General features: G+C 38.0%; 1 protein-coding gene, 2 long non-coding RNA genes and 1 pseudogene across 4 annotated transcripts in view; 3 read left to right on the top strand and 1 right to left on the bottom strand.

The window, feature by feature from the left end:
• Positions 1-16,983: 16,983 nt before the first annotated feature.
• LOC306642329 lies at positions 16,984-157,574 on the top strand. The gene is made up of 5 exons (XR_013758482.1): positions 16,984-17,393; positions 64,221-64,395; positions 154,474-154,656; positions 154,761-154,940; positions 157,462-157,574. It is a non-coding gene; the product is annotated as an uncharacterized lncRNA (long non-coding RNA).
• LOC306642332 lies at positions 72,006-75,119 on the top strand. The gene is made up of 3 exons (XR_013758484.1): positions 72,006-72,155; positions 72,260-72,439; positions 75,012-75,119. It is a non-coding gene; the product is annotated as an uncharacterized lncRNA (long non-coding RNA).
• LOC306642325 (ADP-ribosylation factor-like protein 6-interacting protein 1) lies at positions 110,455-111,578 on the bottom strand (annotated as a pseudogene). Its single transcript has one exon. The product of its transcript is annotated as an ADP-ribosylation factor-like protein 6-interacting protein 1 (transcript).
• Positions 157,575-166,862: 9,288 nt separating the features above from the next.
• Positions 166,863-208,410, top strand: part of LOC306642326 (complement factor H-related protein 1-like) — a 49,555-nt gene continuing 8,007 nt past the window's right edge. Inside the window, exons 1-3 of the mRNA XM_079108004.1 lie at positions 166,863-167,014; positions 168,254-168,430; positions 170,827-171,009. Coding sequence (XP_078964130.1) covers positions 167,005-167,014; positions 168,254-168,430; positions 170,827-171,009 — 370 coding nt within the window. The 5' untranslated portion in view covers positions 166,863-167,004. The remainder of the gene's footprint in view (positions 167,015-168,253; positions 168,431-170,826; positions 171,010-208,410) is intronic.

Below are 208,410 nucleotides of genomic sequence, written 5' to 3'. Positions count from 1 at the left end.
TGTTTCCATTCTTGAGGATGGAACCCCATAACCTATTCACCTAAAAAGACTTCACCTACTAATATGCTCACTGTGGTCACTAGGAATGAAATGGTGACATTTAGGGGGACACAAACATTCAGGACAAAACAAAATAGGGCAGGAATAAGACAGTAAGGCAGTGCATGCAACAGAAACAAAAAGGCAGTAGGGATGGTTACACTTCTATACACAGAAGAATTTCAGCCAAGGACTATAAGAAACACATAAAAGAAGGTCATTATGTGGTAATAAATGGGTCAGTTCCTTGAGAGTATGTGTGCATGTATATGTGTGTGTCTTGTGTGTGTGTGTATATATATATATATATATATATTAAGGGAGAAATAGACTGCAAAATAATAATAGGAGGTGCTTCAGTACTCCATCTTTAACAATGAATAGGTCATCCAAACAAAAATTCAATAAGGAAACATTGGACTTGAGCTATATGTTACCAAATAGACCTAACAGACCTATATAGAATATTCCACACAATAACAGAATACACATTATTCTGTAGTGCATACACAGCACTCTCCAGGATAAGTCATATATTATGTCACAAAAAAGTTTCAAATATTTAAGAATACTGAAATTATATCAAGTATCTTTGCCAAAGAAACACTTGAAACTATAAATCAATAACTGAATGTTGGCATATTCACAGATATATAGAATTTGAATAACATCTTCCTGACCTTCCAATAGGTCATTGGCAAAATTGAAAGGTAAATTAAATGATCCTTACAAAAATCAAAACAGCATACTAAAATGTGTAAAGTGCAGAAAAGGAGTTCTGTAAAGGAAGTAGATATATAACTATAAATGCCTATATGAATTAGATCACAAATAAATAACAAAGCTTCAAACTTTATACCTCAAAGAACTAGAAAATGAAGAAGTAACTAAACTAAAGATATTATGAGAGAGGAAAAAAAGTATTCAAAAAGAAAAAAAAATAGCAACTAAGGAAATAATATTAAGCATCAACACTGTTAAGAGTTGATATTTGAAACAATAAACAAAATTGATAAAAGTTTAGCTAGATAAATATTAAAGTAAATAAATTCAAAATGAAGAAGAAACATTCAGCTAATGACACAAAAATACAATGTACTATGAATCTAGTGTGAACAATTATACCAACAATTTGGATCACCTAAAAGAAATGAACGTATTTGTAGACACTTGCAACCTACCAGGACTGAATTAAAAATACAAAATTCTCAAGAGACTAATAATAAACAAGGAGTTTGAATCAGTTATTAAAAATCTTTTATGAAAGAAAAATCCCAGGATCTGATAACTTTACTGGTAAGTTTTACAGAACATTTAAAAATTAATGTGACCTGGATGAACCCAACTACCATGTGATATAAAGCTCTAATAAAAAAAAAAAAACAATTAGCATGTACCCTTTTCATGTCCCTCCAAAATACTGAGGAGTAGTAATCACTTCCAAATTCATTTATGAGGCTAACATTATCTTGACATCAAAGCTACATAAGTATATTATGAGAAAATAATAAACTATTATACCTGATGAATATCCCTGGTGAATAGAGAAGCAAAAACTGTCAAAAGATGAATTCAACAGTACATTTAAGGGCTTATAAGACTTGCTCATCTGTGATTTATTTCTGAGACTCAAAGATGGTTCAATAAATACCAGTCATTAAATACTATACAATATATTAACAGAAAAAATTAAAAATCATTATTATTTGAATAAATAAATAAAAGCAACATCATTTTACAATAAAAAATCTTTAAAAAATTTGACATAGAAGGAGTTGCTTCAAGACAATAAATGGCATATACAAGTTGAATAATTCTAACCCAAATATCCAAAATCTGAAATGCTAAGACTTCCTAAATGTTCTAGATAAAAATGCCAAAAGTGGAAAATTCCACACCATGATATTTTTTCCAATGCACAAAATCATTTGGAGTATGCATATAATTATCTTTGGAATATATATATGTAGTGAATATGTAAAACAAGTAAATTTTGTGTTTAGGATCAGGTCCTACCCCAATGTATCATTCTGTATATATAAATACTTCAAAATAAAAAAAAAAATTGTAGCCCTAAGCATTTGGAGTTAGGGATATTCAACTTGCACTAGCAGTCTACAATTGATATCATACTAATTGGTAAGAAGGTAAATGCACCTTAAAGCACAGCTGGAGAGGCTGATGAGTGTTGCTCCATTGTATAAAGAAAGGAGTGGTGCTACAGGTCAAAGTCAGTAGCCACCATCCTTTGGAGGGTGTCCTGAGCCTGTCCACTGAAACCATTCTGCTCTCCAAAAACTCTTGGTTTGTGATGGGAGGGGAAGCTTTCAAGATCTCTGAAATGTCTTCAGGACCTTTCATCCACTGTTGGTTATTTCTATTCATATGAAACTCAACACAACACTCACCGTATCACACACTTGGTTTCCTAGACTGGAAAAGCTCCTTCATTTCCTGCCACACAGCAATGCTGAGAAGTTTTCAACTATTTAGACACTTTTTCCCTCTTAATTATAAATTCTATCTTTGAATTATATATGTGCTCTCATTTCTTGTAAGCAAATAAATGTAACCGGTCAAAGACCCAAATGACTAAGGTCACAAAAGACATGACAGTGAAGGAAACCACTGCACGATCATATTCAAACTCTAGCAAAAATAAGCTCAAGGTTTATGGAGGAAAGGCTGCTCAAGGTGCCACAGTGGGAAAGAGAACAAAGTGAGGAATAATTGAGTGGTAGTGACTTAGAAAACAATTACTCAGAAAACTTAAGAACAAGGGGAAAAGGTAGGGAAGAGCTAAATCTTATTCAATCTAATACAAAGAACCCCAAAATTCATGGAACCTGCCCATATTTGAGGACCAAAATAGACAGAGACCATCTACCATTAGAAAAACTTTAAAGAGGATGATCCTGGAGTGTTTACACAGATATACATACAGCGGCAAAGAGACAATGCCCTAACAAGGGTCAGGGAGCAGCTATTGACAAACCTAAGTCCCTGAATATTCCTTCTAATGGTACTGCTACAGTAGTTACTCACCAAGATACTATCATTCACATTACATCTCAAAATTCAGCTCAATTGGTGGAAATGAAGGCAGCTGTCATAGCCCTTGTGAAGTTTAAGGAACAACAAATGAATCTCTTTACTGATAGTAATTACATCGCTCAGGTGATTCCCAAATTAGAATTGGCTGGACCCATAGCCCCTCAGAAGCTGATTTAGCCACTCAGACGGTTTTCATCTTTTCCTCAGTAAAACAAGCCAGAACAATTGTTGACATGACCCCCAGTTTTGGTAAACTTAGATTTATTCCTGTGTCTGTTTGTGTTAGCATTTTATTGCACGTGTAAGATCCGCCTATGCCAACAAAGGGATAAGATCATTGTGAAAAATGCACTTGCTGCCTTAGAAACTGGAACTTCTCAGGCTTGGTTGTCTCAAATGGACGGCTGTTAGTCAGAGGTGAGAAAGTCTACTGTGGCTGACATATCAACCTAAGACAGGAGCCAAGACAATAATATCAAGCTTCTTGGTTATCCAATGATGGGTAAGAATGTCAGTAAGACATGTGGATGCCTAAGACAGACACAGTCAATCCAGAAGTAGCGGTAGCTATCACGCATCCATTAAAGTTTTCTTCACTTTTTAAAACTGAAAAGGGGGAGATGTAGAGACATGTTTAAGTGGCTCTAGGATGGTGGCTGGCGTTGGGCCAAGAGGTGGCACATAATTAGTGTTAACATGGCGTGAACTCCCATGACCTTTTGCCTGATTGGTTGATGTCTCTTCAGTGCTCATGGTCAACATGTGTTCCTCATTCTTGATTGGTACCGTGGCACGTGCTCCAATCATGCTACTTAATCCTGAGCTGATTGGCTGCCTTAGTGTATATAAGACATTCTCTTCACCTGGGAGGAGGATGCAGGACTAAGAACGCACCTATAGGAAGCACCTCTGATAAGCAGCACCTCTGATAGGATGTAGGACACACCACTAAGACGCACCTTTGGAATGCACCTCTGGACGCACCCCTAAGACGCACCTCTAAGAAGAAGCAGCAAACCTCTAAGAAGTAGCACCTCTGAAAGTATAGCCTCTCTGAAAGCATAGCCTCTCTGAAAGCACAGGACCTCTAAAAGCAAGCAAGCCTCTCTTCTATAAACTAGCAAACAAGCAAAAAAGCAGCCCAGAAATAGAAGTAGTTCATTCCCAGTCCACCTCTGATAAATTCTCGTGGGATTGTAGATGCGAGCGGCAACGTGTAGGCATTATCTCTGTTGACTCTCCTGGAAATGGTATCTGGCTTGACACCTCAGTGTACTGTACCTGGTCAAGCATCTGCATAAAGACTCTGGTTACAGTATCTAGTGACAATATATGGGTAGAATTTTGTTTATTGTATTTGGTTACAGCATCTGACTAATGTCTCAGGTTATTGTACCTTGTCAGAATGACTAATTGTTATCTCTGTTTACTCTATGTGTCCACAGTATCTGGTTTTGTAACTGGTCACAGTATTTGAATAAGGCCTCTGGCTCCTGTTCCTTGTCACCATATCTGGGTACTGTCTGTGTTTAGTATATCTGGTCACAGTACCTGGCTAATATTTCTGATTATTGTAACTGGTCAGAATATCTAGCTAATGTTTCTTGATATTGTAGCTGGTCATGGTATGTAGCTAAGGTCTGTGATTATTGTACTGGGTTATGGTATCTGACTCATGACTGAAGGGTCAGGCATTAGGATGTTGTCTCTATTTGATGTATCATGGGATCTGGCTAATGTCTCTGGTTACAGTGCCTCCTGATTGTATCTAGGTATTTTTTCAGTTTACAACATCAGGCTTAATTCTCTGGTTATTGAACCTTGTCATAGTAGTTGTTAATATCTCTGATTCCTCTATTTGGTCACAGTATCTGGATAATGACTCTGTTAAGTATGTTTGGTCTTGGTATCTGCTCAATGCTCTGACTACTGTATTGTGTCATGGTATCTGGGTATTGTCTTGGTGTACTCTACCTAGTCTTGGTATCTGGTCAATGTCTCTGGTTACTAGTCACAGTATCTGGCTAATGTCTGTAGTTCATGTACCTGGTCAGAGTAAGTGGTTAATTTCTCTGGTTTATGTACTTGTTCATCAAATCTGGCTAAATAGAGTCTCTGGTTATTGTACATTGTCAAGGAGGTTGCTAATGGCTTTGGTTTCTGAACTTGTTGCTGTGTCTGGCTAATGTCTCTAGTTACTGTAAGTGGTCACCTTATGTAGATAATGACTCTGTTTTTACCTAATGTCTTGGTCAGGTTTTTCCTAGCTGTGACTAAAAGGATCTGAGCAGAACAATTATGGAGGAGGAAAAGTTTATGTGGGGGCTCACGGTTTCAGAGGTCTGAAGGCCATAGAAGGTCAGCTGCATTATTTGGGCTTGAGATGAGGGAGGACATCATGGTGGGTGAGAGTGTTGGAGGGAAGCATCTCATATCTCAGTAATCAGGAAATGGACAGAGAGAGAGAGAGAGAGTCTCCACTCTCCAGATACAAAATCTATACCCCAAAGCCACACCCCAATTCCAATCTACTCCAGCTACACCCTATCCTGTCAGTTGCCACTCACTTAATCCCACCAAGGAGTACATGACTGATTAGGCTAAGGCTCTCACAACCCAATCATGTCTCCTCTGAACTTTCCTGTATTGTCTCACATGTGAGCTTTGGGGGGACACCTCATATCCAACCACAAAACATAGTCATGGTATTTTTCTGGTCACAGTGTTGGTAAAATGTCTCTGGTTACTGTACCCAGGTCATAGTATTTGAATATTTTCTCTAGTTATTGATTCTGAGGACAGTATCTAGCTAATGTCTCCCATTACTCTACCCAGTCATGCTATCTGGGTAATGTCTCTAGTTAGTGTACCTCGTCACAATATATGATTAATGTCTGGTGACTATATCTGATCACAGTAACTGGATATTTTTCTGTGTGCTATACTTATTCAAAATGTCTGGCCCATTTCTCTGCATGATATACTTAGTCATGGTATCTGACCAACATCTCTGGTGACAGTAGCTATACAGTGTATCTGGCTAATGTCTGTGTTTACTATGCCTGGTCAAAGGTTCTGGCTAATGTCTCTGTGAATGCCTCTGCTTATTGTCACAAGAGGAGGTACAAAGTATTGTTTCTGTTTACTGTTTCTACCCACAGAATCTGGTAAAGTTCTCTGTTTACTATACCTAGTTATCATTATTGGCTCCTGTCTCTAGTTACTGTATCTTGTCACCATACCTGGCTACTATTTCAGATTACTATACCTGTTCAGGATATCTGGCTAATGTATCTGTATCCTGGACCTTTTCATGATATCTGGCTAATGACACTGGTTACTCTTTTTGGATACAGTGTCTGGGTAATGACTGTTTCCTGGTTGTCTGTGTCTTCCTAAAGTTTCAGCTACTAAACCTGGTCATGTTATCTTGCTATTGTCTCTGGGTAATATGTCTGGTCATGGTGTCTAATTAATACCATTGCTTAATGTGGCTCCACATGTAATTAGTTTTTTTCACTGGTTACTATACCTAACTGTGGTATCTGGCCAGTACCTCTTCTTACTGTAAGAGGTTGAGTTATAAAATATTATCTCTGCTTACAGTTCCTGGCCACAGAATCTTCATTCACTTTACCTTGTTATAGCATCAGCTTATTGTACCTGGAGCTGGTATTAGGGTGTTGTCACTGTATATTACTTCTAGTCACGATATTAGGCTTATGCCTTTGGTTACTGTACTGTGTCATGGCATCAAGATATTATCTTTGGTTCCTCCACCTGGTCATGGTATCTGGATGATATGTCTGGTTACAATACCTGGGCATGACCTATGCCTGATGTCTCTGGGTACTGTACCTGGGCATAGTATCTGCGTATTGACTCTGTTTAGTGTTTCTGTGTATGGTGTCTATGTATTGTCCTGGTCACCACTGTTCATAGTTATTGAATCTGGTTAATGTCTCTAGTTCCTATACCTGGTCATGGTATCTGGGTAATGTCTGTGATGATTATAACTTGTCACAGTTTATGGTTAATGACTCATCATGGTATCTTGGTATTATTCTGTGTACTGTACTTGATGAACATGTCTGGATATGTTTCTGTATACTGTATCTGGACACTGTCCCTAGCTAATGCATCTGGTTACTATACCTAGTCATGGTATTTGCCTAAAGTCTGTGCTTATTGTCCCTGGTCACAGTCTCTGGTTAATACCTCTGCTTATTGTAACACATTGAGGTACGAGGTATGAGATACGAGGTATTGTCTCTGCTTGCTGTCCCTTCCCAGAGAACTTGGCTAAGGTCTCTGTTTACTATACCTAGTCATGGTATTAGGGTATGTCTCTTTTTTCTGTACCTGATCATGATATCTGACTAATGTGTCAAGTTACTGTATCTGGTCCCGGTATTGGATTAATATCTCTGCTTACTGTATGCAATCAAATATCTGGGTATTATTGCTGGTCATTATACCTTGTCACAGTGTCTGGAAAATGTCTCTGCTTACTGTACTGGGTCACAGTATCTGAATGTGGTATCTATCTATTAAAACTGGTCACAGTACCTGACTCCTGGCTAATGTCCCTAGTTACTAAACCTGGTCTCAGTATCCTGCTAATGTCTCCTGTTTTTATTCTTGGTCACAGTACCTGGCTTATTTGTCTAATTGGTACAGTCATTTATGTGGTTTCTATATCTGCTGTTGTCTGGTTTCCAAACCTGATCACTGAATCTGGGTATTATCTTTGGTTACAGATACTGGTTTCTGTGTCAGGCTAATTTCTCTCTTAATTGTATTCAGTCACATTATCTGAGCATTTTCTACCTGGTCACTATATCAAGCCTGGATACTCTATCTGTTCATAGCCTCTAACTATTGTCTCTAGTTACTTTACCTGGTTACAATGGCAGGTTAAAGTCTCTGGTGAGTGTATGTGGTCACTATATCTGGGTTTTGTCTCTGTTTACTGTACGTGGTAATGGTATCTGACAAATGTCTCTGGGTACAGCACCTGGTCATGTTATCTGGCTGTTTCAGTTTACTGTACATGGTCAAGTTATGTGACTAATATTTTTGGTTACCATACCTAGTACCAGAGTCTGGATAATTTCTGGTTTGACTACCTTCTCATGGTTTATGTCTTTTGTCTCTGGTTCCTGCACCCAGTTTCAATTACAGGCTATGGACTGTAGTGGCTGTACCTGGATATGATATCAAGCAAATGTCTCTGAATGCTGTAGTTGTTTATGGTATCTGACTCATGTCTCTAATTGTTATACTTGGTCACAGAATTTGGATACTATCACTGGTTACTGAATTTGGTAATTGTGTCTAGCTAAGGTCTTTGGATAGTATGCCTATTCATGGTATCTGGGTATTTTCTCTGTATACTGTACCTGGTCAAGGTACTTGGTTAATGTCCTTGGTTACTGTACTTATTCAGAATATTTGCATAATGATTCTGTTAAGTGTACCTAGTCTCAGTATCTTGCTAATGTCTCTGGTTTCCATACCTGAAAACAGTAATTGCCTAATATCTCTGGTTACTGTACCTGATCATGGCATCTGGCTAATGCCCCATCTTACCATAACAGGTCACAGTATCACAGTCTCTGGTTTCTATAGCTGGTCATGTATCTGGCTAAGGTCTCTGTTTACTGCACAGTGTCACAGTATTGGGTTATTGTATCTGTTTATTATACCTGGTCAGTATATTAGGGTTTTGTTTCTCTTTACTTCATCTGGTCACAGTACCTGGCTAATGACTGTACTCAGACATTAGCTAACTATTATTCTGGTTACAGTATGACTCATAATACTTGATTAAGTCCAGTTGCTGGATCAGGTCATGGTGTCTCTCTAACATCTATGATTACTATACCTCATTGTAGAATGTGGGCTTTGTCTCTTCTCACTCTACATGGACATGGTATCTGATTATTTTCTCTAGTTACTGTTTCTGGTCATGGTAGATATTTGTTATTTGTGGCCATGGTATCTGGTTGATATCTCTAGTACCTGGTACATATCTGGTTTGATGGTTAATCTGAATTGTCAACTTGATGGGATTAAGAGATGCCTAAGATTCAAAGGCTCTTGTATGTCTTAGTGAGGTTGTTTCTAGGAATGATTGGCCTGTGGGACAGCAAACTGAGGTAAAGACACACTGTCAGTGTGGGAAGCACAGTCCAATAGGTTGGGGACTTGGATGGTACAAGAGTTGGAAGAACAAGGAAGCAACAGCAGAAGCAAGCTCAATTCTTCTTGAGAGGATTCTTGACTACTGCTGTGATGACCCGAGGACATCATTATCTAGTTCCTTCATTTTTCCAAAGGAGACTGACCTGCAACTCTACGGGGAGTTTTCAGGCCTTTGGTCCAGGGCAGGGGTGACATCATTGATTTCGTTGTTCTGAGACTCCAGTTTCATGGAATGAGCAGCTACTCTCTCTCCCGCTCTCCAGTCTGAAAATGGTCACCATGGAAATATACATATTTAAGATGCCTAAACCAATCTAATAAATCCTGTTTTTACAACCATACATATATCCTATTACTTCTATTCCTCGAGAGAAGTGTGCCTGATACATCTGGCTAGTGTGTTTGGTTACTGGTCAAGGTATCTGGTTATTGTCTCTTTGTAATATACCTGGTCACAGTATCTCTGTAATGTCTCTGTTTAGCACACTTGTGTCATAGTATCTGGATAATATCTTTGGTTAGTGTATGAACTCACAGTATCTGGGTATTGTCTGGGTTTTCTGTATGTGAACATAGTATCTGTGTATGTTTCTGAGAATTGTACAGGTCACAGTAGAGGGTTACATCTCAGTTTACTGTACCATGTCACAATATCAGAGTATTGTGTTTGTTTACTGTCCTTCATTATTTGCCTGTATTGTTTTGGGACTCTGCCAAGATAGAACAAGATGGCAGAGGGCATGTACTGTAGCAATGTTGATAACCTCATTGTGGCCAGGAAGCAGAGATAAGGAGGTAGAATAGAAGGGAGCCTGGGATAAATGACAAAATGTACCCACAAGGGCATTCCCTCAGCGATCTCTATCCTCCAACCACGAGTACCTTCTGAAGTTCCTACCCATCCCAATGGCCAATTCAGTGATAGATCCGTTGACAGTCTCATAATCTATTTATGAGGTCAGAGCCCTTATGAACTTTTCTTCTGCACAAGACTAAAGTCTGAGCTCTGCTGCATTGGGTTACAAGTCTTCAACTAGTGGGCTTATGGGAGACATGTAAGATTCATAGCATAACATTCTGCCCACAGTCCCCAAAACCATTTTCTACCAGACATTGCAAATTGTGTTTGGTTAATCTAAAAGAGTTCCTGTAGACAATAGTTCCAAAACGGCTCAAACATTGAAGTTCAAAGTCTCCACTCAAGACTCAAGGCAAACCAATGATTGTGTACTACCAAGACACACACACACACACACACAGGGTAAATGTCCTCATTCCCAAAGGAAGGAGTAGGAAAATGATAAAGAGGAATGGTTCAAGGAAGACCTTCACCGGGTCAACATCAATTCCTGTAGGTCATGTGACAGGTGGCATGATGTGAGCACTAAAAGGCTTGTGCAAAAACTCAAAGTGCATCAAGAACCTAGTCATTCTGGACCAGAATCTCTGCACCTATTAAAAGTAGGCCCAACTCTGCACATGATGGCTTGCGAACCAACTTCCTCACCAAGACTCCTAACCATAAGAAGTAAAATGAAGAATCAATAAATGGGGTGGCTTCAAACTAAAAAGCTTTTTCATAGCAAAGGAAGCAATAGAGAGTCTGAAGATAAATCTTATAGAAGGGGAGAAAATCTTTACCACTTACACCTCAGATAGAGCATTTATCTCCTATATATAATGAACTCAAAAAAATTAACACACACACACACAAACAAAAACAAAAACAAAAACAACCCAATAAATAAATGAGCAAAGGAAATGAGCACGCATTTCACAGAAGAAATAGGAATGGCTAAAAAACATGAAAAAATGGTTTACATCTCTAGCAGTAAGAGAAATGCAAATTAAAATGGAGACTGCATTTCACTCTAGTCAGAATGGCAATTATCAATAATAGAAGTAAAAATAAATGTTGGGAAAGATGTGGAGGAAAGTGTTCAGTCACACATTGCTGGTGGAACTGCAAACTGGTGCAAACATTCTGGAAAGCAATAAGGAGATTCCTTAGAAAACGTGGAATGGAACCACCATGTGATCCAGCTTTCTCACTCCCTGGTTTATACCCAAAGGATATAAAATTTGCATACTATAGTGATGCAGCCACATCAATGTTGAGAGCAGCTCAATTTGAAATAGCTAAGCTGTGCAATCAACCCAGGTGCCCTTCAGCAGATGAATGGCTTAAGAAAATGTGATATATATATATACACAGTGGAATATTACTCATCCATAAATAAGAATGAAACTGTGGGATTTTCCTAATAAATGTATAGAAGTGGAGACGATCATGCTAGGTGAAATAAGCCAATCCTGAACACTATAGGCTGAATGTTCTCTCTGATATGTGGATGGTAACACATAATAAGGATGGGGGAGGGAAGAATAGAAGTTCACTGGATTAGACAAAGGGAATGAAGGGAAAGGAGGAGGAATGGGACTTGGAAAGACAGTAGAATAAATTGGACATAACTTTCCTATGTACATATATGAAAACACATCCAGGGAAACTGCACTTCATGTAGAACTGCAGTAATGGGATTCTAGTTAGAAAACATTATGCTCCATGTATGTATAATATGTCAAAATACACTCTACAATCATGCACATCCAAAAAGAACACCTTTCCTCAGCAGACATTCTGATTTCTGACATCCTATATTCCAGGGGTCTCCACTGCACCTAGGAGAGGACCTCAGGGCCTGTCTCCATGAGAGCACACTCAGGATCATCTGCAAGGGGGCTGCAGTAACCTTTAAGTGCCTGGATGACTGAATCATGGGAAAGAAATCCTAGGGAAACAATTCTGTATACAGCACTGTGCGAACACAGAAGACTGGAACTTTCTATCCAAAAGAGTCTTTAAACTGAGTTTATATTATATAACCTTAGAATGGAGGGGTGAGAAGTCCTCATAGCAGCTTTCTTATAGTTCCAGTACAAATGACTTGCCTTATTTAATGGTGCTCATTTACTCAGCAACCAAATCCTTTGTGATCTCAATTATATGCCTTCTATTTTATAAACAAACTATGGTTTGAGAAATCCTTTTAATTTTTTTTTGGTTCATTGTACATTTATGGGGTACAACTTTTCATTTCTCTGGTTGTACACAAATTAGAGTCACTGTTTGTAATCATACATGCACATGGGGTAAGGATGTTTGTCTAATTCCTTTCTCTGTCCTTCCCTCCACCCTCTCCCCACCCCTCATTTGCCTCTTCACCCTCATTCCTTCATTGTTCCCTTACCCAACCCCCTGGTATTTATCAGAGAAAATATTTGGCCTTTGGGAATTGGCTTATTTCACTTAGCATGATATTCTCCAACTCCATCCATTCACCTGCAAATGCCGTAATTTTGTTCTTTATGGCTGAAGAATAATCCATTGTGGTTATATATCACATTTTCATTATCCATTCACCCATTAAAGGGCATGTAGTTTGGTTCCACAATGTAACTATTGTGAATTGAGCTGCTAGAAACATTGATGTGACTGTGTCACTGTAGTATGCTGATTTTAAGATTAAGAAATCTTTATGCTCCATTTGATCTTTCTAACTGTAACCTAGTTGAAAGCAGACAGAAATCTCGACTCCAAAACCTGAATGCTGAGCTAATTGGAAATATTCTCCACAAAGTTAATGATTCTAGGACATTTCAACACAGCTCAACACAATGTCTCAATGCATGGAAAAACAAAGACTAGATCTTTGCAACAAGGTCACACAAATCACATTGCCTCCAAATATGAAGTCCTAGTTTCCTGTGGACACCTCATCAACACAATTTGTACTCTTGTACTGCTGTTGGCATTCTGTAATCCTGTGCCAACACCAGTCTCACCTCCTAAGTTCTATGAAAAGAACTCTACATTTTACAAGTACATTTCTCCAAACTTTTCCAAGTACTTCTGTTAAACCACCTGCACGTGTTATTGAACCACATGGTAGAGGTAGACACAGGAGTACCTCCATTTCATTGTACCAGGCTTCCATGATATTCAGATTGTGTTGCCTTGACAAAACACCTATGGGAAAACAGTAAAATGTAGATTTATTAGGCTGAAGATTTCAGTGCACAGGCCTTGGCTCCAAACTTGCAGCTGCTTGTAAAGCAGAATATAAGAGAGTGGAACTGGAGGTTGAAGAAAGTAATCATCTAAAAGTAACTAAGGCAGAAGCGAGAGAAACAGGAAGGTGACAAGGGGAAAACTTGCCCCCAGAGAGCAAGTCCCAGTGAATTCTTCCTCCCACTGGGCCCATGACCTAATGTCTCTACCACTTCCCCAGAGCCTGCTAGATACAGATCCACTGAAGGCTTCATCCCGTCAGGAGCTCACAGCCTTGGGGATCCAATCACCCAGGCAAGGACCCTCCCTCTCAACACTGCTCCCTGAGGGGAGCAAGCCTACAAGTCTTGAGGTGTGGGCGGACTTTGAATACGCAGAGCAGAAGAGAAGTGCAGGCTTTGCACAGAAGGTGGATTGGTTGAAGATTTTGAAGTTAGATGGCTCCTTTCAGATCCATTCTCGTCCGATGACTCTCTGATTTACTGTGGACATATCACCGAACTCTGAAAGCCTCAGAGTTCTTGTTCACTCGATAGGCCTTATTGAGATCATACTCTGCACGAAGGTGAGGGTGTGTGTGGTGTGTGTGTGTGTGTGTGTGTGTGTGTACTTGTGTGTATTTCATTGTGCTTAGCCGCAGGAGCCCACAAACTCATGTGAGAGAATGTGTGACCCATGACAAAATGGAACCCACACTTTAGCCTCATGTATAGCGGGCCACGGGAATAAGGTGGATCTGGGAGAGAGTGAGGCACAGTGTAGGGACCACCGTGTACATCCATTTCCGTGTGCTCTCCTTTCTTTCCCCCAGCCTTGGTCTCAGGTGAGAGAGAGAGTGTGTGAGATCAAGCGGGGAAACTTGATCAGAATAGTGGCTTCCAGGGAGTTCCCTTCTGGCTCTCTCAGTGTGCCTGCTTCTCTCTGCTGTGAGTCAGATGGTGTGCGTGCCATCGTGCAGGACCGTGGTCTCTTCCCGACACGCGGAGCCGACAGATCTTGTAAGAGTCAGACTCAGGTGTGATTCACGTGACCTGTACAGTCATCTGACTGGGTGCTTTCGAGATCCCATCTGGTGACTGTTCGGAAGGTGGCCCGGAAATGCTGGGTGGTGCAGAGCGCCTGCTGATGTAGTTCACTGGGGGACCCCTCAGGAATTCTAGATACTCTTCCTAGCCTGTCTGAAGAGCTGTGTGTGTGTGTGTGTGTGTGTGTGTGTGTGTGTGTGTGTGTGTGACCCTAGGTGAAGTGGGTACAATGAGGGTGGGTGGTACCACGCTTGTTTGAGTCCGACCCAGGTACAGCATTGTGGGGAATAAGGAGAGTGTCCTGAGGGTGATAGGGAAGGGACGGAGCTAGGAGGCTCCCCTTGCCAGGGCCTCAGTTTTCCCAGTGACCGCAAGGACACAAGAACCTCCAAGCCCCTGTTCAATCTTGATCTGACACTTGTCGGGCTTAGCATGGGATCCTGGCCCCTCAGTGGGGTGGCCTGCCAAGGCTCCCTTGTCCCTTGTTCTCTCTAAGCACATTTGGAACCAGGGCCCCTGTCCTTGCTCTTCCCTCTGCCTGGAACACACTACTTGTGTTCTGCCCTGCCTACATGCTCTTCCTCTCTCGGTCCTGTAGCCCGGAACCCAGATGGCGGTTTCTCTGCACTCAGCCATGGCCCAACTTTGGACAGGAGCGTTTCATGTGTTTGTACTCTGGGTGACTCCCGAGATGGAAGGACTGCCCGTGTCAGGGCACCATGGCCTTCCTCCAGCTCCTCTAGCCATCAGGCCCTCCCTGCAAGCTGCTCTTCTTCCCTGCTGGGCTGAGATCTGCAGGCAGTCGTTCCAGTGGCCATCCCTCTCCTTTCCATTACGTCATCCTACAGCTGTTTCTCTCTGGTCCCCATAGGTTCCCTTCAACATCCGGAAGGGGTCCCTGGCTTATGTGGATCTCATTCACATTCTGTGCTCTGCTCCAGGCAGCCCCAGGCAGGCCCCTGGGGTACCTGATGTCACCGTGTTCCTCGTGTACACACATGTGTCAGCTCACCTAGACTGATCCCTGGAAGCTTGGGCCTTACTAAGCTGGTTTCCTTAATGACGACCCACAAAACACAGGGCTGCTGCTTTGAACACTTCTGATGATGTGGCCTTTGCCCGAGCTCCCTCTGTCTCCACACAGCTGGGAATTTCCATGCGAAGTCTTTCTGTTCACCCCAGAGCACTGCCCGAAGTCAGGCAACGCTAGGTGTGAGCAGGTGCCTGAGCTCCTGCCCCTCCGCTGTGGTGCTTTCACAGTGTGTGTTCCTCCCGAGTTCCAGATGAAAGTTGAACCCCAGTGCAGCAGTCTGGAGGGGTGGAGCCTCATGGAAGCGGTCAGGCCACCAGGCCAGGAGCTCATGGGCAGAAGAGTGCCCTTAGCAAAGAGCACTTGTATAGCCTATGCGGGGCCTTGGGTAGCTCCCCAGCACTACACACACACGTAAACCCACATATACACACCCATATACAAATACACACTCTCTCACACACCGTCCCACACAAACACAAACTCATACACATACACATAGCAACACACACAATTAAATCACACAAACTCTCACACACACACTAACACATACACTCACACTCACACAAAATGATTTATTATATTAATATCATTATCTTGATGATATACAAAATTTGATTTTATTCATTCTTGACGTAATTGATGTTTCACTTCAAAAAGTATGCAACCTTTGAGAAAAAGGATACATCATTTTTTTTTTTTTTTTCAGAATTGGTAGTATGATACATGTACATAAGTACCTCTTTCTTCCCCGACACACATACTTAAAGCATACTATGTCTTAGAAGTGGTTCAGGGACCTACATATGCATTCCGACACTAATTTATTTTACCTGATATCTTTAGGTCTACCTGTGTTTTAGGTGATCAACCTTTTATATCAAAGACTTCACTTCTAGACATAAAAGTAATGTTCTTAGTGAAGATTTGGGATAATTGTGTATAATGTCAGAATATTTTAACCTTTGTAATTTATATGTTTGATACTGTAAGATAGGTCTAATTCTGAAGAGCTCCGTTTTAGAACATCTACATAAACAGATATTGGAAAGAAAGACATATTTCAATGTGTTCCAAGATTTTTCTTGTATAATACCCAAGGTTAATGAAGATTTATTGGGAATCATTTTTTCTGTTTATCTTATTAAATGTGAAGCCATTCAGTAATATTATGATACTTTAAATGATGTGACTAAGATATCCATGCATACTTCTTGATTTCTATTCTTTTTTTCACAATTTATATGCTCATGGTAATAGCTAAAAAACATACAAATTACCCCCTTATAAAACTCATCATACACTAAATTCTGATCAGTGACTCATTATGAAACTTTCTTATTATGAAATAGAAAGTCTTAAATAAAATTCATCAATATTTATTAATTAATACATATTTCTTCTATTATATCACAACAATGAATAAATCTGACATCTTAATTCTCAAAATGCCATTCCAGTTTTCTAAAATAAGTAATACACATCTGTAATGGTCTATTTTATTACTAGCATGAGATAAATGCTTAAATGAAATGGAATTGAAAAAAATTTTTAAATAAACTTTTTAGAAAGTTTAAGTGAGGAGAAAAAGGTCATGTAGGAACTTATTTTTCATTTATAGTAACTATTTCAGGACAATGATTTTTCTTTGGTCTTAGGCTAATTTGATACAGTACTCAATTCATCATCACATACTTACCTATAAAGTCTTATGTTCTTGGGGTGAGACTTATTAATATTGTCATTTAAATTGCATTAGAAATTAAATCCTCAATTTTATTGTGCATTAGAATCTTGTGACAAGCCAGTACTTGAGAATGCTAGAACCAAAAGTAATGCCACCTGGTTTAAACTCAATGACAAGTTGGACTATGAATGTAATTTTGGGATTGAAAACAGATTGTGATGTTCCATGGATCCATAGTATGTAAGGCCAATGGATGGTCTCATATGCCCATGTGTTATGGTAAGTATTGTTTCAGAAATTCTTTTTTGTTTTCAATATAAAAATAACTGTGCCTGTGCTCTATTTTTTAGAAATTTGAATTACCTAGAAACATTTTTAAGGACCAACAAGGAAATCACAATGGTCCTTCTGATTTAACAACCTGGGAGGAAAGGGTGTTTTCAACATTAAAGATAGTAATGTGTTTCCAAAGCAGTGAAATAAATTAATGCCTCTTGTAGGCCATACACAAAGGATTGTTTGGGTTAGTAGTAGTCCATGTAAGTTTTTTTGGTCATATTTCAAGTCATGTGATACAGACAGTGCAATGTAATTACATTATTATGATAGTTCTAGCTTCGTTAATCTGTTCAGTAAGAAAACTGCAAAACTGTGGTGGATTTGGCAATATGGAGCTCCTGTTGGAAGTACTGGGTCTTGTTGGCAACAAGACCACACAATTTTGTAACAGGAAGAAAGACCGAACGTGGGTGTGTAAATCTAATGGTGGAAAGTATCAGAAACTGATGGTTCTATTGTATTTTGAAATAAGAGAGAAGGACATTGAGATTGAATAGTGCCTGAGGCAAAGAGGATGAGGAGCACTAGTAGAGTTTCAAGGCTTCAATTAAAATGGGGGCAAATTATATCATACCTTGAGACTTGATGGTCAGCATGGAGGAGCCACTCAAATTTAGTTCATTTGGGATATCAAGAAATTCCTCTTGTAAGATAGGAGATAATGATAAAGAATACAAACCCAGGTCTGCATTTCTAGAATTTTCATTGCAGTATTGGAGAACAAAACCAAAGTCCAATGAATTAAGGTGAATAATAAACCAATTAATTAAAATAGTCTAAGTATGTTTTTTATACAACCACTCAAAGAATAAAAAAAATATGCAGTAACTTAGAAAAATAGGAGGCATCTGAAGCAAGGAAATGTTGAAAAATGTTCACTCTAAAGGGTTTGTGAATTTAGATAATTCAAAGATAGTAAATCCAGGAATCTGAGCTGAGAAGGGGAGAAAGATATATAGTAACATTAGAAAAATAGCACTGGATCAGAAAAGTTTAGATTTTATTCTAGATGAGAGAGAGGCTTTTAAAATGATCTCTGTGGTTATAAGCAGATTCATGCTCTGTGCAGCTAGAACCCTTTACAATACCAAGTGACCATCTTCATAAAAGGGCTGGGGCATTAGCTCAATGGTAGAGTGCTTGGCCAGTCCATGGCCCTGAGTTTAATCCCCTGCACTGTAAAAATAAATAATATAAATTAAGAATGCAAGAGTTATGAATATATGACTCTCAAGGTCTTTCCAATGTCACTAGACATGCCTGGAAAATGTGAAGCTGTGAAGAAAAGGTGAGAAAGTAGGAGCGACAGAGATAGCAATAGAAACTAATTGAGTGAAAGTAGCTTTTTATTGTCAATTTTAGAAAGATTCATGACCAAGTGAACACACAGTTTTCTAGGAGAGTGTAAGTCTCCAAAAATTGAATAAATGACAACCTAGTATTCTTCCTTCAGCCACGTAGGAGAAAACTGTGTACAGATTGGCAGATATTCAAATGTCCTGGGAGTTCTTTCCTATGAGGAGATGTTTATGTTATTATCACAAACCACTCAAGCAAACAGGTGTATAGAGATTTTAAACAGCTTAGAGTAAAAAATCCTTACTAACATTGCCATATGACAGTACTAAGTTACATGATTTTGACTGGTAGACAAAGACAAATGATTCTCCTCCATTGTTGGTCCATTCACATTTCTCTTTAAATTGCACTCTTAGTTATTATCTCTATATAGATACAGCAGTTTAATACTCAACAGTCAAAATCACTTTTTTCTTATTAAGGCATTGCTTTCTATAATATGATGATATCAAGAATTTATATATAATGAATACAAAATAAATATACATACACATACATACAAAGTAACTTTTAGGCTTGGGGAATTTTCTGATTTTACTTTTTGAGACAATTGTGCATTCCTTTGATTTGTATCTTCAAGCCTTCATCTAACCTGATAAATCTTAAATTTGGTCTTTTCAGGTTATTGCATATTTCTTGGAAATTCTGTTCATAGTCTTTTTAACATTTTTCTCCATGGATAACTTTATATTTAGTATTATGTATTTTGGGAATGGGGATGTGGCCCAGTGGTAGAGCTCTTGCATAGCATGCATGAGGCCCTGGGTTTAATCCCCATGCTAAAAAAAAAAAAAAAAAAACAAGTAAAAATTAAATATTTTGTCTTCATTACCTGAAACTCTGTCTTCCTAGTGTTCTAGTCTGCTGGTGATACTTTCCATTGAGTTTTTAATTTTGTTTATTGATTTCTTAATTTTGAGGATTTTTCCCTGATTTTCTTCAGAATCTCTATTTCTTTATTGATGTGATCTTTCATTTACTTTGTTTTCTTTCTGATTTCATTCCTTACATGGTCCTTTCCCTTGCATATTATTTTATGTACATTCTAAATTCCTTCTCTGACATTTCTTCCACTGTGGTATCAATGGATTCTTTTATTGAAGTATCTTGGTTTGTTTGGAGTGATTCATTTCCTTGCCTTTTTATGTTGTTTGTGTGTCTGCCCATCTGACAATATGGTTCTGAATTAACAGAGTTTTGACCCTGTGGATCTGTAGTATCCCTGAAGGTTTCCTGTACCTAACCATTTAGGGGGAGACAAACAATAACAACCACAAATGCAATATACAGCATTAAAGCAAACAGTTTCTATTATGACATCTATAATGCAAATTGTTAAAAGAAACAGAAATTATATGATCAGTTATTGCCCACAGTAAAAACATTAAGTTTGCAAATGGATTTACAGTTTTGAATAGTGAACTGGGAGAGAACAGAAGTGATGTAGGATTTGATGATTATGAGAGCAGAGGAGAGAAGATAGAAGCAAAAAAAATTGAAGGAAGAGTGAAAGAGAGAACAATAGACATTGGATGTTAGCAGAAGAAAAGAGAGAATCGAGAGAAAAAACACATAAGGTAAAATTTTTAAAATTAAAAATACAAATAAGGGCTGGGGATGTGGCTCAGTTAGTAGAGTGGTTGCCTTGCAAGCACAAGGCCCTGGGTTCAATCCCAAGCACCGCAAAAAAAAAAAAAAAAAAAAAAAAAAAAATACAAAACAAAACTGAGTGTAATGAAAAGAAGTTGGTTGTTCGCATGCAAAAAGGGAGAAAGTTTTCCCCAAGCAGCCTGGCTCCCTCCGGCAGGAAGTGCCTTTCTAGGCTAGCTTCTCGGAGCAGACTGCCCAGTGAGAGCCTTTCTACACAGAGCCAGCCACAAGTCCCCAAGCCAGCGGTGACCTCTTACCAGGAAGCAGCCGCTGGGACCATGGTAGGGCATCCAGAGACCTCTCCAGGTGGCCTTGCCCCCCTCCAGCTGCAGGCTTTTTCCATGGGGTGATCCAAGATGGTATACTACAGAGTGACTGCATCTCCAGTCACTCCAGAACCTAGGATTCAAGAAGGAAAGGCATTGAGAGACTCGGACTAAAATAGAACCACGGGGTGAGTGTACTGCACCCAGTGAAGCTCAGCTGGGCAGCAGGCCCGGATTCGGGTGGCTTATTAGAGTAGGGCAGGGCAGATAGGGTCTCCCCCAGGCAGCCCTGAGCACTCTGGCAGTGGGCTCCTCCTATAGGGCCAGATTCTCCAGCTTCGTGGAGCAGACCCCACAGTGGGAGCCTTTCTGCAAAGAATCAGCACGTGGCCAGCTCCAGCCCACCCACAGGTTGCTTCAGAGACCAGGACAGGGCAGCCAGGGACTTCCCCAAGCAGCCCCGTTCCCTCCGGTGGGAAGCGCCTTTCTAAGCTAGCTTCTCGGAGCAGACTGCCCAGTGAGAGCCTTTCTACACAGAGAAAGCCACAAGTCCCCAAGCCAGCAGAGACCTCCAACCCACAAGCAGCCTCTGGGACCAGGGTAGGGCAGCCAGAGACCTCTCCAGGTCTCTCTCCGTGGAACCAGTAGCAGGCTAGGGGCAGCGTTCTTCAGAAGCACTGCATTATCAAGTTACTCCAAGACTTCAGGCTACTGAAGTCTGGGAGGTGATACACTGGAAATCTACAGGGACACTATAAGCCAATAGAGGAAATCTGCAATATCACAGAGTCCCACTGACATCTGACCAATATGAGAAAACAAGGGAAGAAAATGTCCCAAACAAACCTAGATACTATATCAATAAAACCCAATGACAGCACAGCAGAAGAAATGTCAGAAAGGGAGTTCAGAATGTACATAATTAAAACAATCAGGGAAGCAAATGAGGAGCTGAAAGAGCAAATGCAGGCATTGAAAGAGGAGATGAAAGAGCAAATGCAGACATTAAATGATCGCACCAATCAACAGTTAAAAGAGCAAATATGGGAAGCAAAAGATCATTTCAATAAAGAGTTAGAGATATTGAAAAAAAACCAAACAGAAATCCTTGACATGAAGGAAACAATAAACCAAGTTAAAAACTCCATAGAAAGCATGTCCAATAGGATAGAACATCTGGAAGACAGAACTTCAGATACTGAAGACAAAATATTTAATTCTAAAAACAATGTTGACCAAACAGAGAAGATGGTAAGAAATCCATGAACAGAATCTACAAGAATTATGGGATATCATGAAAAGGCCAAATTTAAGAATTATTGGGATTGAAGAAGGCTTAGAGAAACAAACCAAAGGAATGAACAATCTATTCAATGAAATAATATCAGAAAATTTCCCAAATATGAAGAATGAAATGGAAAACCAACTACAAGAGGCTCATAGGACTCCAAATATACAAAATTACAATAGATCCACAACAAGGCACATTATAATGAAAATACCTAACATACAAATAAAGACAATTTTAAAGGCCTCAAGAGAAAAGAATCAGATTACATTCAGGGGGAAACCAATAAGAATATCAGCAGATTTTTCAGTCCAGATCCTAAAAGCTAGAAGAGCCTGGAACAACATTTACCAAGCCTTGAAAGAAAACGGATGCCAACCAAGAATCTTATACCCAGCAAAACTTACTTTCAGATTTGACGATGAAATAAAATCCTTCCATGATAAACAAAAGCTAAAAGAATTTACAAAAAGAAAGCCAGCATTACAGAACATTCTCAGCAAAGTATTTCATGAGGAAGAGATGAAAAACAACGATGAAAATCAGCAATGGGAGGAACTAGCCTAAAGGAATAGCCAAATAAAGGAGAAACCAAATCATGTCAAAAAACAAAAATGAGTCAAATGACTGGGAATACAAATCATATCACAATAATAACCCTGAATGTGAATGGCCTGAATTCATCAATCAAAAGACATAGACTGGCAGATTAGATTAAAAAGAAAAATTCAACAATATGCTGCCTGCAAGAGACTCATCTCATAGAAAGAGATACTGATAGACTAAAGGTGAAAGGATGGGAAAAACATACCATGCACACGAACACAGCAAAAAAGCTGGAGTATCCATCCTCATTTCAGATAATATGGACTTGAAGCCAAAACTAGTCAGAAGGGATAAAGAAGGACATTACATACTGCTTAAGGGAAGTATAAATCAGCAAGACATAACAGTCATAAATATCTATGCCCCGAACATTGGCTCATCCATGTACATCAAACAAATTCTTCTCAATTCCAGAAACCAAATAGACCACAACACAATAATACTAGGCGATTTTAACACACCTCTCTCACTGCTGGATAAATCATCCAAACAAAAATTGAAAAAAGAAACCATAGATCTCAATAACACAATCAACAGTTTAGACTTAACTGACTTATATAGAATATACCATCCAACAAAGAATGAATACACTTTCTTCTCAGCAGCACATGGATCCTTCTCTAAAATAGACCATGTTTTATGCCACAAAGCTACTGTTAGCAAATACAAGAAGATAGAGATACTACCTTGTACTCTATCACATCATAATGGATTGAAATTAGAAATAAATGACAGAATAAAAAAACAGAAACTTCTCCAATACTTGGAGATTAAAAAATACACTATTATACGATGAATGGATAACAGAAGACATCAGGAGGGAAATTAAAAAAATTCTTAGAAGTAAATGAGAACAAAGACACATCATATCAAAATCTCTGGGACACTATGAAAGCAGTACTTAGAAGAAGATTTATTTCATGGGGCGCATTCAACAAAAGAAGTAGAAATCAACAAATAAACGACTTAACACTACAGCTCAAAGCCCTAGAAAAAGAAGAGCAGACCAACACCAAAAGTAATAGAAGACAGGAATAGTTAAAATCAGAGCGGGAATCAATGAAATTGAAACAAAAGAAACAATCAGAAAAATTAACAAAATAAATAGTTGGTTCTTTGAAAAAATAAACAAAATTGATAAACCCTTAGCCACACTAACAAAGAGAAACAGGGAGAAAACTCAAATTACTAAAATTTGGAATGAACAAGGAAATATCACAACAGACACGAGTGAAATACAAAACATAATTAGAAGCTATTTTGAAAATCTATACTCCAACAAAACAGAAAACCCCAAATACATCAGCAAGTTTCTAGAGACATATGAAGTACCTAAACTGAACGAGGAGGACATACACAACTTAAATAAATCAATTTCAAGCAATGAAATAGAAGGGGTCATCAAAAGCGTAGGAACAAAGAAAAGTCCGGGACCAGATGGGTTCTCAGCTGAGTTCTATAAAACCTTTAAAGAAGAGCTCATTCCAATACTTCTCAAAATATTCCATGAAATAGAAGAGGAGGAAACCCTCCCAAACTCATTCTATGAAGCCAATATCATCCTGATACCTAAACCAGAGAGAGACACATCGAGGAAAGAAAATTTCAGACCAATATCCTTAATGAACATCGACGCAAAAATTCTCAACAAAATTTTAGCAAATCACATACAAAAATATATTAAAAAGATAGTGCACCATGATCAAGTGGGTTTTATCCCAGGGATGCAAGGTTGGTTCAACATCCAGAAATCAATAAATGCCATTCACCATATCAACAGACTAAAAGTTAAGAATCACATGATTATTTCAATAGATGCAGAAGAAGCATTCAATAAAATACAGCACCCCTGCATGCTCAAAACACTAGAAAAAATTGGGATAGTGGGAACATTCCTTAACATTGTGAAGACCATCTATGCTAAGCCCATGGCCAATATCATTTTAAATGGTGAAAAACTGAAAGCATTCCCCCTAAAAACTGGAACAAGGCAGGGATGCCTCTTTCACCACTTCTATTCAACATTGTTCTTGAGACTCTAGCCAGAGCAATTAGACAAACCAAAGAAATTAAAGGGAAACGAATTGGAAAAGAAGAACTCAAACTATCCCTGTTCACTGATGACATGATTATATATTTAGAGGAACCTGGAAATGCCACCAGAAAACCCTTGTAACTCCTAAGTGAATTCAGTAAAGTAGCAGGTTACAAGATCAATGCTCATAAATCTAATGCATTTTTATACATAAGTGATGAATCTTTGGAAAGAATAATTAGAAAAACTACCCCATTCACAATAGCCTCGAAAAAAATAAAGTACTTGGGAATCAATCTCACAAAAGAGGTGAAAGACCTCTACAATGAGAACTACAGAACACTAAAGAAAGAAATTAAAGAAAACCTTAGAAGATGGAAAGATCTCCCATGTTCATGGATAGGAAGAACTAATATTGTCAAAATGGCCATAAACCAAAAGTGCTATACTGATTCAATGCAATTCCAATTAAAATCCCAATGATGTTCCTTACAGAAATAGAGCAAGCAATTATGAAATTCATCTGGAAGAAAAAGAAACCCAGAGTAGCTAAAGCAATCCTCAGTAGAAAGAGCAAAGTAGGGGGTATCACAATATCAGATCTTCAACTCTATTACAAAGCAATAGTAACAAAAATGGCATGGTATTGGTACCAAAATAGACAGGTAGATCAATGGTACAGAATAGAGGACATGGACACAAACCCAAATAAATACAATTTTCTTATATTAGACAAAGGTGCCAAAAATAGGCAGTGTAGAAAAGATAGCCTCTTCAACAAATGGAGCTGGGAAAACTGGAAAACAATATGCAACAGAATGAAATTAAACCCCTATCTCTCACCCTGCACAAAACTAAACTCAAAATGGATTAAGGACCTCGGAATCATACCAGAAATCCTGCACCTTATAGAAGAAAAAGTAGGTCCAAACCTTCAACTTGTTGGCTTAGGATCAGACTTCCTTAACAGGACTCCCATAGCACAAGAAATAAAAGCAAGAATCAACCACTGGGATAGATTCAAACTAAAAAGCTTTCTCTCAGCAAAGGAAAGTATCATTAATGTGAAGACAGAGCCTACAGAGTGGGAGAATATCTTTGCCACTCATACTTCAGATAGAGCGCTAATTTCCAGAATCTATAAAGAACTCAAAAAACTCTACACCAAGAATACAAATAATCCAATCAACAAATGAGCTAAGGAAATGAACAGACACTTCACAGAAGAAGATGTACAAGCAATCAACAGATAAATGAAAAAATGTTCAACATCTCTAGTAAAAAGAGAAATGCAAATCAAAACTACCCTAAGATTTCATCTCACCCCAATTAGAATGGTGATTATCAAGAAGACAAGCAACAATAGGTGTTGGCGAGGATGTGGGGAAAATGTACACTCATACATTGCTGGTGGGGTTGCAAATTAGTGTAGCCACTCTGGAAAGCAGTATGGAGATTCCTCAGAAAGCTTGGAATGGAATCACCATTTGACCCAGTTATCCCACTCCTTGGCCTATACCCAAAGGACTTAAAATCAGCATACTACAGAGATACAGCCACATCAATGTTCATAGCTGCTCAATTCACCTTAGCCAGATTGTGGAACCAACCTAGATGCCCTTCAGTTGATGAATGGATAAAGAAACTGTGGCATATATATACAATGGAATATTACTCCTCCATGAAGAATGATAAAATTATGGCATTTGCAGGCAAATGGATGAAATTGGAGAATATCATGCTAAGTGAGATAAACCAATCTCAAAAAATTAAAGGACGAATGATCTCGCTGATAAGCGGATGAGGACATATAATGGGGAGTAGGAGGGGTTAGCATTAGGGTTAGGGTTAGGTTTAGGGTTAGGGATAAGGGGGGTGGTAAGAATGGAGGAAGGAAGGACTGTAGAGAGGGAAAAGAGGGGTGGGAGGGGTGGGAGGGGTAGGAGGGGTGAGGGGAAGGGAAAAAATAACTGAATGAATCAAACAACATTGCCCTATGTAAATTTATGATTTTTAATAAAAAAAATGGAATAAAAAAGGGAGAAAGAGACTCTGAGGGAACAGGTAAACAAATGGAAATGAGAGCAAGAAAACTAAATAAATAGAAACTTAAAATTGTTCAATAAGGAGAGAAACGAAAATCTATCTTATAAAAGTCATATAGTATTCAGACCTCCCAGTCTTCAGTAGCCTGATGCATGGGAGGTACCTGACAATGAGCTTCAAGCCTCCAGCAGGCATCTCAGGATGGGATTTGCCCCACCTAACGATTGGAGCTAAGGCTTCCAGGATTATCCAAGTTGTCCACTCGCGCTCAAAATGTGTTGGCAAATGGGGAGCTGCAGCTCGGGGTGTGGACGTGGTCAGTTGGAGGTCCTAGAGCTGGGGTTCGGTTGGTCATTCAGGGGTTCTGGAGTTTAAGTGTGTTTGGTGTGGTTGTGGGATCCTGGAGGCCGGGTGCAATCAGTCTGTCTGGGGTCCTGGTGATAGGACGTAGTCAGTTCATCTGGGGGTCCAGGTGGCAGGGAGCAGTCAGTTGATGTGAGGGCCCTGGAGGCAGGGAGTGATTGGTCGAGCTGAGGGATCCTGGAGTTGGGGCTCAGTCAGTCCGGCCAGGGGTCCAGGCTGTTGTCTGAAAATGATGGCAGCCACCTGTAATCAAACCTACAGGTACTGTGACAGAGAACTTCCAGGCAACAGCAGGCAGCTGGAGCTCCATGGGCAGTCTGCCGTCAGTCTGCTGGCAGCTGTCAGATGATCGGTGATCGGGAGGTGAACCTCAGGTGGTGGGTGATGGGTAGGTGAAAGGCAGGCAATGGACAGGCAAGAGACATGCAAATGGCGGATGATAGGTGCCTGACAGTGAGCAATCTGCACTCAAAAAAGGCGTCCAGACTGCAGGTGATCCCAGTAGACAAATGGAGTAAACAGCAGGGGATCAATAAGCAGCAAAAACTGCCTCACCAAGAAACATATTCTCTGCCTGAAACGGGAGTTACCAAGGGACAAGGATTGCAGCCTCCCTCTAGTCTACCATCTTGGATCTCCCTAATTCCAAGTTTTTAATGACTTGTCCTAAGGTATATATTATCTAATTTTAAGGTAGCCAGGTTTCAAAATAATCGACCATATCTGTGTGATAGAGAAAATCTAAATGAATTTTAAATCATCAACTTCCTAAACATTTTCTTGAAATTAAAAGTAAAAATTCAAGTAATAAAAGAGCTAACTGCATGTTACGAATTTGGAAAATTGGAAAACAAACAACTTCTTTATCAATTGCTTACTATCAAAAATCACCATAAATTAATGACAGTAATTGCAATATAAACAGAAATCTATGGAACAGAACAAATGCAGAGATATTAATAGCATTAAAACATACATTAGAAAACAAAGATCCAAATAAAAGAAACATAATCTAGAAGTCAGGAAAGAACACACCTAAGGAAAATAGGAAAATAAACTTATGAAAATGTATTGAAAAATATGTCAAAATATTTAAGAACAGAAATGAGAAAATAAGCAAAACCAGAAACCTTGGAGTAAATAATAATCATGAATCAAGTTTGTTCAGCAAAATATGTCCATGAGCTGTTAACAGCATAACAAACACTTGAAAAGATTTACAGTTCTTTCCAGTGTATGCTTTTTTTAACTTCCTCTGGGCCTTTTTTTTTTTTTTTCAGGTTCAAGGTATTTTATTAACAGCACTACAAACAGTAAGATAGCACAATTAGTTTACCAAGTACAAAATCTACATACGAAAATCAGTAGTTTATATATATTCAAACGATCTTTTGGAAGATCAATGGAAGAAAATATTACACATATAACAATAACAAAAATATATTGATTGTCAATAAAAATGTGAGACTTATAAGAAATTAAAATTAAAATACCGTTGAAGCAAAACATAGCTTTCTACAAATAGAAGGACAATATTATTGTGTAATTTGTAAATTTAAGAATATCTCAATGAAAGCTTAACAGTTTAAAGCTCTATCACCTGATTGTAAATATAGTGGAAAAAAAATAAACATAGAAGTGGGACCAGAAGTAAAACACATTAAGGCATTTTTAAAAGCCTAAATAATTTAAGAATATCATACTGGCCTATTAGCAAAACAGAATGCCCAGATGTAAGTACACTCAGATTCATATAGAAATTGAATGTATAAAGAAGACTTCCTCTCAAATCACTGGGAAAAAGAAGTAGTCAATAAATGTTAAAGGGATAAGTAAAGTAATATCCCTGCCTTACCCCATATGCCATGATAAATTCCATATGTACCAAAGATATTTTAAATAACATAACCATTAAATAATAAGAAGAAAACTCAAAAAAAAATTTTTTTTACAAATCTGGAGTTAGCAAGATCTAACTTTTTATGACTCAATATCCCCAAGTCATAAATTATTTCACTGGTAGTTTTTGTTAACATAAAAATCAATTTTTTTATGGAAAGAAGCATCATAAAAAAACTTATAAAAATACAACTAAGGGAGATACTTACAGCTCATATAACAAAGAGCTATCCTTCCTAACATGTAAATTGATAAAATCATAACCCTTTCAAAACATAGAAAAAGGAAATAAAATTTGCTATTAATAAACAACAAGATAGTTAACTTCAAATATTCTTCTCAATTCCAGAAATCATATAGACCACAACAATAATTCTGGGTGACTTTAATACACCATGGTCAGAATGCAAGGGAAAATACTTTCCCCTTCAGATTTCTATCAGTAGAGTAAATTAACTAACATTGGATTTTTGTCAATGGAGAGAAAGAAAACAGTCTTTCATCACAGTTTTAATTTACATTTCTCTCTCCCTCTTTTTTTTTTTTTTCTTTGTAGTGCAAGGGATTGAACCCAGGGCCTTGTACATGCAACACAAGTACTCTACCAACTGAGCTATGTTCCCAGCCATACATTTCTCTTTTTTCAAGAGTGAAGTTAACTCTCTTGTTATATATTAATAGCAAATCTTATTTCCTTTTTCTATGTTTTGAAAGGGTTATGATTTTTGTCAACTTACATGCATAAGACTTTTAATGAAGAAAAAACACAGTAGAATAGAGAAAGCAAGCTTAAGGAATCAGAAGTTCAATTACTTCCAGATTCATCCAGAGCCCTTCCCCATTCAAATGGAATATAGTTCATCTTCACATTATAAACCATCAAGATGCTTCTGAGGTATTTTAGTTTTATAGGAACTCAGATATAAGTTTGAGAGGGGTCTTTTATACTCTACTAATTTTGTAACTACAGTTAAATTGTGTAGTCATTAAAAACTGGGTGTATACCATCAATTTATATACTCCTAGGTGTTAGGGTACCTGCCATGTCCCATGTGGATCAGAAAAGGGTTAACTGCTGGAGGACAATGTTGGCTGTAAATCAATCAATTACCCATTAACTTATCTAACCAATAAACACACAGGAGCCAGCACTCTTTTTAAATAATTGGGGGCATAAGGAAACTGGCCATACCAGATCTGGCCTCTAACAACATGGAGTAGCCCAATCTCCTTATTTATAGTCACACAGGTAAAGGGGCCAGGACTGGGAAGGGCTTCTTCTGTGATGAACAGGATGGGGTGGAGTTAGGGGACTCAATTTGTTCAGGAAAACTATCATATAACCAGACCGGGAACCACTCCCACACAGGGCCCCACACTCCTATGGCTGTCAGTTCCTGGGAGTCAGGACTCAATGTCCCATGGCTTAAACACATCTGATCCTGCCAAATAAGGATGATTTCCCACACCTAGGCAGTGTAGGTGTGCTTCTAAATGGTAGGTTCAGGAGGGTTGAAACTTGAAGTAGCACCCTGTAAATCATTTGTAAACATATTTAATGATCTAGAGGCAATACCATATTGACTGTTAACTATCTGCAAATTTTTCCTCTGGCTAATCAGCTTCTGTTGGCAGATTATTTCAGAAGGTTCTTAATCCAGTCCCAATACATTTGTTCATGCATATTTCTAAAAAGAAATTCATTGCATATTTTATTTAATACTTGTTATTTAAAGTATATCATTCAGCTAAGATTATCTAAAGATTACAAATAAGAAGTTTCTTGTAAATAAGGAAGTTTGCTTAAAAAGGAATGGGAAAAACGATAAGGAGGAGCATAAAAATAGGTAGTACTAAACTACTAAAAAATAAATGAATCCAGATATGATGCACATGGCACTAAATTGCATTATATTTGTGAAGATGGTTTTACAACCTCTGAGGAAGATGGGATAACATGCCACAAGTGCAAATGGAGGTCTCCAACTCAGTGTGTAGGTGAGGACTATATATGAATCATATGATCTGCAGACACGAATAATTTGGCTTCTCTCCTTCCAATTTGTTTGCTCTTTCTTTCTCTTATTTCACTGTTCTGGTTAAAATTTCTAGTATTATTGAATGGGAGAATGAACACCCTTGTTCCTGATCTTTGAGGAAATGTTTTCAACTTTTCTCACTTCAGTATATGGCCTGTGACTATGTCATATATAGCCTTTATGATGCTGAGGTATAATCTTTCCAAACTCTATTTATTCAGGGATTTTATCAGGAAGCGATGTTGAATTTTTTCAAGTGCTTTCTGTGTCTATTAGTCCCATGATTTGTATTCTTCATTCTGTTAATGGCATGTATGATGTTTATTGATCTGCATATGCTGAACCATCCTTGCATCCCTGGGATGGAACCAATTTGTTTATGGTGAACAATCTTTATGATTCTCTCTTGAACCAGATTTGCTCCAATTTTGTTGAGAAATTTTTCATTTCTGTCCATGAGGATTATTAGTCTACAGTTTCTTTTATCTTGTGTTCTTATCTGCTATGCTACCAGAGTACCACAGAGAATGAATTGGGAAGGATTCCCTCTTTCCATTCTTTGCAATAACTAAGCTCAAGGGCCGGAGGCCAAACAGGAGTTGGACAAAAGCAGACAAACCAAGCTTTATTGGAATTTGGCTCTCGGTTAAAATTTCCAGCCATCCGGGGTACAGTTCAGAGTATATAGCCCCAGCTGCCCAGGGTCTTTAGAGGCCAGAATAGGTGGGGGAAGGCTTGAGGATTTAGTGTCCCCCAAGGGTTCGCTGGGGACTCTATTGATTGATGGGCTGTTGGAAGACACTACGAAAGTTTATCTGCCCACATCTGTGGTTCTTCTTTGGTGCATCCGGGCTACCTGATGCCCCCCGATGCCTGCAGTGGGTTTCCAGGTGTCCAGCTTCCCCCCATGCAGCTGCTTAAATCCGCCCTAACAATAACTTTAAAGGAAATGTAATAAGTTCTTCCTTAAAGAGGTTGAAAAATTAATCAGTAAAGGCATCTAGATATGGATTTTGTAAATTTTTTTATTACTGATTGAATCTCATAACTCAGTGTTGATCTCTTCTGGTTTGTATCTTTTCATGGTTTAATTTTAGCAGAACCTCTGTGTCTAAAAATTTATAAATTTCTTCTACATTTTCCAATTTGTTAGCATGTGTTTTATCTTAATAATACCCAATGATCCTTCGTATTTCTGTGGTACTGGTTATAATGTCTTCTTTTTCATTTCTTATTTTGTTTGAGTTATCCCTTTTTTTGTCTTGGTTTGTCTTATTAAAGGTGTATTCATCTTTCTTACCTTTTCTGACAACCAAATTTTTGTTTCATTTGTCTTTTCTACTGCTTGTGTGTGTGAAACCCCCTCTCTTACACATTTTTATAACTGAAACTTTGTAGCATTTGACCAAGATTTTAATTAAAGAAAAACCAGAAACATGAGAGGCTAAGGCAGGATGATCCCAAGTGTGAGGACAGCCTTAGCAATTTAGTGAGACCCTATCTCAAAATAAAAATGATAATAATAATAATAATAATAATAATAATAATAATAATACTAGGACTGTAGATGTATCTCAGTGGTTAAGTGTCTTTGGTTTCAATCTCCAGTCCAAAAAAGAAAAAAAATCAGCCATCATGCCATAATGTTTTTACACTCTAAAATACTGAGCTCTTAATATGGTAATTAATCTTATGAATTGATATTAAAATATAATTATCACATATGAACCACCTAATTTTTAAATAATTTTCCACTTTAACTTTATTTAAATCTATCTGGTATTCACAAAAAATTTGTTCAGAAAGAGTTTTCAGGAAGAATTTCTGAAACATTCAAAAGCATTCTACTTAAAAATTTCAAAGTCTTGATAAAAGACTCATCTTACTTAATATTTCATGTTCATTTCTTTCTTTCAGATGCATGTGTAATATTAGAAGAAATCTTCGAAAGATACAACATAAGCTTCAGGTGGAAAGACAAGCAAAACCTTTATTCTATGTCAGAGATTCAATTGAATTTAAGTATAAATGTGGATATCATCCATCAGCAAATCAACTATTTCATACAAAGTGTATTGATGGTCACATGGAGTATCCTCATTGCACAAAAAAATAATAGGTACTGTTATTAATATCATTAAAACATGCACTTAATTTCAAATTTTTATTTAATCTAGTTTTGAATTTTATTTTTTGTACTGTTTAACTCATTTTTATTCATAAATCAGAATTTGTGTTGATATGTGCTGATTAGTTCAAATCTCAGAAGCCAGAGTCACACATCTTAAAAGCACTGCATTCTATTTTGGCAAACCTGTTGCATCCTGTTCATAAAACATCTATGGCAAAAAATTAAATGCAATTACTTCCATGTTTGTCTGTATCCATCGTTCTCCAAACTCTAGAAGGTTTCTACATAACCTTTGATGTTCTCTGAGACTCTGTTTCACAGTGCATGGAAAGATACACTCTCCATCTTCAAAATTATATAATTTGTAAACCTGTAAAAACCAAATAAATCATGCCTTATGTTAGTAAAAAATATAAGCAATTACTGATTATTACTTATCAATCAATAAACAACTGTAAAAAATATGAGCTTTGAAAATATATGAATCTAGTATATTTAAAAATGTGAATGAATCACAAAGAGGAATACAAGTTTAATTTAATGTGTAATTGTTATAACTGTAAATATAACTATGGAAAAAGGATTGACAGAAAATGCCATAACATCTGTAAAAAATACCTTTGAATTTATAGATAAGAGGATTAACTTGTTTAATTCCTTTAAAGAGATAGTCCCTAAGTTATTTAACTTCTAATTTTTTTTCCACTGTAGTATGAAAGTGACAAATTGAATAGAAACTGTATTTTAATCTTTTCCTAAGGCTAGAAATATATGGTATACAACTTTAATGGTATTGGTTAAAAATAGTTAACAGAGTCCAAATGGCCTTATGATCAACAAAGTAAGCAACCAATATCTACAGGGTTCTGTTCTGCTAAGCTATGATATATGACAGGTTGGGGATATTAAATGCATGTTCAACTTAAAATAATTTCAATTTATCATGAGTTAATCCCACTATAAGTTGAGGGGTATCAGCACTTATCTATGTTGCAAAATTTTCAGTCTTTAATATAATCGGTTTTGAACATTAAAATTAATGTATTTAAAGATAATAATGTCTAAAAAGCAAGGTGATCATGTGTGGAAATATAGACCTCATTGGTAATGATCTCAAGATCGAATGATGCTTTAATGAATTTTTTGTTATAGAAAATATTTTTTCTAGTTTAAAAATTTCCATAACAAGATTTGAAGTGTAAGTTTTATGTCTTTACATTTCATATAGCACTGCTTATTTATTAAAATCACATTTGATTAGAAACATCTTTGATTTTTAAAAGGTATAATGTTTAGGATGAAAATAAAGGTAAAAAATATACAAAAATCTAAGGTGACAAATTGTTACCTCTTATTGCACAAAATCATATGGCTTATATTAAATGCTTTCCTATTCTTTCAGATCCTGATTTAGATAAATTGACTGAGTTGAGGCAGATTTCTCAATTTCAATGAGAAATCTTGTGAATATACTTAACTCAGTATATACTTGTGAATATACTTAACTCAGTCTCAATGGGCCACTATAACAAATAAATGTAGTTTATTCTGTGTGGCTTATTTTAAAAAGACATATCTTTTCATACAGTTAATGGGACTGAGATGTTCAAGATCAAGGCTCCAGTTAACTTGGTGTACCAGGAGGGCTTATTCTCTGTTTTTCAAATGGTACCTTCTCACTGCATTCTAACTAGGTGGAAGGGTCAAAGAAGTACTCTAGCCTTTCCTTTTAAGGACACTGTTTCCATTCTTGAGGATGGAACCTCATGACCTATTCACCTAAAAAGACTTCACCTTCTAATGCACTCACTGTGATCATTAGGAATGAAGGGAGAAATAGACTGCAAAGTAATAATAGCAGGGTGTTTCAGTACTCCCTCTTTAATACAATGAGTAGGTCATCCAAACAAAGAATCAATAAGGAAACATTGGACTTGAGCTATATGATACACCAAATAGACCTAACAGACATATATAGAATATTCCACACAATAGCAGAATACACATTATTCTGAAGTATATACACAACATTCTCCAGGATAAGGCATGTGTTTTGTCACAAAAAGATTCAAACTTTTAAGAATACTGAAATGATATCAAGTATCTTTGCCAAAGAAACACATGAAACTCTAAATCAATAATGGATTGTTGGTATATTCACAAATATATAGAATTTGAATGACATCTTCCTGACCTTCCAATAGGTCATTGACAAAATTGAAAGGAAAATTAAATGATACTTACAATCAAGCATCAAAACACAGCATACTAAAATGTATAAGGTGCAGAAAAGGAGTTCTGTAAGGGAAGTAAATATATAAGTATAAATGCCTTTATGAATTAGATCTCAAATAAATAACAAAGCTTCAAACTTTATACCTCGGAGAACTAGAAAATGAAGAAGTAACTGAACTAAAGATATTATGAGGGAGGAAATAAAGAGTATTCAAAAAAGAAAAAAAATCAACTAATGAAACAATATTAAGCATCAACAATGTAAGAGTTGATATTTGAACCAATAAACAAAATTGATAAAAATTTACATAGAGAAATATGAAAGTGGTAAGAATGGAGGAAGAAAGAAATGTATAGAGGGAAAAGAGGGGTGGGAGGTGAGGGGAGAAGGGAAAAAAATAACAGAATGAATCAAACAGCATTGCCCTATGTAAATTTATGATTTTTAATTAAAATAAAAAAATCTGAAATTTAAAAAAAATATGAAAGTAAATAAATTCAAAATGAAGAAGAAACATTTCAGCTATGACAAAAAATGCAATGTACTATGAATCTAGTGTGAACAATTGTACCAACAATTTGGATTACCTAGAAGAAGTGAACCTATTTGTAGATACTTGCAACCTACCAGGACTGAATTATAAATACAAAATTCTCAAGAGACTAATAATGAACAAGGAGTTTGAATAGTTATTAAAAGATCCTATATGAAAGAAAAATTCCCAGGATCTGATAACTTTACTGGTAAGTTTTACAAAACATTTAAAAATTAATGTGAACTGGATGAACCCAACTTACATGTGTAACTATAAAGCTCCAATAAAAAAATTAGCATAAATCCTTTTCAAGTCCTTCCAAAAAACTGAGGAGTAGTAATCACTTCCAAATTCATTTATGAGGCCAACATTATCTTGACACCAAAGCCACACAAGTATATTATGAGAAAATAATAAACTAATATACCTGGTGAATATCCCTGGTGAATAGAGAAGCAAAAACTGTCAACAGAAGATGAATTCAACAGAACATTTAAGGAATCATAAGAGTTGCTCATCTGTGATTTATTTCTGAGACTCAAAGATGGTTCAATAAATACCAGTCATTAAATACTATACATTATATTAACAGAATAATTTAAAAATCATTATTATCTGAATAAATGGAAAAAAGCAACATCATTTTATAATAAAAAGTCTTTAAAAAATTAGACATAGAAGGAGTGGCTTCATCACAATAAAAGGCATATACAAGTTGAGTAATCCTAACTCAAAAATCCAAAATCTGAAATGTTAAAACTTCCTAAACTTTCTAGATAATAATGCCAAAAGTGGAAAATTCCACACCATGATATTTTGCCCAATGCACAAAATCACTTTCAGTATGTATATAATTATCGTTGGAATATATTCATGTAGTAAGCATGAAAAACAAGTAAATTTTGTGCTTAGGATCAGGTCCTACCCCAACGTATCATTCTGTATATGTAAATACTTCAAAATAAAAACAAAAACAAAAACGTGGTCCTAAGCATTTGGAATTAGGGATACTCAACTTGCATTTGCAGTCTACAATTGATATCATACTAATTGGTAAGAAGGTAAATACACCTTAAAGCACAGCTGGAGAGGCTGATGAGTGTTGCTCCATTATACAAGAAAGGGGTTGTGCTAGAGGTCAAAGTCAGTAGCCACCATCCTTTGGAGGATGTCCTGAGCCTGTCCACTGAAACCATTCTGCTCTCCAAAAACTCTTGTTTTGTAATGGGAAGGGAAGCTTTCGAGATCTCTGAAAGGTCTTCAGGACCTTTCATCCACTGTGTTTGTCATTTCTACTCATATGGAACTCAATATAACACTCACCGTATCACACACTTAGTTTCCTCAACTGGAAATGCTCCTTCATTTCCTACCACACAGCAATGCTGAGAAGTTTTCAACTATTTAGATATGAACATTTTAAGATTCATATGCAAATGAGATCATGTGAAACTATCTTTCTATGCATGGCATACTCCACTTCACCTAATGATCATCAATTTCCTTCTTCTAGTCACAACTGACAGAATTTCATTCATTTTTATGATTAGATAGCATTTTATTGGGTTTTCACTATAAATAAACAATGAATGTTTGATGAAATAATATGTTTAACTCTCTTTAAATATATAATGTATGTATGTATTAAGTACTACTTGGTGGCTTATCATAATGTACAACCACTATGTTTTTCTGGGGCAGCTAAAAAATTAAACTTAAAAAATGAATATGTAACCATAAAACAAACGAGAATTAAGGAAATCTCCAAGAATTATGGACACCATTAGAGGAACAATTTTTTTAAATTTTCAGGATTTTTGAGAGTTGAAAGAAAGGAAAAGGCATAAAAAATGTAATTAATTAAATAATGGCTAAAATTGAAGGATGGTATGCAGATACAAGAGGCTGAAAGACCCCAAAAAAATCTGATGGAAAAAGTCTTCACAGTTGCATATTGTTGTCAAAATATTAAATGTTGAAGACAAAGAATTCTAAAACTAGTAACAGAAAAGTATCACGTTACATATATGGGAGTAGATTTCTCAGCCAGCACTTTACAGGTCAGGAAGGAATAGGAAGACATATTCAAAGGGAAAAAAATGCCAAGCAAGAATACTGTACCCCAAAAGGCTATCCTACATAAATGAAGAAGAAATAGACTTTCCTAATTAAGCAAAACCTAAGGGAATTCAGTAGCACCATATTGCCTTACAAAAGATCTCTTAAGAAAGTTCGACAACTGAAGCAAAAAAATACTATCTGCCCTCATACAAACATGAAAATGTATGAAACCCATTAGAAGAACAAATACATGATATGGAGATGAATCAAACCTTTTCAATACACAAAACCATGAAATGACAACATAGACAAGAGAGGAAGAAAATAACAAAGGAACAACCAGAAGAAAATAAAATGTCAAGATTAAGTCTTTGCTTACACATAATAAATATAAACATTTAATTCTTCTCTTGAAAGATGTAGGGAAAATGAATGGAAGAAAAAGCAAGCCCCAGAGACATACTGCCTACAAGAAACTCACTGTATCAGTAAATACACACTCAAAGCAAAAGATTGGGTGGGGGGGAATATTCCAAGCAAACAGAAACTAAAAGGGAGTGGGAGTAGCTATACTTATATCTGAGAGAAGGAACATTAAGACAAAAACTGTAAAAAGATACAAAGAAGATCGCTATATATGACTAAGGAATCAATTCAACAAGAAGATATAACAATTGCAAGTTGACATGCTCCTAAGTCTAGAATACACAATTTGATGAAACAAATACAATCAGACCACCAAAGAAAAAGATCAACATAGTAACAGCAGAAGACTTCAACACCTCATTTTCTTCAATGGGCAATTATTCAGACAAAAAAAAAAAAAAAAAAAAAAAAAAAACAAGAAATAAAAGTTAAACTAAACGGTAGATTGAATGGATCTAAAAGATTTTACAGAGCACTGCATCCGTAGGTGCAGAACATATATTGTTCTCATCAGCACATGGATCATTCTCAATGTCAGATCATATATTAGCCCCCCAAACACCAATTCTCAACAAACTAAAAAAAATCAAAAAGGCATAATTTACTTTTCCCGACCATAGAATAACACTACTACTAAAATCAACAAGAAATGAATCTTTAGAAATTTAACAAATACATGAGACAACTAAACAACATGCTCTTGGACAATGAAGAAATCAAGTGAAGAAATCAAGAAGAAAAAAAAATCTTGTAACAAATGAAAACACAACACACCAAAATTATGCAATATGCTATGGAACAAAACTTATGTAATAAAGAGTTTGGGTGTAACTCAAGGATACAGCATGAACCTAAATTGCACAATGACCTGGGTCTTATCCCCCATAACACACACACACACACACACACACACACACACACACACCAGAAAGAAATAAGGGGAAAAGAAAAGTAAAAAAGAAAAAGAAAAGAAGAGTTACATAGGACCCAGTAGAAGTAATATGAAAAGGCAAGTCCATAGCAATAAGTGCCAACCTCAAAAGGAGAAAACTTTGAAATAAACATCCTAATGATGCACCTCAAGAAACTAGAAAAGCACACACACACAAACCCACAAAAACACACATACACAAACCTTAAACCTCATCTCATTAGGAGAAAAATAATAATGATCAGGGCAGCATAAAGTATATAGAGAAAAAATGTATACAAAAGATCAATGAAAGAAAGAGTTGGAAGTTTTTCTTTTTTTTGGAGATGAAGAAAATTGAAATAATTTTAGTTTTATCAAGAATAAAAAAGGCACAAAAATATGAAGACAGGAGAAATGAGACATGACAAATGATACCACAGAAATACAAATACTCAGTCATTAAGGACTATTATGAATAATTGTGCATACTAGTGCCAACAAATTGCAAAATCAAAGAGAAATGGATAAATTTTAGACCTCTGTAACCTACTGAAATTGAACCATGGAGGCATGGAAACTCTGAACAAACCAATAATGAGTCATAAGATTGAATCAGTAATAAAATTCTCCCAATAAAGACAGATTAAGAAAGAAAAACTTCACTACAATTCTATCAAACTTGAAGAGAAATTCTCAAAGTATTAAAAGATTAAAGAGCAGAAAATTTTCCAAACTCATTCTATGAAGCCAGTGTTACCTTTGTACCAAAGTAGACAAGGACACAGTGAAATAGACTATAGTCCCATATACCTGATGAACATGGATAAAAAAAAAATTATCAAAAAAATACTAGCACATGGCATCTAACAGTACATCAAAAACATCATTTATCACAGGATGGTTCAACATATGCAAATAAACATAAATCATCACATCAACAGAAGGAAGGATAAAAATTATATGAACATCTCAGTACATGCAGAAAAAGCATTTGATAAAATTCAACATTGTCTTGTGATTAAAAACTGAATAAATGAGGTATGCAAGGAATGTAACTCAATATAATATAGTCTGTATATGCCAATCCCACATTAGACATCATAGTGACTGAGGGAAAACTGAAAACATTTCTTCCAATATCTGGATTAGGGTGAAGAGGTTCACTATCACCACTCTGATTCAACATAGTATTGGGAGTCATAGCCAGAGCAATTAGGAAAGAAACAGCAATGAATGTATACAAATAAAAAAGGAGAAAGTCAAATTGTCCCTGTTTTCCTGTAACCAATTCTAAATGTAGAATTTAATCTATAAAGTAAACATGTTCTAGAAACTACTAGTTTCTTTAATCTAAAAGCTACTAGGAGAAAACATAATGGTAACACTTCAAGAGGGCAATATAGATAATGATTTTTATATGACCTCACAAGCACAGGAAACTAAATTAAAAATTGATAAATGGGATCCTAATCAAACTAAGAAACTTTTGCACAGAAAAGGAAATAAACAACAGAGTGAAGAGACTAACCTACAGATTTTCCCTACAGAATATCAGAATTCATAAACAAATTCAGTAAAGTCTCATGATACAAATTCTATATACAAATATCATGAGCATTTGTATATAAAAATAACTAACTTGCTGAGAAAGAAGTCCTGATAAACAATTTCTTTCATATTAGCTACAAATAAAATAAAATAAAACAAGTAAGAGTAAATGTAAACAAGTCAGTGAAATAACTCTATACTTAAAGTATAAAACACTATGGGGGAAATTGAAGAAGACACACACAAAGAATAAAAATATCTCCCATTCTCAAGGATTAAAAGAACTAATATTTTTAAATGTACACACCATCCAAAGCAATGTACACACTACCCAAAGCAGTGCATTCTCCTTCAAAATATCAATAGTATTCTTCATAGACCTAGAAAAACAATTCTAAAATTCGTATGGAAGCACAAAAGACTTGCACATTGATAGACTTGAGCAAAAACATCAAAACTAAAGGCATCACTTTACCTGATCTCAAGACTTACTATGGGGCTGTGGTAACCAATACAGCATCTACTGGCATAGAAACAGACACAGATCAATGGACCAGATTATAAATCTCAGAAATAAATCCACGCATCTAATGTCAACAGATTCTCAATATGGGTGCCAATAACTTAATTTGTATATAAAGAACTTTTGTAATTTAGTTTTCCTTTTGTTGGTATTGCTGTTGTTGTTTTCAGCTAGCATCCTTAGCTGGTGTTGTTGCTTAGGATATGTAGAGAGAGTAGTCAGAGTAGTGCAGTGATGAGTGTGCAGGGGTGCCTTTTGGCCAGCTCCTCCTAAGAGGATGCCCTCATGGTCCAGTATCAGGTTCTGAGGGATATCAGGCAGGGCAAGTTTGGCAGTGTGAGGCTGGCCTGACACATCCTGGCAGGGACAGAGGTGACTGTGAAAGTCCTGTGGAAGGGTGAGCAGGACCTGGCCTTCAACATGTCTGAGGTGGAAATAACAAAGGCCATGGAGCACCCCAATGTGATCCAGTTGTTTCAGATTATCAAAAGGACTGGACACATCTACCTCGTGATGGAGCATGCAGGTGGGGGTCAATTGCTGCACCACATTCCAGAGGTGGTGGGCCCATAGCTAGAGGAGGAAGCCCAGAGAATTATCAGGCAGATCAAAAGGGCTGTGCACTACTGCCAAGAGAAGGGCCTCATTCACAAAGATCTGAAGGCAGAGATCATTCAGGTAGATGCCCAAGGAAATATCAAGATGTGTGACTTGGGCTTGGGCCGCATGCTGTTGCCAGGAGAGATGTTTCACACAATATGCTGTACTCCTTTGTCTCTGGAGTTCACCTCAGAGACTTGTTGCACTCCCCAATGGCCAGAGATCTCCAGCCTTCTACAGTCCTTTGGGTCCCTGTGGCACAATGGCTGCATCTAGACCCCAGAGGTTTCTGCAGAATTATAAGCATTAAGCATGATTCCCTTGTGACAGGAGCTTCCTGGCGGTCAGATCTTTCCCCCTTCATTCCTGCAGGGCCTGAGGTGCTAAGTTCATCAGCTGTGTCTCCTGAGGCAACTGTAGGAGGTGGCATGCAGGAAGGGTGCATGTGAGATGTGAAAGATCAGGAAGGGCTCATCTCCTTCCCAGTGCATTCTCTGCACATTCTGCAACAGGTGCCTGCTCTGCCAGTGGGGCACTGAGTCCACAAGGGTCAGAGGAGGGATGTGTCCCCAGAACTGGTGGGGAATGAAGACTCTGTTGGTCCTGTGAATGGGAGACTGCCCATGAGGTCACAAGAACATGACTTTGTTACTGTCAAGCAAATTGAGACAAAGAGATTCTGGGTGTGTGTAGCTGTGAAGGCAGAACAGGAAAAAATGTCATGAAGGAGTGTCACAAACAACTCTTCCTGCCTTCCTTCAGTATAAGGGTATTTAGGCATCTCAACTTGGTGCTTAGATTTCCACAGTGTGGAGAGTGGACCAGATGTCTGAGGCCCATCAGATAGAGAGTCCACAGCATGTGGATTTGCAGAACCCAAGCTGAGTTTTTATTCCTACTCCACACTTGCTCACTCTGGTTGCAAACTTCCTTCTCTGAACCTTAGTTTTGTTCTCTAAAGTGGGGATGTGAGTTGGTACCTTAAAAGGGCTAACACCTTCAGGAGTCACATGAACAACATAAGTGAGCCCGCCTGTAGCCATCCCATGACAAATATTGCTTGAATCCATTAGAGACCTGTGGACATCCATTTAGGAATCTTGAAGTGTTACCAGGTCATCATGGTAGCTGACCTAAATCTGTGCTCTTGCAGTTCCAGGGTTTTCCATGTATCCAGCTGGTAGAAACTGTCAAAACTCTTTGGGTAGACAGTGGCAGAGAAGACATTTTCAATTGTCATAGACAAACAAAGAAAGCAGGGAGAATGATGTAAGAAACTGAGAAATCCAAGGCAGATGGCTCAGGCAAGGCTGAATCTGGATGCTGCCTAATGTAAACAGGAATAACCTCCCTTGACTTGCTTATTGACCTCGGAGTTGGTGTCATTCTCTTGAGAGCTCTACCTTCAGGATGACACAATGACCACCAACTCTCTCTGAAACCCTCCCCCATGGTTCCAGTTCTGAGGCTTGTCCTATGAAATAATGATTGGTCACAGACCTTATTCAACATGGACAGGGAGGATGGTCTCTGCTAATTGACCAGATTGCAGTCATGGGACCTCTATCTCCCAGGTGCTTTGGGAGCAACTCACACTGTTTCCAGATAAGGATAATGTCATGCTTATGATCAGGGTTCATGGTGGACACACTGCATCCTCTGTGCTTCTTTTCCTGGCCTGTACCCATTCATATCATCCTTGCACACACCACTGTCTTCTGTTCACAGAGGAATTCATGGTAGCACTTCTCCTGTTCCCACACCCACTTCACTACCAAAAAATACACTAAGACTTCCTGTGTGAAGGTTGGATTTGGGATTTGCTCCTGGCTTCTAGGCCTGATCCTCAAGTGATGTTACAGTCAGTTATTTAGTCAATAAACATTCACTGAGCACCTGCTGTGTACAAGGCCCTCACTAATTGCTGGATGCAGGGACCATCAGGAATGATGATGCTCCTGCCCTCAAGGAAGTGAGACTCTAGGGAAGACAAAGGCAGAAGGGGGACTCCACATGCAAAAAGTTAAATAGGGTAAATGGATCTGAGAGTGTCCATTGGCATGCAGGGAGCTGGGCAAAGAAAGACCCTGTGAAGAAATGACAAATGAAATTCAGGGACAGGTCCTGTGGCCATCAGAAGAAGAGTGTCCCATTCAGAGGGCAACTACTGCAGGGCTCTTGATGTGAGATCCATTGTGGGTTCCCTGAAAAGAGTGTGTATTCCAGAGCCAGAGAGTATATATTCCATCCTTTGAGGGCCATGTACCCTTTTTCACAACTGCTCAACTTTGTCATTGTCATTCAAATTCAGCACTGACAACACCGACATGCCCAGGTTTGAATGTTCTCCAGTGTTGCTTTGTAATTGGACACTGAATTAGGAAGTTCATCTCTTTTCACTTGTCATTACTACTTTTCTATGTTTGATCATTTTTTGTATGAAAATAGATGGAAGGCACGAAAATACCATCAGGGCCCATTTGTCCCAAACGCTGTAGTGTGCACACATCTGTTTCCATAGGATTAGAAAGACGGTGAGGGAGCAGGCAGTAGAGAGGAAAACAGCTACAGATGGGATCAGAGAGAGAAAGAGAGGCCCACCCATTCAGACTTGGGGCCCATCTGGAGCTATCTGGGTTCCAACACCCCCTGGAAATGCTGGTCTGGAGTTTCAGAACCAATGGTGATTCTGGGCAGCAGATGTCACCCAGGTAGCCTTCAGTAAATGAGCTGCGTCTGAGCCAGCAACTGGAGGATGCTTCCAGACTCATTCTAATGGTCACAGTGTTGCCTCGAGTGAATCCCTTTCCTTATCTGGGCTTCTGCTTCCTCACAAACAAAAGGAGGCACTGAAGGGAAATGATCTCCAGAAATCACCCAGGTTCTGACCTGATGGTGTTGTTCTGACCTTCAGCACCATGGATGTTCCTCAGGGCAGAGATCTGGACTGTGTCTGTGAGTAACCTCCCAAACTCTGTGTTCCTGTGGGTTCCTGAATGCTGCTACTGCAGATGCTCCCACCATTGAAAATCTCCCTTGTGCTGCTTGTGAACCCCCAGCTCACCCACCTCTGCCAGTGAGACTTGGGCCTCTGAGAGGAAAGTGTGGGCAGCCACACACTCTCTTCCTCCTCTCTCTCCCCACCTGAAATGGGCAGTAGCTCTCAGGCAGAATGGACAGCCTGGTGTGTCAGCAGGGGAGTGAGGGATCCTTTGGAAGCATGTGCACTGGGGAGACCTGTCGTTCTCTTCTGTGGGAGCCTCATTCCTCTTCACAGTGGAACATTTGGGAACATGTTCCCATGGTCACTCTGTCATCATTTGTCAGTTTGCTCAGTTACTCAACACCTCATGAATTCATTTTCCCCTCCCTTTTAGCTTTGATGGGCTTTCCAAGGCCACTGCAGAGGTCGAAATGAAGAAACAGATGTGGAGAACAGATTATTAGTCTTTGCTTTGGAAGTCACATCATAGTGTGCTAGAAATTTTTATTGAGCTTTAATGTTCAGCAAACTTCATTCCCATCAGCTCATGCTGAGTGCCAGGTGGAGCCTTTATTCTGTTCTTCCTCCCTGCCCAGAAGATGAGCTCCTATCACTTTCATTGTTTTAAAATACTCCTGTTATTGTTTGGATGTAAGGTGTGTCCCCAAAACTTGACTGTGAGACAATGCAAGAAGGTTTAGAGGAGAAATGATTGGGTTATGAGAGTCTTAAGTAAATCAGTGAATTAATCTCCTGAGGGGATTAACTAAATGGTTACTGTAGGCAGGTTAGTTGTGGCAGGAGTAGGTGGGTTCCTGGTGACATGCCTTTGAGATATATATTTTGTATCTGTCTAGTGAAGTCTCTCCATTTTTGCTTCCTGATCACTGTTTATGCTGCTTCCTTCTGCCTCATTCTTCTGCCATGATGTTTGCCTCATGTGGAGCCCCAAGAAATGAGCTGCTGTCTATGGACTGAGACCTCTGAAACCACCAGCTCCCAAATAAAGTTTCCTCCTCTACAATTTTTGTCAGGTATTTTAGTCACAGCAGCAAAAAAAAAAAAAAAAAAAAAAAAAAAAAAAAAAAAAAAAAAAGAATAAATAAATAAATAAATAAATAAATATTGACTAAAACCACGTCCATGCCAAAAAGAATTGTTTTACATTTTTCAATGTGAATACTTTAAAGGTTTTGAAATATTTGCCTAGCCTAAAGGCAGCTATGATACTGTTGGCAAATTGAAAGACAGAATAGTGGAATTAAAAACAAAGTTGAAACTCATATTACTCTCATGTACCACCCAAATCTCTATTGTGACTGTGCTGCTGGCACTTTTATGTTGACTATCAGTCACCCTCAACACTCCATGATTTGTGAAGTACAGTACACTGAGAAAAATGACAGTCCTTTATCAGACTTTCATAAGAAATATGAATCATCCCCCTATTAGAAAGGCAATTATCAAGAACACAAGCAACAATAGGTGTTGGAGAGGTTGTGGGGAAAAATGTACACTCATACATTGCTGGTGGAACTGCAAATTAGTGCAGCCACTCTGGAAAGCAGTGTGGAGATTCCTTGGAAAACTTGAAATGGACCTACCATTTGATCCAGTTATTCCACTCCTCAGCCTATACCCAAAGGACTTAAAATCAGCATACAACAGAGATACAGCCACATCAATGTTCGTAGCTGCTCAATTCACAATAGCAGACTATGGAACCAACCTAGATGCCCTTCAATTGATGAATGGATAAAGAAACTGTGGTATATATATACAATGGAATATTACTCAGCTATAAAGAATAATAAAATTATGGCATTTGCAGGCAAATGGATGAAACTGGAGAATATCATGTTAAGTGAGATAAGCCAATCTCAAAAATCCAAAAGAGGAATGATCTCACTGATAAGCGGATGATGACACTTAATGGGGGGTGGGAGTGGGACAAGAATGGAGGAAGGAGGGACTGTATAGAGGGATAAGAGAGGTGGGAAGGGTGGGGGGGAAGAAAAAAAATAATGGAATGAATCAAACATCATTACTCTATGTAAATTTATGAATATGCAAATGGTATGCTGTTACTCCATGTACAAACAGAAACAATATGTATCCCATTTGTTTACAATAAAAATAAATTTAAAAAAAATCCGTGAAGTGAAGGAAACAATAAACCAAAGAAAAAACTCAATGGAAAGCATCACCAAAAGACCAGATCACTTGGAAGACAGAACCTCAGATAATGAAGACAAAATATTTAATCCTGAAAATAAATTGCCCAAACAGAGAAGATGGTAAGAAGTCTTGAATGGAACCTCCAAGAATTATGGGACATCATGAAAAGACCAAATTAAGAAGTATTGGAATTGAGGAAAGCACAGAGATACAAACCAAAGGAATGAACCACATATTTAATGAAATAATATCAGAAAATTTCCCAAAACTGAAGAATGAAATGGAAAATCAAATGCAAGAGGCTTACAGAACACCAAATGCACAAAATTACAACAGATCCACACCAAGGCACATTATAATGAAAATGTCTAACATCCAAAATAAAGACAGGATTTTGAAGGTCATGAGAGAAAAGCATCAGATTACATATAGGAGGAAACCAATATGGATATCAGCAGATTTCTCAGCCCAGACTCTAAAAGCTGGAAGGGCCTGGAACAACATATTTCAAGCTCTGAAAGAACATGGTTGCCAACCAAGCAAACTAACCTTCAGATTTGAAGACGAAATAAAATTCTTCCATGATAAACAAAAGTTAAAAGAATTTACAAATAGAAAGCCTGCATTACGGAATATTATCAGCAAAATATTCCATGAGGAGGAAATGAAAACAACAATGTAGGTCAGCAAAGGGAGGAACTACCTTAGAGAAAAACCACTCAAAGGAGAAACTAAGTCAAGTTAAAAAACAAAAATAAACCCAAATGAGTGGGAATACAAATCATATCTCAATAATAACCCTGAACATTAATGGCCTAAACTCATCCATCAAAAGACATAGACTGGCAGATTGGGTTAAAAAGAAAGACCCAACAATATGCTGCCTGCAAGAGACTCAACGCATAGAAAAAGACGTCCACAGACTAAAGGTGAAAGGATGGGAAAAAACCTACCACACACACAGACTTAGTAAAAAAGCGGGGGTTTCCATCCTTATATATTAAGTGGATTTCAAGCCAAAGTTAGTCAGAAGGGATAAAGAAGGATATTCTATACTGCTTAAGATATTTTATACTGCATAAATCAGGAAGACATAACGATAGTAAATATTTATGCCCCAAACAATGGTGCATCCATGTACATCAAACAAATCCTTCTCAATTCCAGGAATCAAATAGACCACAACACATTAATTCTGGGTGACTTTAACACACCGCTGTCACCACTAGATAGATCTTCCAAACAAAGAAACCATAGAACTCAATAACACAATCAATAACCAACATATATAGAATATTCTATCTCTCAATGAATGAATACACTTTCTTCTCAGCAGCATGGAACCTTCTCAAAAATAGACCATATGTTATGCCACAAAGCAGCCCTTAGGAAATGCAAAAAAAATAGAGATACTGCCTTGTGTTCTATCAGATCATAATGGACTGAGAGTAGAAATCAATGACAAAATAAAAAACAGAAATTACTTGAACACCTGGAGATTAAATAATATGCTATTGAATGAAACATGGATAACAGAAAACATCAGGGAGGAGATTAAAAAATTCTTAGGAGCAAATGAGAATGACAATACAACATATGAAAATCTCTGGGACACTATGAAAGCGGTACTAAGAGAAAAATTCATTGCATGGAGCACATTCAAGAAAAGAATAAAGAGTCAACAACTAAATGTCCTAAAGTTACAGCTCAAAGCCGTAGAAAAAGAAAAACAGAACAACATCAAAAGTAGTAGAAGACAGGAAATAATTAAAATCAGAGCTCAAATCAATGAAATTGAAACAAAAGAAAATTCAAAAAATTGACAAAACAAAAAGTTGATTCTTTGAAAAAGTAAACAAAATAGACAAACCCTTAGCCACACTAACAAAAAGAAGGAGAGGAAACTCAAAAAAAAAAAAAAAAAAAAAAAAAAAAAAGAAATATGAATCATCATGCTCTCTAATGTGGAACATACTGTAATCCCAGAAACTCAGAAGGTGGAAGCAGGAGTATCACCAATTTGAGACTATCTGGGCAACATAGGGAGACCCTGTCTTAAAATAAGTTTTAAATGGGGCTGAGAATGTAGGTCAATAGTAGAGCACTTGCGTAGCCTGTGTGAGAGCCTGGAACCCCCAGTATTGCCAATTAATAAATAAATGAATAAATAAATATCCATTATTTTATGACAAGGATATTCAACTTTAAAACAGATCTAGATAATTATTATGAAAAATAGTCCAAAAATTGACTGCACTGAATCCAGAGTGCTCACCTGTGACTTCCAGCCTGTGAGTACAGTGAGACTCTATTTGTCAACCTCACTGACAGGACAGGGTGGAGAGGATGAGGGACACCTCACAGCATGGTTGTTTCCTCCAATGTGTATCTCCATTTTGCCAAGTTGACTTGACATTAATGGTTTAAATAACTGGTCATGTTTAGCAAGGGCTGAATGGCTGAGACTGTTTCCAGATGTCAATTCCTTCATGGATTGTATCACTACTTCATATTCCTATAGCTCCCTTGGATATTTATTAGGTATTAAAGCAGAAAGATTTATTCATGTTACCTTTAAAAGAATTTCTACAGTCCATGGTGAATAAGGGTAAAGTAATTTTGAATAGTTATCTATCAAAAGTAAGAAGAATTCTTTGTTGCAGTTTTTAGGAAATCTATTTGTTGCGACAACAAATCATATTTGATGAATAACTTAATCAAATATGATTAAGTTGTGATTTTATACAAAATGATCAGCAACATAAACTGATATTACAGCTAATTCATCAATAGGAAAAATAAATTTCTACTTCTCATTTCTATTCAATATGCAGTAGAAGTATAAGAGAATAGCTTCAGAAGATGGTGGTATCAAGTTTGACATAGATGTAAAGGGTAAGTTGTTTTGTTGGAAAATAAACATGCCAGTTTCTTGTCCATACAAAACCCATTTTCCTGAAATGAACTATCTGGATTTAGGAAGCATTCATAAGTTTGATTAAAATTAATTACATGTAAATATCAAATTAAGTGTTCAGTAAATATTAGGATCCTCATAGGTTTGATCTCTTATGTAATAAAAGTACACTAATAATTTTCTTTAAGATCAAATATGCAGGATCATCTAAGAGATCAGGAGCTGGTGAAAAGTATTTCTGTAATGTGTATTCATCATTTTTTCCTTGACTTACATATTGAGCTATTTCAAGTTTATATGACATGGAAAAATATCTCATTTGAATTTTTTATTTATTTATTTTTGTAATGGAGATGGAATCCAAGGGCACTCTACAACTGAGCTATATGCCCAGACCATCTTATTTTTTATTAAGACAGGGTCTCACTAGGTTGCCTAGGCTGGCCCTGAACTTTTGATCCTTCAGCCTCAGGCTCTCCAGAGCAGCGAGGATTGCAGAATGATATGTGTGTCACCTCACCCAACTGAAATGAGTCTTTTCTTCTTCTTTCTTTCTTTTTTTCTTTTTAAGTACTGAAGATGATCCCAGGTGTGCTTTACCACTGAGCTACATCCCTGACACTTTTGCTTTTGAGACATGGTTTCACTAAGTTGCCTAGAGCCTCACTAAATTGCTGAGGCTGGCCTCAAACTTGTGATCCTCTTGTTTTAGGCACGTGAGTCAATGGGATTACATGCCTGCTCTTACTGTCCCCAGGGAAATGATAAATTTTAATGACCATTACACTAAAATACCTTGCATTCTGAAGTGTTTAGATATTGAGTTTTGAAAATATCCAACCTATCTTTTTTCCCCTACAATGGTGGAGATTAAGCCCAGGCCTTCCAGCACAATAATCAAGTGACTTAGCACAGAGTTATATCTCCAGCTCTCAACTTCAGTTTTCTCTGTATCCTTATTTATACGGTAGGTCTTTCCTGAAGTACAGGTTCCAGAACTATTTATCATTGAGAAATTCCTTGTTCACACTTTTCACATTGCTTTGACTTCTTGATGTATTCATTTTGAATACTGGGCAAACCAGTGTTGTTAATATTTCAGTTATTGCTCACTTCCTTTTGCTCTGAATCAAAACTATGTTGAATTCAAATGAAGTATTTACAGTCCCCAAATATATTTTTTTCTAAAATAATTTGTGACAATCAGAGGTGCTACTTATTCTGTTAAACTTCATTTGTTGTGTTACATCCAATTAGGTTTGGTGGGAGAACGTCTCCACACTTGAGTCCTCAGGTTACAAACTCCAAGTAGGTTAGTGCTAGCGCTACTCGAAAGCCTAGTGGCGGAAGACAACACAGCGGAGTCTCAGCCCAGGGCAGTGACTGAGCCATCAACTGCAGAGTCCTGGGACTCAGGCTCTTTGTAACCTGTGAGGCTGCTGTTCATAAGGGCTTTCCTGCCACACAGGGAACCCAAGTTCTTTGAAGCTGTTGCAGTCCTCGACAAGTACCAGCCCATGCATCTCAGGCATCAGGAGACCTGCGGCCCTGTGCGCCTGCGCACTCATGCGTGGACTAGGACCAGTCAGAGAGAGTCTCCACTTTCCAAATACAAAATCTATACCCCAATGCCACACCAAGTCCAGTCTCCTCCAGCCACACCCTATCCTGTTATTTGCCACTGTTAATCTCACCAAGGAGTACATCACTGATTAGGCTAAGACTCTCCCAACCCAATCATTTCTTCTCTGAACCTTCTTGTATTGTCTCACATGTGAGTTTTGGGGGGCACCTCATATCCAACCATCACACCTAGTCATGGTATTTTATTGTTCACAGTGTCTGGAAAATGTCTCTGGATACTGTACCCAGGTCATAGTATTTGAATATTTTTTCTGGTTACTGTTTCTGATCACAGTATCTGGCTAATGTCTCCCAATACTCTACCCAGTCATGGTATCAGGGTAATGTCTGTAGTGAGTATACCTAATCACAATATATGATTAATGTCTGGTGACTATATGTGATCACAGTAACTGGATAGTTTTCTGTGTGCTATACTTATTCAAAGAGTCTGTCCCATTTCTCTGCATGATATACTTGGTCATGGTGTCTGACCAACATCTCTGGTGACAGTAGTTATACAGTGTATCTGGCTAATGTCTGTGTTTACTATGCCTGGTCAAAGGTTCTGGCTAATGTCTCTGTGAATGCCTCTGCTTTTTGGAACAGGTTGAGGTACAAGGTATTGGTTCTGCTGACTTTTCCTACACACAGAATCTGGCAAAATTCTCTGTTTACTGTACCTAGTCATCATTTTTGGCTCTCCACTCTAGTTACTGTATCTGGCCACCATACCTCACAAATATTTCAGATTACTATACCTGTTCAGGATATCTGGCCAATGTATCTCTATCCTGGACATTTTCATGACATCTGGCTAATGACACTGGTTACTTTCCTTGGATACAGTATCTGGGTAATAACTGTTTACTGCTTCTCTGTGTCTTCTTAAAGTCTCAGCTACTGAACCTGGTCATGGTATCTTGCTAATGTCTCTGGATAATATATGTAGTCATGGTGTCTTAGTAATATTTTTGCTTACTGTAGCTCCACAATTCATTAATTTTTATCACTGGTTACTATACCTGGCCATGGTATCTGGCCAGTACCTCTTCTTATTATAATAGGCTGAGTTGTGAAGTATTGTCTGTGCTTACAGTTCCTGGCCACAGAATCTTCATTTACTTTACCTTGTTATAGCATCAGGTTATTGAGTCTGTTTAGTGTACCTGGAGCTGGTATTAGGGTGTTGTCTCTGTGTACTGTATCTAGTCACAGTATTAGGCTTATGCCTTTGGTTTCTGTACTGTGCCATGGTATGTAGATATTATCTTTGGTTCCTCCACCTGGTCATGGTATCTGGATGATATGTCTGGTTACAATACCTGGACATGACATCTGGCTAATACCTCTGTGTACTGTACCTTGCACAGTATCTGGGTATTGTCTCTGTTTTGTGTACTTGGGTATGGTGTCTATGTATTGTCTCTGGTCACTGTTTATGGTTATCCAATGTGGTTAATATTTGTAGTTCCTGTACCTGGTCATGGTATCTGGGTAATGTCTCTGATTATTGTATCTTGTCAAGGTCTATCGTAACTGACTCATCATGGTATCTGGGTATTGTTCTGTGTACTTTTTCAATATGTCTGGATATGTTTCTGTATACTGTACATTGTCACTATCCCTACCTAATGCCTCTGGTTACTGTACCTACTCATGGTATTTGCCTAATGTCTGTGCTTATTGTCCCTGGTCACAGTCTCTGCTTATTGTAACACATTGATGTACAAGGTAGGACATACAAGGTATTGTCTCTGCTTGCTGTCCCTTCCCAGAGAATCTGGCTAAGGTCTCTGTTTACTATACCTAGTAACAGTATCTCCTGTGTTTTCTCTATTTGAACATGGTATTTGTGTATGTTTCTGAGTACTGTGCAAGGTCACAGTAGAGGATTACTTCTCAGGTTACTGTACCGTGTCACAATATCAGAGTATTATTTTTTTTTACTGTCCTTGATTATTTACCCCTATTGGTTTGTGCCTCTGGCAAGATAGAACAAGATGGCAGAGGACAAGTACTGTAGAAATGATTACCTCATTGTGGGCATGAAGCAGAGATTAGGAGGGAGGAAAGAATGGAGTCTGTGATAAATGACAAAATGTACCCACAAGGGCATTCCCCCAATGATCTATATCCTTCAACCACGAGTAACTTCTGAAGTTTCTACCCATCCCAATAGTCCATTGAGGGATAGATCCATTATCAGTCTCATAATCTATTCATGAGTTCAGAGCCTTTCTTTTCCTGTCTTCTGCTCAAGGTCTGATCTCTGAGCTATGCCGCTATGGGTACCAAGTCCTCCATTTGTGGGTTTATGGGAGACATGTAAGATTCATAGCATAACATTCTGCCCACAGCCCCCAAAATCATTGTCTACCAGACAATGCGAACTGTGTTTGGTTATCTCCAAGAGATCCTGTAGTCAATAGTTCCAAAATGGCTCACACATCCAAGTTCAAATTCTCCACTGAAGACTCAAGGTAAATCAGTGATTGTGTACTACCACGACACACACGAGCAGGGGAAGCATCCTCATTGTCAAAGGAAGCAGTAGAAAAATGATAAAAAGGAAAGGTTCAAAGCAAGACCTTCACAGGGTAAACATGAATTCCTCTAGGTCAAGTCACAGGGTGGCATGATGTCAGCACCAACCGTCTTGTGCAAAAACTCAAAGTGCATGGAGAACCTAGTTATTGGACTAGAATCCCTGCACCTACTAAAAGTTGGCCCAACTGTGCACATGATGTTGGGAATCAACATTCAACCACACTCTTAAAGCACAAGAAGTAAAATCAAGAATCAATGAATGGGGTGGCATCAAACTAAAAAGCCTTTTCACAGCAAAGAAACCAATAGAACCTATGAAGAGAGAGCTTATGGAAGGGGAGAAAATCTTTACCACTTGCACCTCAAATAGAGCATTAATCTCCAATATGTATAATGAACTCAGAAAAATTAACACCAAAAAAAAAAAAAAAAAAAAAAAAAAAAAGACACCCAAATAACCCAATCACTAAATGGGCAAAGGAAATGAGCAGGCATTTCACAGAAGAAATAGGAATGGCTAAAAAACATGAAAAAATGTTTTACATCTCTAGCAGTAAGAGAAATGCAAATTAAAATGGAGATTTCATTTCACTCCAATCAGAATGGCAATGATCAATAATACAAGTAACAATAAATGTTGGGAAAGATGTGGAGGAAAAGGTTCAATCATACATTGCTTGTGGAACTGCAAACTGGTGCATACGCTCTAGAAAGCAATAGGGAGATTCCTTAGAAAATGTGGAATGAAACCACCATGTGACCTAGCTATCTCACTCCCTGGTTTATACCCAAAGGACTTAAAATACGCATACTGTAGTGATGCAGCCACATCAACGTTGAGAGCAGCTCCATTTGCAATAGCTAATGTGGAATCAACCCAGGTGCCCTTCAACAGATGAATGCCTAAGGAAAATGTGGTATATATACACAATGGAATAGTACCCATCCATAAAGAAGAATGAAACTATGGGATTTTCCAATAAATGTATGGAAGTGGAGACAATCATGCTAAGTGAAATAAGCCAATCCCAAACAGAAAAGGCTGAATGTTCTCTCTGATATGTGGATGGTAACACATAATAAGGGTGGGGGAGGGAAGAATAGAAGTTCACTGGATTAGACAAAGGGAATGAAGGGAAAGGAGGAGGAATGGGTCTTGGAAAGACAGTAGAATGAATTGGACATAACTTTCCAATGTACATATATGAAAACACAACCAGGGAAACTGCACTTCATGTACAACTACAGTAATGGGATTCTAGTTAGAAAACATTATGCTCCATGTATGTATAATATGTCAAAATACACTCTACAGTCATGCACATCCAAAAAGAACAAATTAAAAAATCATGTAAGACAAAATAAATAAATAAATAAATAAATAAATAAATAAATAAATAAATAAATAAAGGGCCACACAACTCCCACCCCTCTGTCCTTGCAAGGCCACTTTCTTGGGCTTGCTCAGCTTTCTGCCTGCACTTTTTCTCAAGACATTCTGATTCCTGGCATCCTACCTTCCAGGGGTCTCCACTTCAGATTGACTTTCACTCTCAGTTTCTCATCTTCACCCTCTTATGGGTTCTCCTCACAGATTCTTTCCATGGTATGCACTCCCTGTCTTCATAGGATTTTCTTAGTCACATTGGTGAAAGTTTGTGGGACCCTGGGAGTCTTGTCTTCTGAGTTCACACCTGTAAAATGAGCACCTAGGGGAAGACCCCAGAGTCTCTCTCCATTAGAGCAGCACTCAGGATCTTCTGGAAGGGGGCTGTAGTAACCTTTAAGTGCCTGGATGACTGAATCATGGAAAAGAAATACTAGGGAAACAATTCTGTACACAGCAGTGTGTGAACACAGTGGACTGACACTTTCTACCCAAAACAGTCTTTCAAATGAATTTGTATTATATAGCCTTAGAATGGAGGGGTGAGAAGTCCTCACAGAAGCTTTCTTATAGTCCCATTACAAACGACTTGCCTTCTTTAATGATGCTCATTTCCTCAGCAACCAATCCTTCCTGGTCTCAATTATATGCCATCTATTTTATAAACAAACTACAGTTTGAGAAATCCTTTAAAATTTTCTTTTGGTTCATTGTACACTAATGGGGTACAACTTTTAATTTCTCTGGTTGTACATGAATTAGAGTCACTGTGTAATCATGCATATACATGGGGTAATGGTGTTTGTCTCATTCCTTTCTCTTTCCTTCTCCCTGCCCTGTCCCCTCCCCTCAATTCCCTCTACACCATCATTACTCCATTGTTCCCTTACCCAACCCCCTGGTATTTATCAGAGAAAACATTTGGCCTTTGGTTTTGGGGGATTGGCTTATTTCACTTAGCATGTTATTCTCCAACTCCATCTATTCACCTGCAAATGCCATAATTTTGTTCTTTATGTCTGAAGAGTAATCCACTGTGTTTATATAGCACGGTTTTCATTATGCATTCACCTATTGAAGGGCATCTAGCTTGGTTCCACAATGTAACTATTGTGAATTGAGCTGTTAGAAATATTGATGTGACTCTGTCACTGTAGTATGATGATTTTAAGTTTAGGAAATCTTTATGCTCTGTTTGATCTTCTTAACTGTAACCTAGCTGAAAGCAGACAGAAATCTCGACTCCAAAACCTGAATGCTGAGCTAATGGGAAATATCCTCCACAAAATTAATGATTCTAGGACATTTCAACACAGCTCAACACAATGTCTCAATGCATGGAAAAATTTAAGACTAATTCTTTGCCAGAGGTAGCACAAATCACAGTGACTTCAAATACGAAGTCCTAGCTTCCTGCAGACACCTCATCAACACAATTGGTACTCTTGTACTGCTGTTGGCATTCTGTAATCCTGTGCTAACACCAGTCTCACCTCTTAAGGAAAAGAACTCTACATTTTACAAGTACATTTCTCCACACTTTTCCAAGTACTTCTGTTAAACCACACTCATGTGTTATTGAACCACCTGGTAGAGGTAGTCACAGGAGTGACTCCATTTCATTGTATCATGCTTCCATGATATTAAGATTGTGTTGCCTTGAAAAAACACCTATGGGAAAACAGTAAAATGTAGTTTTATTTGGCTGAAGATTTCAGTGCACAGGCCTTGTCTCTAAACTTGCCGCTGCTTGTAAAGCAGAATATAATAAGAGTGTGGAACTGGAGGTTGAAGAAAGTAATCACCTAAAAGTAACCAAGGCAGAAGTGAGAGAAACAGGAAGGTGAGAAGTAGAAAACATGCCCCAGAGAGCAAGTCTCAATGACTTCTTCCTCCCACTGGACCCATGTCCTAATGTCTCTACCACTTCCCCACTGCTCACCAAGATACAAATCCAACAGTGGCTCAATCCATTAAGTACCTCATAGCCCCATGATCCTATCACTCTTGCATCGTCCCCACCTCTGAGCAAAAAACCGTTAGGAACCAAACCTTCAAGACATGAACTGCTGGGGGATTATGAAGGTGCAGGGCATAGTGGAAGGAGTGTTCACATTGCTTAGAATGTGGACTCAACGCAGGCCTTGGGGTCAAATGAAACTTATTTCAGATCCATTCTCTTCCACTGACCCTCAGAGTTATCATGGACATGTCAATATACTCTGGAAGTATGAGAGTTCATGCACATTCAAGAGGGATTATGGAGACCACATTGTGTGTGTGAATGTGGGTGTGTCATTGTGTTTAGCAACCAAGACAAAGAAAAACATGAGATAGAGTGAATGTCTGCCCTACAGAATAAATGGGACACATTTTAACCTCAAGAACATGGGTTTTGGAAGTGGGAAGTATCAAAGGAGAGTAATACACATAGAATGGTCCACACACATCCATTTTTATTTCTGATTTCCTCTGTAGTGAACTACAATAATCTCAAGGAACAGAGATCCTGAAATATCCCAGGAGGATATGATGTCAACTTATGTGTATTGAACATAATCTATTGAGCCAAGCTTGGGAACAACATTCTGCTTCTCTCTTCTCTGATTCACATGGTATGCAGGCCATCCAGGAGGACCAAGGTCTTTTCCTGACACGTGAGCTGAAGGACCTTGTAGGAGTCAGACTCAAGTGCAATTCACATGACCCGTACAGTCATCTGCTTGGGTGCTTTCGAGATCCCATCTGGTTACTGTTCCGAAGATGGGCCAGAGATACTGGGTCATGTAGAGCACCTGCTGATGTGGCTCACTGGGGGACCCCTCTGGAATTCTAGATATTCTTCCCAGCCTGTCTGAAGAGCTTTGTGTGTGTCACCTTAGGTGAAGTGGGTACAAAGAGGGTGGGTGGCACCACGCTTGTGTGAGTCCGATTCAGGTACAGTTCTGTGGGGAATAAGGAGAGTGTCCTAAGTGTGAGAGGGAAAGGACTGAGCTAGGAGGCTCCCCTTGCCAGGGTCTCAGTTTTCCCAGTGACCGCAAGGACACAAGAACCTCCAAGCCCCTGCTTGATCTTGATCTGACACTCTTCAGGCTTAGCATGGGATCCTAGCCCCTCAGTGGGGTGGCCTGCCAAGGCTTTCTTGTCCCTTGCTCTCTCTAAGCATATTTGGAACCAGGCCCCCTGTCCTTGTACTTCCCTCTTCCTGGAACACACTACCCATGTTCTGCCCTGCCTAGATGCTCTTCCACTCTTGGTTCTGTAGCCCGGAAACCAGATGGTGGTTTCTCTGCCTCTGCCCCTGCCCATCTTTGGACAGGAGCGTTTTATGTGTTTTCACTCTGGGTGACTCCGGAGATGGGAGGACTGCCCGTGTCAGGGCACTGTGGCCTTCCTCCAGCTCCTCTGGCCATCAGGCCCTCCCTGCAAGCTGCTCTTCTTTCCTGCTGGGCTGAGGTCTGCAAGCAGATGTTCCAACGGCCAATTCTTTCCTTTCCATTACGTCCTACAGCTTTCACTCTGGTACCCAGAGGTTCCACTTCAACATCGAGAATGGTCCCTTGCTCTTGTGGATCTCATTCTCATTCTGTGCTCTGCTCCCAGGCAGCCCCAGGCAGCCCCCTGGGGTACCTCATCATAGTGTTCACAGTGTTCCTCGTGTACACACATGTGTCAGCTCACCTAGACTGATCCCTGGAGGGTTGGGCCTTACTAAGCTCGTTTCCTTAATGACGACCTACAAAACACAGGGCTGCTGCTTTGAATACTTCTGATGATGTGGCCTTTTCCCGAGCTCCCTATGTCTCCACACAGCTGTGAATTCCTGTGCAAAGTCCTTCCATTAAACCCAGACCACTGCCGAAGTCGGGGCAATGCTAGGTGTGACCGGGTGCCTGAGATCCTACCCCTCCGCTGTGGTGCTTTCACAGTGTATGTTACTCCTGAGTTCCAGATGAAAGGTGAACCCCAGTGCAGCAGTCTGGAGGGGTGTAGCCTGGTGAAAGTGGTTAGGCCAGGAGGCCAGGACCTCATGGGCAGAAGAGTGCCTTTAGCAAAGAGCACTTGTATAGCATACGTGGGGCCTTGGGTAGCTCCCCAGCACACACACACACACATGCACCCACTGAACTGAGAAGGGGAGAAAGACATATAGTAACATTAGAAGAAAGACATGGGCTGGATCACAAAAAGTTTAGATATAATTTTAGATGAGAGAGAGAGACTTTTAAAATGATCTCTGTGGTTATAAGCAGATCCATGCTCTGTGCAGCTAGAACCCTTTACAATACCAAGTGAAGATCTTCATAAAAGGGATGGGGCATTAGCTCAATGGTAGTGCTTGGTCAGCCCAAGGCCCTGAGTTTAATCCCCTGCACTGCAAAAATAAATGATACAAATTAAGAACACAAGAGTTATGAATATATGATTTTCAAGGCCTTTCCAATGTCACTAGACATGACTGGAAAATGAGAAACTGTGAATAAAAGGAGAGAAACTAGGAGCAACAGAGATAGCAATAGAAACTAATTGAGTGAAAATAGCTTTTTATTGCCAATTTTAGAAAGATTCATGACCAAGTGAGCACACAGTTTTCTAGAAGAGTGTCTCCAGAAATTGAATAAATGACAACCTAGTATTCTTGCTTCAGCCATGTAGGAGAAAACTGTGTACAGATTGACAGATATTCAAATGTCCTGGGAGTTCTTTTCTATGTGGAGATGTTTATGTTATTATCATAAATCACTTAAACAAAACAGGTGTATAGAAATCTTAAAGTAAATACCTTAGCGTAAAAAATCCTTACTAACATTTCCATACATCAGTACTAAGTTATATGATTTTGACTGGTAGACAAAGACAAACGATTCTCCTCTGGTGTTGGTCCATTCACATTTCTCTTTAAATTGCACTCTTAGTTATTATATCTATAGAAACCCAGCAGTTGCTTAAAACTCAACAGTCAAATCATTTTTTTTCTTTTTATGGCAGTGCTTTCTATAATATGATGAAATCAAGAATTTATATATAATGAACACAAAATAAATACACATACACAAACACATACAAAATAACTTTTAGGTTTGGAAAATTTTCTGATATTATTTCATTGAGAAGATTGTGGATTCCTTTGATTTGTATCTCTGAGCCTTCATCTTACCTGATAAATCTTCAATTTGGTCTTTTTAGGTTATCCCATATTTCTTGGAAGTTCTGTTTATAGTTTCTTACCATTTTTCTCCATGGTCCACATTATATTCACTTTATGTATTTTGGGACTGGGGATGTGGCCCAGTGGTAGAGCACTTACACAGCCTGCGTGAGGCCTGGGTTTAATCCCCATAATGAAAAAAAAAAAAAAAAAAAAAAAAAACAAGAAAAAATTATATATATTTTCTTCATTAGCTGAAACTCTGTCTTCCAAGTGTTCTAGACTGCTGGTGATACTTTCCATTGAATTTTTAATTTTGTTTATTGATTTCTTCATTTTGAGGATTTTTCCCTAATTTTCTTCAGAATCTCTATTTCTTTATTGAAGTGATCTTTCATACTTTGTTTTCTTTCTGATTTCATTCCTTACGTGGTTCTTTACCTTGCAGATCATTTTATGTACATTCTAAATTCCTTCTCTGGCATTTCTTCCACTGTGGCATCAATGGATTCTGTTATTGAAGTATCTTGGTTTGTTTGGGTGATTCATTCCCTTGCCTTTTCATGTGGTTTGTATGTCTACCCATATGTCAATATGGCTCTGAGTTAGCAGAGTTTCGACCCTGTGGATCTGTAGTATCCCTGAAGGTTTCCTGTACCTAACCATTTAGGGGGAGACAAACAATAACAACCACCAATGCAATATACAGCATTAAACCAAACAGTTTCTGTATTGACATCTAAAATAAACAGAAATGATATGATCAGTCATTTCCCACAGTAAAAATAGTAAGTTTGCAAATGGATTTACAGTTTTGAATAGTGGACTGGGAGAGAACAGAAGTGATGTAGGATGTGATGATTATGAGGGCAGAGGAGAGAAGATAGAAGCAAAAAAATGAAAGGAAGAGTGAAAGAGAACAATAGAGATGGGATGTTAGCAGAAGAAAAGAGAATTGAGACAAAAAACACATAAGTTAAAATTTTTAAAATAAAAAATAAAAATAAGGGCTAGGGATGTAGATAAGTTGGTAGAGTGGTTGCTTTGAAAGCACAAGGCCTTGGTTCAATCCCTAGCACTGAAAAAAAAAAAAAAAAACAAACAAATAAATAAAAATAAAAATAAAAGAATAAAAAAAACCTGAAATATACTAACAAAACATCCTAGTCCTCAAAAAATACTGATCCATGAAAAATAATTGGTTTCAAAATTGCTAGAAATGAGAAAAAAATATGAATACATATAAATGTCCATACCAACGAAGGTCACAATTTAACAAAGAGAAGAAAAAAGATCTCGAGGAGAAATTAAAGAATTGTGTCTGTTGGAGTTCAAAAGAGTTTCAACTTCCTTTCTCAGCAGTGTTAGGTGGGATTGCTGGGCAGAGAAAGGTAGTCAATCCTGTAGATTGAACTCCTGAAGGCAGGGTTTAGGCTTGGGTGGGCTCCAGGTTCTTCCTTGAATACCAGTTGGTCTGGAGACTTCAATCAGTGTGCCTCCATGGCTCAGCAATTGCTGGTCCATTCTGGAAGATTGCACCCCAGGGATCTTCCCTGGGTTCCACTCGTGTGGTTGAGGAGCCAGTTTTTAGTCTACTACATCACCTGTGGACTCCACACTTCCTGGTCTTGGGTTCAGTCTCCAAACTCAATCTCTCCTGTCCCCACCCTTTTATTCCCAGTCAGGCACAACTCTCCCAGCTAGTTCTGCAAGCAGCAGATTTGGAGTGGAAGGGTGAGAACAGGGTGGGTTACCACACCCAGTTGTCCACTGTGTAAACCTCTCTCCACACTTGATTTTCTCCTGGTCACTTAGACACACCCTATGTCGTGTAGCGTGAGTTTGCCAGGACTTTATTTGGGACCAAACTTGGGTTTGCCAGGAATCAGCTTCCCCAGCTGCTGACCACCATATCAGGGTTGCAAAATTGTTTCTTCTGTCTTCTGGGTACAGCCAGAAGAGAAAGTGGCTTCTGTCCCACACAAGAATATTATGCAGCACACCTTTCAGTTTAGTTGGGCAGTGTCTTTGATCTCTGAACTCTCCATATTCAGACACAGCTCAAGCCTACCCTGTGAGTTCTTTTAATTCCATTATCCCTCCACTTTGGTCTTGGAGGGGCTGCTCTGACAGGTGCCTCCAACCGAGGCAGCAGCTGTGACACTGGGGATTTCTTCCTTATTTTATTATATCCAATCTCCTGAGTCCCCCATCTACTTTGAATGTCCAGCATTAAATTCCAGTAAAGTTCCCCCAACCTTTTTTGTTGTTGTTGTTGTTCACCCACCTTGCTGAGAAGCTGCCTATCTCCTTTCTTGGTTTCAAGCTACAGAGCCCCCACAAAAGCAGTCTTCCCTATTTCATCATTCTGAAATCCCCTGTAAAGACAAAATAAATTTTATGTAAAAGATTGTAATGGAAGTCGGGAGAGGAATCCCAGTGACTCTCATTCAATTGTGGTATTTCTCAAGTAATTGGCAAAACTCAAAACAATTACAAAATTAATTTTGGAGGGCTTTTGGGGATTGACTCCAGGCCCTTACACCTGCTAAGCATGAGCTGCATCCCCAGCCCCACAGCAAGAATTTTTAGTTTTTGATGCATTACTTTTTAAAATAGTTTTTATTGTACATCTAATTTGAGAAGTGTTTTAGTCCTTCACTTTCGCTAGTATGCATTTTCTTTCTACTATGGTTCTAAGTTTTTAATTGCGGCCTTTAATGTTATGAATTTGTGAGAAAGAGGTATTCCAAATAAGAAAAATGATTTTTCAATATTATTTACTAAAGTCACCTACTTTTTAAAAACTAAAAAATGTGAGAGGATTTTGTACATTATTCCTTGTTGGAATTAAAATAATTAATGTTATAATATAATGATTGAATATTAATGTAAGGATTCAAGACAGACATGACTATCAGTTAGGCTTTGAACTATTTCTTAGGATTGTTCTTTATTTGTAATTTAGTAATTACACAATTCTTAATGTTCCTCTAACTTCAATACATTAGAATTGCTTTTTATATGATCTATTTTCTTAATAATATTAAACAGAAATGCTAGTTTTTTAAAATGTGCAATTTAAAATTGTACAAATTTGGTTTTTCTTAATAAGTGAGAGTAATTTCATGTTTTGAGAGTATAATAATGTAACACTAAATTTTACACATATCAACAATAAGTCATATTCAGTGAAAACTTATTGATTTTGGAAATTAAGTTTTAGGACAGATATATTGCCATTCAATACCACAATATTTCTCAGAGTCCTCTACAAATAATGTTAGTCAGGAATTAAAACCTAATATGTAACATTTATTTCCAGGAAGAGGGTTTGTCTGAATCTCTCCTGCACGCATCACTAAACACCTACCTCATTTTTACATGATATGTAAAATTTAATTTATCAATGATCAATTACATATTCTTATTAAATTATTTTATTATTTATTTTAGAAAGGGAATGCACAATTCCCCAAATAGAAAAAATCCTAATTGCTGATCCCAAGATAGAAAAATATTTTCAGAGACTTGTTGAAATTTTCCTGCTGATCAGGACTTAAAAGAGTTGGACAAGATTCAGTGCAATGCTACTATTTTGGATGGTCCCCTAATATCCCAGTATGTAAAGGTGAAGATTCACCTTATGGTTGTAGAAATAATTATTAGAATTTTGAATATAAATTTTTTTCTTCTCTTAATGTTTTATTGGTTTCCACTGTGTCTATAATTCCATTCCTGTTGTTGTTGATATGTGTGTGGTAGAAAACACAAACTAGTTTAAGAATTTAATCACCAGTTATTTCTTGAAATATGTATTGAAAGTATTCATACATACAAATTTGGTGGCTGAGAGTAGAGAGACTTACTTTGTAACTTTTCATTTTTCCTCCACTGCTACCATTAATACTGGACATTTTATATAGTTCAGGACTTCTCTCAAGTTTCATCGAGTGTATCTAAACAATATTTGAATAGTTAATTCAATGGAGTGTATTAGGAAATCAGTTAAAAATGTGGATTGAATGCTTGTCTCATTGATGATACTTTCTCAAAAACTTATGAAAAAATGTTACTATAGAATGGAAAATCAATATAATTTCCACAAACACATTTGCTAACAGTTTGCACGCATCTTCAAAATATCTTCATTATTGAAAACAGAGTTTTAAAAATACTTCCAATGCTATTATAATAGAAGCAATTCAACTTGGAAATATAACTGCAACGTGAAAATTTATTTTCATTGAGAATTCTATGATGAATCATATGATAATCAATTTTTAAAAATTTCTCCATTTCTCTGAATTTTTAAAGTGCAAAATAGACGACCATTAACCATTAACCACTGTTTCTATTATAGAAGAAGTACATTCATGTAGTCCACCTCATCTATATTAGGGGCAGTTGTGGCTCATCGTTAGCTCCCAGAAAAATGCTCCGCAGACATAGGTCTTACACAAGGAACTTTTATTTTATGCGGACGATTCACATCTGCTTGGGGGAAAGGAAAGAAGAAGAGAGAGAACATGGCGAATGGTTTCTCTCAGACATTGGATATTCATGGGCTGAGAAGAACCAATCGCGGAGGAGAATTCTTACAGACTGACTTATGGACCAATGACATATTAGAACGTAACGTGGGAGGCAGGAAGATTACGGCAGCTTAAGCCAGAAATTCCTGTAACGTGAGAGGCGGGAAGAACACAGACTGACAGGTGATGGGGAGGCTGGAAATTCCTGTAAAGGGAAAGGCGGGCGGAATGCAGATTGACAGGTGGTTGGGAGGCGGGAAATTCCTGTAATGGGAGAGAAAGGTGGCTTTATACCTTACATTCCCCCATTTCCTTTTTTATAAAAAAAAATGTATATATATATTTTTTGGGGGGTACATGGATGAAGGTCAGTCTTCTGTAATTACTTCCTGCTGGGTGTGGATGTAGAGCTGGTATCATTGTGGCAGGAAGTGCTGGAGACTTGATAGTTTCTCTGGAGGCACAACTGCAGCCAGGCTCTGATTTTTTGTGAGATCCTGATATTTCTGCAATACAAGTTGATTAGTTGACATGGAAGTAAAAGACAGGGGGCTCCCCTTTTTGGCTGTCATTCTATTGGAAAAAATTCAGTGGTTAGGAAAATTACAAACAGGTATCCGCTCTTCATGGCTGGGCATGGTTGTCTGCTATTTCAATAGTCTGGCTCCCGATTTCTGAAATGGGAGGAAGGGTGGAGGGCTTCATGATCTTCAGTCTGAGATGAAGGGGTCCCACAGGAGTGGCTGAGTATTGGTTGGAAGAAGCCTCTGGATTAGGAGCTGGAGAAGGGTTAGTGGACCAAGAATAGAGCTTAACCTGAGAAATGTGCAGCCATCCTGGTAGATTTTGTACCTTGACAGCTGTTGGCATGGTCAGGATCACTGTATGGGGTCCCTACCACTTAGGAGATAGAGGGATTGTAGCTTCCTGAGGAGGAGAAATAAGGACTTGGTCTCCTATTTGAAGAGGTTGGGTAAGGAGGCCAGATAAAGGTTTGGGTAGGGTAGAGTCAGCATAACCCCGTAGAAATGCTTGAATGTGATTTAGGAAAGGAATGGATATTTGAGAAGGAAGAAGGGAAGGAAGGGGCACTATTCCAGGGGGAAGGATGGGACGACCGTACATTAACTCAAAAGGGGAAATATTAGTTGGTTTTTTTGGGAGTGAGCGAAGATGCAGAAGAGCAAGGGACAGGAGTTTAACCCAGTTGAGGTGAAGTTCTAAAGAGAGCTTGGTTAAAACATTTTTAAGAGTTTGGTTTGCTCTTTCTACTTTGCCTGATGACTTTGGGTGAAAAGGAATGTGGAAATGCCAAGGGACCCCGAGAGCCTTGGCAAGTTGTTGGGTGACTTGGGAAATGAATTCAGGCCCATTATCTGACTGGAAGGAAGTAGGTACTCCAAAGTGAGGAATGATTTCATGAAGGATGAAGGCAGAGACAGTTATTGCCCTTTTGTTGGAGGTGAGGATGGTTTCAATCCATTCTGAGAAGGTGTCTATCATAACCAATAGATATTTAGATTTTCTTACTTTGGGCATGTGAGTGAAATCAAGTTCCCAGTCTTCCTCTGGAATGGTGCCATGGGCTTGGTGAGTCAGAAAAATGGGGGGCCTGACATCTGTAGGATTTGTTCGCAGGCAGACTTAATATGAGGAAGAGAGTTCCTTCAGAAATGAGATATCAGAGAAGGACAGTTACAGATGAGTTTTAGCAAATTGTAAGAGTGAAGAAATGTTGGGGTGAAACAGACGATGGAGATAGGAAAGTATTTCCCTGTTGGGGGGTGGTGGAGGCAAAGGATCATGGAGAGCCATAATAGGGGCTGGCCTGGACGAGAGGGCAGCCCTTTTAGCCTCCTCATCTGCCTTGTTATTACCTGAAGAGATGAATGATTGATGTGTTTGATGGGCTCTGCCATGTGCAAGGCCTATAGTTGCTGGGAGGTAAACAGCTTCAAGGAGTTTTAGAAGGTAACTAGAGTTGGTGATGAAGTTTCCTTTAGTAGTAAGAAGGCCTCTCTCTTTCCAGATAGCAGCATGAGAGAGGATAATGTGAAAAGCATATTTGGAGTCGGTGTAGACTGTGAGGGATTGTCCCTTTGCGAGGGTGAATGCGCGGGTAAGGGCAATTAGTTCTGCCTGTTGATTGGTGGTGTTGTTGGGTAGTGGTCCTGACTTTATTACCTTTTTAAGAGAGACAATGACATGTCCAGGTCAATGGATCCCTTTATGGAGAAATGAGCTTCCATCAGTGAACCATATGAAAGTAGTGTTGTGTAGAGCTCCTTCCTGGACGTTAGAGGGGTAGGGAAGTAACTCCTCCAGGGTCTCAAGGCAGCTGTGGGTTGCAGAAGCATGTATATTGGAAGGTAGGGGTAAGAGGGTGGCTGGATTTAAAGGAGAGCATGTTTTAAAGGAAATGGAAGAGTCCTCGATAAGAGTGGTTTGTAAGGCTAACACCCGACAGGGTGGTAGCATTTGCAGACTACCAAATAAGTAAGTAAGAAGCTTAGACAGATGATGAGGTGAGAGCACTTCAGTGGGAGCCCCAAAAGAGAGTTTTTTTGATTCCTGAATTAAGACAAATGCTGTTGCTAATAGTCTAAGATATGGTGCCCAGCCCCTTATAGTGGGGTCTAACCTCTTTGACAGGTATGCTACTTGTCCAAAAGTGGGACCAAACATGTGTCCTAAGACCCCCAGGGCAAACCCACTTTTTTCAGAGACAAATAGGTAGAATAGTTTGGTTAAGTCAGGGAGGTGTAGGGCTGGGGTTTGAAGAAGGGCTTTCCTTAAGATCTGGAAAGGGGCTTTCACTATGTTGAGGAGAGGTTCAGTGGGAGTACCGTTTGAAGCCTCATATGAGGAGCTTCCAGGAAAAATTGGGGATCCAGGATCATAAATATCCTGCTAATCCCAAAAAGGAAAGGATTTCTTCCTTGGTGGATGAAGTGGGCATTTCCTGTATTAAGCTTTTCTCTCTACAGTGATAGCTTTAAATCCAGGTGAGAGGCTGACACCTAAGTAAACAAGTTGAGGCTGGGAAAGTTGCACTTTTGCTGGAGAAACCCTATAACCCCTGTCAGCCAGAGAGTTTAAAAGCTTAATTGTGTCCCTTTGGGAGTCCTCAAGAGAGGGACTACATAGAAGAAGATCATCAACATACTGTAAGAGAAAGGAGGAAATGAATGTGAGAGAGGCAAGAACCTGAGATAACGTTTGGCCAAAGAGATGGGGACTGTCTCGGAAACCCTGTGGGAGAACTGTCCAGGTCAGCTGAGAAGAAACTCGAGTGAAAGGGTCAGTCCAAGTAAAAGCAAAGAGATCCTGTGAATCAGGGTGAAGTAGGACAGTAAAAAATGCAAATCTAGCACTGAAAAGTATGTGGTGGAAGAAGGGATAGAAGAAAGCAGGATGTAAGGATTGGATACAATGGGAAAGATGGGGACCACTGCTGAGTTAATGATGCGGAGGTCTTGCACTAGACAGTAAGATCCATTCGGTTTCCTAACAGCCAGGATGAGAGTGTGATAAGGTGAGTTGGCAGGGCGCAGGAAGCGTTTCTGCCTTAAATCCTGGATGATTGGTTGAAGTCCTATAAGTCTCCTTTGGGGAAGGGGGTATTGGGCCTGGGCTGGGTAGGATGTTGGGTCCTTTAGATGAATGAGTACAGGTAAGCATTTAGCTACAGAGGGTGTATGAGTATCCCAGACCTTGGGGTCAACCAGGGAGGGAGGGAGGAAGGGGATATGAGGACTCGGTTTGAGCTGTATATTCCTGTAGAGTCATAAGGAGAGGAATAGCAGAGGAGTCTTGGCTAAGGCGCATGGTGGGTGAGAAGGTAATAGAGGCACCCAATTTGGTTAGGATGTCCCTTCCCAGAAGGGGAATGGGACATGAAGGAATTATTAAAAAGGAATGAGTGAAGCCAATTTGTCCTATATGGTAGCTTATTGGAGGGGTTTGTAAGGGGTTATATGGTTTTCCCTCTACCCCGACAATAGAGGTTTTGGCAGGGGAAGTGGGTCCCCAAAATTCCCGCAGCACTGAGAAGGTGGCTCCAGTGTCTATAAGGAAAGGGATCTGCCTGCCTGCCACCATAAGGGTTACCCTGAGGGTCTACTGAGTCGTGATAGTCATCGGGTGCAGAACTCCCAGGCCCCTTCATTCATCCATTGCCAATCCCAGCAAGTTGCCGTAGGGAGGGGCCAAGGATAACCTGGCACTTCTCTGAGCACCAGGGCAATCCATTGCCCAATGTCCTGGTTGGTGGCATCTTGGACAAGGACTTGGGGCTTCTGGGGGTTGGGGCAGGCTCATGCCCAGTGGCCCTCTTGCCCGCACTTGAGGCATGAGCTTGGAGGTCTTCTGGGAGCTTGGGCGCCCCTAGCGGTGGATAGTTGGGTAGGTCTAGCTGGCTGAAAGGCTTTGGCCAGCATTTGGTATTTTAATCTTTGTTTTTTTCCTTCCCTTCTGTTATAAACCTTAAATGCCACTGCTAGAACCTGTGGCTGTGGGGTAAGGGGCCCCCTATCCAACTGCCTCAATTTGACTTTTATGTCAGGGTAACTTTGGGAAAAGTAATAAGTCATAAGTAGCTGCCGTCCCTCTGGGGTTTCGGGATCCTGGTTAGTATACCTGAGCATGGCCTCTGTAAGGTGGCTTAGAAATGCTGACGGGTTTTCATCTTTGTCCTGTATTACTTCCTGAAGTTTATCATAGTTAATGGGTTTAATAGTAGCCTTTCGTAGACCTGCAAGGATGCAGGTTTGAAACCTATCTTGCTGTAGACACCCAGCCTCAGTATTATAGTTCCATAGGGGCTCCCTATTTGGTACCATTTCAGCCCCAATGGGATGGGTTGGGGTGGATTGATGAATCTCATCTGCATAATTGCACGCCTGTTCCCAGACTCTCCTGCATTCCTCAGGGGTTAGGATGTTGGACTTGATTATGTAAATGTCATGCCAGGTAAGGTTATAAGACTGGGTTAGGTACTGAAATTCCTTAATGAAGGTTGCAGGGTTGGAGGTGAAGGAACCTAGCCGCTTCTCTATTTGAAACAGATTGGACAGTGAAAAGGGGACATAAACTCTGATTACTCCCTCCACACCAGCCACCTCCTGTAAAGGGGCTAAGACGTGCATGGGACCGCGTGGTGGGGGGACTTGGTGGGCTGAATGGTGGAGCGGAAGGAGAAACAGAATGAGGCAAAGAAGAGGAATGAACAGGGGCTTCTGCAATAGGAGGCTTGTAAGGAGATGACTCATCAGCTGGATTGAACTTGGAAGAGAAGGAAGGGTTAAAAGGTGGGGGAGAAGCCAAGAGAATGGGTTCAGGTTTTTGAGGAGTGCAGAGATTAGGTTTAGCCTGAAAGAAAGGAAAAACACGAAAGGGAAAAGTTCCTTTCCATGCACCAGGTTGCCCACATATGTACTTAATTATAACCAGTACAATTAGGCATATAATTATACCTAGTACAAAGCTAGAATTTAGGGTGTCATAAATAGACCATTCTGACTTACTATCTAAAGGACAATTTAGCTCTGATTCAGGGAATAGGTAAAGGGGTTTGAGATGATTTAATAAACATCTCAGGGGTGATTTTGCTGGGCTGGATGTCCTGAATCCCATGGTAAACTGAGACCCACCTGGCTAGTGGTTATTAGCATTCCAATAACCATGGTGCCAGGCAATGAGAGGTTAGAACAGAGGTTTGCTCGTCACCAAAAACCAGTGTTTAACCAGGCATTAGCCGAGAGAATTTGAAGACCTGGCCAGGATTTTGAGCGAGATGCAGCAGGAAATAAAAAGCCTCAAACCCTGAGAAAGAATCTCAGCACCATAAAAATCAGGAATCCACCCAGCAACTAGGACCAGCTATGGGGACCAAGGAGGTACCCCCACACCTCGGAAGTTGGGCGGTGGGAGCTGTGAGCGGCAGCGGAAGCTGCAGGGTGGCAGGAGGGAGCTGCAGGACGGGCGGTGGGAGCCCCAAGCCACGGTAGAGGGAACCGCAGGAATGACCGCTTATCAGATACGGGGGTGGGGGCATGGCAGGAGCCGCAGGTGGCCGAGATGTGTTTAAGTGGTCAGGGGCCTGCCTAAGGGGAACTCACCAATTCTGGAGTCCGGAATTGTATGCAGAAAACTGGGCATACAGGTAAATGGAAGGTGAGCCTGTCTCTGCAGGTGCTGGGGCTATCGGATGGGATTCCACTTGCTTAGTCAGCGAAAAAATCCATATCTGAGTCATGGCACCAGATGTTAGGGGCAGTTATGGCTCGTCCTTAGCTCCCAGAAAAATGCTCCGCAGATATACGTCTCACACAAGGAACTTTTATTTTATGCGGACGATTCACTTCAGCTTGGGGGAAAAGGAAAGAAGAGAGAGAACATGGTGTATGGTTTCTCTCAGACATTGGAATTTCATGGGCTGAGAAGAACCAATCGCAGAGGAGAATTCTTATAGACTGACTGATGGACCAATGACATATTAGAACGTAACATGGGAGGCAGGAAGATTACGGCAGCATAAGCCGGAAATTCCTGTAACAGAGGCGGGAAGAACACAGACTGACAGGTGATGGGGAGGCTGGAAATTCCTGTAAAGGGAGAGGTGGGCGGAATGCAGATTGACAGGTGGTTGGGAGGTGGGAAATTCCTGTAATGGGAGTGAAAGGTGGCTTTATACATTACACTCTACTCCTCAATGGAAAAGTTAAGGAAAAATTTAAAGACGAATATGGACACAACAAAGTGGTAGGATATAATTGCAATCCCAGACTTCTGATGAAGGGACCTAATAAAATTCAAAGTGTTGATGAAATGTGGACAACCTTGCCAATATGTACGGGTAATGTATTAAAATTATTAAATTTAAACTGAAACATTTTTGTATTCATTTAAACATACATATTGTGTCTTCATTATGAACATATTTTTGTGAAATTTACATAGAGGAGGAGAGAACATGTGGAGCTATATCTGAACTTGACCATGGCTCTGCCCAGCCTTCTGCCCCTCTATATTACGATGGGGATTCAGAGGAGTACAATTGTACAGAAAACTTCACAATGATTGGAGACAGATCAATTATATGTATTAGTGGAATGTGGACCCAACTTCCTCTGTGTGTTGGTGAGAACACCCTTCTCAAATTCACACTTAATGAAGTTTAAGTTTTACTTAGAAAATGTTTGCAATCGTATTTGTAAAATTTAGAGATATTCTTGAGAAGGTCTAGTCTTAACTATAATGAATTTTATTGCTCAGCATTTAATGAGTTTCCAGAAGAAATAAATAAAAGTACTCATAGAATTTATTAATGTTTCTATCTCTATTAATATTATTTATCTTATAAGTGTAGAGTTAGATTTTACTTATAAATCATCATATGTTTAAAATCTGAATACTCATTATGAAAAAAAAATAACTAATTGCAAACTACTGTTGTATCTATATGGTGCTCTGTCCTTCAAAGAATTAAAGTCCACTAAATAACCAAGTGTGACTAATTTTTCCTTAAGAATCTTTTCTCTGTCAGAGAGTCTAACAAGGATAAATTTTCATTTTCAAAGTTAGGAAGGTGAAGTTGTTGTGCTGCCACATGGGTGGGCCATAGGCCTCCAGTCACTATTACAACTTAGTCACTTAGTCACATGACACATGTGATGTTGGGCCAGGAAACAAATATCACTGATTAATTTCACTCTGCCCTGTTGGGGATCAAGTCTTTGATGACCAAAGAAAGGGTTCTTCACTTTTTTCTTAGACAGAGTTCTTTCCTAGAGTTTTCCTGGGTCCTTCATTTCAAGACTGTCCTAGGTTTCCAGTCTTACTTATTCATCGGATTTCTAGATATAATTAATCCCAGAATGGGATCAAGTTTCTCCAAGACAGGACTTACATTTGTTTTGTTCTCATGTGCTCTCAATACCCAGAAGACAGACTGACATACAGAAGCTATTCATTAAGTTTTTGTCAAATGAATCAATACATTTTGTTGATTATTAACCCTTATATTTTTTGCTAAACACATTCCTGGGAATAAAAGTGTCTTTCAGTCCTTTCAAGCCTCACCTCATCATTGTTCTTTTTTATATACAAATGGTTTTATGTGATTTCATATGGGAGGAAAACCCAAGTTAACAGTAGGAATAAGAACTCTCACCTTTTCATTCTAAATTACACCCACACTTGTGCTACATGTATTATTTCTTCTGATCTCACAGAGTTCTTCTTCCTGTGTTCATCTTCTACCTACTGTCTATAGTCAGCTTCATATAAGCCCTTCCAGCTCTCATAGGTTGGTCTACAATTGTACACTCCTTGTCAATATTCATTTCCTTTCCACCAGTCTAGCTTTTCATGCTTCTCAATAGATTTATTTCCTCCCAATAAACAAAGAAATCCTTTCAGAAACAAATCAAATCCAGGGACACCATTCCCCTTGGCCACAGATCTTCCTTTAGTTACTAGGACTTGCACAACCTCTTGTTTTTCCTTCCTCAACACTCTGGACCAACCCCAGCATGAGACTAATTCTCAGGTACCACATGTGTTGTAGTTTTTGTAAGATTGGTTTGCAGTCTTCCTGGGCTTTCCTAGTTACTGACTTTTCTCTGCTGTGTTCATCCTCACTTCACTCTGCTTTTCAAATTGTTAATAAGAAATATTATCAGAGACCTATACAGACATTTTATCAAATTCAAATAGAATTCTCATCTTCCCTGAATTATTGAAATATTTGGTACAGTAAAAGCTTCTGTAGTACTTATTTCACTCATAACAGAGTCAGCAAAATGTTATTATTATGGCATCATAATATTATTTGATTATAGTATGATCTGGTATATAGTTTCTCAAAGACTCTAAGAATGAAAAAAGAAATTATAATTTTAAAGCACCCAATTTCTTTTTCTTTTTATGGTGTGGGGATTAAACTCAGGGTCTGGAAATGACAGGCAAGCATTCTTCCACTAATTAATACTCCCAATGAGAGCGCTCAATTTCTTATCCCAAGTCTCTCTCTCTCTCTCTCTCTCTCTCTCTTTCTCTCTCTCCTCTCTCTCTCTCTCTCTCCCTGTCTCTTCCTAACTCTTGCTCTTACTCTTGACTCTATCTCTCTCTTGTCATATAACGAATCTGCGTTAAATATTCATGTCCTATTATGTCCTATACACTCTAGGTAGATTTTATTATATTATGTGACCACACTGAAAAATACATTTGAACTAACAACTTGTTATATTTCCATATATGGTGTTTTTATTTTAATATTTTAGGATTCTGGATTATAGGTAATATAATGGTGGTTGCAATTAGGAAAACAAATGGATATAAACCTTTAGCGACAAATTTCAAATGTGGGACCAAATTTAGTCTTTTGATAACTATTTACCTTGCAGATCTTCTGAGAAAATGAGACTCTTGTACTCTTGCAGTTCCCAAAGTATAAAATATCTTTATGACAGATATTCTTTCTGATATTTCAAAGACAGACCATGAGACTTACATTCATACATAAAGGTGCATCTCATGCAGTCGTGACCAGGAATAATTTGATAGAAATTATAGACATTAATCACATTTTCATTTTATAATTTTGAAATACAATTTTGAAATACATTTTCATTATACTGTACAGCTACTTTTAGGTTGGTCTGATTCTTATAATTGATCACTTCATGGAAATATTTTCATTTCATAGCAACAGACCAACATACGAAGTGTAAAGCACCAGGGTTAATTGTATATGAGGCAAGGTAATCAGATAAAAATGAATATAATCATAATTTTAACCTAGGTTACAAATGTAGGGGACTGGAATAGAAATATTTAATCTGTGTCAATGGAAGATGGGATCCTGAATTGACCTTCACAAGTAAGTTCTTGTTTACAATGTTTTCTATAATTTTTCCTATTTTCCTCACATGTAAAAGGAGTATTTTGTGCTTTTAAAGAATCTAGCTATGTTTTGATACCAACACTTTTTAAGCTGCAAGGTAAATTTTGTCTCTGTCTGCATTGAAACTTCTGGGTGGTACTGAATCCTGCATTTCAATTGAATAGCAAAGAACATTGCAGTCTTTTAGTTTTTCATATCTGTGATTTTCTCTCTAATTGTGGGCACTAGCTTCAATATTTTTGAAAGAGTAGGATATATGGGAAGTACTACCATACCAATTAAAAACCCAAATCTATAGCATATATTTTTAACATGATAATTTTACTTTATTTATTTTTTCAAATTTTAAAGTTTTTTTTTTAAAATTTATTTTTATTGTAAACAAATGGGATACATGTTGTTTCAGTTTATACATGGAGTAACAGCACACCATTTGCATATTCATATATTTACATACAGTAATGATGTTTGATTCATTCCATTATTTTTTTCCTTCCCCACCCCCACCTCTCTTTTCACTCCTTCCTCCATTCTTGTCCCACTCCCACCCCCCATTAAGTGTCATCATCCGCTTATCAGCGAGATCATTCCTCTTTTGGATTTTTGAGATTGGCTTATCTCACTTAACATGATATTCTCAATTTCATCCATTTGCCTGCAAATGCCATAATTTTATTATTCTTTATAGCTGAGTAATATTCCATTGTGTGTGTGTATATATATATATATATATCACAGTTTCTTTATCCATTCATCAATTGAAGGACATCTAGGTTGGTTCCACAGTCTGGCTATTGTGAATTGAGCAGCTATGAACATTGATGTGGCTGTATCTATGTAGTGTGCTGATTTTAAGTCCTTTGGGTATAGGCCAAGGAGTGGGATAGCTGGGTCAAATGGTAGGTCCATTCCAAGTTTTCTAAGGAATCTCCACACTGCTTTCCAGAGTGGCTGCACTAATTTGCAGTCCCACCAGCAATGTATGAGTGTACCTTTTTCCCCACATCCTCTCCAACACCTAAGGTTGCTTGTATTCTTGATAATCACCATTCTAATTGAGGTGCGATGGAATCTTAGGGTGGTTTTGATTTGCATTTCTCTTATTACTAGAGATGTTGAACATTTTTTCATATATCTGTTGATTGCTTGTACATCTTCTGTGAAGTGTCTGTTCATTTCCTTAGCTCATTTGTTGATTCGGTTATTTGTATTCTTGGTGTAGAGTATTTTGAGTTCTTTATATATTCTGGAAATTAGTGCTCTATCTGAAGTATGAGTGGCAAAGATATTCTCCTCCTCTGTAGACTCTTTCTTCGCATTGCTGATAGTTTCCTTTGCTGAGAGAAAGCTATGTGGTTTGAATTTATCCCAGTTATTGATTCTTGCTTTTATTTCTTGTGCTATGGGAGTCCTGTTAAGGAAGTCTGGTCCTAAGCCAACAAGGTGAAGATTTGGACCTACTTTTTCTTCTATAATCTGCAGGGTCTTTGGTCTGATTTCAAGGTCCTTGATTCATTGTGAGTTGAGTTTTCTGCAGGGTGAGAGATAGGGGTTTATTTTCAATCTGTTGCATATGGATTTCCAGTTTTCCTAGCACCATTTGTTGAAGAGGCTATCTTTTCTCCATTGTATATTTTTGGCACCTTTCTCTAGTATTAGAAAATTGTAATGATTTGGGTCTGTGTCCATGTCCTCTATTCTGTACCATTAATCTACCTGTCTATTTTGGTGCCAATGCCATGCTGTTTTTGTTACTATTGCTTTGTAGTATAGTTGAAGTTCTGGTATTGCGATACCCCCTGTTTCACTCTTCCTGCTAAGGGTTGCTTTAGCTATTCTGGGTTTCTTATTCTTCCAGATGAATTTCATGATTGCTTGCTCTATTTCTGTGAGGTAAGTCATTGGGATTTTAATTGGAATTGCATTGAATCTGTATAGCACTTTTGGTAGTATGGCCATTTTGACAATATTAATTCTTTCTATCCAAGAACATGGGAGATCTTTCCATCTTCTAAGGTCTTCCTTAATTTCTTTCTACAGTGTTTTGTAGTTTTCATTGTAGAGATCTTTTACCTCTTAGGTTAGATTGATACTCAAGTATTTTATTTTTTTTGAGGCTATTGCAATTGGAGTTGTTTTCCTCATTTCCCTTTCAGCTGTTCCACCGTTTGCATATAAAAATGCTGTAGATTTATGTGTGTTGATTTTATAGCCTGCTATTTTGCTGAATTCATTGATGAGGTCTAGAAGTTTTCTGGAGGAGGTTTTTGGATCCTCTAAATATAGAAGCATGTCATTGCAAATAGTGGCAGATTAAGTTCCTCTTTTCCTATTTGTATCCCATTTAATTTCTTTAGTCTGCCTAATTGCTCTGGCTAGAGTTTCGAGGACAATGTTGAATAGAAGTGGTGAAAGAGGACATCCCTGTCTTGTTCCCATTTTTAAAGGGAATGCTTTCAGTTTTTCTCCATTAAGAATGATGTTGGCCATGGGCTTAGCATAAATAACCTTTACAATGTTCAGGTATGTTCCTACTATCCCTATTTTTTCTAGTGTTTTCAGCATGAAGGGGTGTTGTATATTGTCAAATGCTTTTTCTGTGTCAATTGAAATCACCATATGATTCTTATCCTTAAGTCTATTGATATGATGGATTACGTTTATTGATTTATGAATGTTGAACCATCCTTGCATTCCAGGAATGAACCCCACTTGATTGTGGTGCACAATTTTCTTAATATGTTTTTAGATACGGTTTGCCAATATTTTGTTAAGGATCTTTGCATCTATATTCATCAAGGATATTGGTCTAAAATTTTCTTTACTTGATGTGTCTTTTCCTGGTTTGGGTATGAGGGTGATATTAGCTTCTTAGAATGAGTTCGATAGGGTACCCTCCTTTTCTATTTCCTGGAATACTTTGAGAAGTATTGGAATGAGTTCTTCTTTGAAGGTCTTGTAGAACTTGGCTGAGAATCTGTCTGGTCCTGGGCTTTTCTTGGATGGTAGATTTTTAATGGCTTCTTCTATTTCATTGCTTGATATTGATCTGTTTAAATCATGTATGTCCTCCTGGTTCAGTTTGGGAGGAGCATGTGTCTCTAGAAATTTGTCCATGTCTTCGGTACTTTCTATTTTGTTGGAATACAGATTTTCAAAGTAGCTTCTCATTATGTTCTGTATCTCAGTGATGTCAGTTGTGATATTTTCTTTTGCATCATGTATTTTAGTAATTTGAGTCTTCTTTCTCCTTTGATAGTGTGGCTAAGTGTTTATCTATTTTGTTTACTTTCTCAAAGAACCAACTTTTTGTTATGTCAATTTTTTGAATTGTTTCTTTTGTTTCAATTTCATTGATTTCAGCTCTGATTTTAATTATTTCCTGTCATCTACTACTTTTGCTGTTATTCTGTTCTTCTTTTTCTAGGGCTTTTAGCTGTAATGTTAGTTCATTTAATTGTTGACTTTTCATTCTTTTCTGGAATGCGCTCCATGCTATGAATTTTCCTCTTAGTACCACTTTCATAGTGTCCCAGAGATTTTGATATGTTGTATCATCATTCTCATTGACCTCTAAGAATTTTTTAATCTCCTCCTGATGTTTTTTGTTATCCGTGTTTCATTCAATAGCATATTATTTAGTCTCCAAGTGTTGGAGTAATTTCCATTTTTTACTTTGTCATTGATTTCTACTCTCAGTCCATTATGATCTGATAGAACACAAGGCAGTATCTCTATTTTATTTGCATTTCCTAAGGGCTGCTTTGTGTCATAACATATGGTCTATTTTCGAGAAGGTTCCATGTGCTGCGAGAAGAAAGTGTATCCGCCCATTGATGGATGGAATATTCTATATATGTCTATTAAGTCTAGGTTATTGATTGTGTTATTGAGTTCTGTGGTTTTTTTGGTTGGATTTTGTTTGGAAGATCTATCTAGTGGTGACAGCAGTGCGATAAAGTCGCCCAGAATTATTGTGTTGTGGTCTATGTGATTCTTGAAATTGAGAAGGATTTGTTTGATGTACAGGGATGCACCATTGTTTGGGGCATAAATATTTACTATTGTTATGTCTTCCTGATTTATGGTTCCCTTAAGCAGTATGAAATGTCCTTCCTTATCCCTTCTGACTAACTTTGGCTTGAAATCCACTTTATCTGATATAAGGATGGAAATCCCCTGCTTTTTTACTGAGTCCATGTGCGTGGTAGGTTTTATCTCATCCTTTCACCTTTAGTCTGTGGATGTCTTTTTCTATGAGATGAGTCTCTTGCAGGGAGCATATTGTTGGGTCTTTCTTTTTAATCCATTCTGCCAGTCTATGTCTTTTGATTGATGAGTTTAGGCCATTAACGTTCAGGGTTATTATTGAGAAATGATTTGTATTCCCAGTCATTTGGCTTATTTTTGGTTTTTAAGTTGGCTTGGTTTCTCCTTTGAATGCTTTTTCTCTAAGGTAGTTCCTCCCTTTGCTAACCTCCATTGTTGTTTTTCATTTCCTCCTCATGGAATATTTTGTGGAGAACATTCTGTAGTGCAGACTTTCTATTTGTAAATTCTCTTAACTTTTGTTTATCATGGAAGGATTTTATTTCATCTTCAAATCTGAAGGTTAGTTTTGCTGCGTATAGGATTCTTGGTTGGCAACCATGTTCTTTCAGAGCTTGAAATATGTTGGTTCAGGCCCTTCTAGCTTTTAGGGTCTGGGTTGAGAAGTCTGCTGCTATCCATATTGGTCTCCCCCTATATGTAATCTGATGCTTTTCTCTTGCGGCCTTCAAAATCCTATCTTTATTTTGAATGGTAGGCATTTTTATTATAATGTGCCTTGGTGTGGATCTGTTGTGATTCTGTGCATTTGGTGTTCTGTAAGCCTCTTGTATTTGATTTTCCATTTCATTCTTCAGGTTTGGGAAATTTTCTAATATTATTTCATTGAATAGGTTGTTCATTCCTTTGGTTTGTATCTCTGTGTCTTCCTCAATCTCAATAATTCTTAAATTTGGTCTTTTCATGATGTCCCATAGTTCTTGGAGATTCTGTTCATGATTTCTTACCATCTTCTCTGGGCCACTTTATTTTCAAGATTAAATATTTTGTCTTCATTGTCTGAGGTTCTGTCTTCCAAGTGGTCTAGTCTGTTGGTGATGCTTTCCATTGAGTTTTTTATTTGGATTATTGTCTCCTTCATTTCAAGGACTTCCGTTTTTTTTTTTTTTTTTTTTGAGAATCTCTATCTCTTTGTTGAAATGATCTTTTGCTTCCTACAGGTGCTCTTTTAGCTTATTGGTATTATCATTCATTGCCTGCATTTGCTCTCTTATCTCATCCTTTGCTTCGTGAATCACCTTAATCATGTATAATCTGAAGTCCTTTTCTGACATTTTTTCTAACATACTGTCATTGGATTCTGTTACTATAGAATCTAGATTTGTTTGGATCATTTTCTTCCCTTGTTTTTTCATATTGTTCATGTATCTTCCCCTCAAGCGCTGCAGATCTGGGGTATTACAGATTTCCCCCATAGGCTTATAGTGGCCCTATAGGCTTCCAAAACCCTTTCTGACAATGAGCTTCAAGCCTCCAGCAGGGGTCACAGGATGGGATTTGCCCCACCCAAAGATCGGAGCTAAGGCTTCCAGGATTATCCAAGATGGCTGCTCTGGCTTCCAAATGTGTTGGCAAATGGGGAGTTGCAGCTCAGGGGTGGACGTGGTCAGCTGGAGGTCCTGGAGACAGGATGCAGTTGGTCCAGCAGTGGTTCTGGAGCTCAGGTGTGTTTGGTGTGGTTGTGGGATCCAGGAGGGCGGGTGCAATCAGTTCGTCTGGGTTCTCGGTGATAGGGCACAGTCAGTTGGTCTGGGGGTCCTGGTGGCAGGGAGCAGTCGGTTGATGTGAGGGCCCCAGAGGCAGGGAGTGATTGGTCGGGCTGAGGGATCCTGGAGATGGGACTCAGTCAGTCCGGCCAGGGGTCCTACAGGGCCTGGCTGTTGTCTCAAAATGGTGGCAGCCATGTGTAATCAAACCTGCAGGTACTGCAACAGTGAATTTCCAGGCAGCAGCAGGCAGCTGGTTCTCCACTGGTGGTCTGCGGTCAATCTGCTGGCAGCTGTCGGATGATCGAAGGTGAACCTCGAGCGTTGGGTGATGGATAGGGGTAAGGCAGGCGATGGACAGGCGAGAGGCAGGCAAATGGAGGATGCTAGACCTGAATATTGGGAATCAAATGGAAGCTACATGCCAATTACTGACCACAGAGTTCAGAGAAAGTCGAACATGTCGATAATTTTATTTTTTAAAGGAAACAAAAATTACATGCAGTGAAGTACACATGTTCTTCTACATTTTCTTCCCGAAGCATTATAACTTTATAGTATTCTAATTTAGTTTTATTACCTTATATTAATTTCAAGTACAGGATTAAGTAGGAGTTGATTTTTTTTCTCTGTATGGGTAGCCAGTTGTTCAAGCAATACGTATGGAAAAGAATCAATTTACTATATAAGTATTACATTATTTCAACACTTTCTGTTCAATATGTAACCATAATTGTCATGTTATTTTGGGATTTCTATAGATGCTATTTATCCAATTGCAGGAGTTCTCTTTCTGTTCCTAGTTAACTGAGAAATTTTGATCATTGGGGAATGTTGAATACTGTTAAATTCATTTTCTTTATGTGTTGACAGTACAGTGAATTTTACGTTTGTGTGCACACATATGTATAAAGAATCTTAAATCTTTCATTCTTGAGGAAAAACTCTTATGTGTTTATGACATAACTCTCAGTTCTACTGTGTGGCATCCTGTAAATTTTAACAAGTTGTATTTTCATTTCCATGTGCCTCGAGATACATTCTAATTTCTCTTTTGATTTCTTCTTTGGCCTGCTGGTTATTTTTATGTTTTGGATAAGTTGTCCCCAAAACACTCATGTGCATGATAATGCAGGAATATTCAGAAGTCCTATGATTAGACAACAGCTGTGACCTAATCAGTGGATTAATCCATATGATGGATTATTAGTTTGAAAAGACTACTGTACTGGGTGGTGATTATAGGCAGGTAAGATATAACGAGAAGGAACATTGCAGGGGGTGGGCCTTTGGGCATTTGGAATGTACTACATTTGGAATATACTGCATTGTATCATTGCTTTGAGACAATTGACACAAGATCTAATCCTTTGGGTGGTCCCTCAGAAAAGTCAGAGCATTTGACTCAAGTGCCCCACTTGCCCAGTGAAAATCTAGAAGCTGGATTTTATTTTGAGTTGTGTAACTCAGTGCTGTTGGTGAGGGTATGGAAAGACATGGATTTTTCTACTGGCTTTGATGGATTTGTTTAGGGGTCACCTCACATTAGAAACATTTCAACCACTTTCTACATTTCTCTAAAAGGGATTGGTTCATGTATTGTTGACCAATATGTCTTGGGGAAAAGGAGGATTGAGGATTCCTAGTTTGTCACTCCCTTGTTTTACTCTTGATTTTATGTTTGCATTCATCAGATTTTTTATCATTTCTGTGTTAGTTAGCTTTCCATTGGTATGTTAAAACTTCTGACAAGAACAGCTTAGGGAAGGAAAAGTTTACTTGGGGCTCACAATTTCAGAGGTTTAGTTCATGGTTGGCAAAATCCATTGCTCTCAGCCTTGAGATGAGGCAGGATATCATAGCAGAAGACCATAGTGGAGAAGAATTGGTTGAATCTTGGTAGCTTGGAAGCAGAGAGTGAGCCATAGGGATGTGAACACCCTTCCCGGGCATATTCCCAGTGACCCATCTCCCCCACTTTCCTACATTTACCACTCAGTCCATTCAAGCTGGAATGGTTTGATTAGGATAAAGCTCTCACAATTCAATCATTTCACCTCTGAACTTTTCTGCATTAACACAGGAAGTTTAGGGCCAAATCATAATGGGCCAAATTATCCAATTTTATTAATAATTTTAGTAACCAATTTTAACACTCTAATTTGTTCCCATTTTCTCTTTTCCATATTTAGATTTTTAAATTTCACTTTTTAGTTTTGATAACTTTTTCTCTTCCCTTTATTAAATTTTGGAAATATTCTGTTGAACTAACTTTATTGTTTTCTTTCTTCTAAAGACTTGGAGTTTAATTTACTACTACCATTAATTTTTATGTTACTCATTTTTTCTGTGCGTGGTTCTGGGGATATCATTTAGGGACTGGCATCTCCATCACTAGGCAGGCATTGCATGACTAAGGTATGTCCTTAGCCCACTACCATCATTTTAACTTAGAAATTAGTGCATGAATTTCAATCATCATACTTCTAAAATAAAAACATCAAACCTCCATTTTTTAAAGACCTGTTCTAGCTGTGTCCCACAGAGATAGATGTATAAATATGTATATGAATATTTAACTATGTATTTTATAAATGAAAATGTATATTTATTTTTTAAATGTATTTGTAAACACAAACTGTATGATATATAATGTTATATATATTTTATATATATAATTTATTTTCAGTTTTTATTCCCTTTGAAATATATTCTGATTTTCCTTGTGATTTGTCCTTTAGCACAATTATTATTATGAAGTGTGTGCTTTCATTTCCAAATATTTTTTATATAGATAATTTTTCTTACTAGACTATGTTGTCATATAATTCTTTTCTCAGGAATACTATGCATGAGTTCAAATTAAGATTTTTTTATTTCACTGTATGACATCTACCTAGTTTATAACTCCATTTTCACATAAAATATGCATATATTCTAGTAGTAAGATTAGGTTAAAGTGAGTAATAGTGTTTTTCAAATTGATCCATATTGCTTCAAAATCTTTTATCTATTTGTTCAATAAGTCTTATCATGCCTTGTGTCAATATTGATATCTAGGATTAAATTTGCCTTTTCTTCTTCAGTTATATATTTGTTTTATGTATTTTGATATTTTTAGATATATACATATATTCAAGATTGGTTTTTCCTTGTGATGTAACTCTAATATAGTTATAAAATATTTATTTCCAAGTTTTTAAAGACTTGTCCTAAGGTATATATTATCTAATTTTAAGGTAGCCAGGTCTTAAAATAATTGACCATATCCATGTGATATAGAAAATGTAAACGAATTTTAAATCATCAACTTCCTAAAGCATTTTCTTGAAATTAAAAGTAAAAATTCAAGTAATGAAAGAGCTAACTATGTATCTTAAATGGTCTTGTTAAAAATTTGGAAAATTGGAAAACAACTTCTTTATCGATTGCTTACTACCAAAAATTACCATAAATTAATGACACTCATTGCAGTATAATCTGAAATCTATGGAATAGAACAAATGCAAGGATATTTATCGCATTAAAACATACATTAGAAAACAAAGAACACAATAAAAGAAACATATAATGTAGAAATCAAAAGAGAAGACACCTAAGGAAAATAGGAAAATAAACATGAAAATACATTGAAAGATATGTCAAAATATTTAAGAATAGAATGAGAAAATAAGAAAAACCAGAAACCTTGGAGTAAATAATATTCATGAATCAAGTTTGTTCAGTAAAATATGTCCATGAGCTGTTAACAGCATAGCAAACACTTGAAAAGATTTACAGTACTTTCCAGTGTATGCTTTTCTTTACTTCCTCTTTGCATCTTTTTTTTTTCAGCTTCAAGGAATTTTCTTAACAGCTACTACAAACAGTCAGATAGCTCAATTAGTTTACCAAGTACAAAATCTACATACAAAAATCAGTAGTTTATATATATTCAAACAATCTTTTGGAAGGTTTAATGGAAAAAAGATTTCATATATAACAATAACAAAAATATATTAATGTTTGTCAATAAAAATGTGAGACTTATTAGAAATTAAAATTAAAATATCACTGAAGAAAAAAATAGCCTTTCTACAAAAAGTAGGACGATATTATTGTGTAATTTGTAAATGTAACAAAATCTCAATGAAAACTTAACAATCGAAAGCCCTATCACCTGATGCTAAATTTAGTTGAAAAAAATAAACATAGAAGTGGAACCAGAAGGAAAACACATTAAGGCATTTTTAAAAGCCGAAATAATTTCAGAGTATCATACTGGCCTATGAGCAAAACAGAATGCCCAGATGTAAGTACACTCAGATTCATATAGAAATTGAATGTATAAAGAGGACTTCCTCTCAAATCACTGGGAAAAAGAAGTAGTCAGTAAATGTTAAAGGGATAAGTAAAGTAATATCCCTGCCTTACCTCATACACCATGATAAATTCCATATGTACCAAAGATATTTTTTTCTTTTTTCTTTTTTTTATTGTAAACAAATGGGATACATGTTGTTTCTCTGTTTGTACATGGCGTAAAGGCATACCATTTGTGTAATCATAAATTTACATAGGGTAATGTTGTTTGATTCATTCTGTTATTTTTTTCCCTTCCCCCCGCCCCTCCCACCCCTCTTTTCCCTCTATACAGTCCTTCCTTCCTCCATTCTTACCCACCTCCCTAACCCTAACTCTAGCCCTAACACCAACCCCTCCCACCCCCCCATTATATGTCATCATCCACTTATTAGCGATATCATTCATCCTTTGGTTTTTTGAGATTGGTTTATCTCACTTAGCATGATATTCTCCAATTTCATCCATTTGCCTGCAAACGCCATAATTTTATCATTCTTTATGGCTGAGTAATATTCCATTGTATATATATGCCACAGTTTCTTTATCCATTCATCAATTGAAGGATATCTAGGTTGGTTCCACAATCTGGCTATTGTGAATTGAGCAGCTATGAACATTGATGTGGCTGTATCTCTGCAGTATGCTGATTTTAAGTCCCTTGGGTATAGGCCAAGGAGTGGGATAGCTGGGTCAAATGGTGGTTCCATTCCAAGTTTTCTAAGGAATCTCCACACTGCTTTCCAGAGTGGCTGCACTAATTTGCAGCCCTCACAGCAGTGTATGAGTGTACCTTTCTCCCCACATCCTCCCAAACACCTGTTGTTGCTTGTATTCTTGATAATCACCATTCTAATTGGGGTGAGATGGAATCTTAGGGTGGTTTTGATTTGCATTTCTCTTATTACTAGAGATGTTGAACATTTCTCCATATGTTTGTTGATTGCTTGTAGATCTTCTGTGAAGTGTCTATTCATTTCCTTTGCCCATTTGTCGATTGGATTATTTGCGTTCATGGTGTAGAGTTTTTTGAGTTCTTTATAGATTCTGGAGATTAGTGCGTTATCTCAAGTATGATTGGCAAAGATTTTCTCCCACTCTGTAGGCTCTTTCTGCGCATTGCTGATAGTTTCCTTTGCTGAGAGAAAGCTTTTTAGTTTGAATCTATCCCAGTTATTGATTCTTGCTTTTATTTCTTGTACTATGGGAATCCTGTTGAGGAAGTCTGGTCCTAAGCCAACATGTTGAAGATCTGGACCTACTTTTTCTTCTATAATCTGCAGGGTCTCTGGTCTGATTTTGAGGTCCTTAATCCATTTTGAGTTTAGTTTCATGTATGGTGAGAGATATGGGTTTAGTTTCATTCTGTTGCATATGGATTTCCAATTCTCCCAGCACCATTTGTTGAAGAGGCTATCTTTTCTCGATTGCATATTTTTTGGCCCCTTTGTCTAGTCTGAGAAAATTGTATTTATTTGGGTTTGTGTCTGTGTCCTCTATTCTATACCATTGATCTACCTGTCTCTTTTGGTACCAATAGCATGCCGTTTTTGTTACTATTGCTTCATAGTAAAGTTGAAGATCTGGTAGTGTGATACCCCCTGCTTCACTCTTTCTGCTAAGGATTGCTTTAGCTATTCTGGGTTTCTTATTTTTCCAGATGAATTTCATAATTGCTTACTCTATTTCTGTAAGGTATGTCATTGGAATTTTAATTGGAATTGCATTGAATCTGTATAGCACTTTTGGTAGTATGGCCATTTGACAATATTAATTCTTCCTATCCAAGAACATGGGAGATCTTTCCATCTTCTAAGGTGTTCTTTAATTTCTTTCTTTAGTGTTCTGTAGTTCTCATTGTAGAGGTCTTTCACCTCTTTTGTGAGATTGATTCACAAGTATTTTATTTTTTTCGAGGCTATTGTGAATGGGGTAGTTTTGCTAATTATTCTTTCCAAAGATTCATCACTTATGTATAAAAATACATTCGATTTATATGCATTGATCTTATATCCCACTACTTTACTGAATACACTTATGAGTTCTAAAAGTTTTCTGGTGGAATTTCCTGGTTCCTCTAAGTATACAATCATGTCATCAGCAAATAGGGATAGTTTGAGTTCTTCTTTTCCTATTCGTATCCCTCTAAATTCTTTGGTCTGTCTAATTGCTCTGGCTAGAGTCTCAAGGACGATATTTGAATAGAAGTGGTGAAAGAGGGCATCCCTGCCTTGTTCCAGTTTTCAGGGGGAATGCTTTCAGTTTTTCACCATTTAGAATGATATTAGCCAAGGGCTTAGCGTAGATGGCCTTTACAATGTTAAGGAATGTTCCCACTATCCCTATTTTTTCTAGTGTTTTGAGCATGAAGGGGTGCTGTATTTTATCAAATGCTTTTTCTGCATCTATTGAAATAATCATGTGATTCTTGACTTTAAGTCTATTAATATGGTGAATTACATTTATTGATTTCCTGATGTTGAACCAACCTTCCACCCCTGGGATGAAACCCACTTGATCATGGTGCACGATCTTTTTAATATGTTTTGTATGCTATTTGCTAAAATTTGGTTGAGAATTTTTGTGTCGATGTTCATTAAGGATATTGGTCTGAAATTTTCTTTCCTCGATGTATCTCTGTCTGGTTTAGGTATCGGGTGATATTGTCTTCATAGAAGGAGTTTGGAAGGGTTTCCTCCTCTTCTATTTTATGTAATACTTTGAGAAGTATTGGAATGAGTTCTTCTTTAAAGGTTTTGTAGAACTAGGCTGAGAACCCATCTGGTCCTGGACTTTTCTTTGTTAGTAGGCTTTTGATGACTTCTTCTATTTCATTACTTGAAATTGGTCTATTTAAATTGTGTATGTCCTCCTCGTTCACTTTAGGCAATTCATATGTCTCTAGTAACCTGTTGATGACTTCGAAATTTTCTATTTTGTTGGAGTATAGATTTTCAAAATAGCTTCTAATTATGTTTTGTATTTCAGTCGTGGCTGTTGTGATATTTCCTTGTTCATTCCGAATTTTAGTGATTTGGGTTTTCTCTCGTCTTCTCTTTCTTAGTGTGGCTAAAGGTTTATCAATTTCGTTTATTTTTTCCAAGTACCAACTATTTATTTTGTCAAATTTTTGTATTGTTTCTTTTGTTTCAATTTTGTTGGTTTCAGCTCTGAGTTTAACTATTTCCTCTCTTCTACTACTTTTGGTGTTGGTCTGTTCTTCTTTTTCTAGGGCTTTGAGCTGTAGTATCAGGTCATTTATTTGTTGAGTTTTACTTCTTTTATTAAATGTGCCCCATGAAGTAAATTTTCCTCTAAGTACTGCTTTCATAGTGTCCCAGAGATTTTGATCTGATGTTTCTTTGTTCTCATTTCCCTCTAAGAATTTTTAAATTTCCTTCCTAATATTTTCTGCTATCCATCCATCATATAATAGCATATTGTTTAATCTCCAGGTGTTGGAGTAGTTTCTGTTTTTTACTCTTTCATTTATTTCTAACTTCAATCCATTATGATCTAATAGAATACAATGTAGTGTCTCTATCTTATTGTATTTGCTAACATTAGCTTTGTGGCATAATATATGGTCCATTTTAGAGAAGGATCCATGTGCTGCTGAGAAGAAAGTGTATTAGCTCTTGGTTGGATGGTATACTCTATAAATATCTGTTAAGTCTAAATTATTGATTGTGTTTTTGAGATCTATGGTTTCTTTGTTCAATTTTTGTTTGGAAGATCTGTCCAGTGGTGAGAGAGGCATGTTAAAATCACCTACTATTATTGTGTTATGGTCTATTTTGTTTCTGAAATTGAGAATGATTTGTTTGACATACATGGATGAGCCACTCTTTGGGGCATAGATGTTTATAATTGTTATGTCTTGCTGATTTATGCTTCCCTTAAGCAGTATGTAATGTCCTTCTTTATCCCTTACACTAACTTTGGCATGAAGTCCACATTATCTGAAATGAGGATGGATACTCCAGCTTTTTTGCTGAGTCCATGTGCATGGCATGTTTTTCCCCATCCTTTCACCTTTAGCCTATGGGTATCTTTTTCTATGAGGTGAGTTTCTTGCAGGCAACATATTGTTGGATCTTTCTTTTTAATCCAATCTGCCAGTCTATGTCTTTTGATTGATGAATTCAGGCCATTAACATTCAGGGTTATTATTGAGATATGATTTCTATTCCCAGTCATTTTGTTCATTTATTTTATTTATTTATTTATTTATTTATTCATTTGACATGACTTGGTTCCTCCTTTATTTGACAATTCCTTTAAGATAATTCCTCCCTTTGCTGATTTGCTTCTTTGTTTTTCATCTCTTCCTCATGGAATATTTTGCTGAGAATGTTCTGTAATGCTGACTTTCTTTTTGTAAATTCTTTTAGCTTTTGTTTATCATGGAAGGATCTTATTTCATCATCAAATTTGAAGATAAGTTTTTCTGAGTATAAGATTCTCAGCTGGCATCCATTTTCTTTTAGGGCTTGAAAAATGTTGTTCCAGGCCCTTCTAGCTTTTAGGGTGTGGATTGAAAAATCTGCCGATATCCGTATTGGTTTCCCCTGAATGTAATTTGGTCCTTCTCTCTCACAGGCTTTAAAATTCTGTCTTTATTTTGTATGTTAGGTATTTTCATTACAATGTGCCTTGGTGTGGGTCTGTTGTAATTTTGTATATTTGGAGTCCTATAAGCCTCTTGAACTTGATTTTCCATTTCATTCTTCAGATTTGGAAAATTTTCTTATATTATTTCATTGAATATATCGTTCATTCCTTTGGTTTATTTCTCTAAGCCTTCCTCAATCCCAATAATTCTTAAATTTGGCCTTTTCATGATATCCCATAGTTCTTGGAGATTCTGTTCATGATTACTTATCATCTTCTGTGTTTGGTCAACTTTGTTTTCAAGGTTAAATATTTTGTCTTTAATATCTGAGGTTCCGTCTTCCAGGTGTTCTATCCTATTGATTATGCTTTCTATGGAGTTCTTAATTTGGTTTATTGTTTCCTTCATTTCAAGGATTTCTGTTTGTTTTTTTTTTTCAATATGTCTAACTCTTTATTGAAATGATCTTTTGATTCCTGTATTTGCTCTTTTAACTGTCGATTGGTGCAACCATTCAATGCCTGCATTTGCTCTTTCATCTCATTATTCAATGCCTGCATTTGCTCTTTCATCTTATAATTTGCTTCCCTGATCATTTTAATTATGTACATTCTCAACTCCCTTTCTGTCATTTCTTCTGCCATGCTGTCATTGGATTTTATTGATATAACATTTAGATTTGTTTGGGGCATTTTCTTCCCTTGTTTTCTCATATTGTTCAGGTATCAGTGGACTGCTAAGATTGCAGATTTCCTCTATTGACTTATAATGTCCCTGAAGTTTTCTAGTATGTCTCCTCTTAGCCTTCAGTAGCCTGAGGTCTTGGAGGAAGTTGATAATGTAGTGCTCCACATGGAAGCTGCCTCTCTAGGGGTGGTGGCCTTCAGGTGGGGTATATTCCCTGCTAGTGGACAGAGGTGCCTCCACTTGTTGACCAATGGTCATCCAAAATGGAAGTAGGCTATGGGCTGAGGCAAGGCCTGTTTGGGCCTGTGTCTCTGATTTTACTGTCCCTGTGGTTAAACCTCACCCGGCAGGGAAGACTCACCGGTGGGGAGGTCTTGCTGGTCAGTTCCTCTCCTAGAGGTTCCCCTCAATCTACAACTACCACCTGGGCTGGGCTGCCTTCCTCTGCAACTTTCCCAGGGGCCCAGACCTACTTCCTGGGCCTGGGAGCCTCACCCTTTACAGACGAGTCTCCTTAGGCTGCCTCTCCTCAGAGAATCTGCCCAGAGTCCTGGAACCTTCGCTCACCCTTAAGTGTGTCTCTGTGCGGCTCTTCCACCAAGAAGCCTCCTAGGTCCTGGGACCCTGCTCTGCACCTAATCACCTGAATATGTAGCCCCTCCTCTGAGCAGTCACCTGGAGCCCCGTACAGTCTCCCTGAGACCCAGTGACCCACTGCACACCTCTTCCTCTGGACAGTCACCTGGTGTTCCGATGCAGTCACTAGGAGTCCAAGCAACTCACTGTGTGCCGCCTCCTCCCGCCAACCACCCATTGCCCTGGGCAGTCACTCTGAGTCCAAGTGACCCACTCCATTCCTCCTTCTCCTCCGGCAGCCGCCTGGTGTTCAGGAGTGGTCATTTTGAGTCCAAACAACTCACCACTCTCCTCCTCCTCTGAGCAGCCGCCTGGAGCTCTGATGCAGTCAGTCTGAGTCCAAGATACCCACCGCACTTCTCCTCCTTCTCTGGGCAGCCCCCTGGTGTTGAGGAGTGGTTGCTCTGAGTCCAAACAGCTCGCCGCACACTTCCTCCTCTGAGCAGCTGCCCGGAGCCCCCGTGGTTGCTCCGAGTCCAAGCGCTGTGCTGAGCGGCCTCCTCTACAATGCTCCCAGTTGTCCAAGTTCACTGCTCCAGTGTGGGAGGGGCATCTCATTGGGCATCTCTATTTCACAAAAGTTCCCTGCGTTCCTGGACTAATGCCCCATCCGGGATGCCTCCCCAATGGAAGAGATTCACTAGGAGGCTTTGAGTTTGTCCCAAGTCTCTCGATAACTCCTCTTTTGAATCCCGAGTCCTGGAGCAACATGAAATGCAGCCACTCTCTAGTCTGCCATCTTGAAACCTCCCCAAAGATATTTTTAAATATCATAACCATTAAATAATAATAAGTAAACTCCAAAAAACTTTTTTGCAAATCTGGAGTTAGCAAGATCTAACTTTTCATGACTCAAAATTCCCAAGTCAAAAATTATTTCACTGGTACTTTTTGTTACATAATAATCAATTTTTTATGGAAAGAAGGATCATAGACAAACTTTTTAAGAAAGACACCTAAGGGAGATATTTACAGCTCATATCACAAAGAGCTATCCTTCTAACATGTAAATTGACAAAATCATAACCCTTTCAAAACATAGAAAAAGGAAATAAAATTTGCTATTAATAAACAACAAGATAGTTAACTTCACATATTCTTCTCAATTCCGAACCTGGAACCTCCAACCTCAAACCTGGGGCCTGGAACTTTGAACCCCGGCGCTCCAGGAGAGCCGGCTTGTATCCCCTCCAGGAGGTGAAGGGTAGGGCTGACACCAATTATGCAAAGATTAGGCGAGGAGCTAGCTGCCCAATCATGGTAAAGTTCAAAACACACAGGCATGATCAGGACTTGGGAACACCTGTGCATGTGTTGTGTGCATGGACTTAATTGGATACGGCCAATGACAAATCACCTGGGTGTGCTTTTGTTAATCAACCTCCTCACCGCGGATGTGATCAAAGCAATCTCTGGCTGGCTGCCAGGTGCCATCCTGGCACCATCTGCATGGCATAGCCCCCAACATCTCCCCCTTTCTTATATGAAATAAAAAGGAAGCTGGCAGGGATTGTGCCTGTCTTAGGTCCTGGGAATCAACATCCTGTCCTTACCCATCATCAAAGGATACCAAAGCGGAGTTGGCCCTTCTGTCTTAGGTTGGTACAGTGTTTTCTCGTGGTTACCTGTCTTTGACTACCGATCCAGCATCTAAGCCATATGTTGGGAGATTGTCCTACTTCAAGGGTGGCCATAGCCTATTTTATGATCACAGTATGAGCCTGTTGACTGGATTTGAGGCATTTGTAGATGTAGAATAGAATCAACACAAGCATACCCAAGCTTATCAGTGTGGGACATAAGAGTCCCCCAAATTTGGTGCCAAATTGTGTTAGTTTATCTAATACTCCCGTGATAAGCCCTCCCGGTTTGACCTCCACCTTAGTGGCGTTCATGGTGAGGATCTGCCATTGAAGCCTTGTTATCAGCTCGTCAAATCCATCTGTCCATTGTGTGATCTGCGAAAATAACTGTCTAGAAAAATTCTCATTAGAAGTCACAAAAAGGAAAGGGAGAGCTAGGCATGCAGGAGTATATGAAAAAGTAATTGCTTCATTCTCTCTATATATTTGAGTATTAACTCCATTAACCCTTCGATTAGTGCACTCTCTCCTACCCATATACCCTCCTTTTACAAAAGCCAGGGGGCTTATATCTGTACATGCCTTAGGCCTGCATAAGGACCAAATGGATATTATTAATAGCTTTGGGCATGTAACCGGTGACATTTGTATTGGAGTTGTTTTCTTTCTTTAAGGTAATATCTGCCAAAGTACGATCGATCAACTGCACACAAGGTGTGCCACTGCCAAAGGTGAGGCATAATGCATTCTCTAGTGCTAAATTCAGGGTAAACTTGGAGTCCAGTGGTGGTGTGTACCTAAGGGTAACTTGCCCAGTAGATTCATTAGTGGAGAAGAACCGAGGAAAGACTGCACCACCTTGAGAGACTGGAACCAGTCAAGGCGATACCCTGACTATTGTCCAGAACTGTTCACCCTGGATGAAACTCACCACCATCATCAGTAGCAGCAGGATACCCAGAGGGCTCAGCTGCATCTTGATGAACTGTCTTAACTGCTCGGACTAGCCTTTCTGGAATCCAAATTGGCATCTTTTCTTCCTGTGGAAATACACACACATGCCCTCTTCCCCAAATCAAGACCAGGGAAGGTCCTTTCCATTCTCCTGTTACAACATCTTTCCATATAGCTTGTGGCTTTATGTCAGTGTCAACTGCAGCATGTCGATCCGCTGCTGATTTTCCTGATTTATCCAAATTCAAAAAATTTAAGGTAAAAAGGGCTATGGATAATCTGTTCTTAGGTGGATATAACTCCCCTATTCCCCTTTTTGTTTTATTAAGTTCTTAATGATTAGATGAGCTCTTTCTATAATTCCTTGTCCCTGGGGGTTATAAGGAATACCTGTGACATGATATATACCAAATGTAGAACAAAACTGTTTAAAGGTTAAGGATGTATAGCCTGGACCATTGTCTGTTTTTATTGTTTTTGGAATGCCCAGAATAGAAAAGGTGTATAAGCAGTGATTTATAATATCTTTTGTTTTTTCACCTGACTGTAAGGAGACCATAATAAATCCTGAATAAGTATCTATGGACACATGCATGTATCTAATCTTTCCAAATTCTGGGATATGAGTAACATCCATTTGCCATATATGGTTGGCTTGTAATCCTCTAGGGTTAACACCATTTTGAGGTACTGGGAGATAAGTGACAATGTTGACTATTTTTGACAATAGTTCTAGCTTGTTCCTTAGTTAATCTAAAATGTTTTTGAAGAGTGTTAGTGTTAACATGGAAGTTTTTATGAAAATTTTCTGCTTCTAAGAACATGGAAAAACTATGTACGTCTCTAGTAGCTAAGTCTGCTAAAGTGTTACCCATACTGAGAGGTCCTGGTAACCCAGTATGAGCCCTAATATGTCCAACAATAAATGGTTCCTTACGGTCCCAAATTAACTTTTGAATTGTAGATAATGAGGAATGAATGGTAGATGCTGAGGATATTTTTGGTACAATTTCTATGATGTTTAGAGTATTAACTATATATTTGCTGTCAGAGAACAGATTAAATGGCTGATTTGGGAACATTTGGAAAATTTGACAAATGGCTAGAAGCTCTATCTTCTGGGTAGACTGTAGAGGATAAAGAAAAGTAAATGTCTGTGTTGGCATGACTATAGCAGCTGTTCCATTACTAGACACATCAGAAAAGCAAGTTATAACATTTGGTATGGGATCTTTTCTGGTGACCTTAGGAGATATGAATGGGTGTCTGACGAACATTTGGATCACCGGGTCCCCCGGGGTAGGGGTTATTAAAATTTGGATTATAATTACATATAATGGTAGCCCATACTTCTGATTCTTGTGCGAGCTCAATTATAGTTTCTGGTTTATAAGGAGTTATCACTTCCCACTGCCCGCGGAGGAAATGATAACACATATGCCTTTTTTGGTGCAGTGAAGCTTCTTCTCTTTAATGTGGACAAAAGGCCCCCCAATGCAGAACTACTCCAGGTTATAAAAAATACAGGGACCAATCAGAAAGTTGTCCCTGTGGCAAATGCATGGACATCTCAAGTAAACGCATAAAACATGTACTATACACAAGCCAAGCACAAGGTACGTCAGCCAATCAGGAGTACTTCCTGAAACTTGTTGACAGCTTCAAGACTATTCTGGCAAGGCACCAGGTGCCATCTTGAAGATCAGGCCAGGGTGTGCCTGCCTCCGCGGGCCCTCAAAGGCGAGCATCCCTGACATCTCCCCCTTTTCTTTATATTAATTTGGCTTGGGACTGTGCCTGTCTTAGGTTGTCCATGGCGAACCCGTCATCAGAATCTTGACCTCCAGGTGTCAAGACCCTGTCTTAGGTTGGTATGTGTTCCCATGAATCTTACCCGTCATTGACTACCGGTCCAGCATGCTTAGCCATACTTGGGGAGATGTGCCTGTCTCAATGGCCATGAAGGCTTGAATGATAGCTCTTTGTTGGTGACGAGCATCTTGGCGAGCTCTGATTTGGCTGTTTATAATGTAAACTAGACAAAAGCAGATAAGGATTACAAAGGCTACTAATCCCGTCCATTGCTTAGTAACTCCAAACACTTTGGATAATACAGAAAACATTTTAGACACAGGAGCCACATGAACCCTAGTACTGTTAACCATGAGGATTTTTGAGCTTAGTTGGTGAGTTAAGTTATCAAAGGTATAAGACCAATTAGTAACAAGGAACTCAGAGAGTCATTTTGACAGGGAAGCCAGGGAACTAGAATTATGATATTTAACAGAGGTAACACATAGTCCTTTCATGGGATAGATGCATCCCAGTCCTATTGATTCTTGTAACACATCTATCTGTTCTTGTAGCAGATTCACTCTCTGATTTATAATGAGTATGCCAGCTCTTAGATGGGCTTTAAGAACATCTTGAGTTTGTAAGGCCATGGCAGTGTTCTCAGCCAAAGTGTTGACTGCTTGTGCTGTAGGTGTTGCAGTAGGCAGTGTTGCTACCACCGTCACTGCCACTGTTGCAGAGGCTGCTACCACCACAATCACTGTCGCGGCCAATGATGTCACTTATGACTCTATGATCAGGTGTCTGGGTGGGCTTGGGGTATCCCGGATGAGCCCCCATATGTTGTGCCCAGAGGCTCGAGACCAGTCTTTAAAGGCAGGTAAATTTGGTAATTAATGAGCTTTGGAGATCCTTAACATTTTATTCTCCCAGGGCAGTCTCCAACTTCCAGAGGCAGATGAGTTTCACGGCCTTCATTTCCTTGATTTGACCTGATCCCCTATTTCTACACTAACTACTTGTTCTTAATTCTGGCTTCATACCCCCCTTTTGCTATAGGAACTTCTTGCTGCTGTAGGGAAAAGGGTGTCAATTGTTCTGGCTGCTTCAAAGCTGAACGGGGGCAGCGTGGGGCAAGCAGTTGGGAGTTCCCTTTTTTAAAAATTGGGTCAATCGAGGAGTCCAAGGTAGAAGTCTGGCTGGGGAAGAGCAGGTTGTAAAGTCATCTGGGGGTGGGTGCTTCTATGAGAAAAGAACAAAAAGACATGAGTACTGAAATGAGATTAGTACAAAGTGAATGTTGCAGCATCTGAAACATGCCACTGAGTATCATGAAAATGACAGAAGTCAATCTCTCACCAGGAGGTGGAAGAACTGAGAAATTGTTCCCATAACTAGGACTAACAAAGGCTGGAGAGGACAAGGCCTTTATTTGGGGACTTTAACATTGTCCAGGCTATCAGGAGTGTAAACACAACATTTAACTCTTAATGTCATAGATGTCCCCAGAAAATACAGTTAAACTACTTAATGTCATCTGATTCTTGTAAAATATCCCTTTATTGGTATAATCTGTGTTTAGTAGAGATCTCTATATTTCTGTTACTTAGGGTTAGGTAATCATACTAGCAAACATAGATTAAGTCTACCTGTGTAGCTTAGGAAGGTCTTAAACTGACTAAAAACTTCTGACTCTGGCAGTTTCTCTTGATAGTTATCAGACACATTTGCTGAAGAATCTTTCTTTCATTTGTAGCTTCCAGTCTTTATTCTAGTGGGCTAATACAAGTGTACATCTTAAGTTACATTTAACTATTATTTCTTTTAAATGCCCAAGAATAGCTATATTTTGGTTTTAACTGTTTTGCTGCATGTCTAAGATCAAGCTGGTCAAATTGACCTGGTTCCTGTCTTGTTAAAGAGTCAGCTGAGTTCCCACAGGGGTCACTCGTAGAGAACTTAAGAGCAGCTTCTTAGCTCCACCAGTGCCATTGGTTAGGCAGGGTCTCCTTGATGAGGTGGCTTCCTTTGGAAGCATCAAGGGATGTCTCCCTTTTTCCATGGCCCTCCTCTGCAGCAGATGCACTGAGTGATTTTTCATCCTCTAGTCTCAACAATCTCCTTGATCAGGAGGTTGTGTGACCCAGAGTTGCAACACTCCTTAGAGAAGTCCTCTTATTCCCTGGGTTCAGGCTGACTTTGAGGGCAAGACAGTGTTTTTTTTTTTTTTTTTCTTTCTTTCTTTTCTTGGTCTCTGTATTTAATTCCAATTTCTAAGTTTGATCTTAATCATCCAGCAAGCCAGTCTCACCAGTCATAAAGTAAGAGAACTGGGCTTTAACTTCAATGTCCATAACTTTATAGTTATTTACCCTTTTATTAAGGTACTACCACATACTATCTGTTTTGTAGGTGATGGCCTATTATCACAAGTTTCCTAGGTTGTATGTTCTTGAAGCAGCTGCTTCTGCAAAACATTAATAGGTAACAGTTTTACAAAATGAAATTAGCAAGAGTAAAAACATATTCAGTTTGTATAATAGCTATCTTGAATTTTGACTGAGAACCACATTATATCCCCTATTGGAGATCATAGTACTTTTACAACAAAAAACAATCTTTTGACTATAACTTTAAATAAGCTGAAGTCTGACTTATTTTGGAGTCACTCTAACATGCAGTAAGGTGGGAGGCACAGCCTTATCTCAGGTAAGGCGTGGCTCTTTACAGATCTTAAGTGTTCTAATTCTGATGTTGATCTTTGCTTCTTCCTTAAATATCATTAAGTAGTTTACATATACTGTTTCCTGAGTCTATATAAACTTTATAATTAACACAATTTAACATTGTATCTAAAACATGAATAAAAGAAAGGCTGAGAGAGCTTTTAACTTTCCTTTTGTGTGGCAAAATGCTTTCACCTTCTATGATATGAACCTCTAAACAAATCAGGCTGTCACTAACTCTTAGATATACATTTATATTTAAGTTTTTATCTCAGTGAAATAAGCAACCAATTTTACATATATCTTATTGATAATAGGTCCCATAATAGAATATTAAATGATAAAAATAAATCCCCAATAAAATGTACTCCTTAAGTTTAAAATTACCATTACAGACAAGTTTATTCTGGAGAATAGCAGTGCTTGATAAATTCCCTGCTTTAAAAACTTGTATACTTGGAAAATATGAACACATTTAATATACAACTAATGACCATTTCACAATTACCTTGACACTTTTATCTTACCAAATTTAGTTTTTAAAGAAAAATGTAGACTCTGTAACATAGTACAATACTCTAACAGTTGTTTAACCATAATTGTATACACCCCAATTTTTAAGACTAATTGTTCTAAAGAATAAAACTTAATAGACACAAAGTTAAGAGTAAATTAGTGTTTCTAAGAAATCCTTGTCATTTTACCATATGGATTAAACTTTGGTTTATATCAGAACATTATTATTTCACCTTAGGAAAAACTTTAAATAGCTTTTGCTGTCTCACATACATACAACCATCTTAGTTACACGCAAACTTGTTGAAACTTGCCCTTTACTTACACAGACTTTCTTAGCACTTACTTAGACCCTCATGTATTTCATCACACAAGCACTTCCTTACCCCAAAACATTTCCTTTTCCCTTTTATTAAATATATTTCCATACCCAGAACCTTTTATTTTCTCTTTTCTTTTTGTCAACACCTTTTTGTTCACATTCTGAAACAACTCTCATGAAATTTCTGAATTTAGATAAATTACCTCCATTTTAGCAAGATAAAATACTTTGTTGTTTATAGTACTCTAGCTGAAACACAGTGAGAGGGGAGATGGTAACTCTAAATCCAAATTTAAGAGCTCCATGGAGCTTTGCAGAACTGGAGGGGGAGCAGGGGGAAGTGGTAAGGGAGCAGATGAAACATTCACCCTCCGGGTTGGGGTTTTATCTGTTAGGACATAACTCTTAATAACCTTGTTTTTAGTAATGACACAAAGCAATTTTAAACACTTTTTAATTTACCAACCTATGAAAACACCAATAAAGTTTAAGTATGTTACTCCAGGGGATTTAAGGACTTAAGAGTACTTAATGTTATTTAACAATTAGCATTTTAACTTTGCAAATTAATCAGATGTCTCTATAAACACATTTGAGTAGTCCCATACATGTTAAATTTAATTCACTTATTCTGCAAAAACCAAGATATCAGACAAGTGTCCTGAACAGTATTTGCTGTCTCTTTCCTGTTGATTCTTTAATAGTAAGGTTTTTAGTTAATTCTCTAAGACCCTCATCCTCATCTGAATCTTCCTCCTTTTCTGACTTTTCTTTTTCTTTTTTTTTTTTTTCTACAGTTTTTCTCTCTGATGCCCTGGATTGTTCCTCTTTCAGTTCCTCCAGAGCCTCCTCCCCCTCTCTAAGGGCCTCTCTACCACTGGGCCGCAGAGTGATTAAGCACCCCCTAACTAAGGTCCAGATGGCGAATGTTCCCGCTGGTAATGGACTTGTTTTATCAACCGCCTTTAAATCTTCTCCCAAATGATCCCATTGAGGAACGTTTAACAGTCCTTCATCCAAAAACCATGGTGCTATTTCCTCTACTGTTTTTAAAAAGAACCTTGCTGTTTTTGTTTTTAGGGACATCCCATTAGCTTTAAGAAGATCCTTCAAAGGCCCCTCCATTTGTGCCCGTGACATTTCAGTACCCATTTTAAAATACAGCTACGTAAATCTATCAGCACACAAAAATAAATCACCTTAATAGCAAAAGCAAAAGCACACCCATTAACTTTACAATAGACACAAGTCTCAGTCGCAAATCCCTGTGAACTTTATCTGGTTGCAATTCCCTGCAAACTTTATCTGGTCCCAATTCCCTGTGAACTTTATCTGGTCCCAATTCCCTGCGAATTTTATCTGGTCAGAATTTTTCTTTTATAATTTTACCTGACTTATCTCCTGCTTTGTTTCTCTGAATTTCCGGGTTTCGGCACCACTTATCACTTCCCACCGCCCATGGAGGAAATGATAACACGTACGCCTTTTTTGGTGCAGTGAAGCTTCTTCTCTTTAATGTGGACAAAAGGCCCCCCAATGCAGAACTACTCCAGGATACAGGGACCAATCAGAAAGTTGTCCCTGTGGCAAATGCATGGACATCTCAAGTAAACGCATAAAACATGTACTGTACACAAGCCAAGCACAAGGTACGTCAGCCAATCAGGAGTACTTCCTGAAACTTGTTGACAGCTTCAAGCCTATTCTGGCAAGGCGCTAGGTGCCATCTTGAAGATCAGGCCAGGGGGTGCCCACCTCCGCGGGCCCTCAGAGGCAAGCATCCCTGACAAGGAGTGATAATGTTTTTTGGAACAATGCCAAAAATTCCTATAGCATTAGTTATTGCCTTTTTTAAAATTAACTTTCCTACTAATTCTGGATAACTCACTAGAGTTATCTTTTGGCTATAGTGAAGATGGACCCAATAAGTAGGTCCTTGTTGCCAGAACATTCCTGTAGGACTTCCTATGGTGGCTATGATTATCAGTAATACAGGCTTAGTTATATCTACCCAATCTAAATGTGTCTTAGTAATGGCATCTTCTACCTTACACAATGCTTTTCTAGCTTCTGTGGTAATTTCCCAGGGCAAGGAGGGATCACCACCTCCCTTAAGAATATCAAATAATGGTCCAAGGTCTTCAGTTGTTAATTTTAAATATGGTCTTACCCAGTTTATATCTCCCAAAAGATTCTGGAAATCATTTAATGCTTTTAATCTACCCATCCTAAAGGAAACCTTTTGAGGTCATATTAAGGTTTTGTCAATAATGGCACCAAGGTAGGTAATGGGGCAAGAACTCTGTAATTTATCCTCTGCTATCTCTAATCCAAATCAAAGAAGATTTTGACCAGCCCATCATATACTCTGAAAAGTTTGTCTTGATCAGGATGAGCTAATAAGACATCATCCATATAATGATAGATCTTTAGTCTTTTTCAGATTTTCTAATAGGCTGTAAAGCTTTGTCTACATAGACCTGACACATAGTGGAGCTCTTGGCCATGCCTTGCGGCAATACTGTCCATTCATATCTTTGATCAGGTCCTTCGTGGTTAGTAGCTGGTACAGTAAAAGCAAATCTGCAGGTATCTTCCTTATGAAGTGGTATAGAAAAGAAGCAATCTTTTATGTCTACAACTATAATTCTCCAATCCTTTGGAATAGAAGACAATTGAGGGAAGCTGGATTGAGTTGTTCCCATTATTACCATTTGACTATTAATTGCTCTAAGATCTTGGAGGAGTCGCCACTTTCCTGATTTCTTATTAATCTGGAGTTAGTACTACTCTGGCAGCAGTACAGAGGTCCAATCCTGCGCTTCCTGTTGTATGTCTGATGAGGGAATTAATGGATAATGGGTTCGAGGGATCATTCTGATGGGATCCACCGCTGGCTGTCCTTCTTCAGGGCTCCAAATATTTGTGGGGCCCAATCCCAAAGGGCCCCTCATCTCGTTTTTTGGGAGATAATATCAATTACAAATTTACATTCACTTGCCCAGTGTTTTCATTTTTTACATTTTGGACATACTCCAGGTATTTTTTTGTATGTACTATGACTTGGGTTTGGACAGTCCCTTTTAAAATGTCCTGGCTGTCCACATGAAAAACAGCTTTTGGGTTTGGCCCTCATAGCTTGGGCTACTCCTTGAGTGACAGCAGCTGCTAGTACTTGACCCTGTATAGCTGACTCATTAATATCTTTGCATATTTTAAAATAGGTACTGAGATCCTTATTTTTTCATGGCCTAATTGCTTCCCTGGACCATTTATTAGCTTATTCATATGCTAACTGTTTTATTAAAGGCATTGCTTATTCTGAATCCCCAAACACTCTGCCTGCTGTTTGTAACAGATGGTCTACAAACTCTGCATATGGTTCATTTGAGCCCTGTATAACCTTGGATAATTGCCCTTGCAAGTCCCCATGACCTTGTAATGTTTTCCACGCTCTAACAGTGGCAGCAACTATCTGAAGATAGACTGCTGGATCATATGTAATTTGTTGCTGTTGTTCAGCATAAGGTCCTTATCCCAGCAACATATCCAAGTTTCATTGATGGAAACCTGCAGCTACGTTTCTATGAGCTGTCTCTGCACAGAGTTCCTGATTGGTTACTTTCCACATTAAGTATTGTCCACCATGCAAAACTGCTCGACACATACTCGCCCAATCACTAGGAGTCAGATTAAGTGTTGCGATGGATTCCACCATACTCACAGTAAACGGAGCTTGGGGCCCATAAGTAGCAACTGCCTCTTTAAGATGTTTTACTGTTTTAAATTCTAGGGCCTGATGAAATCACTGGCCCTGACCATCCGCCAAGACTGGGCAGGACAGTCTTAATGGGCCTTCCACAGGGTCCCAGCGATCCCCGGTATCACTTGGGACTCCACCACAACAAGGCCGACAAGACTGCCCACAAAATGTCGGGTCCTCCCACCTTTTATCATAAGGGGGAGCTGAGGGGGTAGTTATCTCATTGTCTTTCCTGCCTTTTAGCAGCTCTGCAACATTAACTCGCCTATCTTTTAGTTCCTCCCCAGTATCTCCTTCCTCCTCAATCTCTTCTAGCACTTCTTCTCCTTCTTGTAATATATTTTCCATGCCTCCTTCTTGAATTATCCCTTCAGACTGATTTTGTGATATTTCCAAACCCATCTTTTACTAATAAATAAATTTGATACAGGACAAAGGCCACACTAACAGTAGTACAAACACACAAACAACACTAAATACACGCACTCCAGAGATCCTTTATATTTCATCACCTGGCCAGCTATACTGAGTGCCTAACTGCCTTAGAAAGACATGGCCTTAGCTTACCTGAGTGCCTAACTGCCCTAGAGACAGGGTTTCAGCTTACCTGAGCACCTAACTGCCCCAGAGAGAGACAGGGGCTCAGCTTTCCTGACCAGCTATCCTGACCTAACTGCCTCAGAGAGACAGGGCCTCAGCTTACCTCACTACTTAGAGCAAGACTCTTGAATCTGACATACACACAAATTACACAAAATGCACGCACTTTTGCACTTCACTACCTGGCCAGCTATCTTGAACCTCTAACTGCCTTAGAGACAGGGGCTGCAGCTTACCTTGATACTCACCGTTTCAATTCTCGGGAGGGGAGAGGAACTCAGAATTCCTCGTACCAGCCACCACTTGCCCTATTCCTGCAAGGTTCCTCATTTCCCCACTGTGCAGATTTCCCTTTTCCCCTTAAATTCCCTTTCCCTGTATGCTCCCCATCCTCATACAGGCCACCACTTGACACCATCCAGTGGAGTCAATTTGGCACAGGGGACAAAAGAGTAGCGAGGCTCTTGAATTCAGAATGGTTTATTGTAGGTTCAGGAAATCCGGGAACTGGAACCTTGAACCTGGAACCTCCAACCTCAAACCTGGGGTCTAGAACTTCGAACCCTGGTGCTCCAGGAGAGCCGGCTTATATCTCCTCCAGGAGGTGAAGGGTAGGGCTGACGCCAATTATGCAAAGATTAGGCGAGGAGCTAGCTGCCCAATCACGGTAAAGGTGAAAACGAGCAGGCACAATCAGGAGCACTCGGGAACACCTGTGCACGTGTTGTGTGCATGGACTTAATTGGATATGGCCAATGACAAATCACCTGGGTGTGCTTATGTTAATCAACCTCCTCACCGCCAATGTGATCAAAGCAACCTCTGGATGGCTGCCAGGCGCCATCCCGGCACCGTCTGCATGGCATAGCCCCCAACATACATGCATAAGGCTTTTAATGAAGTAAAAAACACAGTAGAGTAGAGAAAGCAAGTTTAAAGAATCAGAGGTTCAATTACTTCCAGATTCACCCAGAGCCCTTCCCCATTCAAATGGAATATAGTTCATCTTTACACTATAAACCATCGAGATGCATCTGAGGGATTTAATTTGATAGAAACACAGATATAAGCTTGAGAGGGGTCTTTTATACCCTACTAATTTTGTAACTACAGTTAAATTGTGTAGTCATTAAACTGGGTGTATACCATCAATTTATATGCCCCTAGGTGTTGGGATATCTGCCATGTCCCACGTGGATGAGGAAAGGGTTAACTGCTGGAAGATGATGTTGGCTGTAATTCAATCAATTACCCATAAACTTATCTAACCAATAAACACACAAGAGTCAACACTCTTTTTAAATAAGAGGGGGCATAAGGAAACTGGCCATACCAGATCTGGCCTCTAGCAACATGGAGTAGCCCAACTCTTCTTATTTATAGTCACACAGGTAAAGGGGCCAGGACTGGGAAGGGCTTCTTCTGTGATGAACAGGATGGGGTGGAGTTAGGGGAGTCAATTTGTTCAGGAAAACTATCATACAACCAGACCGGCAACCACTCCCACACAGGCCCCAAACTCCTATGACTGTCAGTTCCTGGGAGTCAGGCCTCAATGTCCCATGGCTTAACCACTTCTGATTCTGCTAGATAAGGATGTCTTCCCACACCTAGGCAGTGTAGGTTTGCTTCTAAATGGTAGGTTCAGGAGGGTTGAAACTTGAAATAGCACACTATAAATCATTTGTAAATATATTTAACAATCTAGAGGCAATACCATATTGATAACTATCTGCAAATTTTTCCTCTGGCTAATCAGCTTCTGTTGGTAGATTATTTCAGAAGGGTCTTAATCCAGTCCCAATACTTTTGTTCATGCATATTTTAAAAAGAACTTCATTGCATACTTCATTTAATATTTGCTATTTAAAGTATATCATTCAACTAAGATTATCTAAAGATTAAAAATAATAAGTTTCTTGTCAATAAGGAAGTTTGCTTAAAAAGAATGGTAAAATGATAAGGAGCAAAAAAATAGGTAATACTAAACTAGTGTATGAATTGAAAAGTATAACATATATAAACATGCAACGTAACTACATCATCATTTATGATTCCGGGCTATTGAATTTTCTGTTTTTGAAATATATTTTAAATATATTTGAATTATTATTTTGTATTCAAGAAATCTAATTTTAATATTTTCTACAGGTGGAAAGAGACTCCTGTCCACCTCTACCTCAGATTCCCAGTGCTGAAGATGTGACAACCACAGTGAAATATCAGGATGGAGAAAAAGTATCTGTTCTTTGCAAAGAAAATTATCTGATTCAGGGAGCAGAAGAAATCATGTGCAAAAATGGAAGATGGCAATCAATCCATCTTCTGACCACGCCGTGTTGGTCAGTAGGGTGCAACTTGGTTTATAACATGCTCTCTCAATTGAATTTAATAATCCCCTGTTCTTTATGTAAATGAAAAAGATGAAGACCTTTTCTTCTGTCTATCACACTCTATCCTGAAACTGTAAGTTATGATTCAGGTACATAAATCAGTCATCATCTTTCATTTCTGTCAACAAAATTGGACAACACTTTTGGATATCATATAAATAGCAGACAAAATTTCTCTTTATGACTATTTTTCATATAATAAAATAGAAACAAATCAAGGAAGATATTGGAGAAGAGGATAGCATAGATATTGTTGTGACATAACTGCATAGTATTTGATTTTAGTTTTCATTTAAATGTTTTATTTCTGTTTGACACTTCAATTTCTATTTTTCATATAGAAAATCTTCCATGTTCTCAACCACCTGGTATAAACCATGGAACCATTAGTCCATCTAGATTTTCAGAAGCATGGAAAAAAATAAATGAATCCAGAATAAATGCATATGGCACTAAATTGAATTATATTTGTGAAGATGGTTTTACAACCTCTGAGGAAGATGGGATAACATAGCACAAGACAAATGGAGTTCTCCACCTCAGTGTGTAGGTGAGGACTATATGAAAACTTGAATTCTGATCTGAGATTACACATAATTAAATAATTGAGAGTACAAAAAATGAAAAATCATATGGTGTAGTCAAAGTCAGGGGAGGAATATATTAGAGATTATCATATTATTTAATTATTCATGTATTTTACCATTAAAATACTTTGGCAATATTGAATGAATCTTATTTTGTTAATTTTATTGGTTCATTATGGAGTCACTTTTTACTTTTCACTTTTTTTGTAAAAAATGTAATTTGTAGTGAATTTAAATTTATATAAGTTCTAGAGTTTCCTTTGCAACCAAGTTTTTAAACATTTTAAAAATGCTTTTCTTACAGTGTTTTCTTCTGATGCCTCATAATACTTGATAATTTATTTAATGCTATTAATTTTGAGTGTTTCCATTTATCAGTCATGGTTGGTTAGAGAAATTTTGCTATTTTTATTGCAATTTCTTGCTCCTGTTTTTAGTTTGAGAGGTGGACAGACATGAGAAAGGTGAATTTAGGAAGACTTGTGCATATTCTCTGTGACTTCATAGTAGCTTCTCTGTTATTATTATTTCTTTTCAAAAACTGTGATATATCAAAATTGACATATAAAATTTTATTTCTGAGTTAGCAAATCATGGATTCATTCTTTCATTATTTTATTTTTTAGGACTTTCTTGTGAATCTCCACCTTCCATTTTAAACGGTTTTGTGTCTCATGAGTTAGTTACCTATAAGACAAAGAAGTTACTTACAATTTTTCGTAAGGTTTTGCAATTGATGGACCTGCATTTATAAAATGTTTAGGAGGAAAATGGTCCTACCCACCAGAATGCATAAGTATAATGTATTTAATTTTATAATATGTGTGACAGATTCCCTAATTCAAAGTATAAGTGATACAAATAAGAAATAAGCTGTAATTCTAGAACTTTACAAGGTACCTGAAGTTTCTTGAGTCTGGTAGAGAATTATAGCCTAGTAATTAAAAAAAAAAATTGACACTATGAGCCAAATTCCTTTTCACATCATTTTGTGCAATCATTTGGCGTCCTCGGATGTAAATTCTCAGACTTCTTATCTTTGTTCCTGGAGAAAATGACCCTTACTCATCAATCTCATCATTATGTAATCTACCCTAGTTCTCCAAAGGATTTCATTACACCTCAGTTTAGAACCATTGCAATAGTCTGTTATTAGTATCCATGCACCTGAAATTCTGAGGAATTACACATTGTTCATCATAGTATCAGAAAGAATTTATAAACAAAGTATAAAAGCCATGTTTCTATAATTATAGGTATATTTTTCTGTTATTTTCCCATGTCTCTAGTTTTTTAAAAAATTATCATTATTTTAAGTTTTACTTAAATATTAATTTTTGTTTTTATTGGTGCATTATCGTTGAACATAACATCTTCATCTTTTAACTGTGTTTTAACAATAAACAGATTATTCTTCCAACTGTGTTCTTAATTCTTGACTTAGTCTCTAAGGAAATGCCTCTTTGTTTTTATTTAGGAACTAAAATGATAATTAAAGAACAAGATAATTGTATACCAAACAGTAATGCCATATAATCTCTTTACTCTTTTTTTTTTTTCATTTTAAAAAATTCATGTTGCACTTATAGAACTTGTAATATTTGTTCTACTTAACCCAAGGAGAAATGTCCAGGAACTTTCGTTCTCAGTGGCTTTCAAGGAGTTAAAATGTCTATCAGTGTTCTAGTGAAGGATAGGGAAGAGATTTAAGGGCATGAAAGGTTAGCTCTGACCAAAAAAAAAAAAAAAAAAAATTGCTGTATCTTTTTTTCCTCATTGGAATCAGAAAAGTTCTTCATGTCAAAGTATCTATTTTCAATCCTGCTTAAAATGTATTTGGAATCTTATTGATTGATTGGTTACTCAAAATGAGCGCTAAGTAGAGATACTTTCTTTTTTCTACTCATATATTTCCTGTGTGAATCCACCCAGAGTGGAAAATGCTAATATATTATTAAACCAGATGCATAGGTTTCCATCTGGCGAGAGAGTACGTTATGAATGTATCAAACCTTTTGAAATATTTGGGGAAGTAGAAGTGATGTGACTAAATGGAACCTGGACAGAGCCACCTCAGTGCAAAGGTAGAATGTCATATTCCTAATTTTGCTTTGCTTGAGGACATAGCATGAGTAAAATGCGTTGATAAAAATAAAGTGAATAATTCTTATAGAATATATTTTTTTAAATGCAAATAAAATGATATTGCTAGAAATTTATTTTTTGTCCAAATGAACTAAGAAATATCATGTAGTTTTTTCAAGACATATTTAACTGAATAGGACAATTACAATCTGAGAAAAATTCTCATCTTAAACATTAAGATACTCAGGACATTTGAACACTCCAAGAGATATTCCTTCGAGATGTAGAAAACAGGGGATTGAAGACTGATCATAGAACCTGATATACATTTGGGCATTCTCAGCATATAGAAAACATTGAAGGTGTGTGACTGAGGCTGTCCAGGGAATCACTATATTTATAAAATAAGTCTTGGTATTTGGTCATTTGCACTCTAATATTTTTTAGAATTCTGGAAATAAGGGAAACATATAATGAGATATTATATCATGTTTCTATTTTTAAAAATTAATTTTTCCTAATTTACTTTCTCTTCCTTGACTTTGACTCTACCTTTTGCTAATGGTGAAGTCAGTTTTATGTAGGCCACATAGAGTTAGGCCTCATTTAGCTTTTAAATTTTCTTTTTTTATTTTTCCCCTTTTACACAAAACAAAGTAGGAGAAATAATAGAGGATTAAAACTGCTGAAGTAGTTAATTGGTAGAACATGTATTCACAAAGAAAAAATCCAGATAGGAAAACAGGCTTATTTACAATGAGGAAATACATGTAAAATTAAGGGAGTTGTCATATGAAACAGAATCAAACATATCCTACTGGATGCCACTGTTTACAGCAATATTGAAGGGAGAACATAACATTTAATTAGGAACAGATACACCACAAGGTACAGGTTTTACAGTGTCAGTGCAATAAATTCACAAAACTGCATTATGGCTAATTAATCAGTTTTAGAATTGTTCCCAAACATGTCACATTTTAGGCCCTCAAAGCTTTATTCCTACAGATTTCAACTACTCTAAATTTCTAGCTACTGAGAAGGAAAGACTGACAAGCTTTCCAAAGAGTCACAAATCTATGTAGACCAGAGGCCAGCTATCACTACGTGTCTGCTCTCACCAAAGCCCTGGAATTTTTCAAAGAAATATTGAAGGAAAAAAGTCATTAGTGTAGTCACTATCTTCAATGCCAAACCAAAGGGGACCAAGTAATGGCCACATCCAAAGAATGGAAATTTGAGGTTTACTCTTGAAGGCTTTCTCTGGTCTTAAAAATTAGTAGGGCTGGGGAGATAGCTCAGTTGGTAGAGTGCTTGCCTTGCAAGCACAAGGCCCTGGGTTTCATCTCCAGCACTGCAAAAAAAAAAAAAAAAAAATTAGTAGGTTATTTTCTTCTCTACTGTAATGAATTTTGACTAAACACAGGAAGACTTTTGTCTTTGTTTAGCTAGTCATGGAGTAAAGGTATCGAACACAAGTGTTAATCTACTACGGACTTTAAGTCAGTTGAAAACATGAAATGCTAAGTATGCTAAAAATCCTAAGTACAATCTTTTGGAAATTTGCTGTTAAAAAGACTTAAGGGTTTACTAACTTGAAGTGGTGCAGGGAACAGCAGCTCTAAGCCTGTCAGATTCCCTGTGGAACGAAGAATCAATGTTTCCTAGAAATGGCTTAAGTTTTGCACAAGGGAGAAACCTATACAAACTAGGGCATGGAATTAGCTATATTTTATTCCATGGAGATTCTTCTCCCATGGTGAAAAATAAAGAAACAAACAAACAAAAAAACAGGAGAAAGAACAAATCTTAATTAAACTTAGTAGTAAACTTAGTCTCTATACTCATGAAGCCAGAAAGTTTTTTTAAGCAAACTGTGAAGCAGACAGTAGATCTAGCTTCTGATAGCCACAGATCACTACCTTGCACCTAGCTAAAACAAATGTCAACACTGTTAATTTCATTAAAAGAAAAATTCACCACTGTTATTTTAAAGGAAGTTGTCAAAGTAAAAATTCAATTATCCCTGGGTGAGAAAAATCAAGACAAGCCATCCTCATTAATGAGTTGTCCATTTAAAGCCAACTGATGAAAATGTACCCAGCTACACCTGACTCAAAGACACTATGCACAAAGCCTTACCTGGCCAGTGTGAATTTCTATGAACTAAGGGCAGAGAGGCAGAGCAAGAGCTACTTCTGTAACATTTTAGTATCCAAACAGCATAGTAGGAAGTGTTCCCAGGGGTAATGCGTACTCCATTAACACAGGAATAAAACAGATGCATTATTCCTTCTTCTTTTCTTTTCGTTTGAGAAGTTTGTTTATCTCCCTTTTGGCCATTCCAATGTACTTTGAAATGATTCCATGTTGGTTCAGTCCAGGAAGCAACAGTCAGAAAGTCACTATCAGGTAGGTGAGAAATAGGTTGTGGACTTGCTGTCCGGTCCAGGCAACTGCAGCAAGAGAAATGATCATGGTCATGAAGTACATTTTAGGCTTTTCTTCCTGTAATATAAAGAGGCGTTTCCACCAGCCACAGTTCTGCCTCGAGTCTCCACTAGATTGCTGCAAATTTAATGGAATCTTTGCTGTTGTTCAGTGGTCCATTTATTGGAGACAAAAATTCTAGGGGTTAGATTGGGAACAAGGTAGTCAGCCAAGCACAAATACATCGCAAAACAGGAAACAGCAGAGAGAACAGATGGATCCAAATAATAGATAATCAGAAACACCAAAGAAACCACACCCATGATGGCAGGTGGAAACCAGGCTCTTTCCCATCGGAGAATTTTACCACCCATCAGCATCATGTCTCCCCATCCTTGTAGCTGTTGTTCCAGATTTGCAGTCTCTGCAGGCAGCAGGTTGGTGCTGCGATGATCTCCCTCCGCCATCGTCCCGGAGATGCAGTCTCAGGAGCGCAAAGCACCCTCAAAGCCTACCTCCCTCAGACACCCCCAGTGCCACCCGAGCCTCTGCCTCATTTCCGTATCTATCTTGCCCTTCTTGCTCTTTTCACCTGGTATATTTAGACAATTTATATTTAAGATAATTATTGAAATGTTGGGGTTTTTTTGTCTGTTTTGTTTTATTTATTTTCTCTGTTTCTCATTCCTATTTCTGATCTCTTCCCTTTCTTTTGGGGAACCTTTTTAAAGAATTTTATTTTGATTTATCTTCCTATTTTTGTGTGTATCTTTCTGATAGATTCCCCCACCTCCTTTCTTATTAAAGTTGTTGTTTTAGGTATTACAGTATATATGTAATATAATTTCAGCTTATCACTCGACTAGTATTGACATTTTATTTTGCCATCAAGATGTGGGAACTTTCCTTCCATTTAAGTCCATTTGCCCTTTAGTGTCTCCTCTATATACACTGAGCACTATTATCAAATACTATAATTTTCCTTCAGACATTAAACATAATGAACAAGCTGATGAGGAAAATGTCTATTATATTATTTATTTTCCTTTTATCAGTTACATTGTTCTTTTCTCTCTCCTGAAGACTCAATCTTTTTTGGTCATCTTTTCACTTCTATAATGAAGAATTTTTTCAGTTAGACTTTAAGGATAACTCTTTCAGACAGATTCTCTTGATCTTTTCTGTAAAAGAATGCCTTTATTTAAGCCTTTATTCTAAAGCACAGTGTCACTGCATATAGAGTTGAAGGGTGACATCTTTCTTCTTTCACTTCCTTGTGGCTTCCTGCCTATGAATGAGAAGCCCACTGTCATTTGAATATTAGTCACCTATAAGTAATGTGGATTTTCTACCTTGCAGTTTTCAAGATTTTTTCCTTTATCTTCCCAAACAGCTTTCATTGTGATATGTATTAACATAAGTCTAAAGATCTTCTTGAATATCTACTTTTGTGCCTTATGCTGAAGTTGTGAAATTGTTTTATTAAACTCATTTCTTCCCTACTTCTGGGCCTCCAATGTTTTCTTTTCTTCTCAAGGTCTCTGAAGTTCAATTCATTGATAAATTTTCAGTCTATCTTCTCTTGGTCTTGCAAGACTGCTCCCTCTCTTGTCCTTAGGTTAAAGGAATGAGGCTTCTTATGATATTTTCCTTATTTATCTCTACCTTATATCATTCCTGGGATTAGCCTTTTCCAGTGCTCCATCTAGAATACACAAAAGCCCTAAAGTGAACTTATATAGCAAACTATTTGCTACTCCTTGAGTTCTGAAGTTCCTAGTCAGAATGAATTCTCTGTACCTTCTAGAGTCTTCTTATATTGGTATTTCAATTTTTTTATATCCAAGATTATAAATTATGCTTAGCAAAAGGAATACATAGGAATGATTTTTATTCATCTTGTCCAGATCAGGAAGAAAATAGTTCCCTTGTATTTTCTACAAATTTGTATTCTTTCAATTTTTTTCAAGGAATTTTTATTTCTTTGTAATTAAAAGGAAAATCAAAAGGAAAACAGTAGGGACACAATAAACAATGCATCATGTCATATATAAGAACAAGAAACTTTCTTAGTTTGTCTTTGCTATCTACCCATGCAGCATTTAAGACACATGTTTAGTACTAGATCTCTGCAAAATGGACACATTTTTTGATGGTTTATTTGTGCCTTCAGTGAGATGAAAGGAAGAGTTTAAAAATGTAACCCTCATTTTCTGTGATTAAGATTTTCTCAAGTGATCACTTGTTACCAGAAATGATAAAGTCTTGAGGCTGTAGATAGTGATATGTTTGTGCTGGCTTTAATTTTATCCTGTATTTTGATTTGTTCTCTCCATAAATGAAATGGTATTTTTCCGATTCCACAGGAAAATGTGGTTCTCCTCCACCTATTGAAAACGGAGACCTCACTTCATTCCCGTCATCAGTATATTCTCCAGGTTCATGGGTTGAATATCAGTGCCAGTCTTTGCATCAACTTCAGGGTAGCAAGACAATAGTGTGTACAACTAGAGTGGTCAGAATCGCCCAAATGTTTACATAAGTACTTCAGTGTTCCAACTGGTCCTGGGAAAATCAGAGCCTTGAATATGATACTTTGCTGTGTTCAATAGAACATTCACACATTAAAGAAGAGATATTCTGTGGAATGCTTCTCTACTAAGTATTAATATGTGAGGAAATAAATATTAATAAGTTATTTTTTATTTTAAAATAATAAATACAATTATATGTATTCTAGATACACATCGTGAGGACTTCTAACTACATTTTAATTTTTTATTAGCCTGTATTAGTTGCCCATATTAATGGGGGTCATTGTGATATTTCCATATATGCATACACCCTGCCTGATCATATCTAACCTCCATCTACCTGCCATACCGCTCACACACTTCTCAACCTCTAATGGTCACTATTCTACTTTCAGGTCATCCTTTTTAATATTCCACATATGAAAGACAACATCTGGGGCTTATCTTTCTGTGTCTGGTTCATTTCACTTAACATAATGTCCTCTAGTTCTATCCATTTCACTATAAATGACAAGATCTAATTCTTTATGGCTGAATAATATTTCCTTGTTTAAATATGCCACATTATCTTATCTGCAGATCAACACATTCTCATTCAACATCTTAGCTATTGTAAATAACACAGCAATAAACATGGGCATGCAAATATCCCTTTGGTATGCTGATTGATGTTTTCTTTGGATATGTACCCAGAAGCAGGGTAGCTGGATGGTATGGCAGGTCTAATTTTAGGGTTTTGAGAAACCTTCTGTTCTCATGATTGTACTGATTTCAATTCCCACCAAGTGTGCATTTTCTCTCCACATCTTCACCAACATTTGTTAATTTCAGGGTTTATTTTTAATAATACACATTCTAACTGGGGTTATATAATACCTCAATATAATTTTTATTTTCATTTCCCTGATGGCTAATGATATTGAGCATTTCTTTATGTATTGTTGACCATTTGTACTTCTTCTTTGAGATATCACAGATCATTTGCCCAACATTTTATTGGATTATTGTTTTTAGTTTTTTGATATCCTTAAACTGGTATTCTAGATATTAACCCTTTGTCAGAAGCATAGATGGCAAGTGTGGTTTTTTTTCCCTCCATTCCATGGCTTGTCTCATTCTGTTATTTTTTTTTTAGCTGTGCAGAAGTTTTTCAATTTAATATATCGAATTTTTGCTCCTGTGCTTTTGTTATCTACCTGTAAAATTGTTGCTTGAACCAGTTTATTATTTCTTCATTGTTTTCTTCTAGTAATTTTAGAGTTTTTAGATATTATATTTAAGCCTATGATATGTTTCGAATTTAATTTTGCACATGAAAAGAGGAGTGACAGTTTAATCATCTGTATATGGATATCCATATTACCAGCATTATTTATTGAAGAGGTGGTTCTTTAGACAATGTTTTCCTTCTTTCTTGTTGGAAACTTTGTTAAGAATCAGTACTTAGAGATGCATGCATTTATCTATGTATATCTATCTGTCTGTCTATCTATCTATCTATCTATCTATCTATCTATCTATCTATCTATCTATCTATCAAGAGAGTCTCTATTCCGTACCATTGGTCTAGGTGTCTGTTTTTGTGCAAATACTATGGTGTTTTGGTTATTATGGCTCTGTAGTATGTCTTGAAATCAGGTATTGTGATGCTTATGGCATTGTTTATTTTTTTTCCTCAAGATTTCTCTACTTATTCAGGGTCTTTTGTACTTCCATATAATTTTAAAATTTTCTTTTCTGGTTCTGTGAGAAATATCATTGGTATTTTAAGGAGGATCGCTTTTAATCTGTAAATTGCTTAAGGTATTATGGACATATTAACAACACAAATTCTTCCAGTCCTTGAACATGAGAAATCTCTTCATTTATTTTGTATCTTATTCAATGTCTTTTCATCAGTGTGTGGTAGAAGTCTTTTGTTCTTTGTTGTGTTTGTTTGTTTGTTGTACAGATTTGTGAATGGGATTGATTTTATGATTTGTTTCTCAGCAAATTCATTATTCGTGTTGAAAATTCCCACTGATTTTTCTATGTTGATTTTGTTATCTTGCACCTTACTGACTTTATCCATTTTAAGAGTTTCATGGTGGAGTCTTTGTGTTTTCCTATATATTTAATCATATGATCTATAGACATGAATAATCTGGCTTCTCTCCTTCCAATTTGTTTGCTCTTTCTTTCTCTTATTTCACTGTTCTGGTTAAAATTTTTAGTACTATATTGAATAAGTGCTGGGAGAATGAACACACTTGTTCCTGATCTTTGAGGAAATGTTTTCAACTTTTCTCACTTCAGTATATTGCCTGTGACTATGTCATATATAGCCTTTATGAAGCTGAGGTATAATCTTTCCAAACTTTATTTATTCAGGGATTTTATCAGGAAACGATGTTGAATTTTTTTCAAGTGCTTTCTGTGTCTATTAATCCCATGATTTGTATCCTTCATTCTGTTAATGGCATGTATGATGTTTATTGATCTGCATATGTTGAACCATCCTTGCATCCCTGGGATGGAACCAATTTGTTTATGGTGAACAATCTTTATGATTCTCTCTTGAACCAGATTTGCTCCAATTTTGTTGAAAAATTTTTCATCTCTGTTCATGAGGATTATTAGTCTACAGTTTCTTTTATCTTGTGTTCTTATCTGCCATGCTACCAGAGTACCACAGAGAATGAGTTGGGAAGTATTCCCTCTTTCCATTTTTTTGCAATAACTACACTTGAGGGCAACTGGCCAAACAGGAGTTGGACAAAATCAGGAAAACCAAACTTTATTGGAATTTGGCTCTCAGGTAAAATTTCCAGCCCTCCAGGGTACACGTCAGGGTAGAGAGCTACAGAAAAACACATATGGCCCCGGATGCCCAGAGTCTTTATAGGCCAGAATAGGTGGGGGAAGATTTGAGGGTTTAGTGTCCCCCAAGGGTTGGCTGGGGACTGCGTTGATTGATGGGCGGTTGCAAGACACTACTAAAGTTTATCTGCCAGCGTGGGATTGGTTGTTCTTTGGTGCATGCGGGCTGCCTAATGGCCCCCCATGCTTGCAGTGGGTTGTCAGGTGTTTAGCATCCTCCAATGCAGCCGCTTAAATCCACCCTAACAGTAACTTTAAAAGAAATGTAATAAGTTCTTCCTTAAAGAGGTTGAAAAATTAATCAGTAAAGACATCTTGTTATGGACATTCCTAAACTTTTTTTTATTACTGATTTAATCTGATTACTAATTATTGTTCTCTTCTGGTTTGTATCTTTTCATGGTTTAATTTTAGCAGAAACTCTGTGTCTAAAAATTTATAAATTTCTTCAACATTTTCCAATCTGTTAGTATGTGTTTTATCTTAATAATACCTAATGATCCTTCATATTTCTGTGGTACTGGTTATAATGTCTTCTTTTTCATTTCTCATTTTGAGTTATCCCTTTTTTGTCTTGGTTTGTCTTATTAAAGTTGTATTCATCTTTCTTACCTTTTCTGATAACCAGATTTTTGTTTCATTAGTCCTTTCTACTGCTTGTGTGTGTGAGACACCCTCTTATACATTTTTATAACTGAAACTTTGTAGCATTTGACTAAGCTTTTAATTAAAGAAAAACCAGAAATGTGGGAAGCTGAGGCAGGATGATCCCAAGTGTGAGGCCAGCCTTAGCAATTTAGTGAGACCCTATCTCAAAATAATAATAATAATAATAATAATAATAATAATAATAATAGGACTGTAGATGTAGTTCAGTGGTAAAGTGCTCCTGGTTTCAATCTCCAGTCCAAAAAAGAAAAAAATCAGCCACCATGTCATGATGTTTTTACACTCTAAAATACTGAGCTCTTAATATGGTAATTAATCTTATGAGTTGATAATAAAATAGAATTATCACATATTAACCACCTAATTTTTACATCATTTTCCACTTTAACTTTATTTAAATCTATCTGGTATTCACAAAGAATTTGTTCAGAAAGAGTTTTCAGGAAGAATTTCTAAAACATTAAAAAGTGTTCTACTTGAAAATCCCAAAGTCTTGATAAAAGACGCATCTTACTTAATATTTCATGTTCATTTCTTTCTTTCAGATGCATGTTTAATATCAGAAGAAATCTTGGAAAGACACAACATAAACTTCAGTTGGAAAGATGAGGAAAATCTTTATTTCATGTCAGAATATTCTATTGAATTTAAGTATAAATCTAGATACCATCCATTAGTAAATCAACTATTTCATACAAAGTGCATTGATGGTCATATGGAGTATCCTCATTGCCCACAAAAAAATAGGTATCATTATTAATATCATTAAAACTTGCACTTAAATTCAGAAGTTTTATTTAATTTAGTTTTTATTTTATTTTTGTTTTGTTTAACTCATTTTTATTGATAAATCAGAATTTGTGTTGATATGTGCTGATGTGTTTCAAATCTCAGAGGCCAGAGTGACACATCTTAAAAGCACTGCATTCAGATTTGGCAAACCTGTTGCATCCTGTTCATAAAATATCCATGGCAAGAAATTAAATGCAATTACTTCCATGTTTGTATCCATCATTCTCCAAACTCTAAAAGTTTTCTACATAACTTTTGAGGTTCTCTGAGACTTTGATTCACAGTGCATGGGAAGATACACTCACCATCTTCAAAATTAAATGATCCAGAAACACATAAAAACCAAATAAGTCATGCCTTATATTAGTCAAAAATATAAGCAACTACTGATTCTTACTTATCAGTCAATAAACAAATGTAAAAAAGATGACATGTGAGCTTCCAAAATATACGAATCTAGTACATTTAAAAATAAACAAATCACAAAGAGGAATCCAAGTTTAATTGTATATGTAACTATCATAACTGTAACTGTGTAACTATGGAAAAAAGGATTGGCAGAAAAGGCCATACATTCTGTAAAAAGTACATTTGAGTTTATAGATAGGAAGATTAAGTTGTTTAATTCCTTTAAAGAGACAGTCCCTAAGTTATGGTGGTTTAACTTATAATTTTTCTTTTCAACTGTAGTATGAAAGTGATACATATTGTGAAGAAACTGTATTTTAATATTTTTCTAAGGCTAGAAATACATGGTATACTACTTTTATGGTATTGGTTAAAAATAGTTAACATCATCCAATTGGCCTTGTGATCAACAAAGTAAACAATCAATATCTACAGAGTTCTGTTTTGCTAAGCTATGATATATGACAGGTTGGGGATATTAAATGCATGTTCAACTTAAAGTGATTTCAATTTAACATGAGTTAATCAGGATGTAACCACACTGTAAGTTGAGGAGTATCAGCACTTATCTATATTGTAAATTTTCAATCTTTAATATAATAAGTTTTGAACCTTAAGAATAAGTTATTTGAAGATAATAATGTCTGAAAAGCAAGGTAATCATGTGTAGAAATATAGACCTCACTGGTAATGATGTCAAGGTCAAATGATGCTTGAATGAATTTTTTGTTATAGAAAATTTGTTTTCTAGTTTACGAATTTCAGTAACAAGATATTAAAGTGTAATTTTTATGTCTTTACATTTCAGATAGCACTATTTATTTAAAATCACTTTTGAATAGAAACATTTTTGATTTTTAAAAGTTATGATGTTTAGGATGAAAATAAAGATAAAAGTATACAAAAATTTAAGGTGATAAACTGTTACCTCTTATTGCATAAAATCATATGGCTTATATTAAATGCTTTCTTCTTGTTTGAGATCCTGATTCAGATAAATTGATTGAGTTGAGGCAGATTTGTCAATTTCAAGGAATTTGGTTACAATAAGCAAGTAATTTGTGTTTAATGTTAACACTTGTGAATATATTTAACTCTCAATGGACCACTATAACAAATAAATCTAATTTATTCAGAGTGGCTTATTTTAAAAAGACATATCTTTTCATACAGTTAATGGGACTGAGATGTCCAAGATCAAGGCACCAGTTAACTTGGTGTCCCAGGAGGGCTTATTCTCTGCTTTGCAAATGGAACCTTATCACTGCATTCTAACTAGGTGGAAGGGTCAAAGAAGTACTCTAGCCTTTCCTTTTAAGGGCACTGTTCCCATTATTGAGGTTGCAACCCCATGACCTATTCACCTAAAAAGACTTCACCTTCTAATATGCTCGCTGTGATCACTAGCAATGAAGGGAGAAATAGAGTACAAAATAATAATAGTAGGGTGCTTCAGTACTCCCTCTTTAATACAATGGATAGGTCATCCAAACAAAGAATCAATAAGGAAACATTGGACTTGAGGTATATGTTACACCAAATAGACCTAACAGACATATATAGAAAATTCCACACAATAGGAGAATAAACATTATTCTGACATATATACACAACTTCTGCAGGCTAAGTCATGTGTTTTGTCACAAAAAGATTCAAACTTTTAAGAATGCTGAAATGATATCAAGTATCTTTGCCAAAGAAACACATGAAACTCTAAATCAATAATGGAATGTTGGTATTTTCAGAAATATATAGAATTTGAATGACATCTTCCTGACTTTCCAATAGGTTCTTGACAAAATTGAAAGGAAAATAAATGATACTTACAAATAAACATCAAAACACAGCATACTAAAAAGTATAAAGTTCAGAAAAGGCATTCTGTAAAGGAAGGAAATATATAAGTATAAATTCTCACATGAATTAGATCTCAAATAATAAAGCTTCAAACTTTATACCTCAGAGAACTAGAAAATGAAGAAGTAACTAAACCAAAGATATTATGAGGGAGGAAATAAAATATTCAATAGAAAGAATGTCAACTAAGAAAACAATATTAAGCATCAACAAAGTTAAGAGTCGATATTTGAACAAATGAACAAAACTGATAAAAGTTTAGCTAAATATGAAAGTACATAAATTCAAAATGAAGAAGAAACATTTCAGCTATTGACAAAAAATAAAAGGTACTATGAATCTAGTGTGCACAATTATACCAACAACATTATTATCTGAATAAATGGAAAAAAGCAACATCATTTACAAAAATAATCTTTAAAAAATTTGACACAGAAGGAGTTGCTTCAAGACAATAAAGGGCATAAACAAGTTGCATAATCCTAACACAAATATCCAAAATCCGAAATGCTAAAACTTCCTAAACTTTCTAGGTAATAATGCCAAAAGTGGAAAATTCCAAACCATGATATTTTGTCCAATGCACAAAATCATTTTAGGTATGCATACAATTATCTTTGGAATATATTTATGTAGTGAATATATAAAACAAGTAAATTTTGTGTTTAGGCTCAGGTCCTACCCCAATGTATCATTCTGTATATATAAATACTTCAAAATTTAAAAAAATGTGGCCCTAAGCATTTGGAATTAGGGATATTCAACTTGCATTAGCAGTCTACCATTGATATCATACTAATTGTAAGAAGGTAAATACACCTCGAAGCACAGCTGGAGAGGCTGATGAGTGTTGCTCCATTGTACAAAGAAAGAGGTCGTGCTAGATGTCAAAGTCAGTAACTACCATCCTTTGGAGGACCTTTCATCCTCTGTGTTGGTCATTTCTATTCATATTAAACTCAATACAATGGTCACCCTATCACCCACTTGGTTTCCTTGACTGGAAATTCTCCTTCATTTCCTGCCACACAGCAATGCTGAGAAATTTTCAACTGTATAGGCCCTTTTCCTCTCTTAATTATAAATTCTATCTTTGAATTATGTATGCACTCTCATTTCTTGTAAGCCAATAAATGTAGCCTTAATACTTTGCAGCTTAGAAATGCCTTGCTAGATATCCCAGTCTACCTCTTCTAAATTCTGCATTGCACAAAGACTTAGGACATGGACACAATGCATCCAAGTCTCTTCCAACTTTATAACAGGGATAGTGCTTTATAATTAAATTTTTTTCAAAATGATATGGATATGTACATTAATTTCCAATTCGACATGACCCAAAAGTATAATATGTTTCCTGAAGAAAACATTGCGTTAGATGCATTAATGCAAGACTGATTTCCAAATCAAGCACCTGGAACTGGTCTTGGCCAGACCACATCTGGATTAAGAAATTCCATTCACATCAAAGTGACATAAAAGGTACTGCACATTACCACACAAGTTAGGTGATGAAGTCTCTGAAATACAAATCACATTTCTTAGTACTCATTAATCAAATTTTCCCCATCCTTCATCCTTCCTAATTTGCTCAGATTGTGGTTAGTGCCATTCCATTCTCAGCTTCTATGATATCAACTTTTAAAATTCATATGCAAATGAGATCATATAAACTATCTTTCTATGGACGCCATACTCCACTTCACCTAATGATCACCAATTCGCTTCTTCTAGTCACTACTGAGAGCATTTCATTCTTTTTTATGATTAGATTACATTTTGTTGGGTTTTCACTATACAGAAACAATAAATGATGAAATAATATCGTTGATTCTGTTTAAATATACAATGTATGTTAAGTATTAAGCACTACTTGGTGCCCTATTATTATGTATAACCACCATGTTTTTCTGGGGCAGCTAAAAAATTAAACTTAAAAAATAAAATATGAAAGTGTAAAACAAGAGAATTAAGGAATCCTCCAAGAATTATGGACACCATTGAAGGAACACCTCTTTTAAAATTTCAGGATTTTGAACGTTAAAAGAAAGGAATAGGCATAAAAAAGGAAATTAATTAAATAATGGCTAAAATGGAAAGATTATGTAAGTACAGGAGGTTCAAAGACCCCAAATAAATCTGATGGAAAATGTCCTTACAGTGGCATATTGTTGTCAAAATATTAAATGATGCAAAGAAAGAATTCTAAAACTGGTAACAGAAAAGTATCAAGTTACATATATGGGAGTAGATTTCTCAGCCAGCACTTTACAGGTCAGGAAGGAATAGGAAGACATATTCAAAGGGAAAACAATGCCAAGCAAGAATACTGTACCCCCCAAGGCTACCCTACATAAATGAAGAAGAAATGGACTTTCCTTATTAAGCAAAACCTGAGAGAATTCAGTAGCACCATATTGCCTTACAAAGGATCTCTTAAGGAAGTTCTACAACTGAAGTGAAAAAACACTAACTGTCCTCATACAAACATGAAAAAGTATGCAACCCACTAGAAGAACAAACACATGATATGGAGATGAATCAAATTTTTCAATACACAAAATCACAAAATGACAGGATATACAAGAGAGGAAGAAAATAACATAGGAACAACCAGAAGAAAATTAAATGTCAAGAATAAGTCTTTGCTTACAAATAATAAACATTAAATTCTTCTCTTGAAAGATATAGAATGAATGGAAGAAAAAGCAAGCCCCAGAGACATACTGCCTACAAGAAACTCACTGTATCAGTAAATACACACTCAAAGCAAAAGAATGGGGGGTGGGGGGAGGGATAACCCAAGCAAACAGAAACTAAAAGGGAATGGGAGTAACTACTTATATCTGAGAGAAGGAACATTAAGACAAAAACTGTAAAAAGATACAAAGAAGATTGCTATATAATGATTAAGGAATCAATTCAGCAAGAAGATATAACAATTGCAAATGCACATGCTCCTAAGGTTAGAAAACACAACTTGATAATACAAATTTTACAATCAGACCACAAAAGAGAAACAGGAACAATATACTAACAGCAGAAGACTTCTACACCTCATTTTTGTCAATGGGCAGATTATCCAGAAAACAACAATAAGAAATAAAAGTTCAACTAAATTGTAGATTGAATGGATCTAAAAGACTTTTCTGGAGCGCTGCATCCAGTAGCTGCAGAACATGTATTGTTCTCAGCAGCACATGGAACATTCTCAATGACTCTGCATCTCAGGCATCAGGTAAACTGTGGCCTTGTGCGCATGCGCACGCATGCCCGGAAGCAGACCAGTTCTGCTTCAGCTGAGCAATTCCTGCTCAGACTGGAGGATTCAGCACATTTCTGCTAAGACGTCGCCCTGAAGATCTTGTGCTTACCGTGACCACGTCTGCAGGCCACGGAGGCCCTGAGCTCCACAGAGAGGACCGCAATGGACCCCCAGCCGTGCCCCGTGATCCGGCCCTGGCCTTGCTGCTCCTTTCAGGGCACCCTGTCGCCCCGCCCTCGTTGGACACTGGCTTGAATTCCCACGCGCTCAGAGGTTCCGTGTGCTGCAGTGGAATGTTGGATAGGCCCGTGACCAACTGCCCAGCACCCGGCGGCACTGAACCGGCTGAAGAAGAATTCAAACTACCTTCGGCCTGGACGCGGGGCAGCCCTTGTCCGAAGTTCCCAGCTGAGATGCTGGGCCCGGTGTCAGGCGTCAGGTGTCTGCCCTACGTCCCTGCTGACCATTCTGTTGGCGGTGCAGCACTGTACCCCTCATCTCCATGCCTTTGGGGCCCTTTGGGAACTCGTTTCGGGCGCCCATGGCCATGATACAGACAAAGGTGCCTGGAGATGTCAAAATCCCCACACTGAGCTCCAGGTATGAAAGGCACCCAGGCGAGTGAGGTGGGGTGGGGTCGACCCTGGAGGCCAAGCCTGGGGGACAAGGAAGGGTGCTGGGTGGCTTGCTGGCTCCACAGCCAGTGTCAGGTCCTGCTGCTCCCCCACGGATTGTGACCAGAGCTGGTGCAGAGGTGAAGGGCACATGGAGTAGCAGGGCCACCTCTCCAGTGCAACCCAGAACAGGGCAGATCAACCCAGGCATCCTCAGCCACGTCACCCATGGGAGTCACAGGTGGGCTGGTTCTGGAGTCCTGGAACAGTACCCATTCACAGAATCTGGTTAAAGTCTCTGGTTACTTGGTCATGTTATCTGTCCAGTGTTTGACACTGTACCTGGTCAGAAGTATATGCCTAATGTCTGTGGTTACTGTAACTCGACCTTGTATCTATTTATTATCTCTGTTTACTGTACCTGGACATGGTAACTGTCTAATGTGTGCTCTTTTTACAGGTGTGAAATCAGAATAGAAGAATTCCAGGGTCCCACAAACTTCCACCAAGATGTCTAAGAAAATCCTATGAAGACCGGCAGTGCATAGCATGAAAAGAATCTGTGAGGAGAACCCCTAAGAGGGTGATGATGAGAAGCTCTGAGAGTGAAAGTCAAGCCGCAGTGGAGACCCCCAGAAGGTAGGATGCCAGGAATCAGAATGTCTGCTGAGGAAAGGTCCATGTAATGTGTCTTATTGTAACAGATCCTAGTATGTAGGCGCTATCTCTGTTGACTCTTCCTGGTCATGGTATCTGGCTTCACACCTCAGTTTACTGTACCTGGTCAAATATCTGCATAAAGACACTAGTTACAGTATCTAGTGACAATATATGGGTAGAAATTTGTGTACTGTATTTGGTCTCAGCATTTAACTAATGTCTCAGGTTATTGTACCTTGTCAGAGTGACTAATTGTTATCTCTGTTTACTGTATGTGGCCACAGTATCTGGTTTTATAATTGTTGACAGTATTTGACTAAAGTCTCTGGCTAATCTTCCTTGTCATCACATCTGGGTACTGTCTGTGTTTACTAGATCTGGACAAGGTCCCTTGCTAATGTTGCTGATTATTATAACTGGTCAGTATATCTAGCTAATGTTTCTGGTTATTGTATCTGGTCATGTATGTAGCTAAAGTCTGTGGTTATTGTACTGGGTTATGGTATCTGACTCATGACTGTTTGGATCAGGCATCAGGATGCTGTCTCAATTTGATGCACCATGGGATCTGGCTAATGTCTCTGGCTACTGCACCTCCTGACTGTATCTATGTATTTTCTCAGTTTACTGTACCTGGTCATAATATCAGGCTTAATTCTCTGGTTATTGTACGCTGTCATAGTAATTGTTAATGTCTTTGATTCCTCTATTTGGTGACAGAATCTGGTAATGACTCTTTTAACTATGTTTGTTCTTGGTATCTGATCAATGTCTGACTTCTGTATTGTGTCATGGTATCTGGGTATTGTCTTGGTATACTCTACCTAGTCTTGGTATCGGGTTAATGTCTCTGGTTATTTGTCACAGTATCTGGCTAATGTCTGTGGTTCACGTTCCTGGTCACACTGAGTGCATAATTTCTCTTGTTTATGTCCTTGATCACCAAATCTGGCTAAATAGAGTCCTTAGTTCTTGTATCTTGTCAAGATAGAAGAACTTGTTTTGTATTTCTTTTGGGTTTTGGTCATTATAATGACCAAAGACATTTATATGTACTCACAATACTCGGATAATGTCCATCTTCTGGATCAGGTTATGGTGTCTCTGTAACATGTATAATGACATGGCTGGGTTGAGAGGGTCTGCCCTGTGCTGGGTTGCACTGGAGAGGTGGCTCTGCTTCTCCATGTGCCCTTCACCTCTGCACCAAGTCTGGCCACAATCGGTGGGGGACCAGCAGGACCTGGCACTGACTGTGGGGCCAGCTAGCCACTCAGCACCCTTCCTGGTCCCTCAGGCTTGGCCTCCAGGGCCGAACCCACCCCACCTCACTGGTGGGTGCCTTTCATACCTGGAGCTCAGTGTGGGGATTCTGACATCTCCAGTCACCGTGGTCTACAAAATGGCCATGGGCTCCAGCAACAAGTCCCCAAGGGGCACCAAAGGCAGAAGATGCGGGCGACACCACTGCACCACAAACAGAATGGTCAGCAGGGACATAGGGCAGACAATGTACACCTGACAATGTGCCAAAATTCTCCATTGGGAACTTCCCCCTAGGGTTGCACCATGTCCAGACCAAAGGCAGCTTGAAGCTCCTCTTCTGCCTGTTCAGTGCCTTCGGGTGCTGAGCAGTTGGTCCCAGGCCCATCCAACATTCCACTGGAGCTCATAGACCCTCTTAGCGCATGGCCAGGCAAGGCAGGTTCTAGCAAAGGCGGGGCCGCCAGGGTGCCCTCAAGGAGTAGTGAGGCCAGGGCCCGGACCAGTTGTAGGGCACCGGGTCCAGTGCGTTCCTCAGTGTGGAGCTCAGGGTCTCCGGAGCTGGCAGAGATGGTCATGGTAAGCACAGGGATGTCCTCGTGAATTTGTGGAGTACAATTGTGCTGAATCCTCCAGTGTGAGCAGGAATTCCTCAGGGGAAAGAAAACTGGTCCAAGTTCCTGGTATGCATGCACATGTGCACATGGCCACAGGTCACATGATGCCTGAGATGCAGGGGCCAGGAACTTACTAAGCCTGTAGCACATGTATAGCTTGACTGCCTCAGTACCCTGCTATAGTGAGGTCATGAACCCTTGAACCCACTGCCCCAGGAGAAAGAATTTAGAGATGGGGTCCTTTCCATGTGCACAATGGAGAGCCAGCACTGAGGCTGTTAGGTGCAGGGATCCCACCCTGCACCCAACATTCTGGGGTACTTCAGGTGGGGACATATTCCACCTACTGAGGGCGGGAGCTAGCAAATCAGTTCTAGGAAGACAGAGCCTGGCCATCTGATGGGGCCAGCAAGCAGTAGGTCGCATCTTGTAAACTTGTGGGGTGTTTGAGATCTCTGAAGCCATGACTGGTGACTTCTATGTCTACACTCAAAGGGTAGAGACATCCTGGCCAAATCAGGCAAGCCAAGGGAGCTCAAGGGACTATAGAGATACAGAGAGAGAAGATGGGGTGTGATGCAGTTCTTTGCCCCACCTAGCTAATTATTGCTTTCCCCACACTTTCTAGCTCACTGTACTGTGCCACACTACAGCCCCAGGTACAGCCTGTGCTTCCAGAGACTGGGTTGTCTCTGGATCTCAGGTCCTGCTTGGGCCACAACCCAGTTAGCCTCCACCTGTTGTGGCCACACGACATATCAGCCCCACTGAGGTATGGCACACTAGTTTCCTACTCTGACCAAGTATGTATCCATCTACACTGCCAAAGAACCAAGACCCATTGAAACCAAAAGGGCCTGCGTAGCCTCAAGTGCCTAGCTTCCTTAACCCACTCATGGGGCTCCACATGAGTACCTTCCCACAATGCCATCCCAGGTCAGAGAGATATGACCTCATGAATAGATTATGAGACTGATAATGGATCTATCACTCATTCGGCTATTTGGATGGGTAGGAACTTCACAAGGTACTCGTGGTTGGAGGATATAGATCATTGGGGCAATGGCCTTGTGGGCACATTTTGCCATTTATCCCAGGCTCCCTTCTTTCCTTCCTACTAATCTCTGCTTCCTGGCCACAATGAGGTAAACAACATTGCTACAGTACATGCCTTCTGCCATCTTGTTCTATCTTGCCAGAGGCCCAAACCAATAAGGGCAAATAATAATTGGCATTAAACAAAAACATTACTCTGATATTGTGACATGGTACAGTAACCTGACATGTAATCCTCTACTGTGACCTTGTAGAGTTCTCAGAAGCATATACAGTTACTGTGGTCACATACAGAAAAGACAGACAATACCCAGACACTGAGATCTCATACACTAACCAAAGATTATCCAGATACTGTGACCAAGTGCAATAAACACAGACATTACAGAGATACTGTGACCAGGTATATTACAAAGAGACAATAACCAGATACCATTACCAGTAACCAAACACACTAGCCAGATGTATCAGTCACACTTCTTTAGAGGAATACAAGGAATAGGACATATGTATGTATATAAAGGTGATTAATTAGATTGGCTTAGACATCTAGAATCTGGATAGTTCTACAGTGACCATTTTCAGGCTGGAGAGCTGAGAGAGGGAAGTTGCTCATTCCATGAAACTGGAGTCTCAGAACAACAGAAATCAATGATGTCACCTCTGTCCCATATCAAGGCCTGAGAACTCCCCATAGAGTTGGTGGTCAATCTGCTTTGGAAAAATGAAGGAGCTAGATTCTGATGTCCTCATGTGATCACAGAGTAGACAAGAACCCTCTGAAGAAGAATCGAGCTTGCTTCTGCTGTTCCTTCCTTGTTCTTCCAACTTTTCCTCCATCCAAGTCCCCAACCAAGTTTTGGTTTCTGATCTTGTGTCTGTTCTGGCTAATGTCTCTGGTTACTGCACCTCCTAACCTTATGTAAATAATGACTCTGGTTACTATACCTAATGTCTTGGTCAGTTTTTCAGGCTGACACAATGACCACCAAGTCTTTCTGAAACCCTCCCCCATGGTTCCAGTTCTGAGGCTTGTCCTATGAAATAACAATTGGTCACAGACCTTATTCAATGTGGACAGGGAGGATGGTCTCTGCTAATTGGCCATATTGCGGTCATGGGACCTCTATCTCCCAGGTGCTTTGGGAGCAACTCACACTGTTTCCAGATGAAGGATAATGGCATGCTTATGATCAGGGTTCATGGTGGACACACTGCATCCTCTGTGCTTCTTTTCCTGGCCTGTACCCATTCATATCATCCTTGCACACACCACTGTCTTCTGTTCACAGAGGAATTCATGGTAGCACTTCTCCTGTTCCCACACCCACTTCACTACCAAAAAATACACTAAGACTTCCTGTGTGAAGGTTGGATTTGGGATTTGCTCCTGGCTTCTAGGCCTGATCCTCAAGTGATGTTACAGTCAGTTATTTAGTCAATAAACATTCACTGAGCACCTGCTGTGTACAAGGCCCTCACTAATTGCTGGATGCAGGGACCATCAGGAATGATGATGCTCCTGCCCTCAAGGAAGTGAGACTCTAGGGAAGAAAAAGGCAGAAGGGTGACTCCACATGCAAAAAGTTAACTAGGGTAAATGGATCTGAGAGTGTACAAGGGCATACAGGGAGCTGGACAGAGACAGTCCCTGTGAAGAAGTGACAAATGAAAGTCAGTGACAGGTCCTGTAGCCATCAGAGGAAGAGTGTCCCATTCAGAGGGCAGGTACTGCAAGGCTCTTGATGTAAGATCCAGTATGGGTTCCCTGAAAAGAGTGTATATTCCAGAGCCAGAGAATATATATTTCATCCTTTGAGGGCCATGCACCCTTTTTCACAACTGCTTAATGTTGTCATTGTCATTCAAAGTCAGCACTGACAATACCAAAATGACCAGGTGAGAATGTTCTCCAATGGTGCTTTGTAATTGGACACTGAATTAGGAAGTTCATCTCTTTTCACTTGTCATTACTACTTTTCTACGCTTGATCATTTTTTGTATGAAAATAGATGGAAGGCATGAAAATACCATCAGGGCCCATTTGTCCCAAAGGCTGTAGTGTGCACACATCTGTTTCCATAGGATTAGGAAGGCAGTGAAGGAGCAGGCAGTAGGGAGGAAAGCAGCTGGAGATGGGGTCAGAGAGAGAAAGAGAAGCCCACCCATTCAGACTTGGGGCCCATCTGGAGCTGTCTGGGTTCCAACACCCCCTGGAAATGCTGGTCTTGAGTTTCAGAACCAATGGTGATTCTGGGCAGCAGATGTCACCCAGGTAGCCTTCTAGTAAATGATCTGCATCTGAGCCAGCAACTGGAGGATGCTTCCAGGCTCATTTAATGATCACAGTGTTGCCTTTAGTGAATCCCTTTTCTTATCTGGGCTTCTGCTTTCTCACCAACAAAAGGAGGCACTGAAGGGAAATGATCTCCAGAAATCACCCAGGTTCTGACCTGCTGGTGTTGTTCTGACCTTCAGCACCATGGATGTTCCGCAGGGCAGAGATCTGGACTGTGTCTGTGAGTAACCTCCCAAACTCTGTGTTCCTGTGGGTTCCTGAATGCTGCTACTGCAGATGCTCCCACCATTGAAAATCTCCTTTGTGCTGCTTCTGAAACCCCAGCTCACCCACCTCTGCCAGTGCGACTTGGGCCTCTGAGAGGAAAGTGTGGGCAGCCACATGCTCTCCTCCTCCTCTCTCTCCCCACCTGAAATGGGCAGTAGCTCTCAGGCAGAATGGACAGCCTGGTGTGTCAGCAGGGGAGTGAGGGATCCTTTGGAAGCATGTCCACTGGGGAGACCGGTCATTCTCTTCTGTGGGAGCCTCATTCCTCTTCACAGTGGAACATTTGGGCTCATTCCGACGCTCACTCTGTCATCACTTGTCAGTTTGCTCAGTTACTCAACACCTCATGAATTCATTTTCCCCTCCTTTTAGCTTTGATGGGCTTTCCAAGGCCACTGCAGAGGTTGAAATGAAGAAACAGATGTGGAGAACAGATTATTAGTCTTGTTTTGGAAGTCACATCGTAGTGTGCTAGAAATTTTTATTGAGCTTTCATGTTCAGCAAAGTTCTTTCCCATCAGCTCATGCTGAGTGACAGGTGGAGCCTTTACTCTGTTCTTCCTTCCTGCCTGAAGATGATCCCTTAAGAAAACCCTTCATTGTACTTCATTTTGTTAAGAAAGCCTAATTTCTGAATTAGAGTTGAATATACTACATAACCTTACTGAGACAGAGTACTGTAAAAAGCAACAACAGTGTATGAACTTGCATTTAAATTAAACACTCTCAGTTTGACTACTTTTTAACAACTTGAATTCAGCTAAGTTTGTGTTCTTCCACCTTATCATGAGGGAATGTATAGTGGCTTCTTAAAATAATCTACTTCAGGGCAACTAACACTGAAGGAAAAAAGTAAATGTGGCTTTTTAGTGATTCAGAGATTTGCACTCATAGTTATGAATTATGACAGTTATCATAGCTTTCTCACCATTATTCTCAAGCAGTAGGATATTTGAAATGTTGGGAGAGACAGGATTGAAGGGTAGTTATATATCGTGAAGTAATTCACTATCACATATTACTAGAAGGAAACACATATCTCAGTAGCATTTACATGTGGGTAGTAAGGTGATTTATGTCTTTCATTGTTTTAAAATACTCCTGTCATTTTTTGGATGTAAGGTGTGTCCCCAAAACTCGATTGTGAGATAATGCAAGAATGTTTAGAGGAGAAATGATTGGGTGATGAGAGTCTTAAGTAAATCAGTGAATTAATCTCCTGAGGGGATTAATTAAATGGTTACTGTAGGCAGGTTAGGTGTGGCAGGAGGAGGTGGGTCCCTGGGGACATGCCTTTGAGATATATATTTTGTATCTGTCTAGTGAAGTCTCTCCATTTCTGCTTCCTGATCACAGTGTGTTCTGCTTCCTTCTGCCACATTCTTCTGCCATGATGTTTGCCTCATGTGGAGGCCCAAGAAATGAGCTGCTGTCTATGGACTGAGACCTCTGAAACCACCAGCTCCCAAATAAACTTTTGCTCCTCTACTGTTATTTCTGTCAGGTCTTTTAGTGACAGCAGGAAAAAAAAAAAAGTTGACTAAAACCACTCCCGTGTCAAAAAGAATTGTTTCTGTTTTTCAATGTGAATATTTTAAAGGTTTTGAAATGTTTGCCTAACTTAAAGGGAGCTACGATACTGTTGGCAAATTGAAAGAGAGAATAGTGGCATTGAAAACAAAGTTGAAACTCATATTACTCTCATGTACCACCCAAATCTCTATTGTGACTGTGCTACTGGCACTTGTATGATGACTATCAGTCACCCTCAACACTCCATGATTTGTAAAGTACAATACACTGAGAAATATGACAGTCTTTTATCAGACTTTCTTAAAAAATATGAATCATAATGCTGGGTATGTGAAACATACCTGTAATCCCAGATACTTAGGAGGTGGAAGTAGGATCAATTAAGTACCAATTTGTGACTACCTGGGCAACATAGGGAGACTCTGTCTTAAAATAAAATTTTAATGTGGCTGAGAATGTAGATCAATAGTAGAGCACTTGCGTAGCCTGTGTGAGAGCCTGGAACCCCCAGTATTGCCAATGAATAAATAAATGAATAAATAAATATCCATTATTTTATGACAAGGATATTCAACTTTAAAACAGATCTAGATAATTATTATGAAAAATAGTCCAAAAATTGACTGCACTGAATCCAGAGTGCTCACTACCTGTGACTTCCAGCCTGTGAGTACAGTGAGACTCTATTTGTCAACCTCACTGACAGGACAGGGTGGAGAGGATGAGGGACACCTCACAGCATGGTTGTTTCCTCCAATGTGTATCTCCATTTTGCCAAGTTGACTTGACATTAATGGTTTAAATAACTGGTCATGTTTAGCAAGGGCTGAATGGCTGAGACTGTTTCCAGATGTCAATTCCTTCATGGATTGTATCACTACTTCATATTCCTATAGCTCCCTTGGATATTTATTAGGTATTAAAGCAGAAAGATTTATTCATGTTACCTTTAAAAGAATTTCTACAGTACATGGTGAATAAGGGTAAGGTAATTTTGAATAGTTATTTATCAAAAGTAAGAAGAATTCTTTGTTGCAGTTTTTAGGAATTCTATTTGTTGGGAAAAAAGCATTCCTATGATTAAGTTGTGATTTTATACAAAATGATCAGCAACATAAACTGACATTACAGCTAACTCATCAATATAAAAAATAAATTTCTAATTTTCATTACTTTTCAATATGCAGTAGAGGTACAAGAGAATAGCTTCAGAAGATGGTGGGATCTTATTCGACATACATTTAAAGGGTTAGTTGTGGTGTTGCTGAAAAATAAACATGTCAGTTTCTTGTCCATCTAAAACCCATTTTCCTGAAGTGTTACTGACTTGAGTTTAGGAAGCATTCATAAGTTTGATAAAAATTAAATAAACATAAATATCAAATTAAGTGCTCAGTAAATATTAGGATCCTCATAGCTTTGATCTCTTATGTAACAAAAGTACACTAATAATTTTCTTTAAGATCAAATATGCAGGATCATCTAAGAGATCAGGAACTGGTGAAAAGTATTTCTGTAATGTGTATTCATCATTTTTTCCTTGACTTTATTGAGCTATTTCAATTTTATATGACATGGAGCAGTATCTCATTCAAATTTTTTATTGATTTATTTTTGTAATGGAGATGGAATCCAAGGGCACTCCACAAGTGAGCTATATGCCCAGACCATCTTATTTTTTTATTGAGACAGGGTCTCACTAAGTTGCCTAGGCTGACCCTGAACTTTTGATCCTTCAGCCTCAGGCTCTCCAGAGCAGCGAGGATTGCAGAATGATATGTATGTCGCCTCACCCAACTGAAATGAGTATTTTCTTCTTCTTTTCTTTCTTTCTTTTTTTCTTTTTAAGTACTGAAGATGATCCCAGGTGTGCTTTACCACTGAGCTACATCCCTGACACTTTTGCTTTTGAGACAGGGTTTCACTAAGTTGCCTAGAGCCTCACTAAATAGCTGAGGCTGGCCTTGAACTTGTGATCTTCCTGTCTTAGGCACATGAGTCATTGGAATTACAGGCCTCCCCCCACTGTACCCAGTGAAATGATAAATTTTAATGACCACTACACTAAAATACCTTGCATTCTGAAGTATTTTACGTGTCAATACTGAGTTTTGAAAATATTCAACGTATTTTTTTTTTCCCTACAGGGGTGGAGATTAAGCCCAGGCCTTCCAGCTCAATAGTCAAGTGACTTAGCACAGAGGTATATCTCTAGCTTTCAACTTCAGATTTCACTGTATCCTTATTTATTCTGTAGGTGTTTCCTAAAATACAGGTTCCAGAACTATTTATCATTAAGAAATTCCTTGTTCACACTTTTCACAATGCTTTGACTTCTTGATGTATTCATTTTGAATACTGAGCAAACCAGTGTTGATAATATTTCAGTTATTGCTCACTTCATTTTGCTCTGAATCAAAACTATGTTGAATTCAAATGAAGTATTTACAGTCCCCAAATATATATCTTTCTAAAATAATTTGTGAATATCAGAGGTGCTACTTATTCTGTTAAACTTCATTTGTTGTGTTACATCCAATTAGGTTTGGTGGGAGAACGTCTCCACACTTGAGTCCTCGGGTTCCAGACTCCAACTAGGTTAGTGCTAGCACTACCCAAAAGCCTAGTGGTGGAAGACTCAAAACAGCCAAGTCTCAGCCCAGGGCTGTGACTGAGCCATCAACTGCAGAGTCCTGGGACTCAGGCTCTTTGCAACATGGGAGGCTGCTGTTCATAAGGGCTTTCCTGCCACACAGGGAACCCAAGTTCTTTGAAGCTGTTGCAGTCCTCGACAAGTGCCAGCCCCTACATCTCAGGCATCAGGTGACCTGGGACCGTGTGCACATGCACATGCATGTGTGAAATCAGACCAGTTCTGCTTCCCCTGAGGAATTCCTGCTCAGACTCAAGGATTCAGCACATGTCTGATGAAGTCACCCTGATATCCCTGTGCTTACCTGCCCACCACTGCAATCCCTGGAGGCACTGAGCTCCACACCGAGGAGAGAACTGACCCCCGGCCCTGCACCGCAATGTGCCCCTGTTCGCTGCTCCTGGAGGGCACCTTGGTGTCCCTGCCCTTTCAAGACGCTGGTTTGGATGCCCACATGCTCAGAGGGTCCAGTGCTCCAGTGGGATATTGGTTGGGCCCATGGCCAACTGCCCAGAACCGGTCAGCACTGAACAGGCTGAAGAAGAGCTATAAGCTCTCTTCAACCTGGACAGGGTGCAGCCCTTGCCTGAAGTTCCCAACTTGGAAGCTGAGCAAGGTGTCTGGTGTCCACTTTCTACCCTTCATCCCTGCTGACCATTCTGTTTGTGGTACAGCAGTGTATCCAACATCTCCATGCCTTGGCCCCTTGGGGACTCCTGGCTGGGGCCCATGGCCATGATGCAGACAAAGGTGGCAGGAGATGTCAGTATCCCCACACTGAACTCCAGGTAGGACAGGCACCCAGACAAGTGAGGTGGGATGGATTCAGCCCTGAAGGCCAAGCCTGGGGGACCAGGAATGTTGCTGGGTGGCTAGCTGGCCCCCACAGCCAGTGCCAGGTCCTACTGGTCCCCCACTGATTGTGGCCAGAGCTGGTACAGAGGTGAAGGGCACATGGAGCAGCAGGGCCACCTCTCCAGTGTAACCCAGCACAGGGCAGACCCTCTCAACCCAGGCATCCTCAGCCACGTCACCCATGGGAGTCACAGGTGGACTGAGTCTGGAGTCGCTGGAACAGTACCCATTCACAGAATCTGGTTAAAGTCTCTGGTTTCTTGGTCATGTTATCTGTCCAGTGTTTAACACTGTACCTGCTCAGGAATATATGCCTAATGCCTTTGGTTACTGTATCTGGTAATGGTATCTAATTATTGTCTCTGTTTTCTGTATCTGCGCACAGTAAATGTCTATTGTATAATGTGTGCTCTTTTTACAGAAGGAAAGAGTTCCAGTGTCCCACAGACTTACACCAAGGTGTCTAAGAAAATCCAATGAAGACAGGCAGGGCATAGCATGAAAAGAATCAGTGAGGAGAACCCATAAGAGGGTGATGATGAGAAGCTGAGAGTGAAAGTCAAGCCGCATGGAGACCCCCAGAAGGTAGGATGCCAGGGATCAGAATGTCTGCTGAGGAAAAGTCCATGTAATGTGTCTTATTGTAACAGATCTTAGTATGTAGGCGCTATCTCTGTTGTCTCTTCCTGATCATGGTATATGACTTGACACCTCAGTTTGCTGTACCTCGTCAAGTATCTGCTTAAAGACTCTGGTTACAGTATCTAGTGACAATATATGGGTAGAATTTTGTTTATTGTATTTGGTCTCATCATCTGACTAATGTGTCAGGTTATTATACCTTGTTCGAGTGACTAATTATTATCTCTGTTTACTGTATGTGGCCACAGTATCTGGTTTTGTAATTGGTCACAGCATTTGACTAAGGTCTCTGGCTGCTGTTGCTTGTCATCATATCTGGGTACTGCCTGTGTTTACTATATCTGGTCACAGTACCTGGCTAATATTTCTGATTATTATAACTGGTCAGATATCTAGCTAATGTTTCTGGTTATTATAGCTGGTCATATGTGTAGCTAAGGTCTGTGGTTATTTGTACTGGGTCATGGTATCTGACTCAGGACTATACGGGTCAGGCATCAGTATGTTGTCTCTATTTGATGTACCATGGGATCTGGCTAATGTCTCTGGTTATTGTACATCCTGACTGTATCTATGTATTGTCTCAGTTTCTTGTACCTAGTCACAATATCAGGCTTAATTCTCTGGTTATTGCACGATGTCATAGTAATTGTTAATGTCTCTGATTCCTCTATTTGGTCACAGTATCTGGGTAATGACTCTTTTAACTACGTCTGGTCTTGGTATCTGATCAATGTTCTGAGTACTGTATGGTGTCAGGGTATCTGGGTATTGTCTGCATATACTCTACCTTGATATCTGTTTAATGTCTCTGGTTACTACTCACAATATTGGACCAATGTCTGTGGTTCATGTACCTGGTCACAGTAAGTGGATATTTCTCTGGTTTATGTCCTTGATCACCAAATCTGGCTAAATAGAGTCTCTGATTATTGTACTTTGTCAAGGAGGTTGCTAATGGCTTTGGTTTTTGAACTTGTTGCTACTTCTGGCTAATGTCTCTGGTTACTACTCCTGCTCACCTTGTAGATAAACCTCTGATTACTATACCTAATGTCTTGGTCAGTTTTTTCGTTGCTGTGACTAAAAGGATCTGACCAGAACAATTATAGAGGAGGATAAGCTTATGTGGAGGCCCACGGTTATATAGGTCTGAAAGGCCATATGAAGTCAGTTCCATTTCTCGGGGCTTGAGATGAAGGAGGACATTATGGTGGGAGAGGGTATTGGAGGGAAGCATCTCATATCTCTGTGATTAGGAAGCAGGCGAAGGAGTCTTCACTCTCCAAATATAAAATATATACCCCAAAGTCACACCCCAGTTCCAATGTCCTGCAGCCACACCCTATCCTGTCTGTTGCCACTCACTTAGTCCCACTAGGGGGTAAGTCATTGATTAGGCTAAGGCTCTCACAACTCAATCATGTCTCCTCTGAACCTTCTTGTATTGTCTCACATGTGAGTTTGGGGGGCACCTCATATCCAACCATCACACCTAGTCATGGTATTTTACTGGTCACAGTGTCTGGAAATGTCTCTGGTTACTGTACCCAGGTCATAGTATATTTATATTTTCTCCGGTCACTGTTTCTGGTCACAGTATCTGGCTATTGTCTCCCATTACTCTACCCAGTCATGGTATCAGGGTAATGTCTGTAGTTAGTGTACCTTGTCACAATATATGATTAATGTCTGGTGCCTATATCTGATCACAGTAACTGGATATTTTTCTGTGTGCTCTACTTATTCAAAGAGGCTGTCCCATTTCTCTGCATGATATACTTGGTCATGGTGTCTGACCAACATCTCTGTTGACAGTAACTATACAGTGTATCTGGCTAATGTCTGTTTTACTATGCCTGGTCAAGGTTCTGGCTAATGTCTCTGTGAATGCCTTTACTTATTGGAGCAGGTCGAGGTACCAGGTATTGTTTCTGCTGACTGTTCCTACCCACAGAATCTGGCTAAGTTCTCTGTTTACTGTACCTAGTCAAGGTATTTGCCAAATATCTGTGGTTATTGTCCTAGTCATAGTCTCTGGTTAACACCTCTGTTTATTATAACACATTGAGGCACGAGATACGAAGTATGAGATACAACTTATTGTCTCTCCTTGCCATCCCTACCCAGACAATCTGCCTAAGGTCTCTGTTTACTATACCTAGTCATGGTATTAGGGTATTGACTCTTTTTTTCTGTACGTGGTCATGGTATCTGACTAATGTCTCTGGTAACTGTAACTGGTCCCAATATTATATGAATATCTCTGCTTATGGTACACAGTGAAATATCTGGGTATTATTGCTGGTTACTGTACCTTGTCACAGTGTCTGGAAAATGTCTCTGCTTACTATACTGGGTCACTGTATCTGAATGTGGTGTCTGTCTATTAAAGCTGGTCACATTACCTGACTCCTGGCTAATGTCTCCAGTTACTAAACATGGTGATATAATCCAGCTAATGTCTCTTGTTGTTATTCCTGGTCACAGTGCCTGGCTTATTTGTCTAATTACTACATTAATGTATATGGTCCCTGTATCTGCTGTTGTCTTGTTTCCAAACCTGATCACTGAATCTGGGTTTTATCATGGTTACAGTGACTGGTTTCTGTGTCGGGCTAATGTCTGTCTTAATTGTATCCAGTCACAGTATCAGGTCATTATCTACCTGGTCACTGGATCAGTCCTGGTTACTGTATGTGTTCATTGCATCTAGCTATTGTCTCTTTTTACTTTACCTTGTTATAGCAGCAGATTAATGTCTCTCGTGAGTGCATCTGGTCACTATATCTGGGTTTTGTGTCTGCTTATTGTACCTGGTAATGGTATCTGACAAAGGTCTCTGAGTATAACACCTGGTCATGTTATCTGGCTGTTTCGATGTATTGTACATGGTCAGGTTATCTGACTAATACCTTTGGTTACCATACCTGTTCCTGGAGTCTGGATAATTTCTGGTTTGGCTACCTTCTCATGATTTCTGTCTGTTGTCTCTGGTTCCTGCATCCAGTTTCAGTAGCAGCCTATGGACTGTAGTGGCTGTACCTGGATATGATATCAAGCAATTGTCCATGAATGCTGTAGTTGTTCATGGTATCTGACTCATGTTTGTAATTGCTATTCTTGGTCACAGATTTGGATATTATCACTGGTTACTGAATTTGTTAATGGTGTCTTGCTAAGGTCTTCAGATATTGTATGTATTCATTGTATCTGTGTATTTTCTCTGTATCCTGTACCTGGTCATGGTACCTAGCTAAGGTCTTTCTCAGTATCTTTCTAATGTCTCCGGTTACCATACCTGGTCACAGTAGTTGCCTAATTTCTACTATACCTGATCATGGTATCTGGCTAATACCTTGTCTTATCATAATAGGTCACAGTATCACAGTCTCTGCTTACAATTGTGCTCATGTATCTGACTAAGGTCTCTGTTTACTGTACATTGTCACAGTGTTGGGTTATTGTATCTGTTTACTATACCTGGTAAGTATATTATTGTTTCTGTTTCCTTTATCTGGTCATAATAGCTGGTTAATGTCTCCAGTCAGACATTATGTAACTATTATTCTGGTTACAGTATGTACTCAGAATACTTGGATAATGTCCAGTTTGTGGATCAGGTCATGGTGTCTCTCTGACATCTATGATGACTATACCTGATTTTAGAATCTGGATTCTGTCTCTACTCACTCTACATGGAGATGGTATCTGATTATTTTCTCTGGTTACTATTTCTGGTCATGGTACATATATGTTATTTGTGGTCATGGAATCTGGCTGATATCTCTAGTACCTGACACATATCTGGTTTGAGGGTTAATCTGAATGGTCAACTTGTTGGGATTAAGAGATGACTAAGATTCAGAGGCTTCCTTAGGTCTCAGTGAGGTTGTTTCTAGGAATGATTGGCCTGTGGGACAGTGAACTGAGATAAAGGCTCACTGTCAGTGTGGGCAGTACAGTCCAATAGGTTGGGGACTTGGACGGAACAAGAGTTGGAAGAACAAGGAAGCAACAGCAGCAGCAAGCATGATTCTTCTTCAGAGGGTTCTTGACTAGTACTGTGATCACCTGAGACATCAGAATCTAGCTCCTTCATTTTCTAATGCAGACTGACCAGCAACTCTATGGGGAGTTTTCAGGCCTTTGGTCCAGGGCAGGGGTGACATCATTGATTTCTTTGTTCTGAGACTCTAGTTTCATGGAATGAGCAGCGACTCTCTCTCCAGCTCTCCAGCCTACAAATAGTCACTGGGGAATCATCCAGATTCTAGATGTCTAAGCCAATCGAATAAATCCTGTTTTTATAACCATACATATATCCTATTTCTTCTATTCCTCTAGAGAAGTGTGACTAATACATTTTGCTAGTCTCTTCAGTTACTGGTCATGGTATCTGGTTGTTGTTTCTGTATAGTATGCCTGGTCACAGTATCTCTGTAATGTCTCTGTTTAGCGCACTTGTTCACAGTATGTGGATAATATGTTTGGCTAGTGTATCAACTCATAGTATCTGGGTATTTTCTGTGTTTTCTGTATGTGAACATAGTATCTGTGTATGTTTCTGAGAATTGTACAAGGTCACAGTAGATGATTGCCTTTCACGTTACTCTACCATGTCTCAATATCAGAGTATTATTTTTGTTTACTGTCCATGATTATTTCCCCCAATTGGTTTGTGCTTCTGCAAAAGAGAACAATATGGCAGAGGGCAAGTACTATAGAAGTGATTGCCTCATTGTGGCCAGGAAGCAGAGATTAGGAGGGAGGAAAGAAGGGAAGCTGGGATAAATGACAAAATGTACCCTCATGGGCATTTCCCCAATGATCTATATCCTTCAACCACGAGTACCTTCTGAAGTTTCTACCCATCCCAATAGCCAATTGAGTGATAGAACCATTATCAGTCTCATAATTTATTCATGAGGTCAGAGCCCTTATGATCCTGTCTTCTGCTCAAGGTCTAATCTCTGATCTATGCTGCTATGGGTACCAAGTCCTCCATTTGTGGGAGACATGTAAGAGCCGTAGCATAACATTCTGCCCACAGCCCCCAAAACCACTGTCTACAGACAATGTGAACTGTGTTTAGTAAATCTCCAAGAGTTCCTGTCGTCAATAGTTCCAAAATGGCTCAAACATCCAAGTTCAAAGTCACCATTCAAGACTCAAGGCAAACCAGTGATTGTGTACTACCATAACACACATGTGCAGGATAAGTGTCCTTCCTAAAGGAAGGAGTAGGAAAATGATAAAAAGGAATGGTTCAAAGCAAGACCTTTACAGGGTCATCATCAATTCCTGTAGGTCATGCCAGAGGGTGACATGATGTCAGCACCAAAATTCTTTGCAAAAATGCAAAGTACATAGAGAACTTAGTCATTGGAACAGAATCCATGCACCTATTAAAAGTAGGCCCAACTCTGCACATGATGGCTTGGGAACCTACTTCCTCAACCACACTCTTAAAGCACAAGAAATAAAACCAAGAATCAATAAATGGTGTGGCATCAAACTAAAAAGCCTTTTCACAGCAAAGAAACCAATAGAGCATCTGAAGAGAAAGCTTATGGAAGGGGAGAAAATCATTACAACTTGCACCTCAGATACAGCATTAATCTCCAATATATATAATGAACTCAGAAAAGTTAACACCAAAAAAAAAAAAAAAAAAAAAAAAAAGACGCCCAAATAACTCAATCACTAAATGAGCAAAGGAACTGAGCAGGCATTTCACAGAAGAAATAGGAATGGCTAAAAATCATGAAAAAATGTTTTACATCTCTAGCAGTAAGAAAAATACAAATTAAAATGGAGATTTCATTTCACTCCAGTCAGAATGGCTACTATCAATAATAGAAGTAACAATAAATGTTGGGAAAAATGTGGACAAAAAGGTTCAATCATACATTGCTTGTGGAACTGCAAACTGGTGCAAACACTCTGGAAAGCATTAGGGAGATTCCTTAGAAAACATGGACTGGAACCACGATGTGACCCAGCTATGTCACGCCCTGGTTTAAAACCCAAGGACTTAAATCTGCATACTGTAGTGATGCAGCCACATCAATGTTGAGAGCAGCTCCATTTGCAATAGCTAAGCTGCGGAATCAACCCAGGTGCCCTTCAACAGATGAATGCCTAAAGAAATGTGGTATATATACACAATGGAATATTACTCATCCATAAAGAAGAATGAAACTATGGGATTTTCCAATAAATGTACGGAAGTGAAAACTATCAGGCTAAGTGAAATGAGCCAATCCCAAACAGAAAAGGCTGAATATTCTCTCTGATATGTGGATGGTAACACATAATAAAGGTAGGGTATGGAAGAATAGAAGTTCACTGGATTAGACAAAGGAAATGAAGGGAAAGGAGGAGGAATTGTTCTTGGAAAGACAGTAGAATGAATTGGACATAACTTTCCAATGTGCATATATGAAAATACAACCAGGAAAACTGCACTTCATGTACAACTGTGTTAATGGGATTCTAGTTAGAATACATTATGCTCCATGTATGTATAATATGTCAAAATACACTCTACAGTCATGCACATCCAAAAAGAACAAATTAAAAAATCATGTAAGACAAAATAAATAAATAAATAAATAAAGGGCCACAAATCCCCCACCCCTCTGTCCTTGCAAGGCCACTTTCTTGGGCTTGCTCTGCTTTCTGCCTGCACTTTTCCTCAGTAGACATTCTGATTCCTAGCATTCTACATTCTGGGGGTCTCCACTTCAGCTTGCCGTTCACTCTCAGCTTCTCACAGATTCTTTCCATGCTATGCACTGCCTGTCTTCATAGGATTTTCTTAGACACTATGGTGAAAGTTTAGGGAATCTGGGACTCTTGTCTTCTGACAAGAGCAGGTAGAAGAAGACCCCAGAGTCTCTCTCCATGAGAGCAACACTCAGGATCATCTGGATGGGGGCTGCAGTAACCTTTAAGGGCCTGGATGACTGAATCATGGGAAAGAAATCCTAGGGAAACAATTCTATACACAGCAGTGTGTGAGCACAGTGGACTGGGACAGTCTTTAAAATGAGTTTATATTATATAACCTTAGAATGGAAGGGTGAGAAGTCCTCACAGCAGCTTTCTTATATTCCCAGTACAAACAACTTGCCTTCTTTAATGGGACTCATTTCCTCAGCAACCACATCCTTACTGGTCTCAATTATATGTCTTCTGTTTTATAAATGAACTACAGTTTGAGAAATCCTTTTCAATATTTTTTGGTTCATTGTACACTAATGGAGTACAACTTTTCATTTTCTGGTTATACGTTAATTAGAGTCACTGCTTGTGTAATCATACATGTACATGAGGTAAGGATGTGTGTCTCATTCCTTTCTCTTTCCTTCTCCCCACCCCGTCCCCTCCCCTCAATTCCCTCTATACCATCATTCCTCCAATGTTCCCTTACCCAACCCCCTGGTATTTATCAGAGAAAATGTTTGGCCTTTGGTTTTGAGGGACTGGCTTATTTCACATAGCATGATATTCTCCAACTCCATCCATTCACTTGCAAAGGCCATAATTTTGTTCTTTATTGATAAAATATTCCATTGTGATTATATAGCACAGTTTCATTATGCATTCACCTATTGAAGGGCACCTAGGTTGATTCCACAATGTCGCTATTGTGAATTGAGCTGCTAAAAACATTGATGTGACGGTGTCACTGTAGTATGATGATTTAAGTTTAGGAAATCTTTATGCTCCGTTTGATCTTTCTATCTGTGAACCTAGATTAAAGCAGACAGAAATCTTGATTCCAAAACCTGAGTGCTGAGCTAATTGGAAATATCCTCCATGGAATTAATGATTCTAGGACATTTCAACACAGCTCAATACAATGTCTGAAAGCACAGAAAAAACAAAGACTAGTTCTTTGCCAGAAGGTAGCACAAATACAGTGCCTTCAAATATGAAGTCCTAGTTTCCTGTGTACACCTCATCAACACAATTTGTACTCTTGTACTGCTGTTGGCATTCTGTAGTTCTGTGTCAACACCAGTCTCACTTGTTAAGGTCCATGAAAAGTACTCTACATTTTACAAGTACATTTCTCCAAACTTTTCCAAGTACATTTCTCCAAACATTTCCAAGTCCATTTCTCCAAACATTCCCAAGTACTTCTCTTAAACCACATGCAAGTGTTATCGAACCACCTGGTAGATGCAGTCACAGGAGTGACCCCATTTCATTGTACCAGACTTCCATGATATGCAGATTGTGTTGCTTTGACAAAACACCTATGGGAAAACAGTAATATGTATATTTATTTGGTTGAAGATTTCAGTGCACAGGCCTTGTCTCCAAACTTGCAGCTGCTTGTAACGCAGAATATAATAAGAGTGCAGAACTGGAGGTTTAAGAAAGTAATCATCTAAAAGTAACCAAGTCAGAAGTGAGAGAAACAGGAAAGTGAGAAGCAGAATACATGCCCCCAGAGAGCAAGTCCCAATGACTTCTTCCTCCCACTGGGCCCATGTCCTAATGTCTCTACCACTTCCCCATAGCCCACCAAGATACAAATCCAACAGTGGCTCAATCCATTAAGTACATCCTAGCCCCGTGATCCTATCACCCTTGCAAGGTCCCCACCTCTCAAAACAAATTCACTAGGAAAAAAACCTTCAAGACATGAATTGCTGGGGGATTATGAAGGAGCAGGGCATAGTGGGAGGAGTGTCACATTGCTTAGAATGTGGATTCAGTGCAGGCCTTGGGGTCAAATGACACTCATTTCAGATCCATTTTCTTCCACTGACTCTCAGATTTACTGTGGACATGTCAGTATACTCTGGAAGTATGAGAGTTCATGCACATTCAAGAGGGATTATGGAGACCACATCCTGTGTATATATGTGGCTGTGTCATTTTGTTTAGCAACCAAAACCAAGAAAAATATGAGATAGAGAGAATGTCTGCCCTACAGAATAAATGGGACATATTTTAACCTCAAGAACATGGATTTTGGAAGTGTGACATATCATAGGAGAGTAATACACATAGAATGGTCCACACACTTCCATAATTTTTCTGCTTTCCTCTGTACTGAACTACGATAATCTCAAAGAACAGAGATCCTAAAATATCCCAGGAGGATATGATGTCAACTTAGGTTTATTAAACATAATCTATTGGGCCAACTTGGGAACAACATTCTGCTTCTCTCTGCTCTGATTCACATGGTATGTGTGCCATCCTGGAGGACCATGGACTTTTCCCGACATGTGAAGGTGATGGATCTTGTAGGAGGCAGACTCAAGTGCAATTCCCATGACCTGTACAGTCGTCTGACTGGGTGCTTTCGAGATCCCATCTGGTGACTGTTCTGAAGATGGGCCAGAGATGCTGGGTGGTGCAGAGTGCCTGTTGATGTAGTTCACAGGGGGACCTTTGGGAATTCTAGATATTCTTCCTAGCCCGTCTGAAGAGCTGTGTGTGTGTCACCCTAAGTGAAGTGGGTACAATGAGGGTGGGTGGCATCACGCTTGTGTAAGTCTGACCCATGTACTGTGTTGTGGGAAATAAGGAGAGTGTCCTGAGGGTGATAGGGAAGGGACTGAGCTAGGAGGCTCCCCTTGCCTGGGACCAGTGACAACAAGGACACAAAAACTTCCAAGCCCCTGTTCAATCTTGATCTGACCCTCGTGGGGCTTAGCATGGGATTTTGGTCCCTTAGTGGGGTCGCCTGCCAAGGCTCCCTTGTCCCTTGTTCTCTCTAAGCACATTTGGAACCAGGGCCCCTGTCCTTGCTCTTCCCTCTGCCTGGAACACACTACTTGTGTTCTGCCCTGCCTACATGCTCTTCCTCTCTCGGTTCTGTAACCCGGAAACCAGATGGCGGTTTCTCTGCACTCTGCCACGGCCCAACTTTGGACAGGAGCGTTCCATGTGTTTTCACTCTGGGCGACTCCCGAGATGGGAGGACTGCCCATGTCAGGGCACCGTGGCCTTCCTCCAGCTCCTCTGGCCATCAGGCCCTCCCTGCAAGCTGCTCTTCTTCCCTGCTGGGCTGAGGTCTGCAGGTAGACGTTCCAGTGGCCATCCCTCTCCTTTCCATTACGTCGTCCTACAGCTCTTTCTCTCTGGTCCCCATAGGTTCCCTCAACATCCAGAAGGGTTCCCTTGCTCATGTGTATCTCCAGGGTGTGATGTCATTCACATTCTGTGCTCTGCTCCCAGGGAGCTCCAGGCATCCCCCTGGGGTACCTGATGTCACAGTGTTCCTCATGTACAAACGTATGTCAGCTTATTTAGACTGATACTTGGAGGGTTGGACCTTACTAAGCTTGTTTCCTTAATGACAATCTGTAAAACATAGGGCTGCTTTAAATACTTCTGATGATGTGGACTTTCCCCAAGCTCCCTCTGTCTCCACACAGCTGGGAATTCCTGTGTGAAGTCCTTCCGTTCACCCCAGAGCACTGCCCGAAGTCGGGGCAACGCTAGGTGTGATCAGGTGCCTGAGCTCCTGCCCCTCCGCTGTGGTGCTTTCACAGTGTGTGTTCCTCCCAAGTTCCAGATGAAAGTTGAACCCCAGTGCAGCAGTCTGGAGGGGTGGAGCCCCATGGAAGCGGTCAGGCCATGAGGCCATGATCATGGGTGGAAGAGTGCCTCTAGCAAAGAGCACTTGTAGAGCACATGCTGGGCCTTGGGAAGCTCCCCAGCACTACAGACACACACATACACCCACATATGCACACCCACATACAAACACACACTCTGTCACACAGAGTCTCACACATGCAAACTCATACACACACACACAACTCACACACACATTCTCTCTCACACACACATTAACTTATACACACTCTCATGCTCAAAGTGATTTATTATATTATCATTTTCTTGATGATATACAAAGTTTAACTTTATTTCCTTCTTGATGCAATTGATGTGGTTTCATTTCAAAAGGAAGCAAAACCTTTGAGAAAAATGATACATCATTATTTTTTTCTTTTCAGAATTACTAGTTTGGTAAATGTATGTAAGTACCTCTTTACTCCCCTGACACACACACTTAAAGCATAGTATGACTCAGAAGTTATTCAGGGACCTTTGTATGTATTCTGGCACTCACTAATTTATTTTAGCTGAGATCTTTTATGTCCACCTGTGTTTTAGGTGATCAAATTTTATATCAAAGACTTCACTCCTAGACATAAAAGTAATGTTCTTAGTGAAGATTTGGGGTAATGGTGTATAATCTCAGAATATTTTAACCTTTGTAATTTATATATTTGATATTGTAAGGTAGGTTTAATTTTGAAAAACCTCCCTTTTAGAACATCTGCATAAACAGATATTGGAAAAAAGATGTGTTTCAATGTGTTCAAAGATTTTTCTGGTATAATATCCAAGGTTAATTAAGATTTTTTAGGAATGATTATTTCCGTTTATCTTATTACATATGAATCCATTTAGTAATATTTAATATTCTTTAAATGAAATGATGAAGATATCCATTCCTACTTCTTGATTTCTATTCTTTTTTTCACAATTTATATGCTGATAGAATCTAGCTAAAAACAGATGCAAATTGCCCTCTTATAAAACTCATCATACACTAAATTCTCGTCAATGACTCATTATGAAACTTTCTTATTATGAAATAGAAAGTCTTAAATAAAATTCATCAATATTTTTAATTAATACATATTTCTTCTATTATATCACAGCTATTAAACCTGACATCTTAATTCTCCAAATGCCATTCCAGTTTTCTAAAATAAGTAATACACATCTGTAATGGTCTATTTTATTACTAGCATCAGATAGATGCTTAAATAAAATGCAATTGAGAAAAATTTGAATAAACTTAGTAGAACGTTTAAGTGATAAGTAAAAGGTCATGTAGGAACATATTTTTCATTTATAGTAACTATTTCAGGACAACAATTTATCTTTGATCTTAGGCTAATTTGATACAGTACTCAATTCATCATCACATACTTACCTAAAGTCTTATGTTCTTGGGGTGAGACTTACTAATATTGTCCTTTAAATTACATTAGAAATTAAATTCTCAATTTAATTATGCATTAGAATCTTGTGACATGCCAGTATTTGCTAGAATCAAAAGTAATGGCACCTGGTTTAAACTCAATGACAAGTTTGACTGCATATGTGATGTTCCATTTGAAAACACATTAAAACATGCCCACAGACCATCCATAGTACCTAAGGCCAATGGATGGTCTCATATGCCCAGATGTTATGGTAAGTACTGTTTCAGAAATTCATTTTTGTTTTCAATATAAAAATAAATGTGCATGTGCTCTATTTTTTAGAAATTTGAATTACCTGGAAACATTTTTAAGGAACAACAAGGAAATCACAATGGTCCTTCTGATTTAACAACCTGGAGGAGAGGGTGTTTTCAACATTAAACATAGTAATGTGTTTCTAAAGCAGTGAAATAAATTAATGCCTCTTGTAGGCCATATACAAAGGATTGTTTTGGTTAGTAGATTAAATAGTCCATGTAACTTTTTTTGGTCATATTTCTGTCAGACAATGCAGTCTAATTACATTATTAAGATAGTTCTAGCTTCTTTGATGTGTCCAGTAAGAAGACTGTAAAACTGTGGTGGATTTGGCAATATGGAGCTTCTGTTGGAAGTACGGGGTCTTGTTGGCAACAAGACCACACAGTTTTGTAAGAGGAGGAAGGAAAGAACATGGGTGTGTAAATCTAATGGTGGAAAGAATCAGAAACTGATGTTTCTATTGTATTTTGAAATATGAGAAAAGGGCATTGAGATTGAATAGTGTCTGAGGGAAAGAGGATGAGGAGCACTAGTAGAGTTTCAAGGCTTCAATTAAAATGGTGGCAGGATATATCATACCTTGGGACTTGATTGTCAGCATGGAGGAACCACTCAAATTTTAATTCATTTGGGATATCAAGAAATTCCTTTTGTAAGATAGGAGAAAATGATAAAGAACACAAACCCAGGTTTTCCTTTCTAGAATTTTCATTGCAGTATTGGAGAATAATACAAAAGTCCAATGAATTAAGGTGAATAATAAACCAATTAATTAAAATAGTCCAAGTATGTTTTATATACCACCATTCAAAGAATCAAAAAAGAAAATCCAGTGACTTAGAAAATAGGAAGCAACTGAAGCAAGGAAATGTTGAAAAATGTTCACTCAAAAGCGTTTGTGAATTTAGATAATTCAAAGATAGTAAATCCTGCAATCTGAACAGAGAAGGGGAGAAAGATATATACTAACATTAGAAGAATAGACAAGGGGTGGATCACAAAACTTTAGATTTTTTTCTACATGAGAGAGAGGCTTTTAAAATGATGTCTGTAATTATAAGGAGATCCATGCTGTGTACAGCCCGAAGCTTTTACAATACCAAGTGACCATCTTCATAAAAGGGCTGGGGCATTAGCTCAGTGGTCCAGTGCTTGGCCAGCCCAAGGCTATGAGTTTAATCCCCCACACTGCAAAAATAAATAATATAAATGAAGAATGCAAGAGTTATGAATATAGGACTCTTAAGGCCTTTCCAATGTTGCTAGACATGACTGGAAAATGTGAAGCTGTGAAGAAAAGGAGAGAAATTAGGATCGACAGAGATAGCAATAGAAACTAATTGAGTGAAAGTAACTTTTTATTGCCAATTGTAGAAAGATTCATGACCAAGTGAACACACAGTTCTCTAGGAGAGTGTAACTCTCCAACAAGTGAATATATGACAACTTAGTATCCTTGCATCAGCCATGTAGGAGAAAACTGCATAGAGATTGACAGATATTCAAATGTCCTGGGAGTTCTTTTCTATGTGGAGATCTTTATGTTATTATCATAAACCACTTAAGCAAAACAGGTTTATAGATATCTAAAAGTAAATACCTTAGAGTAAAAATCCTTACTAACATTTCCATATGTCAGAACTAAGTTATATGATTTTGACTGGTAGACAAAGACAAATGATTCTCCTCTGGTGTTGGTCCATTCACATTTCTCTTTACATTACACTTTTAGTTATTATCTCTATAGAAATACAGCATTTGTTTAATACTGAACAGTCAAAATCATTTTTTTCTTTTTATGGCAGTGCTTTCTCTAATATGATGAAATCAAGAATTTATAGATAATGAACACAAAATAAACATACATACACACAAACATACAAAATAACTTTTAGGTTTGGGAAATTTTCTGATATTATTTTTTGAGGCAATTGTGCATTCCTTTGATTTGAATCTCCAGCCTTCACATAACCTGATAAATCTTCAATTTGGTTATCCCATATTTCTTGGAAGTTCTGTTCAGTCTTTTTACCATTTTTCTCCATGGATAACTTTGTATTCAGTATTATGTATTTTTGGGATTGGGGATGTGGCCCAGTGGTAGAGCACTTGCATAACATGCATGAGGCCCTGGGTTTAATCCCCATGCTAAAAAATATAAGTAAAACTTAAATATTTTGTCTTCATTACCTGAAACTCTGTCTTCCAAGTGTTCTAGTCTGCTGGTGATACTTTCCATTGAATTTTAATTTGGTTCATTGATTTCTTCATTTCGAGTCTTTTTCTTTGATGTTTTCAGAATCTCTATGTCTTTTTTGAAGTGATCTTTCATTTCTTTGGTTTTCTTTCTGATTTCATTTCATTCCTTGAATAGTCCTTTACCTTTCAGATCACTTTATGTACATTCTAAATTCTTTCTCTGACATTTCCTCCACTGTGGTATCAATGGATTCTCTTTTATTGACGTATCTTGGTTGGTTTGGGGTGATTCATTCCCTTGCCTTTTCATGTGTTTTGTGTGTCTACCCATCTGACAATATGGCTCTGAGTTAGCAGAGTTTCAACTCTGTGGATCTGTAGTATCCCTGAAGTTTTCTAGTCCCTAACCATTTAGGGGGAGACAAACAATAACAACCACCAATGCAATATACAGCATTAAAGCAAACAGTTTCTGTAATGACACCTATAGGGCAAATTATTAAAATAAACAGAAATGATATGATCAGTCACTTCCCACAGTAAAAACATTAAGTTTACAAATGGATTTACAGTTTTGAATAGTGGACTGGGAGAGAACAGAAGTGATGTAGGATGTGATGATTATGAGGGCAGAGGAGAGAAGATAGAAGCAAAAAAACTAAAAGGAAGAGTGAAAGAGAGAACAATAGAGTTTGGATGTTAGCAGAAGAAAAGAGAGAACTGAGAGAAAAAAAAACGCATAAGGCAAAATTTTTATTATTAAAAATAAAAATAAGGGCATGGGATGTAGCTCAGTTGGTAGAGTGCTTGCCTTGCAAGCATAAGGCCTGGGTTCAATCCCCAGTACTGAATAAATAAATAAATAAATAAAAATAAAATGAATACAAAAAACCCTGAATTATACTAACAAACATCCTAGTCCTCACAATACTGATCCATGAAAAATAATTGGTTTCAAAAATGCTAGAAATGAGAAAGAAAAATGAACATGTATAAATGTCCATACCAACAAAGGTCACAATTTAACAAAGAAAAGAAAAAAAGTCTCCAGAAAAATTAAAGTATTGTGTCTGTTGGAGTTCAAAAGAGTTTCAACTTCCTTTCTCAGCAGTGTTAGGTGGGATTGCTGGGCAGAGAAAGGTAATCCTGTAGATTGAACTCCTGAAGGCAGGGGTTAGGCTTGGGAGGGCCCCAGTTTCTTCCCTGAATACCAGTTGGTCTGGAGAATTTCAATCAGTGCGCCTCCATGGCTCAGCAATTTTTGGTCCATTCTGGAAGATTGCACCCCAGGGATCTTCCCTGGGTTCCACTCCTGTGGCTGAGGAGCCAGTTTTTAGTCTACTACATCACCTGTGGACTCCACGCTTCCTGGGTTTGGGTTCAGTCTCCAAACTCAATCTCTCCTGCCCCCACCCTTTTGATTCCCAGTCAAGCACAACTCTCCCAGCTAGTTCTGCAAGCAGCAGATTTGGAGTGGGAGGGTGAGAACCAGGTGAGTTTCCACACCCAGTTGTCCACTGTGTAAACCTCTCTCCACACTTGATTTTCTCCTGGTCACTTAGACACACCCTATGTCGAGCAGTGTGATTTCGCCAGGCCTTTATTTGAGACCAAACTTGGGGTTTGCCAGGAATCAGCTTCCCCAGCTGCTGGCCATCACATCAGGATTGCAAAATGGTTCTTTCTGTCTTCTGCATGCAGCCCGGAGAGAAGGTGGCTTCTATCCCACACAAGAATATTATGCAGCACACCTTTCAGTTTAGTTGAGCAGTGTCTTTGATCTCTGAACTCTCCATATTCAGACACAGCTCAAGCCTACCCAAACTGTGAGTTCTTTTAATTCCATTATCCCTCCACTTGGGTCATGGAGGGCTGCTCTGACAGGTGCCTCCAACCGTGGCAGCAGCTGTGTCACTGGGATTTTCCTTTTTTATTATATCCAGCCTCCTGAGTCCCCCATCTACTTTGAATGTCTAGCATTAAATTCCATTAAAATCCTTTGTTGTTGTTTTTGTTCACCCACCCTGCTGAGAAGCTCACTGTCCGCTTTCTTGGTTTCATGCCACAGAGCAGTCTTTTCTCTTCCATCATCTTGAAACCCCCTCCAAAGACAAAGGAAATTTTATGTAAAAGATTGTAATAGAAGTCAGGAGAGGAATCCCAGTGACTCTCATTCAAGTGTGGTTTTCCTCAAGTAATTGGCAAAACTCAAAACAATTACAAAATTAATTTTGGAGGGCTTTTGGGGATTGATTCCAGGGCCTTACACCTGCTAACCATGAGCTGCATCACCAGCAAAAATTTTGTTAGTTTTTGATGTATTACTTTTTAAATAGTTTTTATTGTCCATCTAATTTGATAAGTGTTTTAGTGCTTTACTGTTGCTAGTATGCATTTTCTTTCTACTATGGTTCTAATTTTCCACTTGTGACCTTTAATTTTTTGAATTTGTGAGGAAGAGGAATTCCAAATAAGAAAAGTGATTTTCCAATATTATTTACTAAAGTCACATACTTTTTAAAAACTAAAAAATGAGATTTTGTTATTCCTTGTTCAAATTAAAATAATAATCATAAAATATAATAAAATGATTGAATATTAATATAAGGATTCAAAGCACTTAGAATATGACTATCAGTTTGGCCTTGAACTATTGCTTAGTTTTGTTCTTTGTAATATATTAATTACACAATTTTTAATATTCCTCTAACTTCAATATATTAGAATTGCTTTTTTATATGATCTGTTTTCTCAATAATATTAAACAGAAAAGCCAGTTTTTTAAAATGTGCAATTTAAAATTTGTACAAAGTTGATTATTTTTAAGAAGTGAGAATAATGTCATGTTTTGAGAGTACAATAATGTAACATTAAATTTTACACATATCAACAATAAGTCATATTCAGTGCATAATCATTGAATTTTGAAATTAAATTTCAGGACAGATATATTGCCATTCAATACCACCACATTTCTCAGAATCCTGTACAAATAAAGATAGACAGGAAATAAAACCTAATATGTAACATTTTTTTCCAGTAAGAGGATTTGTCTGAATCTCTCCTGCATGCATTGCTAAACACCTACCTCATTTTTACATGATATGTAAAATTTAATTTGTCAAAGATTAATTACATATTCTTATTAAATTATTTTATGGTTTTATTTTAGAGAGGGAATGCACAATTCCTGAAATAGAAAAATTCTTAATTGCTGATCCCAAGAAAGAAAAATAATTTTGGAGACTTGTTGAAATTATCCTGCTGATCAGGACTTAGTTGGACCAGATTTAGTGCAATGCTACTATTTTGAATGGTCCCCTAATATTCCAGTATGTAAAGGTGAAGATTTATCTTACTGTTTAGAAATAATTATTAGAATTTTGAATATAAATTGTTTCTTCGCAATATTTTATTGGCTTCCACGGTGTCTATAATCCAGTTCATGAAATTGTTGATATGTGTTGTGTTGTAGAAAGCTCAAACTAGTTTAAGAATTTAATCACCAGTTATTTCTTGAAATATGTATTGAAAGTATTCATATATACAAATATGGTGACTGAGACTAGAGAGACTTACTTTGATACTTTTCATTTTTCCTCCACTGCTACCATTAATACTGGACATTTTATATAGTTCAGGACTTCTCTCAAGTTTCATAGAGTATATCTAAACAATATTTGAATAGTTAATTCAATGGAGTGTATTAGGAAATCAGTTTAAAATGTGGATCGAGTGCTTGTCTCATTGATGACCCTTTCTCAAAAAGTTATGTTAAAATGCTACTATTGAATGAAAAATTAATATAATTTCCACAACCATATTTGCTAACAGTTTGCATGAATCTTCAAAATGTCTTCATTATTGAAAATATTTAAAGCTTCAAAAATATTTCCAATGCTATTATAATAGAAGCAATTCAACTTGGATATATAACTGCAACATAAATGTTTATTTTCATTAACAATTCTATAATGAATCATATGATAATCAATTTCTAAAAATTTTTCCATTTCTCTGTGTTTTTAAAGTGCAAAATAGGCAACTTAACCATTAACCATTGTTTCTGTTATAGAAGATGTACATTCATATGGTCCACCTCCTCTACTCCTTAATGGAAAAGTTCAGGACAAAATGGAAGAAGAATATGGACACAATGAAGTGGTAGGATATAATTGCAATCGCAGATTTCTGACGAAGGGACCTAATAAAATTCAATGTGTTGATGGAAAGTGGACAATGTTGCCAGTATGTACTGGTAACATATTAAAAATATTAAATTTAAACTGAAACATTTTTGTATTTATTTGAACATACATACTGTGTCTTCATTATGAACATGTTTTTGTGAAATTTACATAGAGGATGAGAGAACCTGTGGAGATATACCGGAACTTGACCATGGCTCTGTCCAGCCTTTTGCCCCTCCATATTACCATGGGGATTCAGTGGAGTTCGACTGTACAGAAAAGGTCACAATGATTGGAGACAGATCAATTACATGTATTAGTGGAATGTGGACCCAACTTCCTCTGTGTGTTGGTGAGAACACCCTTCTCAAATTCACACTTAATGAAGTTTAAGTTTTACATAGAAAATATTTGCAATTGTATTTGTAAAATTTAGAGATATTCTTGAAAAGGTCTTAATAATAATGAATTTTGTTGCTCAGCATTTAATGAGTTTCCAGAAGAAATAAATAAAAGTACTAATAGAATATATTAATGTTTCTATTTCTGCTAATATTATTTATCTTATAAGTGTGTAGAGTTAGATTTTACTTATAAATCATCATATTATTAAAGTTTGAATACTTGTTACCAAGAAAATATAAGAACTCTGCAAACAACTGTTGTTTGTATATGGCGCTCTGTTTTTCAAAGAAAGAAATCCACTAAATACCCACTTCCAACTATCTTTTCCTATAAGAATCTTTTCTCTGTCAGAGATTCTATCAAGAATAAATTTTCATTTTCAAAGTTAGCAAGCTGAAGTTGGTGTGCTGTCACATGGGTTGGCCATAGGCCTGCAATCACTATTACAACTTAGTCACATGACACATCCAGTGTTGGTCCAGGAAACAAATATCACTGATTAATTTCACTCTGCCCTGTTGGTGATCAAGTGTTTGATGACCAAAGGAAGGGTTGTTCACTTTTTTCCTAGACTGAATTCTTTCCTAGAGTTTTCCTGGGTCCTTAATTCCAAGACTGTCCTAGGTTTCCAGTCTTACTTATTCATTGGATTTCTAGATATTAATTAATCTCAGAATGGGGTTGAGCTTCTCCAAGACAGGACTTATATTTGTTTTGTTCTCATGTGCTCTCAATACCCAGAAAACAGATGGACATATAGAAGCTATTCATTAAGATTTTGTCAAATGAATCAATACTTTTTTTGATTATTAACCCTACGTTTTTTGCTAAACACATTCCTGGGAATAAAAGTCTCTTCAGACATTTCTAACCTCACTCATCATTGTTCTTTTTTATATACAAAAGGTTTTATCTGATTTCATATGGGAGGAAAACCCAAGTTAACAGTAGGCACAAGAACTCTTAACTTTTCTTTCTATATTACACACACACTTGTGCTACAATATTATTTCTTCTGATCTCACAGAGTTTTTCTTCCTGTGGTTCATCTTCTGCCTACTGCCTATAGTCAGCTTCATATAAGCCCTTCCAGCTCTCATAGGTTGGTCTACAGTTCTGCCTCTCAATATTCATTTCCTTTCCACCAGTCTAGCTATTCATGCTTCTCGATAGATGTATTTCCTCCCAATAAACAAAGAAATCCTTTCAGAAACAAATCAAATCCAGGGACACCATTCCTCTTGGCCACAGATAGATCTTCCTTTAGTTACTAGGACTTATACAACCTCTTTCCTTCCTCAACACTCTGGACCAGCCCAGGATCAGGTCAATTGTCAAGTACCACATGTGTTTTAACTTCCCACTTTATTGCTTTTGTAAGATTGGTTTACAGCCTTACTGGGCTTTGCTATTTACTGACTTTTGCTCTGCTGTGTTCATCCTCACTTCACTCTGCTTTTCAAATTGTTAATAACAAATATTGTCAGAGACCTATACAGACATTTTATCAAATTCAAACAGAATTCTCATCTTCCCCAAATTTTTGAGGTATTTGGTACATTAAATTCTGCAGTACTTATTTCACTCATAACAGAGTCGGCAAAATGTTTTTATTTTGGCATTATAATATTATTTGACTATAGTATGATCTGGTATATAGTTTCTCAAAGACTCTAAGAATGGAAAAAGAGATTATAATTTTAAAGCACCCAATTTCTTTTTCTTTTTATGGTGTGGGGATTAAACTCAGGGCCTGGAAATGGCATGCAAGCATTCAACCACTAGGTAATACTCCCAATGAAAGCGCTCAAGTTCTTATTCCAAGGATCGATCTCTTTCTCTCTCTCCCCTCTTTCTCTCTCTCTCTCTTCCTAACTCTTGCTCTTGCTCTCTGTCTCTCTCTCAGGTCATATAATGAATCTGCTTAAATATTCATGTCCTATTCTATATATTCTAGACAGATTTTATAATATTATGTTATCCTGCTCAAAAATACATTTGAACTAACAACTTGTAATATTTCCATAGATGATGTTTTTATTTTAATATTTTAGGATTCTGGATTATAGAGAATATAATGGTGGTTGCAATTAGGAAAGCAAATGAATATAAATGTTTCGCACAAATTTGAAATGTGGGAACAAATTTAGTCTTTTGATAACTATTTACTATGCAGATCTTCTGAGAAAATGAGACTCTTGTAGTCTTTCAGTTCCCAAAGTACAAAATATCTTAGGAACAGGTATTTTCTCTGATATTTCAAAGACAGGACATGAGACTTACATTCATACAAAAGCACGCATCTCATGCAGTGGTGACCAGGATTAATGTGTTGATAGAATTTAGTGGCATAAGTCACAATTTTATTTTACAATTGTGAAATACAATTTCATTATACTGTACAGCTACTTTTAGGTTGGTTTGATTCTTATAATTGATCTCTTCAGGGAAATATTTTCATTTCATAGCAACAGATCAACTTGAGAAGTGTAAAGCACCAAGTTTAATTGTATTGCGGCAAATCAATCAGATAAAAATGAATATAATCATAATTTTAACCTAAGTTACAAATGTAGGGGAGAACTGGAAATATTCAATATTCAATCTGGGAAATATTCAATCTGTGTCAATGGAAGATGGGATCATGAATCAACTTGCACAAGTAAGTTCTTGTTTACAATGTTTTCTAAAATATATTCCTTTTTCCTCACTTATAAAAGGAGTATTTTGTGTTTTTAAAGAGTTTAGCTATTTATTGATACCAACACTTTTTTGCAAGGTAAATTTTGTCTCTGTCTGCCTTGAAAATTCTGGGTTGTACCGAATCCTGCAATTCAATGGAATAGCAAAGAGCATTGCAGTCTTTTTGTTTTCATATCTGTGTTTTTCTCTCTGATCGTGGGCACTACTTTAATATTTTTGAAGGACTAGAATATATAGGATGTATTGCCATACCAATAAAAGAAACCAAATCTATGACATATATTTTAACTTGATAATTTTATTTTTTAAAGGAAACAAAATTACATGCAATGAAGTACACACGTTTTACTACATTTTCTTGCTGAAGCATTATAACTTTATAGTATTCTAATTTCGTTTTATCACCTTATATTAATTTCAAGTACAGGATTAAGTAGGAGTTGATTTTTTTTCTCTGTATAGATAGCCAGTTTTTCAAGCAATATGTAGGAAAAGAATCAATTTACTATAGAAGAATTAATTTATTTCAGCAGTCTCCATTCAATATTTTACCATAATTGTCATGTTATTTTGGGATTTCTCTAGATGGTATTTATCCAATTGTAGGAGTTCTCTTTCTGTTCCTACTTAACTGAGAAATTTTGATCATTGGGGGATATTGAATACTGTTAAATTCATTTTCTTTATGTGTTGACAGTACAGTGAATTTTACATGTTTGTGTGCACACGTATGTATAAAGAATCTTAAATCTTTCATTCTTGAGGAAAAACTCTTGTGTGTTTATGACATAGCACGCAGTTCTACTGTGTTGCATCCTGTAATTTTTTTCAAGTTGTATTTTCATTTCCATGTGCCTCAATATAATTTCTAATTTCTCTTTTGATTTCTTCTTTGGCCTGCGGGTTATTTTTATGTTTTGGATAAGTTGTCCCCAAAACACTCATGTGTATGGTAATGCAGGAATATTCAGAAGTCATATGATTAGACAACAGCTGTGACCTAATGAGTCGATTAATCCATTTGATGGATTATTAGTTTGAAAAGACTACTGAACTTGGTGGTGACTATAGGCAGGTAAGATATAACCAGGAGAAACATTGCAGGGGGTGGGCCTTTGGGCATTTGGAATGTACTACATTTGGAATATACTGCATTGCATCATGACTTTGAGAAAACACAAGATCTAATCCTTTGGGTGGTCCCTCAAAAAAGTCAGATCATTTGACACAAGCTCCCCACTTTCAGTTCTTGCCCAGTGAAAATCTGGAAACTGGATTTTATTGTCAATTGTGTAACTCTGTGCTATTCGTGAGGGTATGAATGGACATGAATTTTCCTACTGGCTTTGATGGATTTGTTTAGGGCTCACCTCACATTAGGAACCTTTCAACCACTTTCTAGATTTCACTCCAAGGGAATTGGTTCATGTATTGTTGACCAATGTGTCTTTGGGGAAAAGGAGGATTGAGGATTCCTAGTTTGTCACTCCCTTGTTTTAATCTTGATTTTATGTTTGCATTTATCAGATTCTTTATCGTTTCTGTGTTAGTCAGCTTTTCATTGCTGTTAAAACACCTGACAGGAACAGCTTAGGGAAGGAAAAGTTTACTTGGGGCTCACAGTTTCAGAGGTTTATTTCATGGTTGGCTAAATCCATTGCTCTGAGCCTTGAGATGAGGCAGGATATCATAGCAGGAGATCATAGCGGAAAAGAATTGGTTGAATCTTGGTAGCTCAGAAGCAGAGAGGGGAGTCACAGGGATGATGAACATCCTTCCCGGGCATATTCCCAGTGACCCACCTCCCCTAGTTTCCTACATTTAACATTCTGTCCATTCAAACTGGAATGATTTGATTAGGATAGAGCTCTCACAATTGAATCGTTTCACCTCTGAACATTTCTACATTAACACAGGATGTTTTGGGCCAAATCATAATGGCTTATCCAATTTTATTAATAATTTTAGTAACCAATTTTAACACTCTAATTTGTTTCCATTTTCTCTTTTCCATACTTACATTTTTAAAGTTTCACTTTTTAGTTTTGCTAACTTTTTCTCTTCTCTTTCTTAAAATTTGTCAAATTTCTGTTCAACTAACTTTATTGTTTTCTTCCTTCTAAAGACTTTGAGTTTAATTTACTACTAACATTAATTTTTATGTTATTCATTTTTTTCTGTGCATGGTTCTCGTGATATCATTTAGGGGCTTACATCTCCATCACTAGGCAGGCATTCCATGTCTAAGGTATGTCCTTAGCCCACTACTATCATTTTAAGTTAGAAATTAATGCATGAATTTCAATCTTCATACTTCTAAAATAAAAACATCAAATCTCCATTTTTTAAAGACCTGTTCTAGCTGTGTCCCACAAAGTTAGTTGTATAATATGTATATGAATATTTAAGTATGTATTTTATAAATAAAAATGTATGTTTATTTTTAAAATGTATTTATTTATAAACACAAATTGTATGTATTATATATAATGTTATTTATATTATACATATAATTTATTTGTAAGTTTTCTTCTCTTTGAAATATATTCTGATTTTCCTTGTGATTTGTCCTTCAGCTCAACAATTATTATTTTGAAGTATATGCTTTCATTTCCAAATTTTTTATAGATAATTTATTCTTACTGGACTATGTAGTCATGTAATTCTGTTCTCAGGAATGCTATGCAATAGTTCAAATCATGATTTTTTTAATTCACTATATCTTGTTTATCTAATTTATAACTCCATTTCCACATAAAATATGCATATATTCTAGTAGTAAGAGTAGGTTAAAGTGAGTGTTTTTCAAATTGATCCATATTTTTTCATAATCTTTTATCTATTTGTTCAATAAGTCTTAGCATGCATTGTGTCAATATTGTTATCTAGGATTATGCCCTTTTCTTCTTCAGTTCTATTTTTGTTGTGTGTATTTTGATATTTTTAGATGTATACATGTATTCAAGATTGGTTTGTCCTTGTGAAGTAACTATTTTATAGTTATAATATAATACTTATTTCCAAGTTTTTAAAGACTTGTCCTAAGGTATATATTATCTAATTTTAAGGTAGCCAGGTCTTAAAATAATTGAACATACCAGTGTAATATAGAAAATCTAAATGAATTTTAAATCATCAACTTCTTAAAACATTTTCTTGAAATTAAAATTACAAATTCAAGTAATGAAAGGGTTAAGTACATATCTACATATCGTAAATGCTTATTTTACAAATTTGAAAAATTGGAAAACAAACAAATTCTTTATTAATTGCTAACTACCAAAAATTACTGTAAATTAATGACAGTAATTGCAGCATAATCTGAAATCTATGGAATAGAACAAATGCAGAGATATTTACAGCATTAAAACATATATTAGAAAACAAAGAACAAAATAAAAGAAACATATAATCTAGAAATCAGAAGACACCTTAGGAAAATAAACATGAAAATACATTGAAAAATATGTCAAAATATTTAAGAATAGAAATAAGAAAATAAGCAAAAACAGAAACCTTGGAGTAAATAATAATCATGAATCAAGTTTGTTTAGTAAAATATGTCCATGAGCTGTTAACAGCATTGACAAACACGTGAAAAGATTTACAATACTTTCCAGTGTACACTTTACTTTCTCTTTGCCTCTTTTTTTTTATTTCAGATCAAGATATTTTATTAACAGCTACTACAAACAATAATATAGCTCAATTAGTTTATCAAGTCCATAATCTACATACAACACTCTAGTTTATTCAATCTTTTGGAAGATTCAATGGAAGAAAATTTCACATGTAATAACAAAAAATATATTAACATTCATCAATAAAAATGTGAGATTTATTAAAAATTAAAATTAAAATACCAGTGGAAAAAAAATAGCTTTTCTTCAACTAGAAGGACCATATTAGCTTGTAAATTAATTTGTAAATTGAAGAAAATCTCAATGAAAGCTTAACAGTTTAAAGCTCTATCACCTGATGCTAAATTTAGTGGAGAAAAAATAAACATAGAAGTGGGACCAGAACTAAAACACATGAAGGCATTTTTAAAAGCCTAAATAATTTCAGAGTATCATACTGGCCTATGAGCAAAACATAATGCCCAGATGTAAGTACACTCAGATTCATATAGAAATTGAATGTATAAAGAGGTCATCATCTCAAATCACTGGGAAAAAGAAGTAGTCAATAAATGTTATAGGGATAAGTAAAGTAATATCCCTGCCTTACCTCATATACAATGATAAATTTCAAATGAACCAAAGATATTTTTAAATAACATAACCATTAATTAATAATAAGAAAACTCAAAAAAAATTTTATACAACTGGAGATAGCAAGATCTAACTTTTCCTAATTCAGAATCCCCATGTCAAAAATTATTTCACTGGTACTTTTTGTTACATAAAAATCAATTTTTTATGGAAAGAAGCATCATAAACAAACTTTTTTAAGAAGGCAACTAAGGGAGATATTTACAGCTCGTATCATAAAGAGCTATCCTTCCTAACATGTAAATTGACAAAATCATAACCCTTTCAAAACATAGAGAAGGGAAGTAAAATTTACCAGGAATAAATAAGATACTTAACTTCACATATTCTTCTCACTTTCAGAAATCAAATAGACTACAACAATAATTCTGGGTGACTTTAATACACTGTGGTCAGAATGTATGAGAAAATACTTTCCCCTCCAGATTTCTATTACTAGAGTACGTTACCTACATTTGGATTTTTGTCAATGGAGAGAGAGAAAACACTCTTTCATCTGAAGTTTTAATTTACATATATCTCTCCCTCTTTTTTTTTTTGTAGTGCCAGGGATTGAACTCAGGGCCTTGTGCATGCAAGGCAAGCACTCTACCAACTGGGCTATGTTCCCAGCCCTATATTTCTCTTTTTTCGTGAGTGAAGTTAACTCTCTTTTTGGTTCTTAATAGCAGATCTTATTTCCTTTTTCTGTGTTTTCAAAGGGTTATGATATGATTTTTATCAACTTACATGCATAAGAGTTTTAATGAAGTGAAAAACACAGTAGAATTGAGAAAGCAAGCGTAAGGAATCAGAGGTTCAATTACTGCCAGATTCACACAGAGCCCTTCCTCATTCAAATGGAATACAGTTCATTTTCACATTATAAACCATCTAGATGCATCTGAGGTATTTTCTTTTTATAGGAATTCAGATATAAGGTTGAAAGGGGGCTTTTATACCCTACTAATTTTGTAACTACAGTTAAATTGTGTAGTCATTAAACTGGGTGTATACCATCAATTTATATACCCCTAGGTATTGGGGTTTCTGCCATGTCCCATGTGGATGAGGAAAGGACTAACTTCTGGAGGACGATGTTGGCTATAAATCAATCAATTACCCATAAACTTATTTAACCAATAAACACACAAGAGCCAACACTCTTTTTAAATAATTGGGGGCATAAGGAAACTGGCCATACCAGATCTGGCCTCTAACAACATGGAGTAGCCCAACTCTCCTTATTTATAGTTACACAGGTAAAGGGACCAGGACTGGGAAGGAGTTCTTCTGTGATGAACAGGATGGGGTGGAGTTAGGGGAGTCAATTTGTTCAGGAAAACTTATCATATAACCAGACTGGGAATCACTCCCACACAGGGCCCCACACTCCTTTGGCTGTCAGTTCCTGGGAGTCAGGCCTCAATGTCGAATGGCTTAAACACATCTGATCCTGCCAAATAAGGATGATTTCCCACAACTAGGTAGTGTAGGTGTACTTCTAAATGGTAGGTTCAGGAGGACTGAAACTTGAAATAGCACCCTGTAAATCATTTGTAAACATATTTAATGATCTAGAGGCAATACCATATTGATTGTTAACTATCTGCAAATTTTTCCTCTGGCTAATCAGGTTCTGTTGGTAGATTATTTCAGAAGGTTCTTAATCCAGTCCCAATACATTTGTTCATGCATATTTCAGAAATGAACTTCATTGCATAATTTATTTAATACTTGTTATTTAAAGTGTATCATTCAGCTAAGATTATCTAAAGATTACAAATAAGAAGTTTCTTGTAAATAAGGAAGTTTGCTTAAAAAGAAGGAATGGGAAAAATGTTAAGGAGGAGCATAAGAATAGGTAATACTAAACTACTATGTGAATTTGAAGGAGTTAAAATTTAAGTGCCCATAATAAAAGCACAGAATCTGTAGTCTAGCAAATGAACTTAGGAAAAGAAACAAAGAGGGACAGGCCTGAGGCCTGAACATACCTAAACAAGCCTAAAATAAGACTGCCAGATCATCAAAAACTAACTGGCCATGGAGGATAAACAATCTCCACAAGTCCGTGGACCATCTGGTGTCACCCACTTTCCCCCTTCTTCCCTTTTCTTTAAGGTTACTTGACCGCCTGCTAACCAAAATAAACTGCCCTACCACATTGCTGGAATGTTAATTTGCACGTACTACTTGCTGACGTAATCATGCTCCGAAATTAGCCCACTTATGTTTGAATCAACCAATTATGTGTAACCGCGCCAAACTCCCTAACTTTTCCTATATAAACCCCTGATTTCTGAGCCTCGGGGTCGACTCTATCTCCTGCGTGAGATACGTGTTGGCCCGGAGCTCCGCTATTAAAGTGCCTCATGCTTTTGCATCAAGCCGGTCTCTCGTGTTCCCTGGAGCGCGCTATCCTGAGACTCAAGTAAGGGTCTCCCTTTTTTGGGGGTCCTACAAATTGAAAAGTATAACATAAATAAACATGCAACATAATTACATCATCGTTTATGATACAGGACTATTGAATTTTCTATTTTTGAAATATATTTTAAGTATATTCAAATTATTATTTTTTAATCAAGAAATCTAATTTTAATATTTTCTAGAGGAGTAAAGAGACTCCTGCCCACCTGCACCTCAGATTCCCAGTGCTGGAGATGTGACAACCACAGTGAAATATCAGGATGGAGAAAAAGTATCTGTTCTTTGGGAGAAAATGATCTGACTCAGGAAGCAGAAGAAATCTTGTGCAAAAATGGAAGATGGCAGTCAGTATTGGTCAGTAGTGTGCAGCTTGCTTTATAACATGCTCTCAATTGAAATTAATAATCCCCTTTGCTTTATGTAAATGAAAAGATGAAGACCTTTTACTCTGTCCATCACACTGTATCCTGAAACTGTACGTTATGATTCAGGTACATATCAGTCACCATCTTTCATTTCTGTCATCAAAATTGGACAACACGTTGTGATATTATGTAAATAGCAGATAAATTTTCTCTTTATGACTATTTTTCATATACTAAAGTAGACACAAATCAAGGGGAATAGTGGACAAGAGGATAGCATAGATATTGTGGTGATGTAAGTCAATAGTATTTGATTTTAGTTTTCATTTAGATGTTTTATTTATGTTTCACTCTTTGATTCCTATTTCTCACATAGCAAAACTTCCATGTTCTCAAGTGCCTGGATTAGACCATGGAACCATTAGTCCATCTAGATTTTCAGAAGAATGAATCCAGATATTATGCACATGGCACTAAATTGAATTATATTTGTGAAGATGGTTTTACAACCTCTGAGGTTGATGGGATAACATGCCACATGGGCAAATGGAGTTCTCCACCGCAGTGTGTAGGTGAGGACTATATGAAAACTTGAATTCTTATCTGAGATTACACATAAGTAATTGAGAGTACACTCAATAAAAAATCATATGCTGTAGTCAACCTCAGGGGACAGAATAGTAGAGATTATTATATTATTTAATCATATATATATGATTTAAATATTCTTGCATTACTGAACCAATCTAATTTTTTTTTGGTTCATTATGGGGTCACTTTTTACTTTGGCATTTCTTTTGTAAAAAATGTAATGTATAGTGAATTTAAATATATATAAGTTCTAGAGTTTCCTTTGCAACCAAGTTTCAAAATATTTTAAAAATGCTTTTCTTACAGTGTTTCTTCTGATGTCTCATAATATTTGATAATTTATTTAATGTTATTAATTTTGAGTATGTTTCCATTTATCACTCATGGTTGGTTAGAGAAACTGGGCCATTGTTGATTTCAATTTCTTGCTCGTGTTTTTACAGTTTGAGAGATGGACAGAATGAGAAAGGTGAACTTAGGAAGCCTTTGTGCACATTCTCTGTGACTTCATAGTAGCTTCTCTGTTATTATTATTATTTCTTTTCAAAAACTGTGATATGTCAAAATTGACAATATAAAATTTTATTTCTGAGTTAGTAAAACATGGATTCATTCTTTCATTATTTTATTTTTTAGGACTTCCTTGTGAATCTCCACCTTCCATTTTAAACAGTTTTTTGTCTCATGAGTTAGACAGTTACCCATATGGACAAGAAGTTACTTAAAATTGTTTGGAAGGTTTTGGAATTGATGGACCTGCATTTATAAAATGTTTAGGAGGAAAATGGTCCTCCCCACCAGAATGCATAAGTATAGTGTATTCAATTTTATAATATGTGTGTCAGATTCCCTAATTCAAAGAATAAGTGGCACAAATAAGAAAGTAAGCTGTAATTCTAGAACTTTACAAGGTACCTGAAATTTCTTGAGTCTGGCAGAGCATTATAGCCTAGTAATTTAAAAAAGTTTGACACTATGAGGCAAATTACTTCATTTTCACATCATTTTGTGTGAACATTTGACATCCTCTGATGTCCATTCTCAGACTTCTTATCTCTGGAGAAACTGGCCCTTACTCATCAATCTCATCATTATGTAATCTACTTTCAGTTCATCAATAATCTCACTAAAATACATACTTTCTAAAGCTTTGGAATAATTATTGTAAGTAATTCACATTTGCAGAAGCCAAAAGTAGAAATACATAACACATGTGGCAAGTGCGGGAAAAATTTATTTGAATGTAAAAATCTAGCCTTAAACATTAGAACTACTAATATTTCTTCAAGCATCATTCCTGTCTTATACTTTTGATATAAATTTACAACAATTCAATTGAAGTCAAAACTGATCATATTTGCCAAGTTGTGAGAAGTATATTATGTGGTATTCATTGGTTCTATAGGTAGATTAGTCTAAGTATTATTTTAGAATATTTCTATTAAAGATTACATATTTTAAGATTTACTGAACAAATACATATTTTTTTTTTCTCTCAGGAACAGATTGTTTTAATTTACCCAACTTTGATGGTGCCACACTCATAGGACTGAGGAAGGAATCATATAAGTCAGGGGATCAAGTGACTTACAAATGTCCAACATTTTACCAATTGGATGGGTCCAATACTGTGACATGTATTAATGGCAAATGGATAGGAAAGCCGATGTGCAAAGGTACTTTGATGGCATTGTAAATTTATTTATTAGTCTTTTATGAAGTATGAAATTTTTCATAGCATCCTTGAAAATGAGCATAGGTTAATATTTAGGCCAAGACAAAGTAGGCTTAAGTTTAAACATGAAAGGTTGGAATTGAATATGCTATAGTTAATCACATAGCCCTGTGGTTCTCAAAGAGTGGTCCCTGGACAAGCAGCATCAACATTTTTGAACAAATTTTTATGAATCCAAATAAAAATTCCTGAGCTCGTTTTAGACCTACTGGGAAAAATAATCTTGAGGTGAGATCTTAAAAAATATTTATTGGGACTGGGGATATAGCTCAGTTATTAGAGTGCCTGCTTGCAAGCATAAGGCCCTGGGTTCAATCCCCAGCTCTGCAAAAAAAAAAAAAAAAAAAAGAAAAAAAAATTTATCAAGTTCTCCAAAGGATTTCATTACACCTCAGTTTGGAACCATTGCAATAGTCTGTTATTACTATACATGCACCTAAAACTCTGAGGAATTATACATTGTTCATCATAGTATCAGAAAGGATGTATAAATAAATTATAAAAGCTATGTTTCTATAATTATGAGTATATTTTTGTTTTTTCCCATATCTTTAATTTTTTTAAATTTATCATCATTTTTTAAAGTTTTACTTAACCAATTTTTTGTTTTTATTGGTGCATTATATTTGAACATAACATCTTCATCTTTTAACTGTGTTTTAAGAATAAACAGATTATTCTTCAAACTGTGTTCTTAATTTTTGACTTTATCTCTAAGGAAATGCCTCTTTGTTTTTATTTAGGAACTAAAATGATAATGAACAAGATAATTGTATACCAAACATTGATGCCATATAATCTCTTTACTCTTATTATTTGCGCTTTTAAAAATTCATATTGCACTTAGACAACTTGTAATATTTGTTCTACTCAAGCCAGGGGGTAATGTCCAGGAACTTTCATTCTTAGTGGCTTTCAAGGAGTTAAAATGTCTATCAATGTTCTAGTAAAGGATAGGGAAGAGTTATTTAAGGGCATGAAAGGTTAACTCTGACAAAAAAATATTGCTATACCTTTTTTTTCTCATATTACATGTGAATTCATTGAAATCAGAAAAGTTCTTCATGTCAAAGTATCTATTTATTTTCAATCCTGCTTAAAATATATTTGAATTCTTATTGATTGATTGGTTACTCAAAATGAGTGCTAGGTGGAGATACTTTCTTTTCTTTCTATTTAGATACTTCCTGTGTGAATCCACCCAGAGTAGAAAATGCTAATATAATATCAAACCAGATGCGTAGGTTTCCATCTGGTGAGAGAGTACGTTATGAATGCATCAAACCTTTTGAAATATTTGGGGAAGTAGAAGTGATGTGTCTAAATGGAACCTGGACAGAGCCACCTCAGTGCAAAGGTAGAATGTCATATTCCTAATTTTGCTTTGCTTGAGGACATAGTATGAGTAAAATGTGTTGATAAAAATAAAGTGAAGTAATTCTTATAGAATATATTTTTTTAAATGCAAATAAAATGATATTGCTAGAAATTTATTTTTTGGCCAAATGAACTAAGAAATATCATATAGTTTTTTCAAGACATACTTAACTGAATTAATAGAACAATTACAATCTGAGAAAATTCTTAAACATTAAGATACTCAGTACATTTTAAAAACTCCCAGAGATATCCCCTTTGAGAAGTAGAAAACAGGGCATTGAAGACTGATCATAGAATATGATTTACATTTGGGCATTCTCAGTACATAGAAAATATTTGAAGGTAAGTGACTGAGGCCAGCCAGGGAATCAGTATATTTATAAAATAAGTCTGAGTATTTGGTCATTGGCACGTAATGTTTAGAATTCAGGAAATAAGGGAAACACATAATGGATATATTCTATCATCCATTTCTACTTTTAAAAATTAATTTTTCCTAATTTACTTTCTCTTCCTTGACTTTGACTCTCCTTTTGCTAATGGTGAAGTCAGTTTTTGAGTGAGGTCTCATTTACGTATCTATCTTGCCCTTCTTGCTCTTTTCACCTGGTATATTTAGACAATTTATATTTAAGATAATTATTGAAATGTTGGGTTTTTTTGTCTGTTTTGTTTTATTTATTTTCTCTGTTTCTCATTCCTATTTCTGATCTCTTCCCTTTCTTTTGGGGAACCTTTTTAAAGAATTTTATTTTAATTTATCTTCCTATTTTTGTGTGTATCTTTCTGATAGATTCCCCCACCTCCTTTCTTATTAAAGTTGTTATTTTAGGTATTACAGTATATATATAATATATTTTCAGCTTATCACTCGACTAGTATTGACATTTTATTTTTCCATCAAGATGTGGGAACTTTCCTCCCATTTAAGTCCATTTGCCCTTTAGTGTCTCCTCTATATACACTGAGCACTATTATCAAATACTATAATTTTCCTTCAGACATTAAACATAATGAACAAGCTGATGAGGAAAATGTCTATTATATTATTTATTTTCCTTTTATCAGTTACATTGTTCTTTTCTCTCTCCTGAAGACTCAATCTTTTTTGGTCATCTTTTCATTTCTATAATGAAGAATTTTTTCATTTAGACTTTAAGAATAACTCTCAGAGACAGATTCTCTTGATTTTTTTTTTGTAAAAGAATGCCTTTATTTATGCCTTTATTCTAAAGCACAGTGTCACTGCATATAGAGTTGAAGGGTGACATCTTTCTTCTTTCACTTCCTTGTGGCTTCCATGGCTATGAATGAGAAGCCCACTGTCATTTGAATATTAGTCACCTATAGGTAATGTGGATTTTCTACCTTGCAGTTTTCAAGATTTTTTCCTTTGTCTTCAAACAGTTTTCATTGTGATATGTATTAACATAAGTCTAAAGATCTTCTTGAATACCTACTTTTGTGCCTTATGCTGAAGTTGTGAAATTGTTTTATTAAACTTATTTCTTCCCTACTTCTGGGCCTCCAATGTTTTCTTTTCTTCTCAAGGTCTCTGAAGTTGAATTCCCTGATAGATTTTCACTCTATCTTCTCTTGGTCTTGCAAGACTGCTTCCTTTCTTGTCCTTAGGTTAAAGGGATGAGGCTCCTCATGAGATTTTCCTTATTTATCTCTACCTGATATCATTCCTGGGATTAGTTTTTTCCAGTGCTCCATCTAGAATACACAAAAGCCCTAAAGTGAACTCATATAGCAAACTATTTGGTACTCCTTGAGTTCTGAAGTTCCTAGTCAGAATGAATTCTCTGTACCTTCCAGAGTCTTCTTATATTGGTATTTCAATTTTTTATATCCAAGATTATAAATTACGCTTAGCAAAAGGAATACATAAGAATGATTTTTACATATCTTGACCAGATCAGGTAGAAAATATTTCCTTTTTATCTTCTACAAATTTGCATTTTTGAATTGTTTCAAAGAAGTTATTTTTTCTTTTGTAATGAAAAGGAAAATCAAAAAGAAATCAGTAGGGGCACAATAAACACTGTATCATGTCATATATAAGAACAAGAAACTTTCTTAGATTTTCTTGCTATCTACCCATGAAGCATTTATTTAAGACACACTTTTGGTACTAATTTCCTACTTACTGGACACATTTTTTGATGGTTTATTTGTGCCTGCAGTGAGATGAAAGGAAGAGCTTAAAAATGTAACCCTCATTTTCTGTGTTTAAGATTTCTTCAAGCAACCACTTGTTACCAGAAATGATAAAGTCTTAAGGCTGTAGATAGTGATATGTTTGTGCTGGCTTTAATTTTATGCTGTATTTTGATTTCTTCTCTCCATAAATGAAATGGTATTTTTCAGATTCCACAGGAAAATGTGGTTCTCCTCCACCTATTGAAAACGGAGACCTCACTTCATTCCCGAGATCAGTATATTCTCCAGGTTCATCGGTTGAATATCAGTGCCAGTCTTTGTATCAACTTGAGGGTAGCAAGACAATAGTGTGTAGAGCTGGAGAGTGGTCAGAACCGCCCAAATGTTTACGTAAGTACTTCAGTGTTCTCAGGGGTCCTGGGAAAATCAGAGCCGTGAATACGATACTTTGCTGTGTTCAAGAGAACATTCACAAATTAAAGAAGATATATTCTTTGGAATGCTTCTCTACTACATATTAATATGTGAGGAAATAAATATTGATAAGTTATTTTTTATTTTAAAATAATAAATACAATTATATGTATTCTAGATACACATCGTGAGGACTTCTAAAACTATATTTTAATTTTTTATTAGCTGTATTAGTTGCCTATATTAATGGGGGTCATTGTGATATTTCCAATATGCATACACCCTGCCTGATCATATCCAACCTCCATCTACCCACCCTACCACTCACACACTTCTCAACCTCTAATGGTCACTATTCTACTTTCAGGTCACCCTTTTTCATATTCCACATATGAAAGAGAACATAAGGGGCTTATCTTCTGTGTCTGGCTCACATCACTTAACATAATGTCCTCCAGTACTATCCATTTTGCTATAAATGACAAGATTAATTCTTTATGGCTGAATAATATTTTCTTTTTTTAATATCCCACATTATCTTTTCTTATCTGCGGATCAACACATTCTCATTCAACATCTTAGCTATTGTGAATAACACAGCAATAAACATGGGCATGCAAATGTCCCTTTGGTATGCTGATTGATGTTTTCTTTGGATATGTACCCAGAAGCAGGGTAGCTGGATGGTATGGCAGATCTAATTTTAGGGTTTTGAGAAACCTTCTGTTCTCCATAATGATTGTACTGATTTAAATTTCCACCAAGTGTGCATTTTCCCTCCACATCTTCACCAACATTTGTTAATTTCAGGGTTTATTTTTAATAATACACATTCTAACTGGGGTTATATAATACCTCAATGTAATTTTTATTTTCATTTCCCTCATGGCTAATGATATTGAGCATTTCTTTATGTATTGTTGACCATTTGTACTTCTTCTTTGAGATATCACAGATCATTTGCCCAACATTTTATTGGATTACTTATTTTTAGTGTTTTGATATCCTTAAACTGGTATTCTAGATATTAACCCTTTGTCAGAAGCATAGTTGGCAAGTGTTTTTTTTCCCTCCATTCCATGGCTTGTCTCATTCTGTTATTTTTTTAGCTGTGCAGAAGTTTTTCAATTTAATATATCGAATTTTTGCTCGTGTGCTTTTGTTATCTCTCCATAAAATTGCTGCTTGAACCAATTTATCATTTCTTCATTGTTTTCTTCTAGTAATTTTAGAGTTTTTAGGTATTATATTTAAGCCTATGATATGTTTTGAATTTAATTTTGCACATGAAAAGAGGAGTGAAGGTTTAATCATCCGTATATAGATATCCATTATTACCAGCATTATTTATTGAAGAGGTTGTTCTTTAGACAATGTTTTCTTTCTTTCTTTTGGAAAACTTTGTTAAGAATCAGTACTTAGAGATGCATGCATTTATCTATGTATATCTATCTGTCTGTCTATCTATCTATCTATCTATCTATCTATCAAGAGCTTCTCTATTCCATACCATTGGTCTAGGTGTCTTTTTTTTGTGCAAATGTTATGGTGTTTTGGTTATTATGGCTCTGTAGTAGGTCTTGAAATCAGGTATTGTGAAGCTTACAGCATTGATTATTTTTTTTTTTCCTCAAGGTTTCTATACTTATTCAGAGTCTTTTGTACTTCCATCGGAATTTTAAAATTTTTCTTGTCTAGTTCTGTGAGGAATATCATTTCTATTTTAAGGAGGATGGCTTTTAATCTGTAAATTGATTAAGGTATTATGGACATATTAACAACACAAATTCTTCCAGTCCTTGAACATGGGAAATCTCTTTATTTATTTTGTATCTTTTTCAGTGTCTTCCATCACTGTGTGATAGTGGTCTTTTGTTCTTTGTTGTGTTTGTTTGTTTGTTGCATAGATTTGTGAATGGGATTTTTTTTATGATTTGTTTCTCAGCAAATTCATTATTCGTGTTGAAAATTCCCACTGATTTTTCTATGTTGATTTTGTTATCTTGCACCTTACTGACGTTATCCATTCTAATAGGCTCTTGGTGGAGTCTTTAGGTTTTCCTATATATTTAATCATATGATCTGCAGACATGAATAATTTGGCTTCTTTCCTTCCAATTTGTTTGCTCTTTCTTTCTCTTATTTCACTATTCTGGTCAAAATTTCTAGTATTCTATTAAATAAGTGCTGGGAGAATGAACACCCTTGTTCCTGATCTATGAGGAAAAGTTTTCAACTTTTCTCACTTCAGTATAGTGCCTGTAACTATGTCATATATAGCCTTTATGAAGCTGAGGTATAATCTTTCCAAACTTTATTTATTCAGGGATTTTATCAGGAAGTGATGTTGAATTTTTTTTTCAAGTGCTTTCTGTGTCTATTATATTAATCCCATGATTTGTATCCTTCATTCTGTTAATGGCATGTATGATGTTTATTCATCTGCATGTATTGAGCTATCCTTGCATCCCTGGGATGGAACCAATTTGTTTATGGTGAACAATCTTTATGATTCTCTCTTGAACCAGATTTGCTAATATTTTGTTGAGAAATTTTTCATCTGTTTATGAGGATTATTAGTCTATAGTTTCTTTTATCTTGTGTTCTTATCTGCTATGCTACCAGAGTACCCCAGAGAATGAGTTGGGAAGGATTCCCTCTTTCCATTCTTTGCAATAACTAAGCTTGAGGGCAACTGGCCAAACAGGAGTTGGACAAAAGTGGCCAAACCAAACTTTATTGGAAATTGGCTCTCGGTTAAAATTTCCAGTCTTCTGGGGTACACATCAGAGTAGGGAGCTAGAGGAAACCGCATATGGCCCCGGCTGCCCAGGGTCTTTACAGGATGGAATAGGTGGGGGAAGATTTGAGGCTTTAGAGTCCCTCAAGGGTTCACTGGGGACTCCGTTGATTGATGGGCGGTTGCAAGACACTACTAAAGTTTATCTGCCAGTGTCGGATTGGTTGTTCTTTGGTGCATGTGGGCTGCCTAATGCCCCCCCATGCTTGCAGTGGGTTGTCATGTGTTTAGCTTCTTCCAATGCAGCCGCTTAAATCCACCGTAACAGTAACTTTAAAAAAAATGGAATAAGTTCTTCCTTAAAGAGGTTGAAAAATTAATCAGTAAAGACATCTTGTTATGGACATTCCTAAATTTTTTTTATTACTGATTTAATCTCATTACTCATTATTGATCTCTTCTGGTTTGTATCTTTTCATGGTTTAATTTGAGCAGAAACTCTGTGTCTAAAAATTTATTAATTTCTTCTACATTTTCCAATTTGGTAGCATGTGTTTTATCTTAATAATACCTAATGATCCTTCATATTTCTGTGGTACTGGTTATAATGTCTTCTTTTTCATTTCTTATTTTGAGTTATCCCTTTTTTTGTCTTGTTTTGCCTTATTAAAGGTGTATTAATTTTTCTTACCTTTTCTGATAAGCAAATTTTTGTTTCATTAGTCTTTTCTACTGCTTGTGTGTGAGAGACACCCTCCCTTATACATTTTTAAAGCTGAAACTTTGTAGCATTTGACCAAGATTTAATTAAAGAAAAACCAGAAACATGGGAAGCTGAGGCAGGATGATCCCAAGTGTGAGGCCAGCCTTAGCAATTTAGTGAGACCCTATCTCAAAATAACAACAACAACAATAATAATAATATGAGGACTGTAGATGTAGCTCAGTGGTAAAGTGCTCCTGGTTTCAATCTCCAGTCCGAAAAAGAAAAAATCAGCCATCATGTCATGATGTTATTACACTCTAAATTACTGAGGTCTTAATATGGTAATTAATCTTATGAGTTGATAATAAAATATAATTATCACATATTAACCACCTAATTTTTACGTCATTTTCCGTTTTAAATTTATTTAAATCTATCTGGTATTCACAAATAATTTGTTCAGAAAGAGTTTTCAGGAAGAATTTCTGAAACATTAAAAAGTGTTCTCCTTGAAAATCCCAAAGTCTTGATAAAAGACTCATCTTACTTAATATTTCATGTTCATTTCTTTCTTTCAGATTCATGTTTAATTTCAGAAGAAATCTTGGAAAGAAACAACATAAACTTCAGTTGGAAAGATGAGGAAAATCTTTATTCTATGTCAGAATATTCGATTGAATTTAAGTAAAAATCTGGATATCATCAATTAGCAAATCAACTATTTCATACAAAGTGTTTTGATGGTCACATGGAGTATCCTTGTTGCACACAAAAAAATAGGTACCATTATTAATATCATTAAAACATGCACTTAAATTCAGAAGTTTTATTTAATTTAGTTTTTAGTTTTTTTTTAAGTTTTCTTTAACTCATTTTTATTCATAAATCAGAATTTGTGTTGACATGTGCTGAAGTATTTCAAATCTCAGAGGCCACAGTGACACATCTTAAAAGCACTGCATTCAGATTTGGCAAACCTGTTGCATCCTGTTCATAAAACATCCATGGCAAGAAATTAAATGCAATTACTTCCATGTTTGTATCCATCATTCTCCAAATTCTAAAAGTTTTCTACATAACTTTTGAGGTTCTCTGAGACTTTGATTCACAGTGCATGGGAAGATACACTCACCATGTTCAAAATTAAATGATCCAGAAACACATAAAAACCAAATAAGTCATGCCTTATATTAGTGAAAAATATAAGCAATTACTGATTATGACTTATCAGTCAATAAACAAATGTAAAGAAGATGACATGAGCTTCCAAAATATACGAACCTAGTACATTTAAAAATAAACAAATCAGAAAGAGGAATCCAAGTTTAATTGTGTATGTAACTATCATAACTCTAAATGTGTAACTATGAAAAAAGGATTGACAGAAAAGGCCATACATTCCGTAAAAAGTACATTTGAGTTTATAGATAGGAAGATTAAGTTGTTTAATTCCTTTAAATAGACAGTCCCTCAGTTATGGTGGTTTAATTTATAATTTTTCTTTTCAACTGTAGTATGAAAGTGATATGTATTGTGAAGAAACTGTATTTTAATTTTTTTCTAAGGCTAGAAATACATGGTATAGTACTTTTATGGTATTGGTTAAAAATAGTTAACAACATCCAATTGGCATTGTGATCAACAAAGTAAGCAATCAATATCTACAGAGTTCTGTTTTGCTAAGCTATGATATATGACAGGTTGGGGATATTAAAGGCATGTTCAACTTAAAATAATTTCAATTTACAATGAGTTAATCAGGATGTAACTGCACTGTAAGTTGAGGAGTATCAGTACTTATCTATATTGTAAAATATTCGATCTTTAATATCATCAGTTTTGAACATTAAGAATAAGTTATTTAAAGATATAATGTCTAAAAAGCAAGGTGATCATGTGTAGAAATATAGACCTCATTGGTAATGATCTCAAGGTCAAATGATGCTTGAATGATTTTTTTGTTATAGGAATTTTTTTTCTAGTTTAAAAATTTCATTAACAAGATTTTGAAGTGTAATTCTTATGTTTTTACATTTCATATAGCACTATTTATTTAAAATCACTTGAATAGAAACATTTTTGATTTTTAAAAGGTATAATGTTTAGGATAAAAATAAAGATAAAAATATACAAAAATTTCAGGTGACAAACTGTTACCTCTTATTGCATAAAATCATATGGCTTATATTAAATGCTTTCTTCTTGTTTGAGATCCTGATTCAGATAAATTGATTGAGTTGAGGCAGATTTCTCAATTTCAAGGAAATTGTTTACAATAAGAAGTAATCTTTGTGTTTAATGTTAACACTTGTGAATATACTTAACTCAGTCTCAGTGGGCCACTATGACAAATAAATGTAATTATTCAGTGTGGCTTATTTTAAAAAGACATATCTTTTCATACAGTTAATGGGACTGAGATGTCCAAAATCAAGGCACCAGTTAACTTGGTGTCCTAGGAGGGCTTATTCTCTACTTTGCAAATGGTACCTTCTCACTGCATTCTAACTAGGTGGAAGGGTCAAAGAAGTACTCTAGCCTTTCCTTTTAAGGGCATTGTTCCCATTATTGAGGTTGCAACACAATGACCTATTCACCTAAAAAGACTTCACCTTCTAATATGCTCACTGTGATCACTAGGAATGAAGGGAGAAATAGAGTACAAAATAATAATAGTAGGGTGCTTCAGTACTCCCTCTTTAATACAATGGATAGGTCATCCAAACAAAGAATCAATAAGGAAACATTGGACATGAGCTATATGTTACACCAAATTGACCTAACAGACATATATAGAATATTCCACACAATAGCAGAATACACATTATTCTGAAGTATATACACAACATTCTGCAGGCTAAGTCATATGTTTTGTCACAAAAAGATTCAAACTTTTAAGAATACTGAAATGATATCAAGTATCTTCGCCAAAGAAACACATGAAACTCTAAATCAATAATGGAATGCTGGTATATTCACAAATACATAGAATTCGGAGCTATTTTTTTTTTTTTTCTCGTTTGAGAGACCAGGGATTTGAACCGCAGTCCTTGCGCATGCTAGGCGAGCGCTCTCCAAAAGGAGCTATTTCTTCAGCTCTAATACATAGAATTTGAATGACATCTTTCTGACCTTCCAATAGGTCAATGACAAAATTCAAACTAAAATAAATGATGATTACAAATAAACATCAAAACACAGCATACTAAAAAGTATAAAGTGCAGAAAAGGAGTTCTGTAAAGGAAGGAAATATATAACTATGAATGCCCTCATGAATTAGATCTCAAATAAATAACAAAGCTTCAATCTTTATACCCCAGAGAACTAGAAAATGAAGAAGTAACTAAACTAAAGATATTATGAGGGAGGAAATAAAAAATATTCAAAATAGAAAAAATATCTACTAAGAAAACAATATTAAGCATCAACAAAGTTAAGAGTTGATATTTGAACCAATAAGCAAAATTGATAAAAGTTTAGACAAATAAGAAATTAAATAAATTCAACATGAAGAAGAAACATTTCAGCTAATGACAAAAAATAAAAGGTACTATGAATCTAGTGTGCACAATTATACCCACAACATTATTATCTAAATAAATGGAGAAAAGCAACATCATTTACAAAAATAATCTTTAAAAATTTTGACACAGAAGGAGTAGCTTCAAGACAATAAAGGGCATATACAAGTTGCATAATCCTAACACAAATGTCCAAAATTTGAAATGCTAAAATTTCCTAAACTTTCTAGATAATAATGCCAAAAGTGGAAAATTCCAAACCATGATATTTTGTCCAATGCACAAAATCATTTTAGGTATGCATACAATTATCTTTGGAATATATTTATGTAGTGAATATGTAAAACAAGTAAATTTTGGGTTTAGGTTCAGGTCCTACCGCAATGTATCATTCTGTATATATAAATACTTCAAAATAAAAAAAAAATGTGGTCCTAAGTATTTGGAATTAAGGATACTCAACTTGCACTAGCAGTCTACCATTGATATCATACTAATTAGTAAGAAGGTAAATACACCTTAAAGCACAGCTGGAGAGGCTGATGAGTGTTGCTCCATTGTATAAAGAAAGGGGTGGTGCTAGAGGTCAAAGTCAGTAGCCACCATCTTTTGGAGGGTGTCCTGAGCCTGTCCACTGAAACCATTCAGCCCTCTAAAAACGGTTGGTTTGTGATGGGAGGGGAAGCTTTCAAGATCTCTGAAATGTCTTCAAGACCTTTCATCCACTGCTGGTTTTCTATTCATATGAAACTCAATACAACAGTCACCCTATCACACACTTGGTATCCTTGACTGGAAATTCTCCTTCATTTCCTGCCACACAGTGATGCTGAGAAGCTTTCAACTATGTAGGCCCTTTTCCTCTCTTAATTATAAATTCTATCTTTGAATTATGTATGCGCTCTCATTTCTTGTAAGCAAATAAATGTAGCCTTAATACTTTGCAGCTTAGAAATGCCTTGCAAGATATCCCAGTCTACCTCTTCTAAATTCTGAATTGCACAAAAACTTAGGACATGGACACAATGCATCCAGTCTCTTCCAACTTTATAACAGGGATAATCTTTTATAATTAATTTTTTTTCAAAATTATATGGATGTGTACATTAGTTTCCAATTCAACATGACCAAAAAGTATAATATGTTTCCTGAAGAAAAGAATGTGTAATGTGCATTAATGCAAGACTGATTTCTGCACCTGGTCCTGGCCAGACAACATCTGGATTAAGAAATTCCATTCAGGTCAAAGTGACATAAAAGGTACTGCCCATTAGCAGCCAAGACAGGTGATGCAGTCTCTGAAATACATATCACATTTGTTAGTACTCATTAATCAACTTTTCCCCAACTTTCATCCTTCCTAATTTGCTCAGATTATGCTTAGTGCCATTACATTTTCAGCTTGTATGATATCAACTTTTAAAATTCATACTCAAATGAGATCATGTAAACTATCTTTCCATGCATGCCATACTCGTCTTCACCTAATGATCACCAATTCCCTTCTTCTAGTCACAAGTGACAGAATTTCATTTTTTTTAATGAGTAGATTACATTTCATTGGGCTTTCACTATACAGAAACAATAAATGATGAAATAATATGTTCAACGCTGTTTAAATTTACAATGTATGTAAGTATTAAGCATTACTTGGTGCCCTCTTATTATGTAAAACCACTATGTTTTTTTCTGGGGCAGCTAAAAAATTAAACTTAAAAAATAAAATATGAAAGTGTAAAACAAAATAGAATTAAGGAATCCTCCAAGAATTATGGACACCATTAAAGGAACATCTCTAAGAATTTCAGGATTTTTGAAGGTTAAAAGAAAGGAAAAGGCATAAAAAAAGGTAATTAATTAAATAATGGCTAAAATGGAAAGATTATGTATGCACGTACAGCAGGCTCAAAGACCTCAAATAAATCTGATGGAAAATGTCCTTAAGTGGCATATTCTTGTCAAAATATTAAATGATGAAAAGAAAGAATACTAAAACTAGTAACAGAAAAATATGAAGTTACATATATGGGAGTAGATTTCTCAGCCAGCACTTTACAGGTCAGGAAGTAATAGGAAGATATATTCAAAGGCAAAAAATGCCAAGCAAGAATAGTGTACCCCACAAGGCTATCCTACATAAATGAAGAAGAAATAGACTTTCCTAATTAAGCAAAACCTGAAGGAATTCAGTAGCACCATATTGCCTTACAAAGGATCTCTTAAGGAAGTTCTACAACTGAAGTGAAAAGACACTAACTGCCCTCATACAAAGAGGAAAAACAATGAAACCCACTAGAAGAACAAATACATGACATGGGGATGAATCAAATTTTTCAATACACAAAATTACAAAATGACAGGATAGACTTGAGAGGAAGAAAATAACATAGGAACAACCAGAAGAAAATTAAATGTCAAGAATAAGTCTTTGCTTACACATAATAAATATAAACATTTAATTCTTCTCTTGAAAGATATAGGGAGAATGAATGGAAGTAAAAGCAAGCCCCAATGACATACTGCCTACAAGAAACTCACTGTATCAGTAAATACACACTCAAAGCAAAAGATTGGGGGGAAAAAACCCAAGCAAACTGAAACTAAAAGAAGTGGGAGTAACTATACTTATATCTGAGAGAAGGAACATGAAGACAAAAACTGTAAAAAGATCCAAAGAAGATTGCTATATAATGATTAAGGAATCAATTCAACAAGAAGACATAACAATTGCAAATGCACATGCTCCTAAGGTTAGGAAACACAACTTGATAATACAAATACAATCAGACCACAAAAGAGAAACAGGATCAATACAGTAACAGCAGAAGACTTCAACACATCATTTTCTTCAATGGGCAGATTATCCAGACAAAAACAATAAGAAATAAAAGTTAAACTAAATTGTAGATTGAATGGATCTAAAGGACTTTTACAGAGCACTGCATCCAGTAGCTGCAGAACATGTATTGTTCTCAGCAGCACATGGAACATTCTCAATGACCCTGCATCTCAGGCATCCAGGACCTGTTGTCTTGTGCGCATGCGCAAGCATGCCCGGAACTGGACCAGTTCTGCTTCCCCAGAGCAATTCCTGCTCAGACTGGAGGATTCAGCACATTTCTGCTGAAGAAGTCGCCCTACCCTCCCTGTGCTTATCGTGACCACGTCTGCAGGCCCCGGAGGCCCTGAGCTCCGCAGAGAGGACCACAATGGACCTCCAGCGGAGCCCCCTGACGCAGCCCTGGCCTCGCTGCTCCTTTGAGGGCACCCTGTCACCCCAACCTCGCTGGACACTGGCTTTGATGGCCTTGCGCTCAGATGGTCCGCATGCTGCAGTGGAATGTTGGATGGGCCTGCGACCAACTGCCCAGCACCCAGAGGCACTGAACAAGCTGAAGAAATATTCAAACTACCTTTGGCATAAACACAGGGCAGACCTTGTCTGAAGTTCGCAGCTCAGATGCTGGGCCCGGTGTCAGGCGTCCATTGTCTTCCCTATGTCCCTGCTAACCATTCTGTTTGCAGTGCAGTGCTGTACCCCTCATCTCCATGCCTTTGGGGCCCTTTGGGGACTCGTTGCTGGGGCCCATGTCCATGATGCAGACAAAGGTGGCTGGAGATATTAGAATCCCCACACTGAGCTCCAGGTAGGAAAGGCACCCAGGTAATGTGGTGGGTTGGGGTCAACCCTGGAGGCCAAGCCTGGGGGACTATGAAGGGTGTTGGGTGGCTAGCTGGCCCAACAGCCAGTGCCAGGTACTGCTGATCCCCCACAGATTGTGGCCAGAGCTGGTGCAGAGGTGAAGGGCACATGGAGAAGCAGGGCCACCTCTCCAGTGCAGCCCAGCACAGGGCAGACCCTCTCAACCCCAGGCATCCTCAGCCAAGTCACCCATGGGAGTCACAGGTGGGCTGAGTCTGCAGTAGCTGGAACAGTACCCATACACAGAATCTGGTTAAAGTCGGTTACTTGGTCATGTTATCTGTCCAGTGTTTGACACTGTACCAGGTATGAAGTATATGCCTAATGTCTGTGCTTACTGTAGCTCGACATGCTATCTAGTTATTATCTCTGTTTACTGTACCTGGACATGATAACTGTCTTATGTGTAATGTGTGCTCATATTACAGGTGTGAATTCAGAAGAAAAGAGTTCCAAGTTCCCACAAACTTCCACCAAGCTGTCTAAGAAAATCCTATGAAGACCGGAAGTGCACTGCATGAAAAGAATCTTTGAGGAGAACACATAAGAAGGTGATGATGAGAAGCTCTGAGAGTGAAAGTCAAGCCGCAGTGGAGACCCCCAGAAGGTAGGATGCCAGGAATCAGAATGTCTGCTGAGGAAAGGTCCATGTAATGTGTCTCATTGTAACAGATCCTAGTATGTGGGCGCTATCTCTGTTGACTATTCCTTGTCATGGTATCTGGCTTGATACCTCAGTATACTGTACTTGGTCAAGGATCTGCATAAAGACTCAAGTTAGAGTATCTAGTGAGAATATATGGGTAGAATTTTGTGTATTGTGTTTGGTCACAGGATCTGACTAATGTCTCAGGATATTATTCCGTGTCAGAGTGACTAATTGTTATCTCTGTTTACTGTATGTGGCCACAGTATATGGTTTTGTAATTGTTCACAGTATTTGACTAAAGTCTCTGGCTAATCTTCCTTGTCATCACATCTGGGTACTGTCTGTGTTTACTAGATCTGGTCAAGGTCCCTTGCTAATGTTGCTGATTATTACAACTGGTCAGTATATCTAGCTAATGTTTCTGGTTATTGTATCTGGTCATGGTATGTAGCTAAGGTCTGTTATTATTGTACTAGGTTATGGTATCTGACTCATGACTGCATAGATCAGGTATCAGGATGCTGTTTCTATTTGATACACCATGGGATCTGGCTAATGTCTCTGGCTACTGTACCTCCTGACTGTATCTATGTATTTTCTCAGTTTACTGTACCTGGTCAAATAACAGGCTTAATTCTCTGGTTATTGTACCGTGTCATAGTAGTTGTTAATGTCTCTCATTCCTCTATTTGCTCACAGTATCAGGTAATGACTCTTTTAACTATGTTTGGTCTTGGTATCTGATCAGTGTTCTGACTACTGTATTGTGTCATGTTATCTGGGTATTTTCTTGGCATACTCTCCCTTGTGTTGGTGTCTGGTTAATGTCTCTGGTTACTACTCACAGTATCTGGCTAATTTCTGTGGTTCATGTACCTGGTCACAGTGAGTGCATAATTTTTCTGGTTTATGTCCTTGATCATCAAATCTGGTTAAATACAGTCTCTGGTTATTGTACCTTGTCAAGGAGGTTGCTAATGGCTTGGATTTCTGATCTTGTTGCTGTGTGTAGCTAATGTCTCTGATTACTGCATCCAGTCACTTATATAGGTTACTATACCTAATGTCTTGGTCAGTTTTTTCCTAGCTATGACTAAAAGGGTCTGAGCCAAACAATTATAGAGGAGGATAAGTTTATGTGGGGGCTCATGATTTCGGAAGTTTGAAAGACCATAGAAGGTCAGCTGCATTCCTCAGGGCTTGAGATGAAGGAGTACATCATTGTGGGAGTGGGTGTTGGAGGGAAGCAGTCCTCTGTTTGGAGCTCAGGGCCTCCAGAGCTGGCAGAGGTGGTCATAGTAAGCACAGGGATGTCAGAGTCAATTTGTGGAGTAGAAGAGTGCTGAATCCTCCAGTCTGAGCAGGAATTCCTCAGGGGAAAGAACTGGTCCAAGTTTCTGGCATGTGTGCACATGTGCACATGGCCACACATCATGTGATGCCTGAGATGCAGGGGCCAGGCACTTATTAAGCTTGTGGCACACATATAGCTCAACTGCCTCAGAACCCTGCTATAGGGAGATCATGAACCCTTGAACCCACTGTCCCAGGAGAAATAATTTAGAGATGGGGTCCTTTACATGTACAGAATGGAAAGCCAGCACTGGGGCTATTAGGTTCAGGGATACCACCCTGCACCCAACATTCCAGGGCACTTCAGGTAGGGACATATTTCACCAACTGAGGGTGGGAGCACAAAATCAGTTCCAGGAAGACAGAGCCTGGCCATCTGATGGGGCCAGCAAGCAGTAGGTCATATCCTGTAGAATTGTGGGGGTGTTTGAGATCTCTCAAGCCATGACTGGTGACTTCTATGTCCACATCAAAGGGTAGAGACATCTTGGCCAAATCAGGCAAGCCAAGGGAGCCCAAGGGACTATAGAGATACAGAGAGAGAAGATGGCGCTGTGATCCAGTGCTTCTGCCCCAACTAGCTAATTATTGCTCTCTCCACCCTTTCTAGCTCACTCTACTGTGCCACACTACAGCCCTAGGTAAAGCCTGTGCTACCAGAGGCTGGGATGTCTCTGGATCTCAGGTCCTGCTTGGGCGACAACCCAGTTAGCCTCCACCCCTTGTGTCCACATGACATATCAGCCCCACTGAGGTATGGCACACTAGTTGCCTACTCTGACCAAGTATGTATCCATATACATTGCCAGGGAACCCAGACCCATTGAAATCAAAATGGCCTGCCTAGTCTCCTCAAGTGCCTAGCTTCCTCAAGCCCCTCATGGGGCACCACATGAGTACGTTCCCACAATGCCATGCCAGGTCAGAGGGGTCTGACCTCATAAAGAGATTATGAGACTGATAATGGATCTATCACTCAATCGGCTATTTAGATGGGTAGGTACTTCACAAGGTATTCCTGGTTTGAGGATATAGATCATTGGGGGAATGCTCTTATGGGTATATTTTGTCATTTATCCCAGGCTCCATTCTTTCCTCCCTCCTAATCTCTGCTTCCTGGCCACAATGAGGTAAACAACATTGCTACAATACATGCCTTCTGCCATTTTGTTCTATCTTGCCAGAGGCCCAAACCAATAAGGGCAATTAATCATTGACAGTAAATAGAAATATTACTCTGATATTGTGACATGGTACAGTAAGCTGAGATGTAATCCTCTACTGTGACCTTGTATAATTCTCAGAAACATACAGTTACTGTGTTCACATACACAAAACACAGACAATACCCAGATACTGTGATCTCATACCCTAACCAAAGATATTATCCAGATCCTGTGACCAAGTGCACTAAACACAGACATTACAGAGATACTGTGACCAGGTATATTACAAAGAGACAATAACCAGATACCATGATCAGTAACCAAAGAGACTAGACACATGTATCAATCAAGCTTCTCTAGAGGAATACAAGGAATGGGACATATGTATGTATATAAAGGGGATTTATTAGATTGGCTTAGACATCTAGAATCTGGATAGTTCCACAATGACCATTTGCAGGCTGGCGAGCTGAGAGATGGAAGCTGCTTATTCCATGAAACTGGAGTCTCAGAACAACAGAAATCAATGATGTCACCTCTGTCCTATATCAAGGCCTGAGAACACCCCATAGAGTTGCTGGTCAGTCTGCTTTGGAAAAATGAAGGAGCTAGATTCTGATGTCCTCCTGTGATCACAGAGTAGACAAGAACCTTCTAAAGAAGAATTGAGCTTGCTTCTACTGTTCCTTCCTTGTTCTTCCAACTTTTGCTCCATCTAAGTCCCCAACCTATTATACTTTGCTGCCCTCACTCTGTGTGTTTTTTTACTTCAATTTGCTGTCCCACGGGCAAATTATTTCTAGAAAGAACCTCACTGAGACATACAGAAGCCGTTGAATCTTAGGCATCTCTTAATCCCATCAAGGTGACAATGCAGATTAACCATCAAACCAGATATGTACCAGGTACTAGAAATATCAGCCACATACCGTGGCCACAAATAACAAGTATGTACCATGTCCAGAAACAGTAATCACAAAAAATAATTAGATACCATGTCCATGTAGAGTGAGCAGAGACAAAATCCACATTCTACAATCAGGTAGAGTAATCATAGATGTTAGAGAGACACCATGACCTGATCCACAAGATGGACATTATCCGAGTATTGTGAGTACATACTGTAACCAGAATAATAGTTAGATAATGTCTGACTAGAGATATTAGCCAGGTACTTTGACCAGATAAAGGAAAGAGAAACAATACTTTGATATAGTGACGACGTCAAGTAAACAGATACAATAACCCAATACTGTGACAATATACAGTAAACAGCAACCTTAGCCAGATACTTAACCAGGAATACTAACCAGTCACTGTGATACTGTGACCTGTTATGGTAAGATGAGGCATTAGCCAGATACGATGATCAGGTACATTAACCAGAGAAATTAGGCAATTACTGTGTCCCGGTATGGTAATCAGAGACACTAGAAAGATACTGATACAGGGCACATTTAACAGAATCATTGTGCAAATACTCTGACCAAGTACAGTAACCAAAGACATTACCCAGGTACCTTACCAGGTAACAGTATACTGAGAAAATATCAGATACCATAAATAGGTACAATATCTGAAGACCTTAGCTAGACACCATTAACAAAATCAGTAACCAGTGGTAGTATGCAAATTCTGTGACCAAGAATAGCAATTACAAACATGAGTCAGATACCATGAACAACTACAGCATTCACGGACAATTGCTTGATATCATAACCAGGTACAGCCACTACAGTCCATAGCCTGCTACTGAAGCTAGGTGCACTATCCACAGACAACAGACAGAAATCATGAGAAGGTAGCTAAACCAGAAATTATGCAGACTCCAGGACCATGTATGGTAATCAAAGTCATTAGTCACATAACCAGACCAAGTATAGTAAACCGAAACAGCCAGATAACATGACCAGGTGCTATACCCAGAGACATTTCTAACATACCATTATCAAGTACAATAAACAGAGTCAAAACACAGATATAGTGACCATATACACTCACCAGAGACATTAACTTGCTACTGTAACCATGTAAAGTTACTAGAGACAATAGCTAGATGCTTTGAACAGATACAGTAACCAGGCCTGATACAGTGAGCAGGTAGATAATGCCCAGATAATGTGACTGGATAAATTAAGAGAAACATTAGCCTGATACAGAAACCAGTCACTGTAACCAGAGATAATACCCAGAGTCAGCGATCAGGTTTGGAAACCAGACAACAGCAAATACAGGGACCACATACATTAATATAGTAATTAGACAAATAAGCCAGGTACTGTGACCAGGAATAACAACAGTAGACATTAGCCAGATACTGGGACCAGGTTTAGTGACTAGACACATTAACCAGGAGACACGTATTGTGATGAGTTTTAATAGATAGATATCATATTCAGATACTGTGACCCAGTACACAAAGCAGAGACATTTTTCAGACACTGTGACAAGGTATAGTAACCAGCAATAATACCCAGATATTTGACTGTATACTGTAAGCAGAGATATTAATCCAATACTGGAACCAGATACAGTAATCAGAGGTATTAGTTAGATACCATGACCAGGTACAGAAAGAAGAGACAATACCCTGATACCATGACTAGATATAGTAAAGACAGAACTTAGCTAGATTCTCTAGGTAGGACCAGCAAGCAGAGACAATAACTCGTACCTTGTACATTGTACTTCAATGTATTACAATAAGCAGAGGCATTAACCAGAGACTATGACCAGGGACAATAAGCACAGACATTAGGCAAGTACCATGACTAGGAACAGTAACCAGAGGCATTAGCTAGGGACAGTGACCAGGTACAGTATACAGAAACATACTTAGATATGTTGATCAAGTACAGCACACAGACAACAGACAGATACCATGATAAGTCAGTAACCATATACTGTGACAAGACACAATTATCAAAGAAATTACCCAGATACCATTACCAGGCCCAGGAAATAGAGACATTAACCACATTTGATAACCATGAACAGTGACCAGAGACAATATATAGACACCATTCCCAGGTAGACTAAACAGAGACGATATCCAGATACTGTGCTCAGGTACAGTACCCAGAGACATCAGCCAGATATCGTATTCAGGTATTGTAACCAGATATATCATCCAGATACCCTAACAAGGTTAAGGAACCAAAGATAATATCTAGATAACATGACACAGTACAGTACCCATAGGCATAAGCCTAATATTGTGACTAGATACAGTATACAGAGACAAAACCCTAATAACAGCTCTAGGTACACTAAACAGACACAATAACCTGATACTATAACATTCTGTGGCCAAGGACAGTAAGCAGAGGCAATACATCATAACTCAACCTATTTCAGTAAGAAGAGGTACTGGCCAGATACCATGGCCAGGTATAGTAACCAGTGATAAATCCTAATTATATGTGATGCTACAGTAAGCAATAATATTAATAAGACACCATGACCAGATATATTATCCAGAGACATTAGCAAGATACCATGACCAGGTTCAGTAGCTGAGACTTGAAGAAGACACAGACAACCAGTAAACAGTTACTGCCCAGACACTGTGTCCAAGGAAAGTAACCAGTATCATTAGCCAGATATCATGAAAAGGTCCAGGATACAGATACATTAGCCAGAAATCCTGATCAGGTATAGAAATCTGAAATATTAGCCAGGAATGGTGAACAGATACAGTAACTAGAGATAGGAGCCAGTAATGATAACTAGCTACAGTAAACAGAAAATTTTGCCAGATTCTGTGGGTAGGAACAGTAAGCAGAAACAATACCTTGTACCTCCACCTGTGACAATAAGCAGAGGAATTCACAGAGACATTAGCCAGAACCTTGACAATGTAGAGTAAACACAGACATTAGCCAGATACACTGTATAGCTACTCTCACCAGAGATGTTGGTGAGACACCATGAACAAGTATATCATGCAGATAAATGGGTCAGACACTTTTGAATAAGTACAGTATACAGAAAAATATCCAGTTACTGTGGTCAGATATAGGCACCAGACATTAATCATATATTGTGATAAGGTACACTAGCTAGAGTCATTACCCAGATACCATAACTGGGTAGAGTAATGGGAGACACTAGCCAGATACTGTAACCAGAAACAGTAACCAGAGAAAATATTCAAATACTGTGACCTGGGTACAGTAACTAAAGACATTTTACAGACACTGTGACCAGTAAAATACCACGACCAGGAGTGATGGTTGGATATGAGGTGTCCCCACAAAGCTCACATGTGAGACAATACAAGAAGGTTCAGAGGAGACATGATTGGGTTGTGAGACCTTAGCGTAATCAGTGACTTACTCCCTGATGGGATAAGTGAGTGGCAACTAACACAATAGGGTGTGTCTGGAGGAGAATGGAATCGGGGCGTGGCTTTGGGGTACAGATTTCGTATCTGAAGATTGGAAGATTCTCTCTGTCTGCTTCCTGATCACGGAGATATGAGATGCTTCCTTCCAACACCCTCTCCCACCATGATGTCCTGCCTCATCTCAAGCCCTGAACAATGGAGATGACATTCTGTGGCCTTTCAGACTTCTGAAACCATAAGCCCCACATAAACGTTTCCTCCTCTATAATTGTTCTGCTCAGAATCCTTTAGTCACAGTAACAAATAATTGACCAAGACATTAGGTATAGTAAACAGGGTCATTATCTACATAAGGTGACCACTTACAGTAACCAGAGACATTAGCCAGGCACAGCAACAAGTTCAGAAACCAAGCCATTTGCAACCTCATTGCCAAGGTACAATAAACAGAGACTGGTATCTGGCCAGTAACCTCTTGCTATTGTAACAAGTTGAGTTATGAAGTATTGTCTCTGCCTACTGTTCCTGGCCACAGAATCTTCAATTATTTTACCTTGTTTTAGCATCATTGTTTTGTGTCTGTCTAATGTACCTGAAGCTGGTATTAGGGTGTTGTCTCTGTATGCCCCATCTACTCACAATATTAGGCTTATATCTTTGGTTACTGTACTGTGTCTTGTTATCTAGATATTATCTTTGGTTCCTTCAACCGGTCATGGTATCTGGATGATATATCTGGTTACAATATTTGGATGCATTATCTGGCTAATGTCTCTGGGTACTGTACTTGGGTACAATATCTGGGTATTGTCTCTGTTTAGTGTAACTGGGTATGATGTCTGTATATTGTCTCTGGTGACTGTTCATGGTTACTGAATATACATAATGTCTCTAGTTCCTGTACCTGGTCATGGTATCTGGGTATTGTTCTGTGTCCTGTATCTGATCAACATATCTGGATATGTTTCTATATACTGCACCTAGTCAGTATCCATAGCTAATACCTCTTGTTACTGCACCTAGTCATGGTATTTGCCTAATGTCTGTGCTTATTGTCCCTGGTCACAGTCTCTCATTAAAGCCTTTGCTTATTGTAACACATTGAGGTATGAGGTAGGAGAGAGGAGGTATTGTTTTACTTGCTGTCCATACCCAGGGAATCTGGCTAAGATCTGTTTACTATACCTTGTCATGGTATTAGGGTATGTCTCTTTTTTCTGTACCTGGTCATGGTATCTGACTAATATCTCTGCTTACTGTATCTGGTCCCAGAATCGGATCAATATCTCTACTTACTGTATGCAGTCAAATATCTGGGTATTATTGCTGGATAGTGTACCTTGTCAAAGTGTCTTGAAAATTTCTCTGCTTATTGTACTGTATCTGAATATGGTCTCTGTCTATTGTAACTGGTCATAATACCTGACTCCTGAGTAATGTCTCTAGTTACTAAACCTGGTCCCAGGATCTGGCTAATGTCTCCTGCTATTATTCCTTGTCACAGTACCTGGCTTATTTGTCTAATTACTATAGTAATGTATGTGGTCCCTGTATTTGCTGTTGTCTGGTTTCTAAACCTGATCACTGAATCTGGGTATTATCTCTGGTTACAGTTTCTGTATTAAGCGAATGTCTCTCTTAATTGTATCCAGTCACCGTATCTGGGCATTTTCTACCTGGTTCCTGTATCAGGCCTGGTTATTCTTTCTGATCATAGCCTCTAACTATTGTCTCCAGATACTTTACCTGTTTACGGTAGCAGGTTAGTGTCTCTGGTGAGTGTATTTGTTCACTATATTTGGGTTTGTCTCTGTTTACTGTACTTGTTAACGGTATGTGACAAATGTCTCTGGGTACAGCACCTGTTCACGTTATCTGGATGTTTCGGTTTACTATACATGGTCAGGTTATCTGACTAATACCTTTGGTTACCATACCTAGTCCCAGAGTTTGGATGATTTCTGGTTTGGCTACATTCTCATGGTTTCTGTCTGTTTTCTCTGGTTCCTGTACCCAGTTGCAGATACAGGTATGGACTGTAGTGACTGTACCTGGATATATTATCAAGCAATTGTCTGTGAATCCTGTAGTTGTTCATGGTATCTGACTCATGTCTCTAATTGCTATTCTAGGTCACAGAATCTGGATACTATTGCTGGTCACTGCATTTGTTAATGGTGTCTAGGTAGGGTCTTTGGATAGTATAACTACTCATTGTATCTGGGTATTTTCTCTGTATACTGTACCTGGTCAAGGTACCTGGCTAAGGTCTTTAGTTACTGTACTTGTTCAGAGTATTTGCATAATGATTCTGTTAAGTGTGCCTAGTCCCAGTATCATACTAATGTCTCTGATTACCATACCTGCTCACAGTAATTGCCTAATTTCTCAGGTTACTATACCTGATCATGGTATCTGGCTATTGCCTCATCTTACCATAACAGGTCACAGTATCACAGTCTGTGCTTACTATTTCTGGTCAAGTATCTGGCTAAGGTCTCTGTTTACTGTACATTGTCGCAGTATTAGGTTATGGCATCTGTTAACTATACATGGTCACTATATGAGGGTATTGTTTCTGTTTGCTTTATCTGGTCACAATACCTGGCTAATATCTCTAGTCAGACATTATCTAAGTATTATTCTGGTTACAGAATGTACTCACAATACTTGGATAATGTCCATCTTGTGGATCAGGTCATGGTGTCTCTCTAACATCTATGATGACTATACCTGAATGTAGAATATGGACTGTGTCTCTGCTCACTCTTCATGGACAAGGTATCTGATTATTTTCTCTGGTTACTGTTTCTGACCGTGGAACATATTTGTTATTTGTGCCCATGGTATCTGGCTGATATCTCTAGTACCTGGTACTTATCTGGTTTGATGGTTAATATGAATTGTCAACTTGATGGGATTAAGAAATGCCTAATATTCAAAGGTTTCTATAAGTCTCAATGAGGTTGTTTCAGGGAATGATTGGTCTGTGGTACAGCAAATGGAGGTAAAGACTCGCTGTCCGTGTGGGCAGCACAGTCCAATAGGTTGGGGTCTTGGGTGGAACAAGAGTTGGAAGAACAAGGAAGCAACAGCAGAAGCAAGCTCGATTTTTCTTGAGAGGGTTCTTGACTACTGCTGTGATCACATGAAGACATCATTATCTAGCTCCTTCATTTTACCAAAGCAGACTGACCTGCAACTCTATGGGGAGTTTTCAGGCCTTTGGTCCAGGACAAGGGTGACATCTTTGACTTCTGTTGTTCTGAGAGTCCAGGTTTATAGAATGAGCAGCTACTCTCCCTTCTGCTCTCCAGCCTGCAAATGGTCACTTTGGAAATATCCAGATTCAAGATGCCAAGTCAATCTAATTAATCCCATTTTCATAACCATACATATATCCTATTGCTTCTATTCCTCTAGAGAAGTGTGCCTGATATATCTGGTAGTCTTTTTGGATACTGGTCATGCTATCTGCTTATTTTCTCTTTGTAATATACCTGGTCACAGTATCTCTGCAATGTCTCTGTTTAGCGCACTTGGTCCCAGTTTCTGGATTATATCTTTGGTTAGTGTATCAGCTCACAGTATCTTGGTATTGTCTGTGTTTTCTGTATGTGAACATAGTATCTGTGTATGTTTCTGAGTGTAGTACAAAGTCACAGTGGGGGATTACATCTCAGGTTACTGTGCCATGTCACAATATCAGAGTCTTGTTTTTGTTCACTGTCCATGATTATTTGCCCCTATTGGTTTGTACCTCTGGCAACATAGAAAAAGATGTCAGAGGGCATGTACTGTAGCAATGTTGATTACCTCATTGTGGCCAGGAAGCAGAGATTAGGAGGGAGGAAAGAAGGGAGCTTGGAATAAATGACAAAATGTGCCTTCAAGGCCATTCCCCCAAAGATCTCTATCCTCCAACTATGAGAAGCTTTTGAAGTTCCTAACCATCCCAATAGCAGATTGAGTGATAGATCCATTATCAGTCTCATAATCTATTCATGAAGTCACAGCCCTAATGAACCTGTCTTCAGCTCAAGACCTAAAATCTGAGCTCTGCTGCATTGGGTTACAAGTCTCCAACTTGTAGGCTTATGGGAGACATGTAAGATTCATAACATTCTGCCCACAGACCCCAAAACCATTTTCTACCAGACATTGCAAACTGTGTTTGGTGTTGGGGGCTGTGCCATGTTGGCGGCGCCAGAATGGTGCCTGATCACATCGGCAGCGAGGAGGTTAATTGACATAAGCACACTCAGGTGATTTTCTCGTCCACGCACACAATGTGTGTGCATGTGTTCTCGAGCACTAATTGCCTGCTAGAGCGTCTTGCCTAATCTTTGCATAAGAGGCGTGGCCCTGCTCTCTGCATCCTGGAGGTGATATAAGCGTAGGCAGAGCGAGACAGAGATATAGCAGCCATTAGAAGCAGCCAGAGGAAAAGACACACCACAGCAGCCATTAGAAGCAGCCAGAGGGAAAAACACAGCAGCGAGTAGGGGCAGCTGCGGAAGGCAGATTGCGGAACGGAGAACTGAGACGCATCACTAGGGCACCTTAGGTAGACACACCCTTAGTTCACAGGATGCAGGACTTTAAGGCATGGCAGGCCTCTCTCCTTCTAAGCTCTAAGAAAAGCCTGTCTTTCTTTCAAAGTTTCTCTCTTAAGCAAAGGTTCTTTCTCTCTGATAAGCGGAGTCTCTCTCTCTCTCCTCTCAAAGCAAGCAAACCTCATTTCCTCTATCCTCTATAAACAAGCAAGAAAGCAGTGCACTAAAGAGAAAGATAGAAGTGCCTCAGTTTCCACTCCACCACCCATAAGACCCGTGCAAGCTGTTGCTGCAGGCAGTGACAAATATCCATGGATTTGGGAACCACAAAGAGCCAGCGACAGTTTGGTTATCTCCAAGAGTTCCTGTAGACAATGATTCCAAAATGACTTGAATATCCAAGTTCAAAATCCCCACTCAAGACTCAAGGCAAACCAATGATTGTGTATTACCAAGACACACACACACAGCGTAAATATCCTCATTCCCAAAGGAAGGAGTAAGAAAATGATAAAGAGGAATGGTTCAAAGCAAGACCTTCACAGTGTCAACATCAGTTCCTGTTCATCATGTCACAGTGTGGCATGATGTGAGCACTAAAACGTTTGTGCAAAAACTCAAAGTGCATCAAGAACCTAGTCACTAAACCAGAATCTCTGCAACTATTAAAAGTAAGCCCAACTCTGCACATGATGGCTTGAGAGGCTACTTCCTCACCAAAACTCTTAAAGCACAAGAAGTAAAATCAAGAATCAATAAATGGGGTGGCTTCCAACTAAAAAGCTTTTTTACAAAAAGGAAGCAATAGAGAGTATGAAGAGAGCTTATGGAAGGGGAGAAAAACTTTACCACTTGCACCTCAGAGCATTAATCTCCAATATATATAATGAACTGAGAAAAATTAACACACAAGAAAAAGACACCCAAATAACCCAATCAGTAAATGGACAAAGGAAATGAGCAGGCATTTCACAGAAGAAATAGGAATTGCTAAAAAACAGAAAAAATGTTTAAGATCTGTCATTAAGAGAAATGCAAATTTAAAGGAAGATTTAATTTCACTCCAGTCAGAATGGCAATTCTGTAAATACAAGTAACAATAAATGTTGGGAAACATGTGGAGGAAATGGTTCAATCATACATTGCTGCTGGAACTGCAAACTCATGCAAACACTCTGGAAAGCAATAGGGAGATTCCTTAGAAAACATGGAATTGAACCACCATGTGACCCAGTATGTCATTCCTGCTTTATACCCAAAGGACTTAAAAATCTGCATTTTATAGTGATGCAGCCACATCAATGTTGAGAGAAGCTCAATGTGCAATAGCTAAGCTGTGGAATGAACCCAGGTGCCCTTCAACAGATGAATGGCTAAAGAAAATGTGATATATATACACAATGGAATATTACTCATCCATAAAGAAGAATGAAACTATGGGATTTTCCAGTAAATGTATGGAAGTGGAGATTATCATGCTAATTGAAATAAGTCAATCCTGAATAGGAAAGGCTTAATGTTCTCTCTGATATGCAGGTGCTAACACATCATAATGGTGGGGGATTGAAGAATAAAAGTTCACTGGATTAGACAAAGGGAATGAAGAGAAATGAGGTGGAATGGAGCTTGGAAAGATGGTAGAATGAATTGGACATAACTTTCCAGTGTACATATATGAAAACACAACCAGAGAAACTGCACATATGTGCAACTGCAGTAATTGGATCCAAGTTAGAATACATCATACTCCATGTATGTATAATATGTCAAAATACACTCTACAGTCATGCACATTCAAAAAGAACAAATTAAAAAATCATGTAAACCAAAATAAATAAATAAATAAATAAATAAATAAATAAATAAATAAAGGGCCTCAAAGCCTGCACCCCTCTGTCCTTGCAAAGTCACTTTATTGGGCTGGCTCAGCTTTCTGCCTGCACCTTCCCTTAGTAGACATTCTGATTCCTGTCATCCTGCATTCCAGGGGTCTCCACTGCACCTAGGAGAGGACCTCAGGGCCTGTCTCCATGAGAGCAGCACTCAGGATCATCTGTAAGGGGGCTGCAGTAACCTTTAAGTGACTGGATGACTGAATCATGGGAAAGAAATCCTAGGGAAACAATTCTGTGCACAGCAGTGTGTGAACATGGAAGACTGGGACTTTCTATCCAAAACAGCCTTTAAAGTGAGTTTATATTATATAACCTTAGAATGTCCTCACAGCAGCTTTGTTAGAGTCCCAGTACAAATGACTTGTCTTATTTAATGGTGCTCATTTCCTCAGCAACCAAATCCTTCATGGTCTCAATTATATGCCATCAATTTTATAAACAAACTACGGTTTGAGAAATTCTTTAAAATGTTTTTTGGTACATTGTACACTAATGGCATACAATTTTCATTTCTCTTGTTGTACATGAATTAGTCACTGTTTGTGTGATCATACATACACATGGGGTAAGGATGTTTGTCTCATTACTTTCTCTTTCTATCTCTCTGCCCTCTCCTCACCCCTCATTTACCTCTACACCATCATTCCTCCAATGTTCCCTTACCCAACCCCCTGGTATTTATCAGAGAAAACATTTGGCCTTTGGTTTTGGGGGCTTGGCTTGTTTCACGTAGCATGATATTCTCCAACTCCATCCATTCACCTGCAAGTGCCATAAATTTTGTTCTTTATGGCAGAATAATATTTCACTGTGTTTACACATCTCATTTTCATTATCCATTCACCTATTGAAGGGCATCTAGGTTGGTGCCACAATGTAGCTATTGTGAATTGAGCTGCTAGAAAAATTGATGTGACTGTGTCACTATAGTATGATGATTTTAGGGTTAAGAAATCTTTATGTTCCATTTGATCTTCCTAACTGTAAACCTAGTTGACAGAAATCTCAACTCTGAAACCTGAATGTTGATCTAATTGGAAATATCCTCCACAAAATTAATGATTCTAGGACATTTCAACACAGCTCAACACAATGTCTCAATGCATGGAAAAACAAAGACTAGTTCTTTCCCAGAAGGTAGCACAAATCACATTGCCTCCAAATACGAAGTCTTAGTTTCCTGTGGACACCTCATCAACACAATTTGTACTCTTGTACTGCCGTTGGCATTCTGTAATCCTGTGCCAACACCAGTCTCATCTCTTAAGGTCCATGGAAAGTACTCTACATTTTACAATAACATTTCTCCAAACTTTTCCAAGTACTTCTGTTAAACCACACACAAGTGTTATTGAACCAACTGGTAGATATAGTCACGGGCGTGACCCCATTTCATTGTACCAGGCTTCCATGATATTCATAATGTGTTGTGTTGACAAAACACCTATGGAAAAACAGTAAAATGTAGATTTATTTGGCCAAAGATTTCAGTGCACAGGCCTTGTCTCCAAACTTGCAGGTGCTTGTGAAGCAGAATATAATAAGAGTGCGGAACTAGAGGTTGATGAAAGTAATCATCTAAAAGTACCAAGACAGAAGCGAGAGAAACAGGAAGGTGAGAAGCAGAAAACATGCCCGCAGAGAGCAAGTCCCAATGATCTCTTCCTCCCACTGGGCACATTTCCTAATGTCTCTACCACTTCCCCATAGCCCACCACGATACAAATCCAACAGTGGCTCAATCCATTCTGCACCTCATAGCCCCGTGATCCTATTATGGTTGCAAGGACCCCACCTCTCAACCACAATCCACTGGGAACCAAACCTTCAAGACAGGAACTGTTGGGGGCATATGAAGGTGCAGGTCATAGTGGGAGGAGTGTACAGATTGCTTAGAACGTGGATTCAGTGCAGGCCTTGGGGTCAAATGACACTCATTCAAATCCATTCTCTTCAACTGACCCTCAGAGTTACCATGGACATGTCAATATACCCTGGAAGAATGAGAGTTCATGCACATTCAAAAGGGATTATGGAGACCACATTGTGTGTGTGCATGTGGGTGTGTCATTGTGTTTAGCCACCAAGACCAAGAAAAACATGAGATAGAGTGATTATCTGCCCTATGAAAAGAATGAGACACATTTTAACCTCAAGAATATGACGGACTTCACTAGGAGAATCCCCTTCTCTGGGCCTGTTTGCCCAGTGACAGCAAGAAGAAACGTCCAAGTAGAACTTGGATCTTGACCTGACTTATGTGGAGCTTGGAATGGGATCCCCAACTCTGTAATCAGTGACCCTCTGATATACTGTGGAAAATTTAATGAACTCTGAACGCCTCAGAGTTCTTGTTCATTCAAGAGGCCTTACTGAGACCATACTCTGTGCAAAAATGACTGTTTGTGTGTGATGTGTGTGTGTGTGTGTGTGTGTGTGTGTGTGTGTGTGTGTGCATGAGCACGCACGAGTGTCGTGCCTCCATCCCCAAGGAGCAAGCCCAGGGTGGGACCAGGGCCTCTTCCCATGAAGGCACCAAAACATGGAGGTGGGCGGCCAAGAGGATCCTCGCCTGCGTGGCAAGAGTGTGCTCTTGTTTCTGCCCGGAGGCCCCCAGGACAGAGTCCAGACTGCAAAACCGGGTGGATCCGACCAGCACAGGATGTAGGGCACACAGAGGACGATCTCCAAAGAGAGTGGCTCCGGAATCTGGGGTCAGCAGAGGAGTGGGGGCGGCCAAGCAGGTGGGTCCGTGCAGCCTGATCCCACCGCTGGGCCCTCCTTGATGTCCTTCCCCAAGCCCAGGCCCCTCTAGGTGCGCAGTCCAATGGGACGGGGGTGATGTGCCCTTGCCAGCGCACAACTCTCCCCTCAGGCTGATGGCATGGGTTCTCATTGCTGGAGGCAGTGGCTGCGTGCCCAGAGGTGTGCAACCTGCAGGCGCCTCCATGCCCTTTGTTCCAGTCTGGAGGGCGTCCCACCTGGGACACCTGCAGACCAGTGGAGTGACCACTCGATGGGCCCGGGGCTAAATGAAAACCTCAGAGACATGTCCCCTGGATGCCTCCCACTGGCGGCTTCTGAATAAATTGCTCTTTCTCCTGGATCTCATCCCGTGGCTGCTCCCAAGAGGAGCACAGAGACTTCACCAGTTTGGGTCCTGCTCTCAGAGTCAGGCCTGGGCACCTATTCCTTGGTGAAGGGGGCAGTCCTCTGCTCCGGGGAATGTTGCAAGGGAAGAGTGACTCCAGAGACTTGTGGAGGTGGTCTCAGGAAACTCAGGATTCCAAGTGCTTGGGGAGGTGGGAGGCTCTGAGCTGCCTGGGGCCCAGAAATGCACAGCCTGTGGGGCTCGTGCTCACCCTGCTGGTCCCTGGTGAAGAGACGGGAGGAGGAGAGGACCAGGGACAGGACGTGGCCTGAGAGAGCATGCCCCCGCTGACCTCTTTCCTCCCACTCGGCGCCCCTCCCAAGGTCTCCGCCACTTCCCCAGAGCCCGCTAGTTACAGATCCACTGAAGGCTCCATCCCGTCAGGAGCTCACAGCCCCGGGCATCCAGGCACCCAGGCAAGGACCCCACCTCTCAACACTGTTCCCTGGGGGGACCAAGCCTTCAAGTCAAAGTCATGAGGTGTGGGTGGACTCTGAAGATGCAGAGCAAAAGAGGAGTGCAGGCTTTCCATAGAAGGTGGATTGGGCGCAGCTTTTGGACTCGGGTGGCTCCTTTCAGATCCGTTCTCCTCCAGTGACCCTCTGATTTACTGTGGACATGACACCAAACTCTGAACGCCTGAAGAGTTCTCGTTCATTCAAGAGGCCTTACTGAGACCATACTCTGTGCGAAAGTGAGTGTGTGTGTGTGTGTGCATGCATGCGCGCACGCACGCGTGTCATTGTGCTTAGGCACAGGGGCCCACAAACTCATGTGAGAGAATGTGTGACCTGTCACAAAACGGAACCCACACTTTAGCCTCATGTACAGCGGACCATGACAATAAGGCAGATCTGGGAGAGAGTGAGGCACAGTGTAGGGACCACTATACACATCCATTTCCGAGTGCTCTCCATTCTTTCCCCCAGCCTTGGTCTCAGGTGAGAGAGAGTGAGTGTGAGATCAAGTGGTGAACCTTGATCTGAATAGTGGCTTCCAGGGAGTTCCCTTCTGGCTCTCTCGGTGTGCCTGCTTCTCTCTGTTCTGAGTCAGATGGTGTGCGTGCCATTGTGGAGGTCTGTGGTCTTTTCTCGACACGTGAAGCCGATGGATCTTGTAAGAGTCAGACTCAGGTGCGATTCACATGACCCACACAGTCATCTGACTGGCTGCTTTCAAGATCCCATCTGGTGACTGTCCCAAAGGTGGCCCGGAGATGCTGGGTCGTGCAGAGCGCCTGCTGATGTAGTTCACTGGGGGACCCCTCGGGAATTCTAGATATTCTTCCTAGCCTGTCTGAAGAGCTGTGTGTGTGTGTCACTCTAGGGGAAGTGGGTACAATGAGGGTGGGTGGCACCACGCTTGTGTGAGTCCGACCCAGGTACAGCATTGTGGGGAATAAGGAGAGTTTCCTGAGGGTGACAGGGAAGGGACGGAGCTAGGAGGCTCCCCTTGCCAGGGCCTCAGTTTTCCCAGTGACCGCAAGGACACAAGAACCTCCAAGCCCCTGTTCGATCTTGATCTGACACTCGTCGGGCTTAGCATGGGATCCTGGCCCCTCAGTGGGGTGGCCTGCCAAGGCTCCCTTGTCCCTTGTTTTCTCTAAGCACATTTGGATCCTGGGCCCCTGTCCTTGCTCTTCCCTCTGCCTGGAACACACTACTTGTGTTCTGCCCTGCCAACATGCTCTTCTTCTCTCAGTTCTGTAGCCCGGATCCCAGATGGCGGTTTCTCTGCACTCGGCCACAGCCCATCTTTGGACAGGAGATTTCATGTGGTTTCACTCTTTGGGACTCCCGAGACGGGAGGATTGCCCGTGTCAGGGCACAGTGGCCTTCCTCCAGCTCCTCTGGCCATCAGGCCCTCCTTGAAAGCTGCTCTTCTTCTCTGCTGGGCTGAGGCCTGGGGTACCTGATGTCACTGTGTTCCTCGTGTACACACGTGTCTGCTCACCTAGACTGATCCCTTGAGGGTTGGGCCTTACTAAGCTCGTTTCCTTAATGATGACCAACAAAACACAGGGCTGCTGCTTTGAACACTTCTGATGATGTGGCCTTTGCCCGAGATCTCTCTGTCTCCTCGCAGCTGGGAATTCCCATGCGAAGTCCTTCCATTCACCCCAGAGCACTGCCCGAAGTTGGGGCAATGCTAGGTGTGACCAGGTGCCTGAGCTCCTGTCCCTCCGCTTTGGTGGTTTCACATTGTGTGTTCCTCTCGAGTTCCAGATGAAAGTTGAACCCCAGTGCAGCAGTCTGCTGGGGTGGAGCCTCGTGGAAGCGGTCAGGCAACCAGGCCAGGAGCTCATGGGCAGAAGTGTGCCCTTAGCAAAGAGCACTTGTATAGCCTATTCGGGGCCTTGGGTAGCTCCCCAGCACTACACACACATACACACACACCCACATACACACACCCACATACAATCACACTGACAGGTACTATCTCCCATGCATGGGAACTCATACACACACACACACAGGAACACTCACAAACACATGTTAAATCACACAAACTCTCATGTACACACTAACACACATACTCTCACACTCACACAAAATGTTTTATTATATTACTATCATTATCTTGATGATATACAAAATTTAACTTTATTCATTCTTGATGCAATTGATGTGGTTTCATTTCAACAGGTATGCAAAACCTTTTAGAAAAAGGATACATCATTATTTTTCGTTTCAGAATTGCTAGTATGGTAGATGTACGTAAGTACCCCTTTCCTCCCCTGACACACACTCTTACAGCACACTATGACTAGAAGTGTTTCAGGGACCTACATATGTATTCTGGCACTAATTTATTTTAGCTGGGATCTTTTAGGTCTACCTATGTTTTAGGTGATCAACCTTTTATATAAAAAATTTGACTCCTAGACATAAGTAACGTTCTTAGTGAAGATTTGGGGTAATGGTGTATATTCTCAGAATATTTTAACCTTTGTAATTTATATGTTTGATACTGTAAGGTAGGTCTAATTCTGAAAAACCTCCCTTTTAGAACATCTACCTAAACAGATATTGGAAAGAAAGGCGTCTTTCAGTGAGTTCAAAGAGTGTTTTTCTATGATACCCAAGGTTAATGAAGATTTTCTAGGAAGGATTATTTCTGTTTATCTTATTAAATGTGAAGCCATTCACTAATATGATTATACTTTAAAGTAAGTAAGTAAGGTATCCATTCCTGCTTCTTGATTTCTATTTTTTTCACAATTTATATGGTCATGGTATCTAGCTAAAAAACATAAAAATGACCCCCTTATAAAACTCATCATACACTAAATTCTGATCAGTGAGTCATCATGAAACTTTCTTATTATGAAATAGAAAATCTTAAATAAAATTCATCAGTATTTATTAATACATATTTCTTCTATTATACCACAACAATGAATAAACCTGACATCTTAATTCTCAAAATGCCATTCCAGTTTTCTAAAATAAATAATATATCTGTAATGATCTATTTTATTCCTAGCATCAGATAAATGCTTAAATAAAATGGAATTGAAAATTTTCAAATAAGCTTTTCAGAAAGTTTAAGTGAGGAGAAAAAGGTCATGTTGGAACTTATTTTTCATTTATAGTAACTATTTCAGGACAATGATTTATCTTTGGTCTTAGGCTAATTTGATATAGTATTCAATTTATCATCACATACTTACCTATAAAGTCTTATATTCTTGGGATGAGACTTACTAATATTGTGCTTTAAATTACATTAAAAATGAAATCCTCAATTTTATTATGCATTAGAATCTTGTGACATGCCAGTATTTGAGAATGCTAGGACCAAAATAATGCCACCTGGTTTAAACTCAATGACAAGTTGGACTATGAATGCAATGTTGGGTTTGAAAATAGATTATGACGTGCCAATGGATCCATAGTATGTAAGGCCAATGGATGGTCTCATATCCCCATATGTTATGGCAAGTACAGTTTCAGAAATTCCTTTTTGTTTTCAGTATAAAAATAACTGTGCATGTGCTCTATTTTTTAGAAATTTGAATTAGCTGGAAACATTTTTACGGACCAACAAGGAAATCACAATGATCCTTCTGATTTAACAACTTGGAGGAAAGGGTGTTTTCAACATAAAAGATAGAAATGTATTTCTAAAGTAGTGAAATAAATTAAAGCCTCTTGTAGGCCATATACAAAGGATTGTTTTGGTTAGTAGATTAAATAGTCCATGTAACTTTTTTGGTCATATTTCTGTCAGACAATGCAATCTAATTACATTATTATGATAGTTCTAGCTTCTTTAATGTGTCCAGTAAGAAGACTGTAAAACTGTGGTGGATTTGGCAATATGGAGCTCCTGTTGGAAGTACTTGGTCTTGTTGCCAACAAGACCACACAATTTTGTAACAGGAGGAAGGAAAGAACATGGGTGTGTAAATCTAATGGTGGAAAGAATCAGAAACTGAGGGTTCTATTGTATTTTGAAATATAAGAAAAGGGCATTGAGATTGAATAGTGCCTGAGGGAAAGAGGATAAGGAGCACGAGTAGAGTTTCAAGGCTTCAATTAAAATGGTGGCAGGATATATCATACCTTGAGACTTGATTGTCAGCATGGAGGAGCCACTCAAATTTAATTCATTTGGGATATCAAGAAATTCCTTTTGTAAGATAGGAGAAAATGATAAAGAACACAAACCCAGGTCTGCTTTTCTAGAATTTTCATTGCAGTATCAGGGGTGGAATAAAACCAAAATCCAGTGAATAAAGATTAATAATAAACCAATTAATTAAAATAGTCTATGTTTTAAATACCACCATTCAAAGAATCAAAAAAAAAAATGCAATGACTTAGAAAATAGGAAGCAACTGAAGCAAGGAAATGTTGAAAAATGTTCACTCTAAAGCGTTTGTGAATTTAGATAATTCAAAGATAGTAAATCCTGCAATCTGAACAGAGAAGGGGAGAGAGAGATATAGTAACATTAGAAGAATAGACAAGGGCTGGATCACAAAATGTTTAGATTTTATTTTAGATGAGAGAGAGGCTTTTAAAATGATCTTTGTGATTATAAGCAAATCCATGCTGTGTGCGGCAGATGCCTTTACAATACCAAGTGACCATCTTCATAAAAGGGCTGGGGCATTAGCTCAATGGTAGAGTGCTTGGCCAGCCCAAGGCTCTGAGTTTAATCTCCTGCACTGCAAAAATAAATGATACAAATTAAGAATGCAAGACTTATGAATATATGATTCTCAAGTCCTTTCCAATGTCACTAGACATGACTGGAAAATGTGAAGCTGTGAAGAAAAGGAGAAAAAGTAGGAGTGACAGAGAAAGCAATAGAAACTAACTGAGTGAAAGTAGTTTTTTATTGCCAATTTTAGAAAGATTCATGACCAAGCGAACACACGGTTTTCTAGGAGAGTGTAAGTCTCCAAATGTTGAATAAATTACAACTTAGAATCCTTGCATCAGCCATGTAGGAGAAAACTGTATACAGACTGACCCATATTCCAATGTCCTGGGTGTTCCTTTCTATGTGGAGATGTTTATGTTGTTATCATAAACCACTTAAGCAAAACAGATTTTTAGGAATCTTAAAGTAAATACCTTCAACTGAAAAATCCTTACTAACATTTGATATGTCAGTTATATGATTTGGACTGGTAGACAAAGACAAATGACTCTCCTCCAGTGTTGGTCCATTGACATTTCTCTTTAAATTGCACTTTTTGTTATTATCTCTATAGAGATACAGCAGTTGTTTAATACTCAACAGTCAAAATCATTTTTTTCTTATTAAGGCAGTGCTTTCTATAATATGATGAAATCAAGAATTTATATATAATGAACACAAAATAAATGCACATACACACACATACAAAATAACTTTTAGTTTTGGGAAATTTTCTGATATTGATTTATTGGGAAGATTGTGCATTCCTTTGATTTGTATCTCCAAGCCTTCATCTAACCTGATAAATCTTCAATTTGGTCTTTTCAGGTTATCCCATATTTCTTGGAATTTCTGTTTATAGTCTCTTTAACATTTTTCTCCATGGATAACTTTATATTCAGTATTATGTATTTTAGGATTGTGGATATATTCCAGTGTTAGAGCACTTGCATAGCATGCATGAGACCCAGGGTTTAATCCCCATAATGAAAAAAATCAAGTAAAAATTAAATATTTTTGTCTTCATTACCTGAAACTCTGTCTTCCATATGTTCTAGTCTGCTGGTGATACTTTCCATTGAATTTTTAATTTGATTTACTGATTTCTTCATTTTGAGCATTTTTCCTTCATGTTTTCAGAATCTCTATTTCTTTATTGAAGTGATCATTCATTTACATTATTTTCTTTCTGATTTCATTTCATTCCTTACGTGGTCCTTTACCTTGCATATTATTTTATGTACATTCTAAATCCTTCTCTGACATTTCCTCCACTGTGGTATCAATGGATTCTTTTATTGAAGTATCTTGGTTTGTTTGGGGTGATTCATTCCCTTGCCTTTTCATGTGTTTTGTGTGTCTACCCATCTGACAATATGGCTCTGAGTTAGCAGAGTTTCAACCCTGTGGATCTGTAGTATCCCTGAAGGTTTCCAGTACCTAACCATTTAGGGGGGAACAAACAATAAGAACCTCCAATGCAATATACAGCATTAAACCAATCAGTTTGTATAATGACATCTATAGGTCAAATTGTTAAAATAAACAGAAATGATATGATCAGTTATTGCCTACAGTATTGTTTGCAAATGGATTTACAGTTTTGAATAGTGGACTGGGAGAGAACAGAAGTGATGTAGGATGTGATGTTTATGAGGGCAGAGGAGAGAAGATAGAAGCAAAAAAATTAAAGGAAGAGAGAAAGACCAATAGAGATTGGATGTTAGCAGAAGAAAAGAGAATTCAGAGAAAAAAACACATAAGGTAAAATTTTTAGTATTAAAATTAAAAATAAGGGCTGAGTATGTAGCTCAGTTGGTAGAGTGGTGTCTTTGCAAGCACAAGGCCCTGGGTTTAATCCAAAGCACCACAAAATAATAATAATAATAATAATAATAATAATAATAATAATAGTAAATAAATAAATAAAAATTTAAAAATGCAAAACAAAACTGAGTGTAGTGAAAAGAAGTTGGTTGTTAGCATGAAGAAAGGGAGAAAGACACTCTGAGGGAACAGGTAAACAAAAGGAAAAGAGAGCAAGAAAAGTAAAGAAATAAAAACTTAAAATTGTTCAATAAGGAGAAAAATGAAAATGTACACTATAACAGTCATATATTATTCAAAGCTCCCAGTCTTCAGTAGCCTGATGCATGAGAGGTACCTGACAATGAGCTTCAAGTGTCCAGCAGGCATCTCAGGATGGGATTTTCCCCACCTAAAAATCTGAGCTAAGGCTTCCAGGAATATCCAAGATGACCTCTCTGGCTTCCAAATGTTTTGGCAAATGGGGAGCTGCAGCTTGGCGTGTGGACATGGTCAGCTTGAGGTCCTGGAGGTAGGGTGCAGTTGGTCAGGAAGGGGTCCTGGAGTTCAGGTGTGTTTGGTGTGGTTGCAGGACCCTGGAAGCCGGGTGCAATCAGTTGGTCTGGGGTCCCGGTGATAGGACGCAGTCAGTTCATCTGGGGGTCCTGGCAGCAGGGAGCAGTCAGTTGATGTGAGGGCCCTGGAGGCAGGGAGTGATTGGTCGAGCTGAGGGCTCCTGGAGAAGGGGCTCATTCAGTCTGGCCAGGGGTCCTACTGGGCCTGGCTGTTGTCTCCAAAATGATGGCAGCCACGTGTAATCAAACTATAGGTACTGTGACAGACAACTTCCAGGCAACAGCAGGCAGCTGTCACTCCACTGGCAGTCTGCCATCAGTCCAGGGGTAGCTGTCTGATGATTGGGAGGTGAACCTCGGGTGGTGGGTGCTGGGTAGGTGAAAGGTAGGCAATGGACTGGGAAGAGGCACGCAAATGGCGGATGATAGGTGCCTGACAGTGAGCAATCTGCACTCAAAAAGGCGTCCATACGCTGGCAGACTGCAGGTGATCACAGTAGACAAATAGGGTAATCAGCAGGGGATTGATAAGCAGCGAAAACTGCCTCACCAAGAAACATATTCTCTGCTTGAAACGGGAGTTACCAAGGGACAAGGATGGCAGCCTCCCTCTAATCTACCATCTGGATCTCCCTAATTCCAAGTTTTTAAAGACTTGTCCTAAGGTATATATTATCTAATTTTTAAGGTAGCCAGGTTTTAAAATAATTTACCATATCTGTGTGATAGAGAAAATCTAAATGAATTTTAAATCATCAACTTCCTAAAGCATTTTCTTGAAATTAAAAGTAAAATTTCAAGTAATAAAAGAGCTAAGTACATATCTTAAATGCTCATGTTACAAATTTGGAAAATTGGAAAACAAACAACTTCTTTATCAATTGCTTACTACCAAAAATCACCATAAATTAATGACAGTAATTGCAATATAAACTGAAATCTATGGAACAAATGCAGAGATATTTATAGCATTAAAACATACATTAGAAAACGAAGAACCTAATAAAAGAAACATATAATCTAGAAGTCAGGAAAGAACACACCTAAGGAAAATAGGAAAATAAACTTATGAAAATGCATTGAAAAATATGTCAAAATATTTAAGAACAGAAATAAGAAAATAAGCAAAACCAGAAACCTTGGAGTAAATAATAATCATGAATCAAGTTTGTTCAGCAAAATATGTCCATGAGCTGTTAACAGCATAACAAACACTTGAAAAGATTTCCAGTACTTTCCCCTTTTGTCTTTTTTTCTTTTTCAGGTTCAAGATATTTTATTAACAGCACTACAAACAGTAAGATAGCTCAATTAGTTTACCAAGTACAAAATCTACGTACAAAAATCAGTAGTTTATGTATATTCAAACAATCTTTTGGAAGATTCAATGGAAGAAAATATTTCACATATAACAATAACAAAAAATATATTAATGTTTGTCAATAAAAATGTGAGACTTATTAGAAATTAAAATTAAAATACCGCTGAAGCAAAAAAAAAAAAAAAAGCATTCTACAAATAGAAGGACCATATTATCTTATCAATTAATTTCTAAATTTAAGAAAATCTCAAAGAAAGCTTAACAGTTTATAGCTCTATCACCTGATTCTAAATATAGTGGGAAAAAAAATATGGAAGTGGGACCAGAACTAAAACTCATTAAGGCATTTTTAAAAGCCTAAATAAGTTTAGAGTATCATACTGGCCTATGTGCAAAACATAGTGCCCAGACGTAAGTACACTTAGATTCATATAGAAATTGTATAAAGAGGACTTCCTCTCAAATCACTGGGAAAAAGAAGTAGTCAATAAATGTTAAAGGGATAAGTAAAGTAATATCCCTACCTTACCTCATATACCATGATAAATTCCATATGTACCAAAGATATTTTTAAATAACATAACCATTAAATAATAATAAGAAAACTCAAAAAAAATTTTTTTACAAATCTGGAGTATGATCTAGCTTTTCATGACTCAAAATCCCAGTCATAAATTATTTCACTGATACTTTTTGTTAACGAAAAATCAATTTTTTATGGAAAGAAGCATC

Source organism: Sciurus vulgaris, assembly GCF_902686455.1.
Source record: "Sciurus vulgaris genome assembly, chromosome: 12".
Taxonomy (NCBI): domain Eukaryota; kingdom Metazoa; phylum Chordata; class Mammalia; order Rodentia; family Sciuridae; genus Sciurus; species Sciurus vulgaris.
Note: the sequence above shows the minus strand (reverse complement) of the source record. Positions and strands in the feature narration are given on the sequence as shown.